The 288,358-nt window shown below is 41.6% G+C and overlaps 1 protein-coding gene, 4 long non-coding RNA genes, 1 other non-coding gene and 3 pseudogenes across 15 annotated transcripts; 5 read left to right on the top strand and 4 right to left on the bottom strand.

Moving 5' to 3' along the window:
- The first annotated feature begins 58,556 nt into the window (after positions 1-58,556).
- Positions 58,557-71,946, top strand: LOC139363307 (uncharacterized). 2 transcript variants are annotated; one of them, XR_011623375.1, is made up of 4 exons: positions 58,557-58,637; positions 58,882-59,114; positions 69,308-69,470; positions 69,913-71,946. It is a non-coding gene; the product is annotated as an uncharacterized lncRNA (long non-coding RNA). The 2 variants fall into 2 exon arrangements; XR_011623374.1 differs by having other exon boundaries at positions 58,882-59,737.
- On the bottom strand, positions 58,631-110,734 carry LOC105465647 (uncharacterized). Of its 3 annotated transcripts, XR_977678.3 has the most exons (4): positions 110,621-110,734; positions 108,061-108,110; positions 61,279-61,348; positions 58,631-58,952 (listed from the first exon to the last, which is right to left on the bottom strand). It is a non-coding gene; the product is annotated as an uncharacterized lncRNA (long non-coding RNA). The 3 variants fall into 3 exon arrangements; XR_977675.2 differs by lacking the exons at positions 108,061-108,110; positions 110,621-110,734 and adding an exon at positions 90,641-90,730; XR_977676.2 differs by lacking the exons at positions 108,061-108,110; positions 110,621-110,734 and adding an exon at positions 77,294-78,864.
- LOC105465649 (uncharacterized) lies at positions 96,890-108,690 on the top strand. Its single transcript, XR_977685.2, has 3 exons — positions 96,890-97,143; positions 98,175-98,289; positions 108,013-108,690. It is a non-coding gene; the product is annotated as an uncharacterized lncRNA (long non-coding RNA).
- Positions 102,235-103,852, bottom strand: LOC105465648 (COP9 signalosome complex subunit 9 pseudogene; annotated as a pseudogene).
- A 6,654-nt stretch (positions 110,735-117,388) lies between the features above and the next one.
- LOC105465645 (serum/glucocorticoid regulated kinase 1) lies at positions 117,389-268,909 on the top strand. 6 transcript variants are annotated; one of them, XM_071096482.1, is made up of 15 exons: positions 117,389-117,525; positions 174,512-174,560; positions 174,611-174,727; positions 229,044-229,119; positions 263,601-263,676; positions 264,113-264,188; positions 264,641-264,745; positions 264,852-264,935; positions 265,055-265,186; positions 265,436-265,548; positions 265,889-266,012; positions 266,469-266,564; positions 266,976-267,131; positions 267,239-267,328; positions 267,717-268,909. In XM_071096482.1, exons 1-15 carry the CDS (start codon positions 117,476-117,478, stop codon positions 267,882-267,884), a joined length of 1,512 nt encoding a protein of 503 aa, XP_070952583.1. In that variant the 5' UTR covers positions 117,389-117,475; the 3' UTR covers positions 267,885-268,909. The 6 variants fall into 6 exon arrangements, with proteins under 6 accessions (XP_070952583.1, XP_011712500.1, XP_070952584.1 ...); XM_011714198.2 differs by having other exon boundaries at positions 174,512-174,727; XM_071096483.1 differs by lacking the exons at positions 117,389-117,525; positions 174,512-174,560; positions 174,611-174,727 and adding an exon at positions 191,605-191,628.
- LOC112423835 (keratin, type II cytoskeletal 8-like) lies at positions 117,411-138,722 on the top strand (annotated as a pseudogene).
- On the bottom strand, positions 131,563-196,631 carry LOC139363306 (uncharacterized). 2 transcript variants are annotated; one of them, XR_011623372.1, is made up of 3 exons: positions 196,453-196,631; positions 139,377-139,544; positions 131,563-131,965 (listed from the first exon to the last, which is right to left on the bottom strand). It is a non-coding gene; the product is annotated as an uncharacterized lncRNA (long non-coding RNA). The 2 variants fall into 2 exon arrangements; XR_011623373.1 differs by having other exon boundaries at positions 131,563-131,962.
- Positions 179,654-179,762, bottom strand: LOC112423846 (5S ribosomal RNA; annotated as a pseudogene).
- LOC112423862 (small nucleolar RNA U13) lies at positions 229,641-229,744 on the top strand. The gene has a single exon (XR_011624152.1). It is a non-coding gene; the product is annotated as a small nucleolar RNA U13 (small nucleolar RNA).
- Positions 268,910-288,358: the final 19,449 nt, after the last annotated feature.

Below are 288,358 nucleotides of genomic sequence, written 5' to 3'. Positions count from 1 at the left end.
GAGAGAGAGAGAAAGAAAGAAAGAAAGAAAGAAAGAAAGAAAGAAAGAAAGAAAGAAAGAAAGAAAGAAAGAAAGAAAGAAAGAAAGAAAGAAGCAAGGAAGGAAGGAAGGAAAGAAAGAAAGAAAGAAAGAAAGAAAGAAAGAAAGAAAGAAAGAAAGAAAGAAAGAAAGAAAGAGAAAGAAAGAAAGAAAGAAGAGAGAGAGAAAGAAAGAAGAAAGAAAGAAAGAAGAAAGGAAAGAAAGAGAGAGAGAGAGAGGGAGGGGGGAGGGAGGAAGAAAGGAAGGAAAGAAGGAAGGAAGGAAGGGAGAGAGGAAGGAAGGAAAAGAGACTCGAAGGAAGCAGAATCAATGGGATTTGACAGTCCATAGAATGTGGGAGCTAAGGTAGGAAGGCAGGTCAAGGATGGCTCCCCGATTCCAGTGAGTCAATGATTTGTGTTTCTTTTCTATGTTTATAGATTTTTTGTGTGTGCTTTCTCACCAATCAAGCATGAACAAACTCCATACATCTACATGATTACTTTTTATTTCTGAGCTACTATGTCATCCAAACATGATCTTTGTGTTGTATCTAGAAGTTGAATGTTTCTATTAATGGGAATGCTGCCATGTTCTTTTAGAGAACAGGCTGGTTCTTGCTTTTTTGGCACAGTTATTGGAACGGCAATAGCAGCCCTCATCCTCCTGATGGAGGGTGAATGCCCAACAGGTGCCCTCTGCTTCTCAGTTAACATCTCACAACAACATCCTGTCACCAAGATTGCTTTTTCCATACTTGGAGACAAGAAAACAATGACTCAGGTCTGGTAAGAGTTAACAGCAGAGTGCAGTGGCTCATGCCTGTAATCCAAGCACTTTGGGACAGGAGGATCGCTTGAAGCCTAGAGTTTGAGAGTAACCTGGGCAATATAGTGAAACCCTCATCTCTATAAGAAAAATAAAAAAATTAGCCAAGTGTGGTGTCACATGCCTGTAGACCCAGCTACTGGGGAGGCTGAGGCAAGAGGATCGCTTGAGTTTAGGAATTTCAGCCTATAGTGAGCTACGCTCGCTCAACTACACTCCAGCCTAGGTGATAGAGGGAGACCTTGTCTCTAAAAAAAAGAATAAAACAAAGAATAAAAAGAGATAATAAGTAGAAAAGAAGAGATTCAAAGCCCTTTATTTGGCTGTCATGTTCTACACTCTTTCTATCAAATGACACTTGCCTCAAGGAACTAACCAAAGAAACATTGAACATACAGATTATCTTCACCTCAATATTCCTAAGCTTTCTTCCTTTGCCCATCATTTTTATGGTCTTGGAGATGGCTGAAAAAGAATATAAGCTGTAAATAATATGAGTCAAAGGGGAGAGAATCGCAAGAGTAGAAGAGTTATAATATTCATTAAATGACTACAGAGGCAGGGAAAACCTGAGTGGGATGACATTAACATGGTCATGAAAAAGTCATTGAAAATCGCAGTTATACACTATAGGCAAGTGCGCCTGCTTGATCTCTCTTGTCATATCACCTCCTCCTATTCTCTTTTGTTCATTGCATTTATGTTGTTTTTTGCATCCTCTGAGATTATCCTAATTATCCTGAGTTTATTAATATTTACTAATAATTACTTAGTTCCTGCATTCAATTTTTCAATTCCTTTGGGCAAGGATCATGGTGTTTTGTTCAATGCTGCATCCCCAGAGCCTAGAAAAACATTGGTGCATAGTAATCACTCAATAAATGTTTATTGAATGAATGAATGTCATCAAGAAGCAGCCAGAGGAAAATGACTTTTAAGCAACACGGTATAAACAAAAAACTAGCTGAACTTGTTTTACTTATCAACATTGGTTATGAAAGGTTGTATATAACCAATACCTAAAGGGTAATTTTGCCATTTCTTTTCCTACAACTGATGCCAGGAATCCTAAAAATATAAAAGGAAGTCTCAAAAATCCCTGAAAGATAGGCAAGTAGTCTCAGGGGGAAAAAAGTTACAAAGATTACTGCATTATAAAGCACTAAAAAGGAAACTTATAAAAGCCACGCTGTATTTTCCTGTTACGGCGGTTTTAAATAAATTACTCAGAGAATTCTCAAGTTGTGTAAGCATAGTGCTTTGGCTGAAAATTTAGGAGCCAGTGAGTCAAACTGGAAATAAGACCATTTTCTGTTTTTAATGGACAATGAGCCCTTACTTTCTGAAATTCTCATCTTTTATCTCATTGCAGTTTTTTTTTTTTTTTTTTTGATACTTATGTCATTTCTACCAAATAGTAGAATTATATTTATACATTGGAAATGGAAAAGCTGATCTTGTGCCTTTCTTACATAAATAACCTTTTTGAATAAAAAGATGAACATGAGTGAATAAAGAAGTAGACTCCAAGTTTTAAACAGTCTACTTACAAACAGTGCTTTAAAGCATCACCATTTTGTAAGTTGGGAACTGTCTGTTTATTTTATTTTATTTTATTTTAAGACAGAGTCTTGCTCTGTCATCCAGGCCAGAGTGCAACAGAGTCATCTCAGCTCACTGCAACATCCACCATGCCTGGCTAATTTTTGTATTTTTAGTAGAGATAGGATTTCACCATGTTGGCTAGACTGGTCTCGAACTCCTCAAGTGATCCACCCACCTTGGCCTCCCAAAGTGCTGGGATTACAGGCATGAGCCACCGTGCCTGGCTAGTATTTATATTTAGTAAACAATATCTTACAGGCTTTTCATCACAGACCAACTTTCCTTAAACTCATCAGCATTTAAAACTTCTGCTTCTTAGGAATTCCTCCTTGTATGAAACTATGTCTTCTAAACATTCATTTGGCAATTCTTTAAACAAATAATAACATACCTACAACAATTGCCAAATTCTTCTTGTTTCTAAATTCTCCTTTGCAGTTTAATAAAAACAGTCATATTCTCTCCTGCAATGGTTGTTCTGTATCTCTCCTCCCTTTCCTTTTGGGGATCATAAACCTTAAGTAGCCATCTTTCATAGCTTTTATTACACATTTTCCCTACACTTTCACTTGCGTTTTACAGTCAGAAGAGAAGAGGAATGATTAACACAGGCACAAGAGTATGCGAGCCAGCCCCAGTCCTTCCCCACCTCCCACCCACCAGCATCACCCTGTCTTCCCTAGACATGGCCATAAATTTATCTCACCACTTTTTCTCAGTTCCCTCTTCCTGAACCCTCCCAACACCAAAAGTGGCAGCTCTGACAGAAAAATACCAACCCCATTTCCATCTGAGTTTCCTAGGTTTGGTGCAGTCAAAACAACTGCTTTGCCAGTTGACTCATCTCACAGGTCACTCACCAACTCATGGTCGTCATCATTATCTATAGGCCATGGAACATTCTATCCATGTGGTTAGAAAGGTGACTAATATTGTTGGGATTTTTTTTCCCCCACAAAACAAGCTTTCCGTCCCTTTCATTTTGGTGTGGAATGTGAGGCCCCCGTTGCTGAGCGCTTTCACCACTGTGATTGAGGGAGTTTTCATTTGGTAAGAAATTGAGCTCATGATGAAGAAGTGTTTAGTAATAGCTGTGTGTACTTCTGTTTTGTTTTTACTGTACTTGGGAATTATATTGCCTCCAGGTTTATCTATCTTGAATTCTAAGCATAACTGGGAAATGAGTTAAAAATTCCATATAAAGATTTGGCTTTTCTTTGACCAATAATGCAGTGGAATGTGGAAGTGGGAGGTACAGGTAGAAAGAGAGAGAGGAAATGCATTTTCCCTGGTGCAGAGTAACCTTCTGGTTCTGTTAAAGTTACCAAAAAAAAAAAAAAAAAATTACTAGATATTCTATGTTTAAAGTAGCCTTAAATTTTTTAAATTATTATGATATTAAGGCTGGGCACAGTGGCTCATGCCTGTAATCCCAGCACTTTGGGAGGCCCAAGCAGGCGGATCACCGGAGGTCAGGAGTTCGATACCAGCCTGGCCAACATGGTGAAACCCCATCTCTACTAAAAATACAAAAATTAGCTGAGTGTGGTGGCAGGTGCCTATAATCCCAGCTATTTGGGAGGCTGAGGCAGAAGAATCTCTTGAACCTGGGAGGCAGAGGTTGCAGTGAGCCAAGATCGCACCACTGCACTCCAGCCTGGGGGACAGAGCAAGACTCTGTCTCAAAAATAAATAAATAAATAAATAAATAAATAAATAAATAAATAAATAAAATAAATCACTGTGATATTGGACAAACATTAGCATAAAAATTTATTTTTTAATGAAGAACAAAACCACATTATCATGTAAGTCTGGCAAATCTGATTTGATTTTTTCTAGATTGAGTTATTGGATCTCTGTTAGACTGTTATTAGATAGAAAAAACATATACATTATACTATTATCTTCTTTTCCCCTGGGCCCTTCTATTTAATTAGGACAAGGTAACTTGAAAACATGTAAAGTGCTACCATCAAAAACATATACCTACTGAATGCCTCCCCTTACCCTAACTGGCCAAGTGTCATATCAGGTACACTGAAGATACAAAGATCCTTGCCTTCTGAGACTTTACATTTTAGTGTCAGAGACAGAAGAAATGTACGAGAAAGTAAACATAGAAGAAAGAGCAGATGCTATGAATCCCCATGACACATCTGTTTTCAAATGAGAAATAGCAATTTGAAGGCTGAATTCCACACATTCTCGGATCCAATTTGTTTGCCGACCCTAGGAAATATAAACTCAGATATCATTGTGATATCCACACAACTATTACCATGAAGAGCAGATTTTTCTGATTCAAGGAGAAGGGAAAAAACAGCTTTCTCTTCTTGAGGACTGAATTATTCTTCCCTCTTAACGCTTCTGTGAATTTTTCCTGCTAAGTATAACAGCCAAAACAAAGGGCCTGAAGCCCAATTTGGTTGCATTGCAAGACAATAATAACATCCATCCTAATAACAGCAGCTGTAATGTATTGAACCCCTATTGTAATAGGTTCCGTGTTAAGTATATTTACATATGTCATCTCATTCAAACATCATAACATTCCTGGAAGAAACATGTCATGATGCCCTTTGAGTAAAACAAAAGACCAGAAGGATTAAGTAAAATGACCAAGTATTATGCATAAACCATGGCTGGGCAGGATTTGCACCCAGGCCCATCCATCTAAAAACCCATTACTTTTCATTACCTCAGAAGAGAAGTGGTTATTCCATTTCCCTGGGATGAGTAATTCCTGTATGGAGGAAATACCAACATTCTTTCAACGCTTATCTACAGAGGATGGTGGAGGAGGAAAGGATAAGGTGGAAAAAGTCAGTGAAGATTAGGAATGATTTCCCAAGGTCGAACCACTTATCCATTTATTTAATCAAACAGAAGTTTATACTGAAGACCAAATAGGTGCTGGATATAGGAGACTGGACTGGAAAATAGAGACATATCATGCCACTCATGGAGCTACAGTCTCATGGGGAAGACAGACCAAGAAGACAAGCATATCAAATAAGGAAACAAACAGGGCACCCAGATAAGGAATCACGGGAGGTGGTGGTGGCCTGCTTTGAATACCACTGTTGCTGTTTACTTTCCAGCTTTCTCTAAGGAAGTGACATATAAGCTGAGCCTGAAAGATGAAGAGGAGCAGATTGTATGCAGAGCAGATGGAAGAGCAAGCTGATGGAGTAGACTAATCAGAGGGCCTGATCATCAAGTGCTCAAGGTGGAGGTAAAGGACACCCTGCTTTCTCGACATCAACAACTGCTCAGAAGCCTTCAGCAGGCATCCTGGACCTTCTCCTTCTGTAAGGGTTGGGCCTCACCTACTATCCTCAGCTGAGATCTGGCACAGACCCTTGGAGCTTCTAAGGACCTCGCTGTAGCCCTGGGGTGGAGACCCATGACACCATTGCCCTCTCCCTGAGATGAAGGTCCTGGTGCCACTTCTCAGGGCTGTGTCCCTCTATCAGGAGGTAATTGTCTCTCCCAAATTACCTTCTTCTTCTTTCTTTTTCTCCATCCCATTAAAAAGAAGGGTACAGAATACCTTTCTTTTTTTTCTTTTTTTTTGAGACAGTCTGTCACTCTGTCACCCAGGCTAGAGTGCAGTGGCGCAATCTCTGCTCACTGCAACCTCTGCCTCCCAGGTTCAAGCAATTCTCATGCCTCAGCCCCCTGAGTAGCTGGGATTATAGGCAACTGCCATCACATGCAGCTAGTTTTTGTAGTTTTAGTAGAGATGAGGTTTCACCATGTTGATTGAGGTCTTGAACTCCTGACCTCAAGTGATCTGCCTGCCTTGGTCTCCCAAAATGCTAGGAATACAGGCATTAGTCACCATGCCCAGCCCCTTTCCTTTTGTTCTGTAAGAGCTCAGCCAACATCTAACATGTATGCATTCAGTCATTCACAGACAAGACTTTGAGCTTAGAACCAAAATGCTTAGATTTACATGTCAGCTATTTGCCACTACAGCTCAGTCTACTTACTGGCTCTGTGGCCTTGGGCAAGTTGCTTAATTGCTGTATGCTTCAGTTTAATCATTTGTAAAACGAGTATCTACTCTTTAGGTTTTCCAGAGAAATCAGATGTGTAAATCTATAGAAGACATTCAAAGAACTGTGCCTGGCAACTTAAAAATGTTTGTTATTGTTACCTTTTTTTTCTTCTTCTTCTTATTATATGGACAGTGACGTAGCCTAGGCAGTGGTTATATCAAGACAAATCAGTTTCTAGCTAAAGTCCCCATACGGGCGGAGCGGGGGTGGGGGTTTCAACCCAATGATCCCTAATCAATGTGACGTATGCTATAGTGAAGGTATGCGAAGTCATGGAAACACGGAAGAGGGGGCAGTTTCCTGTGTTAAAAGGATGAGTTAAAGTTTTTCCAGGTGAAGTATGGGGAAAGGGAAAACAGGAGACAGAGAAAGCTTTCCAGGCGGCAAGAATACACGGTGCAAAGGCTGAGGCATGTGAAGAAACAAGACCTGGGGTGACTGAAGGAGCCATGTGGGCTTGGTGGAGAAAAAAAAGGTGGTGTCCAGATTCCTATGCCGGGGAATCTGAGTCCCAAAAGAGAAGGAGAGGCATAAATGTCTGAGCAGGTTAGAAACAGAATGAGGGCCAGGGTGTGGTGGCTCACACCTGTAATCCAAGCACTTTGGGAAGCCGAGGTGGGCAGATCACCTGAAGTCAGGAGTTTGAGACCAGCCTGGCCAACATGGTGAAACCCCATCTCTCTACCAAAACTACAAAAATTAGCTGAGTGTGGTGGTGCACACCTGTAATCCCAGCTACTCAGGAGGCTGAGACAGAAAAATCGCTTGAACCTGGGAGGCGGAGGTTGCGGTTAGCTGAGACTGCACCACTGCACCCCAGTCTGGGCGACAGAGCAAGACTCTGTCTCAAAAAAAAAAAAAGAAAAGAAAAGAATAAGAAAGAAAAGAAAAGAAAAAAGAAAAGATGAAAAAAAGGGAAAGAAATGAAAGAAAATAGAATGTACTTCTGAGTCCTGTCCACAGGAGCCTGGGACAGGAACAACTCACTATAGCTACATCAATTCAGCTACATTGTATCTCATGTGTATGGTGTTATGTGTATATATAATGCTATGTGTATATATAATGCTATGTGTGTGTATATATAATGCTATGGCCTAGCCTTGCCTATGGACGTCCTCACAATTTTAACATTGTTTCTATTTGAAATATATATTTTTTTGTTTCCAAACAGCCTACCGGCAACCGCACTTTTAGAAAACAGCTTATTCTTAAAATGAGGTTCTCCAGCAGTGTATGCGGTCATGAACCTCTAGATTTTAGTCAAAAAACAGGCCAGATGTGATGGCTCATGCTTGTAATCCCAGCACTTTGGGAGGCCGAGGCAGGAGAATCATTTGAGCCCAGGCATTCGAGACCAGCCTAGGCAACATAGTGCAACCTCATCTCTACAAAAAATTTTACAATTACCTAAGTATAGTGGCACATGCCTGTGGTCCCAGCTACTTAGGAGGCTGGGGTTGCAGGACTGCTTGAGCCCTGGGAGGTCGAGGTTGCAGTGAGCTGTGATCATACCACTGCACTCCAGCCTGGGTGACAGAGGGAGACCTTGTCATCAAAAAAAACCAGAAAACCCCAAAATCATAATCTCTGAAGGACTGAAGGGAAAAAATCAAAGCAACGTTGTCTTATTCTGATGTGATCAGTAGGTTAATCAGAAACCTTTGCCTAAAATCTGTGTTATTTTAGATTCCTTTCCATCTTTCATCCTAAAATTGAGAAATTAGCATGGTACAGTTATTCGTTTTGAGAGCTGTTCATGGAACACGTATTGATTGAGCCTGTGTGCCAGGCATTCTGCTAAGCCCTTTATGCATATTACTTAGTCTTTATTACTCTAAAGTTGGTATTCTTTTTTTTTTTTTTTTTTTTTTTGAGACAGGGTCTCACTTTATCACCCTGGCTAGAGTGTAGTGGCGCAATCTCAGTTCACTGCAGCTTCCGCCTCCTGGGTCAAGCGACTCTCCTGCCTCAGCCTCCTGAGTAGCTGGGATTATAGGCGTGCACCACCACACCTGGTTAATTTTTTGTATTTTTAGTAGAGATAGGGTTTCACCATGTTGTCTAGGCTGTTTGCAAACTCCTGACTTCAAGTGATCCACCTACCTCACCCTCCCAAAGTGCTGGGATTACAGACGCCCTGCCTAAAGTTGGTATTCTAATTTTCAAATGAGGAAATTGGAGCTCAGAGGGTTATCCGATTTTACCAGGAACACACAGTTGACAAGCAGCAGAATCAGAGATGGAACTCAGATCTGTGCACATCCAAAGTCAGTGCACTCAACCCCTTCCCTGTATGCATCTATGGATCAATCAACATTGAAACATTTTTTTCTTGGTCTCCAGCCTTTAAAAACAAGTCTCTTTATACTGAGTGACTGACTTAAAGTAACAGGTGCTTGGAATCGGTGCTATTTGTCCAAACCGCTCCCATCTCTTCCACTCTGGTCTTGTTCAAGTTCTCAAACATGACAATATTTTCTGGATGCTTTTCAAATATATCATTTTACATTCAAAATCTCTCAATACCACTCAGGAGTAAGTAAATATTAGCAGTCATTAGTTATGGAGTGGTAAACTGAGCTAGAAATAAGATGAATGACAAGTTCTACAATGTAACAGCGGTGGGAGGTGTCTCAGCAAAGCAGCAAAGGAGCCAATAAAGGTTTATGGACTCATGAGTCCACAGAAAGAAATTTCCTACATGCAGTGGCAATCAGGAAGTTGAGACTTCAGAGTGCTTGCTTGGTTTTGGAACTCCATACCACGGAACTGTAAATACATACCTAGTCTTATGTATGAGTCCTCAAGTTGTATTAACTGATTCACAAACTCTTCCTGGGGGTCCTTTGGTGATAAATCTCAGAATCATAAACAATGTGTTTTCTAAGTCAGAACAACACGCTGTATCCGATTAGTCTCAGCGAAGTCCCAGGAAAGGAATTTCATCCAATCCGATTCAGAACGACACAGTGTTGACAACAGGTCCAATCCAGACCCTGCAGCGAAAATGAATGGGTGGGGATAGACTGAGCACGTGTGCACTTTTCTGGGTCCCTTCTCTGCGGCGGAGGCCACAGACAGTCCTTTCTAGCAAAGCCTGTGTGAAACCCTGGTGGTGAGGGAGTCTTATCTTGACAGCTTCCACTGTATCACACCATTCACAACAATATGTCGGTAAAAGGCAAAAAGAAACAACCCAATTATATTGAACCACAGATATGTACACAGACGTTTCCCCCTACGCCCCCGCTCCAGAAAAGGAAGTTCCCTGGATGTCTTGCTCCATAGCAATTTTCACATGCATTTTAAAGAAATTCAGCATCTTTGTGTCACATTCTCAAGATAGTTTCAAATTAATGTTTGACTACTTGAGAGGCTGAGGTGGGAGGATTGATTGAGACTGGGAGTTCAAGGCCAGTCTGGGCAACATAGTGAGATCCCTATTTCACAAAAAAAAAAGAGTGAAAAAACACATCTTCAACATTGGAATCAATGGGGTATATGGCTAAATATCAGAAACACCACACTTCCTTAGCTAACTTTACTTAGAGATATTTGTTCTGATTCAAGCTTTGTTCTTTTATTCCCTCTTATTTATGAAAAGCACAGATACCATTTACATATTTGTTTTTAATGTATTTTCAAAAATCAGACTGAAAAGTAAAAACCCCTTGCCTCCAATTTACTTCAGTTTGTTGGGCAAAAATAGGTCTCCTTTTCATCATTGCTTACACAAACCTTTTTATTAATAATTTATCACAATGTTCCACAGCAGAGATAAAGCAGACGCCTACATGATCATTTTGTGTTCATAATGTGGGCTCTGCAGCGTCTTAAATTTCCCTGCACCTGCTGCTACCTGCTCGCTCCCTTCTCGCTAAGCTTTGCATTTGCTGTGATGCTGATAACCTTTAGCGCCACACTTTTCACTGCCTGGATAGGTTGTTGTTAACTAGGAAAAGCAGACACAGGTTGTATCATGTGTTGCCATGATCTTATTTTCACCCTCGCTGAATTAACTGAAGTCAAGAGAATTTGTCCTACAGATGGGTGAGAGTTTTCACGGTGCCCTGGGATCCTCCAATCTGTGGGTCCTTAGTCTTCCTCCCCAGCCTCCCCACTCCCCTCACACACAGTTCTTTCTTTGCTCTGCTTCTGAAGACATTTGAACCTGTTCTAAATCCTTCCCCTTCCTTCCATAAAGAGAGTTTCCTTAGATCATTTTCCTCAGCTTTTCTCCGCTTGCTGAATTTAAACCTTGGCACAAAGGTCACAGGCAGACAGAAGGCACTTTGCTGAATAACTTGTGTTTGAACTTCTGGAACAGTTACTTTGGTTTTTTTTAAGGTGCTCATGTCATGTTTGGCAGTGAAATGTTCAGTGTTGCAAAAAATAAAAAAATCAACTTGCAAAATCTCTCTCCTTCAACTTTACATCTCTTCATTTCTGTACCTATCTTAGTAGAGAAAAATAAAAGATGTATAATGCCTTTCACCCAAGAATGTTGAAATAATTAATAAGAATCAAGCAAATTATTTTGAGATGTAATTGATGACAAAGATCAAAATCTTTGAAACAAAGATTTCACAAGTACTATTATTTACAATGAAAAATGTGAGACCTGCATACCAGCCTTGTACACAACAGCATTTGGTAAATAACAACTGACTGTTGATGATAATCACAGAAAGTCAGTAACTGACTAGCAAAGAAGGGAGTGACATGTACCAATGTACCAGAAGAAGGAAGCAAGGCTTAATCCATGTCAGACCTTTTTGCTATTTCTTGCAGACCTCAGGGAATACTTATGTCCTTCCTCTGGTCTGTGCAGTGATGGCTCCACAATTAGAGGACATGCTGAGCATGGGAAGCCAGGCTTTCTCCCAACAAGCCCAGAACCCCCAACCACACACCACCCTGTCCCAGCTTCTCAGAAGCACATGCTATGAAGTTCTCCATGCTGTTGAACATTCCCAGAATGACAGAAACATAGAACTTGGGGGGGCTCCCTGGTTCTCTGGAGAGGTGTCTCTTCTCTTCACTCACCTTCTTCTAATGAAGTTAGATTAGACGAAGGGGACTGGTGAATTGCTCTACAGTCTATTTGCCATGTTAACAAAATAGGCTACCTAGCCCCTCAGAACTTGTAAGATGAGAATAGTGTTTTCCTGATTTGGCTGATATAAAGGTCTGCATAACACTAACAAGTTGTGTGGATCCCTCCAGATTCATAGTTTTCCCTTCCCTTCCCTTCCCTTCCCTTCCCTTCCCTTCCCTTCCCTTCCCTTCCCTTCCCTTCCCTCCCCTCCCCTCCCCTCCCCTCCCCTTCCCTCCCCTTCCCTTCCCTTCCCTTCTTCCCTTCCCTTCCTTTCGCTTCTTCTGTTCCCTTCCCCTCCCCTCCCCTCCCTCCCTCCCTCCCTCCCTCCCTCCCTCTCTTCTTTCTTTCTTTCTTTCTTTCTTTCTTTCTTTCTTTCTTTCTTTCTTTCTTTCTTTCTTTCTTTCTTTCTTTCTTTCTTTCTCTTTCTTTCTTTCTTTCTTTCTTTCTTTCTTTCTTTCTTTCTTTCTTTCTTTCTTTCTTTCTTTCTCTCTCTCTCTCTCTCTCTCTCTCTCTCTCTCTCTCTCTCTCTCTTCCTTCCTTCCTTCCTTCCTTCTTTCTTTTTTAATTGAGACAAGCTTTCACTATGTTGCCCAGGCTGGTCTCACACTCCTGGACTCAAGTGATCCTCCCACCTTGGCCTCCCAAAGTGCTGAGATTACAGGTGTGAGCCACCGTGTCTGCTCTCCGCCCCCCACCCACCATTCCTTTTTTTTTTTTTTTTTTTTTAAGAAACAGGGTCTCACTCTGTCTCCCAGTCTGGAGCAAGTGCACTGGCACAATCCTAGCTCACTGAGCCTCAAATTCCTGAGTTCAAGCAATTATCCCGCCTCAGCCTCCCGAGTAGCTGAGACTACAGATGTGTACCATCACACTAGTTAATTTTTAAATTACTTTTTGTAGAGGTGGAGTCTCACAATGTTGCCTAGGCTGGTCCCACACTCCCGGCTTCAAGTGATCCTCCCACTTTGGCTTCCCAAAGTACTGGAATTACAGGTGTGAGCCACCTCACCTGACTGTTTTACGCTTTTTGATAAGTACTATGTCTTGGGAGGTTAACCCATATGAATGGCTTCAACAAGTTCTACTGCCAGACTTTCTGTTGGATATGCCATGGAGGCACCAGAGGATGATCAGAGTTGAGAGAAGAGGGAGACTCAGAAATTTACTCTCCAAGCTCCTTTCTTGCCAGGTTAAATGTATCCCCCAAAAGTTTAAATGTATTCCCCAAAAGTTCATGTGTTAGAAATTTAATTGTTAATGTAACAATATTAAAAAGTGGAACCTTTAAGAGTTGATTGGGTCATGAGAACAGAACCCTTATGAATGGATTAATGCTGTTAATGCAAGAATTAGTTAGTTCTACTGAGACCAGATTGTTACAAAAACAAGCTTGACTCACTCTTGTGATCTCTTTTGCACATGCTTACTTGCCCTTTTGCTTTTCTGGCATGTTATGATGTGGTACTAAAGCCCTTGCCAGAAGCTGCTGCCATGCCCTTGAACTTCCCAGCCTCCAGAACCATGAGCCAAATAAATGTCTTTTCTTTATGAACTCAAGTATTATATTCTCAAGTATTCTGTTATAGCAACAAAAAACAAAGACAGAAAATAGGTAGCAAGAAGTGAAGTTGTTGCTAGAATAAATATCTGAAAATGTGGAAGTGGCTTTGGGATTTGGTAAAGGGTAGATGACAAAAGAATCTGCAGAAACAGGCAGTCGGTCAGCTGCTTCACATACACAGAAGCTTACAAAAGAAGCCTTCTTCTTTTTTTTTTTTAATTTTGAGACGGAGTTTCACTTTTGTTGCCCAGGCTGGAGTGCAACGGCGTGATGTTGGCTTACCACAACCTCTGCCTTCTGGGTTCAAGTGATTCTCCTGCCTTGGCCTCCCAAGTAGCTGGTTATAGGCATGTGCCACCATGCTTGGCTGATTTTTTATTTTTAGTAGAGACTGGATTTCTCCACGTTGATCAGGCTGGTCTTGAACCCCTGACCTCAGGTGATCTGCCTACCTTGGCCTCCCAAAGTGTTGGGATTGCAGGTGTGAGCCACCACGCCCAGCCCACAGGCAGCCTTCTTCTAAACAGCTACCCTCACTCCTACCAGCACTAGAGTCCCACACCTCCTCACCCTGGGGTACTACACCATCCTTTGAGGTTGCCTTAAACCCTACCTACAGTTTGTAAATAATTTCTTTGTTGAATTCTCATCAAATTACCCAGTGGGAATATGGAATATCTTTTCTACCAGGACTCTGAATGATGCATATGTGAAACACCTGGCTATATACTAGAGGTTCAGGAAATGGCGATGATGTTACTGACTCTGTAATTTAGGTTAGCTTCATAATGTTGTATTTTAAGCAGTCCTGTTTCTTCTTTGGAAAAGGAAATATCCTGCAAAAAATATAGTTCTGCATCTGTATCTACAAAGTAGTTTGGAAGTGGAATTCGTGAATGAATTCAGTCAAATAGCCACTATATTAAGGAGGGTAGATTGATCGTATCTCGCCAACTTTCATCAGGCTAGATATGACCTCAAAAACTGAAATCACATTTGGAAAAATCAGAGGCCCTGGGACCATGAATCAGTCTTGCTTCCTAGAGGATGGGTGCAGGCTTACCTTCTGAAAAAAAGAACGTTTATTCTAACAATCTGTTAGCAGGCCTGCAGTGCTTCTCAAAGTGCAGGTCCCAGCCTCTACTGGGAACACATTAGAAATGGAAATTCTCTAGCCCCATCCCCAAGCCTGCAGAATCAGAAACTCATGGGTTGCAGCCCAGTAATCTGTGTTTTAACAGACCCTCCAGAGGACTCTGATGCACACTAAAATTTCAGAACCACTTCACCTGTGGGTTTACTAGAAGTAGACAAAAGCCAACATTCAGGAGTCCAGGTAAGCATTTGGCATCAGATGACCTAACAAGCAGTAAAGAATTCAGGAGTTGGTCAATTCATAAACAAAGAACTTTGTTTGCTTTGGGAAACTCTGTCACTGGGGAATAGGGACAGGACTTCTGTGTATGGTTCAAAGAAGGACTCTAGTCCCTGCAGGGTGAGAGAAGAGCAGGTATAATCAAAGCAACACCCCAATATTACAGGGGCTGAAAGCTAGGTGGATTCAGAAGCAAGGCATTATACACTGGAAATAAATGAAGAACCCTTATGGGGGCTGGGGCCCTAATCAGTCTGGGTGTCTGGAATAGCTACAAGCCCAGGTAACAGAATCAGAACTCAGGATTAGTTCTGAAAAAGCATTTTGAGTAGTTCAATGCTTGGGATGTGAGTGTTTGACCAGAGCTTTTAAAGTCACTGGTGCCTCAAATTAGGACTAGTCCTAAGGGCCACAGTGTAGCTGTTTCTTTTGGTGACAACCACACATTTTGGCTGTGGAAAGGTGGTGGGTACAAAGCCTCTAGATTTTCAGGCAGGGCCTGACCACTACCCCTTCACACTGGATACTTGCTGGCCAGCTGGCTTCCTGATTCATCTCATTATTTTTCAAATTACCTAATGTGTGTAGACCTCTGGTTTTCAGTCTTCAGTGTATAGCAATGTTATGATTTAAATGTATCCCCCAAAAGTTTATGTGCTGGAAACTTAATTGTCATTGTAACAATATTAAGAGGTGGAGCCTTTAAGAGTTGATTGGATCATGAGGACAGAGCCCTTATGAATGGATTAATACCGTTAATGCAAGAATTAGTTAGTTCTACGAGACCAGATTGTTACAAAAGCAAGCTTGGCTCACTCTTGTGTTCTCTTTTGCACATGCTCACTTGACCTTTTGCTTTTCTGGCATGTTATGATGTGGTACTAAAGCTCTTGCCAGAAGCTGCCACCATGCTCTTGGACTTCCCAGCCTCCAGAACCATGAGCCAAATTAACTTCTTTTCTTTATAAATTACTCAGTCTCAAGTATTTTGTTATAGCAACAGAAAACAAAGACAGAAAATTGCTACCAAGAAGTGAAGTTGTTGCTAGAATAAATATCTGAAAATGTGGAAATGGCTTTGGAACTGGGTAATGGGTAGACACTGAAAGAATTTGGAGAAATAGGCTAGATAAAAAGCCTGTATTTCTGTGAATGGAGCATTAAGGGCAGTTCTGGTGAGAGCTGAGAAGAGAAGACTAGGGATCATCTGGAACTCTTAAGTGATTGCTTAAGTGGTCACAACTGGACTGTCGGTAGAAAAATAGATAGTAAAGGCAATCCTGATGAGGTCTCAGATGGAACTGGGAAATAACATATCAGAAATTGGAGTAAAGGCCATCTTTGTTAAAAAAAAAAAAAATATATATATATATATATATATATATAGAGAGAGAGAGAGAGAGAGAGAGAGAGAGAGCAAAGAACTTGGCTGCACCGTGTCCATGCCTGAGGGCTTTACAGAAGGCAGATTTTAAGAGTGACAATTTAGGCTATCTGGCAGAAGAAATATCTAAGCAGCAAAGCACTCAAGCTGCCGCACAGCTACTTTTAACTGCTTATAGTAAGATACTAGAGAAAACAAATTATTTAAAGATGGAATTTATAATTAAAAGGGAAGCAGCTGGCCGGGCGCGGTGGCTCAAGCCTGTAATCCCAGCACTTTGGGAGGCCGAGACGGGCGGATCACAAGTTCAGGAGATCGAGACCATCCTGGCTAACACGGTGAAACCCCGTCTCCACTAAAATACAAAAAAAAATTAGCCGGGCGAGGTGGCGGGCGCCTGTACTCCCAGCTACTCGGGAGGCTGAGGCAGGAGAATGGCGTGAACCCGGGAGGCGGGGCTTGCAGTGAGCTGAGATCCGGCCACTGCACTCCAGCCTGGGCAACAGAGCTAGACTCCGTCTCAAAAAAAAAAAAATAAAAATAAAAAATAAAAATAAAATAAAAATAAAAATAAAAAATAAAAGGGAAGCAGAGCAGAAAAATTTGGAAAATTCTCAGCCCAGCCATGTAAAAAACTATAAAGCACACAAAGATGTGGCCAGGCAACCATTTACTGAAGAGATTAGTACAGATAGAAGGGAACCATGGGCTGTTCATCAAGACAATGGGAAAAAAGACCCCAGAGGCATTTCAGAGCTCTCCAAGGCTGTCCCTCCTATCACAGGCTGAACTCCAGGAGGGCAAAATATTTTTAGAGGATGGACCCAGGACACCCTTCATTGGATTACTGCCCAGACCTGTCTCAGGTCTCTGCTCTCTGTGTCCCAGCACAGCACTCCTTGGCTGTGCTAGTCATGGCTTGAGGAGGCCCAGGCGTGACTCAGGCTACAGCTTCAGAAGATGAAAACAGCAAATTCTGGTGGCATCCACATGATGTTAAGTCTGCAGGTATGGAGAATGCCAGAGCTGTGAGAACCTGGCTTCCTCTACCTAGATTTAAAAGGTTGTCACAAACAGCCAGGAGGCTGTGATTAAAGGGATGAGCCATTGCGCCTGGCCGAGGAAAACTTTCTAAGACAGATGGGATAGTAGCATTATTTGTGAAGATAATGTCTTTGATGAATGGTTGGCATGGACTGTGAAACTGATGAACTTACTTTAATTTTTACCAACTATAAACACCCATAATCCACATTCACCTGATTCTAATTAGTTATGTTTAAATTTGGGGCTGAGTGCTGTGGCTCACGCCTGTAATCCTAGCACTTTGGGAGGCCGAGGTGGGCGGATTACCTGAGGTTGGAAATTCGAGACCAGCCTGGCCAACATAGTGAAAACCCCATCTCTACTGAAAATACAAAAATTAGCCAGGCACACTGGCATGCACATGTAATCCCAGCTACTCAGGAGGCTGAAGCAGGAGAATCGCTTGAACCCAGGAAGCAGAGGTTGCGGTGAGCTGAGCTCATGCCACTGCACTCCAGCCTGGGTGACAGAGTGAGACTCCATCTCAAAAAAATAAAATAAATAAATAAATAAATAAATAAACAAATAAATTTGGTCAACACACAAGTACAAAAACAGACTTCTGTTTTGGAACTCATGACAAATGAAACTTTTTAAAAAAATTTTTCCCTACTTTTTAGCTTTCTTCTTAACAGTTTTGGTTTCCGATAAACAAATCAGGAGGTTGAAAGAGTTGGATTGGCCACGGAAATTACATTCCATTTCTAGAGCCATTTCACCAGCTGCACCTGCAAGTCATATTAACTAGCAAATGGCAAAACTGGTAATGAAACTCCATGCACATTAAAAAACTAACATCTGATGGTGATAGGCTTCTCTTAATAAATCACCTCTCTCAGGCCAGGCATTTACTGCAAAAGGATTGCAAGACCCAGAGAATGACAACATCTATTATAGGTTGAACTGAATAAGGGTACTAAACAGTTTAAAAGGGTAGCTCCTCTGCAATGAAGCCGATGAAATGGATGAAGACACAAGAGAATCTGCTCTTCTTTAAAGAGATGCCCTAGATCAATCAATGAGCCTGTTCCTACCAGTCACTTTTATGATAGATGCTATGCCTTGCCTTGCTCTATACCCACTCCAGGCCCCTGTGAAAGTGCCAAGGCCAGAAAGCTGATACCACATCTGCCAATTGTCTTTGCAGTGCAGCTCTCCATGTGCTTTGGGCACTTCCAATTAGATGCATTCACACAAAACTTTGATCCAGAACTGAGTCACATGGGGATAAAGGCATGGTATGGGCACTCACTTTGCTGGTGTAGACTGTAGCAGAGGGGTGTGGATTTGTACCTGGAAGCTAAGGTGGCCACTTCTTTAGTTCATAGCTTCCTGATCAATATCTGTCACCTCTATGCACCATCCTTAATGGTCTGGTTCTGTACTGTGGTTTGAGGCTCATTTCTGGCAAATCAGCCTGAACCCATTTCCTCAGATCTCTCAATAGTTTGGGAATTATTTATACTTCCTGGTACATACCATTCTGCTTATGCTAGCTGGAGAAGATTCTATTCTCTGCAATAAAAATGTTGATCAAGATATTGAATAACCCAAATTAAGCTTTCTTGAAGCCTGTAACTTTGAAACCTATTATGACTAGAGAAGTGAATAGTCCTACATTCCTTCTGAAATTCCCTATAGTCAATGAGAAGAGAAGGAGACCAGGGAAAGAAAAGAGTCACAAGTAGTTGGAAATGGTAATGCTTGGATTGTTGGATCGCCAAAGGCCATTTTATATCTTTTGATTTTTCTGCCTAAGGATTGTTGGTTTAATATCTATCTTCCCTCTTAGACAGTAAACTCCATGAGAATGGAGGCCATATTTGTTTAATAAACACTAAATATGATACCTAGCATACATCTGGCTTATAGTAAGTGCACAATAAACAATGTGTAACTGTCTAAAGTAGTAGAAGTGTATTTGTTCAATAATGTCCATCGTTACTATTTATCCAGCTAATCACTAAGAGACTAGTCACTTTACATATAGTCACTCATCCTTCTATAGAGTAGGTTTTATTACCTTCATTTTTCACATAAAGAGCCTGAGTCTCAACAAAGTCAAGTAAGAATCACAGCTACTGGTTGAGTTTTTATTCAAATTCAAGAAGTCTGATTTCAAAATCCATGATGCAGTTCCTCTCACACTCCACATGTTCAGTTTTAGGGATTCAGTGCCTTTCCAGGCAACTATGAATCTCTTCATAGTGACTTCATCATCTAAGTCCTGGCATAGTTCCTGGGTCCTATGTAGAACCCACAGCTTCCACACCTTCATCAATCCACAGGAAAAGCTTTCAGAAGTATTACTGGCATTTGGCTGCATCCAAGGGTGAAGATATCCCTCATGTCAGGTGCTTCTCCTTTGCATTCGTAACCTCACAACTGGAAACCTACACCTGTCCTTCTTGAGGCTAAAAGCCAGGTTGTCTTTCCCCTTGAAATTCCTTGGTGTTTCTGCCAAACAAGTTCTGAGGATACCAACGGTAATTTTCCATAGGGGAATTCTTTCAGAGAAAACTTATTTTGCTCAAGAATTGTTTCTGTAGTGCAGTCATATTCACCTTGAGAGCACTTTCAGACTTAACTTAAAAACTCTTTTTAAAAGTCAGTGCAACACAAAAGGAACTTGCTTGATTCTGTCACTTTCTTATTCATTCATCTATTCATGCATTCACTCAACAAATATTTATACAGCCTCCGATACTTGTCAGATATTGTGCTAGAAGTTCCACTTAAATGTAGTAATTTAATCTCTCAAATTACTACAGTAAAACTATGAAGACTGAGATACACTATTTTGTAGTAGGCATTTTGGGTGGTTACGTCTTTGGAAGCCTGAATCCTGCTTGTATGCAGTTCATTTCTTGTAGAAACATTTGGACAAAACTTAGTCATAGAAATCTGTATGCACCACTAACTTGCCTGTCACTCATCACCATCCTCTTTGATATGCAAGTGTCCCTTGACTACATATCAAATCACACTAGTTCAAAAACATGCCCACAGCATCTGACATAAAATCTAACATTTTAAGTGTAATATTATTAGCTCTTTGTTTTCTGAAGCTTCATAAGCCCTAATGCCAATTATATTAACAAATTTTATGTAAACCAGAATGTTTATTCTCTCCTGTTCATCAAAGCACAGGCACTGATACAAAGAAGAAAGGAAAATGCCAACTTGCAGAAGATTTTATTTTTAATTAATTTATTTGTTTTTATTTTTATTTTTTTTTGAGACACAGTCTCGCTCTGTCGCCCAGGCTGGAGTGCAGTGGCGTGATCTGGGCTCACTGCAACCTCCGCCTCTCAGGTTCAAGCAATTCCCTGCCTCAGCCTCCTGAGTAGCTGGGATTACAAGTGTGTGCCAGTGCGCCTGGCTAATTTTTGTATTTTCAGTAAAGATGGGGTTTCACCATCTTGGCCAGGCTGGTCTTGAACTCCTGACCTCGTGATCCACCTGCCTCGGCCTCCCAAAGTGCTGGGATTACAAGGCGTTAGCCACCGCACCTGGCCAGAAGATTTTAAATGAGATATGTTTGCTGGGATCACTTTTAAAAAGATCAGCTTTCTCTGACCTTTTCACCCAGCTGTCTTCCTGAGATGGAAACATAGACTCTGGCTGATGATTCATTACAGATTCAAGTCCAGGTGGAGATTAAACTCAAGCAAAGGATCTTTGTAGTTATACCTGCAAGGAAAAGTCACAGCAGTTCAAGGTCTATTAGAAAGGATATAACTTGCCCATAACAATTTAGCTTGGGGGCCGGGCGCGGTGGCTCAAGCCTGTAATCCCAGCACTTTGGGAGGCCGAGGCGGGCGGATCACAAGGTTAGGAGATCGAGACCACAGTGAAACCCCGTCTCTACTAAAAATACAAAAAAAATTAGCCAGGCGCGGTGGCGGGCGCCTGTAGTCCCAGCTACTCAGGAGGCTGAGGCAGGAGAATGGCGGGAACCCGGGAGGCGGAGCTTGCAGTGAGCCGAGATCGCGCCACTGCACTCCAGCCTGGGCAACAGCGTGAGACTCCGTCTCAAAAAAAAAAAAAAAAAAAAAAAAAGAAAAAAGAAACAATTTAGCTTGGGGCTGAAATATGGCCTGTGAGTTTCCAGTCCATAAGTTCTTTAAAATCTGAAAACTCAATTAGGTACTTCTAAATTAAATGACTGTTAATCGGCAGATAACTGGATTTTGATGTTTAAAAACTTCTTGCCCGAACACTTAGGAGACATTTTTAATGTTTAAAAATATGGTGTAGCAATTAAAGCCCAGTAAGGAATCTAAAATGTCAATTCAACCCAGCTTCTCACTTGCACCCTACTACCACTTCCTTGACTGTGAGAGATACTTCTTGATATTTCTGGCTGGCATTGTCTAAATGAAAGACTGGGATAATATTTACCACTTCCCAGAAAGTGTCAGGGAACCAATTTAATGACTCTACTTCTGTTTTCAAGTTCAACTAATGTATGAAGGAGGAGGCCAATGCAGATTCTCTTTTCACTTCCCAGGTCCTCTGTGGTAACTGAGTGTAGACCCAGCCAACCTCTCAGAAAATAGGAAGCCTCTGCGCTACTCTCATTCCTGCATATTTAAAGCCAGAAAGGAATTTTTCCTTTTGCTAATTCCCAGCAGAGACAGGTTTGTGCCTTAGAAAGAATAAAGGACTTAAGAGTTATATCGACTTGGGTTTGAAGTTTAGCTCCCACTTTCTAGATGTGTGTACTGTTTTCATGTTTGCAAAGTAGAGTTGTTGTTTGTGAGGGATGAATGAGTACATGAGACATGCCCAGTGCTCAGTGGACAGTCAATGGCAGCTGCAACAGCGAACCCCCAGTGGAAGAGTTCAACTCCGTAACCACCCACTGGCCAGCCTCGCAGGTCTCCTCCAGGCCTTGGGGAAGCCCCTCAACCCAGAAAGGCCAAATTCATGCAGATAGGTAACTTTGCTCACCCTCATGCAGGGAAGCCAAATAATTGATTTAGATTGGAGAAATATACTCAGACATTGCTTCAGAGAAGATGCTCCAAGAATGAAGGGTATCTTCATTTTCTGGCAGTACAGTGGCATGATTTCCCAACCAGGAGCATGGCTTTTCTTTTCCCAAATAATTAGCTTCGTAATAATTTCTAATATGAATTTGCTTACTTAATGGGAATACAATGCGCAATTCTGTATTTCTTATTAATACTCTAAGGAACGATAATAGTCAAAGCTTGGAAAGCTTATTAAGACTAATACCAAGTTGTGGTTAAATGCATTAAAAAGCCTTAGAAAGCCTTAGTAAAGAATCTGCACTATTGATCCCATTCACAGTCTCAGCTTTTGCAGGAGGTCTATTAAGGCACAGCATGTTATCAATGCAAATTAGTCCCCAGTGTGCAGCTCTTCTCCACTTTAAAATGAGGAGGCCTGAAACTGAGGCTGAAATATTTTGGAAATTGCTAAATAATTATAGCTTTTTTCTTTCTCTTCTTTCCATGTTTTATATAATTCACTTTTATAGAGTTTTTAATGTTTAGTGTCTCGTGTGCAAACAACAATTATCTAAATTGGTTAATAGGAATATAATGAAATGTACTTTTTTCATATATCTTTAAAAATTGTTTTATCTTTCTTCCTACGGCCCCAGTGTGAATGAATAACAGACACTAGACCAAGTTATATACTAAGAAAATTTGTATTATTGGATCTTCATGGTCCAACATTCTCTTTGTCAAGAAAACAAAATGTGCAGTAGACTGTTCATCTGTACAAGAACCAGTCTGTTTAATTAATCATTATTTTCATCCCCCAATGAGTAACCTATCAGAAATACATATATGTGTATATGTATATTTATATATTTTTACTAGATATATATTTTATATATAAATATATGATATATAAAAAAGATATATATTTTAAACATATATATATAGAGAGAGAGAGAGTTTTCAATGTTCAGTGCCTCATGTGCAAACAACAATTTTCCAAATCATATATCTATATATGAGACATGGGACAAGGTCTTGCTCTGTCACCCAAGCTGAAATGTAGTGGTCCATCATAGTTGACTGCAGCCTAGAACTTCTGGGCTCAAGGAATCCTGCCTCCTCAGCCTCTCAAGTAGTTAGGACTACAGGAACATGCCACCATGTCTGGCTTAGTTTTGTTAATTTTAAAGCTTTTTTTTTTTTTTTTTTTTTTGCTAGAATGCATTAGATAAGCTTTTTTCCTTAATAGCTTTTTTATTGAGATAAAATTCACATAATATAAAATTAATTATTATAAAGTATAAAATTCTGTGGCATTCACTATATCCATGGTGTTAGGCAATCAACCCTTCTAATTGGTTTCAAAATATTTTCATCACCCCATAGAAAACCCTCTTACACATTAAGCAGTCACCCCTTATTCCTTGCACCCTCATCCTCAGTCCCTGGTAATCACCAAAGTTTGATTGTTTTAGAGTCGTTTAAACAAACTAGAGGAAGAATTTCTGGTCAGGTGTGGTGACTCACAACTGTGATCTCAGCACTTTGGGAGGCCGAGGCAGGTGGATCACCTGAGGCCAGGAGTTCGAAACCAGCCTGGCCAACATGGTAAAAACCCATCTCTACTAAACATACAAAATTATCTGGGCGTGGTGGCATGACCCTGTAATCCCAGCTACCTAGGGGGCTGAGGCAGGAGCATCCATTGAACCTGGGAGGCAGACGTTGCAGTAAGCCAAGATCATGCTATTGCACTCCAGCCTGGGCAACAAGAGTGAAACTCCATCTCAAAAACAAAACAAAACAAACAAACAATACAACAAACTAGAGGAAGAATCTCCTATCTCTTTTCCCTGGGAACAGTAGTAATGAACTGACACAACTGATAGACATGGAGATTTTTAGGCATCTGCTCAAGGATTCCAATACAGTCAGTCCTGAAGGCCATTTCTCCAGACCCTGAGGAGTTTTGTCTACTCCTAGTAGGGTGACAGAGATGTGAAAAATAGAAGGCCTCTTTGAAGTGCTTCCTCTGATGGAAATGGGAAGACAGGGTGCACAGGAGTTAGGCTGGGTCAAAAGAGGGTTTGGAGGGTGATACAATATGTCTATTTGCTGGAGCAAAGGTGTGTGCAGAGAGGAAGCAACCCCTGGAGTATTGTCCTGGGAAAGAAAGAAGGAAGGAAGGAGGGAAGGAGGGAAGGAAGAGGGAAGGAAGGAAGGAGGGTAGGGAGAGAAGGAGGGAGGGAGGAGGGAAGGAAGGGAGGGAGGGAGGGAGGGAGGAGAGAAGGAAGGAAGGAAGGGAGGGAGGGAGGGAGGGAGGAGAGAAGGAAGGAAGGGAGGGAGGGAGGGAGGAGAGAAGGAAGGAAGGAAGGAAGGAAGGAAGGAAGGAAGGAAGGAAGGAAGGAAGGAAGGAAGGAGGGAAGGAAGGAAGGGAGGGAGGGAGGGAGGGAGGGAGGAGGGTAGGGAGAGAAGGAGGGAGGGAGGAGGGAAGGAAGGAAGGGAGGGAGGGAGGGAGGAGAGAAGGAAGGAAGGAAGGAAGGAAGGAAGGAAGGAAGGAAGGAAGGAGGGAAGGAAGGAAGGGAGGGAGGGAGGGAGGGAGGGAGGAGGGTAGGGAGAGAAGGAGGGAGGGAGGAGGGAAGGAAGGAAGGGAGGAAGGGAAAGAAGGAAGGAAGAAAGGAAGGAAGGAAGAGAGGGAGGGAGGGAGGGAGAAGGGAAGGAAGGAAGGAAGGAGGAAGGAAGGAAGGAAGGAAGGAAGGAAGGAAGGAAGGAAGGAAGGAAGGAAGGAAGGAAGGAAGGAAGGCAGGCAGGCAGGCAGGCATTCAGTGTCCCTGAGATCAACTTTTGACAAAAGAAGGAAGAACTGGTTGCTCATTTTTATCAGGGGAAGAAGGAGAAGATAGGTACAAATGCAGGCAGTTGATGGATTTGGAGGTATGGTGTTTCTTGATTGATGACTGAAACACCTTTCAGACTGCTTTCTCTCTGCAGTGTAAGACATGATTCACTGCTGAGAGTAGGTGGTGTGGGTATGTGGGAGTGTGTGTGGTTCCTTAGAAGAAAGTGAAAAAGACAAATAGCTTCAGATAATGAGAGCAAGTTTTCTAGAGAAGCTGAGCGAGTTTGCAGGGCAGTGCTGAGGGCACGATTGAGAGTGATCATCATGAATGTGCAGTGATTCCAATTCAGCTCATTGTGGAATTTGCTCAGTAGGTTCCTGTCCTCAGCGTGGTCATGGCAAAGCAGGAGTAAGGTTCACTCATGGGTCAGATTTTGCCAGGCAGAGAGAAAGGCAAGGGCTTGAAGGTTTTTGCAAGAGAAATTAATTCAGACTCTCTCAAGTATATGAGAACTTACAGAGAAAAGCTTTTCATCATGGCTAAGAATGACAGGAAGTGTTCTTTCCCATTCTCACTTCTTACACTACTCCATTCCCTGCCCAGACCCATCACGAATATTCCTTCATGTCAGGTAAATTTTAATGACTTTTTTAAATTTTTTATTTTTTGAGATGGAGTTTCACTCTTATTGCCCAGGTTGGAGTGCAATGGCGTTATCTTGGCTCACTGCAACCTCCGCCTTCAGGGTTCAAGTGATTCTCCTGCCTCAGCCTCCCGAGTAGCTAAGATTACAGACACCCACAACTATGCTGGCTAATTTTTGTATTTTAGTAGGGACGGGGGTTTTCAACATGTTAGCCAAGCTGGTCCCGAACTCTTGACAGGTGATCCACCCACCTTGCCCTCTCAGTATTGGGATTACAGGCATGAGTCACCGTGCCCGGCCTAACCTTTAAAAACTGTACTTATTGGCTGGTCATGGTGGCTCACGCCTGTAATCCCAACACTTGAGGAGGCCAAGGTGGGTGGATCACCTGAGGTCATGAGTTTGAGACCAGCCTGGCCAATATAGTGAAACCCTGTCTCTACTAAAAATACAAAAAATTAGCTGGACGTGCTGGTGCACGCCTGTAATCCCAGCTACGTCGGAGGCTGAGGCAGGAGGATTGTTTAAACTCAGGAAGCAGAGGTTGCAGTGAGCTGAGGTTGTGCCGCTGCACTCCAGCCTGGGTGACAGAGTGAGACTCCTTCTCAAAACAAGAGAAAAAAGAAAGAAAAGAAGAAAAAGTACTTATCATGAAAGGACAATGTATATAAGAGCTAATACAATTTGATAACAAAAATGTGAAACATACTCAGCCTCACTAATGAAGAAATCAAAATGTATTTTCTAAAATACAACTAGCTTGCTTTTTTCTTATAAAGGAGATGTGTTGTTTTCACCTGCCCAGCCTTCCTTTTACTCTTTTTGTAACTGAATCCCCTTCCCCTACACAAGAAGAACTTCCCAGGACAGTTTTCCAAGGTTTCTGCCTTCACAGCACCTTTGGTGCCTTCAGTAATTTCTCCAAAGTCCCTCTAAGCTCCCAGAGATATCAGACAGTTCTGTTTATTAAGTAGTTAAGTCCAAACAATTTAATAAGTATTCCTATTATTGTCCTAATAATGTATAAGCTATTTGAAAAGAACACATAATTTGGAAGAAGGAATAATATCATTTTATTTTAAAGTAGTCACAATTACTCATGGGATGTACGCACCTGCTGGGCCCTGTACAGCTTCAGCTTCTGAAACCTGAGAAGCAGATTGGACACCACCACCCTAATTTCCTGTTCTACACTGACTTTTGTGAGATATTTGCTATCACACTGTTGTTAAAAAAAAAAAAAAAAAAAAAAAAAAAAAAAAGCTTCATAAAATAGAATATCTAGAATATCATCAAGAGATAATGCAACCTGGTGTAATTTTGAAAGTATAAGCTCCCTTGAACTAGTGGCTCATGTGCTATTTAACAGATGTTAAATATCGTTGTGTTTCCCTTAGATATTTTAAACATATGATTCACAATGTCCCTGTGAATTTATTGTGGTGCTCAGGGTGCTGTGGTACACAGTTTGCCAACTGTGGACTTAGCGATGAGAATTCTGTTTCTAGTTTGGCACTCTCCACTGTGCTCTCCTGTTTCCCCACTCCTATTATCATGGAAAAGATGAATGCTGATATTGACCATAGACAAAGGTTACAGAAAGAAAACAATCTCAGTGCCCCAATTAGAGATGCAGAGAATGTCAACATTATGGAGATGAAGAGTAAAAACCAAGAGTTTCTAGGATTAGAAATAAGGGCTGTGATGAAAGAAGAAAACGTCCCTGAAAGAAATAATAATAAAAAAGGAAATAAATTTATTTTTTATTTTATTTTATTTTATTTTATTTTTTTTGAGACGGAGTCTGGCTCTGTCGCCCAGGCTGGAGTGCAGTGGCCAGATCTCAGCTCACTGCAAGTTCCACCTCCCAGGTTCACGCCATTCTCCTGCCTCAGCCTCCCGAGTAGCTGGGACTACAGGCGCCCACCACCTCGCCCGGCTAGTTTTTTTGTATTTTTTTAGTAGAGACGGGGTTTCACCGTGTTAGCCAGGATGGTCTCGATCTCATGACCTCGTGATCCACCGTCTCGGCCTCCCAAAGTGCTGGGATTACAGGCTTGAGCCACCGCGCTGGGCCAGGAAATAAATTTAAAGAGAGAAAGAAAGAGAGAAAGAAGGAAGGAAGGAAGGAAGGAAGGAAGGAAGGAAGGAAGGGAGGGAGGGAGGGAGGGAGGGAGGGAGGGAGGGAGGGGGGAGGGGGGGAGGGAGGGAGGGAGGGAGGGAGGGGGGAGGGAGGGAAGGCGGGAAGGCAGGCAGGCAGGCAGGCAAGCACCCTAGCCAGGCGCAGTAGCTCACGCTTGTAATCCCACCACTTTGGGAGGCCAAGAGGAGAGGCTCATTTGAGGTCAGGAGTTCGAGACCAGCCTGGCCAACATGGTGAAATCCTGACTCTACTAAAAATACCAAAAAAATTAGCCGGGGATGGTGGTGGGTGCCTGTAATCCAGCTACTCGGGAGGCTGAGGTGGGAGGATTGCTTGAACCCAGGAGGCGGAGGTTGCAGTGAGCTGAGATTGTGCCACTGCACTCCAGCCTGAGCGACAGAGCAAGGCTCCGTCTTAAAAAAAAAAAAAAAAAAAAATCAGAAAGAAAACATCCCAACCCAGACAACACTTCCTAAGGCAGGAATGATCAGGACAGAAAAAAAAGCCAATCAAACTGAGTAAGGATTATTCATCCCTCTGCTCCCTGATTGTGGGCCATCTCCAATTCCTTAAAGAGGAACTGAAAACTGTCACTAGAACACTGCGTCACCTTGAATATCTGCGTACCCTCTTCTGATTTGCCACAGCAAGACAAGCAAGTAGAATAAAAGAACACAGATGTTAGGGATAAACAGACCAGGTTTCAAAACCAGTTTTCTCATTTATATGTTTATGATCTTGGGCAAGTTGTTTAACCTTTCTTAACCAGTTGCTGCATTTGGTGAAATAGCTATATGACCACCTGCCTTCTTGACAGTAGAGTGCGGATTAAACACAGTAATATGTAAAATCTGTTTTATGCAATAAGCCCTTGTTACATGGTGAATATTCTGATATTACTGTTATTTTTTTTCTAAATTAAGCATAAAAATGTTCTTTTAAAACAAAGTTGGGTATTAAAAGGACAGGAAAAGCACAATCACTAGTTTTCATGAGAATTGTTAGGCTAATTTCCTAGTTAGTCATGGTAGAGTAAAAAGCAATAATTGGGGTCAGATCAGAGTCAGTTAACTACCCCCAAGTGAACCAGTGGCATTTAGGCTTAGTGACCACATCCTCTAAAAGCAAAGGAAATACAGCTTACTCTTCTGAAGCAGGTGCATTAATGCCTTATGGGCTTATGAAGCCCTGGGATAGAAAAAAAGAGTTTGAAAAAGAGAGATTAATCTTCCAAGCCCATCACTTTCATTGGTCTCTTCCAAGGCTTTGGGAGGAACCCTGGCAATGTGTTCACATGGTTATATGCTTTATAAAATTTGCAGTGATAATATACTTTTGTTATGGTTTGTTAAAACTCCTACATCTAATCCAGGTAGAAATTTCCCACATCAGAGTTCTGTAGTTCAGTGAAGCTGGAGCAGCTACATATGTTTTTGAGATCCGGCTGAAGGGAAGCTTAGTTGAGGACACATTTATTTGGTTTTTCTGGTATATGTTTCTGTGGTTCATGATCACTTCCACCTGGTTAATGCCAGTTGTCCTGGTGTAGGAGTGGCTTCTAGGCAGGTTCTGACTGTCCACTGGGCCCACCCAGCCAGCACTGAACATGAAAATGCAGGGCCAGAGGCTGCCTCACTGCGAATGTTCCTTGTAGTGCCTGGCAGCAAAAGGTTACCAGCCATGGAGGACACACATGGTTTGAGACATATGGAGCCAGAGCTAGTCCATGGAAAATTTCTCCCAATTATCACATGCTTAAAAATTTAGGCCGGGCACAGTGGCTCACAGTGTCCTGCACAAGCTGACTTTAGGGACTGCTGACTATCATGCCTGTAATCCCAACACTTTGGGACGCCAAGGTAGGCAGATCATTTGAGCCCAGGAGTTTGAGACCAGCCTGTGCAACAAGGTGTGGCTCTGTCTCTACAAAAAAATACAAAAATTAGCCAGGTCTAGTGGTGCCTGCCTTATAGGCCCTGCTACTCAGGAGGTTGAGGTGAGAGGATTGCTTGAGTCTGGGAAGTTGAGGCTGCAGTGAGCTATAATCATATCACTGCACTCCAGCCTGGACAACAGCTCAAAAAAAAAAAAAAAAAAATTAAGTGGAAGATCCCGTTCTCATGATGTCTAGGCTAATTGGAAATTCTCTTTTTAAGAACATACTTGATAATGATATATATTTAATAACTGAAACATATTTATTTGCTTTTATTTATTTATTTCTGAGATTGAGTTTCACTCTGTTACCTAGGCTGGAGTTCCGTGTCACGATCTCAGCTCACTGCTCCCTCAACTTCCTGGGCCCAGGTGATTCTCCCACCTCAGCCTCGTGAGTAGCTGGGACCACAGGCACATACCACCAAACCCATCTAAGTTTTGTATTTTTTTTTTATGGAGATGAAGTTTCACTATGTTGCCCAGACTGATCTCAAACTCCTCGGCTCAAGCTGTACTCCTAGGCTCAAGCTATCCTCCTGCCTTGGCCTCCTAAAATACTGGGATCACAGGCATGAGCCACTGTGCCTGGTCATTCGCTTTTCTTTGCTTAATGGTTATCACATGAAATAGAAGTTATCAGAATTTCTTCTTTTGTGGAGCACAAACCTTTAGCAACACTACGAACAAAAAATATATCTCTGTGAGTTGAATATTTTATTCTTCCGAATTATCAATAATAAATAATAAATTTTAGTCAAGCATACTATAAGATTGAATTACATTTCTATTTTCGGAAAATGATTTTTTTTTTTTTTTTTTTTTTTTTTTTGAGACGGAGTCTCGCTTTGTGGTCCAGGCTGGAGTGCAGTGGCCGGATCTCAGCTCACTGCAAGCTCCGCCTCCCAGGTTTACGCCATTCTCCTGCCTCAGCCTCCCGAGTAGCTGGGACTACAGGCACCCGCCACCTCGCCCGGCTAGTTTTTTGTATTTTTTAGTAGAGACGGGGTTTCACCGTGTTAGCCAGGATGGTCTCGATCTCCTGACCTCGTGATCCGCCCGTCTCGGCCTCCCAAAGTGCTGGGATTACAGGCTTGAGCCACCGCGCCCGGCCGGAAAATGATTTTTTAAAGTCAACACAGTAACAGAAAAATCAGCGTGTGGTGCCAAAATATGTAAATAAGAAAGTATTGTAGAGGTGAATCAAGGAGTTTGTTAATAATAAATATTATGGTTTTTCTGGATTCTGTGATGTTTGTAGTATTTGTCGTATTTTTCAATTGTACTATGTTGAGATTTCTTTTCTAACTCTAAATAAATGTTTACTTTTATAACAACTTTTATATACTTAGTCCATGTTCACACTGCAATAAAGAACTGAAACAGTCATGCTGAAAGGCGAAGGGGAAGTGGGGCCGTCTTACACGGTGGCAGGAGAGAGAAAGAGCAAGGCGGGAAATACCAAACATTTTTAAACCATCAGATCTCATAAGAACTCACTCACTATCATGAGACCAGTGTGTGGGAAACTGCCCCCACGATCCAGTCACCTCCCAGGAAGTCCCTACCCTGACACAAGGGGATTACAATTCAAGATGAAATTTAGGTGGTGACACAGAATCAAATCATATCAATACTTTTTTCTTTTATTTCTTAATTGATGTATAATAGTTGTACATGTTTATGGGGTACATAATGTTGTACATGTAATGTTAGTGATCGGATCTCAAGCATTTATTTTTTGTGTTGAGAACATTCGATATCCTCCTAGCCATTCGACACTATATATTATTACTCATTATAGTCATCCTACAGTGAAATGAAGCACTGTAACTTATTTCTCCTATCTAGCTGTACCTTTGCATACTTTCAAAAATCTCTCATCATCCTTCTTCCTCTTAGCTTTCTCAGCCTCCGGTATCTTCTATAATACTTTTTACTTCTATGAAATCAACTTTTCGTATACTTTTTATTAAAGAAGTTCTACAAAATTGTGTAAACATAGGCCCTACAAAACCTAGATCCATCCATAATATCAGGCATCCCTTTGGAAGAATATTTTTGCTGCAATGTCCTCTAGAAGGGTAAGTAAGATTACATTTAATACTTTAATCTCTGGCAGCGTTTAGTTCCAAAACAATGTGCAAACAGATTATGAAATCACTTTCTGAAGAAGTCACCACCCTTGGTACAACCAGTGAAGCAGATGCAGGCAAAATCAGCCATGAAACTAGGAGCAGGTGCTATCTCCCATGGGGCATCTGCCCTGAGGGTCCAGTGATCCACAGTTAACATCATTTGCTTTACTTCCCCTAAACTAAGGGCCCAGGAAGGTACATTTAGGACTTAAAAAAAAAAAAAAAAAAAAAGTGAAACAAGCCCACCTCTCTGAAATATGCTCTTTACTTGAAGACAAAGAGCCACAGTTACCCTCCAGCGGCTATTATTCAGTTATAGGTAAGTAGATAAGTAGGTAGGTAGGTAAGTAGGTAGGTAGGTAGGTAGGTAGATAGATAAGTAATTAGATAGATAGATAGATAGATAGATAGATAGATAGATAGATAGATAGTACTAGAGAAAACATGCGCAGATGTTAAATCTCCTCCTCTTATATGTAATTCGACATTTTCCCAAACTGATTCCACAGCTCTTCTGATTCGTGCTGTGTGTCCAGAATACTCTGTCCTGCATGAGCTGATGTTAGGGACTACAGAAATGCACTTATATGCTCTGCTCTGGAAACAGAAACAACTGCTATTAGCCTTTAATTGCTTCAGCAAGTAACAAAAAGCCTGCAGGACTGAGTTGTGGTGGTAGAAGTTATTTTCACTCACATCACACAACAAGCAATAGCTTTTGAAGGAAGAATGTGAAAAGCTTCATGAGAGAGATTGGGTGGGGAAAAATGAGGGGGATGACAGTGGCAGAGTGGAGAGGGATCGTGAGACAGCAGCATGGTGCAGTTGGGGCAAGCTCAGTGGAAAGCTGCTAAAGTGCCTGGGGAGGGTGGTCACCAGTAGCCTCCCTCACAGGCCTGGGCCTGAATACACCTGCATCTGGATTTTCTGTGATCGCCCAGAAGGAGCAGCTCAATCCTGTGTCGTCATCCAGAGAATTTCCCAAGGCTGAGGTGGGGCAGTGCAGCTGGAATCTGTGTCAACATTCTTCTCTCCAGGAGTTTTAATTGTCTAAAGCGTCTCTATGTGGCCCTAGAATCGGTTGTCCTTTCTGCTCTCAAGTCCATTTGGGGTCTTCTCCTTAGACAGCCACCAAGCAAAAATCAGAAAAGGTAACAAGCGGCTGGGCGCGGTGGCTCATGCCTGTAATCCCAGCACTTTGGGCGGGTCACTTGAGGCCAGAAGTTCAAGACCAGCCTAGCCAACATGTTGAAACCCCATCTCTACTAAATATACAAAAACTAGCCAGGAGGGGTGGTGCATGCCTGTAATCTCAGCTACTTGGGGACTGAGGCATGAGAATCACTTGAACCTGTGAAGCGAAGCTTGCAATGAACTGAGATTGCACCACTGCACTGCAGCCTGTGCAACACAGAGAGACCATGTCAAGAAAGAAAGAAAGAAAGAAAGAAAGAAAGAAAGAAAGAAAGAAAGAAAGAAAGAAAGAAGAAAGAAAGAAAGAAAGAAAGAAAGAAAGAAAGAAAGAAAGAAAGAAAGAAAGAAAGAAAGAAAGAAAGAAAGAAAGAAAGAGAAAGAAAGAAAGAAAGAAAGAGAGAAAGAGAGAAAGAAAGAGGAAGGAAGGAAGGAAGGAAGGAAGGAAGGAAGGAAGGAAGGAAGGAAGGAAGGAAGGAAGGAAGAAAGGACAGATGGAAGGAAGGAAGGAAGGAAGGGGAAGAAAAAAAAAAGAAAGAAAAGAAAAGGTGACAAGGGTCTGCTTGTAAATCTGACCCTACCAAGTGCAGAGCAGAGGTGGGAAGTTGGAAAGGTGCTGTTTGTCTGAACAGAGCACAGAGGAGGATGGAGAAGGTGAGAAAAAGAAAATGGAAGGCATTCAATGTACCAGCCTTCTCACAGCCCCCACTGAAGCCAGCCTTAGGATTAAGCTGATGTTGTAACTTTCCAGGGTGTTCTCTTTATTAGTACTAGAGAGAAAAATTCTGACTTCATTTTAATTTTTTATAAATCCTTTCAGTGTTAGTGCAATGATTCTATGTTAACATCTTATGTCTGGTCTCCTAGAGTTGAGAAGGAGAAGAAAAGGCATGAGTCGCTAGTCTTCCCTAGGTTGGTTCTGGTCCTGCCTTGATCCCTGGAACACTCCTGGAGTAACCTACAGAGAAAGAGAGGAAACTGTCACTAAACGCGTCCTCTCCCAATTTCAGATCAGCTTCTGGAACCAATAGTTTGTTGCATAATCACAGGAAATTTGACTTAGGGAAAAAATAAATGAGTACAGAAAGTAGCTTTTAAACCACTGTTGTTGTTTTTAAGTATGGTACACATAAAGTCTTCTATGACCTTGGAAATTTTAGCCTGACTCCACTCTGGCAAAAGAAAACTTACCGTGTGAGAAAGGTTTTTTCAAGACAAAAACATCATTCTGATGTTTGAGTTAGTCATCCAATTGCTAATATTTGTATAATCAACTCATTGAATTTGCCATTGAAAAACTACCTTTGTTTACCTGCTGCCATGATGCTGGGCTAAGTCTCATGTTGTAATATCATAATCTTCTAGGTGCAACACAGAGAGTGACTTCTCTATTTGGTGGCCACTGTAGAGGATTAGCATCTATCCCTCCTCGGGTACGTATCGTAAGATGATCAAGGCATTTCCTTTTCCCCTCCACTGACTCATTCAAAAATGGGCAGGCCTCGCCTGTTTGAGCTGGTGGAAATGCAGAGCCTTACCCAGGACTTCTGGTAAAGAACTAATCTCTCCTTCCCCTGGTGATAGTGAACACAGCTACTTTTGGCAGCTGGTATTAAGTCAGGGCCTCATTAAAATGTAGTTGTCATACTCAAATTAGAATAATTTCAAGAACGATTTAATAATAAAAGGCATTCAAGGGCATAGGCAGGGTACAGTGAAAGTACATAGGACAAAGCAGAACCCTAGGATACAGAGTAGGAGAACCATCATCACATCTGTGTCCAAAACCACAATGAGTACGGTTATTAGAACCCCAGAGAAAGTCGTGTAGAGAGGGCCACTGGAGAGGAGCTTTGAACTTGGGTTATGAAAAATGGTTGGCCCAACCTGACCGTGCAGGGAAGAAACCAGATGAGTAAGTGCGCCAACTTCATTCTCTTCTTTCTGTTCAAGCTCCACAGGTGATCCCCATTAGCTGAATCCAAACAGAAGCCAGAGTGTAAGGGATCTTGTTCACGTAAGCCATACAAGTCACAGAGCAGAGAGAGAAGGCCAGAGAGGGGCCTGAAGGGATAACTGAAAGTGTTCAAGACACCAGCCTCTTACGACTTTAGGAGGAGTCACCTGAGGGTAAAACTGACACTGTAGAAGTCAGAGCAGGGTACCTGGTTACGTGAAGACAAGGAACTCTTAAAGTCTGCCCTATCTTGGATTTTCTGCTACGTAAGTAACACAAGTCTTTCAAGTCTATTATTCAAGTCAGTTTAACTCAGAAAATCTTTAACCTACAATGGCAATTATCTTAATGCTTTTCAAACAGCAAGTGGTAACTCATTAGTGGGTTGTGAAATTATTCCAGTAAGTTAAAACTAGCACTTTTTTTAAATTGAAAGAAAAAAAAAGAGTAGAATAGAATATATGAGTGTACATCACACAATAAAAGAATAAGTATCTCCTCCTGAAACTTTTGGCTTTGTGTATGTGGATATACAAGAAGCTACAGTTCTTGTTACAGTAATAAAATATTTTTCTTTGATTTTTATTTTTTAATGTCTGGTGTATATTCAAAGTTGTACTACTTCCTATGCAAACAAATGCCCCACTCCTGATTTCTGAAGATACTTTAAGAATGATTTGAGAGATTTTTGCACATCCAAATGCCAAGCTGCAGTGCACCTAGGATGCCGCGTGGAAGCCGGAACTGTACTTCCTGTGTGGCCACTCAGGTCAGCCGGGTACCTCACATGAGAACGGCATTCAGGGTGGCTCATGCCTGTAATCCCAGCACTTTGGGAGGCCAAGGCAGGTGGATCACCTGAGGTTAGGAGTTTGAGACCAGCCTGGCCAACATGGTGAAATCCTGTCTCTACTAAAAATACAAAAATTAGCCAGACGTGATGGCACGCGCCTATAATCCTGGCTACTCAGGAGGCTAAGGCAGGAGAATCACTTGAATTCAGGAGGCAGAGGTTGCAGTGAGCCAAGATCTCACCACTCCATTGCACTTCAGCCTGGGTGACTGAGTGAGACTTGGTCTCAGAAAAAAAAAAAAAAAAAAACTAAAGAACTGCAGCCAGGCCAGCACCAGCAGCTCAGCTGCCAGCAGCGGCATCCCCCTTTGCAGCTGGCCCTCCTGCTGCTGGGCCCGGGCAGCCAGGTTTGATGGCCCAGATAGCAACCACTGGAGCTGGCGTGGGGCACACACTGGGTCATGCCATCACTGGGGGCTTCAGTGAAGGAAGTAATGCTGAGCCTGCAAGGCCTGACATCACTTACTAGGAGCCCCAGGGAACTCAGATGCCACAACGGCAGCAGCCTTGCTTCTATGAGATAAAACCGTTTTTGGAGTGTGCGTGGAACCAGGATGACATCAAGCTCTGTGAGGGTTTCAGTGAGGTGCTGAAACAGTGCAGACTTGCAGATGGATTGGCCCAATCAAGAAGTTCAAATTGGAGAAATGGAAAATCAGCTCTCATCGCAAGCTAATTTAGTATAAAAATATAATTGATAGTGAAAAGATAAAGAGTAACCATCAGTTAAACCTCTCGGGTGTCATTCATAGCTTTTTTCCTTCAGAATTCAAATGGAAGAGGCTGTTCTTACTTTGTAGAATTCCATTAAGATGGTGTGGAATTTAGGGCTGGGCCAATGTTTGCGTGGCCTCCTTAAACTAGCTGTTATGATTTTATTCTGTTAAGCTAGCTGTTATTATTTTATTTATGAGTTAATTAGAACAAAGTGATTGTCTTCCAAAAATAAGAATGACTTGATTTCTAAGCCTTATGCTAATAGTAACTGATTTCTTTTATCCTGATTCTAAAGTTTTCTCTAATTAGACTCTTGAGTGTTTTCATTGCAGGTCTTATTCACTGGCCTTTATTGTAAAACTCATCCTGGCTGGGCGTGGTGGCTCTTGCCTGTATTCCCAACACTTTCCGAGGCCATGGTGGGAGAATTGCTTGAGGCCAGGGGTTTGAGACTAGCCTGAGCAACATAGGGAAACCCCAACTCTACAAAAATAGAAAGAGTTAGCCGAGTGTAGTGGCATGCACCTGTGGTCCCAGCTACTTGGGAGGCTGAGGTGTGAGGGTCACTTGGGCCTGGAGGTGGAGGCTGCAATGAGCTATGATTGTGCTACTGCACTCCAACCTGGGCGACAGAGTGAGACCTTCTTTCTTAAACAAAACAAAAACAAAACCTCCTGTCAGCCAAGCTTGCTATCTTAGGGACCAAGAGTTAATTAATCTGACAGTTCTAAAAATTACAAACTACCCCCTGATAATGACTAATAAACACTGAACAGAATTTTGCACTCACTTTTGAAAGATTATATTGCAGGAACTTACCAGTTTCTCTTCATTTTATTGTCAGATCACGATCCTACTGCCTGGTGACATAAAACCTTTCAAATTGAAGGGAGTATGGATGGTATATAAATGCTAATGCCCTTAGAAATGCTTTCAGATGTAAGTAACAGAAAGGTAATAAATACATTTAAATATCTCAGCTAACAAGCTGTCCAGAGGTGGGCTGTTCCACTTCCATTTAGGGAACAGTAGCTCAAAATGACATCAAGGATTCAGGCTCTTTTTATGCTTTTACTTTGCCATCTTTAGTACATTGGCTTATTATCCAGTCATCTTGTCACTTCTTGGTTATAGAAAGATCAATGCAGCTCCAAGCAAGTTATCCTTACTTAGCTACTTCTAAGACAAGAAGAAAGATTTGGGGTCCAAAGGACTTTTCATAAATCTCTGTATTTCTAACCAGGAAGAAAATCTTTCGACGCTGCTTCTTGGTTAGTGGAGGGGGAAAAAAAAAAAAAAAGAAAATATTTCCGAAATACCTCCCACCCCCTGCCGACACATTCTACCTTACATCTTTTCAGCCAGAAATTGGCCCCCTGCCAAATGTTAGAACAAACAATAGCAAGGGGGAACTGAATGACCATGACTGGCTAAGATCTATGAGATTCATTCCCTGGAGTTCACCACCTGCCTTGAGATTTAGAGATCCTAACAAAATCAGGATTCTGTGGTTGGCAAGGAGAAAGTGGTTATTGGATGAGCAAGCAACAGTGCCTTTCATAATAACTTCCCCCTCTGCTAGCAATTCTGCTAGCAAAATTGGACTGCCTCATCAGAGCAGACAGAACGACTTTTGTCATGGTGTAATGTCAGTTCGTTGGAAAGGCTCTCAGGAAAATAGGTCACCAGTGCACTTTCTCTGCACTAGGTAATAGGAAAAAATGAAGAGAAAAAACTAAGGTAGCAGGGACAAGTGACTTGATACTTTTAAACCTTTGCTTCAGCGGGAGAGGCTTTAACTAAAGACTTTTTATGTCAAATGCCTACTAGAGTGAGACTAATGATGTACCAACCTCTAAACCTTCAGGTTTATGAGTCGATTAGAACAAATGGCTAAGGACATTTCAGAATTTCCTGCACATGCATGTTCCACAAAATCCTTTTTTTTTTTTTTTAATTATACTTTAAGTTCTAGGGTACATGTGGATAACGTGCAGGTTTGTTACATATGTATACCTGTGCCATGTTGGCGTGCTGCACCCATCAACTCGTCAGCACCCATCAACTCGTCATTTACATCAGGTAGAACTCCCAATGCAATCCCTCCCCTCTCCCCACAAAATCCTAACAACAATTCCAAATGGCCCTATTAGGTGACCACGTATGCATCCATATTTAAACAGATATGAAGTAATGACTAAATGACTTACTTGGTTGACATTCATCGGAATGTCTTTCCAATAGATCACTATTTTATTCAGAATTAAATACCATACATTCAAAACTGCTCACTTGCATAGTGTAAAGTTTGCTTAGATGCTTTTATTGAGACTAGCTCTTTATCTTTTGATGGATCAAAGCTATTTTATTCAAACTGAATACCAGCTGCAAACAGTGGCTCCTGTTTGTAATCCCAACACTTTTGGAGGCCAAGGCAGGAGGACTGCCTGAGGCAGGAGCACCGGAGCCACGTAGTAAGTCCCTGTCTCTACAAAAAATAAATAAATAAATAAATACCTGAATACTAGTTTGATCAGTGTTTTGCTAAAATATTTTAATTGTTAGATACTTGTTCTAACCTAAGTATAACTTTCTCAAAGGTATTTCTGCATTGCCAAGAACTCAGAGAAGTTACTATACGGAGTACTGTTAGCATAATTCATTTAATGTTTGAACTTGCCTTGGACTGAGATGTTCATGCTGGCACATATTGTGTAGTGATTAACAGCCAATAGATATAGATCATTTACTTGAGGAGGCATTGTACCAGGCATTTTCCAGACATGTGCTCATTTAATTCTTACAAGTCTGGGAAATAAGCATTACTTTCAGCATTGTTATGTATGAGGTTAACTTTTTAGAAAGAGGATGTAAATATTCTGTGGTCATTTTTATCATAAATTTAAAAATACTGTATTTTTAATTGTCAAATATTTTGAAGCCATCATTATAAAGCTGTTAGATTGAACCAGGTATTTTAAATTTCCTGAAGTCCATGGAGATTATAGTTACAGTTTATTTAGTTTGTGTAGACTATTAAAGTTCTTTGATTATAAACAAGAGAAACAGATTCAAGATAACTGAAACATATTGGAAGGGCTTAGGGTAGCTTACAGAATCAAAGGTGAACAAGTGGATCATGGGAAGAATAAGAAATAGAGTAATTTCCAGCATCCAGATGGCAGGCATAAGTGGACCCATTTCTTCAGGAATATGCCACAGGGATGATCAACTCCAATCTCTTCCTGATCACCTGGCTCACAACTGGAATTTGTGAGGTTGAATCTGATTGGCCTCACTTGGGCCACATGACACTGTTTTTCAGGGGAGGACACGAATCTTGTTTATTGGCACAAACTAGGAAAGGGGTAATTCCCCAAGGAAAAAGAAAGGTGCTGCTTCCAGAAAAGAGTGGGTGCTGGGACTGGCAAAAACACCATATGTCCATTACAGTATGTGACAGAGTTGTGATTCAGACCTCAAACCACCAGCTGGGTGTGGTGGCTCACGTCTGTAATCCCAACACTTGGGGAGGCCTAGGTAGGTAGATCGCTTGAATCCAGGATTCAAGACTAGCTTGGACAACATGGTGAAACCCCGTCTCTATTGAAAAAACAAAATTAAAAAAAACTTCAAACCACTCCAAAATTATTTTCTCTTAATAATTTTCTTATTTTTAAAATCATTCATAAGTGAAATAATCCCAATGGAGCAAAATGAGATAAATATATAATAATTATCATGTATAGCTTGGCAGTGCTATGTGCAAATTCAGTGATACCAGTGCTCACAGAAAGGTCTTGGGGGAATTCAATGGCAGGTCCTGCTGATGGTTTTGTCATCTTCTCTGCTGGTCTCTGTTATGCCACGACCCACTTGTTGGGAAACCATTAGCAACCAGACTGGCGCAATCAACCAAATCTGGGACCAGTGAGCTGTCTCATTTCTCAGCCCAATTGCGGAAGTGTGTACTTCCTATGTTTGGTGGACTGACTCCAGAAAATTAACATTATTGCTACTATTAATATCATCCAGAAGTTTCCTTAGTGGTTTACTGTTTTAATATTAGCGCTTGGAAACAAAATAGCACCTTATATTTTTAAATTTCCAAGTTCCTTTTTGAAGTCAAGACTTATTTTTGCACAGAATTCTTATAGTTTCTACGAATGTCTGAAAAGACAACTTAGGCTATAAAATTTTGCTTTTGGCCGGGTGTCGTTGCTCACGCCTGTAATCCCAGCACTTTGGGAGGCCACGGTGGATTGAGCACAAGGTCAAGAGATCGAGACCACCCTGGCCAATACGATGAAACCCCGTCTCTACCAAAAATACAAAAATTAGCTGAGCATGGTAATGCATGCCTGTAGTCCCAGCTACTCAGGAGGCTGAGGCAGAATTGCTTGAACCCGGGAAGTGGAGGTTGCAGTGAGCCGAGACTGCGCCACTGCACTACTCCAGCCTGGCGACACAGTGACACTCTGTCTCAAAAAATTTTTTTTTTGCTTTTTAAGCTAAAGACGTGTTTCAATTTGTAAAGTAGCCACCTGAGAAGCCCTATAATATTTGAAAATTCTCACCATTCAATATCTTTGTTCTTTGGAGCTGTAAGGTATATTATTTTGAAATGCCTGAAGACTTCATTTAGAATCATGAAATCAGGCTTCTTACTTTATTAAAATGTTGTGTGTGCTTTGGTCCAACTTGGTCCTGGTGAATAAAATCAAACAACGAAGTTCTAGCAAAAAAGAAAGGAAGGAAGGAAAGAAGGAAGGAAGGAAGGAAGGAAGGAAGGAAGGAAGGAAGGAAGGAAGGAAGGAAGGAAGGAAGGAAGGAAGGAAGGAAGGAAGGAAGGGGAAAAATAATCTAAAAATTATTCTTCTCTACCATCCATTGAACCTGTTAAGACACAGGGTGGGGTATATGTCTACACACGCAGTCTTAATTGATGGCCAAGATAATTACTGCTAGAAATAATGAAGAAAATGAAGAGACAAAGGGGTAAAAAGATCCATGGCATTGCTCCAATGAAGCAGACTCAGGCAGTGTTGTATTGAAGCATTTAATTATCCAGTTGCTAGTTTTATAGGGGCCTCTGAAGGCTCAGTTAGACTTAACAAACTGAAGGGCTAAGGATATTACTGTAGATCTAGATTATAGGGGTTTGAATCTCAGTTCTACTGTTTAATAACTATGTGACCAAAATCAAATTATACCATGTTACCTCTGTGGGCCTTAGTTTTCTCATATGTAAAATGGGGATAATAAAGCCAACCACTACATAGTAGTGTGTGTGTGTGTGTGTGTGTGTGTGTGTGTGTGTGTGTGACAGAGAGAGAGAGAGAGAGAGAAAGAGAGAGAGAGACAAAGAGATAGTGAAAGAGAGAGAAAAAATACTTCTAGGGTACCTGGAATGGTACCTGTACATTATATTATTATATCTCTAGGTAGGATATTGTGGAACCATGAAAACTATGTAATAGAAATAGTTATCTACTGGCATCTGCAAAGGTTTGTTATTAAATAGCATATAGAGCATGAATCTAATTTTATTTTTTATATATATTCATTTAAAAAAGTATAAACCATGTAATATTAACAGTGGTTATCTCTGAGTGGTAGCATTATCTTGAGTGATAGGATTATGAGTGATATTTACTTTATTCATTGTGCTCCTTCATCGTTTCCAAATTTTCCAGATTTGAACAAATGAACCTAATTGATTTTATAACCAGGAAAAAAACTATACATATAACAAGCATTTTAAAAAATGGTGCTAAATAAAGAATATTGAAATCAAGTAGAAAAAGGCCTTCCCATTTTGATGGATCACGATCAAAGATAAACCAGTCTCATTGCAGAGGAGCAAAACAATTCTGAGGCTCAATCCACGGTATCTGAAGACCAATATGGGATTCAGATTAAAATGTGTATGATCTTAACTGCAAAACAAAAATTGTGTGACCTTACATAAGCAAATCAATATCCATGACCCTCAGCTCCTCATTTCTAAGTTCAGGCTAGTTGGTGGCTGAATTGAATGGGCAATGTATGAAGTATATAAAGAGTTAAGCACACAGAAAGCATTCAGTAATAATACCTCTATCTTACAACAGCCCATTTTGTATCTTCATTTCTCACTAAATAAAAAATGTAAGAAAAGTATATATAGCTTCCTGCCATAAACTGGAAATTAGGTAAGCTCATAAATGTAATAAATAACTAAACAATCTTTATTCCATTTATTGCTATTTGAGTCCAAAGTTCAAAAACGGGCTCCATTTTTTTTTAAAAAAACTATCTCTAGCTGGTCTTTATTTTTATTTATTTATTTATTTTTATTATACTCAAAGTTCTAGGGTACATATGCACAATGTGCAGGTTTGTTACGTAGGTATACACGTGCCATGTTGGTTTGCTGCACCCATTAACTCGTCATTTACATTAGGTATTTCCCCTAATGCTATCCCTCCCCCAGCCCCCCAACCCCTGACAGGCCCTGGTGTGTGATGTTCCCCTTCTTGTGTCCAAGTGTTCTCATTGTTCAATTCCCACCTATGAGTGAGAACATGTGGTGTTTGGTTTCCCGTCCTTGCGACAGTTTGCTCAGTATGATGGCTTCTAGCTTCATCCATGTTCCTGCAAAGGGCATGAACTCATCCTTTTTTATGGCTGCATAGTATTCCATGGTGTATATGTGCCACATTTTATTAATCTAGTCTATCATTGATGGACAGTTGAGTTGGTTCCAAATCTTTGCTCTTGTGAATAGTACCGCAATAAACATATGTGTGCATGTGTCTTATGGTAGCATGATTTATAATCCTTTGGGTATATACCCAGTTATGGGATCACTGGGTCAAATGGTATTTCTAGTTCTAGATCCTTGAGGAATCGCCACACTGTCTTCCACAATGGTTGAACTAGTTTACACTCCCACCAACAGTGTAAAAGCGTTCCTGTTTCTCCACATCCTCTCCAGCATCTGTTGTTTCCTGACTTTTTAATGATCGCCATTCTAACTGGTATGAGATGGTATCTCATTGTGGTTTTGATTTGCATTTCTCTGATGTCTAGCTTGTCTTTATTATAACTACTATTTCTGTGTTTTATTTTAAAAAAAGAATGCAGGGAAAAACCAACCCTCAATTTATTAAGAAAAAATAAAATCACAGTAATTGTATTATTTACTATGGGCCTTCATACCACTCACATTACTTTCAGGTTTCACACCTATTTAGTCTCATGGTTAAATGATGTCTAAATAAATGGAAAGAAAAAAAGAGAAAGAAAAAAAAACCCTCTATTGCTGCCTGGTCCCTAATGTCATTACTCTCAAAAGCTGTCCTTCTCAAACCTTAATGTGCACGTGAATCCCCTGGGCACCTGACTCTGCAGGTCTGGAGTGGGGTCTGTGACTCTGCATTTCTAACAAGCTCCCGGGTAAGGCTGGTCCATGGACCACTCTTTGAGTAGCAGGCTCTAAAGGATTTTAGGAATATCGGTGTATCTGTTCTAAATGCCCCTATATTGCAGGTGACATGAGAAAACAAAATTTCTCATGATTTTTGTCCCTTTCCCAATCTCACAATATTGTTTCTAATCCTTCTAAACTTTTGCTCATTTTTTTCCTGCTGACTTGTTCTCTAAAGTCCACCTCCCTCTGGTAAATTGTTATTTATCCTTTAAAGTTAATCTCAAAGGGTATGTCCTCTGGGACAAGACCTGCTAGGTATATGTATGGCTGTAGCCAGCTCCCTAATAAATCCCTGGAAGCTGAAGAGGTAGTTGTTGCTCCCACTGACTCTGTTCCCATCTTTATTTGACTCACTGGCTCAGCTTCCATCAAAGGGTCACAAGGAGCTCCTTGGGTTGGACAGGTTGCCCTTTGGGGCACATTCCTCCCAATCAGACATTTACGCAGACTCTGCAATTCTTTAGGATATTGTAGCCTGCCCAGTCAAGAGGTTTTGGGAGTTTTTCATTTTGTTTTTCTTTATTAGACAGCGACTTTCTTTGTTGCCCAGGCTGGAGTGCGGTGGCACAGTCCTAGCTCACTGCAGCCACAAACTCCTGAGCTCAAGGGATTCTCTTCACTCAGCCTTCCAATTGGCTAAGACTACAAGTGTATGCCACCATGCCTGGCTAATATTTTTCTTTCTTTTCTTTCCTTCTTTCCTTCCTTCTCTCCTTCCTTCCTTCCTTCCTTCCTTCCTTCCTTCCTTCCTTCCTTCCTTGCTTTCTCTCTCTCTCTCTCTCTCTCTCTCTCCTTTCTTCTTTTTTCTTTTTGCCTAGGCTGGTCTTGAACTCCTGGCCTCAAGCAATCCTGGCACTTCGGCATCCCAAAGTGCTGGGATTACAGACGTGAACCACCTTACCCAGAATTTCTGTTCTTTTGTTGTTGTTGTTGTTGTTGTTAATTAACCCTTTTATGTTTGCATAGTTTTTTGAGTGCCTTGAGGGAAAGATACTTGAAAAAATACAAGGTGTTATACATACATCCACATAGCACAGTAACATTAATAAGAGCTCTTAAAACAGAAAAAAAAAAAAATCTGTGCCACTGAACCTCCTTTCTAACTGGCAAAGGCAAACTCAAAAGCACAGATGGGTCAGGAAAGTAACATGAGGGAAGGTGGTCAGTTGAATAGTGTTCTGATGAGTCTGAGTCCACGACCCATCTGAAAAGGGAGGCATCCAGCCACCCTCCCACGAGGCAATGCTGCCCAGGGCTGCCACATCTCCCAGGTGCCAAAAATCAGATTTTTATATGTAAATTTTCACATCAACAAATCCAATTTTTGGTTGTTGTTTAAACACTGTGAGAGCCAAACCCAAACAAATCTATGGGCCAGAGGTAGGTGGTTAGAGGAAGACAGAGACAGGCATATGAGGTTTTGCATTTGGTTAAAGTGACTCTGCTTTTGAATTAGTTTTTACTTCTAGCCTATTGAAATCAATCAGAACTGACTGAGTATGCAGTTTACCAGTGCCCCACCTAGTCCGTGCCTGGCAACAACTTCACCCTTAAGATGAAGATGAGAAAGGAAGGAAGGAAGGAAGGAAGGAAGGAAGGAAGGAAGGAAGGAAGGAAGGAAGGAAGGAAGGAAGGAAGGAAGGAAGGAAGGAAGGAAGGAAGGAAAGAAAGAAAGAAAGAGAAGGAAAGAAGGAAGGAAGGAAGGGAAGGAAGGAAGGGAAAGAGAGAAAGAGAGAGAAAGAAAGAGAGAAAGAGAGAGAGAAAGAAAGAAGAGAGAGAAAGAGAGAGAAAGAAAGAAGGAAGGAAGAAAGAAAGAAAGAAAGAAAGAAAGAAAGAAAGAAAGAAAGAAAGAAAGAAAGAAAGAAAGAAAGAAGGAAAGAAAAGAGCGAGCCTAGTCTTTTTTTTTTTTTTTTTTTTTTTTTTTTTTTTTTTTGAGACTGAGTCTTGCTCTGTCGCCCAGGCTGGGGTGCAGTGGCCAGATCTCAGCTCACTGCAAGCTCCGCCTCCCGGGTTCCCGCCATTCTCCTGCCTCAGCCTCCCGAGTAGCTGGGACTACAGGCGCCCGCCACCTCGCCCGGCTAGTTTTTTGTACTTTTTAGTAGAGACGGGGTTTCACCGTGTTAGCCAGGATGGTCTTGATCTCCTGACCTCGTGATCCGCCCGTCTCGGCCTCCCAAAGTGCTGGGATTACAGGCTTGAGCCACCGCGCCCGGCCGAGCCTAGTCTTATTCTAAGTACTCTTAGTACCCATATACATAAACTTACAAGCATAGCCCAAAACACTCAGAAGCATCTGAAAAGCGCAGTTCCCATGTCTGCATCACCTGTTGGAGTATTGTTTTTCCTGGCCTTCTTTTCAGAAAATAGCTTCGATGTAACATAGAGATTCAAGAGGACTAGTGAATGTATCTGCTTCTGACCAAAGTCTCTTTGGGCAGTGCAGTGTCTGATTTTGATTCTGGTAATGCAGCAATTTCTTAAGTAAGGCAGAGCATGTAAAAGGCTCTAGATATTTAAGCTTGAAATGCCAAAAAGAAATATGTGAAACTCGCCCAGGTTGAATAGTATACGGGAAGAGAAAATTAGTGAGTGTACCGGCAATACATTACATGTCATCTTAGCCAATGATATCCTGAAAATCAAATAACTATACCTATCAGAATATTATAGTCATGGCACCAAAAGCACTCCTTTTATAGCTTTCATTTTTGTGATTCCTCCCACCTTTTTTTTTTTTTTTTTTTCAGAGATGGGTCTTTCTATGTTGTGCAGGTTGGATGCAGTGGCTACTGAGAGGCACAATCATGGCAAGACGATCTCTTTCCTCAAGTCAGGTCATTTAAAGCCACTCTCATTAGAAACACTGTGGTCCCAAAAAAGGCACTGATGTCAGAGAGTAAATAGGGTCCTTGGAGGGATAATTACACGCCTGGCCTAAGCCTTCATTGGCTACTGTGGAAGCCAATATTACTGCTGATTTTATTTTATTATTTTATTTTATTTTATTTTATTTCATTTCGTTTCATTTATTTTTGAGACAGAGTCTAGCTCTGTTGCCCAGGTTGGAGTTCAGTGGCACTAACTCGGCTCACTGTAATATCTGCCTCCTGGGTTCAAGAAATCCTCACACATCAGCCTCCTGAGTAGCTGGGATTACAGACGTGCACCACTATGCCCAGCTAATTTTCTGCATTTTTAATAGAGACAGGGTTTCACTATGTTGGTCAGACTGGTCTCAAACTCCTGTCCTCAAGTGATCCGCCTGCCTTGGCCTCCCAAAGTGCTGAGTTTACAGATGTGAGCCACTGCACCCAGCCTACTGCTGATTTTAAAAAGCAAACATTCACAGTAGAACTGTTCCATTATGACATGGCTGATTGATACTTATAGGTACCTACTCTAAGACCAAACAATCCTCTGTGTGTTTGTATTATTGGCTTTAAATCATATTTTTCAAACTGCAGGTTACCACCTATTAGTGGGTCATAAGTCAGTTTTGTGAATTATAGCCATCACTTCAGAAAAACAACAGAGAAGAGGCTTTTTTTTAAATATCAGAGCACATTACACACACACAGTAAGAAAAAAATATTTTTAGTGCAACTTTTATTCAGATACACACACATACTCTGGGTCACAATGAGAAACACATATTCCTTACTGTGAGTCATGCGAAAGACATTTGAAAAACCCTGGATCATAAGGAAAATTGATATTCCTGTTCCCACTAAAAGCCAGTTGTGAAGGGGAGTTTTCAGGTAGTTTTTATCAAGAGCTAATCTATGCATTCTTTCAATTTGATCTACCCCAATGTTTACGTTTGTTAGGATCAGTGTTGTATTTTTGAAGAGGCAACATTCACTCAGAAAAATATACATATATTTAGTGCATAATAACTGTATTTAGTGAAAGACAACTCCCAAATTAAAAAAAAAAAGAAAGCAAAAACAAAAATACAACAAACAAAAGAAAATCAATCGGAAGAATAAATCCAACAATAGGAGATGAACCAGTGGCTTAAAAGAATCTATCACCAGATTTTACTTTCTCTATGTCAGTAACCCAGACCACGGGTGTAAATTCAAAGGCCTGACCCGCCATTTCTCCACCTGAGCAATGGTTTCCAAACAATAACTTGATGACAGTCAATTTGGTTTTGAAAAAAACAAACCAAATGCACATTCTGTTAAGTAATCCTATTCATCCACTCCAACCATTCCTTATGTAAATGACTCTTTAAAACACACACACACACACACACATACAGACACATACACACACACAGCCTACAAGTGTACATAAATGATTAGGTGAAGCAAAGGGAAATTTGATATAGCCAGTCCTCTCTGGGATCCAATTTACTTATCAGCCCACCAAAGTCATAATAGTTATCAAATATTTTGTTTGGTTGGTTGGTAATTAGAATAAATACTATGTAGTTAATTAACAAAGCTGCCATTAGAGGACATTTCTCACTGCTTTTCATGTTTATTGCATCATGACGGAGTATGAACATGGTGATGGTACTGTTTCAAGAGTCCAGTTTGCTAAGGCGTACCTGAAATGAGCCTGATATTTATTTTTCTAATGTGGCATACCCACAGGCAATTGAGTGTAGAGCTTACGGCTGTAAGAGACCCACAGGTCATACAGCTCCAACTCTTCATCTTTCTGATGAGAAAAATATGTGGTAAAGTGGGCAGGGCATGGTGGCTCACACCTGCAATCCCAGCACTTTGGGAGGCTGAGGTGGGCGGATCACAAGGTCAGGAGTTCGTGACTAGCCTGACCAACATGGTGAAGCCCCATCTCTACTAAAGATACAAAAAATTAGCCAGGTGTGGTTGTGGGCGCCTGTAATCCCAGCTACTTGGGAGGCTGAGGCAGGAGAATCACTTGAACCCAGGAGGCAGAGGTTGCGGTGAACTGAAATAGCACCACTGCACTCCAGCCTGGGGGACAGGGCAAGACTCTGTCTCAAAAAAAAAAAAATTACTTGGTAAGGTGACCCACTGCATCCATCAGTCTGGTGCATTTGCTGTTGCTCTGTAATAACACCCATATTTGTGTGAGCCTAAACCCCTGTGTTCCACAGTCTGCAATTCTACTTTTTGAAGAGAGAGAATGGGCAAAATCTAAGCAGCTAGGACTGCCTTCCACCAGACCTGCTGTGTCCAGCCTGGGGAACTGAGCAGCCATCTTGCCGTTTCATGCAGCACATGCTCTGTTGTACAAGCCAAACTGAACGCAGCGAGGCAGGTGAACCACATAGATGGTCTTCTGATACACTTTACTTTCTACATTAATCCAAGGACAGTCTGAATCTCCACTCCTGCATCTTAAAGATAAGCTATATAAGCACTGTGTATGCCTAAGTAGCCACGTGCATTCTTTTATTCGTGAAATATTTATGATGTACTGTGCACACGCTATGCACCAGGCACAGTGCCAGACCCTTCAGAGAGAACAATAGCAGTGAAAAACAGTAGAATGTTATAAGTGACACCCTTAAGGTACACACATACCATAGTACCTTACGGGTGTCAGTACAGTATAAAATAGTATAAAATACTATTTCACGATTTTAGTATTTTAGCATTTAGGATTTTAGAATAAAAATTTATAAAATACATAATACAAACAGTATAAATATTATAGAGTATAATCATACATACATAAAATTAAATTATATTTATTGTATCCATGTACGTAGGTCTTGAAGTAGGATTCAAAGACTTCAGATTTACTCCAAAATTATTGCCAGCCACCTGAATTTTCACCAGCTTGTCCCATATTTTCCAGTCACAAAAAAAATGTCACTAGAAGCAACTTGGAAGAATTCAGAAATATAAACCGAGCTTTGTGCCCCAGTTTTACTGTCTACTAGCTGAGTGACCTTGGGTACATTCCTCAGTCTCCCTGATCAGCAATTGCTCTTCTCTTAATCAGGCAGTAGATGGTATCTACCTTATATGCTTGTCAAGAGGACTAAGAGGATGCTTGAGTGCAGAATGGCAGCGTAGCTAAAAAGCAGGTTACTTCATCTCTCTGTGCTTCACTGCCTTTCTTGTAAAATTAGGATAGTGGTAGAATCCATGTCATTCAATTGCTGTGCAAATTAAATGAGATAACGACACATCTAATACCAAATAAATTTTAGTCATTATACGAAAGTGTTATGTGAACTATAAAATGCTAGATAAAAGTGAAATACTACTGTTAAAGTTGAGCTCAATCAAAAGAAGAGGATAGGAACAAAAACTATTCCAAGGTGCTACACATCCATGTGGTGCCTCAAATCTCAAGTTTTCAGATTCAGCACTAGTTTGGAGGTTTAAATACAGTAGCTGGTTCTGCTCCGGTTGTAATGTCATATAGCTCCCTGCTGAAGGTATCTTCCTTTTTGTAGCCTCTCCCCTCATCCTCTCTATTTCTTTCTAAATCACTTCTCAAAGCATAATTCTTTAAGGTTCAGTGTAACTATTTATGTTAGTCCTGTGCATATATAGAAAGAGCAGGTGAGGTAATGATAAGGCTGTCCATCTTAGAAGATGGATGATGTTTATTCTTTAAAGCAGTAACGTTTTTACCTTTAAAATGTTGCATCCTCAAAATGAGTTAGGGCAACATGAGAATAATTTGGAAACTGAAAGGTTGTCTGGGTAGAAGGGATGCAATTACCTACAGAATTTCAAATTACAAAAAGAAGGCTCCATATTTTTTTATTTAATTTAATTTTTATTTTTTTTATTTAGATTTTTGTTTGTTTCTGAGCGCTAGAGAATTTGTGCTTTAGTGGGCATTGAAAATTGAGTGTTAGGCTATCTTTAGACTTATTTTTAAAAAATTGTTCAATTTAGGTAAATAATTCATTGGCAGTTGGACATAGTGGCTCACGACTGTAATCCTAGCACTTTGGCAGGCTGAGGCGGGCAGATTGCTTGAGGCCAAGAGTTCGAGTCCAGCCTGGCCAACATGGCGAAACCTCGTCTCTACAAAAAATACAAAAAAAAAAAATTAGCCTGGGGTTGTGGTGAATGCCAATAGTCCCAGCTACCCAGAGGCGCTGAGGTGGGAGGATCATCTGAACCCAGGAAGCTGACGCTGCAGTGAGCCAAGATCATGCCACTGCACTCCAGCCTAGGCATCAGAGTGAGACCCTGGCTCAAATAAATAAATAAATAAATAATAATCCATTGGCTGTTTTATTTTATTTTACCCATTCAAATCATCATTTAAAAAATAAAAGGTTTTTGCTAGAATTCATTTTGTTTCTGTTTATGCAATAGTTTGTATCTATAGACAAAACTTAATACCTCGTTTGGTAGAAGAAAATGGGCATAACTAGAACATTAGCATTCCTCAATTCCAGACTTGTTCAGTCAATAGTAAGCAAGAGTATATGAAGATGCACAGGTATTTAGCTTAAACTTGCATAAAGAAAAAGACTACCCATGCTTTTAAATTACTGACCTTACAATTTTTGAAATACAAGAAGAAAAAAAGACAAAAAAAGAAGAGAAGGAGGAGGAGGAGGAGAAGGAAGAAGGAAAAGGTTGTTTCAAAGCATGGAAAGAAGCAAATGAGAGTCAGGTAAAAATTTCAACTTCAGTAATCCTAATATGCACTTCTGTGCCTGTTGCATATTTGGAAGACAATTCCCTTGACTTTCACACTTTATAGTGAAAAGGGCTATTCTGACTTAGCTGTCCTGGAAACACCTGCATCTGTTGTGTAATATTAATGAACTTGAATTTGGAGTGCTAGCACTGTACCTCTCTCTATGAATAATAGGGCACACATAAATGATTAAAACAAGGGAACCAGAAACTCCCTAGGATCAAATTCATTTATCAGCCCACCAAGGTCACTGACCTCGATTACCCAGGGCCTAGCTACTAAAATGATTAATTGATCGATTCTTTCATTTCGCTTATTTAATTTGAAGATAACTGAAGTGAAAATATTTTCAATGAATTGACCTGTAAGCAATTGTATTTAGCTTGCTGCATCATTCAAAACACATATTAGTGGTAGTGAGAAGCATCAATACATGCTATTACAGAGATAAAGGTGAACAAAGAAACCATAGTGAGGCAGGAGAATAGGGTATGGAGGCGGGGAAACTAAGGCCGATTGTGCTGACTTCCTATAACTGAATCAAAAGGAAAACCCCACCTCTACACACTGAAGTAACAAAAGGATCAGAGGCTACTCCCTTTGTGTGGCAGATGATAAATGGAAAGTACCTCTGATTGGCCCCCTCGCATAACCAATCAGACTGGTTGTGGGCCTAGTCTTCATTGGCGTAAGAGTGTAACTTTGTTGCCTTCTGCAACCAATCAGACTGGTTGTGGGCCACTCCTTCATTCACATGGGGTGTAACCAAGTAACCGATGGGGAAATTCTAGAGGGTATTTTTAAACCCCAGAAAATTCTGTAACAAGCCCTCATGAGCTGCTTGCTTCTGTGGCTCCCTCTCTGTGGAATGTACTTTTGTTTCAATAAATCTGTGCTTTTGTTGCTTCATTCTTTCATTTCTTTGTGCGTTTTGTCCAATTATTTGTTCAAAATGTCAAGAGTCTTGAAGACTTGTAGTCAAGACCCTCCATCAGTAATAATAGCTTTTCTTATACATCTTTCTGTTACTTAACTTGTTATCCCTAGTTTAACACTCTCTTTATAATTCTCCATACTATTCTAACCTCAACAGGTGTACAGATAAATGAATTGAGAGAATATACTGGCAGATATAGAGATTAAATTGGATTTCTATAAAGAAAATATTTAAGAAATTTTAAAAATGAGTTTATATTTACAGTCATTGTGGGGTGGAGGATGGGGGTAGTGAACTTGAGCAGATGGTCGTTTTGTTTTTGTGTATAGCTGACAACTTTCATCAGATATTGGTATGGCAATGATAAGCCTGGAATTCTGTTTAGAGTAACTGTAAAAAACCTGCAGTGATCAGCAAAGTCATAAAATTAGGAGCATGTAGGCTTATGGTTAAGGAGAAGACATGATTAAGATGAGCTTTAGAGAAGAGGCAATGAAGAGGAAGCAAATTTACTTAATTTTTTGAATTTCATAAATTAATAAATTGATAAATAAACAAATAAAAAAGATGTCCTTCACTTTAGTCAACCAGTATGCTCAAAAGGACTTTCAAAATCAATTTTCTTTTTGACATTTGAGACATTCCTATTTCATGGAAAAACCCTGAATTATCATCCCGTATATTCAAATATTTTTTATCAAGTTGGGTTTTATTTTGGGTTTTCTTCAAGTGAGGAGCCCCTAATACAAGTTATATTTTACATTATAAGTGTTTGTATATTCTAGTTTAATTTGCAGTGAACATTTGCCCTAAATGAGAACATAAAATTTATACTAAATGTAGCATTAAAAACAGTTGTTTGCATTTTATGTCACAGCCCATCCTTGACAAAGACATCTGCATGAAAAGCAGAAATTTGGATATCAATACCAGTAACCAGCTATAAAGTTCTGTAAGTCAGTTCCTTTTGTGAATTCTCTGATTTATTTATTTATTTATTTATTTTGGGACAGAGTCTCACTCTGTAGCCCAGGCTGGAGTGCAGTGGGGCAATCTCAGCTCATTGCAACCTCTGCCTCCTGGGTTCAAGTGATTCTGCTGCCTCAGCCTCCCGAGTAGCTGGGATTACAGGGGCACACCACCATGCCTGGCTAATTTTTGTATTTTTTAGTAGAGACAGGGTTTCCCCATGTTGGTCAGGCTGGTCTCGAACTCCTGACTTCAGGTGATACACCCGCCTCGGCCTCCCAAAATGTTGGGATTACAGGCATGAGCCACCGTGCCCAGCCCCCTCATTTATATTAGAAAATTGTATCATAGGTTGGGCGTGGTGGCTCACACCTGTAATCCCAGCACTTTGGGAGGCCAAGATGGGTGGATCACAAGGTCAAGAGATCAAGACCATCTTGGCCAACACGGTGAAACTGCCTCTCTACTAAAAATATAAAAATTAGCTGGGCATGGTGGCATGTGCCTGTAATCTCAGCTATTCAGGAGGCTGAGGCAGGAGAATCATTTGAACCTGGGAGGCAGAGGTTGCAGTGAGCCAGGATTATGCCACTGCACTCCAGCCTGGCAACAGAGTAAGACTCTGTCTCAAAAAAAAAAAGAAAGAAAGAAGGAAAGAAAATTATATCACAAATAGGAATCTTTACTGAAAACATTTAAGGTCTCTTCTATTAATTTAAATAGTAACTCAGTAAAATATTTCTATAGGGTCTTTAAAATAGTTTACAAACTTTATTTACTTTTTAAATTGAGTTTTTATTGTACCAGAAAGGTGTTATATTATTGAAAGTAATTGAACTGGAGAGAATTAAATTATTTCACTAGCATAACAGAGTCTTAAAAGCTTCTTCTAACTACTTGATTTAACTGGCATTGATTAGCTCGAAGGAGCAATCTAAAATTATTATTAAAGACTGCATCATTTATCAAACTCTATTACCTAGGATGCTAAGTGATCAAAATTAATCCTCCCAGGCTTTACTTTTATAAAATAAAATTGAATTTATTTCCATTTTCTCAGTGAAATTGAAATAATTGTGCCAAATAGAATGCAAAATTAATTCAAAACCTCAAGTAAAATGTTTCATGGAAGGCGTGAAGGAAATAAAATGGTAAAAATACAATAGAAAAGCAAAAAGATATTATTATATTTGGGTTGTTCTCTCACAAATACAGTATTATTGTTGTTGCTGTTATTTGCTGCCACTAATTTTTATCTAAACCTACTAAAGAGCATTTACTATCATGCAACAATGAAAATAATGAAAATGTAACCAAATCACAACCAAGAAGCCCAAGTTCACCAACCAGCTGCATGACTTTGACAAGCACCTTACCACTCTGGGTCTGTTTCTTCCCCTCGCTTCCTTTCTAAAATTCTAAGTTTCCTACTTAAATATCCTGTGACACTGAACTCAGACGTCCAAGCAGAAGAGTCAATGCCTTAAATGACTCAGCAACTTGCATGCAGGAAAGATGCTGAGTGACAAGATTCAGCAACTCTTTTCACTTCTGTTTCGTAAAATGAAAACTTCATTATTTTTTTCTCCAACAAGAGCTTCATAAGAAATCAGAATATTAACAAATGTTAATTCTTGTTCTGAGTCTTTTCTGGCAAAAAAAAAAAAAAAAAAAAAAAAAGAAAAAAGAAAAAAAGTTAATTTAATAGGATTGTTAGGGGAAAGTGTTCCATATTTATAAGAAACTTATCACCATTTCTATTTTAACACCAGAGCAATGGATTTGTTATCTAGTCACAAACACTAAAAATTACATCATTTGCAACAATTTAACCCTTTGATTTTAAAATATTTTGTTAATTAAAACATATGCAAAGGGGCATATAGTTTTTCAAAATTACTTCGGGGAGCGTACCAGAAAAAAAAATTGAAGACTGCTGTTTCGAAGAGTCTTGTTCAGTGCTTTATTCCTAATGCCAAGCATAATGCCAGGTACATGGTAAGCCCTTAATAAATGTATTAAAATAAAACTAGTAGAGTTTCTGATGTGTCTGAATGACTTGAGAGATGTTAACAATGACAGACAGTTCGCGGTTGAATTAATAATTAGTATATCATATAGTCAGGTACAGTGGTATGCACCTGTGGTTTCTGTACTTGGGAGGCTGAGGTGGGAGGATCCCTTGAGTCCAGGAGTTCAAGGCAAGTTGGGCAACATAGTGAAAGCCTCATCTCTAAATTAAAAATAAGAATGAGTCTATAGAGTAGAAAATTAAGCACATAAAAAAATAAGACATTTACTTATGAAGGAACAGAAAGTAGTGTAGGCACATAAAAGTAGTAATACTCAACAAATTATATAATTTTCAAAAAATAAGAATATGCATGGTATATTGTAAAAGTGTTGAGAAAAATACAATAATAAGGCATTTTTGGATATAATGAAAATATGGTTAATTTAGATTTTGTAGGGTATGATTCCAAAAAATGCTTCTCCTTCAAGTAGTTACACCTGTGGATACAATGTCCATCACCATAACTTCGACTCCTGAGCAAAATGAGAGAGATCGTAAGTGGAATCCCTAGTAGGTGTATCAATCAGGGCCCCAACAGGAAGCAAGTGGCATACTCCAGGAAGGTTGAGTAAAGGGACTGTTGATACGATATAGGCAGATATGGGAAAACCGCAAAGAAGCGGGACATGCTGGGGCTAGTCACAGCAGATGTTACAACCCTGAGGTTTAAAGGAGCAAGAGGAGAGAGTGTGGAAAGGGTCACCTTGAGAGGAGTTACGATCTTTGCTTGAGATCATGCAGCCAGCCCAAGCCAACTCTGTAGGCAGGAAGCAGGGGAATGTGGGACTGGACCTTACTGTGTTCTTCCTTCTGACCTCCTGCAGGGGCTCCCCATTGGACAAAACCAACCAGAAACCAGAGGGCAAGTGAGCCTGTTAAAGTAAGTACACAAGTCTGCCTCCAAGGCAGGCAACTTTGGTCCAGAAAGCAGCATAGAGGCAAGAGCGGGAGGGTGGAAATGCAAGCTATTTGGCACCATGAACATGGCACGTACTAGTCCATATAATGTCTTTTATCCCACTTTTTTTTTTTACTGTTAATTATCACATTAAAAAAAAAAATACCTTGGCCTGGCATAGTGGCTCATGCCTGTAATACCAGCATTTTATTTTGCAGGGCCAAGGGAGGAGGACTGCTTGAAGCCAGGAGTTTGAGACCATCCTGGGCAACATAGTGAGACTTTCCATCATCATGGAAAATTGTCCACTTTAATTTGCTTCAGATATAATGAAGCCTAATAATAATAATAATAAGTCAAACTTCCTCAAAAACATTGCAATGAAGCATGCTTTGGGCACATTCTGATCAGATTTGGAAATAAAGAAAAATACTTATAAAGATAATTAATTCATTGCCTTTTGAATGTGACTACCGGCAGAGAAGACAACATAGCATAAAGGAGCATGGACAAGAGAAGCTTTTGAAATGCATTTGAAGGACTTGAATTAAATATCATTTGGGAAGGAAAAGAAGATTTGGTTTTGCAATTGGATTGAATGGATGGAAGAAATCCTCATCATATGAAATAGGTAATGCTACCAACATTACCTGCAATAGGATAGCTTCACTACTTCCTGATCCTGAAACACAACAGAAATCTGATCCTAGCTTTGTAAATATAAGATCTTTACCACAAGTAGGTTACCATTCATAGACACCACTCAACACTCAGTGCCAGGCACGATTCTAGGAGCCATTGATACCATAACCAATAAGATAGACACTGTCAAAGCCCTGGTATAAGCTTTGTTCAGACAAATCCTATGCAGAAATTCACTATATTCACATAAAAGATAGAAAGTGAATAATGATAGGCTGGGCATGGTGGCTCATGCCTGTAATCCCAGCACTTTGGGAGGCCAAGGTGGGCAGATCACCTGAGGTCAGGAGTTTCAGACCCGCCTGACCAACGTGGAAAAACCCTGTCTCTACTAAAAATACAAAATTAGCTGGGCATGGTGGCGCATGCCTGTAATCCCAGTTACGCGGGAGGCTGAGGCAGGAGGATTGCTTGAACCCGGGAGACAGAGGTTGCGGTGAGCCGAGATTGCACCATTGCATTCCAGCGTGGGCAACAAGACCGAAAGTCTGTGGAAGGAAGGAAGGAAGGAAGGAAGGAAGGAAGGAAGGAAGGAAGGAAGGAAGGAAGGAAGGAAGGAAGGAAAAGAAAGGAAGAAAGGAAGAAAGAAAGAGAATAATGATAAAAGTCGAGCTAGTGCTGCTATGGTTTAATTAGTTTCATGGAGCCTGGAGCCCTCCTGGCTTCCCCATTCCTTCTGCCCTTTGGACCTAGTACAGCAGTATGAAATCACTGAGATGAGCTTCCCATGATATATCCTCCTCAGGGTTACGGAATCTCAGTGTCTCCTGGAAGGACTAGGCTCAAATAATCTCAGAAAAATGTTTGCCTATAATTCTCATTTAAAGCTTTTAGAGAATTATTTATGTCACTAAGCTTTGGAATACTTTAGCTTTATCATTCATCCATTCAATCATTGAGTGCCTTCTATATGTAAACACTAAGAACGCAGTGGTGAAAAAGACAAGAGTCCCTGCCCTTTTGTAATGACCATGCTGGCCGGGAATATAGACTTTAGACATGTAATAGCACAATTAGTTATTTAATTGCTGTTGTGATGAGTGCTAGGAAGAGAAAGTACAGGATTTTTTGCCGGTGGGGCTGTGAAAACTTTCCTGAGGAGATGGCATTTGTGCTTTACTGGTTGATTAGTAGAAATTAATTAGTCCAGAGATTGCAAACTCAAATTCCTTTAAGAGATCAGGCAGGTAACAAAAATGTGTGCATCTGGCAGGGGTAAGACAACAAGAAATATGAGAACAAAAGGCCCACTGGAGGGAGTCTACTGGCTTTAAGGCATTCAAATTCAAACTTCAGTCATCTCTTGGCTGGCCAAACAAAAGAAGTGTGCAGCCAAAGACAGCAGAAGGGCTGGCAGTCTGCTGCGATGATTCAGGCAGGAGGACAGCAGGAGCAATGGCCCTGAGGCAGGAAGAAGACCATCTGTTTTGATGAATTAAGAGAGCAACTGCAGGTGAAGTTCTGGAGCCCTCAGGAGAGAGTGGCTTCCACAGGCAGGTGAGGGGAGAGGAGTCATGTCACTCAAGGCCTCCAGGGCAGGTAAGAACTTTAGTCTTTATCTCAAGTCCCCTTGGATGCACTGAAGGGTTTTAAGCGAAAAAGTGAATGAATTAGGCTGGCATTTTTGAAAGCTCACTGAGCAGCAATGTTGGAAAAGTTGGAAGCAAATAAATCGATTAGGAAGTTGTGATGGCTCCTCATCTCTTCTTCAGTTTTTCACCTACATTATTTACATAACTGTGTTTGTCTTGATGCAGTCTCAACCCTGTATTTCTCATTCCAGAAAACCAAGCTGAATATTTTCCTCTTAGTTCCTGACTCTAAGGAAGGAAGTAGAGTCCGGAGGTCTGTGGCCTGCAATGAAAAGAAGTGAAATGCAAACTCAGTACCCCATACACAGAACCTTCTATCTCCTGGCTACTATTAAGTGCTGCAGTGTTAGCGATGATCATGTAAATCGTAAGTATTATGGGAGCACCGAGAATAGTTCCCAACCTGCTGGAGGTGGGAAGTCAGGTAAGGCTTCACCTACAAACCTAAAAACTTGTGGACTTTATCATTTGGTTTAGCATTTTAAAAACCAATTCCTGCTTTGAATAATTCTTAATTAGCTGTGTGTGGTGGCGTGTGAGTTTGTAGACCCAGCTATTCAGGAGGCAGAGGCAGGAGAGTCACTTGAGCCCGGGAGGTGGAGGTTGCAGTGAGCCAAGATCGGGCCACTGCACTTCAGCCTGGGTAACAGAGTGAGACTCCATCTAAAAAAACAAGTAAAATAAAATATTCTTATTGTTTAGAGATTATCTTGTTTAGACTTTTATCAATTAACATAAATGTATACAATTATATTACTTGTGTGTATAAAAAACTTACATGGTTAGCATGTCCACTCTCCTGGGAGCATCATACTTGTTTCTTCAAGAACTAAAGAAAGGGGAAGTGCTGCCCCAGAGGCTGACTGTGAGTCAGCAAGTCTCCCTGATGGTTACATAAACATGAAACTTGAAGTTAGGAAAAAATTGAGTAAGCTAGACACATTTGCTTCTCCTTTTAAAAATGGAAATGGCAAGCTCTTGCCACTTTCATATGCAGCCGGACATGGTGCATTTGTGTTTCTGAGGTTATTGTACAAGACGAAATGGGTGAGTGATTTGAAGTTAAAATTAGCTTATTTTTTGTCAACTTATTTATTCATTGGTATATTTAGGCTCAAAATGAATTTCTTCCCTTTTTTTGTCTCCCTATGACTTTGTATAAAACAGGTTCATATGACATTAATCCTACAAATAAACCATTTGGATTAGAAGTCATTTCCTTCATGAAAATTACCTTCCTTGACATAGTAATCATTACTTTTTATGGCGTCTCTAAATCTAGATTCAAAATTCTCTAGCCTGGAAATAGGATTTCATTTTAGAGCTATTTTGTCCTTGATTATTGACACGGAATCTTGTGGGGTTGAGCAAGGCAGAGGCTGTGTGCTGCAATCTCTGTTGAGGAGGGAGACTCCCAGTGCTCTGCATAGTGAACTGGTCACATAGAAGTTTCTTTAGCACAGGAATGTGCATCCATGTTCCCCTGAAGAGCAAAGTACAGTGGTAGAATGGTGGATCAGTCCAGAAGTCCGTCAAAAAAGATAGGTACCGTCATGCTGACTGATTCTTTTTCACAATGTTGCTGTGATGCCTCAGACACAAGCCCAAGCATCTACCAAGCTGCTTCTTCCCTCCAAGTGACAAAAAGAAAAGAAAATGACAGTTATCATCAGCCCACTTTTTACCCTGATCTATGCGGTCCTTAGCAACCAGAGTATCTACACTGAGGCACGTTGCAGTGGTTGTCATAACTTTGAAGAAAACAAATCTTCAAAGATCTTTTTTATCTTTTCCAGGAAGATGTGTCAATCCTTTGATGGTAAAAAAGCATTAAAATCCAAAATTGAGAGGCAAAATATATCATATCCCACTAAAAACTCCTTGAGCCAGATAACTGCCAGCATGTACAGTTAGAAGGGTAATAATAGCTAGCGACTGCTGTGTGGAATGTGTTAAGACTTCTAAATATATTATTTCATTTAATTTTTGCAACTATAAATAGTAAAAAATAAGGGGACTGATGTTAAACATGTTAGTTTTGCCTGCACTGAAAGCTTAAAAGAATTTATAATGAGATATGGGACTTAGTAAAGTATCTATCGTATAAAAAGCATTCGATGTATTCATTTATTCAGAAAAGTATTTGTAAATGAATATCTTAAAGGTGTCCTTCAACTGACATTTCTTCTGATATGGCTAGTGAATTGCCTCTAAAGCAAAAAGTAATTGTAGAGAAGTACTAAGTAAGAAAAGAGTTCTCCATCCTAGCTCTTGCAAGCCTATACATTGAATTTGACAAACACATTGTTCCAAAAGTAAGCCACGGGAACTGGGCATCATGGCATATACCTATAATCTCAGCTACTCAAGAGGCTGAGGTGGAACGATCCCTTGAGCCCAGGAGTTCGAGGCTGCAGTGAGCCATGATCATGCCACTGCACTCCAGCCTGAGTGAAAGAACAAGACCCTGTCTCTAAAACAAAACAAAACAAAATAAAACAAAACAAAATAAAACAAAAGTAAGCCATGGGAGACAGATGTGGTAGAATAGGAAAAATTGACATACTACCTTTGAAGCCTACACTTACCTTCTACTCATGAGTCCAAGCCAGCAGCTGGGCATTTGGGTACAGGAGAGAGGGACAAGAATACTTCCCGCTATAAGAACAAAATGGAATGTTAGAGTCATAGTCCAGTGGGCAGAGCTTCAGGCACTCAGACAGTGGATGTGGGTGTACGGCCTTTCAGAATGTGGCTCACGGCAGCCAGGTGTTAGCGGCTCACCACAGGCACAGTAGGTCTAACCTAGGGAAGGCCAAGGCTGTCAAGGTATTCCCTGCCCTAAAAAGACTTCCCTCAATGTTTCTCTGAACCTAGGCATCTAAACTGGTAAAGTTCAGACTCCTTAGCTTGACACTGCAGTCCTCTTGGGATCTTGTTAAAATGGTGTTGTGAGTTGAATAGTGTGCCCCCAAATGTCATGCCTACCCGGAACCTTAGAATGTAACCTTATTTGGAAAACAGGTTTTTGCAGATGTAATTAGTTAAGATGATGTCATCCTGGTTTAGGGTGGGCCCTACGTTCGATTTCACTGGCGTCCTTAGAAAAAGAAGAAAGGACACACCGAGGTACACAGTTGTACAGGGAGGAAGGCCCTGCAAAGACAAAGGTGAAGACTGAAGTGATGTAGCCACAAGCCAAGGAGTGCCAAGGATTGTCGGGAGCCACCAGAAGCTGTTGGAGGAAATCAGGGTAGATTCCTCTCTAGAGCCCTCACAGGGAGCAAGGCCCTGACCAACGCCTTGATACCAGGCTTTCAGCCTTCCAGCACCGTAATAGAATACATTTCTGTTATTTTCAGCCACTTTGTTAAAACAGCCCTAAGGAACTAATACAACTGGTGAAATTCAAACTGGTGTCACTCCTGAGTGACACCAAAGAACTCTCAGGATCTCGCTCTAGAACTTACTTCTCACAGCTCCACATCACAGCCAAACAGCCTTTTTAAGGATCCAGATTCCGTATCTTGTCAATCGGTTAAAAAAAATTCGTTAAAAAAAGGTCCAGAAAGTGCTCAGCGCTTTCCCACGGGCACTATCCCACCATCTGGAGTGCCCCATCTCCACTCACCCATCACTACATGTCCAAAGCTCCCTCCTTCTGAGCCCAGTGCAGAAGGCATCCCACAGGACATGATCTGATCCCCCAAATCAGACATCATCTTACTGTCTTCAGAAACCTCGCAGCACTATCTTTGTATTTCACATTGCCAATTTCTACTTTGAATCAGTCATGTGTGTCTGTAGCTTAATCTGGGAGAGTGATCAGATCTTATACATTTTTATATTGACCACAATACCAGGGATCAGTGCCTTAAATGAAGTTGTTACCTAGTACATGCTATTGCGGTGATCAATGTCTATTTCGCTGTTTGCCTGTTCCTTGAGAATGAATAAGTAACCGTAATCTAATTGTTTACATATATATATATATATATATATATATATATATATATATATATATATCAGTTTATTAGGGAAGAATGGCAAAAGTGGAGAAAGCAGACTTTTATACTACAAAATCTAAATGGAAATACACACAGACACAAAGACACACACACACACACACACACACACACACACACACACCCAAATACACAGTACATGTGTTTAAATTGATATAAAATATGTCCCTAAATAATATGGCTCTTACTAATAGGTAACAATACATCGATTTATTATTAACGACAGTACTGCTTTTTTGAAAATCTCAAAGGAATGAGAGGAACGAGGTGAATAGAAGGTCTGAAGACAGTAATTTCAGACTCCCACTGGAGTGGGCGTGCTGAGAGGCAAGGCAGCCTGATTCCCTCCTGCAGTGGAAACGTATCCATATTACCCTATCATGAAATTCATTGCGGCATGGCTTCAATCACTCCTGCTCTACTGAGAGCAGTGGAGTGAGAGATCACCAGGAGCCTGCTGCCTACCTCACCCCTGTCCTGGGGCCTCCACGGGAGCCACAGAGGTACTACCTCCCTCTCTCCCATGGGCATTTCCTTGCTGGCACAGTCTGCCCTGCCACACTTCTACTTTCTTTCTTTTCTTTTTTTTCTTTTTTTTTTTTTGAGATGGAGTCTCGTTCTGTCACCCAGGCTGGAGGTCAGTGGCGTGATCTCAGCTCACTGCAACCTCTGCCTCCCAGGTTCAAGCAATTCTCCTGCCTCAGCCTCCCAAGTAGCTGGGACTACAGGTGCACGCCACCACACTCGGCTAATTTTTTTTGTATTTTAGTAGAGAAAAGGTTTCACCATGTTGCCCAGGCTGGTCTTGAACTCCTGAGCTCAGGCAATCCACCCGCCTCTGCCTCCCAAAGTGCTAGGATTACAGGCGTGAGCCACCACACCCGGCCTGCACTTGTTTTCAATGGAGAGAAACATCAAGGCAAAGGGACATTCAGATATAAGTCAGGAGAAACTCACTGCATCATCAGCCCAGCTAATCGTCATGTCTAACTAGTAGGCTCAATTTACCTGGTTTCTGTGATTCAAATAAAGTTCCCTTTATGATTGTGCAAGATGGATTTTCATTCTGGAAATGACAATTTAGTTGTTGCGGGATGTGTTGTCAAAGTCCACCAGCTTTTGCCCTTGGGAGTGTTGGATGCCCTTGAGAAGCTATGTCCTATAGCACAGGTAATGAAGGCTCCTGTAGTTACTCAGAAAACAGAGCAAACCCTGCTGCTAGGGAGAGGACTAGGGCAGCGTGAGAGCTTTAAAAGCCCCTCAGGTCCTCTTATTCTACGACTCAACCAACCAATGAAAAAGATTGCCTTCGGAGGGACCTGGGTTAGTTGACCCTGGCTGACGCATAAGCTCGTTTTTACCCTGGCTGATGTAGAAGGCTCTGAAGGAGAAATGAACAGACCTTCATTGCTTCGTACAAGGAAAATTTTGCCTATTGCCTAAAGGCCAGAAAGTCAAAGCATACATGGGAACACAGATAATTTAAATGAGATAATCTAAAGTATAAGTCTAATTAAATTAAATAAACCCAATCCCACGTACTTTCATTCTAAAACTCTGTATCCATTAAATCCAATTACTTCCCCCTGTGGCTTTGGCTTTAAATGGATGTTAGCAATGATCACATTGGATTCCTGCTCTCTGCCAACCTCCAACAGCTTTTATGGCAAAGGTGCAGTTATTAAGTGATTGCAGCTGCCAAACGCAAGTGCCCTGGTTCCACAGGACAAGGTACAGGGGCAGGCTATAGATAAGGGCACCACCTAAATGAATGCCTTTTAAAATAGAGTGCCTTTGTTCTTTTTGCACTCTTATTCCCCTTGTCCCTCACCCTCCAGAAAAGATATATTCCTTGAGCTCTCCAAGAAGATCACAACTTTCTCTCATAAATTATTTACATTTATCCTCCACCAACATCAGAATCTAGCAATCGAATTCACACACTCATTAGGTGAAATTGAAGAGAGAGAGAGCAGTTATTAGGCAGAAAGTTCTCACTACAGCTCTCCTCGCAGCTGAAGGTGTTCAATGAACTTGCCCTCCATCAAATGGAACCTGGTAGAATCATTATCCGAGGCACTCACTGCCCACAAAAGCCAAACCAGTCTCACCCTTGCCTGCTCTCGCTCTCATGAAAGTTATTAGCTTAGCCGGGTGTGGTGGCAGGTGCCTGTAATCCCAGCTACTCTGGAGGCTGAGGTAGGATAATTGCTTGAACCCAGGAGGCAGAGGTTGCAGTGAGCCGAGACTGCCCCACTGCACTCCAGCCTGGACAACAGAGTGAGACTCTGTCTCAAAAACAAACAAACAAACAAACAAACAAACAAAAATGAGAGAGAGAGAGAGAGTTATTAGTTTTATCAAGTTATTAGCTTTATTTTATTAAAGGATTTAAACATATGTGGCAAGACAGAGGTTTCATAACTTCAACTGGTTCTGTGGGCATAGATTTGCTGCAGAGTGAAGTCCCCCAAATCAATTAAATGTAACCCAACTGCAAAGATATCACAGCTGATGTTGTTACACTTGTTGGATTTCATGGAGGCTAAATCCTGTAAAGCTTTGAGGTTAGAAATTTTATGAACAAATTGCTTTCTCTAAACAATTTTACTGACTGAATTTCCTGTTGAATTCTGCTAGTGAACAATATGAATACATAAATTTGGGGGCTGGGTGCGGTGGTTGATGCCTGTAATCCCAGCACTTTGGAAGGCCGAGGTGGTCAGGAGTTCGAGACCACCCTGGGCAACATGGAGAAACCCCATCTCTACTAAAAATGCAAAAATTAGCCAGGCATGGTGATGGGCACCTGTATTCCCAGCTACTCAGGAGGCTGAGGCAGGAGAATCACTTGAACCTGGGAGGTGTAAATCACAGTGAGCCAAGATCACACCACCGCACTCCAGGCTGGGCAACAGAGCTAGACTTTGTCTCAAAAAAAAAAAAAAAGTGTGTGTGTGGGGATTGTTATTACTGTGTCACCATAGTGTGATGGAAAAATCTGGAATTTTACTCAAGTCACCTAAGTTGTGGAATATAGTCAAATCTCCCAAAAATCTCAAGACAAGAATAATGCCTGCACAAGCTATTCACCTAATAGGATACTGTCAAATCAAATAGTTTTGTTTATTGATGGTGGTGGATGGTTTTGATAGAATTGGCCTTAATAAGTCTTACATCATAAAGCAAGCGGTGGTTCTCACTTTTGGCTACACTTTGAATCACCTGGGAGATTTGAAAAATATGATGCTCTCGCCCCACCCCAGACTGATTAATTTGAACTCTCTCTAGGGGTGGGGTCTGGGGGTTGGAATTTCTCAAAGGTCCCAAGATGACTATAATATTCAGCCTGAGTTAAAAACTACCAGTCTGTAGCCTGAAATGCAAATTTAAGAGGGGTTATATGTGAAAAACAGGAAAAAAAGCATAATTAACTGAACTGACCTCTATCTTAGGTACTTCAAATAAATTCCTAGATATCCAAGTCCCCAAATCAATATTTTTGGGAACAAAAAGAGAGCAAATGCATGTTATTTGTCCAGACTACACGGTGGCAGAGTAAACTCTTTATAGAGCTAAGTGAGGCCTTCTATTTCAAGAAGACAATAGGCATTCCTTTATTCAGTTTCCTCCTTCCAATGTTTGTTAGAGCTCAATTGATCAGTGGGAATTAGCAGACTCTGGTGAAGTGGTTAAGACCATCCCTTGACTTGAGATGGCTCCACTTGGAGAAGCTCCACCATTTTGGGCAAGGTCATAGTTACAAATGAGGGCTTCATCTGCTTCCAAGAAAGGGTTAAATAGCATCCACAGGATTTAGCTGAGGAGTTGCTGTTATTTCATATTTTAAGAGAACTCCTTTTCAAATTAATCTTATTAATCACTACAGTTATAAAAGTTGATTTTGAGAAACGATAAGACAACTAAAAGTTTAAGTAACATTATTGATGTATGTGTAACATCTCATTGTAATAGTATAGTCAGCCCTCCGTATCCAGAAGTTTGGCATCCAAAGATTCAACCAACGACGGATCAAAATTATTTTAAAATCAATAACAACAACAATAAAAAGTAACAATACAACAAAAAATACAAATAAAAAATATGAAAACTATTTTCATAGCACTTACATTATATTAGGTATAATCTAGAGACTATTTAAAGTGTATGGGAGGGTGGTGTATGTATATGCAAAAACTATGTCATTTTATACAAGGGACTTGAGTTTCTGCAGATTTTGGTTTGGGAGGGGGCCATATAACCAATTTCCTCACTGATACTAAGGGACTACTGTATTTTCTTGAGCAACTCCAACTTTACTGTATGGCACTCTCAGATGGAGAATAGTCCCTATTCAGGCCCAAACTCCAAAAGGCATTGACTATCTAACTCTAGGGTGCATCAGAATCACCTGTGGAATTTGAAGCTGCATTTTAGAGGCGTACCCCAGGTATCCTTGATGGAGTAGACGGTCCTCAGATTCCTCTTTTAGAAACCCATAAAGGAACTTTGGGCATTTTGAGCACAAGGGCAATGACTATAATATCAGTTACCTCTGTAAATGATCTCCTAAAAATGAATAGAATTATTTGTCAGGAATGTATTATTAATATTAATAACATGGTCAGGTGCAGTGGCTCACACCTGTAATCCCAGCACTTTGGGAGGCCAAGGTGGGTAGATCACCTGAGGTCAGGAGTTTGAGACCAGCCTGACCAACTTGGTGAAACCCCATCTATACTAAAATAGTAATAACAATAATAATAATGTTTCTGAGGTATCATAGCCCAGTTTAGGAAAACCATTATCTTCAACCAAGGAATGCCTACAAGGCCCTTCCTTCATTACTGTAAGTTCCTTTCTGTGTTGTCCATCTCCCCATCAATCCCCCAATCAATCGTTCCATGTCTGCCTCCTTTGGCTATTGGATAAGAAATTTTAACAATATGCGGTATCATTAGAGTTTTCCTTTAACTGTTTCATTAACTCATATATAAGTCACAAACATATTGTTAGACATTTTATAATTTGCATTCAAAAATCCATGTCTACATATATAGTCGTTTTATGGAGTTTTGTTTTGTTTTTTTTTAATTATTATCATGGTTGCCTTGAATTGTTGCTTTTGTGGAGCCAAGTAGAGTGTACTTTCTGATGGCTTGAACATACGGACACTAATACAAATGTTTGTGCATTGATTGCTTGTCAAGTTAGAGATTTGACTAAATATTTCATCTGATATCTGAAGGGACTCTATAGACCAGGAACTGCAGAAGTTCAGCACCTGATTGTAGAAAAGATCAGGAGGTGAAGAAAAGTTCATGGTGATAAAGAAAGAAGTTACTTGTGAAGTTGAGAGACCTAAACAGGATGCTAAGGGTGCTCCAGAAACCAAAAAGGCTGTTTTTCCTAACGAAGAGGGAATAAAACGGGGTCCATGAAAGCCACTCGGGGTCACTAGCAGGACAGGAGGAAGCCTATTTCCCTCAGCACATCCCTGACAAGTGGATCTGAGGGAAATAGGTTTGGAAGACTAAGAAATAAAGAAAGAGTTGAGCTACAGATAGAGATAGAGATGTGAGGGAAAGGGAGAGAGAGAGAAGGATAGTTGGTAGATAAAATAAAGATTCTAGAGCGAGACAGCTAAACCGATTACATTTTACTCTGGACACTAACAGTCCTATGATGCAGGAACTTAAAATAAGGCATGAAAAGCTTAAGCAATTTGCCCAAGGTCCTACTAAACTGCAATTCTAATAAGCCAGGCAATCTGACTCCCAAGATTACTTGCTTAGCCACTATGCTTTAGGACTGAGGAAAAGATAGCTCGCAGAGCAGGAATACACTATTATATGACATATTATGGTACTCCTGCTATCAAACTTATCATCATACCAGGCCACAGATAAATGGAGAGGATTTAGAAATAGTGATAGGCTAGTTCTTAAAAAATGTACAGATTGGTAGGATCTAGTAGCCATTAATTAAACAAACAAAATAAAACAAAACAAAAAGCTTTCTTCCTGCATCCCAATAATTTTAAATAAGGGAACAGGCCAAGACGGTGGCTCACACCTGTAATGCCAACACTTTGGGAGGCTGAGGTGGGTGGATCGCTTGAGTTCAGGAGTTGGAGACCAGCCTGGGCAACATGGCAAAACCTTGTTTCTACAAAAAATACAAAAAAAAAAAAAAAAAAAAAAAGTAGCTAGGCATGGTGGTCTATACCTGCAAGATTGCCTGAGCCTGGGAGGTGGAGGTTGCAGTGGGCCAAGATCTCACCACTGCACTCCAGCCTGGGCAACAGAGTGAGACCTTGTCTTAAAAAATAAAAAAATAAGGGAACAGATATCAAACCATGAAGTGATGATGCTTTGTTTACCCAGACATCATCAAGACAGTTAAAACTGGACAGTTAAACATTTATCATATTCTATGACAAATGAATACTAACAGATCATGTTTGTTTATTCTAAATCAGTAAACCATGGAGCTGATTTACGTGACTTTTTTTCTTGACATTTTATTATAGAAATTTTCAAATATACAGCAAGTCTAAAATAATTTTTCATCAAACCTCTGGTATACTCAGCACCTAGGTTTCCAATGCTGATTTATCCAGCACAGACCTTGGGAACAGCATGATTGATCCTCAGCTTCATCTCTGAGTCATCTCACTGTGCCCAGCGTGATGCTTGTTATTAGTTGAGTCATTTGGATGGATGCTGACAATTTACTATGCCTTAGGCAGAGAGGTAAGTGATGAGCAACTGATCAAGTACAGAATCCAAAGAAGCAAAACAAAGAATCCTTTGAATGCTGGGCATGTTATTACTAGTAAGCTCTCTATGCATACTTATGATCAACAATCACCTGGTGGTACAAGTTTTGAAAAGAGGTCAAGGTTATAACATTTGCACATCAGGCTAAGATTTCTTAGAACTCTTTTTCTCTCTTACTTTCACTCTTCTCTTGCTTTTAGGTCAGTCACACTGGGGAATGGAATGGAATGGAATGGAACTCACATGTTGGATAAAGGGATATTAGCTTACACATGTACTGGCCAAGTAATCCCGGTGCACTTGAACTTTTATTCCAATAATACTGTATTAGTCCATTCTGACACTGCTATAAAAAAATGTCTGAGACTGGGTAATTTATAAAGAAAAGAGGTTTAATTGGCTCATGTTTCCACAGGCTGTATAGGAAGCATGGCAGCATCTTCTTGGCTTCTGGGGAGGCCTCAGGAAACTTACAATCATGGTGGAAAGTAAACGGAGAGCCAGCACTTCATATGGCTGGAGCAAAAGGAAGAGAGAGCAGAGGGGAGGTGCCACACGCTCTTAAACAACCAGATCTCACGAGAACTCTGTCATAAGAACAGCATCAAAAGAAGAAATCTGCTCCCACAATTCAATCATCTCCCACCAAGCCCCACCTCCAACACTGGGGATTACAATTTGATATGAGATTTGGGTGGGGACACAGATCCAAACCATATCAAATATTCCCTGCTTGCAGCAGCCATTTGAACATAGAGGCCATATTTATAAACATCTCAACCTCCTCTTTGGAGGTTGACATGATCAACCTCACTGAGATACTTGATATATTGCCAGGATGACACACACTATTGACCACAGTTCTGAGAGCCATTTCCTGTCATTCAGTGTGATTATTGGCTAGGTGTAGATAAGGATTGTTATAAGTTGAATTGTGCCCCCCTCACCAAAAATATGTGTTCAAGTCCTAACCCCTCATTCCTTAGAATGTGGCCTTACTTGGAAATAGAGTCTTTGTAGATTTAAACAAGTTAAGATGAGGCCAATTGAGTGGATTCTAATCCGATATGACTGGTGTCCTTATAAAAAGGGGAAATTGGGATCCAAACACAGACCAGCAGATAAGGAGAATGCCATGGGAAGGTAAAGGCAGAGATGGGGGGATGCATCGGCAATTACCAGAAGCTAGGAGAGGCTTGGAACAGATTCTCCCTTACAGCCTCCGAAGGAACCAACCCAGCTGACACCTCGATCTCAGATTTCTAGCTTCCAGAACTGTGAATCGATACATTTTTCTTGTTTAAACCACCCAATCTGTGGTACTTTTTTGTTGTTGTTACAGCAGCCCTAGCAAACAAATATGGGGATGTTGGCAGGAGCTCAAAGAAAATCACCTTTGAGGATATCACATATGGGGCTAAAAGCAGCAGTGAGGAAAAGAATCAATTAGAGAAAATCTAATTGTACAAATTTCCTTACAACTGATGAACCAGCATTCTCAAGATCATGTTTAGAATGAAAAATATTAAAAATATATTTTAAAGTGAGTTCTAGAGACCATATGTAATAAGTGTTTTGTTTTGTTTTTTAACCTCTTTAGCATTTGAATGTGGCTTATTTCTGTTTTAGCTGAACAGGTGAATATGTAGTGTTTTCTCATAAGGATAAAAGACTAAGTCCCGTGAAGTACAGATGTGTAATGGGCAAGTAGATCTGAATAAGACATTCTGCATTCTTCCAGCTCAGCATTGTCACTGTTTCTTTCTTATGTACACATTAGCATTAGCGGGAAGCAAGGTGCTAGACGTTTTAAAATAGATAATTCTTCATCAAAAAGCTTCAGATTATAGTAGAATTGAATTTCCAGATTTTCCTACCTCTGCACCTAGAAATCAGGTAAAACAGAACAATTCTAATGGCTGGTGCTTCAGAACTGGAAGGCCCTGAGGTCTTTAGTTACTACCAACTATTACAGAGGAATCAGAGTCCCGCTAGAATGGCCCAGATAGTTCAGGTTCTTTCTTCATTCTTTTGGCTAAAACTATATTTGCTGTTTAGTCTCTGTCCCCCTCCTATGTCCTGTGTGCCCCAGCCGTTAAATACTGGAACTTCATTCAAAGTCATCTAGCTCATGAAACAGCTCTAATTCCACAGGATGCCCTAAGATAACCAGATTTTGACTGTGGAGAGCCAGTAGTGGAGCCAGGAGCAGGTTACTACTGGCGCTAATGTTGTCCTAGCAGCCATCACAAAGAGGATGTGTCCTGGGAGAGTCAGAGCCAGTCCTGAGAGCCAAGACTGTATCACACACATTAAGGGAGACACTCCTGCAAACCCCTTCATCCCCGGATGTTACATAAACTGTGTCTGAATTTGCTGAGCTTCTGTTGAGTTTTCTACAACAGTGAAGAAAATTTCAGTAATTGATAATTGATACTTTCAATGATTATTTGCCTTTTTTTTTTTTTTTTTTTTTTTTTGGAAGACAGGGTCTCTCGCTCTGTTGCCCAGGCTAGAGTGCAGTGGTCCAATCACAACTGACTGTAACCTCAGGCAATCCTCTCACCTCAGCCTCCTGAGCAGCTAGGGCTACAGGTGCATGCTAGCATGCCTGGTCAACATTTTTAATTTTTTTTTTTTTTTATAGAGACGGGATCTCACTATGTTGCCCAGGCTAGTCTTGAACTCCTGACCTCAAGCAATTCTCCCTCCTTGGCCTTCCAAAGTGCTGGAACTATAGGTGTGAGCCACTGTACCCAAACTGTGCCTATTTTGAGTGAATATAAAATTATATTTCATGGCTGGGCTCGGTGGTTCATGCCTGTAATCCCAGCACTTTGGGAAGCTAAGGCAGGCAGATCACTTGGGGTCAGGAGTTTGAGACCAGCCTGGCCAACATGGAAACCCCATCTCTAGTAAAATAGAAAAGTTAGCTGGGTGTGGTGGAGTGCACCTATAATCCCAGCTACTCGGGAGGCTGAGGCACAAGAATTGCTTGAACCTGGGAGACAGAGGTTGCAGTGAGCAGAGGTTGCACCACCACACTCCAGCCTAGGTAACATAGCAAGACTCCCTCTAAATAAATAAATAAATAAATATATATATATATATATATATATATATATGTTTTATTTATGTGTGTATATGCACATATTTTATCTTTAAAAATAAAAATAAGCTCAACATTTTGCTTTTGATTGTCATGTGATTATTACCAACAGATATTTACTAAGCCATGTGCTCAGCACAAGCCTAGGTATGGTGGAAGATACAAAAGAAAACTAAAGAACAATCTCTGCCCCAGAAGGGTATTCACACTAATTGATTAGACAAAATGAATTATCTTGTCACACTCAAAGTCAAATTATTGCCAGAAGCTATGACAAGTACTGTATAGAAGTATTTAGCTATAGGTAGACTGGAAGCCAAAAGAAAGAAGTTGGCTTGACTTCAACAGAGGGTACGAGTTCTACCCAGGACATCAGATGTGAGCTGTCTTAAAAGAGAAAATTATAAAGATAGGCTGAAGGAATATTACATTGTGCAGAATATGGAAATGAAGACATGGAAATGAGACTGGGCACCACCGTCTGTGCTGGGAGGATTAATCTATCAGATCTGAGAAGGCTCCAGATCTGGATGGAGGCAAGAGGGAACAGGTGTCTCACAGACAGACGTTTGTCTCTTTCTTTTATTCTTCACATTCTTTGTTTCCTTCAACAAATACGATTGAAGGCTTGTTAAGTGCCTGGCACTTTTCTAGGTACTGGGGATAGGAGACAACATCTTCTCTCTTACAGCCTACGTTCTGGCCAGGTACACAAGCAAATATATAATGTTAGACAGTGGTAAATGCTACGAAGAAGTTAATCAGGTTAAGGTGATGGAAATAGGATCTGCTCTTTTATAGACAGGATAGTGAGAAATGGCCCCTCAAAAGAAGAGATGTTCAGTGAGAAGAAAATGAGGAAGCAAAGATAGTCAAGAATCTAAAGGAAGCCGGGCGCGGTGGCTCACACCTGTAATCCCAGCACTTTGGGAGGCCGAGGCGGGCGGATCACAAGGTCAGGAGATCGAGACCACGGTGAAACCCCGTCTCTACTAAAAATACAAAAAATTAGCCGGGCATGGTGGCGGGCGCCTGTAGTCCCAGCTACTCGGGAGACTGAGGCAGGAGAATGGCGTGAACCCGGGAGGCGGAGCTTGCAGTGAGCCAAGATCCCGCCACTGCACTCTAGCCTGGGTGACAGAGCGAGACTCCGTCTCAAAAAAAAAAAAAAAAAAAAAAAAAGAATCTAAAGGAAAAGTATGTTAGTCAGGGGAAATAATATAGAAAAAGAACATAATATAGAAGAGAACTTCTGTGTTTAGGGAACAATAGCAAGTCCAGTGTAACTAGAGTTGAGTGAGCCGGACAGAGGAGGTAAGAGATGAAGTCAGAGAAACTGACAGGGGCCTGATCATGCAGGAGTTTGGAATTTTTTCTGAGTATGATGTGAAACCATTAGAGGGTGTTATTTGTTTCACAAGCTTATTTTTATTTTTGTTGAGACGGAGTTTTGCTCTTGTTACCCAGACTGAAGGGCAATGGCACAATCTCGGCTCACTGCAACCTCCGCCTTCCAGGTTCAAGCGATTCTCCTACCTCAGCCTCCCCAGTAGCTTAGCTGGGATTACAAGCACCCGTCATCGTGCCTGACTAATTTTTGTATTTTTAGTAGAGATGGAGTTTCACCATGTTGATCAGGCTGGTCTCGTACTACTGACCTCAAATGATCCACCCGCCTCGGCCTCCCAAAGTGCTGGGATTACAGGCATGAGCCACCGTGCCTGGCCTGTTTTACAATTTTAAAAAGATTGCTCTAGCTGCTTATCCAAATAATTTATTTCAAGTTACAAGATATCAGTCTGGAGGTGTTTTTCAATATTCTGGGTGAGAGGTGATGGATTCTGGCACTAGGGTAGCAGAGGTGTAGGTGGTTGACTGAAGTCAAGGTAATTTAAAAAGTCAACAGGAGTTGTTTATAAATTAGATGAGGAGCGTGATGAGGAAAAGACAAGAGTCAAGGATAACAACTAAGTTTGCGGTTGAGCAACTAGGTGAATAGTGGTGGCATTTACTGAAATGGGAAAGCCTGAAGGAGAAGCAGACCCAAGATAATGGAATTAGGGTTTATTTTGGAAAGAAAGGCTCTAGAAGCTTTCCTGTATTCATGGAAAACTCCACCCAAGATGCATCTAAAAGGACCAGCACTAGCAAACAGACAGGCTACCCCAAGAGACTGGAACCACGTCCCAAAACTTTCAAGTCTTCTCATTAGCTCCTCCAAGCTTTTTATTTTTTGCTGCTTCTAAATTGCTAAATGTGGGTAATTATTTGCGAAAGTTAAAGTGCATCCCAAGAATAAGAATTACTACTCCATACACCAAACTCTGAACTACTCATCCATTGGACTATAAACTACATTACCTAAGCATGAGGTTTATACTGAGTAATCTACAAAACAGTAGAGTCTATTCTTTACAGATTCTCATATGCATTTATCTTATTTAATCATCACAAGAATCCAGTGTGAATAGACAGATGGAGAAACTGAGGTCAGGGAGTTAAGTCACTTTCTCAAATTCACATAGACCCACAGGTAGATATCCTGTGGAGCTAATGAAAGTTAAACATCAGGACTGTCTTCTTGCATGGGCTTCTTCTAAGATCCTGGAAACGGAAGAGGCCCACCAATGTGTTCATATTGTCATAAGTTTCTATAAAACCTGAAAGAGTGAGACATTCTATTCTCAATTTATGATTAAATCACAATTGGTAAATATTACTTTCCTTTCTACTCCAATTTCCCCCTCATCAGATTTCTCTTCATGTTGATGGCCTTGAGAATTTTAAGGATCCAGCCAATTAAGTGTTAATTTGAAGGTAATGTAGTTTTATAAGATCCATTTAAGTGGCCCAAAGTCACTTATATGTATCGTTACAAAATTGTAAGCCTTTCTTGTATAGGGCTGGCTTTGAAGATTGTACTTCCCAACACTCTATCCACTCTGACCCTTTCTGTGCCAACTCCTCTGGCTTCTACACAAGACTGTAGGGCTACAGGTAGTCCTATAGCATCTGGCACCAGAAATGTAAGGATATGGGTAGTGGGAAAGAAACAAGGTTTTACTGACTTCTCATTCCATGCCATTTCCTGTAAAAACAAAAACAAAAACAAAAACAAAAACAAACACACACACACACACACATTACCAAATCATTATCTTCTGAAGAGGCATTGAGGAGTATGCAGCCAAAAATGTCAGGAAAGAGAATTATAGAAGTGTGTCACTGGGCGCAGTGGTTCATGCCTGTAATTCCAGCACTTTGGGAGGCTGAGGTGGGTGGCTCACTTGAGGTCAGGAGTTCAAAACCAGCCTGGCCAACATGGTGAAACCCTGTCTCTACTAAAAATACAAAAATTAGCAGGGTGTGGTGGCACATACTTGTAATCCCAGCTACTCGGGAGGCTGAGGTGGGAGGATTGCTTGAATCCAGGAGGCAGAGGTTGCAGTGAGCCGAGATAGCACTACTGCATTCTAGCCTGGGCAACAAAAGTAAAACTCCATCTCAAAAATAAATAAACAAATTAATTAATTAATAATAATAAATATAAATATAAAAAACAAATAAAAAATTAAAAAAGAAGTATGTCAGGCAGTTGCCTAATAAAAGTGTTGTGTTGTTTTTATGAATTTTGTGATATATATGCCATTTGCCACCTTTAAAAAAATTGTATTTATTTTCTTATTTTAAATAGATATTCCATTTCAAATCTAATTTTGTATTTCTAATTTATATTCTTTTTCTTAAAGAAGACCTTCCCCAAGTGGTATAAGCCCTCACAATACTTGCAAAGAAACGAAGTATTCTACCTCCTACTTGGACAAACTTTGCAGCCTTTCAGATCTACCCAGTCCATTTATATCATGTTAGAACCAGAAATGACAGTGAAGAATCTGAGTGGTAATTTCCACTAAGAGTAGGCCTTTTCTTTTTCTTAATGATTTATCCATGTTGAACATTTTGATGCCATTAAAAGATTGAGAAATTCTCCCTTCCCTACCCGCAAGCCACCATCCCAGTAGTTTTCCCTTTCACAAACGCCTCTTCATATCCTGATTCTGGCCTGGACTTGAAGCAAAGGTACCTGAGTCCAGCCAGAAACACTGTTATTACAATAGTTTTGGCCTAATAGGGGCAGGAAATACCAACAGCCTTATGTGAGCTCTTCCCCAGTGGAGAGCCAACCTAAATGCATACACTTAGTGCCCTTGCATAATTCAGACGATGCTTAGATAAGAGCTGGACATTTGGAAACACTTTTCCTCCTAAGCGTCTGAGGTCACTGGGCAGATAAGGAATTCTCATGATGAAATTATGAAGTAAGAGACTGTAGTAACATTCTTTTAACTGTGAGTCCCTGAAGAACAATACCACAAATAACATTTCTCCTAGGAATATGGTTCCAAATACTGACTTCGTCAAACATAAAGAAAAAAATTAAGGTATTCAGCAAAAACAGAAAAGATTCAGGTCTTCTTACTTAAGAAAAAGCATCAGATTTATTATCCAGTCCTTACATAATTATGTTTACTTCAGTCCCTGACTCCCAAGTAAAACAAAATAGAGTTCCTTTTTCTAGTGCATTATAAAGAAGAAATCAAAAAAGGGAGAGAAAGAGAGAGAAATTACCCATGCAAACTACCCGATCCCCCCTCAAAGACCATGAGCCGATTCATAAAGTACATACAACATCCCGCAGTGCTATGCACCTTTCTTTCAGTCAACCATGTTAATGACGAACTGAAGTCCCCAGTATCTGTGTTATAAAGTCTGAAACTTAATCCTGCTTTTCAACATTACTTTAAATACCCGGCGACGCAGGTGTTTATGCTAAGCTCCCTCTTACTTCCACTTTAGGCAATTTTGAAATCTTGATTGTGGTTTGCACTATTTGACATAGTTGTTTTGTAATTCTGTTTACTATACTAGTAAATATCATTCTGGTGAAACAAACATTTCAGAATTTGAATTGGCCTTGTTGTGACCTGCCTCATGAATCACGCTGGGTTCCCAGGATTGACACACGGCTATTTCCCGCATTAATTGGGGAACCCTGTTTACACGGACTCAAGTACATGCCTGGGCTGGGCTGTTGGAACTGCTTCAGCGAACAGCACTAAGGCAAGGCCTGTAGGTAGTTTAGACTCCCTCCTAGAAATCTAAGTGGTAGTCGGGGGAGGGAGTATGGTATGGGATTTTCAAAAACACTCCCTCCACAGGAAGCCAGTGCCTTTTCTCCTTGTATGATTAGTTCTGAGTATAATTCCATGACTTCTACTTGCTTAACTCCCAAATATTTTGGAGTTGATGTATCTACCATTGGGGATGGTCACAGAGCAGACAGTGGGATTGGCTGGAGGGATACCTGGTGACTGAAGGTGGCCCAGCTATTGTCCATCTCCTGCAAAGTTCCTTGTACAGAGTAAGAACCCAGCTCCAAGTCTGTGAATAGGTGATTGATTGAATAAATGAAAGAACACACTAAGGAATGAGCAGAAATAGAATAAGGAGTTAAACTTCATGGGCAATGAGGCCCTACCAATTCCAGAGGCTCACTTAGACAAGAGCCTGCTAATCCTAATGGCATCTTGGTGTGTGATCAGGCCCCACCAAACAACCTAGGTCAGAAGCAAAGAAGGACATTTCTCTTCTTAATTATATTATGGTTAAATCAATACGACTATCATTGACCATCAGTTCTACTGAACATTACATGATTCATTTCATAATTTATGGCCCCTGGCCGCTGTTCCTCCACCTTCCCACTATCTACCTTTTATCCTTTTGACGATTCATTCCAATCTCCTTCCAAGTTAAAAGGGTTAGGGAGGGGTTTTTAAACCAGTTTTTATCTTCATTAGAAACGCTTATGAAAATGCGACCAGGAAATGAAGGGGGTAGGGAAAGGCAGTGGTAAAGAAAAGAAGTTATAAAGCAAATTTGATGTAGCTGTGAATTTCAGGTTGTCATAGGGCAACTTCTCTCTAGATGCCAAGTTAATTTAAAATAGAAGTGGCCAGGCATGGTGGCTCACGCCTGAACTCCCAGCAATTTGGGAGGCAGAAGAATCCTTGAGCTCAGGAGTTCAAGACCAGCTTAGGTAACACGGCAAAACCTTGTCTCTACAAAAAATACAAAAATTAGCCAGCCGTAGTGTCATGCACCTGTAGTCCCAGCTACTCTGGGAGGCTGAGGTAGAAGGATTGCTTGAGCCTGGGAGGCAGACGTTGCATTGAGCCATGATTGCGCCACTGTGCTCCTGCCTGGGCAACAGAGCAAGACCCTGTCTCAAAAAAAAAAAAAAAAGAAAAAAGAAAAGAAAAGAAAAAAGAAAATAGAAGAAGTAAAGAATATACAATTCAGTTACCTTCTTTAATAAACCTAGAGTTTATCGGTCAGTCAGGCTCAACTTGGTTATAATCTCAATCCTACTAAACCTGTTAGTGGGATGGGGTGGGGGGATGACGGGAGGCAAATGGAACTCACTTGATTACAAATGAATAACAAAACCACACCAAAGGGGTGGGGAAGAAAAGAATTAACCTGAATTAGGAAATAGAATTCTGTCTATATACTAAATGGTTAAAGACAAAAGAACTGTACATAAACATTATACTCGGTCGGGCGTGGTGGCTCATGCCTGTAATCCCAGCACTTTGGGAGGCTGAGGTGGGCAAATCACCTAGGGTCAGGAGTTCGAGACCATCCTGACCAACATGAGGAAACTCCGTCTGTACTAAAAAATACAAAATTAGCTGGGTGTGGTGGGGGGGCGCCTGTAATCCCAGCTACTTGGGAGGCTGAGGCAGGAGAATCACTTGAACCTGGGAGGCAGAGGTTACAGTGAGCTGAGATTGAGCCATTGCACTCCAGTCTGGATGACAAGAGTGAAACTCTGTCTCAAAAACTAACTAAATAAATATTATACTCAAGTAAATTTGTGTCTTTCATGGGTATGAGTTAGCAGTTCTGAAACTATTTTATGTGTATAGTAGGATTGAACAAAAGTAAACCTATTGTAGATAAAGATGACCAGGTTTCTCACTATGAGAGAAAGGAGTTACAAATTAGGAAAGAGGAGAGGAGGCTAGAATGAACCCTGTAGATCAGAAACAGGTATCAGGATCAGGATGAACTGGTGGATTTTAGTGTGTGTGAGTATACACAGATGGACTATTGTAGCAGTGATGACCTACGGCCCAACTCCCTTACTCCACATCTTTTTTGGAGGACTCATCTAGAATCCTCAGACAGAGAAGAAAAACCTATTTTGTCAATGTTTTTAAAGGAAGTAGATACCAGGCTCACACTGAGAAATGCTATTCCAGGTGGGGCCAGCAAAGCACAGGGACTGGAACAGAACTGCACAAAAGAAGAGGGAAGCTGGAAAATACCAATCACAGATAGGAAGGACTCTGTTCCCAAGATATCTTCATCCAGCAACCATGATCTAGGCACTGCAAGCCGCATTTACTGCATTTCAACTCTCACAAACTGTCATAAGTTCACAGACTACAGCTTAATTTTAGAACATACTCTTGGTCTATCAAACTTGTGTAAAGAGAAAAGGTCTCCTATTTAAACTTTGTGGGAGAAGAGCAAACCTCAACATTCAGGCCACATTTAAGCCATTTTTGAATTAATGAATGATCAAGATGAAAATCACAGCTATTCAGAAGCAGATCTCAGAGATTCCTCACACAGAAACTCACAAGCAACCAAGTTACTTTCTCCAGGGCACTTTCCCATCTATCAGCCACTTGAACATCTCAAATGAGAGATTAGTCAAACAAAGAGCCTCAATACCACATAGAGTGACTCACCCCTGGTTCCAGGAGTCTCTGAGGGGCTGACAAGCAATCCACCCCTCTGTTCCAAAGAAGAACTTATTTATGTGTGAGTTCAAGAAGAGAAGATAACTTCACATCAAACTGAGACTTGAATCAGAGAATGGGCAGATACCCAAAGACCTACGTTGATGGAGAGTGTGATGGCAGCTACTCCCTGCAACTGGAGCACCATTATTTCTCTGACCTGGGATTTCCTCATTTCTGACTTACCACTGTGAGCAGTTCCTACTTTACAAAGTCTCCCTGTCCTATAACTTTTCAATCTGACTTTCAGCTCCAAAAGACCACAAGAGTTTAAATCAGACTTCAATATGTTTATTCCCCTTGCCTGATTGTGGTTAAGCTGTCTGAGAGGTTGACAATAGAAATATAACGGGAATTCAAAAGATATAATCATATCTAAATTGCAGGGTCAAAGACTTAGCCAGGAAGTAAAGTGATTGTGCACAGCCCTGTTTTGGATCTCAAAGCTACAGACCTAGGGAGAGCATCACTACTTACAAAGTTTACCCTACAGTACAGCTGGGAGTTCAGATTTTTGAAATGTATTGATGAATTAATTTCAGTGAAACACATGGAAATTTATTGAGCATAGAATAATTGCTAAACTTAAAATCTGGGATTCAACCCAAAAATATTGATTGATTATAATGTATCAGACTCTGTCTAGTTGCTAGGGAAAGAGACAAATCAAAAGGTGAGCCTTGTTTCCAATGAACTTAAATGGAAGAGGACACATAAATCAAATGAACCAATGATCTGATATAACACAACATGTGAGACGGACACAGAACAGCTTAAAGGGAGAGCTTTTAACCCTGGGAATGTCAGGAGTGGTAAAGAGAGGGCCCTGCAGAAACTGGCATCTGAGCTGGTTCTCAGGGAGAAATAGCAGTCACCAGGCAGCCTTTCGGGGAGGGAGAGCGGAGGGAGGGGAAGCCACAGGCTTTCCTGGAAGCAAAGAAAACAGCAGGTGCAAAAGAGGCATGAAATAGTATCTTGTCCTATAAACTTCAAGTCAGTGTTACTGACAAGTTGGATGGGAAAGCAACAACAGGCAGCAAAGAGATGCCTGGGATAATGGGAGTAGGTGCAGCTGGAGGGCCAGGAGCTGGCCAGGGTCCCCTGTGTCACACACTCTCATGTCCAACCTTGATTCAGCAGGCAGTGGGAGGCCAGGAAGAGGCTTTCAGAAGAGCTATGGTCAGCCTTGCATTTTGGAGGGATGTCTCTGGGTGAAAAACAAAATGAAAGAAACTATGCTGATAGCGTGTAGCTTTTATCGTCTGGTTAGAAATGACTCTTATCAGTATATTTTAGTCTTCTAAGTCATATTTAAGAGCACTAGCCTGTCTTCTGATCCTTCATGCCCTACGTCAATTGCTATATGATGTCTTTTATTCCCCCAAACACAACCAGCAGCACTGACATGGAGTAGAAGCAGGAGGTTTTAGGCTGCCACCAGCTCCAACCTCTTTTTGCTTGCTTCTTCAGCTGCCCCAAGTGATCATTTCTTCTAAATAAAGCTATTGTGCTTGCTCTTCAGGGGCAGCTTCAAGACAAAGTTCTGAGCCCCCTTTCCAGCCACCAGCAGCTCTAAGTCCCTTCAACAGAGTATACAAAACCTGGAGCATCCACTGACTATCAGCAAATGACTCTTAGACTTACAGATAATTGTTAGGTTCTTCAAGAAAGCAGAGGTTTCGGCCGGGCGTGGTGGCTCACGCCTGTAATCCCAGCACTTTGGGAGGCCGAGACGGGTGGATCACGAGGTCAGGAGATCGAGACCATCCTGGCTAACACGGTGAAACCCCATCTCTACTAAAAAATACAAAAAAAAAAAAAAACTAGCCGGGCGAGGTGGCGGGCGCCTGTAGTCCCAGCTACTCCGGAGGCTGAGGCAGGAGAATGGCGTGAACCCGGGAGGCGGAGCTTGCAGTGAGCCGAGATCCGGCCACTGCACTCCAGCCTGGGCCACAGAGCGAGACTCCGTCTCAAAAAAAAAAAAAAAAAAAAGAAAGAAAGCAGAGGTTTCATAATGTTCTTGTGTAAGGCCCTAAGGGAAACTTCTCATCAGAACCCCATTAGTCTACAATGATTGGGAGAGGCCTCTGCAGGTAGAGCCTACGGAGAAAGTCTCCATTCTTCAACAATTAGTACCATTACTCCTGAAATTGGCAACAAATGGTTTGGCCATTGGCTAAATCCTCAGCTGAATTCCACAAGAGTCATTTCAGCTATGAGCTGCCACACAATTGTATTCTATCTGAAAAGCCAAAAGTATAAAACACAGTGTTGATGATTACCTGAAAAACTAGAATGAATTTCCTGTAGTGCTTTCAAAACATAAAACTAATAGTGACTCATAAATGCCTTTCTTTGTTATATACCTTTATTTGATTTATTTATTCATTTATTTTTGAGACAGAGTCTCACTCTGTCACCCAGGCTGGAGTACAGTGGCGAGGTCTCTGCTCACTGCAACCTCTGCCCCCGGGTTCAAGTGATTCTTCTGCCTCGGCCTCCCAAGTAGCTAGGATTACAGATGTGAGCCCCCACACTTGGCTAATTTTTGTATTTTTAGTAGAGATGGGATTTTACCATGTTGGCCAGGCTGGTCTCGAACTCCTGACCTCAAGTGATCCACCCGCCTCAGCCTCCCAAAGTGCGAGGATTACTGGCATAAGCCACCATGCCCAGCCTGTTATATACCTTTAAAATAATTTTGGTTAGGTATAGTATCACTTCTATTTATTTTTCGAGACTGTAAATACCTTATGTCTGTTTACCTTTTCTTTCCTTCTTTCTTAATTTAGTTTTTCACTTTTATTTTCTGCTTAGCTGTTACCAAATGGTAGATTATTAATAAAAAGTTAAAATGACTTTCTTTTTTGAAAAGATTAGTAACAATTAGGCAAAGTAAACAGGTCCCCTCCCTTTTTCTCATCTCACTCATCGGGTTGCAGATTTAGCAAATAAAAATACAGGCCCAGTTAAATTTGAATTTCAGACAAACGACAAATAATATTTTGGTATAAAATATATATCCCAAGGAATGTTTAGGACATACTTACATTTTTTTAAATTCTTGTTATTTATCTGAAATTCAAATTTAACTGGACAGTCTGTATTTTATTTGGTAACTCATTCAAAAGGAGCTTAGCTTTATTATTATGTTCATTTTTTATTCTCAATGACTCTATGTATAAAATGGAAAAGGATCTTTGTTTTATTTCACAATATTTTGGTTAGAATATCTGGCCAGAAAAAAAAATTTCTACTCAGCTTTATAGAATAAAGTATGGAAAATTCTTATTAAAAATAATGACAGTGGAATATTTGGTGGCCATTGCAAAAAATGTTTTGTAGTAAGTGTATCCTCAGATAGAAAAATGCACATTAAGTAAACAGAGGAGAATGCACATATATAATTTGTGCTATTATTGTATATAATAGTATACAGACTATATATGTAGTACTATTACTAAGATATATACTATAATTATATTGTATACTATATTATGCTATATAGTAATACTATTATTATTCCTAGTATAAAGATGAAAATATTAAAGTCCCAAGCATATTTTTGTGCCTGCTAAATATTACATATCATACATATAAACAGTATGTTACCAAAAGCAACACAAAGAAAAAAGACTAGAAGAAAATATAAGTTGTAACACTTACTACTTTGTATAGGCATATAATGATTTTCAAAATCTTCTTCTTATGTTTCCTATATTTTTCCATAAGGCATCCATTACTTTTCAAGTATAACAATAATACAATTTAAATGAAAAAAATTGTCTAATTGGAAAACTCATTTCTCATATTTTAATGCCATTGGTGCCTGCCCACACCACATATTATGAAGATAGTTTCATAGGGTTGTATCATTCCAAGTTGTTTCTTCTTTTTTTTTTTTTTTTTTGAGATGGAGTCTCATTCTGTTGCCCTGGCTGGAGTGCAGTGACTTTATTTCAGACACTGCAACCTCTGTCTCTTGGGTTCAAGAGATTCTCCTGCCTCAGCCTCCCAAGTAGCTGGGATTACAGGTGACTGCCACCATACCTGGCTAATTTTTGTATTTTTAGTAGAGACCGGGTTTGACCTCGTTGCCTAGGCTGGTCTCGAACTCCTGGCCTCAAGTGATCCACTCGGTCTCCCAGAGTGCTGGGATTACAGGCATGAGCACTGTGCCTGGCCTCATTCCAAGTTTTTACCCCACCAGATCTTCACTGGGCAGATATAGGCCTCGGTGTTTTACCCTTTTTTTTTTTTTTTGACAGGGTCTCACTCTGTTGCTTAGGCTGGAGTGCAGTGGGCATGATCACAGCTCACTGCAGCTTCAACTTTCTGAACTCGAGTGATCCTCCCACCTCAGCCTCGCGAGCAGATAGGACCACAGGCATGTGCCACCATGCCCAGGTAACTTTTTGATCTTTAGTAAAGATAAGGCCTCACAATATTGCCCAGGCTGGTCTCAAACTCCTGGGCCCAAGTGATCCTCCTGCCTCAGCCTCCCAAACTGCTGGGATTACAGGAATGATCCGCTTTGCCTGGTCTGGGCCTCTATCTTTTAAATTGAGGCTTTCGCTTTGTAATCAATCAGCTAATTCAATTCCATGCTCTTAGTGGTCACTACACATTCCAAAGTTCTCTCAAACAAGACCTGTTGCAGGAGATGAAATAGAAAATGTATCAGCCAAAAAAGAAAACAACAACAACAACAATAATGGAGTTCTTGTGGCTTTTTGTAGACATTCCATCAGATAGAGCAATGCTGGCTTTACAGCCAGCAAGGAAAAGTACAAGCAATTTTTACATGCCTCTAGCTCATCCCCTCAGCGTGTTCTGAAGAATCAGTCAGCCTTCAGAGACTCGTAGACTCATCCAAGGTGAGGTCATTATGTTGATGTTGGCGCACAGGGAGCCGATTTTGTCAGCATGTATTGGAGAAAGGGCCTCAGAAGGGCATGGGGCAGGCTCCAAGCTAACCATGAGCGGAGATGGTTTCAGTGGCTCTTGTGTCACCACTAATAAGAGAGTTATTTTTACAGGAGACTGTCACTAGCAAAACATAAGCTGCCTTTTACTTTAAAGGAAAGGTGCCAGCTTCTAAGCTCATCCTTTAATTGCCTTGTACGTAACAGAAGAGGTTGTTAGTGTAGTGAACACGCCAGAACAGGGATGTGGAAGCCAAGTGTTCTCTATTCCAGCTACGGAAAGTTCAATGGGAGGTGTGGTCTGAAGCCAACCAGAGGATGCAGGAGATTGGAGAAGAGCTCTCCTTCCGTTCAGGCTCACAGCAAAGCACGTTGCCTTCTTTCCTTTGCAAAATTACCACCGGATACTTCTCAGAGAGATGCTATGGAGATGCTTCAGCCTTGAGCACCAGTGAGTCACGGTTTGTACAACTCAAGGGTGCTGCCAGCCCGCCTCTGCTCTCCCTCACAGTTTTTGTTTTCTTGGTATGATAATTAGTTGTTGGCTCCATGAATGTGTCTCCCGAGGAAGAAAAATGTGGGCACCTGTTATTTCTGGAATGAGTGTTCTATGTGTTCTATTGAGGTGAGCTATTCACTCGGAGTCCAGGAGGCAGCTGGCATATGGCCACCTAACGCAGAGCTCCACTGCGCTCATGCTACGTGTTCACCAGATCAAGAAGAGGGAATGTGATTTTCACCTCCTACCTCCTGTCTTCTGTTGAGTTAAACAGAGCACAAGCTCCCTGGGTGGGTTGGGGGAGACTGGGAGAAGGACTTTTAGAGTTAGCAAAACCTTTAAAAAAATACCAGTGCCTGGGCCTTACTCCAGAGCTGGGGCATTGGTGTTCTTTCTAAGCTCCCTAAGTACTTTCAATGAGCAGCCAAGGTTGAGAAGCACTGAACTTGTCCATCAAGGCCCTTCCAGAGGAAACAGAGCCCGGAGAGGCTGACAGATTGCCTCAGGGTCCCACGGCTTGTTAACTAGTGTGCGTTTATCTGTGTGTCTGTCTTCTCATAGACTATGAAATCCTTGAGCACCTGAACCATGATGTTGATATTTAAATTCACAGTGCCTCCAGCTACAAATGTTTGATGAGGGCAAAAAGCTAGGAAGAAAAGGAGAACCAACATCTCTTTTTCTCTTGCTCCACAAAATCTCCCCGAGGACAATTATTGCTAAGATAAACTTACTGTGAACTTTTTTACCCCAAAACTACTCATTAAATATCAGATTCCCAAAACATATGACCCATTCATTTCTGGAAAAATTGCATGAGTCAGAAAGCCCCCCCAAATCCCAAGCCCAAAGACTTTACCCTAATTAATCCAACTGTTTTAAGCTAAGCGCTTGACCTTGTTCACTACCTCAAGCCTCACTAAGTTCTCATTTTGAGGAGTCTCATTTATTTCCCTTAACTTGACACTTCCAAATTAATAGGCTGCTTGATACCGAAGGAAGACATGCCGAAGGAAGACTCCGAAGGAAAGAATTATGGGAAGTGCATGCTGTGACTAAGGAGACATAGGCCTAGAGCCTGATGTATTGCTGGGGCCTCAGCACGGAGTTCTAGAATGTTCTGTGACTTTTCTAGATCTATCCACCACCAAGTGAACATCTTTCACCTGCTAGTCAGGTGGAATTCAAGTCAAATCCAGCCAGTGTAGTGTGGTGTAGGGGCTCAGAATCAGGGCCATAGAACTGTGCAGCAGATAAGTCAGTACCCGGCCCATGTCCCCTTGCCCTGGCCACTCAGTGCATGCAGACCACTCTCCACATCTGCATTCCTTCACCTGAGAGCTGTCTCTGGACCCAGTGTGCCCACCCAGGCAGCAGATTGGAAGTGCCAGAGAATGAATATCCCCACCCCACCCCTACCTTGGCCTTCAACCCAGAACTAAACGGGACCTGGGTTTCCTGTGCCCTTTTCTTGCTGGCATTTCCTAAGCTAATCCGCCAAATAATTGAATCCTTGTGTCATTATCTGCTCTGGGGAAACCCAAGGAAGACACAGTGGCCCGTCAATGTATAGACATTTGATTTTTGATTTTTTTGTTTATTTTTGAGACCTCTGTTGCCCCAGGCTGGAATGCAGTGGTGCAATTACAGCTCACTGCAGGCTTAACCTCCCAGCCTCAAGTGATTCTCCCACCTCAGCCTCCCGAGCAGCTGGGATTACACCTGTGTGCCACTACACCTGGCTAATTTTTTTATTTTTTGTAGACACAGGACCTCCCTAGGTTGCCAATGCTGTTCTCAAACTCCTGGCCTCAAACCATCCTCCTGCCTCAGCCTCCCAAAGTGTTGGGATTATAGACATTACAGGGATGAGCCACAATTACCAGCCTGATAGTTGATTTTAGCAAAGCCAGTTAACCTCTCTGACAGTGGCTATCCTAGAGTATAAAATAAGGAAAGAATTTTGAAGTCCCACGTCGTCATAACAGCACGCAAAGGGCTGCATCACGTGGCTGCCAATGCCCTCCCTCACTGACCTGTCTTTCTCCTTGGCCTCGCCTCCAAGTGTGCCTCTCCCTTACACTCCTCTCCAGCCACAGGAGTTCCTTTGAATTCTTGGAACGTGCCCCATTCCCACTTGTCTTTGGGACTCACTCACGCTGTCCGTCTGCCTGGAACACGTTTCCTCCTTCTGCTTGCTTGGCTCAGTCTTACATATCCTCCAGCTCTCAGCTTAAATATCAGTTCCTGTAGGGAAGCCTGTTCTGATGCCCAGTCTAGGATTGCACTCATTATATGCTCCCAAATATAGTGCTCCCTCAGGGTGCTTCGTATGCCCTAGTGCAATTCCCATTTACTTTACCGAGTCCACCTCGTTCCCCAAGCATTGTCATCACTGGTCTTTATCCTCCTGGAAGGCATGAACCCAATTTATTGTCTTGCTGTCTACTGCATCTCTGATACCCAGCCCAATGCCTTGCCACAGTTGTTGAAACAAAATGCATGCTTATCTATTGAAAAAAAATTTTATTTTGAGATGGAGTTTCACTCTTGTTGCCCAGGCTAGAGTACAATGGCGCCATCTCGACTCACTATAACCTCCACTTCCTGGGTTCAAGGGATTCTCCTGCCTCAGCCTGCTGAGTAGCTGGGATTATAGGCATGTGCCACCACACCCAGCTAATTTTGTATTTTTAGTAGAGATGGGATTTCACCATGTTGGTCAGGCTGGTCTTGAACTCCCAACCTCAGGTGATCCGCCCACCTCGGCCTCCCAAAGTGCTGAGATTACAGGCGTGAGCCACCTCGCCCAGCCTATTGAAATTTTGAGTTATTGAAAATTTGAGTTGGAGAATAAGAGGATTTTGGAATAAAAATTAAAACAAAGTTTCCCATCATAGGCTCCACCTTATGTAGCTTGTACCTGTGGCAAAATACGGAGATGTCGTCCATCAGTTCTTCTGCTTGAAGCTCAGAGAAAAGCCTGTATGTAAAAGATGTGCTTCCCTGTGGCTGAGAGCAGTTTTATCTTTTTATCCTAGTCTGGGCTATCATTCTTATTTTTATTTTTATTAAAGTAGAGATGGAGTTTCACCATGTTAATGTTGCCCAGGTTGGCCTCGAACCCCTGGCTCAAGTAATCCTCCTGCCTCAGCCTCCTGAGTAGCTGAGACTACAGGGATGCGCCACCACACCCAGCTTATCATTTCTAACATGAAAATTTAAAAGTTAGACAGCACTGCATTAAAGTAATCTAACCCAGTAATGTAAAAATGTGAAGTTGGGCTGGGCACAGTGGGTTACGCCTGCAATCCCAGCACTTTGGAAGGCTAAGGCAAGCAGATAGCTTGAGCCTGGCAGTTCAAGACCAGCCTGAGCAACATGGCAAAACCCTGTCTCTACCCAAAAAAAAAAAAAAAAAAATAGCCGGGTGTGGTGATGCACACCTGTAGTCCTAAATACTCTGGAGGCCAAAGTGGGAATATCACTTGAGTACTAGAGGCAGAGGTTGTAGTGAGCCAGCTTGCACCACTGCACTCCAGCCTGGGTGACAGAATGACACCTTGTCTCAAAAATTAAAAAAAAAAAAAAAATGTGGAGTTAGAATCTGGAGAAGAAAGGTTAGTAGTTAGCCAAGCACAGTGGCTAATGCCTGTAATCCCAGCACTTTAGGAAGCTGAGGCAGGAGGATCACCTGAGGCCAAGAGTTTGAGACAAGCCTGGGCAACATAGTGAGACCCTATCTCTACCAAAATTCTTAAAAATTAGCCAGGTGTGGTGGCATGCACCTGTAGTCCTAACTGCTCAGGAGCCCAGCAGGTCAAGGCTGCAGTGGGCCATGATTTCACCACTGCACTCCAGCCTGAGTGACAGTGCCCAAGACCCCATCCGTCAAAAAAGAAATAAAAATTAAAAACTAAAATTAAATGTAAAGGCTGGGTGCTGTGGCTCACGCCTATAATCCCAGCACTTTGGGAGGCCGAGGTGGGCGGTTCATTTAAGGTCAGGAGTTCAAGACCAGCCTGGTCAATATAGTGAAACCCTATCTCTACTAAAAATACAAAAAAATGAGCCAGACATGGTGGCTCATGCCTGTAGTTCCAGTTACTTGGGAGGCTGAGGCAGGAGAATCCCTTGAACCCAGAAGGTGGAGGTTGCAGTAAGCCAAGATCATACCACTGCACTCCAGCCTAGGTAACAGAGTGAGACCCTGTCTCAAAAAATAAATAAATAAATTTTTTAAAGTGCAAAAATATATTTTAAAACTTTTTCAATGAATGATTACTAGCAAACATTGTATGTAAGCAATGTTTGCAAGCAGAAGCTACCATTTGCCAGCTGTTAAGGTCAATGCAACTTTCCTGGGCGTTGGCCTTTCTGACATTCACTCCTTTACACTTAAGGGCCTAATGGGCTTTATCTCAATAATCCCTAGATCCTCTGGGGATAGGGATATGTTCATTTTTTATTTTTTTATGTTTACTTTTATAATTTTTAAAATTTTGAGATGGGAGTCTTGCTACATTGCCCAGGCTGGTCTTGAACTCCCGACCTGAAGTGATCTGTCCTCCTTGGCCTCCCAAAGTGCTGGGATTACAGGCGAGAGCCACCGTGCCCAGCCAAGGGGCGAGGCTATGTTCAAAGTCACTCTCTCAGCCTTTTCCAACCACCAATAGGCCCAAAGTCCACATTTCTTAGCATGGCATAGAGGCCTTCTGGGGCCTAATTTTGCCTACCTTTCTGTCCCAGCTCGTCTTCCTCCATAGTCTGCCTCCGACTTTCCTTGTGTATTTATTTGCAGGCATAATGTCATTTCACGTCTCTGTGACGTTGTCTTTCCTATTCACCCAACCACAGAACTCTTCCCCACCCTTCCGTCAATTTTGCTTGCCAACTCCCATTCATCCTCTGAGACTCAACCCAAGCCCCAGGGCAGGCTTCTCTGAACTTCCAGATTTGGAAACTCCTCTCTGGTTCCCACTGCCTCTGCTTTTTCACCAGCACAGCATTTATGTGTTGAAAACATTCATTTGCTATGCCCCACCTACTCCATTCTGAAACACTCTCTAAGCTTTTAGAGGACAGGATCCATGTCTTCATTTCATTAATGACAAGCACAGTGCCTATTACTATTCAATAAATATTTGCTCAAATATACTTATTTTGGTATAATCTAGCCCTCGCTTGACCACCAGCAAACACTTTCAATAAGTGTCAATACTTACTTTCAATAAGTAACTGACGATTAATTTACTAAGAGATAATAATTTAAAAAGTTTTTGCCAAATGCTCTTTAAGTGCATCCAATAGATTTGCACAGATTGGAAAAAGGAAATGTCTTGGCTTAAGAAAATTTCCTATGATGTGCACTAGTCTTTCATTGTGAAAGCTGTTTTCACAGACAGCAGGCCTGATATGAAACACCTGGGCGAAGGGCATGCTTTCCAGGCATTGCACTACAAATCCTAACTCCTTTCTCATGTATGCGAATGTGTGGCAAGTATGTATGTTGATAATTCCGAAGAAGTCTGTATTCTATTTTAATCAAACTGAATAGGAGTAGTCCTTTGTTAAGATGAATGAAATCTGCAGTTAGGCACTGGAATTCATTTCCAAGGGAGGGGTTCTCCAACAAGGCTTGCTCCAGCCCCACCCTGGCGCCTGCCCTAAGAGGGCCGGCCCAAGGCCAATGTGTCCACACCCCGGCCAGGAAAGGGCAGGGTCCCCTTCAAGGTTCAGCTGCAGCCCCTGGGGACAGGAGGCTATGACACCATTGGGCTAGTCCCAGGCTCTCTGTACAGCTTGAGGTTGGGTTGCTGGATCTCTGACATTTTCAAACCTGGCATACTCTCCACATCCCCTGTAAACCGTCATACTACTATTTAGTGAGCTGTGATCAGACAATCGCTGCACATTTGCATAATGCCTACCCTCCTTGCACAGGTGGAGTAACTGAAACAATTTTTGAAATGATTTTCCCAAAGGTAGTGCATAGCCATCCTGGGGTAACACCTGGAGGAGCTGATGCCAGACCTACACAGGTGATGAGCGATGTATTAAAGCTGCGCTAATCATTATATCTTTTAAGTTTTTCACATCTATCAGCTCGTTTTATCCCCACAACACCCCTATTAAGAAAAAGGCGTCCTCCTCTTACTGATGAGCAAGTTGAGACAGAGAGACAAAGTGAAGGCTGGAGAGGGGCACGGCCAGTAACCGTGTAGTGGGGTGGGGGCAGAAACCCATGTCTTGTCTTGATTCAGAACTCTGTCTACCCCTTTTCTCTCTCTCTCTGTCTCTCACTCACTCTCTCTCTCTCTCTCTCTTGCACATGTGCAGACACACAAACACATAGAAATGCTTCACTCCTGGGGAAAAAGGGAAGGGACAGATAGGAAGAGAATCCTTGAAGAACCAGAAGTGTGATTTACATAAGACAAGTTTTTCGTAAATACGCCAGGCACCATAAGAAATAAATTATAAAATCAGGTCGGATGCAGCCGCTCATGCCTGTAATCCCAGCACTTTGGGAGGCCAAGGTATGCAGATTACTTGAGGCCAGGAGTTTGAGACCAGCCTGGCCAACTTGGTGAAACCCTGTCTCTGCTAAAAATACAAAAATCAGGCCGGGCATGGTGGCTCATGCCTGCAAACCCAGCTACATGCCTGAATCCCAGCAGGCTGAGGCAGGAGAATTACTTGAACCTGGGAGACAGAGGTTGCAGTGAGCTGAAATGGTGCCACTGCCCTCCAGCCTGTGGGACAGAGCGAGACTCTGTCTCAAAAAAAAAAAAAAAAAAGAAAAGAAAAGAAAAGAAAGAAATTATAAAATCACTCACTGATACTTGCACTACCAACTGAAGAGTTTGATAGACCCCTAAGTTGGCTCACTGTAAAGATGGCTGAGTTTTGCCTTCGTTTCTCTCCTAGTTTGCTCTAAAGTACAGTCTAAAAATATGATAAGACAAATGTGTTTGCAATTTTAAGCCAGGCACGATGGTTTGCACCCATAATCCCAGCTACATGGGGGTCCAGGAGTTCCAGGCTATGTGAGTTATAATACTGCCACTGCATTCCAGCCTGGGTGACAGAGCAAGACCTTGTCTCTTAATAAATAAAATAAAATAAAATAAAATAAAATAAAATAAAATAAAATAAAATAAAATAAAATATGTTTGCAAGTTTAGCTCCATGAATAAAAGCATTCAAACCGAATTATCCACTAACACCAGAAATTTGGCCTTAAATGAAGACTTACTGTCTCTTGTTGTGAAGTATGATATAATGTCTTAGATATATGAAGATCTCAAACGTCCACTTAGTTGAAGGCCCAGCCGTTATTGTACCGCAGTAATAAGAGTGAGGCTGAGGAAAGAGTCTGAAGATAGCTCTTGCGAAATGAGCTACTGGTCTCATGAGACCTTTGCAGGAAGTGAAGTGCATAAGGAATGACTAAACCCTGCATAGAAAATGTCACCTTCATCCATGAAACAACATGGTTGGTTCCTATCACTCGCCCTAATGTGATAGCTGTTCTTCCTGGATCAGCATCACACTGATTAATGGTGCCAGTTAAAAGTCAAGGCATGCTGAATGTTGACCCCATGGAAGATTGCAAAGCTATGTATATTTAATAAGGGGCATTAGAAGGGGCGCAGGACACTGAAAAGAGTTTTCTTGACACTCTTGGTAATTAAGGATTTACATCAGCAGGAGGTCAGGTCATGACAATTTCTGCCTAAATTTGTCAATAGGCAATCACAAATTGTAGTCACTGACTGCTTCACCACCAACTTCCTAGGTGCCCGTTGGCACATCCCTTTTCAGTATTAGAGAAACTGCCAATCAGACTCAAATGACGTAGTACTCTATTTTCAAAGAAGAACATAATACTACATAGAAAAACTTAGGTCAGTATTTACCTTACACATCTTCTGGTGGAAAATAGTCTTAAACATAGAGGAGATATATATTTACCTTAATCAAAGGCTCATCATGTGTCATTTGCTGTTACAAATCGATCAGCCTTGATGTGCCATAAAGTAGCTTAGGGTCTTTGCCCCTGCCATCACCCTGTGGGAGCTTTTCCCCAGTTATCCACATGGCTCATGCCATGGTCCTTCAGGCCTTCACTCAAAGTCACCTTCCCAGAGGGGCCTTTTCTCCACCAGCTCCAGCGTTACCCATGCTGCTATCTCAATTTCTTTTTCTCCATAATCTACTCTGCTTATTTTGTTTCTTATCTTGCTGTCCTCACTAAACCATAAGCACCATGAGAGCAGGGATTTTTGTCTTTGTTCCCCACTACTAAATTTCTGCTCATAGATGAATTCCTAATACTTAGTAGTCATTCAGTAAATATGTGTTGGACAGATGGATGGGTGGATGGATGGATGGATGGATGGGTGGATGGATGGATGGATGGATGGATAGATGGATGGATGGATGGATGGGATGGATGGATGGGTGGATGGATGGATAGATGGATGGATGGATGGATGGATGGATGGATGGATGGATGGATGGATGGACAGATGGATGGACAGGCAGACGGATGGAATGGATGGATGGATGCATGATCACTGAAGCCGGGAATTCTCTCAGTTGGCTGGAATCTGACACTGCAGATCCAGCAGCAAATAAAGGATAAGCATATTTCTCAATTCTTCTTTCTCTGCTTATTGGCAGCTATTAAACCATCCTCTATACAAGCCAACCCTACCATTTCAATCCTGAATCTCTGTGTTGGTCATATTACTACATGGTAATTTCTTCGCTTATCTAGGACAGCCATATGATAATGATCCTTTGGGGAAATCCTTAAAGAATAGCATTTTCTGATTTGGTAAAAGAGATTAAAGTGGTTACCAAAGATGTGTCTACATGCAGCCTTAAGCCTTTACATGTGTTTGAACATGGTATCTGCCCTGCTGGGCCAAGCTCTGCAGATGGGTTAAGAGTTCAATTATCAGTAGCACTTTTTATGTACTTAAGAACTATTCAAATTGGGCCATTCTGGCAAGGCATGGTGACTTACGCCTGTAGTCTCAGCATTTTGGGAGGCTGACGTGGGTGGATCACTTGAGGTCAGGAGTTTAAGACCAGCCTGACTAACATGACAAAACCCCATCTCTACTAAAAATACAAAAATTAGCTGGGCATGGTTGTGTGTGCCTGTAGTCCCAGCTACTCGGGAGACTGAGGCATGAGAATCTCTTGAACCTGGGAGGAAGAGGTTGCAGTGAGCCAAAATTGTGCCACTGCACTCCAGCCTGGGAGGAAGAGCAAGACTCTATCTCAAAAAAAAAAAAAAAAAAAAAAAAGCCCATTCTAAATATATGTGATACTAGTTCTTTCTGTATGTATGTACCCAGGGACAGTGTGGCTACCAATGTCTTCACTCAAAGGGGAATTCCCAATTGGTTGTATTGGGTCTTACTTTGAACAGAGGTTCCTGCAGGATACCACTCCGCCTCATAAGATGTTCGTGACTCCCTCACTCTAATGGAGGTGAGGTAGACTATGGACTTGCAGGAGTTTAGCACCCAAACATGGTGAGCAATCACAGGCAATGAGTAGGTGGGGAAAGAATGAGCCATTATTCAAAGGTTATCAGAGAGTGGCTCCTGTAGGCCCTTATTAGACAAAAACCTGTGCCAAATCTGCTTCTGCTCAGCTCCCTGGTTTTGGAAGTGGAGCCTACCTCTTTTGCTCCCCACCCCTCTCCGGCTCTGCCCTCTGCACTCCCAGTGACCCATCAACCCTCTCCTCTCCCTTCTCCAGATCCAATTTTTTGTTTGTTTGTTTTTGTTGTTGTTGTTTTCTTTTTTGAGATGGAGTTTCACTCTTGTTGCCCAAGCTAGAGTGCAATGGAGTGATCTCAGCTCACCGCAACCTCTGTTTTCCGGATTCAAGCGATTCTCCTGCCTCAGCCTCCCAAGTAGCTGAGATTACAGGCATGTGCCACCATGCCTGGCTAATTTTTTGTATTTTTATTAGAGACAGGGTTTCTCCGTGTTGGTCAGGCTGGTCTTGAACTCCTGACCTCAGATAATCCGCCCGCCTCGGCCTCCCAAAGTGCTGGAATTACAGGCATGAGCCACTATGCCTGGCCAGGCCCAATTTTATTTAAACAGTGTGGTAAATTCTGCTCCATGAACCCTAAAAGGTTCCCGCTTAGGACGGTTTTTTCTTCTTCTTTTTTTAAAATTATTTTATTAAGGAGCAACCCCATTAGCTGACAGGACAGTGTTTTCTATGAACCTTTGTTTCTGCTTCACTGTAGCTGCAGGAAGAGGAAATGGCACACCTACAAAATGCACAAATTAGTATTTCAAAATTTAGTTATTCCCCATGCTTAATAAAATCATCCACACCCTTTACTCTGAGACCCATTTCTTCCTTGAGTTCTGCTCACTCTGCTCCAATACGTGCCCGTCGTTTCCTCCACGGAATCACTTTATCTACAACATCCATTTGTCTCCATGTACTTGATCACCCCTGGCCTTGCTATCGTTTTTGTTTATTCCTTTTTAACATATTTTTAATTCAGGTTTTGTTTAGTGTTGCTAACTATGTTATCAGCTCCTTCAGAACAAAGAACATCTCTAAAAATACTTTAGAAGCTACTGTGCCTTGTACATAGTAAATATATGCTGATTTATTGAGCGCCATTCTGGAAGAATCTGTGAGTTACACCTGACAAAGGGATGAGAAAAACTAATCAAAATGGAATACATAGTGGTTAATTTTATGTGTCACTTGACCAGGCCACAGGGTGCCACACATTTGATCGAATATTATTCTGTGTCATGAAGGTGTCTCTGATTGAATAAGGTATATTACCCTCTCCAGCATGGGTGGGCATCATTCAATCAGCTGACAGCCTGAAAAGTACAAAAAAGGCTGAAGTGCTTGCAAGTAAGAGGGAATTTCCTCCTGCCTGCCTGTTTTCAGAACTGAACTGGGGCCCGGGTGCAGTGGCTCACACCCATAATTCGAGCAATTTGGGATGCCTAGGCAGGCGGATCACTTGAGCCCAGGAGTTCAAGACCAGCCTGGTCAACATGGTGAAAACCTATCTCTATATAAAAAGAAAATTTTAAAAAGAACTGAACTGGAACAGGCTCTTCCTGGGTCTTAAGCCTGCCGGCATTCAGACTGGAACTCCACCAGCAGCTCTCCTAGGTCTGCAGTTTGCCAACTGTAGGTCTTGAGTCTTGTCAGCCTCCATAACTGGGTGAGCCAATTCCTTATAATAAATCTGTATCTATGTTTATGTTCATATCTGTATCTATGTTTATCTCCTATTAGTTCTCTTTCTTTGGAGAACTCTAACTTACACAAAAGTTTATATTTAGAAGTACCTTCTTATCCTGAGTATTACATTTGTTGCTTTTTGTTTTTTAACATTTATATATTATTCTTTTTTTTCTTTCGAGCATATCCTAATATTATTTTGTTTTATTTCATAATGTTTTTATTATTCTTTTAAAATTTTCTGGGTACGTAACAGGTGTATCTATTTATGGGGTACATTAGATGTTTCGATACAGGCATGCAATGTGAAGTAAGCCTGAGTATTATCTCTGGAGGTCCAGATACAAAATGCAAGGTAGGAATTACACAGCCTAAAGAAACAAAGAGGCAAAGTTCAAGAAGAAAGTTTACATTGATAATGATTTTGCTTTTTTGAGACCAGGTTTCATTCCTGTCACCCAGGCTGAAGTGCAGTGGCATAATCTCAGCTCACTGCAACCTCCGCCTCCTGGGTTCAAGTGATTCTCCTGCCTCAGCCTCCTGAGTAGCTGGGATTACAGGCACGCACCACCACAGTCAGCTAATTTTTTTATTTTTAGTAGAGACGGGAGTTTCACTATAGTAGCCAGGCTGGTCTTGAACTCTTGGCCTCAAGTGATCCTCCCACCTCGGCCTCCCAAAGTGCTGGGATAATAGGTGTGAGCCACCTTGTCGAGCCTGATGATGATGATTATAAAGATTTGACAACTCACTATGTTCCAGATATTGTTCTAAATCCTTTACACATTTGAGCTCATTTAATCCATACAGTAAATAGTCTATATTATCTACATTCATGTTGAGAACGTTCATGTGTAGCATAACTGAATGTACTCACTATGAATAATGTTGAGCAAAATAAACATTGAAAGATTAACTTTTCTAGTGTAATTTTCCTATTAAAGGCCTTAATACTCACCCGGGAGAAACAACATATTGCATGATAGTAAAGGCATTTGCATTTTGTTGTAGTGCTCTAAAACTCTCCATTACTGAAGAAAAGGATTTCCACTCAATTAAATCATGAAGCAGAAGATTATGCAGTTTGAGTCTCAAGATGTAAAAGGTTTGAAGAGACTGCGTATAGGTAAGAACTAATTGAAAAATAAGAAGAATGCCTGTGCTATGATATACTTTGATACAGTGGCAGTCAGGTTATTTCTTTTCCTTTGTTCCTTTGTTCCTTTGTGTGTTTGCCCTGAATGGTACAACTTATTTTCAAAAGAGATAAATCATGCATCCTCAAATTGGATGTGGCTAACTGGGTGTAGAGGGTTTTGGTCCATGAGTAGCGCACAGTCTAACATCTGCTGTTACACTTTGTTTATTAGAATATAAATTAAATTCCTGAGCTGGTACACAAGCCAGTCAATAGACAGCAGGCTAAATTTGTTACGGTTGAAAAAAGTAAAACATGGTATGTCTTCAACAAAGTTATTAAGATGTAAATTTGGGTAGGATAAAGGCTAGGGTATTCATTAGTAAATGTTGTTATTTAATCTGATTTTTTTTAGTAAATTCCAGTTGATGGAGTTTAAGGGCTCAATGGAATAAGAAGAAATTGAAGGAAGTAGTATTAAATTCTCAGCCTACTTTGGTTGTTAATTTCCTTTGAGCTCAGGGAAAATATAATAACCTCTAGGTGGTTCGTTTTATTCTATATTTGAAAAATAGAGGCCCTGCATGGTGGCTCATGCCTATAACCCCAGCACTTTGAGAGGCTGAAGCAGGAGGATCACTTGAAGCCAGTAATTCAAGACCAGCCTGGGCAACATAGCAAGATCTCATCTCTATTAAAAATTTAAAAACAAAGTTCTCTAACAATTCAAGCATTTTTTAAAAGTTAAAAATAAAAGAAACAAACAAAAAAAAAAGACAGTTTTGTGTGGTGGCACACACCTATGGTCCCAGCTACTACAGGGGCTGAGGAGAGAGGGTAGCAGGAACCCAGGAGTTTGAGGCTGCAGTGAGCTATGACTGTGCCTACCCTTCAGCCTGGGCAACAGAATGAGACCCTGTCTTTTTTCTTGAGATGGAGTTTTGTTCTTTTAGCCTGAGCTGGAGTGCAACGGTATGATCTTGGCTCACTGCAACCTCTGCCTCCAGGACTTAAGCAATTCTTGTACCTCAGCGTCCAGAGTAACTAGGACTACAGGCTTGCGCCACCACGCCCGGCTAATTTTTTGTATTTTTAGTAGAGACAGGGTTTTACCACGTTGGCCAGGCTGGTCTCGAACTCCTGACCTCAGGTGATCCACCCGCCTCGGCCTCCCGAAGCGCTGGGATTACAGGCATGAGCCACCACGCCTGGCCTACCCTGTCTTATAGTAATAGCATTATGGTGAACTATGGTGTTTCATTTTCCAAGTGAGGCTTTGGTGATTTGATCATTTGATAAAGTCATGGAGTTCATTAGGACGAGTGTACCTCCAAAACCCATCTGAGCCCCTTTGCCTTCACTGAAAATGTACCCCAGCATATTCACACTGATCGTCACAAGGTGGGCTGATAAAAGAGCATAAACAGAGCAGCGTGTGGTTGATGCTCATAAAATAGTTTTTGAATGAACTTTGTTCATTTTATGTTTTGAGACAGGCTCTCACTTTGTCGCCCAGGCTGAGTGCAGTGGCGTGATCATAGCTTACTGCAGCCTTGAACTTCTGGGCTCAAGCAATCCTGCTTCCTCAGCCTTCCAAGTAGCTAGGACTATAGGCACACACTACCCGACTAATTTTGTTTCTTTGTTTTGTAGAGATAGGATGTTGTCATGTTGCCCAGGCTGGTCTCCAACTCCTGGCCTTAAGTAATGGCCCTGCCTTGGTCTCCCAAAGTGCTGGAATTACAGGGATAAACCACCATGTCCATGAATGTTGGTTAAAATTACAATCTCAAATGTCACATTTTTAGCTGGGTATGGTGGCATGCACCATTAGTCCCAGCTCCTCGGGAGGCTGAGGTAGAAGAATCGCTTGAACCCGGGAAGCAGAGGTTGCATTGAGCTGAAATCATGCCACTGTGCTCCAGCCTGGGCAACAGAGCAAGACCCTGTCTCAAAAAAAAAAAAAATTAACGTTACATTTGGCAGTAGTTAGTGATAACTGTCATTGCTTTTTAGCTAAATTTGGTTCTTTTACGTTATAGAATATATCTGAGTATAAAACAATAAGAATCTGAATGAAACTAAAAATAGTCATTTAACAAGTGTAACTGATCTGAATGGTTCCACGACACTTGAAGTGTGATAAATGCTGTTCAATTACCAGACACACACACACACACACACACACACACACACACACACACACACACACACAGAGACTTCCAGGCCTAGAGGGAACCCTCATCCAGGCTTCACTACACAGCAAAGCTGCCCATTTTGCACCACCTGGGACCTAGACTTGAGAAAACCACAGCCTGTTTGAAATTGGCTCCCAAGAGCCTAACAATTTCTTTCTTTCTGCTGTCTTTTTGGTGGGGAACTTAAAAGAAAAAGCTGTTAGATATCCCCGGAGGCAATGGAGAGCCTAGAAGAGGATTCAAAAGGCTCCATCTAGCCCCCAGATGACTTTTTTATAGCTTTGAAAGTTTTAAAAATTGGGACATTTTACGTAAATATATGGTTTTGCAACTTCTTTTGAAATAGAGAATCTGGCATCTCTGGACCAATATTCCATTAGGCAATACTTGGTTGGAGCTGATTTGCAGCTGCCCTTTTCAAAGGTCCCCATTTACCTCGGTTTCTTACAGCGCCTAACTGTCTCACTCATTTCCTTTACTCATCCAGCCCTTAACAAGTTTTTTGTTTTGTTTTGTTTTGTTTTTGAGACAGAGTCTCGCTCTGTCACCCAGGCTGGAGTGCAGTGGTACGATCTCGGCTCACTGCAAGCTCTGCCTCCCGGGTTCAAGTGATTCCACTGCCTCAGCCTCCTGAGCAGCTGGGATTACAGGCACCTGACACCACACCCAGCTAATTTTTGTATTTTTAGTAGAGATGGGGTTTCACCACGTTGGTCAGGCTGGACAAGCTTTAAGTTGCTGACCCAGCCTAGACATTGGCGGCGAGAGTGGGAGTTCCATAACAGTGAGAAAAACCTCAAAAGTGTCAATTAATTTATCACTGTGATTGTAGCATCGGTTCCTACAATGTCTAGCATATTTGCACTCACAACTGCCCTCTCTTTCAATTTCCCATAGCAAGAAGCAAATAATTGCATATAATTTATTATGGGCTTGGCATTGTTTCAAAATTCATATATTAACTCATTTCAGTCTCCAGAACAACCCTATAAAGCAGGTACTTTTTTAATCTCCATTTTCAGATGAGGAAACTCAGGGGCAAAAGTTAAGTAACTTAACCAAGATCACATTGCTAGTAAGTAGCAGGGCCAGGAATTGATTCTGTGTAGTCTGACTCCAGAGTCTTGACTTTTAGCCACAACAGTATGCTTCCATGTTACATATGCATTCAGGGTTAAAAATTCAGTTATTGGCCAGGCATGGTAAACACATGCCTGTAATCCCAGTATTTTCAGAGGCCGAGGTTGGAGGACTGCTTGAACACTGGAGTTTGAGACCAGTCTGGGCAACATAGTAAGACTCTGGCTCTACGAAAAAAAAATAATAATAATAATTTAATTTAATTCTTCAAAGTATCTCTCTATGTCTATGAAAAGCACTCTGGATACCCAAAGCTGAACTGATTTTTCCTCCTCAGGGCCCCTATACACTCTGTGCTTACTGCCACCATAACACTCATCACATAGCCCTGAAATTGCCAGCCAGTCTTGCAGTCTAACTCTTAAGCAAGGAGAATACCTTGTTCACCAGCATGTGGTATGTAGCACACATCCAGTGTTTATTGAATGACAAAGTAAACTGTGTGCTTTTTCACTTTTGTATTGCTACCCTCTTGGACCAAATGGTCATCATATCAAAACTGGACCAATTAACAGGATATTGAATGGTCTCACTGCCTCTGGACTTCCAAATTTCCAAAGCAAATTCTCCACAAATGCAGATAATAACAGCTTGTTCTCAAAGATGTTGTAAAAATGTAATGAAAAAAATGCTTATAAAGTGCCTAACCCAAGTGAGCGCCTGGCACTTAAAAGTAATTAGCAATATAGTGCTTACTGGTGTAGGTAATATTGGAATATTTCATTCAATATCTTTTTTATGGAGTCACCCCCAGACCCAACTTAAACTCCTGCCTGCAGCCCTGTACATGTGACTTCTTTCTCATCTTCAACCTGTGTTCCTCCATCTGGCATAAATGAAAGAGTGCCAAAAGCCACAGAATAAGTAGGTTTCGGCTCCCCAGGAGCAGAAGTTATACTTAAGGACTTGGGATGCACTGTGAAGGGGGAACATTATTCTATGTCAATGCTTATGAGCAAACATTATGGAGTCTACTGAAAATTTCCAAGAATTTTTCAAAAGATAAAACATAAGACTTAAAGCAAATTCTTACTTGCAGATGACTGCTCCAGGTTAATACCCTCAGACTCCTCTGGAAACTAGGTCAATTGCCCTATGAAAGTACTGTCTGGCACCCAACAGATGCTCAAAACCCTTACTGCCTGCCAAGATCTGCGTGCTCTTTTGAAGTCACTGGTTTCAATGAGAACTTCCTCTATGCATGTTTTCAAGTAAGAATGAGGACAATAATAATAGCAATAGCAAACCCTTACTGATCTTCTCCAGTGTGCCATGCTCCCTGCTAGGCAACTTATATCTCTTATATCTTTTTGGTTTTTTTGCACGTGACATTGCTTTCTTTTAGTTGGAGTGAGGACAAAACCTGGTCATGTTCGGAGATGAACAGCCTCATCTAGGTGGTGAAGAACATTCTTATCTTTCTTGGTTAACCAGGTCCTAAATGCAAGGGATTTCCACGTGTTCTTTAAAACCACCTGAAACTGTCCTGAGCAGGCTCACACCGCAACTCTGTACCAAGGGCCTGGCCCCACCTACAGCCAGAAGTCATCTCACTGGATGTCATCATCATCAAAAAGATCTTCAAAATCATTTAAAAAGTCTGCATGAAAGGCCTTTTCATTGGCTGCCAAGTCCATCAAGAGCCTCGTGCTGCCTTCTGCCTCCTCTAGGTCCACGTAAGGCCCGGCGCCCTCGAGGAACATCTCGTCCACGGCCAGATTCATCTCAGGCGCGCCTATATCTTATATCTTAATATTCTAACAACTCGGAGACATAGGTACAACTATTATCTCCTCTTTATAGATGGAAAACAGGCTTGGAAGGCTCAAATAACATCCCAATTCACATAGTATAGCTGTCTTCTGGTGAAGAGAGATTCAGACCCCAGACATCATCACTTTTTGCCACTAGGCCACATTGCCTCTAGTCCAATAATAATGAAATTATTCTTTGTATTAAAAAAATTTTGTCTCTGCCATGAGGAAAGGATATTTCACTATTATTATCATGTTTATTTAAATATGCATATTGAATCCTTGAGATAAAGAGGTGAAACCCTCATGTCCTTAATTTAGACTATTTCTCCTTCCTCACCCACACATTGATGGTATACATCTAGTAGACTAAGTAAATACATCTTAGCATATATACCATTAAAAACAGAAGAAAGTTTTAGTTCAGATCCTTCCTTTTTCCTGAAGACTTCTTGTTTGTGCACTATCTCGAATGCAAGAAAACATAAATTTATTTACTTAATTAATTAATTTATTTACTTTTTGAGACAGGGGCTTGCTCTGTTGCCCAGGCTGAAATGCAGTGGCATCATCTCAGCTTACTGCAACCTCTGCCTCCGGGGTTCAAGTAATTCTCCTGCTTCAGCCTCCCGAGTAGCTGGGACTATAGGCATGCACAACCACGCCTGGGTAATTTTTTGTATTTTTAGTAGAGACAGGGTTTCTCCAGGTTGGCCATGCTGGTCTCGAACTGCTGACCTCGTGATCCGCCTGGCTCGGCCTCCCAAAATGCTGAGATTACAGGCATGAGTCACCATGCCTAGCCCCAAAAAATTAATTTATATTGCCTTTTAAAAGCCTTTCAAGAGTCCATTTCATTATAAAAGTGGTACACACCGGGTAAAAATAAGAGTATTCCAGCATAAATACACTTTAAACCCTTTCAGAAAGGCTGAAATATTGGCACTCTCTTCCACTAAAGCTGACAAGGAATACTAAGCAGGACTCTCTAGCAAAATCATATACTAAATATTTAAAAAGTATTATAAAGTGATAGGCTAGATAAGCAATAAGTATGTTTAAATACAGATAACTAAATAAAAGAATTTTATAAGAACGTTTGGTCTTCACCCACCCCATTCAATAGCTTCTGTTCAATTGTGAATCTGCACTTCAGTGACAAAAGAGTGTGAAAACAGAAGTGAAATCAAATAGGAAACACGGTCACTTCAATGGGCTTAACTGTTTACAATATCTGACTTTTCACAATTCAAACAATTCTGCGTTTCCCACAACTTTCCAAAGTAACCAACTTCTGTTCAGAATGTGCTATTGTATATCTATATTTTTTTGAGACGGAGTCTCGCTTTGTCTTCCAGACTGGAGTGCAGTGGTGCGATCTTGGCTCACTGCAACCTCCGTCTCCCCGGTTCAAGTGATTCTCCTGCCTCGGCCTCCTGAGTAGCTGGGATTACAGGTGCACACCACCACGCCCAGCTAATTTTTGTATTTTTAATAGAGACAGGGTTTCACCATGTAGCCAGTATGGTCTTGAACTCCTGACCTCTGCCTCCCAAAGTGCTGGGATTACAGGCGTGAGCCACCACACCTAGCCAGAATATGCTGAATATGGAATTATTTTTCTGGTTCCATATGGAAAAGTTTAAATTTTTTGTTCAATTTTTTGTAGATCTCTTTAGGAATTGATGGAAAGTTTCATGAAAATCTTATGGTGCAAATTCAAATTTTTCTAATCATTAGCAGATCCTGTTTAAATAAGTTTATCTCTTGATTAAGAAGCTCACTTTATAGGGAGAGGCTACTTGACTGATATTGCACTCAGTAATGGAAAAGAAAAAGAACAGTCACGAAAAAGAGTAGCTACAATCTCTTTTTCTACAATGCAAAACTAATTCTACAATGTAAAACTAAATCTACAAACAAAATCTAGAATCCAGATTTTGTATATAGACTACTATAAAAACAAGCACTGAAAAATTAGAACGTAAAGAAGTGTGATAGACACTTAGTCCTGAACTCAGTGCCTAAGGAATAATTGAATTCCCAACAAACACTGGTTGTTCTATGGATTCATGGTACATTTTACCACATTTTCTATTTTATTTTGTGTAGATTTCATGTGTATCTATGATTGGCTAAATTCAGAATGGAAATGTCATTCACTGTGATGTAACCTTGAGCAAGTCAGTCTCTCTCTGTGGGCCTCAATTCCATCATCTATAGAATGAAGGGTTTGGATGAGAATATCTTCAAGTTCCTTCCAGCTCTGCTACATTCTACAATTCTAGATACTGGCTGTGGTCAAATAATGCTCTTTGTAATTTTCCTAGCACAAGGCATGGTGCCTAAAATTTATGAAATACACAATCAAGGATGAATAAATAGAAGCTTTCAAAGGAGGAAGTAAAATATCTGATGAAAATGAGACGGTTTGGGTGCCTAGCTAGACTATAGGATGTTAAATGTTTTTCAACTTTGCTATAAGACATGCTTGTTGTGATAAATGCATTATAGAAACTCGGGGGAAAAAAAAATGAGGCTGGGTGTGGCGGTTCACTTCTGTAACCCCAGTACTTTGGGAGCCTGAGGTGGGAGGATCACTTGCACCCAAGACTTTGAGACCAGTCTGGGCAACATAGGGAGACTCTGTCTCTATAATTTTTTGTTTTGTTTTGTTTTTAATTAACACAACACAGTGTCTGTAGTCCCAGCTACTCAGGAGGCTGAGGTGGGAGAAAGAAAGAAAGAAAGAAAGAAAGAAAGAAAGAAAGAAAGAAAGAAAGAAAGAAAGAAAGAAAGAAAGAAAGAAAGAGAGAAAGAGAGAAAGAGAGAAAGAGAGAAAGAGAGAAAGAGAGAAAGAGAGAAAGAGAGAAAGAGAGAAAGAGAGAAAGAGAGAAAGAGAGAAAGAGAGAAAGAGAGAAAGAGAGAGAGAGAGGGAGGGAGGGAGGGAGGGAGGGGGAGAGAGAGAGAGGGAGGGAGGGCGGGAGGGGGAGAGAGAGACAGAGACAGAGAAAGAAAGAGAAAGAAAGAAAGAAAGAAAGAAAGAAAGAAAGAAAGAAAGAAAGAAAGAAAGAAAGAAAGAAAGAAAGAGAGAGAGAGAAAGAGAGAGAGAGAGAGAGAGAGGAAGGAAGGAAGGAAAGAAGGAAGGAAGGAAGGAAGGAAGGAAGGAAGGAAGGAAGGAAGGAAGGAAGGAAGGAAGGAAGGAAGGAAAAAAGGAAGGGGAGGGGAAGGGAAGGAAGGGAAGGGAGGAAAGAAATAGACTTCCCTGTCTACCTCCTCCTGAAGTAACCAGTTTTATATTTTTTGATATATAACCTTCCATTTCTTTCTCTATACTCATACAAAATAAAATGTGGGGTTTTCTTGGGGTGTTTTTTGTTTGTTTGTTTTGGTTTTGTTTTTGAGACAGGGTCTGGCTGTGTTACCCAGGCTGGAGTGCAGTAGTGCAATTACAGCTCACTGCAACCTTGGTCTCCTGGACTCAAATGAGCCTCCCACCTCAGCCTCCTGAGTTGCTGGGACCACAAGCACACTCTACTATGACTAGCTAATTTTTGCATTTTTGTGTAAAGATGGGGTTTCACCATGTTGCCCAGGCTACTCTGAAACCCCTGGGCTCAAGTAATCCACCCACCGCAGCCTCCCAAAGTGCTAGGATTATAGGCATGAGCCACTGTGCCCAGCCATAAAATGTTTTTTCTTTAGAAAACATTAGGATATGTTTTTAAGTTGACAACATATTATGAAAATGTTTAAATTTATACTTTTTAATAGCTGCAAGATATTCTTTAGTATAGTTATACAATGTGTTAAACCATGACCCTATTTTCCCAAATTATTGCTGTTCCAACCAATCCTAGAGTAAGTATTCCTATACATAGAGTCATGCATACTGATGTTTATATTTTCAATTTATTCTTGAAAGTAAAATTACCAGGTCAGTGGATAGGCACATTGTAATTTTATAAAATATTGCTTGATTATTTTCAAAAATATTTCTACTACCTCCAACTATATGCAGAAATACTGCAGAGTTTTGCCTGTTTTGAATGCATAACTATTTAATATTTTCCAGTCCAATAAGTGAAAAATGGTATCTCACCATTTTAAATTGCATTTTCCTAACCACCAGAAATTTTAGTATCTCTGCATATATTTATTTGCGTACATTTTTGTTATTCTGTATTATGCCTTTACTGATTTGCTTTTTATATCCTAAGCATATTTTCTATTAAGCTAGCTGTCTTTTTCTTATACATTTATAGGAGTTTTTTGTATAGTAGTTATATCAACCCTATATCGCATGGGTTGACAGAGATTTTGAAAACTTTTCCCAATTATTACTTAATGAAAAAGTAATATAACAATATTCACTTTTGATATGGAAATTAAGAGTGCCTTAGTACCAGAAATAGTTCCATGTGATAAAATGACTGCTGTGGACTGAATTATGTCCCCCCAAAATTCATGTGTTGAAGCCCCAACCCCTAAATGTGATGGTACTTAGAAATGAGAACTTTTAGAGAGAATTAGGCTTAGATGAGGTCCTGAAGGTGGGGTCTTCAAGATAGGATTAGTGCCCTTGTAAGAAGAAACACTCTCTCTCCCTGCCATGTGAGGACACAGTGAGAAGACAGCCATATACAAGCCAGGAAGAAAGCCCTTACCAGAAGCCAACCATGCTGACACCTTGAAATTGGACTTCAGCCTCCAAAAACTGTAAGAAAATAAATATCTGCTCTTTAAACCATCCAGGTCATAGTATTTTGTTATGGTAGCACAAGCTTACTAAGACAATAATACGATATAAAACTCAAAGACTATATTGCCTACGAGACAGCAGCACCTCTCAGCTTCTTCACCAATTGTTTATTTCAGTTTGAATGCTTTCAATCTAAACTATTAGCCATTTACTAACCCAATATGTCTTTTGGCATCCTCTCATGCGTTGAGCATGAACCATGTTCTCAGGAATGAGGAATGGGGCATGGGGGAGATATAGATGAATGGATAGGTAGACAGACAGACATACAGACAGACAGACAGACAGACAGATAGGATAGATATAATCTGTGTAAGGAACTACCTTAACCTTTTTTTTTTTCTTTTTGAAATGGAATCTCTCCCTGTCACCCAGGCTGGAGTCTAGTGGCCCAATCTTGGCTCACTGCAACCTCCACCTCGCAGGTTCAAGCAATTCTCCTGCCTCAGTCTCCCAAGTAGTTGGGATTACAGGCGCCTGCCACCACACCCTGCTAATTTTTGTATTTTCAGTAGAGATAGTGTTTCACCATGTTGTCCAGTCTGGTCTTGAACTCCTGACCTCAGGTGATCCACACGCCTCAGCCTCCCAAAGTGCTGGGATTACAGGCGTGAGCCACCGCGTCCAGCCTCAAACTTGGTAACATAAAACAATACCATGTTATTAGGCTTACAGAATCTGTTTCTACTTCACAAAGTCTGGAACTCCAGGTGAAAAATCTCAAACAGTTGGGATGACTCAAATATTTCAGGGCTAGAATCATTAGAAGGTTTTCTACTCATATATCTGGTGCCTGAGCTGGCATGACTCAAAAGTTGGATTCAGCAGAGACCACCAACCCATCAACAAAATGCCTGCTCCTGACCTCTTCTTGTGACTTGGGCTTCCTCACATCATGGTGGTCTCTGGATGGCCAGACTTCTTACATAGTAGCTCAGGACTCCAAGTGAGAACGTTTTAGCGAATAAGGCACAAACAGCATGGCCTTTTATAACCTGGCCTCAGAAGTCACACAGCATCGCTTCCACTGTACTGGATTAATTGAAGTGGATAAGCCCACACAGATTCAAGGGGAGAAGACACAAACTTCTCCTGTCAATGGGAGCAGAATTAAAGAATTTACAGCCATGTTTTAAAACTGTCACATATAAATATATGAATAGACATATAAGTTCACATATGTGTGTATATTAAATCCCTTTGAAATTCCCTTTAATTCTCACAACAAACTAATTATTAGGAAGCATTTTGTGATTTTGTTTCTTTTAGCTTGCTCAAGATCACACAGCTAGTAAGCAGGAGAGGTAGGATTCAAATACATTTATACTAAACAATATTGACTTGAGGGGAGAGACCCCATTAGTTCTAATGTTCTTTATTACCCCTCTAATAATTTTGAGTTGATACATATTTAGGGTATCTAAGTTCCCTTGAAAACAAAGTGGGCCAGATGAGATGAAATTGTGCTCAATTTAAATAAGCTTATTTTACAAAACAGGAAAACCTCAGGTAGACTTTGAGAGAGTTTCAAATTGAAGCCAATCATATTCAGGAACCAATTCACCTTAAGGCACAGCATTTTCTAGAATAACAGGATGTGAAGCTCCTGGGTGGGTTCTTTGTCTCTTTGCTGGAGTGGCTGCTGCTACTGGACATATCTGCCCAGCTCATGCTCCCTTCTCTACAAGCCTCAGCTGATTAGAATTAGCAGAGAAATTGACTCAGCTTTTTGTTTCATGGTGTACATGGAGAGATAGCCAAAGATCATGCCTGTAGAATGGAGAAAACAGGACTCCAGCTGCTAATTTCTCCCTAGCTTCTTCCAATCAATACCAGTCACAATAGGCTATTCCATCATGTACACAGCCTGGTGAGACGGTTGACAGGAGCAACCCGCCCACGTCATGGTTCATTTGTGCTATACATAGAGAAGTAACTGATGAACACCTTTTGGACAAGTCAAGTTAAAAATACAACCTTCTGCCCTATCAGTTAAGAGATTATTTGAACCTAATCTCAAAGGTTGAATGTTGAAAAAAAAAGAGAGGAGTAACTAATAACACCCCCAAAAATGCGTCTTACAAAAAGGCTATAAAATCCACTCCATCGGTACTTTCTACTTCATTTCTCAAGGTCACTGACAAGGCAGTCCAATTCATAGATGAAAATGACCTTAGCAGAATGCTCTGCTGACCTACTCTATTCAGACTTCATGTGTACCTATATGTGTGTGTTTCTGCATAAGAATGCATGTCTGTATGTTTTCTAGGTCTCTATCAGTGAGATTTACACAATGACAAAGTCTTGCTGCAACACTGAAAATTCCCTGACTGATGAGACAAGAAATCACTATAATAAGGAAGGTCAGATCAAAAGGGAGTTCAAAGGAATAGATTTTCTTTAAAATAAACAATCCTTGCAGATTCTAAATCCTTTGTATGATTTAAGCAAGGGAATAGAAATACCTGTGCAGATGGGAAATCTGGGAAAGCTGTAAAATTCGTTGTTGATGTTGAATGAATTATCACTAATATTCAAATGAGCAATTACTAACAAATTGATTTGTCCCCTTGGGCTACATGTTGTCACATTGTCATAAGAAAGAGAGGATTTCTGTATAGCTTTGTGTCAGAACAGGTTATGTCATAAACACCTTTGACACCATTTTATCATATAGAGCCAAGGAGGGAAGAAAGAGAGAGAGAGTGTGTGTGTGGGTGCCTGCGTGGGTGAGCGGGCCCAGGTAAAAAGCGAGTAACAGAGGTATAGGGAGGTGGCATGCATTTTTAATCAGCTGCTACAGTTTCTCTTGAACTGAGGAACTAAATTTTCTAATTACATCAAAAATGATTCAGGTAAGAGAGATAAATAAAATCCAGTTTTAGATGATCTGGCTAAAACTGTATTTCTGGAAAAAATGGAATGCCTTACATATGGATTAAATAGTATCATTAGATGAAATTTGCCAAGACAAATGCAGTTTGTTTCACTGGTTTGTTCTTTTCCTTGTAAGTGTAATGACTAGAACATACTTCATATTCAATAAAGTGCCAAATCAATTAACACTGGAAATATTGCTTGACCTTTTTGCCAATTAAAATAATAAAATAGTTGATAAATGCTGACTCTGTAAGAAAACTGTATATCTATAAATTGCACTGTTTTTGCTAACATAGTGAAAATGGAAACAAACCACAAGTATGGAACACTTTAAGTCTTTAGTCTCTTATAGACAAAAAGGAGCATAATCCTTTGCTGCTTGCATCTTTTTGCAAAATTCCATGAATCAATTCTGGGTATTTTTGTTTTTGTTTTTTGTTTTTTTAACAGATGGAGTCTTGCTCTGTCCCCAGGGTAAAGTTCAGTTCAGTGATACGATCATAGCTCACTGCATCCTTGAACTCCTGGGGCTCAATCGAGCCTCCTGCTTCAGCTGCCTATGTAGCTGGGAAGACAGGTACGCATCATTACGTCTTGCTAATTTTTTAACATTTTTGTAGAGATAGGGTCTTGCTATGTTTCCCAGGCTAGTCTTGAACTCCTGATCTCAAGCAATCTTCCCACCTCAGCCTCCCAAAATGCTGGGATTATAGGTATGAACCACCATGTCTGGCCTTTTGATCATTTTTGTTTTTATATAATTATTTCTGTCAAAGAAAACTGTATAATGATCTGTCTTAGGGTTTTCACAATGTAACATTTCCTCTGATATATGCATAAATTAAGTGAAAAGAGATCTAATTTGGTAAAACCAAAAAATTTCAATTTTTTCTAAAAAGGGACTTTTGGCCAGGCTTGGTGGCTCACACCCATAATCCCGGAACTTTAGGAGACCAAGGCAGGCAGATCGCTTGAGCTCGGGAGTTTGAGACTAGCCTGGGCAACATAGTGAAACTCCATCTCTACAAAAACTACAAAAATTAGCTGGGCATGGTGACGCGCACCTGTAGTCCCAGCTACTCAGGAGGCAGGGGTGGAAGGATTGCTGGAGCCCAGGAGATTGAGGCTGCAGTGAGTCATGATCACACCACTGCACTCCAGGCTGGGTGACAAAGAGAGACCCTTTCTCAATAAAATAAAATAAAATAAAATAATATAATATAATATAAAATAAAAAAGGGTCGTTTGCATGTACAAAAACAAACCCATAATCCCAGCAGGGTTTCCTAATTCTTCATTAAATACATCGCTACCACTGTGACTGGAGTTTTAAGCATATGATCAAGTCACTCAGGCCAAAAAGGAATGTAAAACATTTCTCATGAGGTGATGTATTTTTATCCCTTTCTCCTTAGAGACATTTGTCACTAAACAGATACTTTATTGTTTGTTATCTTTTGTGTATTCTGGGGTTCTATAGAAAAAAATTAAATTCCATTCAACAACTACATATATCACACAAAAACACTTTCATCTATGGGAAGATAGACTTTCTAAAAAGTATTACAGTGGCATATGTCTATTGCTTTAGTGAAACAAAAAAAATGTAGAGTTATTTATTATTTTGCAAAGCCCTTTCAAATATAATTGGGTACTGACAATTCCTTTAGGAGGTAGGTGAAAAAGCATTTTATTATTATTATTTTACAGATGAAGAAACTGAGGCTTAGTGCATTGAGGGAACTTGCTGAAGGTTGCACAATTAGGGAATGAAAGTGAGGTAGAAAATGTTCCAAATCAATAGAGCAGTGTTTTCCACCCCAGGTACATATTGGTGGTTAGTTCTACCTAGTTACTTTATTTCATTCTTTGTGTGACACCCTAAACAATATTGTTGGGAGGAAAAGTAGGTATATCACACAAAAAAATCAAATAGAGATTCAAGGGATTCTTTTTATTTATTTGCTTATTTATTTATTTATTTATTTATTTATTTATTTATTTATCTTGAGACAGTCTTGTTCTGGTCCCCAGGCTAAAGTGCAGTGGAGCAACCATGGCTCACTGCAGCCTCAACTTCCCAGGGTCAAGCAATCCTTCCACCTCAGCCTCCTGAACAGTTGGACCACATGCATGCATCACCACACCATCTAATGTTTTTTTCATTTTGTAGAGATGGGGCCTTGCTATGTTGCCAGGCTGGTCTCAAACTCCTGAGCTCAAGTGATCCTCCTGCCTTGGCCTCCCAAAGTGTTAGCATTATAGGCATGAGCCACTGTGCCTGGCCCAAGGGATTCTTTTTAATATTGGGATTTTCCATTAAAAAGAAGTGCCATCCCAGGGCTACAATGTCTTTGAGGCTTAAAGAAGAAATGATGGGGACTGAAGTTGTTTGCTCTTACTGGAGCTCAGCATATCGGCTATCATGGGAGACAGCTTAATGACTGAAGAATCTTAAAGGTATTTAATGATTCCTACAAACGGTCTGGTGCCAGGGTCACTGATGTCAGCTCTACTTACTTTTTTATTTAATTCATTTGAAAACCATTTGTTGAGTGCTAGCATGGCCCAGGCACTCCACTGTATGCTGGTGCTACAAAAATAAGTAAGCATGTTTTATGGGAACAAGAAGTTAATTAATTAAATTAAGTTTGATTTATAAACAGGATGTTGCAAGAGTCCAGAGTTATTTTCTTTTTTATTATAAGCAGGAGCCTGTGCTCCTTTATAAGTATTAACAATGGACCTGTCAAAGGTAACATTTAGTAAATAGTAGTCACTCTGGGCTTACCTGAGGGCAGCTTTATTTATGAAAATAGAGGTCGGAGTGAGATGAAAGATGCCTTCTTTCCCTGAGTAACCAACACAGTGCAGTTAATGCATTTCTCTGTTATCGCACCAACCAAAAGTTAGTCCAAAATAATTGGCTGTCAGATATAGTCAGAATCCCTGCCCTATATTTCTCTTCCTTCATCTGGCTGACCTACTCATTCTTTAAGGCCATGCACTAACATCATCCCTTTAGGTAAATTTCCTGGACCTCTCTTACCCAGCCAGCCTGACCATTCCGCCTTCCAAATTAAGGCAGGGTTGATGCATATATACACACACACACACACACAGAGTAGTACCCTCTTATCCATCCATTCCCCCCTCCAAATTAAGGCAGGGTTGATGCATACACACACACACACACACACACACACACACACACACACACACACAGAGTAGTACCCTCTTATCCATGGGGGATACATTCCAAGACCCCCTATGGATGCCTGAAACTTCAGATAGTACCAAACTCCATATATACTATGTTTTTTCCTGTACATACACACCTATAATAAAGTTTAATTTATAAATCAAGCACAGTAAGAGATTAACAACAATAATAGAATAATTTTTAAAATATATGATAATAAAAATGATGTGACTGTGGTCTCTCTCTATCTGTCTCTAAAAATATCATATTGTATTGTACTCACTGATTTTCAGACCATGGTTGACCTTAAGTAACTGAAACTGTGGAAAGTAAAACCTCAGATAAGGGAGGACTACTGTATATATTATTCTTACCACACTGTATATTTCTCTACTAGGCTATGAGTTCCTTGGTGACAAAAACCAGTGATGCTTATATACACTGGACCTTCCATAGGATCTAATATAGACCAAGTGACAGTGGCAGCATCTTCAAGAGGTGGCATGGAGTGAGGGGAGGAGATAGCAATTAGCTTGTCTTCACCTCCTTCATAATCTCTATTAACCATCCCCCTGCACCCCAAATGAACACACATCCTACATGAAACCAGGGTATTAGTCCGTTCTCACACTGCTAATAAAGACATAACTAAGATGGGTAATTTATACAGGAAAGAGGTTTAATTGACTCACAATTCAGCATGGCTGGGGAGGCCTCAGGAAACGTACAGTCAGAGCAGAAGGGGAAGAAAACACGTTCTTCTTCACATGGTGGCAGGAAGGGGAAGAACTGAGCAAAAGGGAGAAAAGCCCCTTTAAAACCATCAGATCTCATGAGAAATCACTCAGTATGGGAACTACAATTCAAGATGAGATTTTGGTGGGACACAGTCAAATGATATCAACCAGTATGCATGCCAGGCCAATGTGGGATTAAGCAAAGCCCCTAGCACCTCCTTCCTAGCAGGGTGCTTAACGATCCCCTCCTATATATCACTCAAATTCAGTAAATGTCTGTCAAAACACTTTTGGGGGAGCGGCAATGGGAGGAACAAGAAAGAACTTGAATGACCATCATTTTTTAAAATGAGGTCCATTGAGGTATAATTTACATGCAGCAAAAGTTTCCTTTTTCCTATATAAAGTTTGATGAGTTTTGACAAATGCATAGTTATGTAACCACCACCATCATCATGATAGAGAACATTTTCATCATCTCAAAATAATTCCCTTTGAACTACCATAATTTTAAATGAACTCTTTAGAAGAACCACAGAAACTTATCAATGTTGTAGATTACATAACATATACTTGCATCTTGGACAATGTAACATATCTCTCTAAAATGAGTAGTTTGTTTTCCCTTGGTTATCATGCCATCATTTAGTTGTATTGCATTTTCTTTTTGGAAACCTCAAGTCATTTAGCAAACAGGATTTCATGTTTATTCTCGAAAACTCTGGCCCAACTGTAGAGATTTATAGTCTAATTCAATGAAACCCATGCATTTATTTCCCAATTTAACCTGATGTTTCTCTTCTTACCAGAGACTGCCATGTAAATACTTTAACGATGTTAGGTGTGTTATATATAATGAGGTAATAATCAGTTTCAAATTAGCATTGTGCCTTTCACTTATTTATCAATTATATTCCCTTGTGATAACTATGAAAAGGCTCCACATCCTGAGGACACTTGTCACAGTTAGATTTATTAATGGAATGAAATAGCAAATAATGAATGAGTGAATGAATGAATGAGTAGCTGCCTCCATTTTATGGATGAGGCAGTGTCCAAAGGCACAGTGAGGTCAGGTGATGGCAGAAAGCCACACACCAATGTTGGTAGTTTTCTGCCAGGTCAGATGCCAAGTTTATTTTCTTTGTTCTCTTGCTTTAGCTATAAACTAATTTTTAAAATCATTCACATAAAATATCAATATTAAAGAGTAAAAATGGAAAAATAAGCCACATACAATTAAATGGCTTTTTTAAAAGGAGCTCAATGTGCAAAGGATAACATGAGTTAGGATTTTTTGGGAAATTTTTCACCTAATAGGAAGAATGGTTTACTCTTTTATTTATCAAACCTTCCTCATCATTAAATGGATTCAGTAATACTTTTTGGTAATAACTCGTGTGTGTGTGTGTGTGTGTGTGTGTGTGTGTGTGTGTGTGTGTGTGTGTAATAAAATACTTTGTATATGTTCATTGTGTTCTTTTTTTAACAAGCTTTTTAGTGAAAAAGACACAATTACCTTCACCATTGCCCATTATCTAATGACAAGTAGGGAAGGGGAGGCTGGAAGAGCTTCTACATAGTCAGAGATCTTCCATTGTCATACCTACGCTTGTACTTTATTTCATTTTCTTCCACGTTTGGACAGGTCGAGATTAAATGTGATTACATTTCCGTTGAGAGGTTTTATTCAGAAACAGGATTCAAAAGAATGTCAATGAGCATAAAATAAAACCGGTGTGCAATTTATATGAAACTCGGATTTAAATGTTCCTAACAGAAAAGAAGAAAGAAAAGAAGCTATTTAAAGTAGCCCTCCCAAGGGGAGTCAACTGCTCTTCAGCGCATCCTGAGCTGGCTGTGCCTTCTCTCCATCCGCTGCTCAGATATTCATGAATCGTTGCTTCTTCCAGCCTCGCTTTCTCTCTCCCTCTGCTTTTCTGGCGCGGCTCTCCCTCCCTCCCTCTGATTTCTGCTCTTTCTTACTCCTTCTCTCAGCTGCTTAACTACAGCTCCCACTGGAACTTGCACAATCAAAAACAACTCTCCTCCCTCAAGCAGCCTCCAGGAGCGCATCACCTGGAGAAGAGCGACTCGCTCCCCGCGCCGGCCGCCAAGGAGCAGCCAGGTAGCTGGGGGCGGGGAGGGGTACCTTTCTCCCGCTCGGTAGGAGCCACAGCATCTCCCCGGAGATTGGCCGTATCCCACCGTCCGGCCCCCAGGGTGCTGCAGCGGTGATGCATATGTTTCGGAGCAATGATGGAAGGAGAAAAGCCGCTGCCGGTGGCAACTGAAAGTGGGGAGAGGTTGCTGCAGTAGCTGGTGCTGCAGAATGAGCGAGTGAAGAACTGAGCCCTGCTAGATTCTCCATCCCGCTCAGTCTTCATTAACTGTCTCCAGGAGGTAAACCGGGGAAACAGATATGCACTAACCAGGCGGGTGCCACCCTGGATCTATAACTGTGAATTCCCCACGGTGGAAAATGGTAAACAAAGACATGAATGGATTCCCAGTCAAGAAATGCTCAGCCTTCCAATTTTTTAAGAAGCGGGTAAGGACAGGTTTTGCTTATTTCTTTTGTTTTCTGTGCTTCTCTTAAATGCTTTTGAATGTTTGCCTGAAGTAAGCCTAAGGTTTTGTTGCTAAACCCTTAATGTAAGCCGTGCTTCTGACAGCAGTGGTAAAGCTGAGAACTATACCTGCCTTGATTCGAATTTGTTGGAGGAGGGGCAGGGGGCTATGAAGAGTTGCTATTGGGAGGAGGGGGTTGGGCTGAGATGCCTTAAAAAGGGTTTGAGCTGGGAATGGGGATTTTTCTCTCTCAAGCCACAACAAAGATTACAAGGCAGTTGCAAAGAGAATTGGCCTGAGTACAGTTATGGCTAGTAATTTAGTCAGGGGCTAATTTAGCAGCTTCCTCTGTCTTATCTTTGAAGGGTTCAACTTTTCCACACCTTTCATCCACTGAGTCTCAAGTGATGCATTATCATCTTCATTCGTCAGAAGCAGCAGCTTCTGCTTTCCCAAATCCATTCAGCCAATAATTTGCTATGTCTCTATCTATGGTATAAATAGCAAAGGACTAGAATGACCTTTTACGAAATGATGGAATCCAGCATTTAAAATTGTCTATTTTAAGTTGCCTCAATTTTTGCTTTTGCTTGGAATAACTGCCTTTTATTTTTTATTTTTTAGTTTTTTAAGGAGAGAGCAGTGGGAGGTCTGTATTTGAGCAATAATTCAGGGTTATGTTGCTGTATGCATTTATTTCTTAAACTCCTTATTCTTCAACTCAAAGTATGAAAAATAAAAATGTTGCATTGGTTGTAGGTGAGAAAAAAATGATTTTTTGCATGTATGTTTCACAATAAACTCAGTTCACTGGGATGGCCACACTGGTGGTCTGTGTAAATCTGCAAATTTATACACAAGTGGGAGGTAAGAAATGAATGATTGTTAAAGGAATGATGACTGACACTCTTAAGGACAGTGTTTCCTAAGCAACGTAAGAAAAGGAACATCCTCCAGCCCCCAGTTGCCCCATCCTATATAATACCCTAGGGCAATTCCTCCAAAATGGTTCTCTCCATTCATTTGTCCTTCCCTTCATTCAGGCCCTTTCTGTGCCATTCCTGAAACACGGTTCTTCAGTTAACTCATCCGCCTAACACAGTGAATTTCAGGGTGGGCTGGACTACCTCGCTGCACCAAATGGGCAAGCTGGGAAGGCAAGGCTAGAAATGCAGGCAATGTGTCAGGCCCAGCTAGAGAGCCAGCGAAGGCTCCCAAGCACCTTTGACTGAGTTCTCATCAGTAAAGCAAAATCTTTCTCAAAGTCTGTGGGCCAAAGCATATGCATTAAAACCAAAATGAAACCAACCTGTCCTGGCCCTTGCTCTTGGAGCGGGAGTACCATGTGAAATCTCTCACTAGTGGAGCTGCAAGCTGAATGAAAGCAAGTCAGTGCAACTTCACAGAGCTCCACAAGGCTTCTTCGTGTTTCCCTGTAGCCAAAATATTTCTTTCCAAGGGAAGGGCCCTTTATGAAAATTAATTTTCTTTCTTTCTTTCTTTCTTTTTAGAGATGGGGTCTTGCTATATTGCCCAGGGTGGTCTTGACCTCTTGGGCTTAAGTGATCCTCTTGCCTCAGCCTCCCAAATTGTTGGGATTACAGATGTCCGCCACCAGCCACAGCCCTAATTTGCAATAATAAACAAATGTTTTGCTAATTTTAAAAATGCCATAGCCCATTATCCAGTACTTAAATTCCACTACCTTTTAATTACGGCATTTATTTCATGGTATTAGGGATATTCTAAAACTCCTCAGTCAGATGTTCTTAAGCAATGTGGACTTAAGTTACATACATTTTAAATTGTCTTTTATTTTCTTTGTTATCAAAATGTACTAATAGAAATACTAATTTACCATTTGGTTTTGTTTTGCTTAAAAGTAAATTTACCAATAGACTTCAGTTGGTGACTCTGCAGACCTTGAATTTTGCAAAGAACCACCCAGAGTACTGATGTCTTATCTGAGTACATGCAGAAAGAAGTTTCTACCAAGATAACTGGCAGGCAGCTTCATCTACCTTCTAACCTGGGTCTATCAGTTGCTGGAGACGGTATCAGACATCTCTCCTGCCCCTGCACTCTCTTTACTCCTCAAGGACAGTTAACTAAGTAGAAGGTGACCTTGTATCAAGTCATTGAATGCCCCAGGGATAAATTCTTTGATTCTTGCCTACTTTGGTTTATTCCACAAATTCTGCATTCTAAATGTTTATTTCAGTTTGTACCATGACTTTGCTTTTGGTTTGCTTTTTTTGTTTGTTTGTTTTTAACTAAACAATATGTAAATAAATCTATAAAACATTAAAACAATAATAAGGTATGTCCCACCTCCTCTCCAATCTTTCTCCCTTCCCCAGATGTAGTAACTATTACCATACGATGTTTATCCTTTCCAGACTTTTACTTCACATACACATTCATATACTATAATGCCTTTGTTTTCAGTTAAGAATAATTCATTTTCTTATATTCTATTGTTGAAGTTCCACACATTTCTGCATATTTTATTTTTAACCTAGCTAGACAGTCTTACAAAGTGAACCTTTGTCCACAGCCCACATTAAACTATGAATAGATTTTGGAAAAAAAAAAATCCATAGGGTCTATTAGGGCTCATTAAAAAGAATGAATTTTGATTGCAGGAGGCTTAAACAGTGCTTCCTATGCTTCTGAGACATTCCAGAGGGAGCATAAGAAGCTAAAAGAGAATATAGGTTATCTGCCTTGGTCTGGCAGTCACTATTAGAGCTGACTATGTTCTAGGTAGGAGTGCTTTACATGGATTAGCTCATTTAATCTTCACAGTAACACTGTAAAGTAAGAAACATTAAATGTGCAAAGTGTGACTTAGAGAGATTAAACCACTAGCCCAAGGTCACATAGCTAAAAAGTAGCAGAACTAAAATTTAAACCTTGTTTGACTCAAAGCTTGTATTCGTAATCCAGACTTTTTGATTTCAGACCACTCTCCCTTTCTTTTCTTTTGTTTCCACAACAGACTCTTCTATGCCCCTCCCCACTTCCCCAACCAAGTGAAATCTTTATGCCACTACCAAAAACCTATCAAGGCGGCCAAGCCTCTTCCAGCTCCTTTCTAGTCCTTAATACTGACAGTAATGAGAGGCAGCCCTGGGGAACCCAGATTCTAGGAACATAATCTGAAGAAAGACGGTCCGGATGCTAGTTCTACAAAATACTTTGGATTTATGCTTTTCACCCTCATATTTTAAAAGCTCAACTAAATCAGCTTAATTTCATTTAGCAGAGAATTTCTTTTTTTTTTTTTTTTTTTTTTGAGACGGAGTCTCGCTCTGTCGCCCAGGCTGGAGTGCAGTGGCCGGATCTCAGCTCACTGCAAGCTCCGCCTCCCGGGTTCACGCCATTCTCCTGCCTCAGCCTCCGGAGTAGCTGGGACTACAGGCGCCCGCCACCTCACCCGGCTAGTTTTTTGTATTTTTTTAGTAGAGACGGGGTTTCACCGTGTTAGCCAGGATGGTCTTGATCTTGTGACCTCGTGATCCGCCCGTCTCGGCCTCCCAAAGTGCTGGGATTACAGGCTTGAGCCACCGCGCCCGGCCCTTAGCAGAGAATTTCTAAACTAAACTAGATAAGAGTTCTACTTTCATTACATGTTTATCATAAATTAGCATTAGATGTGTATACATTATATTTTACTCTTAAGAGTCTCCAAAAATTCATTTAAGATGAATGGAAAAATGTCCTTATCAGTTTTATTCTCCCAATCCAAGAGCTTTAAAAGTTATCAATCCAGCTAAAAGTAATCCATTTTCATGGATTTAAAGATTTGTTCTGTTTGTGGCTCAGATTCTTACATAATGATTTAGAAAACACAAACAAATGACCTTGTCTCCAACTCGATAATCCTTTTTGGAAATACACAAGGTGTGTGAGAAAGACTTCCATAGCCATGACTACATTACCTTTTGTAAAATTCGAAAGTCTATCTAACACTGCAGAATTTTTGATGTGGAATGAACCTCAGAAATTCTCCCTCTGACTTCCCTCTTTCAAAGATGAGGAAACTGAGTACCTGTGGTAAATCACCTGTCAAATTAGAATGAGGTTAAGCCAGGACTCATGTTTTGGGTTTCCACTTCCAGATCTCGTGTGCTTTCCTCTTCATTAAGTCATGAACATCAAACTAGTCAAGTCTTTCATGCCTCATTCATTCATTTTTCCACAAATAGAGTAGGAACAAAATGACCACTTTTTATCTTCATGGAACTAACCGCCTAGTGACTACCAACTTTGACAAGATCCTTCCATTTTGACTCTGCATTTTTGTTGTTGTATTTTTGTTTGTTTGGTTGGTTGGTTGTTTGCAGAGACAAGGTCTCACTATCTTGCCCTGGCTGGTCTCGAGTTCCCAAAGTGTTGGGATTTCAGGCGTGAGCCACCCACCGTACCCAGCCTTGACTCCATATTTTACGATTATATGCATTTGAACAATTCCTTGCGTTGTTCCTTAATAACAGTAGCTTTTCTAATAACTATCACTTAAATGGCATTAATATTGCTGGACATGGTTCTAAGAGCTTTAAGTACATTAAACATTTAAATCATCATACACAGGCCGGGCGCATTGGCTCACGCCTGTAATGCCAGAACTTTGGGAGGCTTAGGCAGGCAGATCACTTAAAGTTAGGAGTTTGAGACCAACCTGGCCAACATGGTGAAACCCTGTCTCTACTAAAAATACAAAAACTAGCTGCATGTGATGGCAGTTGCCTATAATCCCAGCTACTCAGGAGGCTGAGGCAGGAGAATCTCTTGAACCTGGGAGGCAGAAGTTGCAGTGAGCTGAGATCTCGCCATGGCACTCCAGCCAGGACAACAGAGTGAGATTCCATCTCAAGGAAAAAAAAAATCGTATATAAAAATACCTGAGATAGGTACTTTTATTATTGTGATTTCATAGATGAAGAAATTGAGGTACACAGAAGTTGAGGAGCTTGCCCCAAGTCACATAGCTAGTTAGTGACAGGATCAGGGTTTAGATCCCAGCACCAGGCTCCAGAGTCTGTGTCCTTAATCTCTATACATCCTGAATGCCTGTCAACATTAAATAATCCAGGGTGAAGTTCAGAGAAGTGAAGTGATATGATTTCTCTGGCTTCTTCCTTTCTCTAATAACTACGGGAACAAAGGAAAGGTTTGTAGCCTAGTTACAATGTTTACTCTAGCAGAGCTGAGAAATTAAATTAAGCTCCTCTGAAGTGCTTATTCTTCACAACTGTTTCATAGACAGCATCTCTTTACATTTGATTTCCTTTTACTGTTCTCTTATGCCTGCTTAAAGTATCCAAACTGGAATAACAAAGGCCCTTTTCTTATGGGAAACTTTCGCTGTCTTCTCAGAGGGATAACATTATTGAGCAGCACTGTTCAAAGCACCTTACTCAGGTAACTCTCAAAATCCTTCATTATGCCCATTTTATAGCCAGGGAAACTGAGGATCAGAGGTTAACTAATTTGTTAAAGATCATAGAGCCGGCCGGGCGCGGTGGCTCAAGCCTGTAATCCCAGCACTTTGGGAGGCCGAGGCGGGCGGATCACGAGGTCAGGAGATCGAGACCATCCTGGCTAACACGGTGAAACCCCGTCTCTACTAAGAAATACAAAAAATAGCCGGGCGAGGTGGCAGTGCCTGTAGTCCCAGCTACTCGGGAGGCTGAGGCAGGAGAATGGCGTGAACCCGGGAGGCGGAGCTTGCAGTGAGCTGAGATCCGGCCACTGCACTCCAGCCTGGGCTACAGAGCGAGACTCCGTCTCAAAAAAAAAAAAAAAAAAAAAAAAAAGATCATAGAGCTAGGAAGAGGTATAGCCAGAATTCAAATTCAGGTAGTTCGTTTACCATCACCAGTCTTTACATTTGCGTCACTGGAGTGCACTGCGATGATGCCAATACTGCTGCAGAACTGGCTCTCCCGAATTGGAAACTACTTGTGAAGACAACCCAAAGAGGTGTTTAGTTGTTGTTGTTGTTGTTGTTATTACGGCCTTAGCTATGAAGAGGTGGATTTTCCAATCCACTGCTGAGAGCGGTAGGAATGCTTTCTAACGAATCTGAAGTCTGCTTTAGCTTTTTTCAAGATGTATTTGATCATACTTCCCAGAACATGGCAGAGACTCCAGTGGTTCCTACTGTGCTTTCTTCAGAATAGCTAAAATCTAAGCTGCTCGAGTCCCTCCTGAGCCTGCGCCCACAACACAGCACACGGCCCCAGTGACACTGCACTGTCACATTAGTACTGCTTATTCCTCTGTAGCTGCCACAGGGGAGGAAGGTGGTTTGTTTGTTTTGTTTTTGTTTTTGTTTTTGTTTCAGAGTCTCACTCTATCACCAGGCTGGAGTGCAGTGGCACTATCTCAGTTTACTGCAACCTCTGGCTCCTAGGTTCAAGCAATTCTCCTGCCTCAGCCTCCCGAGTAGCAGGGATTACAGGTGTGCACCACCATGCCCAGCTAATTTTTTTTTTTTTTTTTGGTGGAGACACGATTTCACCATGTTGGCCAGGCTGGTCTCGAACTCCTGACCACAGGTGATCCACCCGCTTTGGCCTCCCAAAGTGCTGGGATTACAAATATGAGCCACCGCACCCAGCTGGAAGGTCTTTAAGGACGGAAAACGGGTTACCTTGTTCACTATATCCCCTACTTGTCAAAACATATTTGTTGAATAAAAGAATGCATAAAATAAAAGAATGAATCCTTCTATTGACTTGCCCTTAAGTCATTGCCCTCTTCTCCTTCCTCCTCCTTCTTCCTTTAAACAGGCTTCAGTGGCTTAGAAATCTAATGCATTTTATTTCTCTCTATGTTTAGATATGGATTAGATATAAATTAAGACTGAAATGTAACCTAAATCTGGCTCAGAGACAAGCTGTCACTACCCCTTCACAGCTGGCAGGTACTTAGGGAAGCTTGTTTGCTTGTTTGCTGACCCAATGCCCATACCACACCTTCTCTTCTATGATACTTTTCTTGTCAGGCCAAACAAGACAGATGTAGCAGTGATTCACTAATCTTCTTTTATTTTGCATTAATATGAATTCTAACTTCAACACTATATAGTAGGCCGGGCGCAGTGGCTCACGCCTTTAATCCCAGCACTTTGGGAGGCCGAGGCAGGCAGATCACCTGAGGTCAGGAGTTTGAGACTGGCCTGGCCAACTTGGTGAAATCCTGTCTCTACTAAAAATACAAAAATTAACTGGGAGTGGTGGCGGGCACCTGTAATCCCAGCTTCTCAGGAGGCCTAGGCAGGAGAGTTGCTTGAACCCTGGAGGCGGAGGTTGCAGTGAGCCAAGATCACGCCATTGCACTTCAGGCTGGATGACACAGTAGGACACCATCTCAAAAAAAAGAAATAATAAATAAATAAATAATACTATATAGTATCTGCATTATGTATCCTCCCAACTGGAATCCTAAAAATGTCTTCCAATTATTATTTATCCTCACTTTCAACGAAGTCTTAGGAGTCACGGAGTGTGAGTAAGACTGATGCCTTTGGCACTTTGACCACTAAGTCTTAGAGAGTTTGGATGAGGGAGTTTAGCAGACTGGGTTTGGCAGTGCTGGGGAATTAGTCTTGGTACCGCAGAATGTGGATGATGAGCCATTTTCGTTAAATAGATATTTTGCCTCCCCAGCAGCTCTCAAGAAAATCCTGAGATAGGCTCTTAGCTACAGTGCTTGGGAGGGATTTTGAATGGAAAGTGTAGCTGAGTTCCTTGAAATTCTGCACCATATTTTAAAGGGCTGGTGCTGAAATACTGGTGCCATATGCAACACTGGAGTAAGAGATATTCTGAGCTCAACCATATTTTATGATCTGTAAGTGCTTAACAAGGTAAAGCAAAACCAAAATGAGGGGGCGGGAGTGAGGAACGTGGCGGGTGGAGCCATCAAAATGCATGTTGGAGATTTCCAAATATAAAAGCATAAAGGCAGGAACGGTAATGGGAATTGGATCAATAGAAAAGTTTAATTAGTAATTTAGGTCAAGCTAAAGATAGTTCCTTAGAGCAAATATTGTAGAAGCATATTTTTAAAGTGTGATTTTTTTTTTTACATACTAGTTAATTTTTTTTTTAGAAATAAGTCCAAAAAAAAAAAAAAAAGGTAAATATCAACTTTCCTAACATTGGCAGAGAAGACTCCTGACTTATGAGTGGGATGCTTTTCCTGCCTGCTAAGGAAAGCTAAGGTTCCTGGCTTGTCAGCTTGTTTGAGCGTGAAATCATTGGCTCCTCACCAAGCTGGGGATGAAGATTTTTACCCATTCTATGAGGCTCAAGAAAGTTCAGCTCACAGGGTAAACAGAGTCTTCAAAGAGCTTTAACTGAAGGGATATGCAGTGTCTCTGTAGAGATCCATATCCTCTCTAATGGGAAAGCAGGTGGTTCTGGACCTCACCCTCAGTGCCTCCTCCTGGCCCACAAATGAGGACAGCAGCAGTGACCTACCCTGGTCCTTGGTCTAAGAGCAGGCTTACCCAGCAAGTGGCCAGGTTTCTCTGGCAAACTGCACAGTGATGCTGGCAAATTTATAAAAGATCATGTGTGGAAAGTGGAGAAGGAGGTGGAGGAGGAGGAGGACAGGAAAAGCAGGCAGTAAGGCAAGTTCGGTGCTGCGTTGGCATCCTCCTGCAGCTGCCATGGCATGTGGAGAAAGGATTATTATTATAGTTTATTTACTCTCACGTCTATTTTTTTGCAGCATTCTGAAATGACATTGTAAGTATTTACAACAAAGGGAAATGAAAATCAAAGATGTAACTGGAGCAGTAGAGGAATCTTCTATTTGGCAGTTCGAGGTGCCAAAATATTACTCTAATTGCTTTCTAGAGCCTGCTGTGACATTTTTCTGAGAAGAATTCACTTAGCTACTTCTGTAACATTAGGGTAACCTTGGCCTCTTTTTCCCTCCTAGGTCAGGGCATTCACCCAAAATGCCATTTGCTTTGGGAAATGACTGGTCATGTGGTTCTTCCACTTTCTCTCTCTCTTTCTCTCTCTCTCTCTCTCTCTCTCTCTCTCTGTTGTCTCTGGAGGGTAAGCTACAGCAAGGCCAAAGAGAAAAGCATGAAGTACAATATTCCTAGGGTTGCCGGGCACAGTGGCAAACGCCTGTAATCCTAGTACTTTGGAAGGCTGAGTGAGTGGATCACCTGAGGTCGAGAGTTTGAGACCAGCCTTGCCAACATAGCGAAATCTCATCTCTACTAAAAATACAAAAATTAGCAGGGTGTGGTGGCATGCACCTGTAATCCCAGCTACTCAGGAGGTTGAGGCAGAAGAAATCACTTGAACCCGGGGGGGCTGAGGTTGCAGTGAGCCAAGAGGGCACCACTTCACTCCAGCCTGGGTGACATAGAAAGGCTCAGTCTCAAAACAAAACAAAAAAAAAAAAAAAAAAAAAAGGAAAAGAAAAGAAACCTTCCTAGGCTTGTGCCCATAGAAAACAAAGGATTCTCGTTCTAACCCAGTGGTTTAAGAAACATCTTGCTGTCTCCGAGTTTGTTATCGTAACATCAGCCAGTTTGAAAGGCCTTGGTAGCTCAAAGATTCTAGTCTCTAGAAATAGAAAGGCGAAAAAAAAAAAAAGTCCCCCAAATTGTTAAAACATGTCCCTGTAGGACCAAAATTAAAATATGCCAGGGAGGGGAAAAAATGAAAGTTAATAGTTTGAGAATTAAAAATAAAACAGAATATGTATTTATAACATTTATTGCTCAGAAATATGATCTTTCCCATAGAATGATGTTTCTGAAAGCAGCTGAATTTTCTTTGAACTCTGAATCTTTCTGGGCCAGTATTTATTTAGGTTGTACTGTTAAAAAAAAAATTACAGGAGAAAAAAACGATGAGTACATGGCTTCCAGTGTGGTTTAAAAGATTGGGGTAAGGCTGTGGAGGGGTAGTATAAAAATAAAGACATTTAAAAAGAATCCTGTTCACAGCCTCATATAGCTTCTTTGAAACCTAGAATATACACGTGCTGGGTGCAGACCTTGTCTGTCTTGTTCACAGCTCTATCTGTGTGCCTGGTGCATGGTAGAAACTCAATAATATATGCTTGATGAATCAATAAAAACAACGTAATCAAAGGGCTTGGGGAAGAGGTACCACGTGTAATTGTGATATCATTACTTGGTTGAATAGAGAAAGCATTGATGAAGAGAAGAAGTAAGAATTTAAAGAAAATATTGGAGTGATTTTAACTGCTTCCAGGTATCCATGGGTTCCACATCTGTGGATTCAACCAACTGCAGGTCAAATATGTGGGGGAAAAAAAAAAGATGGTTTCGTCTGTACTGAACACATACAAACCTTTTTTCTTGTCATTATTCCCTAAGCAATACAGCATAACAACTATTTACATAGCGTTTATATTGTATTTGCTATTATAAGCAATCTAGAGATCATTTTAAATGTTAGGGAGGGTATGCACTGGCAATATGCAAATGCCATGCCATTTTATATCAGGGGCTTGAGCATCTATGGATTTTGGGATCTGCAGGGGTCCTGGAATCAATCCCCCGCAGAGACTGAGGGACAATTGTAGTAACAATCTGTAAATGAATTTCTCCAATGAACATCAATATAATTGCTTTCTCCTTCAACCACTTGCCTTCAAAGATTAAATGTTACGTAGAAACAACCAGGACTTGGCACTCATTGCATAAAGGGCCTTAGTTATCAGCTTTGGCAAAACAGTCATATCTAATTTATTTGTCTATTAGTCAGCTTTTACGTAAAAGGGCCCACACCTTCTCTACGTTGTCGCTAATAAGTTGGTGAAGCCATTGCTAATTATTATTTATCTGGTTCAAAGCAAACACATTAAATCAAGCAATTGAGATTAACCCTTCAGAACTTATCTCTATCAGATGCAATTTCAGAATGTATAATTTTTTTTCATCTAGTACCTTGGCAGTTACGTCTTGCATTATACATTTCATTATTTTATAAAAATCAGAGAAACGTAAATTTCTAATGTGTCTTCATTTCTAAAGTTAACATCCTTTGAAATAACAGATTCAGAATTTATTTCAAAATTAGTGTTGAAATTCCCCTCCTTTTATTTTTTTGTATTATCATCATCAACAGCCAACATGAATTGAGCACTTTGATGTGTCAGGTTTTAAGGTGGGAAAAAGAAACTAAGAAATCACAATCTTCCAGGTCGAGTTCAGTGGCTAACGTCTGTAATCCCAGCATTTTGGGAGGCCGAGGTGAGCGCATTGATTGAGTCCAAAAGTTTGAGACCAGCTGGGGAACATGGCAAAACCCCATCTCTACAAAAAATTTAAAAATTAGCCAGGTGTGGTGGTGAGTGCCTGTAGTCCCAGCTACTCAGGAGGCTGAGGTGCCAGGATCACTTGAACCCAGAAGGTGGAGGTTGCAGTGAGCCATGATGGCACCACTGTACTCCAGCCTGGGAGACAGAGTGAGACCCTGTCTCGAAAGGAATAAAGAAATAACAAGTTTCCTTCACTCCCCCACTCCCTTCCCCAGAAACCTGGATTGTGTCCCTCCATGACATACTCATGATAGCTCCCTGTGTGTTTTGTTTTTTTTTTTTTTTTTTTTTTGAGACGGAGTCTCACTCTGTTGCCCAGGCTGGAGTGCAGTGTCATGATCTTGGCTTACTGCAACCTCCGCCTCCCGGGTTCAAGCAATTCTCCTGCCTCAGCCTCCTGAGTAGATGGGATTATAGGCACACACCACCATGCCCGACTAATTTTTGTGTTTTTAGTAGAGACGGGGTTTCACCATGTTGGCCAGGCAGGTCTCGAACTCTTGACCTCAGGTGATCCACCCACCTTGGCCTCCCAAAGTGCTGAGATTACAGGCATGAGCCACCACGCCCGGCCTTGTGCTATTTTTTATGGCACCCATCAGTTTGCAATTGCGTATTGGTAAAGTTTTTTAATGAATGCTTTCAGCATTAATGTATGTCCTCCTGGACTATGGTCTCTATGAGGGTAGGGACCTTCCTTCTCTTTTACATACAATTAAACCCTCAGGACCTGGCCCCTGGGGGGTTATCAATAAGTATATGTTGAAACAGAAAGCCAAAAGATTGTGAAATGCCTAAGGTCTATGGAGGAGAAAGAAGAGAGTTAATCTGAAAACCCATATAGAAATCAAAAGTTCTTTGCATTTTATTCTGTTTGGTTTATGTTAAAGTTCCATTGTGTGCCAGACATGATGGCTTATCCCTGTAATTCCAGCACTTTGGGAGGCTGAAGTGGGAGGATCACTTGAGTCCAGGAGGTGGAGGCTGCAGTGAGCCATGGTCACACCACTGCACTCTAGCCTGGGCAACAGAACAAAACCCATCTCTGAAAAAACAGTAAAATACATTGAATAAATTTTTTAAAATTCCATCATCTAGACACATCTGTATTGTAAGTAACCTTTTTTTTTTTTTTGACACAGGATCTCTCTCTGTCACCCAGGCTGGAGTGCAGTGGTACAATCATGGCTCACTACAACCTCTGCTTCCCGGGTTCAGGTGATTCTCTTGCCTCAGCCACCCAAGTAGCTGGGACTATAGACAAGCACCACCATGCTGGGCTAATTTTTGTATTTTTAGTAGAGTCTGGGTTTCTTTTCCTTTTTTTTTTTTTTTTTTTTTTTTTTTTGAGATGAAATCTCACTCTGTTGCCCAGGCTGGCTGGAGTGCAGTGGCGCGATTTTGGTTCACTGCAACCTCTGCTTCCGGCGTTCAAGTGATTCTTGTGCCGCAGCCTCCTGAGTAGGTGGGCCTACAAGCACCCGCCACCATGCCTGGCTAATTTTTGTATTTTTAGTGGAGACAGGAGTTTCAACATGTTGACCAGGCTGGTCTCAAACTCCTGACCTCAGGTGAGCCACCCGTCTTGGCCTCCCAAAGTGTTTTGGGATTACAGGCATGAGCAACCGCACCCGGTTAAATAAAATCTCTTTTGAAGTCATTGTCTCCTCTATCATTCACTGTTCCCTGTGAAGGGATCCATGTGGTAAAGTGCTCTTATAATTTAGTAGTAGGTTAAAGATTTTTCTTTTCTGAAGGAAATCACATTTAGCATGATATAATCTCTTTGGTTTGCCTCAGTTGCCAGGAAACTAAAAAGTAAATTTAAATATAAATTTCAGTGAACAAATTGGACAAATCTTTAGAAGTAACTTCTTAGGCTGCGTGGTGGCTCACGCCTATAATCCCAGCACTTTGGGAGGCTGAGGCAGGCGAATCACGAGATCAGGAGTTCAAGACCAGCCTGGCCAACATGGTGAAACCCTGTCTCTACTAAAAATACAAAAAATTAGCCGGGCTTTGTGACGCATGCCTCTAATCCCAGCTACTCGGAAGGCTGAGGCGGGAGAATTGCTTGAACCTGGGAGATGGAGGTGGCAGTGAGCGCAGATTGCGCCACTGCACTCCAGCCTGGGCGACAGAGTAAGACTCTGTCTCAAAAAAAAAAAAAAAAAGAAAGAAAGAACTTCTTAGTCACTGAATTTGGTTTTAATCTTGTGTTTTTATTTTCACTCTCCTCTCAGGCGTTTTTCATTGTAAATTGCCTTGTTTTTTTTCTTTTCGTTTTTTCCTTTTCTTTTTCTTTCTCTCTCTTGTTCTCTCTTTCTCTCTGAGACAGGATCTTTCTCTGTCCCCCAGGCTGGAGAGTAATGGTGCGATGATAGCTCACTTTAACCTTGAACTTCAAGACTCAAGTGATCCTTCCTATTGCCCAGGCTGGAATGCAGTGGTGCAATCTCCACTCACTGCAACTTTGGCCTCCCAGGTTCAAGCGATTCTCCTGCCTCACTCTGCCACCGCACCCGGCTAACTTTTGTATCTTTAGTAGAGACAGGGTTTCACCATGTTGGCCTGGCTGGTCTCAAACTCCTGACCTCAAGAGATCCGCCCGCCTCAGCCTCCCAAAGTGCTGGGATTACAGGCATGAGCCACCACACCCAGCCCATATTTCTTTCAAATTGTGTCCAACTCTACTAAATTTATGTTAGTATTGTTGCAAAGCAAACTACCCAGAATTTGGTAAGCAAAAGCCGCTGTCATTTATTTGCTCAGGATTCTGTGGATTGGGAATTCAGTTTCACTCATTTGGAGGGTTCTGCTCCCTGTGACGTCGGCTGAGTCTTTCCTTGGCTGCATTCAGCTGGTGGTTGAACTGAGCCAGAAAGTCCAAGAAAGTTTCATGTCTGGTGTCTTAGTGCATCTCTATTGGCCTCTCACTCCACATAGCTTGGGCATCCTCACAGTATCATCGTCTTCAGATAGGCTTAGATGGCTGCTGGCTTCTAACAGGGAGTGCTTCAAGACAGCATGTGGAAGCTGAAGATCTCATAAGGCCAAGTCCTGGATGTCATATAGTGTCACTTCTGCTGCATTTTATTCATTAAAAAAAAAAAAAAAAGTCATAGGGCCAGCCCAGATTCAAGGGGAGGGAAAATAAACTTCACCTTTCAATATGAAGAGTGGCAAAGAGAAACTATGTCAAAGTTTTTTTCTTTTCTTTTCTTTTCTTTTTTTCCTTAGAGACAGAATCTTGCTGTGTTGCTCAGGCTGGAGTCCAGTGGCTGGATCATAGCTCACTGCAGCCTCGACCTCCTGGGTTCAAGCCATGGTCCCACCTCAGCCTCTTGAGTAGCTAGGACAACAGGCACCCAGCACCACACCTGATTAAAACTTTCTATTTCACTAAAATATAAAATAATTTTTCAAATTGTATCCAACTGCACTGAATTTATCTATGACCTTTTTTTTTTTTTAAATCTAAACATTTACAGGAGAAGAGTATTAAGGATTCCTAATAGGAGATCAGACAAATACTGTTGGCCTCTTAACTGGATTATTTCCGAGCATGGTAACATTGGACAAGGCATTTAATATTCTAAGCGTTAAGTATCTAAGGTTTATCTGTAAAATGGGTTTAATAATAACACCTCAGGCCGGGCACGGTGGCTCATTCCTGTAATCCTAGCACTTTGGGAGGCTGAAGTGGGCAGATCACTTGAGGTTAGGAGTTTTAGATTAGCCTGGTCAACATGGTGAAACCCTTTCTCTACTAAAAACACAAAAATTAGCCAGGCATGATGGCGCACACCTGTAGTCTCAGCTGGTGGGAAGCCTGAGCCAGGAGAATCACTTGAACCTGGGAGATGGAGGTTGCAGTGAGCCAAGATCGCCCCACTGCATTCCAGCCTGGGCGACAGAGTGAGACTGTCTCAAAATAATAATAAAATAATAATAATAACAATAATACCTCAAAGAACTGTTATGAGGATTAAATGACATAACGCATGTAAAGTATTTAGCCCTAATGCCTGGTACACACTAAGCACTCAAAATATGTTAGATATTATCAAGACAGACCTCAAAATTATGACCTACCTCTATAACTTACTTTTCTGAACTTTTTGTTGTGGTATAAATTGTGATTTTACTGATAAGTCTGCCTGACGACAAGCTGCTATGAAACCTCTGTGCTCCGGGATTTTATTGACTAAAGGTCATTTCTCAAAAGACCTGCACATGATCAACAGGTTGATTCTCTCATTTAGTTATTTAGTTGTTTCTATAGGCTTAGGAAGTAGTGAACATAATTAATTTATCTTCTATACATAGTTGTCCCTGGAGCACTGCAATGGTCTAGCTTCAGTGTTAAAAAGGTATTTCATTTGCACAGGATCTCATTAAATCAAATGACACCAAATTACTCTGCTTTTTTAGTTACATATGCACAAGGCACTGAGGGACAAAAAGATATCGAAATACTTATGTCCAACGTATAATTAGTTATTGATGAGTTTTGACCTAATTTAATAAATTTAATGTGAAATTTTGTTTTCTAATCTGCCTTACATCAAGACTTAAAATCCATTTGAAATTCAAAATCATAATCCATGTAATTCATCAACACTCTGAATGATCTTTAGAATCTCTTTGTTATTCCCCATTCACTAAAATATTTATCACTAAAGCCTCGAAAACTTGGAGGGCATTCCATCCCTCTGTTTTAATATCAAGCTCTTTAGTTTTGTATTTCTTTTTCCTTGTTGACACTTATCCGTCCATATCTTAACTTTTCCTTTCAGTTTACCAGAGTGGTGGTGGCTCATGCCAATAATCCCAATGCTTTGGGAGGTAAAGATGGGAGAACTGCTTGAGCCCAGGAGTTCAAGACCAGCCTGGGCAACATAGCAAGACCCTCAGGTCTCCAGAAAATTTAAAAAAAAAAAAAAAAAAAAAAAAAAACAGCCAGGCTGGTGGCACATGCCTGTATTCCCAGCTACTTGGGAGGCTGAGGTGGGAAGATCGCTTGAGCCCAGAAGGTTGAGGTTGCAGTGAGCCATGATCACACCAGTACACTCCAGCCTGGACAACAGAGTAAGATCCTGTCACAAAAAGAAAAGAAAAGAAGAGAAAAGGAAGGGAGGAGAAGAGAAGAGAAGAGAAGAGAAGAGAAGAGAAGAGAAGAGAAAAGAGAAGGTGGTCCTTCCTGTGGACCACTCCTCCTTGGAATACTCAGTTGTGGCTTCTGTGGCCCAGCACTCCAGCCTGTCCTCCTACTTGTGGATGATTTCTTAGTTTCCTTTCAGACCTTCCTGCTCTGTCTTACCAATAATGTGGGGATGGCTCAAACTCAGTCCTTGGCTCACCAGCCTCTCACCGTCTCTTTGCCCTTTCCCTCTTACTATATTTCTCCATCTTTCTCACTTTCCAATCCACTCTCCCTCCTCCTCCACACACGGGTTCATTCAATCCTGTGCTTTAAATGTAATCCTTTATTCAGAAACTTAGTTCCCTAAATGCCAGACCTCTGTTCCCAATTGTTTACTAAACATTCCCATTGAAATGTCTCACACACATCTTGAGCTAATCCTGTGCAAAACCCAACTCTTGATTTTTCTTCCTATTTTTCTCTATTTCTTGAGAAATAGAGAAAATCCTGTTCAAAACCCAACTCTTGATTTTTCTTCCTATTTTCCTCTATTTCTTGAGAAATAGAGAAAATCCTGTTCAAAACCCAACTCTTGATTTTTCTTCCTATTTTCCTCTATTTCAGTAGATGAGACTACCACATAACTCGTTTGTGAGAGTGAGAAATCTAGAAATTATTTATCTTCTTTTCTCCCAACGTCAGTGCAATTCATCAGCATATTCTATTGCATTTACTTCCAAAATACACTTCTTGGCCAGGCACGGTGGCTCATACCTGTAATCCCACCACTTTGGGAGGCCAAGGCAGGTGGATTACCTGAGGTCAGGAGTTCAAGACCAGCCTAGCCAAGATGCTGAAACCCCATCTCTACTAAAAACACAAAAATTAGCCAGGTGTGGTGGCGCATGCCCGTAATCCCAGCTACTCGGGAGGCTGAGGCAGGAAGTTGCTTGAACCCAGGAGGTGGAGGTTGCAGTGAGCCGAGATCATCCCATTGCACTCCAGCCTAGGCAGCAGAGTGAGACTCCATCTCAAAAACAAAAACAAAAAAGCAAAAAAACAAAAACAAAAAAAAGCAACATTTATTTTTCACTCCCCTTCTCTTTATCTCCAGGGCCTATCCCTTGGTGCAAGCCACCACCATCTTTCGCCTCGACTCCTTAGTGAAATCTCTTAACTCATCTCTCCCCATCTTCTTTCTCTCTGCCTTCCCCTCCTTAACATCCCCATGAAAAAAAATTACAGCACTTTAGATGAATTAACATCTTTCTCATAGTAATAAGGTTTTCCTGAGGGAACAAGGCATTGAGAGAGAAAAGTTCTTCCCTAGGGTCATATAGAGAAATGGCAAATATGATGTTAGAAGCCAGGCTCCTTTTTCAGTGGCAATAAACTCTCTTATTTTCTCAGTTATCTGCTGTGTGTTTTTCTTTTCTCTCTCTCTTTTTGACTTACTTCCTTTTTTGAATTAAAAAAAAGCATTTTATTTTGTGAAGAACTGAGGTATTTGGACCTTCTTGAGTGTAGGTGATGCAAACGCGCTTTAGTTTAAATTTCACTATCCGACTCCACCAAACTTAGGGCAAAAAAAAAAAAAAAAAAAAAGTCACAGGGATTGGAAAAGCTACCAGAGGCTCTAAAACCCTGTCAGAAGGAAATACCTAAACTAGAAAGAACAGGCATATCCAAACATTGAGTATTTCCACATTGGAATCTTTTTTTAAGTAGTTTACTAACCCAGAGTTTAATGATTCTGCTAATGACCATACTTGTTATAAGTTTTACTGTATGTCAGTCAACCACTTTGCATAGTTTTCAAAGTCCTCCCTGTTCTGCACACATCAGCATACCTTGCCTCACTCCCTTCACTCCTTGGCATAACTCCCCACCTCTGATCTCTCAGGAAGCTGGTTTTGCTCACAACCTCACCCTAACTCCACACTTAACTAAATTCTACATATGTTTCCAGAGCCAGCTTTAGTTCCATGTGATCTATGACACTTACCCAGCTACTGTTTTTTTTGTTTTGTTGGTTTTGTTTGGTTTTGTTTTGTTTGAGGTAAGGTCTAGCTCTGCTGCCCAGACTGGAAGGCAGTGGCACAATCACAGCTCACTGCATCCTTGACCTCACTGGCTCAAGCGATCCTTGCACCTCAGCCTCCAGAGTAGCTGGAACTATAGGCATGAGCTGCCACACCTGATGTTTTTTGGGTTTCTTTTTTTTTTTTTTTTTGTAATTTTTTTTGTAAAGATGAGGTCTCCCTGTGTTACCCTGGCTGACAGCTACTGTGAATTGCACAGATTGCTTTCTTTACATGCAATGAAATTAAGAGCTGAGAGCTGGGCGCGGTGGCTCACGCCTGTAATCCCAGCACTTTGGGAGGCTGAGGCAGGTGGATCACGAGGTCAGGAGATTGAGACCATTCTGGCCAGCATGGTGAAACCCCATCTCTACTAAAAATACAAAAATTAGCTGGGTATGGTGGCGCATGCCTGTAATCCCAGCTACTCAGGAGGCTGAGGTAAGAGAATCGCTTAAACCCAGGAGGCAGAGGTTGCAGTGAGCCGAGATTGCGCCACTGCACTCTAGCCTGGTCAACAGAGTGAGACTCTGTCGCAAAAAAAAAATTAAATGCTGAATGCTACCAAGAAGCAGCTTCTCCACTCCTTCTGGAATCTCTGTCTGGTTCAGCCCGCCTGCCTCCACTCCTGCCTCCACCATGTCCATCAGTGTGACCCAGAAGTCCTACAAGGTGTCCATCTCTGGCCCCCGGGCCTTTAGCAGTCATTCCTACACGAATGGGCCAGATGCCTGTATCAGCTCCTCAAGCTCCTCCTGAGTGGGCAGCAGTATCTTCTGGGGTGGCCTGGGTGGGGGCTATGGTGGGGCCAGCAGCATGAGAGGCATCACCGACGTCACAGTCAACCAGAGCCTGCTGAGGCCCCTTAACCTGGAGGTGGATCCCAACATCCAGGCCTTGTGCACCCAAGAGAAGGGGCAGATCAAGACCCTCAACAACAAGTTTGCCTCCTTCGTAGACAAAGTACGGTTTCTGGAGCAGCAGAACTAGATGCTGGAGACCAAGTGGAGCTTCCTGCAGGAGCAGAAGACAGCTCGGAGCAACATGGACATGTTCGAGAGCTACTTCAGCAATCTTAGGCCGCAGCTGGAGACTCTGGGCCAGGAGAAGCTGAAGCTGGAGGCGGAGCTTGGCAACATGCAGGGGCTGGTGAGGATGAGATCAATAAGCTTACAGATATGGAGAATGAATTTGTCCTCATCAAGAAGGATGTGGATGAAACTTACATGAACAAAGTAGAGCTGAAGTCTCACCTCTTAGGGCTGAGGAGATCAACTTCCTGAAGCAGCTGTATGAAGAGGAGATCGGGAGCTGCGGTCCCAAATCTCAGATATATCTGTGATGCTGTCCATGGACAGCAGCCGCTCCCCGGACATGGACAGCATCATCGCTGAGGTCAAGGCACAGTGCGAGGAGATCGCCAACCGCAGCCGGGCTGAGGCTGAGAGCATGTACCAGATCAAGTATGAGGAGCTGCGGATGCTGGCTGGGAAGCACAGGGATGACCTGTGGCCTACAAAGACTGAGATCTAGGCCGGGCGCGGCGGCTCACGCCTGTAATCCCAGCACTTTGGGAGGCCGAAGCGGGCAGATCACGAGGTCAGGAGGTCAAGACCAGCCTGACCAACATGGTGAAACCCTGTCTCTACTAAAAATACAAAAATTAGCCTGGAGTGGTGGCGGGCGCCTGTAATTGCAGCTGCTCAGGAGACTGAGGCAGGAGAATTGCTTGAACCCGGGAGGTGGAGCTTGCAGTGAGCTGAGATTGTGCCACTGCACTCCTGCCTGGGTGACAGAGCCAGACTGTCTCAAAAAAAAAAAAAAAAAAAAAAAAAAACACTGAGATCTCCATGATGAACCGGAACATCAGCCGGCTCCAGGCTGAGATTGAGGTCTCAAAGGCCAGAGGGCTTCCCTGGAGACTACCATCGCAGATGCTGAGCAGCATGGGGAGCTGGCTGTTAAGGATGCCAAAGCCAAGCTGTCTGAACTGGAAGCCGCCCTGCAGCGGGCCTAGCAGGACATGGCGCGACAGCTGTGTGAGTACCAGGAGTTGACGAACATCAAGCTGGCCCTGGACATCAAGATCGCAACCTACAGGAAGCTGCTGGAGGGCTAGAAGAGCCGGTTGGAGTCTGGGATGCAGAACATGAGTATCCATACGAAGACCGCCAGCTGCTATGCAGGTGGTCTGAGCTCAGCCTATGGGGGCCGCACAAGTCCCGGCCTCAGCTATGGCTTGGACTTTAGCTCCTTCAGCCACACCAGCTCCACCAGGGCTGTGGTTGTGAAGAAGATCGAGACCCGCGATGGGAAGCTGGTGTCCGAGTCCTCTGATGTCCTGCCTAAGTGAACAGCCATGGCAGCCCCTCCCAGACTGCCCCTCCTGGGACTGCCCCAGAGCCCGGGAGGGAGGCCCCTGTGCAGGGTAGCACAGTGAACAGGAGACCCACCTGAGGCTCAGCCCTAGCCCTCAGCCCACCCAGGGGGGAGTTTACTGCTTGGGGACCCCCCTTGCCCATGCCTCCAGCTACAAAACAATTCAACTGGCTTTTTTTTTTTTCTTTTCTTTTGGTCCAAAATAAAACCTCAGCTAGCTCTGCCAAAAAAAAAAAAAAAAAAAAAAAAAAAAAAAAAAAAAAGCTGAATGCTTCTTCAACTCTTAGTACATTCTGATTTCCACAATAATTATCCTTTACTGATTGATTATAATGAACAAGTAGGATTTCCAAAACACTTTGGACAAAAATTGACAAAATGAGCGGAGCATGGTGGTTCATGCCTGTAATCTCAGCACTTTAGGAGGCTGAGGCAAGAGGATTGCTCGAGTCCAGGAGTTCAAGACCACTTTGGGCAACAAAGTGAGATCCTGGTGTTGGCAGTGTAGTGGTGAGTATAGCTGCCTTCCAAAGTGAGATCCTGTCTCTACAAAAAATGAAAAAGTTAGCTGAGCACAGCATCACATGCCTGTAGTCCTAACCTCTTGGAAGGCTGAGGTGAGAGGATCGCTTGAGCCCAGAAGTTGGATGCTACAGTGAGCTAGAATTGTCCCACTGCACTCCAGCCTGGGCAACAGAGCAATATCTCGCCTATAAAACTAATAATATGATAAAGAAAATGAAAAATTTACAAAATGTCCAATGAACATCTCTCCCTTGTGACTCACAACTCAGAAATGCTGGTGTCCTTAGCCTTGCTTCACCAATGAGGATACTGGTCATGAGGAAGCATAAGTAACTTCCCCATGGTCACAAAGATAAGAAGACTCACGTGGACTGATGACATTTGAGATTTTCTTCCCATTACATCACATGTCTTCTCTGGCAACTACTGTGGTTTTTCACTGAGCGTTCTATGCTGACCTTCTGTTACAGCAGGAACTTGAGAAAATTGAAGCGAACTTCTTTGCTCTCATGCTTACATTTCAGATTCTTCAGCCTAGGAGTAGAAGAGATTTCACTTTTAATTCTACCTTCTAAATTGCCATGGGTTCCCACTCCCCTGTCCTTACTGACTGTCTGCATTGCCATTTCCCAAGCTCAGGCCACCTTGAACCTTACCTCAGAACTGCCACCATCTCTTTAATGGCCTCTTGCTACTCTCCTTCTATTGGCCTCCTGCTAGTATTCCCCATAGAATCCTCCAGGCTGCCATCTAGAAGGGCTTTTTTTTTCTTTTTTTTTTTGAGATGGAGTCTCGCTCTGTTGCCCAGGTTAGAGTGCAGTGGCACGATCTCAGGTCACTGCAACCTCCGCATCCCAGGTTCAAGCGCTCCTCCTACCTCAGTCCCCCTAGTAGCTGGGATTACAGGATTACAGGCATGCACCACCATGCCCACTTAATTTTCATATTTTTAGTAGAGACGAGGTTTTGCCTTTGCCATGATGGCCAGGCTGATCTCGAACTCCTGACCTCAGGTTATCCACCTGCCTTGGCATCCCAAAGTGCTGGGATTACAAGTATGAGCCACCACACCTGGTCCTAGAAGAGCTTTCTAAAATACAAGTGGGACTTTGATATCCCTGTGCTTAAAATACGTCTGGTTTATCGTGACTCTTAAAACAGAGCCCTAATTCCTTAGCCTTATATTTATAAAGCTGAGATGGGGCCCTGGCCCAGCTCTCTGCCCCCTCAACTCTTCTTCTTTCTCCTGCTGCTTCTTCCTCATCCGCTGGACTCCATTCTCCAACCATGCAGAATAGCTTACTCTTCCCCAACTGTACTATCCAGCTACCCAGCCAAGGGCTCTTAACCCAGCATCCACACATCCCTTGGGGGACAGGAGTATGTCAACAGAGGAAATTCAGAACTTGAATGAAAAAAAAATTACATATTCATTTTCACTAATCTCTAGCTGAAATCTAGTCTCTCTGATTATGAATGTAGCCAACAAACCATAGTCGTTTTACCAGGACCTGCAATTTTGTCACTAATAAAAATCATAGATATTTTCATGACAGTTGTTCAAGGTACCACAGTACTGCATATTGTTGATGCTCACCATTACTGACAAATTTACACTAATTATTAGCTTTCCTCTAGACTTTGTTATCTAACACATTAATGAAGATTCACTGGCTGGGCGTGGTAGCTCACGCCTGTATTCCCAGCACTTTGGGAGGCCAAGGGGCGAGGATCAGGAGTTCCAAGACCAGCCTGGTCAACATGGTGAAACGCCATCTGTACTAAAAATACAAAAATGAGCCGGGGGTGGTGGTGAATATCTGTAATCCCAGCTACTCAGGAGGCTGAGCCAGAAGAATCACTTGAACCCGGGAGGAGAGGGTTGCAGTGAGCCGAGATAATGCCATTGCACCCCAACCTGGGTGACAGAGTGAGCATCCATTTCAAAAATAAAATAAAATAAACACAAATTTATAAGTAAAATACTTGGTCACAAAAGGACAAATGCTGTATAATTCAATTTACATGAGGTACTTAGAGTAGTCCCATTTATAGACAGAAAGTAGAATAGTCCTTGCCAGGGACTAGGGAAGAAGTAGGATAAGGAATTACTACTTAAGGGGTATGGAGCTTCAGTTTGGGAAAACAATTTTGGAGACTGGATAGCAGTGATGGTTGCCCAACAATGTGATTGTACTAATGCGACCAAACTGTACACTTAAAAATGGCTAAAGTGGTAAATTTTATGTGATGTATATTTCATCACCATGAAAAGAAAAATACAGCACAGTATACTAGATGGGAAATGTGCTGAAGAAAAATAAAGGCAGGAAGGTGAGTAGGAAGGACCAAGGGGTCAGATGCCAAGATAGGCTTCACTGCCAGCAGGTTCTTTGCTGCTGTTTTTGCTCAGGACCTGAGCTATCTGCACAGCCTCGTGTTCAGAAAAACTTGCAACCTGACCTGAATCTTTCATCTGATTGTCAGCTGGTGCAAAAGTGAAGTTTTTCTCATGTGTGTTGCTAAAATCCTGAAAACCGAATGCCTTTCATTCCCCTAGCACCTTCTGGATGTACACAGGTGAAATCCTCCAGAGGAATAATGGGATGTCAAATTGTTACTTGGATGGGGTCGTTTATCTTTCCATTTGTCTGCATTTTAGTTTGACATAAGCACTTTTCTGCCATGTGTCATCAAGGAATTATGAGGCCATTTGAGGAGGTGAAAATGACTAATTTTTGAAAATCAGATAATTATATCTGATTTATGTCTTCAGTGCCTCCATAAATCATCTTAATATTCAGGCTTCCTTGAGTTTGACTTTATACTATTAAATTTTTCCTAACTCACAAAATATAACCAATGTGGATTCCAAGTCTGCTTGTAACCTTTTAGTAAGTGGTCTGATTTCTGTTCTTTTTGACATTTAGGTAGAAGTTCTTATTAAATATCACATCTTGAGGTTTAAAGATTTGATATCAAAGTTTGATCTATACAATATCAAAACCTGTTTGTAAAGTGAAACTTCTATCTAATCAAGGCTGTATGAATGTCAATCATACAGCCTAGGTGTTTTTGCTTGTTTTTCTTTTTAATAGTAATTTGGCAAATAAATAAACACAGATCTAATTCTCTCATTTGCCTCTAACCTAAAGTATTTACCATTTGGGGACACTGACCAGCAAAGCCTCTTGAAACATTAAGTCTAATACTCCTTTGCAATGTTATCTTGATAAGTTGTAACTATTTAAGACTTTTTTTGAAGTATACAAATTGTTTTCAATGTAATAGTGACATTTGTACAGCTTATTAGAAACTGGCAAATTATGAGCCATTTTACATTATCTAGATCCTAAAGTACAGATTGTAAGAGCTTAATTCTTCAGAACTCAAAAATATTCTCTCCCTCTTCTTGTCTTTTATGGCACACAGATGAAAACAGGGAGTTTATCTGAAAGCACAGTCTGGAAACAAGAGAGTTATCCAATTGTGAAGATGATAGACAACTTAGGGAATCATCTTCTGTGCTCATGGTGCTGTCATTTAATCTCCCTCTTTTGTCTTTTTTTATTCTGTCACATGAGAACTCTGACATTTTGATCCTTGGGAAGATGTATCGGTAGTACTTCCAACCTTCTTTAAAAGATGGAAATATTTAAGTGACTGTTCAGTAAGAATCCTTGATAGAGTAAGTGACTAACTGAAGTGTTTTAAGGTCAGTCATATCTACTGCCAAAGTTTTTTACAGTCATTTCTTTCCTATTCAGATGCATTCTGGATTCTTTTCATCTTTTTCTTTCACTTTTCTATATCTACTTAATCTAATGTTTGTAAAATAATTCCTTCACCTAAAACATGTAATCTATTCCTGGGCTTCTTTTTTCTGAGACAGAGTCTAACTTTGTCACCCAGGTTGGAATGCAGAGGTGCAGTCTCGGCTCACTGCAGCCTCCGCCTCCCGGGTTCAAGCTACTCTCCTGCCTCAGCCTCCTGAGTAGTTGGGATTACAGGTGCCCGCCATCACTCACAGCTAGTTTTTGCATTTTAATAGAGATGGGGTTTCACCTTGTTGGCCAGGCTGGTCTTGAACTCTGACTTCAGGTGATCCGCCCGCCTTGGCCTCCCAGAGTTTTGGAATTACAGGCGTGAGCCACCGCTTCCGGCCCCCTGGGCTTCATTTCAAAACAAATTCCATTTGTGCAGAGTAATGAAGTCTTTAAGGTTTCACTAAAGGAACTTCTCTGGGTATCACTTTCCTCATCTGTAAAATGAGTCTCACTTTCTTTGTCTATAAAATGGCAAAAGTTTGCTTCACCTCTAAGAGTGTACAATTTCTGCAAAATGATTTGCTCTCTTGCCGTAATATGTCAAAAAGCAAAATTTCAAAAAATGCAGGGTTTTGTTGTTGTTGTTGTTGTTGTTTTTTTTTTTTTTTTTTGAGACAGAGTCTTGCTCTGTCACCTAGGATGGAGTGCAACAGTGCGATCTCGGCTCACTGCAACCTCGGCCTCCTGGGTTCAAGTGATTCTTGTCCCTCAGCCTCCTGAATAGCTGGGATTAAAGGCACGTGCCACCACGTCTGGCTATTTTTTTTTTTTTTTGTATTTTTAGTAGAAACGGAGTTTCACCATTTTGGTCAGGCTGGTCTCGAACTCCTGACCTCAAGTGACCTGCCTATCTTGGTCTCCCAAAATTGTTGGATTACAGGCGTGACCCACCGCGGCCTGGCCACAAATGTAATTTAAAAATTTCAATTGGCTTTATTGCAATTTTAGAATCAGGCAACATTTTATCCCACAAAATAGAGTAAGTGTTCCAATGAGCTAAGCAAAGGGGATTAGCTTTATATAGACAGACGAGGCCTGAAGAAAAAACAAAGAACAAAGAGTTATTGGTCATTTTAAGGCTACTTTCCTTGTGAGGCAGGACAGGGAGACAGAACAATAGAAAAACAACTGATTAACATCTGGTGTCTTCAGGCCACCTTTCTTGCATAAGGATCAAAGCAAAGAAGGCTTTATTATCATGCCAACGGAAGACTGAAACTGGGCTGTGTGGGCAATTGCCTGTTATCTCTCTTCTGATTTCTTGTAAGGTCAGATAACAACTAAATTTGGGTTTGCTGACGTGGAACTTTAGCATGGGTGACTCCATTTTGATTTTTAGTGCAGGCCTCCTGTAATTTTTATTTTAAGTGCATAACTAATGCCTACATCCACCACTCTCCTACAGTAAGGGGGCCTGATTGATTCTCCTCTGGACTCCTTCAGAAGGCTCCTAACAGGGTGCTTCACTGCCTACCTTTCACTCCAAATCATCCCACACATGACTGAGCTGCAGCTTGGTATCTAATATGCAAGTCCTATTAAGATGTAGATTAGAGGCATGGACCTGGTTTGCTCACTGAATTCATTGCATACCCTTAAAGTGGCACCCAAGACCCTCAGCAACAAGCCCTCAAGCAACCTTTCCTGCTTTATCTTCTTCTTCCCTACCTGCCTCTCTCATCACCATCTATTCACTTCAATATATTTTTTGAGGACTGAATATGTGCTGAGCCCTCTGCTAGGTGCTAGAAACAATGATGGGCCAAACCAGATAAGTTCCAGGCAGGGCCCTGCACATGTAAAGCCCTGGGTGGGAAAACATGAGTAGTCTATAGGAGGTGGCCCAGAGACCTCTGTGGCTCAAGCAGACAGCCTGAAAATAGGCAATATGTTTGAACAGCAAAGTAGAAAATAAACTAGCTAGGACTTCGCGGGCCTCCTTAAGGAGTTCTGTCATCATCTGAGGCACAATGAGAAGCTCTATGTATTGAATAGAGCTGCAGCGCCCTGCCATTTTCCTCCCCTCAGTTATTGCTTCTACAGGTCCTTCACTGTGAACTACACTCTTCATTTTTTCCGTCTCTGCTTGCTCAACTCACAACCATTATTTGGAACATTAATTTCAAGTGCCATCTCTTCCATGGAAAATGTCCTCCTCATCCCAAACCAAATGGAGCTTATATTGCTGTCATTTGTCTTCTTTTTTTTTTTGACAGAAAATCACAGATTTATTGAAACAAAAGTACACTCCACAGAGTGGGAGTGGGCTCCAACAAGTCTTTTTCTTTTCTTTCTTTTTTTTTTTCTTTTATTTAGAGGCAGGGTCTTGCTCTGTCACTCAGGCTGGAGTGTAGTGGCAAGATCACAGCTCAGTGCAGCCTCGAATTCCTGTGCTCAAACAATCCTCCCACCTCAGCCTCCTGAGTAGCTAGGATGATAGGTGTATACCAACATGCATAGCTTTTTTTTTTTTTTTTTTTTTTTTTTTTTGCGATGGAGCTTTGCTCTTGTTGCCCAGGCTGGAGTGCAATGGCATGGTCTCAGCTCACTGCAACCTCCCCTTCATGGATTCAAATAATCCTCCTGCCTCAGCCTCCTCAGTAGCTGGGATTATGAGTGCCCGCCACCACACCCAGCTAATTTTTGTATTTTTTTTTAATAGAGATGGGGTTTCACCATGTTGGTAAGGCTGGTCTTGAAATCTTGACCTCATGTGATCCACCTGCCTCAGCCTCCCAAAGTGCTGGGATTATAAGCGTGAACCACTGCACCCAGCCACATAGCTACTTTTTATTTTTTGTAGAGACAGGGGTCTCACTTTGTTGCCCTGGCTGGTCTTGAACTCCTGTGCTCAAGAGATCCGCTCACTTCAGCCTCTGTATGTCTTTTTCTCTGCTATGTATGAGACCTATAGGGTCTAATGTGGTAGCCACCAACTACATGTGACTATTGAGCACCTGAATTGTGGCTAGTCTGAATCAGAATGTACTTTAGATATAAAATACATACCAGATTTTAAACACCCAGTATGTAAAAAGAGAGAATATAAATATTTCATTAATAATTTTATATTAAGTATACTTTAGAATGATAATGTTGGGGGTATATTGGGTTAAATAAATTATGTGATTGAAATTAATTTCATGTTTCTTTTTACTTCATTTAATGTGGTCATTAGGACATTTAAAATTATGTCTGTAGTTCATATTCTGTTCCTATTGGACTGCACTCGTCTAGACTGTACACTTCCTGAGTAGTAAAGGTTTATCCAATTATGCATCTGTTTATCCCCCAGGGAACGCTAGCTTGTTCATAGTGCAAGAATCAGTGAATATTGTTTAAATTCATTGCCAATTAAAAGAAATACTTTGCAGTTTTAGTACACTACCTCCTTTCCACCTGAAATGTGCAGCCGAACTCCACAGTGAAAATGGGTGGACGAAGGAGACAGAGTTTTTTCCAGCCCCTATGAAGGCTAAAGGTATGGAACATGTGGTGTGGCCGTGGAGGACACAGCAAGCCAAGACTGCTGATTCAGACAGGTTTCTCTATTTCCAAAACAAGAACTTGTATTGCAGAGTATGGAGGGAGCATTAGGACAAGAGGATCTTTGTGGTTTCTCACTGTATCTGTGGAAAAAATCTGAGGTTAAGGTTTAAATTAAACTGACATTTAAAAGAGCCTTTGTAGGCTCTTACTATGTGTGTGTTAGCATCTGTTGCTATAACTAAACTGACACTGATTATTATGAATGATGCTTTATGAGTGATGGAATAAAATGTGGGTTTCCTGCTTATGGACATTTCCTGGTGTTGGTTTCATCCTCTTTAATGATGAGATCAAGACCAGGGAAAATTACTAAGAGTATAGAAAATGTATCACCAAGAAAATATGATGAGGATACCAAGCATTTCTGTGATGGAAAAAAAAAAGTATTTAGAACTTCCCAATGCCGCCTCTGTAATTTTATGAATTGTTTTGTTTCTGCTGGCTTCTGGTTTTGCAATCAGTTCTCCTTATGATTCATGGAGGCTCCCTCATGACTACCTTCACATGTGTTCCCCTTTTGGTTCAGAGACCTCTGAGGATGAACAAACGTATTTCTCATCATAAAATAGTTGAAGACATCTCTTTGCCCATTAGAAAACTTAATTTCAAGGATTTTATGTTTTACCCTTGGAAAAGATGTTTAGTTTTAAACAGGCTTTTTCTCCAGGCATATTTTCTACTGATCTCACAAAAGAGCTTCTGCTTTAACCAGACCTGTCTCCTCACCGTTCCTTGAAATGCCTGCTGCTTTTCTGTGTTTATCGCAACCTCTATCCTGCTACTGAACAAGGGTTCTCTCTGAAGGTTTTACAGTCAGACTCCACTTAAAAACTTGTCAGATTGCTACTGAAGATTAAGTACAGAAAGAATTCTTGTAGCAATAGCCCTTTTTACCATAACCAAGGTGCTCCTGTTTTAGCTTAGGCTAAACTTAATTTGCCTTCATTTTCCTAGCTATAAGAAGGGTCTTGGTAAACACTATAACCTTCCGGTCTGAGTCATGTTTCGCCCATACGATCTGAAGACATCCCAAGAGATCTTAGTCTATGTTCCTTATCTATTAGAGTCACATCTTTAGGTTAGGTAAGGAGATGGCATCTTTGTGTAAGACAAAATAACAAACATGAAAAGCTATGTTTACTCATTTCTGTTTGCCAACAAGGTGACTTCACAAAGCTCCCGACTCTGTGACAACATACAGCTCTCCAAAAAGATACTTTAACAACAAAACAAAACAGAGCACAGGGTCCCCTATGTCTCTTGCATAGTGCAAAATTACTTTCCTTTAAAAAAAAAAAAAAAAAGCCTTCCTAAGTATATTAAACAATCACTAATCAAAAATCTTTATAAGACAAAATAGCAAACATTAAAAAAAACTGTATTTATTCATTTCTACTTGCCAACATAATTTTACAAAACCCCTGACTCTATACTGTAACATATAATTCTCCAAGGCCAGGAGTAGTGGCTCAGGCCTGTAATCCCAGCTATTTGGGAGCCCGATCACTTGAGGTCAGATATTTGAGACCAGTCTGGCCGACATGGTGAAACCCTTTCTCTACTAAAAACACAAAAATTAGCTGGGTGTGGTGGCGTGTGCCTGTAGTCCCAGCTACTCAGGAGGCTGAGGCTAGAAAATTGCTTGAACCCAGAAGGTGGAGGTAGCAGTGAGCCAAGATGGTACCACTGTGAGACTCTGTCTCAAAAAACAAAACAAAAAAATACCTCTCCAAGAAAATACTGTAAAGACAAAACAAAATAAGACATACAACTCCCAAATGCCCCCAACATCTCTCACCTAAATCACTATATTCCTTAAAAAATAAAAAGCCCTAGTCCTTGTCTTTTCCTACACACAAAATAATGTCTAACGAAATTAATAATTATACTTCTATAACCTATAACCAAATAACTAAATATACTCTTTTTAAAAAAATTGTGTTTTGAGGCCAGGCGCAGTGGCTCACACCTGCAATTCCAGCACTTTGGGAGGCCGAGGTGGGCAGATCACGAGGTCAGGAGATTGAGACTATCTTGGCTAACACGGTGAAACCCCATCTCTACTAAAAAATACAAAAAATTAGCCAGGCGTGGTGGTAGGTGCCTATAGTCCCAGCTAATTGGGAGGCCAAGGCAAGAGAATGGCATGAACCTAAGAAGCAGAGCTTGCAGTGTGCTGAGATCGCGCCACTGCACTCAGGCCTGGGGGAAAGAGCAAGACTCCATCTCAAAACAAAAGACAAACAAACAAAAAAATTGTGTTTTGTTTTTAGACAAGGTCTTGCTCTGTGTTCTGTCACCCAAGCTGGAGTGCAGTGGCAATCACAGCTTACTGCAGCCGTAATCTCCCAGGCTCAGGAGGTCCTCCCACCTCAGCCTCCCAAGCAGCTGGGACTACAGGTGTGCACCGCCATGCCCAGCTAATTATTTTATTTTTTGTAGAGACGGGCCTCCCAAAGTGTTGGGATAACAGGCATGAGCCACCAGGCTCAGCCCAAATATACTCATACATTCAAACCTTAATATAATTCTACTTTAATATAACTTCTAAACAAATCTAATACAATTTTATACATACTAAACCTCTACCACCTGTATATAAATAGATTAAAATACTAGCCAAAACAGGTTACTAACGAAACCTCTCTACAAACTACTTCCAGACTATAGTCATCAGTCTATAGCCTGCAATAAGACTTCTAAAGAAAACTAACTTTAATTCTTCAAAAACTTATGTTTGTTTTGTTTGGTTTTAGTCAACACTTTTCACAAGAAAATTACTGGTGAAGTGGAACAGTCCACCTTGGAAGGCAAACTCTTCAGCAACTCCTTCCTCTCAGCCAATGCCAGTCAGTTGTTCCTAACATTTGTTTCCAGCAAATTTTATCTTTTTAATCCCTTAAAAAAAATACTGACCTTTAGTACAAGTTAATTGTCTCTTATTTTACAGACATCTTTATCCTTAGAGAATAGAGGTGTTACAAGGAAATGAAACCATAGGAAAAAAAAAAAAAACCATCAAAAAGTCAACAAAGGACATTAATAGACAATTCTCAAAAGGAAATATACAAACAGCCAGCAAACATGTGAAAACAATGCTCAACATCACTAATTATCAGGGAAATGCAAATTAAAACCACAATTAGAATCCACTTTACTCCTGCAGAATGGCCATTATGAAAAAGTAAAAAAAAAAAATAGATGTTGGTGCAGATGTGGTGAAAAAGGACCACTTTTTTTTTTTTTTGATGCAGCGTTTCACTCTGTCACCCAGGCTGGAGTGCAGTGGAAGGATCTCAGCTCACTGCAACCTCTGCCTTCCGGATTCAAGTGACTCTCCTGCCTCAGCCTCCTGAGTAGCTGGGCCTACAGACGTACACCACCATGCCTGTCTAATTTTTTGTATTTTTAGTAGAGACGGGGTTTCACCATGTCAGCCAGGCTGGTCTCGAACTCCTGACCTCAGGCAATCTGCCAGCCTCGGCCTGCCAAAGTGCTGGGATTACAGGCATGAGCCACCGAGCCCGGCCAAAAGGGAGCTCCTTTACACTGCTGGTGGGAATGTAAACTAGTGCAACCACTATGGAAAACAGTAGAGAAATTTCTTAAAGAACTATAAGTAGAACTACCATTTGATTTGGCAATCCCACTACTGGGTCTCTACCCAAAAGAAAAGAAGTCATTACACGAAAAAGATGCATGAACATGCATATTTATAGCAGCACAATTCGCAACTGTAAAGATACAGAACCATCCTAACTGCCCATCAACAAATGAATGGATAAAGAAAATGTGATATATATACACGGAGGAATACTACTCAGCCATAACAAAGAACAAAATAATGTCTTTTGTCACAACTTGGGTGTAGCTGGAGGCCATTATTCTAAGTGAAATAACTCAGGAATGGAAAACCAAATATTGGCTGGGTGTGGTGGCTCACGCCTGTAATCTCAGAACTTTGGGAGGCCAAGGCAGGCAGATCACCTGAGGTCAGGAGTTCGAGACCAACCTGGCCAACATGTGAAACCCTGTCTCAACTAAAAATACAAAAATTAACCAGGTGTAGTGGTGTGCACCTGTAGTCCCAACTACTTGGGAGGCTGAGGCAGGAGAATCACTTGAAACTAGGAGGTGGAGTGGCAGTGAACCGAGATCGTGCCATTGTACTCCAGCCTGGGCAATAGAATGAGACTCTATGTCAAAAAAAACAGAAAAGAAAAGAAAAGAAAAAAGAAAGCCAAATATCATATGTTCTCACTTCTAAGTGTGGGCTAAACTCTGAGTATGTAAAGACATAAGACTGATACGATGGGCCAGCTGCAGTGGCTCAGGCCTTTAATCCCAGCACTTTGAGAGGCCAGGGAGGCAGGCAGATGGCTTGAGGTCTGGAGTTCGAGACCACCCTGTTCAACATGGTGAAACCCCATCTCTATTAAAAATACAAAAATTAGCCAGGCGTGGTGGTGCACACCTGTAGTCCCAGCTACTTGGGAGGCTGAGACAGGAGAATTGCTTGAACCTGGGAGGTAGAGGTTGCAGTGAGTCGAGAATGTGCCACTGCACCGCAGCCTGGGCGACAGAGTGAGACTCCGTCTCGAAAACAAACAAACAAACAAAAAGAATATTCAAACATATAGAGGAATGGATTGGCACTGATAAAATAGCACAATACCTCAGATGAACACTAAACTAGAAATCTCAATTTATCTATAGAATGGAGAGTGCCCAGTATCTATGTTTACAAAATGACATGCATGTGTAGTTTTCATTTTTTTTTTTTATTTTTTTTATTTTTTTTGAGAAAGGGTCTCACTCACCCAGGGTGGAGTATAATGGCACTATCTCAGCTCACTGCAGCCTCGACCTCCCAGACTCAAGTGATCCTCCCACATCAGCCTCCCAAGTAGCTGAGATTACAGGTGTGCACCACCATACCCAGCTAATTTTTGTATTTTTAGTAGAGACGGGGTTTTGCCATGTTGACCAGGCTGGTCTTCAACTCCTGATCTCAAGTGCTGCCTCCCAAAGTGCTGGGATTAACCGGCATTTTGGTTTTTGGTTTTGGTTTTGGTTTTAATTGAAAGAAGAAGGCAGTACTGCAGAAAGATAAGAGAGTAGTAAGAAGGTACAGGCCCCTGAGAATGGAGAGGGTGGAGTTTGGAGAGAACGGGAGGACATCTGTTTCCCTGCCCACATCAAGGAACAGATCTGTACTTTGGTCAATTTTGCAATAAAGGAAAATTTTTTTAAGGGGACAGTTTGCACATCGGTACAGAAGGAGATGTCAGGACAAGATGCTGAAGGAGCAGTGTTCTTTGATCAGAATGTTGGCTTTGAAACTCTGAGCATGGTTAGCACCACTCGGGCATCTGGTGATGGCTGAATGAGACAGAGAGTTGGGCAGAGGGGTATTTTCCACCCCATAACCACCTTCTCCCACCATTGCCCCCTCATGCCAGCATTGACACAGAGCAGCTAAGGCATTGCAAAGATGTTGGGCAGTCACTGGCAAAGGTGACTGGGCACAGCAAAGAAAACATGGGCAGTGCTGGGGGCCCTGGAGTAGTTCATACACACACATACACACACACACACACTCACACACACGATTAGATTTATTTCGGGGGACAGTCTGAAAGGATGCTGAAACAAAGAGACATGATTTGGCTGTTACCTTTTCTTAAAAGGTATACAGAGACAGGATGTGGCCATGAACTCCTGGCCTCAAGCAATTCTCCCAAAGCCTCAGCCTCCTGAAGTGCTGGGGTTACAGGCATGAGCCATTGTGCTTGGCCATGGCTGTTACTTTTTTTTTTTTTTTTTTTTTGAGACTGAGTCTCGCTTTGTTGCCTAGGCAGACTGGAGTGCAGTGGCATGATCTCGGCTCACTGCAACCTCCGCCTCCCAGGTTCAAGAGATTCTACTGCCTCAGCCTCCTGAGTAGCTGGGATTACAGGAACCCATCACACCCGGCTAATTTTTTTATTTTCAGTAGAGACAGGGTTTCACTGTGTTGGCCAGGCTGGTCTCAAACTCCCGACCTCAGGTGATCCACCTGCCTCGGCCTCCCAAATACTGGAATTACAGGTGTGAGCCACAACACCTGACTGGCTGTTACCTTTAAACTGACCTTCTTTGCATCAACAGGTTCTTAAGGTCTGGGACACATTCAAATTTGTTAATCAGATCAGTAAATAGTCTCTTTCGAAAATTCTGATGACAAGTTGACTCCGTGGGAAAGAAAGAAAATTGTTTCATTGGGAGGCTAAGGCGAGCGGATCACTTGAGGTCAGTTCAAGACCAGCCTGACCAACATGGTGAAACCCTGTCTCTACTAAAAATACAAAAATTAGCCAGGTGTGGTGGCACACCCCTGTAGTCCCAGTCACTTGGGAGGCTGAGGCAAAGGTATCGCTTGAACCTGGGAGGCAGTGGTTGTAGTAGGCCTGGATAGCGCCACTGCACTCCAGCCTAGGTGACAGAGCAAGACTCCATCTCAAAAAAAAAAAAGAAAGAAAAGAAGAAAGAAAGAAGGAAAGAAAGAAGGAAGGAAGGAAGGAAGGAAGGAAGGAAGGAAGGAAGGAAGGAAGGAAGGAGAAAAGAAAAAAGAAAAGGAAAGGAAAAAAGAGAAAAGGAAGGAAGGAAGGAAGGAAGGAGAAAAGAAAAAAGAAAAGGAAAGGAAAAAAGAGAAAAGAAGAAAGAAAGGAAGGAAGGAAGAGAAAAGAAAAGAAAAGAAAAGAAAAGAAAAGAAAGGAAAGAACATTGTTTCAGTTCTGGGGAAAGAGAGGCGATGAGGGCTGCAAAAACTCCTTTATTTGAGGGAGAAGGGGGAGAGACACTGAGAAGAAAAAGCAGAAACTGTGGAAGGCCTAGTTCAGCGGTTCTCAAAGTGTGGTCCCCAGACCAGCAGCATCAGCTTCACCTGAGAACTTGATAGAATCACAAATCCTTGACTGGATGCCATGATTCAGGCCTGCAATCCCAACACTTTGGGAGGCCGAGGCAGGTGGATCACTTGAGGCATGGAGTTCCAGACCAGCCTGGCCAACATGATGAAACCTCATCTCTACTAAAAATACAAAAAAAATTAGCTGGGCGTGGTGGCACGTGACTGTGGTCCCAGTTACTGGGGAGCCTGAGGCAGGAGAATTGCTTGAACCCACGAGACAGAGGTTGCAGTGAGCCGAGATCACACGACTGCACTCCAGCCTGGGCGACAGAGTGAGACTCTGTCTAAAAAAAAAAAAGAAACAAATGAAAAACAGCAAATAACTAAGAGTATTACAGAGATTTTAAGAGCTGGAAAGTGGTAAAAAATATTCAAATCTAAGATTTCTTATTTCTCTTCAGATTGATACCAAATAATAGCTTTCCCTTTTTAGAAATTCTTTTTCAAAATATTTCAAAGTTGGGCCGGGTGCGATGGCTCATGCCTGTAATCCCAGCACTTTGGGAGGCCGAGGTGGGAGGATCACGAGGTCAGGAGTTCCAGAGCAGCCTGGACAACATGGTGAAACCCTGTCGCTACTAAAAATACCAAAAAAAAAAAAAAGTAGCCAGTCCTGGTGGTGCCCTCCTGTAATCCCAGCTACTCAGGATGCTGAGGCAGGAGAATCGCTTGAACCTAGGAGGCAGAGGTTGCAGTGAGCCAAGATCATGCCACTGAACTCCATCTGGGGCAACAGAGTGAAAAGCGGTTTAAAAACATATATATCTCAAAGTATGCATTTTACTGAATTAACATAATTGTATTTTATTTATTTATTTATTTATTTATTTGAGACAGAGTCTGGCTGAAGTGCAGTGGAGCGATCTCGGCTCACTGCAAGCTCCGCCTCCCGGGTTCACGCCATTCTCCTGCCTCAGCCTCCACAGTAGCTGCAACTACAGGCACCCGCCACCACGCCTGGCTAAGTTTTTTTGTATTTTTAGTACAGACAGGGTTTCACCATGTTAGCCAGGATGGTCTCGATCTCCTGACCTCGTGATCCGCCCGCCTCGGCCTCCCAAAGTGCTGGGATTACAGGCGTGAGCCACTGCGCTTGGCCAATTGTATATAATTTAATGAAATAAAAGAAAGCAGAAACAAGATTATGCTAACCAGTACCAAAACACACACAATATCCTTCAAGGTGACTAGACGCAAGAACTTAAAACATGCATAATTTCTATCTAAGAACTAATGATTAAAGGTGAAAGGTGTCTCATTTCAAATGAGGAAATCCATTATATTCATCTCTAGTGGCAAGGGATTATTATTATGCTGTAATTATGTTTTATATTGGCTCCATATTTCAGCCAGAGTTGCTGAAGAGTAGAAAAAATAATTATAGCAAGCAATTCTGTGAAGTGTATATTTTGAGAGGTAAAACTCAAGGGAGAAGTCCTCTAAGAGAGTGTGCATATTGTCACACAGGGTTCGGTGCATAGGACATACTTGAAGAATTGGCTGATTTCTGAGTCGCCTCCAAGCTTTGAAGTTTATTTATTTATTTATTTATTTTTGAGACAGAGTCTTGCTCTGTCACCCAGGCTGGAGTGCAGTGGCCAGATCTCTGCTCACTGCAAGCTCCGCCTCCCAGGTTCACGCCATTCTCCTGCCTCAGCCTCCCGAGTAGCTGGGACTACAGGCGCCCGCCACCTCGCCCGGCTAGTTTTTTGTGTTTTTTAGTAGAGATGGGGTTTCACTGTGTTAGCCAGGATGGTCTCAATCTCCTGACCTCGTGATCCGCCCGTCTCGGCCTCCCAAAGTGCTGGGATTACAGGCTTGAGCCACCGCGCCCGGCCTGAAGTTTATTTTCATAACACTTTATACGATTCATTCAATAGTTTTGAATGACACAGGGAGTAATGTTAGTCATTACAACACAATAATGCTATTTGTGTACTTCAAAGACAGCCTTTTAAAAAATTCAGTTCTTGGGCTGGTCAAGGTGGTTTACACCTGTAATCCCAGCACTTTGGGAGGCCAAGGTGGGCTGATCACCTGAGGTTGGAAGTTCAAGACTAGCCTGGCCAACAGTGAAACGCTGTTTCTACTAAAAATATAAAAATTAGCCAGGTGTGATGAAGCATCCCTGTAGTCCCAGCTACTTGGGAGGCTGAGGCAGAAGAATTGCCTGAACCTGGGAGGCGGAGGTTACAGTGAGCCAAGAGGGCACCACTGCACTCCAGCCTGGACTACAGAGTGATACTCCATCTTAAGGGAAAAAAAAGAAAGAAAGAAAAGAAAATATCTAGTTCTCAGGTGGGCACAGAGGCTCACACCTGTAATCTCAGCATTTTGAGAGGCCGAAGCAGGAGGATTCCTTGAGCCTAGGAGTTCGAAAACAGCCTAGGCAACATAGTGCTAAGACCCTGTCTCTACAAAAAAAAAAAAAAATCCAGTTCTCAATTCTATGTTTATCTAATATAGTATTGTTTTTCTGGCTACAATCTCACAGAAAAATGTGTAGAAACTGTAAATCACTAAAGCCATTTGGCTAAGAGATGCTGTCCAGCATGGTAAGAAAAACATTGGTTGAAAGTTTGTAAACTTGCTAACCTTATCAAAGTCCCGATCTGTTACAGAATGATTGGACAACTTCAGAAAACTATCAGCTTTAACTTCTGTATAATGAGAACCACGTAAGCAGCTTTCCTCAGGGGATGCATATGCATCTAGGAGCTCTGGGCATAATACAATGGCCCACAGATTCTATTTTTTTATTATACTTTATTTTATCTTATGCTTACAAGAGCCACAGTGAAGTTATGGGAAGAAGAGCAAATAAAATTGTAAAGCAATAAATAGCTATAAGGAAGGGACTCGTTTAATGCCTGAAACTCAAAATGCATTATTTTGTGTCTTAAGAGAGTGAAAGATTGGTCAGACTTTTTGTTTGTTTGTGTGTTTGTGTGTTTGTTTGTTTGTTTTTATTGGTGGCAGGGGACAGAGTCTTAGTCTGTTGCCTAGGCTGGAGTGTAGTGCTGCGATCATGGCTCATTGTGGCCTCAACTTCACTGCAGCCTTGACCTTCTTTCTGGGCTCAAGAGATCCTCCCGCCTCAGCCTCCTGTGTAGCTGGGACTACAGGTATTTGCCACCATGCGTGGCTAATTTTTATTTTTTGTAGAGACAAGGTCTCACTGTATTGCCCAAACTGATCTCAAACTCCCTGGCTCAAGTGATCCTCCCACCTTGGCCTCCCAAAGTGCTGCGATTACCGGCGTGAGTCACTGTGCCCAGCCAGACTTCTATGATGTGCCCTCTGTAGGGCAGCTGCCTTCTTCATATATATATATGTATTTATGGGTTTTTTTGTTTGTTTGTTTTTGTTTTTTAAGGCAGAGTCTCACTCTGCCACTGAGGCTGCAGTCCAGCGGTGTGATCTCCACTCGCTGCAACCTCCACCTTCTGGGTTCAAGCAATTCTTCCACCCCAGCCTCCTGAGTAACTGGGATTACAGGCACGTGCCACCACACCCAGCTAATTTTTGTATTTTTAGTAGAGACGGGGTTTCACCATTTTGGCAGGCTGATCTTGAACTCCTGACCTCAAGTGATCTGCCCATCTCAGCCTCCCAAAGTGCTAGGATTACAGGTGTGAGCCACCGCACCCAGCCTGTATGTATGTATTTTTAAGGCTAGTTAGGTGAAGCAGTGGGAGTGGAGAAGGAGCAAAGAAATCTGTAATTGGTTGTGATCAATCAGTTGTAAACACCATTGCACTTGGACCAGCTCGGCTGCCTTCTTTAAACGAAAGCCCCATTTAACTTTTGGTACATGGGAAGCCCAAATATGTCTTCCTGTTACCCCCATCCATTGGCTCATCTTTCACATAGCAGCTATTCAAATATTCCAAAACTGTTGTCCTGGCCTTTCTGAGTTTTTATCTCTATCTTTCTTGAGTGATCTCTGTATCAGTTAGGGTTCTCCAGAGAAATAGAATCATTAGATGATATATATGAAGAGATTTATTTCAGTGAATTGGCTCATGCAACTCTAGAGAGGGCAAGTCTGAAATCTGTAGGGCAGGCCAGAAGTCTTAGGCTGCAGTCTTGAGGCATAATTTATTATTCCTCAGGAAAACCTCAGCTTTGCTCTTAAGGCTTTTCAATTGATTAGATAAGGATCACCCAAATTACCAAAGATAGACTCTTTTATTTTATTTTTTTTTAAGATGGTGTCTCACTCTGTCGCCCACGCTGGAGTGCAGTGGTGTGATCTCAGCTCACTGCAACCTCCACCTCCCAGGTCCAAGTGATTCTCCTGCCTCAGCCTCCCGAGCAGCTGGAATTACAGGTGCGTGTCACCACGTCCGGCTAATTTTTTGTATTTTTAGTAGAGACAGGGTTTCATCATTTTGGCCAGACTGGCCTTGAACTCCTGACCTCAAGCGATCCGCCCTCCTCGGCCTCCCAAAGTGCTGGGATTACAGGCGTGAGCCACTGTGCTCAGTGATAAACTATTTTAAAGTTAACTGATTGTAAAGCTGACACACAAACTAAACATTTCAATCTCCTTCACTGTTCTATCCGCTCTTAATTAGAGCATTCCTAGTTTGTCGATACCCCTATTAAAATCAGAAAAATACATGCCACTGCACTCCAGCTTGGGTGACAGAGCGAGACCCTGTCTCAAAATAAGTATATAAATAAATAAATTAAATTAAATTAAATCAGAACAAGTCTAGAGCCAGTAGTCCCAATCTGACCCAACACGACAGAGGTCAGGGTATCACCTCTGTTTTTCTGGCCTCAATGCTTCTACTGATATAACCGAGCCAAGTAGTCCAGAAAATGGATTATACATTTCCTATAAGGCCTAGAGGGAATTTAAATATCCAGGAATTTTCTACTTGAACTGCTTTTAAACCAGTCTCTCTCATCCCACAAGGAGAAAATTGAGTGGGCCTATCATGGTTCAAATGCAAACAAATGTAAGTATATAGTTAAACCTTATTAGGCACATGAGCAACTCTCCTAGTCCAATTCTGGTCATAGCATATCAGAATTGGACCAGGCTTGGTGGCTTGTGCCTAATCCCGGCACTTTGGGAGGCCAAGACGGGAGGATCACTTAAGACCAGGAATTTGAAACCATCTTGGGCAACATAGTGAGACTCCCATCTCTACAAAAAATTTAAAAGTTAGCTGGGTGTGGTGGCGCACATGTAGTCCCAGCTACTCAGGAGGCTAAGATGGGAGAGTCATTTGAGCCACAGAGTTTGAGGCTGAAGTGAGCTATGATTACACCACTCCACTCCTGGCTGGGAGACCGAGTGAGACTCTGTCTCAAAAAAACAAAAAAAAAGAAAAAAAAAATTGGTAGCCAATTTTATCTTTGGAAAGCTAACTGTGAATAATTACAACATTAAGTAACCCTTGTATATGTATTTTTCTTTCAAATGCTTGCAGAGGATTCAGATGCCTCCCTGTTACTACCACCTACTCATCCCTGCCACTTGTTACATAGATACACTCAGTACTCTTAACGGATGAGAAAATAGATTTAGAGGTTAAGTTAGTTGCTCAAGACCACACATCTAATAGGTGGTAGAAACAACACTTGAAGTCAAATCTTCTAATAGTACTAAAATACTGAGATAAACACCGAAATAACCAAAAACTAAGCTATGAATGGGTAGGTAGATAAGAAAGTTGGAATGGGGACTTTAAAACGTGGTTATAATCCAGATTCCAGGAAGCTAGAACATATGAGAGTGTGAAATTTCCAAAGATTGGATCTGCTATTTCGTTTCTGGTTTTTTGGAGATGGAGTTTTGCTCTTGTCACCCAGGCTGGAGTGCAGTGGCACTATCTCTGCTCACTGCAACCTCTGCCTCCCGGGTTTAAGTGATTCTCCTGCTTCAGCCCTCAAGTAGCTGGGATTACTGGTGCGCACCACCACGTCCAGCTAATTTTTTTTGTATTTTTAGTAGAGACACGGTTTCACCATGTTAGCCAGGCTGGCCTTGAACTCCTGATGTAAGGTGATCCGCTTGCCTCGGCCTCCCAAAGGGCTGGGATTACAGGCGTGAGCCACTACACCTGGCTAGATCTGCTATTTCATTCAGACCTCACAGGGTGACAGGCACACACTTTCAATTAATACAACAAATACATGCTGAACAGTGTCATGCATGCAAGACACTGCATGCAAGACACTGTGCTTGGCAATACAAGCAACATAAAGATGTCCAAGGAAATAGTTATCCGTAAAGAATTTACAATCTAGTGAGGAACACAAATGAAGAAGCTAAACTGGCCAGGCGAAGCGGCTCATGCCTGTAATTTCAGTACATTGGGAAGCCGAGGTGGGAGAATCGCTTGAGCCTGGTAGTTTGAGACTAGCCTGGGCAATATAATGAGACCTTGTATCTACAAAAAAGTTTAAAAATATGTACATATTTTAAAAATCAGTTAAATTACCACCACAGAGCATCTCTTCACTCCTTTACTTATCTATTTATTCAACAAATACTTAGGAATTTCTCTTTACCTTCAAGACAGCCATGAGTAAGATAGGTAATCAAATGGTACTAGAAAGTATACCCTATGTGGAAGATACGTCCTTCTACAGAGAAAAGGCACTTTGAAGATGGAATGAGTCAGGAAGAAACAACTTTTTTTTTTTTTTTTTTTTTTTTTGAGACAGGGTCTCATTCTGCCTGTTGCCCAGGCTGGCGTACAATGGCATGATCGTGGCTCACTGCAGCCTCAACCTCCTGGGCTCAAGCAATCCTTCCACCTCAGCCTTCTGAGTATCTGGGACTACAGGTGTACATCACTATTCTCGGCTATATTTTTTTATCTTATTGTAGAGATGAGATCTCACTATGTTGCCCAGGCTGGTCTCGAACTCTTGACCTCAAGAAATCCCTCCACCTCAACCTCCCAAAGTGCTGGGATTGGATTGCAGGCATAAGCCACCATACCCAGCTTTCCCCAACAGTAGGCTTTCTAAGCAAAGCTAAGTGTTTATATTTTACTTACCAGACTGTAGTATAGTGCTTACTGCACACCTACTCATTTCAAATTTGTATGTAGAACCAATACCTGATTCATTTTGAGTGCTGGTTTTATAATAAAAGAATGGCAAAAAGCATAATAATCAGAAGTTCCTACAAATCACCTATGCATGTAACATTTCGTATATGAAGTTCTCCCATATAGCAGAAGGACTTGCTATTTTTTTTGGGGGGGTTAATGAGGGCCATATTAATATAATGCATTAAATGCATATTTTTGGGTTATATACTACATTTTCACTTTCTTTCTTTAACAAGTCAGTTCATTGACATCTATTAGAAGAATACAGCATATTTGTAGGGTGTGGTATCACCAAGGATAATGTTGCAAGAATGTTTCTTTGATTTTTACTCTTGGCTTTATTTTATTTATTTATCTATTTATTTTTAGACAGGATCTCACTCTATCGTCCAGGTTGGAGGGCAGTGGCGCCATCTCAGCTCACTGCAATCTCCACCTCCTGGGTTCAAGTGATTCTTGTGCCTCAGCCTCCCAAGTAACTGGAACTACAGGCATGAGCCACCAAGTCCAGCTAATTTTTGTATTTTTAAAAAAGACAGGGATTCACCATGTTGGCCAGGCTAGTCTCGAACTCCTGACCTCAAGTGATCCACCCATGTAGGCTTCCCAAAGTGCTGAGATTATATCATAAACCACTGCTCCCAGCCAGTAACCTCGAACTTCTGAGTTTAAGTGATCTTCCTGCCTCAACCTCCTTAGTAGCTAGGACTCCAGGTGCATGCCACCACACCCAGTTAACTTTTTTTGTAGAAAGGAAGTCTCACTACATTGCCTATGCTTTTTAAATTATTTTGATTATTTAAATGTAGCTGTCCTGAAACGCATCTTTTTTCCTTCTCTGTTTACACAGATTTATGTTAACCATCATTTTCCTCTGTCTCAATTGTATGGAGGTCACAGCCAGTTTTCTTTTCCTCTTTGGGTTTTTTTTTTCTTTTTTTTGTGCTTCTGATTATACGGTTGAAAATTTAGTTTTTTAATTCCAGCAATTTCCATAGGATATTTGAACATTTGCAATTTATTCTCCATCCATTCTTTTATCTTCTATAATTTCAGAACCTCACACAATCCTTGGACATAATAGGTACTTCATAAATATCTTTTTGTTAGCTTCAACTCTCTTCCTGTTTTCAGGGAACAATTAAACCTTAACATTTTCTTCATTTATAAAACATGAAGTGAGGAAAAAAAAATAGAATACAGAAATAGAAACCATTACCGATACAGCACAAGCATAATTTGGAGGAAAGCTGTTTTTGTATAAAACTGAAATTGAGTGTACTGTGCAATTTCTTTTATAAGAGGACTCAGCGAACAAGTAGTAACATCAGAGAGTGGTAATAAGACCCCAGTTTGGATGTTAATCATCTTGCCTTTCATTTGCCACTTTCAATTTAATTAAGCAATGTATAGCACTCTAATAATGAGACTTTCATTCAGTCTTTGTCTTTGTGTTTTAAATAGATTTTTAAACAACTGCTCTTAAGAGCATAAAATTATTTTAAAAGCCTGGTGGATTTTTTGCGTTTGTTTATTTATCTAATGGAAGAAATGCAAAGTTATGGAAGAATGTGATTGGAATGTCAGGCACAGAAGGGCAAATGTCATTTGATCATTTGTTCATTCAACAAACTTGTGCTGAGTGCTGCACACCATAGAAATAGAGAGTTTCAAGTCACAGTAACAGGACTTCAGTGAACAAAGAGCTCTGAATCTGTGACGTGGCCAGAAAGGACTTCTTGGATGCTCCAAGATCATCATTTCACAGATAAGCACCTTCAAGTTCACATAAATTCAGTGTCTTGCTCAAGGTAGTTACAAAGTTAGAACTGGAATCCAATTCTCTTAATTCAGTTTATTATTCATTTCTATAGAAAACGCTTTTTATATCTTAGATTTTCTTCTTTGTTCAGTAAATTGTGAGGAAATCCAAATCACTTGAAAACTGACTGCTTCACCTCAGAATAACAGAAAAACAGTATTATATTTGCTGCTTAGTAACCCTTTCTGCTCCACACTTAACTTATTCTTACCCATAGAAACCTGTTTAATTCATAGTACACCTAGGTTATTATGGAGTTTAAGAGCCATATGGTGTTATTTTAGATGTGGGGGACTTAGGGGAGTGGAGAAGGGAGAAAGGAAGAAAGGAAAATGTCTTTGAGGAACAATACTGTAGAGAGCTCCAAGTGAGGCTGAAGGATGGCATTTCCACTCTGTCTTATGATGATACCTTCTCCCACCGCCCATGCCTGGGTCTGCCCAGCTGTCATACCTCCAAGGCCCCGGTCATTTCATGCTCCATTTAGCCTTCCCTGCCCTTCATCCAGGTCACATAGAGCTTGAAAATAAAATTTCAAAATCTTAAAAGCCGCTGGTAAGACTGCATTTTAATTTTTAGTTCATTTTTTTGTGGGTTCGGTTTTTGTTTGTTGGTTGGTTTGTTTTTTGAGACGGAATCTGGCTCTGTCACCCAGGCCGGAGTGCAGTGGCGTGATCTCAGCTTGCCACAACTTCCACCTCCCAGATTCAAGCAATTCTTCTGCCTTAGCCTCCTGAGTAGCTAGGATTAAAGGCACCCGCAACCACACTAGCTAATTTTTGTAGTTTTAGTAGAGATGCCCGCCTTGGCCTCCCAAAGTGCTGGGGTTACAGGCATGAGCCACTGCACCTCGCCCTGGGTTTTTCAGTTTTTGTTTTTGTTTCAGTGTTTTTTTTGAGACAGAGTCTCTTCCCAGGCTGGAGTGCAGTGGCACAATCACATTTTACTGCAGCCTCAGCCCCCTGGGCTCAAGCAGTCCTCCCACCTCAGCCTCCTGAGTAGCTGGGATTACAGGCATGCGCCACCATGCTTGGCTAATTTGTATTTTTTGTAGTGATGGGGTTTTACCATGTTGCCCAGGCTAGTCTAGAACACCTGAGCTCAAACTATCTGCCCACCTCAGCCTTCCAAAGTGCTAGGATTATTAAGTGTGAGTCACCATGCACAGCTGAGCCTGCATTTTTAAAGCTTTCCTGTGTTACCTGGGTTTGGAGACCCCTGGAATAAGCACTGTCGCCAGAGGGGGCCTCAATCTGTGGGGTCCATCTAATCTGTGGACAGTGCTTATTCTTCTAACCTAGGATGCTTTTCCCCTGGGCCCAATTCATTTAGAAGATAGCAAATCTGATCAGATCATGCTAACATTTAGAATCCTTCAGCTTACCCTCCCTGTGAGTTAAGAATGACATTTCAGTATCCAAACATTCAAGTCATTTGGTGTCTGACCCACTTAGCTTTTTGGCTTTCTGGCTTGCCACACATACCCCAAGGTTGGCCCTCTCCATGAGCATGCTTTGAAACATGCTTTCCTCTCTCTCCAAAACGCTGCATCTCACCTATCCCCATCACAGCCCTGTCCTACTTGTCCCCAGAGATGAACTCATGCTCTCTTTAACACTGTCTTCAGTGTCTTCAGTTGATTTCCTAGATGGGCTTTCCTGTAAGGCTCTGAGTTCCTAAAGACAGAATGCCTCTTATTTGTCATTCCCTGTGCCTTGAAAAATACCTAGCATAGAGCCAATCAGCAAACATTTCTTCAGCATTGCCTGTATGTTGGGAGTTGTGCTAAGCTCTGGGGATGTAATAGTGAGTCTCTTTCCTTGTAAACTTCAACTCATAGTGAACGCAGACACAAAATAGGGTGGGAATAGGCTAGGAAGAGGGAACACACAGAAGAAACTATAAATGTCCCACTACTGAATATATGAGAGAAAATAATATCTCAGTCCTTGTGAAACTCACATTCTAATAAGGGAAATAGACAAGCAAAGCAATGAATGTGTGCTCCCATTTAAACAAATGAACACCCAAATGGATGAAAGAATGAGTAAGAAGCCAGACAACGGCTTTCCCAAGTTTGTGACTCAGAGCAGGAGTTTCCAGGTGGACAAGTCTGGTCAAGGGAATCAAAGACTCAGGAGACCAATCTTTAAGAGAACTGCAAAGTAAATGATATAATGGAGGTCTGGATGCATTCCAGGCACAACAGAAGATAAGCATCTAGACCCTAGGAGACTTGGTCTCCCAGGCCGAGATATTTAGATTTTACCATTTAGATGAGCATTTTTCAATTTGTGTGGCACCCATTAGTGGGTCATGAAATCAGTTCAATAGATTGCAATCAGCATTTTGAAAGAATAGAATAGGATATGTCAGCGCATTTCATGTAAAAAGGACAGCTTTTAGTGGGGAACCAATTGTTTCCATCATATGGGCTTTCTTATAGTACATCAATCTTGATGAAACAGGTTTGAAAGCCACTGCTGCTACAGATGGGTAACCAAACTGTAGTTTAAAGCTGGGTAGCAACAAGACAGCTTTTGCATTTGGAAAGATGCTGTGGTGTCAGCGAGATTAAGATTAAAAAGGCAGGCTGGACACAGTGGATCACACCAGTAATCCCAACACTTTGGGAGACCAAGGTGGGCAGATCACTTGAGACCAGGAGTATAAGACCAGAGTGGGCAACATAGTGACACTCCACCTCTACAATCAACTGATCAATCAATAACAAATTACTTTATTTTTTGTTTGTTTTTTTTTTTAGAGATGGGGTGAGCCAATGCACCCAGCCATAGATTATTTTATTTTTTAAAAAAGATGGCCAGGCACAGTAGCTCACACCTGTAATCCCAGCACTTTGGGAGGCCAAGGTGGGTGGACACCTTGAACCCTGAACCTGAATTCAAAACTAACTTGGCCAACATGGTGAAACCTTGTCTCTACTAAAATACAAAAATTAGCAGGGCATGGTGGTGTGGGCCTGTAATCCCAGCTACTTGGAGGCTGAGGTGAAAGATTCACTTGAACCTGGGAGGCAGAGGCTGCAGTGAGCCAAGATTGCACCACTACACTCCAGCCTGGGTGACAGAGCGAGTTGCCATCTCAAAAGAAAAGAAAAGAAAAGACTAAAAGGGCAACACCATTTAAGGAATGACTTTAGGAATCGAGAAGATACAAGTTGAGTATCCCTTATCCAAAATGCTTGGAACCAGAAGTATTTCAGATTTGGAATTTTTTTCAGATTTTGAAACACTTGCATTATAATTACTGGTTGAGCATCTTTAATCTGAAAATCCAAAAAGCTCCAGTGAGTATTTTCTTTTACCATCTTGTCCACACTCAAAGAGCTTCAGATGTTGAAGCATTTCAGATTTTGGATTTTCAGATTTAGGATGCTCAACCTGTACTTGGATGGAGAAAAGGATATAGTCTTGAGAACTAAATGTAGATTTGATGATTGGTTCCTCCTTTCCATTTCCAAAGCTACTATTCTTGTTTGGCCCTTACCATTTCTTTTCTAATCCATTCCTCACTCTCATCTAGCTCCTTTGGTCTTGAATCCATCCTTAAATCCATCCTTCATACTGCATTGGTCTTGAATCCACCTTAAATCCATCCTTCATATTGCATTGAAAAACACATTTGAGGCTGGGTGTGGTGGCTCATGCCTGTAATCCTAGCACTTTGGGAGGCCAAGGCAGGTGGATCACCTGGGGTCAGGAGTTCAAGATCAAGATAACATGGTAAAACCCCGTCTCTATTAAAAATACAAAAAATTAGCCAGGCATGGTGGCGGGCACCTGTAATCCCAGCTACTTGGGAGGCTGAGGCAGGAGAATCTCTTGAACCTGGGAGGCAGAGGTTATAGTGAGCAGAGATCACACCACTGCACTCTAGTCTGGGTGACAGAGTGAGGCTCTGTCTCAAAAAAAAAATTTAAAAAAAAGAAAAAGAAAAACACATTTGACCATCCCACTCTCCTGCTTAAAATACTTCAGTGAGCTGGGTGCAGGGGCTCATGCTTGTAACCCCAGTTCTTAATAAGGCTAAGGCAGGAGAATCACTGGAGCCCAGGAGGTCAAGACCAGCCTGGGAAACATAGCGAGACCCCATCCCTAAATAGTAAGTAAATAAATAAATAAAAATAAATACTTCAGTGACCCCTCACTGCCCCATGACCTAAACTTTCTATCTAGCTTTAGTTCTTGCCTCTCCTTTTTGGAGCTTGTTTTCTACTCATCTCAACAGATTCTTGCCTCTGTATTTTGGCTTCTGCCATCCCCTCAATTAGAAATATCTTTCTCATTTTTCTTCACCTGGCTTCCTTTAACTCAGCTTTTAAGATTCAATTTAACCATCACTTCCACCAGAAAGGCTTCCCTGATTTTTCCTGACTGGACCAAGTACCCTCCATCTTTTCTCCAACGACCCTTTGTATAAAACTCTTCCCATGGAATGAAGCCATAACTGCAATAGCAAATACTTACGAAGGATTCACCTGATGTCAAGCACTGGGTTTACCTGCATCATCTATTTAGTCCTCACAAAACCCTAGTGAAGTAGCCATAATTATTATCTCCATTTTACAAGGGCAGAAACTGAGCTCTGGGGAGCTCATGCTATGATAAACCACAATCTCATGTATCAGCCCTTCTGAAATGCAAGCATCCTCTCTCAATGGTCAGCATTACATTTCTTTGTGTCCCAACCACATAATGCCAGGCAAATAGTTGTTGTTGAACCTTTGTGAAAGCTTTTACATGCTGCGGGGTATATGCAAATGAAGTAAGCACAGAGAAATGTCTATTGGATTTGGCAAAGAGGTTTATTGGCATCTTTGCACAAACTTCATTTTATGAAATGAGACTTTTATTATTATGTTATTTGCTTTAGTCCTTGCAAATATTAAGCAATCCATAAATACTATTTAATGAATAAATTGCAATGGGTTGAGGAGAAAATGTGAGATGAGGAAGTGGAGATTATTTTTTCATGAAGCTCAGCTAAGAGAGAAGAGTTGGGTGGCGGTGAAAGGTGGCTGCGGGAAAAAGGAAGAGTTTGTGGGTGTAAAGAGGATGTTTTGCTTGCAGTCTGTTCGCTAGCTTTTAGAGATATTGCAAGAACAAGGTGTTTAATATGCTGAGAGACAGTAGCCTAAAGAGAGAGAGACAGTTAAAAAAAAAAAAAAAAACAACGACAACACTGGAATGAGGCCAGGCTCAGTGGCTCACACCTGTAATCCCAGCACTCTGGGAGGCCAAGGCGGGCAGATAACCTGAGGTCAGAAGTTTGAGACCAGCCTGGTCAACATGGTGAAACCCTATCTCTATTAAACATATTAAAAAAAAAAAAAAAAATTAGCTGGGCATGGTGGTGCATGCTTGTGATCCCAGCTACTCAGGAGGCTGAGGCAGGAGAATTCCTTGAACCCAGGAAGGGGAGGTTGCAGTGAGCTGAGATCACTCTACTGCACTCCAGCCTGGGCAACAGAGCAAGAGTCTGTCTCTAGGACAAAAAAAAGGCTGGGTGAGGTGGCTCACGCCTGTAATCCCAGCACTTTGGGAGGTCGAGGTAAGCAGATTGCCTGAGGTCAGGAGTTCGAGACCAGCCTGGCCAACATGGTGAAATCCTGTCTCTACTAAAAATACAAAACGTAGCTGGGCGTGGTGGTGTGTGCCTGTAGTCCCAGCTACTCGGGAGGCTGAGGCAGGAGAATTGCTTGAACCTGGGAGGTGGAGGTTGCAGTGAGCCAAGATCACACCACTGCACTCCAGGCTGGGCAACAGAGCAAGACTCTGTCTCAAAAAACCAAACAAACAAAAAAACACTGGGATGAGAACTTATGTGAATACAAAGAAGGAAACAACAGATACTGGGGTCTACTGGAGGGTGAAGAGTGGGAGGAGGGAGAAGAGCACAAAAGATAAATATTGGGTACTAGGCTTAACTCCTGGGTGATGAAATAATCTGTACGACAAATCCCTGTGTCATGAGCTTACCTGTGTAACAAACTTTCACGTGTACCCTCAAACCTAAAATAAACAAACAAAAAAAACCACACTGGAAAAGGGGATTTCTTGGAGGAAAGAGAAGAGGAAGTTTCCAAAGCTCAGTGGATTCGCTCTGGACAGGATGGCCAGGTTCTTCCCCACTAATTAGACCAGCATTTCTATTTTCTCTGAGTCTTAATTTCCAAAAGCAAATAACATACACTGTCCTGTAGAGCTAGTACCTAAAATAATTTTCCTACTTTTTTTTTGAATAACTTTTTATGTCTAAAAAAAAAATGTATATATCGAGGAAAGACTAATTCAAACAAAATGGATGGGTCCCACATTTTTTTTTTTTTTTTTTTTTTTTGGAGACAGAGTTTCACTCTGCAGACTGGAGTCTAGTGGTGCAATCTCGTCTCACTGCAACCTCCGCCACCTAGATTCAAGTGATTCTCCTGCCTCAGCCTCCCAAGTAGCTGGAATTACAGGCATGTGCCACCGCGCCTGGCTAATTTTTGTATTTTTAGTAGAAATGGGGTTTCACTATATCTTGGCCAGGCTGGTCTCGAACTCCTGACCTTAGGTGATCTGCCTGCCTTGGCCTCCCAAAGCACTGGGACGACAGGCATGAGCCACCGCACATGGCCGAGTCCCACAATTTAAAGAAATGAGAAAAACTTCACCTCTATTTCCAGAGAAAAACTTACGTTGATGAATTCCTGCACTCTATCTATTTAACACTTGACAGTGTAGGGTGAGGTGGGGAGGGACAGGGTGGGGTGGATTCCTCAATGGGGAGGATGAGGAAGGAGACTTTACACTTACTGAGATGGAAGAACAGGCAAATACTGTCCTCTAAAGAGACAGAGCTGGGGTGCTGCCAGCTGCGAGAGGCAACATTAAATAGTGTACACGGACGCATCGCCTCTCTGTTTTCCCTGTTCCCCGGAGTCCTCCCCACCACTCCATCCTCCAGACAGGCCTGGAGACTGAGAATCTAGAAAAGGATGCAACTAGGTCAAGGTCAAAGGAAAGGACAGGGATATCCCAAGGACAACAGCATAGAAAGTCAGGGAATTCCAAAAGCCACTCCATCTTCTCAGGGTGCCTGCTCCGGGATAGGTCTTGCAGTGTTAAAGATAAATATTTAAATAGAAAATGCGTATTACCTTGATAGAGGATGTTAGCAAAACTTGTTGAGATCTATAAGTAAATATAAAAAGCAATCAAGACATTCTTATTTTTATTACCTAGTTTATTTGTAAGACCATACACTAGCCTCTGGGAATTTTTTTTTTTCCTAAGACCTAAGAAGCTATTCTCACACTTATGATCCAGTTGGAAAGATGACATTGGCTTAATATCAATACCAGTTAGCATAAAAGTCCTGTTGTTTTATACAAGCAATAAACACTACAAACACTAGAGAAAAGACAGGAATAGGCCTGGTGCGGTGGTTCACGCCTGTAATCCCAACACTTTGGGAGGCCGAGGCAGGCAGATCACCTGAGGTCGGGAGTTCAAGATCAGTCTGACCAACATGGAGAAACCCTGTCTCTACTAAAAATACAAAACTAGTCAGATGTGGTGGCACACGTCTGTAATCCCAGCTACTCGGGAGGCTGAGGCAGGAGAATCACTTGAACCCAGGAGGCGGAAGTTGCAGTGAGCTGAGATCGCACCATTGCACTCCAGCCTGGGAAACAAGAGTGAAACTGTCTCAAAAAAAAAAAAACAAAACAAAACAGAAAAGACAGCTACATGATGACGACATATAGCCGGGGTGAAGAAATCTGATCAATATTACTGAATATTACAGCACTGTTATATTTTAGGAGACATGCTATGAAGCAGCTTCAGGCTCCAGTGTCAGTGTAAGATGAATTTGCTTCCAGGAGCCTTCTCCTAAATTACACTCATGCCGTAACTAACCTGCTAGCACGCAGCCTCTGGAAGAGGCCTAGGCATGCAGATCTCTCGCTTTCTCTCTCTTTTTTTTTTTCCGAGACAGAGTCTCACCCAGGCTGGAGTGCAGTGGCACGATCTTGGCTCACTGCCACCTCCAGCTCCCAGGTTCCCATTATTCTCCTGCCTCAGCCTCCCTAGTAGCTGGGATTACAGGTGCACACCACCACGGTGGCTAATTTTTGTGTTTTCAGTAGAGATGGGGTTTCACCACATTGGCCAGCCTGGTCCTCAAATGATTCACCTGACTCGGCCTCCCAATGTGTTGGGATTATAGGTGTGAACCACCTCGCCTGGCCTCCCTTTTTATAATCTATTGAATTATCCAAGTAATTTCACTAGAAAACTGGGCTGACTCTATCGAAATTGAAAGTTATTAAGGCATCAAGTAAGCAAAGTCTGTTCTCTATAATTTAAAAAAAAAAAAAAAATGTCTCTTTGGAAATTACAGAAGTTACGTCCAACTTCAAGTTCTCTTGGCATTTTAAGAGTCAGCTCTTCCCCCTGAAAGGACAGGGGCCAATGAGAGCAGGTGTTGCCATCTGAGTTCACACTTAAGTACCTAAACACTCTTTAATTTTCCTGTGTCGGTTGATATCATTATCAGCTAAACTATTTTAAATTAATAGTAATATCTGTTTGCTCTTAGATAATAGGAAAAAAACCACAAGTGGAAAATCCCTAGAAGCCAGCCAATCTCTTTAATCACATCTGGCAATTTTCTAGAGTGAGGGATTATTGCTTTTGGATGGCTTTTTTTTTCCCCCCCAAATAAAGACATTAATAAAACCAAGGTGGACTGGATTTCGCAAAGAATTTGGTTGAATATTTTGTTTACCCACTGTTCACTCAGTTTCTGTCTAGTTAAATGAAGGGCCTTACTGATTCACACCGGTATCTGGAGAGCTGGTTGCTTCTAAAAGTCTGGTGTGGTTTGGAGAGCAGTCTCCTATAAACCCCAAGTGAGGAAAAATTTTTTTTTTGAAACGGAGTCTTGCTCTGTCGCCCAGGCTGGAGGGCAGTGACGGGATCTCAACTCACTGCAAGCTCCGCCTCCCGGGTTCACGTCATTCTCCGGCCTCAGCCTCCAGAGTACCTGGGACTACAGGCGCCCGCCACCACGCCCGGCTAATTTTTTGTATTTTTAGTAGAGACGGGTTTCACCGTATTAGCCAGGATGGTCTCGATCTGCTGACCTCGTGATCCGCCCGCCTCGGCCTCCCAAAGTGCTGGGATTACAGGCGTGAGCCACTGCGCCCGGCCTGGGAATTTTTGATTTATTCAGGATAAGGAGGATGTCTCACCCCATCTATGTTTGTTTACAATGCTCTTCACAAACAGTTGTGTAGCTCTGAATAAAACTGGGGACCAGGTGGCCCAGGAGGCCCAGGAGCCCCGGCTGCCGCTCGCATCCGGGCATTCATGTTTCTCGCACACACAGCTGCGGCAGCTCTCCTCCAGCCATTGTTGCTGGTCTCTGAGGGGCTCCCAAAGCCACTCAAAGTCAGCTACTCCCTCCACCAAAGCAGTCCGCTGCCTGAGGAAACACAATGGGCCAGTTGTAGCTTGAATTCCCCGAGGGGCCATGGGAGAGTTTCTCTACTCAGCAGTTTTGAAAGGCACCTTGCCTAACTCCTGTGCACTCGTCCAGCCTCTCTCGAGAGAGCAAGCAAACATCCTAACCTCTGTCCTTGATTGGGCCTGTAAAAATCACCTCTGAGGCTGCAAAGCTGGTGAAAAGTGTCAAGGAGTCAAAAAGAAAGTACACATTGAAGCCAGTATAAGGACTAAGCCAATGGAGATAAAACATTTCAAGACAAAGCATGCAATAAAATTCAGCAACAGTCCTGTAAGAAATGTGTTGGTGGATTCATTTTTGTAAGTGACACTTTTTCTTTGATGCTTCTGGAGAAAGGGAATATTTCTTCATATCCCTTGCTACATTCTCTGTGGACAAAGAGGAGTATCCGATAGTATCCTGGTTCATACTGTTTAAAATTGATCCCTCCGCTGGCAATGATCCTGATCATCCATATGCTTTATTTTCCTTCTTATTTATTATAGTTTACTTATTTTATTAAATAAATAATATGTCCCTTTAATAATTTTATTCTCGCCAGGTGTAGTGGGATTACACGTCTGTAATCCCAGAGCTTTGGGAGGCCAAGGCAACAAGATCACTTGAGGCCAGGAGTTCAAGGGCAGCCTGGGCAACATAATGAGACACCATCTCTCCAAAAAAAAAATCAGCCAAACGTGGTGGCGCGCATCTGTAGTCCCAGCTACTTGGGAGGCTGAGACGAGAGGATAGCTTGAGCCTAGGAGCTCTTGGCTGAAGTGAGCTATGATCATGTCACAGCCCTCTAATCTAGGCAATAGAGTGAGACTGTATCTCCATAAAAAAAACCCAACCAAACAAACAAAAAAAGTCACTATGAACATATTCAGACTCTAACATATTAAAAAAAGAAAAAATAAAAATAAAAAGCAAAAAGAAGTAAAAATAACATGAAAAAAGAATATTAAAAAAATTTATTATGTTGGCCATAACTCAAACTCTAGAGCACAGGTGTTTGGGGGTTCAGGAGAGATACATATTTCAAGATACAAAGATTCTTAATCAGCCCAGGCACACAACTTATAAATATATTTGAATAGATTTATCATCTGTTTAAATCCTGTTCACAGTAACCCCAAAGTTAAATCTACTTGGCAACAGAGACATTGAAAGTAAGCCAGAGTAAAAAGACTGATTTTAAACTACGGATGTTGGAAACAAGGCAGGAACAGTTACCAGACTTCAAGCCCAAAACTATCTGAATAAGAATAATAAAGAACATTATCCATCTCTAACAAAACTGAATACTTTTTAGATTGATCAAAAACACATTTAGTACTTTTATAATCAAAGTTTTGCAGTAGTGTATATGGGCCGGATTCAGTGGCTCATGCCTGTAATCCCAACACTTTGGGAGGCGGGAGGATTGCTTGAGCCCAGGAGTTTGATACCAGCCTGCGCAACTTAGTGAGACCTCATCTCTACAAAAAAAAAAAAAAAAAAAAAAAAAGCTAGTGGGATGGCACGAGCCTGTGGTCTCAGCTACTCCTGAGGCTGAGGTGAGAGGATTGCTTGAGCCCAGCTGTTTGAGGCTGCAGTGGGCCATGATTAGGCCACTGCATTCTAGCCTGGGTGACAGAGGAAGATCCTATCTCAACAACAATAATAGTGAATATGTATTTGCTTAGCAATGGAGTAGATTGTAAACTATGAGATTAGTATTTTCCCTTGTAAGGATAACTAGCAATTCACCTTAGAAATGTGTGAACCAAATTTCTGTCACCCTAATCATAATAATAAGGGTCAAAGCAAAATAATCACTATCTGTTGGGCACCAAACATGTGCCAGGCAAAATACTTGAACTTTGTAAAATGTGGTAGCATTTTCACAGCTTGGGAGGAAATATTATTACCTGAATCTTACAGATGAGGAGACAGGCCAGGCACAGTGACTTATACTCGTGATCCCAACACTTTAAGAGGCAAAAGGATCTTTTTCTTAAAAAAAAAAAAAAAAAAAAAAAAAAGTGATTTTTTTCATAGAGATAAAGTCTCGCTATATTGCCCAGGCTGGTCTCAAACTCCTGGGCTAAAGCAATCCTCCTGCCTCGGCCTCCCAAAGTGCTATTTAGACATAAACCATCTCGCCTGGCCAGGATAATTATTTTTGTTTGTTTTTGGGTTTTGAGGTTTTTTGTTGTTTTTGTTTTTGTTTTTTTGGTGACAGTCTCACTCTCACAGGCTGGAGTGCAGCAGGGCGATCTCAGCTCACTGCAACCTCCACTTCCCAGGTTCAAGTGATTCTGCCAAGCAGCTGAGATTATAGGTGTACACCACGAGGCCTGGCTAATTTTTGTGTTTTTAGTAGAGATTGGGTTTCACCATGTTGGTGAAAACTGGCTGGTCCAGGAGGATCTTTTAGCATCAAGACCAGCCTGGGCAACATAGTGAAACTCCCCTATCTCTAAAAAGAAAAAATTCTAACCCCACTGGAAGCAGGAAGAAAAAGAAAAGAAAAAAAAAATGTGGAGACAGACTCAGCAAGATGAAATGACCAGCCATGTAATGCATACTCTAAGAAAGAGACTGAACAGCACTGACCAATTCTAATTGTGTTGAGTTTGAAAGATAAGAGAGGTTGTGAGACTGAGTTCTCCTTTCAGTCTCACTGAATTTCCCACCAAATCCCCCATTAAGCATCAAAGGGAGTCAAATGTATTTGGTTTTTTCTTTCCTTTTGCATATTGCAGGTACGAAGATGGATCAAGAGCCCAATGGTCAGTGTGGACAAGCATCAGAGTCCCAGACTGAAGTACGCTGGCTCCTCGATGGTGCACATCCCTCCAGAGGAGCCAGACTTTGAGCCTCCCTTGTGTCAAGCATGCCTGGGTGAACATGCTTTCCAAAGAGGGGTTCTCCCTCAGGAGAAGGAGTCGTGTTCATGGGAAACCCAATCTGGGTGTGAAGTAAGTTCATGTTCGCTCTGGATCTATTCTCCTGGAAAAATTCTGGGCCTTTGTTTTTCTTGTATTTCTGCCATAGTATACCCCACAACTAATTTTTAATGCACATTTATAAAGCTTCTGAGGAGGACCTAGCATTGTGGTCTTCGTTAGTTCATGACATTATTTTTTTTAATAGGCTTTATATTTTAGAGCAGTTTTAGGTTCACAGCAACACTGAGCAGAAGGTACAGAGATCACCCATATACCCTTGTCCCCATGCACATATAACCTACTTTACCATCAACATTCCCTAGCAGAATGGCACATTTGTTATAACTGAGGAACCTACCTTGACATATCATTATCACCCAAGTCCTTAATTCATGTTAGAGTTCACTCTTGTTGTTATACATTCTATGAGTTTGGACTAATGTATAATAACATGCATCCACCATTACAGTATCATACAGTTAAGTTTCACTGCCCAAAAACTCCTCTGCCCTCCACTATTCATCCCCTCCTTACCCTGAACTCTAGCAACCACTGTTCTTTTTACTGTCTCCATAGATGTGCCTTTTCCAGAATGTCATTTAGCTGAATCATGCAGTGTGTTGTATTAATTTTTTATGCTGGTCCAAGACTGATACAGCAATGTGTTGGTAAACTGGCAATTCCTCAGAAGTGGTTTGATCACACAGAAGATCAAGTCTTAGATGATACAATGATTGTATTAGTCATCTACAGGTTTGTAGCTTCCATTGAACTATTTAGTTCAACATGATTTGATCCATTTACAGAGCACTATATATAATTTTCATTATTTTTCTCAAGCTCATCTATACTCGTATTTTTACTAAGATTTATTTTTCCCTGCTACTCCAAGAGTTGTTTTTTAAAAATTTTGGTAATCCAAGAAAACCAGATAACTGATTCATCTTGCAGTTTTGCAGTTTCGCATTTTCTAAGATTTTACAAATTTAAGATTAAATTTTTAACTTATAACTTAATTAGGCCCGTATTTATTTTGATTTTTAAAACCATTATATAAAATGCTTATATTATTTTTACCATCATACTGACATAAAAATACAGCATTTAGAAGATAGAACATGTTATTACAAAGTACAGTTAATTGTAAGTGATCTGCCAAGTCAGTGCATCATAAAATGGTAAATGTTAATAACCACTCACCTTTTTTTTTTTTTTTTTTTAGCAAGGTAAGCATTTTCCAGAAATAAAAGAATCATTTTAGCTGCTAAAAAACTGAAGACATTGAATCTGAGTTCCTTTTCATTCTGGGTTATCATGCAACGTCTCTGAATCTGTTTCATATTTATTTGTTTACTTTCTTTTTTTTTTTCTTGAGTTTCACTCTTGTTGCCCAAGCTGGAGTGCAATGGCGCAATCTCGGCGCACTGCAGCCTCCGCTTCCTGAGTTCAAGTAATTCTGCCTCAGCCTCCCGAGTAGCTGGGATTACAGGCACCCAACACCACGCCTGGCTAATTTTTGTATTTTTAGTAGAAACAGGGTTTCTCCACGTTGGTCAAGCTGGTCTCAAACTCCCGACCTCAGGTGATCCACCTACCTTGGCTTCCCAAAGTGCTGGGATTACAGGCTTGAGCCACTGCGCCGGCCCTTTTTTTTTTTTTTTTTTTTTTGGACAAAGTCATACTCTGTAACCCTGACTTGAGTGCAGTAGTGCAATCATAACTCACTGTTACCTCAAACTCTTAGTTTCAAGTGATCCTCCCACCTCAACCCCGCCCCCCTCCCCCACACCCCAAGTAAATGAGACCACAGGCACACGCCAACAAACCTAGCTAATTTTTTAAAAAATTTTGCAGAAACAAGGTCTTGTTATACTGACCAGGCTGGTCTTGAAGTCCTGGCCTCAAGTGATCCTCCCAAAATGCTGGGATTATAGGTATCAGCCACCATGCCCAGCCTGTCTACTTTCTAGAGTTATTGGAAAAATCAAATGAGACAGATATTAAATGTTTCATAATCTATAGAATGCCATGCAAATATAAATCATTATTGCTCATGTTTGCTGATTTACATATTAGCTAAGCCTGTGAGTCTGTAACACTATATTAGACTTCCATAACTGGGTTAGCACTTTGCTGATCCATGAACATCAGTCATGGTCCTTTTGCTTTTTAGCCTGATGCTGGTTCGACTCTAGGTTTGTCATGAAAAACAATAAAGATGCTAAATGCAAGAGCATCTATTTATCGCTCTTGATGCAAGGGTTAAAGTCAACTTTTTATCTAAAGGGCCAGATAATAAATATTTTAGCCTTTGCTTAAAATACAGTCTCTAACTTCTATTTAGCTCTGCCCTTGTAAGGAAAGCAGCCACAGATAATTCATAAATGAATGGACACAGCTCTCCTAGGCTGGAGTGCAGTGGCAAGATCTCAGCTCGCTGCAACCTCCACCTCACAGGTTCAAGCGACTCTCCTGCCTCAGCCTCTCAGCCTCCTGAGTAGCTGGGATTACAGGCATCTGACACCACACCCGTGTCATAATTTTGTTTTGTTTTGTTTTGTTTTTAGTAGAGATGGGGCTTCACCATGTTGGCCAGGCTGGTCTTGAATTCCGGACCTCAAGTGATCTGCCTGCCTCAGCCTCCCAAAATGCTGGTATTACAGGCCTGAGCCACTGCATCCAGCCTGAGTTTGCCAATTTCTTAAGACTCTAAAGAACTATTTATGACTTAGAAGCAGAGAGAGGGTTCTACATATCCTATACAGAGCAAACCTGCCTAGTGCTAAATGTTTACTTGAGGGCCTACTCTCCGTCCCATCTGGTAGGAGCTGGGTTTAGATCAATGCACAGTGAAATTCCACACAAAAGGAAACAATAAACAAAGAGCTGGAAGGAATTTAAAGCAACATTGTGATTTCACCTTTTCCTTTATCTCAGATAGCAGGTAAATCATTCTCCACTTTGCAATCAATTACTTGGTTCTCAGACTTCGCTGGTTTTTTCCTAAGGTTATCACAAATCAAAATGACACATACTTTATTTTACTATTTTTTTTTGAGACAAGGTTTTGCTCTGCTGCCCAGGCTGGAGTGCAGTGGCGCAATCACGGCTCACAGCAGCCTCGACCTCCAGGGCTTAAGCAGTGCTCCCACCTCAGCCTCCCAAGTAGCTGGGACTACACGCCCCGTGCACCACCATGCCCAACTTATTTTATTTTATTTTATTTTATTTTATTTTATTGAGATGGATTGGTATCAAACTCCTGGGCTCAAGGGATCTGCCCCTCCTTGGGTGTTGGGATTACCGGTCTAAGCCTTTTTATTTATTTTATTTTATTTTATTTTTGAGATGGAGTCTCGCCCTGTCACCCAGTCTGGAAAGTGCAGCGATCTTGGCGATCTTGGCTCACTAGAACCTCTGCCTCCCGGGTTCAAGTGATTCTCCTGCCTCAGCCTCCCAAATAACTGGGATTACAGGCACCCACCATCAAGTTTGGCTAATTTTTGTATTTTTAGTAGAGACAGAGTTTCACCATGTTGGCAAGGCTATTCTTGAACTCCTGACCTCAGATGATCCGCCTACCTCGGCCTCCCAAAATGCTAGGATTACAGGTGTGAGCCACCATGCCAGGCGGGTTTTTTTTTTCTTTTAATCGTTAAAATATGCATCAGCAGGACACAGTGGCTCATGCCTGTAATCCCAGGGAAGCCAAGGGGGTCGGATGGCTTGAACCCAGGAGTTCCAGACCAACTTGTGTCTATAAATAAATAAAATAAAATTGGCTGGGCATGGTGGTGGACGCCTGTGTTCCTAGCTACTTGGGAGGCTGAGGTAGGAGCATTGCTTGAGCCCAGGAAGGAGGAGGGTGCAGTGAACCAAGATAGTACCACAGCACTCCAACGTGGGTAACAGAGCCAGACCCTGTCTCAACAAAAAAACCAAAAATCTATATTTTGTGTTTTCATAGGGATTAAACAATGAAATGATGAAGTAAATCATTGAAAAGGCAACTCTGTCCTTTTAGAAAGTCCTTTTAGAAAGAAAAGAAACTCTGTCCTTTTAGAAGTTGCATGGTGAGAAGATGGAGAGGCTGTGAGATACAGAAGCCAGTAGCAAAGACGTCAGGTTGTTCTCCGGACGTCTCCTGATGTAGATTATTTTAGTCAAATCATTAATTCATTTCTCCTGCTCAGTATTCTCTCCTATAAAAATTGAGGTAATATGTGCCCGCCATCAGGTTTCTTTCCAGTAGTTTTTTAGTAGTTGGTTGATGAGATTGTTTTTTAAAAAATCTTTTGTAAACGTAAATGTATGTGCCTGTGCTGGAGTCAGGTGACCCATATTCTTGTGCCAGCTCTGCCACAGGTCAATGGCTGAATTCAGGCAAGCCGCAAAACCTCTCAGACATCATAGGATAGGGCTCAGCCAGTTAACCCTGGAGCCCTTTTCCGTCTGAGATCCTGTGGCTGGCATTTAATGACCTATGAAGTGAAAATAAACAAGAGAAAAAGAGGGGTAAAGGGAAAAGTACAATCAAATCAAACTCTGTGTTCTATGTGTAAAGATAAAATACAGAAAACAAGGTGAGAATGTTTTAAATAAAATAAGACAAATAAAGTGCAAGTCTTTTATGAATTTATTGTGGGGTTTTTATTGTTGTTGTTTTGTTGGTTGGTTTTTTTTTTTTTTTTTTTTTTGAGATGAAGTTTCACTGTTGTTGCCCAGGTGGAATGTGGTGGTGCGATCTCGGCTCACCGCAACCTCTGCCTCTTGGGTTCAAGTGATTCGCCTGCCTCAGCCTCCCAAATAGCTGGCATTACAGGCATGTGCCACCATGCCTGGACCGGGTTTCTCCATGTTGGTCAGGTTCGTCTCGAACTCCCGACCTCAGGTGATCCACCTGCCTTGGCCTCCGAAAGTGCTGGGATTATAGGCATGAGCCATTGCGCCCAGCCAAGTCTACAGCACCCAGTATTCCCAGGCAGTCTCCCATCCAAGTACCAGCCAGGTCCAAGCCTGCTTAGCTTCCGAGATCAGGCGCGTTCAGGGTGGTATGGCCATAGACATGGGACATGAGTTGTTTTGTTGTTGTTGTTGTTGTTGTTGCTGTTTTCAACTTTAAAACTAGCACATTATAAATGCTGTGTTTAATGGTCACAAATTGCTAAGAGTTACATTGCACTTAGTTTGTGCCAGGCCTTGCCAATAGCCCAGTTAGTGGCCGTTAAACATGTTTTGCCCATGGAAGAAACAAGGGTATTCATACTGCCAATGAATCTCCCAGAAGAACAGCAATATTGTGATGTCCCGAGGGGTGTTGTCTGAAATGGACTGCTTATAAATTAAACAGATCTTCCTGGGAATGAGATGGGAAAGATGATAACTTAGAGCTGTGTGAGCTGTTACTAAATAATGTATGCTAGGGGAACACAAGTTGTAGTATTCAGCCTGAAACCAACTTGTAGGCCACAAAGAGATGGAGACCAAAAGTAGGTTTTCGAGAGCTGCATGCTGACTAAACGTATTCACGGACTCTATTCTGTATTGTATCTCTCACAGCACCTTTAATATTTAGATCAACCAAGCTGGAAGGAAAGGAAAGGAATGTTTTAAGTGGAGTCAGAGAAGGAAATCTGGTGTTAAGGAAAACATAAGATTGTATCAAGATGGCAGCCTGACCATGTAATTTCATCTCTACTTTCTGCCTTAAATGACACACACACACACACACACACATACACACACACTTTAGCTTATAATTGTGCTAGAAGACAAAGTATGCCATTGTGTAAATAATGGATAATTAAGTATCTCTGAAAAAGAGAAGGCGGGTAGGATGATCAGGTTGATGTGGAAACCATAGTCCAAAATGATCATAGCAAGAGCTAGGGACATTGCAAACTATGTTTGTAAAAGGATTTGGCAATTTGGAAAATAATGATGTTCCAGGTAAAGTCTAATACAAGGAAAGTAGTTTTAGCAATATAAATATCAGACAAAATACAAAAAAAAAAAAAAATTGAAAAGGACCAAAGAGGAATTTTTCATGTTGATGAAAAGTGTCTACCAAGAATATAAAACATTCACAAATCTTTATGCCCTTAACATAACATGGAAATATTTAAAGAAATAACTAACAGAAATAGAAAGAAAAATGGGCAAATTCATGTCAGAGAGGGACATTTTTCTCATACTTCCTAGTAATAGCCAACTCAAGAAGACTGAAGGCAGGGCACGGTGGCTCATGCCTGTAATCCCAGCACTTTTGGAGGTCGAGGAGGGCGGATCACCTGAGGTCAGGAGTTCAAGACCTACCTGGCCAACATGGTAAAACCTTGTCTCTACTAGAAATACAAAAATTAGCTGGGCATGGTGGCGGGCACCTGTAATCCCAGCTACTTGGAAGACTGAGGCAGGAGAATCGCTTGAACCCAGGAGGTAGAGATTGTAGTGACCCGAGATCATGCCATTGTACTCCAGCCTAGACGACAAGAGCAAGGCTCCATCTAAAAAAAAAAAAAAAAATCTCTTGCCTTTGTTTTTGAGACAGAGTCTCATTCTGTCGCCCAGGCTGGAGTGCAGTAACATGATGTTGGCTCACTGCAACTTGAACTCCTGGCCTGAAGTGATCCACCCTCCTCAGCCTCCCAAAGTGCTGGGATTACAGGCATGAACCACTGAGCCTGGCTGGGAATCTCTTACCTTTTAATTTAGCAAATCCATGTCTCCACATCTACCCCAGATAAATACTTGCTAATGTAATAACTGAGATAGGTAGAATAATACCCATTGCAATGTTGGAAATGGTGAAAAAATGGAAACATCAGGAGATAACAAAATTATAAACTTGTAGAGAGTTATTAATTATGACATATCCATACCATAGAACACTATGCAGTGATTAAAAAAATGAGATGTGTGTATATTGACATATCCCAAGGTATATCACTCTAGAAAAGCAAGTTGAACATGTGTATACCATTATCACATTTTTTTAACTTTGTATTTCTTTCTTCTTGTCTGTATATATGTATGTTTATCTATGAGTGTGAGTATATATGTGTGGATAAATGTAAATTAGAAGACCTGGAAGTGTATATATCAGATGACAATGGTGATTACCACCTTCCAGGGATTAGAATTGGCCAGTGATTAGGTGGAGGAGATGAGTCAAGGAGGACATTAGTTTGTTTATGTTGTTTAAATGTTTCAATACCATATTAATCTATTACTTGTGGGTTTGGGGAAAACACCACACTCACCAGGAGCCTCACTTGTAGAAAGTGAATAGGTACAACTCCACCCAATTGATAGGAAGCCAGGCAGCATCACAAACAGGATTTTGCACCATGAGACCATTCCATTGCTACAAATAAAGGCACTTGGAGGAAAATGGAAAACACACAATATTTATGCTCCCACAGCACTTTGGTTGTACTTCTGCCTGTCAGTCAGTTTGCTCTGCCCTGTGTGATATGTGTGTGCATGTCCATGTAGTCTCTAAGTTCCGTGCAGTTGTGAATCTAATGTGTTCATTTTCTTATCTCCTCCCAGGACCTTGCATACATGTGCTAAAGTTAGTGTGCTTTTTCCTTTTTGCCTTTATTAGCTAAAATTGACACTTTGTTAACGCAAGTTTTTGGTTTTTTAACATGAAAAGGAGAGACTAGGACAGAAAACTCTGCAGCCCATGCTGGCTGTAAATCACGCACATTCCAGAGGCGCTGCATGCCAGGGACTGATTCTCATTAAGTTTGCCCTCTCATATGGGATACATTTGGCTGAGCAAGGATTTCCTCAGAGTCTGCTGTCTGTCTTTCAATTGAAGGCAGCTTGAAAGGTGCTTAGTCAGCGACCAAATGCTGAAGCCAAGGCACTGTGTGCTGTTTTAAAGGCCTAGTGAAGCCAGAGTCCTCTGGAAGGATCCATGGGACTTGAAGTTATTAGCCACGTTACCACAAACAGAAGAATTAACACTGAGTTGTTGACATGATTAAATATAAGGTTACTGCCTCTTTTTTACAAAGACAATAATAAATAATAGAGGGCACTGTAGAAATTACAAAGACAATAATAGAGGGCACTCTAGAAATTTTTTTTTTATTTTTTTGAGACAAGGTTTTGCTCTGTTGCCCAGACTGAGTGCAGTGGCACAATCAGGGCTCACTGCAGCCTTGATTTCCTGGGCTCAAGCAATCCTCAGCCCTCCAGGTAGCCGGGACTACAGGTTTTCACCACCATGCCCAGCTAATTTTTTTTTTTTTGTCTTTCTTAAATTTTAGTAGAGACAAGGTCTCACTGTTGCCCAGTCTGGTTTCGAACTCCTGAGCTCAAGCGATGCTCTGCTTTAGCCTAGAAAGCACTTTTAATTAAGCTGACTTCATACAATTCTGGGATGGATTCTGACCCATGTCGCTTGTTCAGCATTTCAAATGTCTTACTCCATCTGTTAGGCTCAAGAAGGTATATCGTTACCTTTATAGTTCTTCTCAAAATTGTTGAGCTGTCCCTTTGAAGCCCAGAAGGCTTGGAAGTAAAATGATCAGCTAGGAATAGTTTCCATACTGACATACTTTTATATTGTCTTGAGTTTTTCTGATCTTTCTTAAAAAGATGCTATAAAAAATATACTTAAATCAGCCAGATGGCTTTATAGATTTCTGGTTTCTTTTAATTTATATCAAAAAATTGTATATAGGCTTATGGGGATTAAAATAACAGTACTTCAAAATGCTCTTTTCTCTCAGTTTTCTGCTCTTGGCATGATGTATTGTGGTCTCTGGAGAGAGGTGTCTGGTGATTCCTAAAGTTATCACGCACAAGAGTCTTTATTTTTCACTAAATTTTCAACCATGTTATCCTTGAGAAAGCACATAAAACAAATGACCGGACTAAGTAAACTTAGATGAATTATTTTTATGTGGATTTAAATTCCCTTTCAATCATGTCTGTGGCAACTTTTTTTTTTTTTTTTTTTTTTTTTTGAGGTGGAGTCTCACTCTTGCCCAGGCTGGAGAGCAGTGGCGCAATCAATTTTTTTTTTTTTTTTAATCTGAGTCTTGGTTGTTAAATTTACAAAAATGAATCAGATTTGTTTCTTGTGCTAACAGAGAGAGAATATCTACGTTAGCTGGAAGCTAAAATCAGCATACTCTTTCTCCCAAAAAGATCCTGATCAAGCCCTTGTTCCCAAGAGAAGAATTTCATGTGAAAGAGTTCAAATATAACTGGCTTACTGTCTGTGCAACGTACACATTGTGTGAGCAGCCAGAGAGCCTGATAACCAGGAAGCTAAATCCTTCTCCTCCAGGAGTACTTCCGTGTTTCCAATCCTGTTTCCTGGGGCTCCTAGAGCCAGGAAGTCACCTCCATTCGAGACAGTGCTGCCCTTCTCTTCCAGGGATGAGATCAGGAATCTAAAGATTTATATCTCAGGATTTAGAGTGCAGAAAGAGATAGATGGACTCCCTTTCTCTTCTCTAAGCATCAACCAAACAATAGCTTTACCTACCATGAAGTACATACTTCTGCTGTATTTAGAAATATAATTTAGCTGGGCGTGGTGGCTCATGCCTGTAATCACAACACTTTGGGAGACTAAGGTGGGAGGATCGCTTGAGCCCAGAAGTTCAAGACCAGCCTGGGTCACATAGAAAGACTCCCATCGCTACAGAAAATTTTAAAAATTAGCCAGGTGTGGTGGCACCCGCCTGTAGTTCCAGCTACTCAGGAGACTGAGATGGGAGGATTGCTTGAGCCTGGGAGATTGAGGATGCAGTGAACAATGATTGTACCACTCCACTCCAGCCTGGGTGACAGAGTGAGACCTCATCTCTAAATAAATAAATTTTAAACAGAGAGACATAATTCAAGTCACAAAAATTAAGTTTCAGGGTCAGGACTTGGGGGAAAAGCAAGTTTCTGGCTGCACTCATAGGTCACTTGATTTTTATTTAACAAGCTCTCCAGTGAATTACAGCCCACCAGTGTGCCACATTCCCAGTGATGAGTCTGGAAGGTAATAAGGGACTCTATCCAGGCTATTTAGGACATAAAATATTCTAGGAAAACTACTCCCTGTCCTCTCCTGGAAATCTCTAGCCAGCAGTTACACTTACCCTTGGGGTTGAGCATATTTTGTTGGCTTTTGTTGTATGTAACGAAATCTTTCCTGCTTCTAATTAAATTTATTCCTTTAGTAAAATCCTTCCCAGAAACCATATGGCTATTTTCCACTAAAATAATATCCTGCTTTAGTAGTTTTGAGACTTTTAAAATTTTAAAAGAAGACTTTATACAAACTACTAAAAATCTATAAGCAGGAACAAAATTTAAGGGATAAGCAAGGTTTAACTGCATGCCAATTCATTTTTTTTGCAATTATTTCTTTTTCCTCAAAGTTTATCATTATACATATATTTTTCTTGGGTTGTTAATTGAAATGATAGAATTTAATTTACCAAGTAACATCCCTGTAGTGAAAACTACTCTATAAGGAACAAATTAAACAAAAACATGAAGAATCTAAGGGCTGAATACAATGGCTCACACCTGTAATCCCAGAACTTTGGTAGACTAAGGCAGGACGATTGCTTGAGCCCAGGAACCCAAAACTAGCCTGGGCAACATAGTGAGACCCTGTCTCTACAAAAAATAAGATAAAATAAATTAGCCATGTGTAGTAGTGCACACCTATAGTCCCAGCTAACTGAGAGGCTGAGGCAGGATAGCTTGAGCCAAGGAGGTCAAGTCTGCAGTGAGCCATGATCCTGCCACTGCACTCCAGCCTGGGCAACAGAGCGAGACCCTGTTTCAAACAAAATTTTTTAAAGGTTAAAAAAAATGGGGGAAAGATTTAGTGATAATTTCTTAAAACTGTATAATTTAATCGTAAAGTTTACCTTTGGGGACCTGAAAAGACTCTTCTTACAAATCTTCTACAGAAAAGGGAGATAAAAATGATTAATATCACCTTGATATTTCTTATTCACATATAGCAAATTGCTTCTGGTTCATTCTACTTACACAAAGAGCCTTGGATAAACTTAAATGTGCTGAGACACACATTTGTCCATAGTGTTCAGGATAAATAAATCTTTCTATTTTTACTTGTCATTGATGTTAGATCCCCTTGTCTTTTTGACCTAGAAAATAAATCAAACTATTTTTAGGCAAGGTTCAAGCAAAACTCAATTTGTGTGACATCATCTCTTGAAAGAATCATCACAATCAACCGAAATGCGCTGGTATTATATAAGTGACTCAGCTCTGTTCCGTAAGAAGACCAAGCTTTTCTTATCGACCTTGAGTAGCAGACAGTGATATAAGAGCATATTAAAACCCACTTTAAAGTCAAGCCAAATTCCGCAGCTTGCTATCTATCATTTTAGTTTGCTTTTCCAATGTTCATTGGCCTTGAGAGTTGTAAACACACAGGTCTGTCCTCGATTCACTTTTCTCTTTTACTCTGGTGAGTATTTCCCGTTGTTTTCCTTTTGACTTGATTTTAAAATGACCATTTCAGAGGATTCATCTAGATTTCTATATGAGAAAAAAAAAAAAAAGCAAGAACTCAGCACCTCCGGCTGGGTTTGATGAGTAGCAGATAGGTAGCTCTCTAGTTAAGTAACACAGGGAGCAGAGGTTATAGGTCTTTGTAGATTAGAAAACGTTAAATGCATTAACTTGGTGGCAACAAAAAAGAAAGAAAGAAATTGATGACCATTATGGTTCTCTCCTTGGCTTAGAATTGCATGTATCAGCAACCCTGAGTTATTTTTAAAACAAGCAAATCTGACACCAGCGTGAAAGCAGACCTTTCAGGTAGTGACCACCTATGTAACAGAGTGACAGACACCAGAATGCTGATTCCTCTCCCAGCACACAGCAAAGCCTGAGTTTATTCTGTTAGCTGGTGTTTATTGAGAGTTTCTGTCATAGGCTTGGCAGTAAGTGCCCTAGACTGTGCTTCCAGGACAGGGGGAAAATCCAAGCAACCAGGCAGTTACAACACACTGTGACAAGTGCTAGAAGAGGGGGAGATAGAGACTGGACATAAGAGGGTTCCCATAGCCGACAATGTGGGGGCCAATGAAGGCTTCTTAGCAGAAGAGAAATCTAAGTTAAAGTGAAGGATGAGTAAGTTAGTGAATAAGGAAGGGTGGGGAAGAGAAGCCCAGACAGATGGGACAAATAACCAAAGGCCTGGAGGCCTGAAATGAAATGGTAAATTTGGAACAAGGAAAATATAGCTCAACTGGGAAACAGAGTTCGGGTTATTAAGGGTTTTCACAAGGCATTTAAAGCAATTTCTATATATCATCTTCAGGAGATGAGGATCCATTTCACGTTTCAATCACAAAAGTGGTATCAGTAGGAATAAAGAATAGACGAGAGAGAGTTGAATTCCAGAGATTTTTCCATGGGAGGTTTATGGCTTTGGATTAAGGTTTATGGCTCTGACATTGTTAAGGATAAATAAGCTTGAGATTTCATACAATATGCTTGATTTTTCTTGTGCAAAGAAAGACCAGGTTCCAGATTTGGGAAAGCATAATATTACCTCAGGAGTTCTCATTACCGATGTGGGAAAAATGATTAAAAAGAGGAGCCTGAAACTATGAACAGTCTTGGTTATTTACCAAGTTTGTTCTTGTTGAGGAAAAAAATAAAATTAAGATTTGAGAGAACTGAAAAGCTTCAGAGAATAGTAGTTGAAGGGAGAGGGGGATAAAAAGAAACGGAGAGGAAGCACTTTGGAATTGAGGCAATGGATTACAAGCTGTAGTTCATTTTGTAGTTCATTTAACTTCAGAACTCTTAATCTCTTGATGAGGCAGAGCCTACCTGGATCAGAGATAGGGAGTTCTCTCTATTGAGATTGGTTATATATGAGGAAACAAAATCTGTAAATAAGGCCGAGGCAGGTGGATCACCTGAGGTCAGGAGTTTGAGACCAACCTGGCCAACATGGTGAAACCCCATCACTACTAAAAATATAAAAACTAGTTGGGCGTCGTGGCATATGACTGTAATCCCAGCTACTGGGGAGGCTGAGGCAGGAGAACCGCTTGAACCCGGGAGACCCAGGTTTCAGTGAGCTGGGATTTCACCACTGTACTCCAGCCTGGGTGACAGAGGGACTCTCCATCTTAAAAAAAAAAAAGGTGGAGGAGAGCAGATGTTTCTAAGATGCTTCTGAATGTGTACCCCTGTCTTTGTTTGGGAAGATGACATTATTGACCTTGTATCAATGTTAACTGTGGTTCGAGCTACATTTTGCTAGCATTAAAGACTGGATTTGTACTGATCTGTTTGTACCCCCTTGCCTAATTTGGCTGCAGACTACTAATAGAACAGATTTTCAGTAGACTTGGGAAGTTAATCTAACTGACCTTCCTTGGGCTTTAACAAGGGCCCTTTGCCTTTTGGCACATTGCTCTAATCAACTACACTAATCAGACCCAAGGCTCACGGTACACACGAGGGAAAAAAAATAGCTTATGTGAACAAGTGTTTTTTTCTGAGTGATTTTTAGCCACTGAAGAATGCAAAAGTTCCAATTTTCTTCGTAATTGAAATCATAACAATTTCAATGTGGGAACTTGGCCGTTTATCAAAGATGCAAGCAGAAGTCATAGGCTTTATTTCATGGATTAAGTCTAAAAGCTGTATATATTTTCATGATATTGCATAATGGATTGGTAATGGTTATTATGAATGATAATATCTGTTTAGACAAGTCAGAGAGACCAAGTACAAAAGATGTTTAAAGCAAAAATGGCATAGACTGTTTTGCAAATGCACAGGCTGAAATTATCTATAATTTTAGTGTATGGCATAAATTGTATGACATAGAGTTGGCTCCGGCTTCCATTTTCATGGCAAGGCCAGTGTATAAATCAGTGACAATGACTCATGGGTCTCAGGCATGGTGCATCAGTCTAGCACCTGCTTTCCCAATCAGTCAAGTTACATTCATATCCAAACACGAATAACCATATTATTAACCTCAGCCACCAAAATTAATCTTTCAGTGTTGAGAGGATGTGCAAGTTCAAGCTCATAGGGTTCACTTCCTCCTTATGACATATACTGTGCACTTAATTTGTAAAAACAGTGCCATTCCTTCCTGTTCAGCATCTCAGAAGTGGTGAATGCCATTTCGAGTTCTGTGTTTGTGGCTTTATGGGGGGCCATATATAGGTAAATTTTACGGGCGGCCCCAGCAGGTGTGACTTTTAACTGAGGCAATGTGACAAGCAGCAGCCTGCTGCTCTAACCTCATCCTGGGGAAATCCAGGCTTCACAGTTTCTACACAGGATGTTTCATCAAAAGAGGGATTTTCCCCCTCTGCTCTGGAAGACTTTGTTTCCTTCCCCTTCCTCAGCTTTACCAAAGTATTCTGAAGAGAGTTAACAATTTACCCTGTCTTGGGTGACTTTATTGGGGGTGGAATGGGGCGGGGACAAGGAATGTGTTAGGGGGAAGTTGAGCACTGGGGCATGGACGGAACAGTAAGAACAAGACCCTCAATACTTTGTCAGCCCATCATGTCTCCGGGCATGTTACTTGCTATTACCTAATATTAAAAAAAATAATAAATCACTGGTCCTACTATGCATCAAGCATGGTTTTGGTGTTAGATCTTAGTTCAAAGTCCAGCTTTGACATTTGCCAGCTGTGTCTTTAAGTTTCCCATTTATAAAATGAATCATAATACAAACTTGGCCGGGCGCCGTGGCTCACGCTTGTTATCCCAGCACTTTGGGAGGTGGAGGTGAGCGGGTGACCTGAAGTCAGGAGTTCAAGATCAGCCTAGCCAACATGGCGAAACCCCGTCTCTACTGAAAATACAAAAATGAGCCAGGTGTGGTGGCAGACGCCTGTAATCCCAGCTAATCAGGAGGCTGAGGCAAGAGAATCGCTTGAACCCAGTATGTGGAGTTTGCAGTGAGCCAAGATGCACTCCAGCCACTCTGTCTCAAAAAATACATACATACATACATACATACATACATACATACATACATACAAACTTAACAGGGTTGCTGAGAGGTTCAAGTAAGTGAATGTATGAACATTTACTTTGTTTATCTCTGCTTCTGTCCTCCCCCATCTTCACCCTTTTTTCCCAAGCCTAAAAGAAATCAAACAAGGGCCAGATGTGGTCGCTCACGCCTGTAATCCCAGCACTTCAGGAAGCCAAGGCGGGCAGATCACCTGAGGTCAGAAGTTCGAGACCAGCCTGAACAACATGGTGAAACCCTGTCTCTACTAAAAGAAAATACAAAAATTAGCTGGGCGTGGTGGCAGATGCCTGTAATCCCAGCTACTTGGGAGGCTGAGGCAGGAGAATAATCGCTTGAACCTGGGAGGCAGAGGTTGAAGTGAGCTGAGATAGCGCCATTGTACTCCAGCCTGGGCAACAAGAGTGAAACTGCATCTCAAAAAAAAAAAATTAATTAATTTAAAAAATGAAACAAGCCTCCACCATGAAAATCATGATGATTCTAAACTATATATAAGGTGTCCAATCTACTACTATCCTTTATGTGGTCATTTGTGTACATTGGACACCATCACCAAACTTATTAATCCAAGCCTGTTCATTAAATATTTCTGTTCAGCAAAAAGAAGTAAAAAAAGAAGCAGAGATTGCAAGGCAAGTACATCATTAGATAAGCTTGTGCCAGGGTCACTTGTAGAACAAGTGAGAACAAGTCAAGGTACTTATTTCTATGTTTAGCTGTTTAGTTGTTATGACTTCTTTTTGTATTTCTTTTACTTTCTTTTTTTTTTTTTTTTTTTTTTTGGTACAGATGAGGTCTCACTATGTTGCCTGGGCTGGTCTGGAACTCCTGGGCTCAAGCTATCCACTTGCCTCGACCTCCCAAAGTTCTGGGATTATAGGCATGAGCCACTAGTCCTGGCCATTTTTAAATATTTTTTGTAGAGACAAGGTCTACAGTGTGTTATCCAGGCTGGTCCCAAACTCCTGGGCTCAATATCCACCCACTTTGGCCTCCCAAAGCACTGGGATTACAGGCATGAGCCACCATGCCCAGCCCATTTTCATATTTCTTTAGCTACTGCAGGAAAAGTGAAGTCAAAATCTTTAAGTTTGCCCTTCTCCAGGACAAAATTTTTAGATTCTTACCCCTAATTCTGAAGGTTTTATTTCACCTGAATATCTATTGTTGACAAAACCTTAAAGATAGTATTTGTCTAATCCAGACTGTAACCTGAAATATTCTCACAGAAAAATAATTCTGGAATTTTCTCCCATTGAACTGCAGCCCTCTCTAAGGCATCTCAAGCAAGTGTGTCTTTATCTTTAATTCTAAGACACAGTCACTGCCTGGAAAGCTAAACTATTACAGCCTACAATGTAAATAAACTACAGGGCTTGACATGGTGCCTCACACCTTTAGTCCCAGATATTCTGAGGCAAGAGGATCCCTTGAGTACAAGAGTTCGAGACCAGCATGGGTGACATAGCAAGACCTCATCTCTAAACAAAAAACAAACTACAAGTCCTAGAGGTTTTTAAAACTATCGTTTAAAGCAGGGCGTGATAGCTCACGCCTGTAATCCCAGCACTTCGTGAGGCCGAGGCAGGAGGATCACCTGAGGTCAGGAGTTCAAGACCAGCCTGGCCAGCATGGCAAAACCCCGTTTCTACTAAAAATACAAAAAGTAGCTGGGCATGAGATGGGTGCCTGTAATCCCAGCCACTCAGAAGGCTGAAGCAGGAGAATCACTTGAACCTGGGAGGCAGAGGTTGCCCTGAGCCAAGATTGCACCATTGCACTCCAGCCTGGGCGACAAGAGTGAAACTACGTCTCAAAAGAATAAATAAGATTCCCAGGCAAGATGGCCCAATAGGAATAGCTCCGGTCTGCAGCTCCCAGCGAGACCAATGCAGAAGGTGAGTGATTTCTGCATTTCCAACTGAGGCACCCGGTTCATCTCACTGGGACTGGTTAGACAGTGGATGCAGCCCACAGAGGGTGAGCAGAAGCAGGTGGGGGGCGTCTCCTCACCCAGGAAGCGCAAGGGGGTTGGAGAACTCTCTCCCATAGCCAAGGGAAGTCATGAGGGACTGTGCCGTGAGGGACGGTGCTATCCAGCCCAGATACTATGCTTTCCTCAATCCTTTATACCCAAAGGATGATAAATCATTCTACTATAAAGACACATGCACACATATGTTTATTGCAGCACTACTCACAATAGCAAAGACTTGGAACCAACCTAAATGCCCATCAATGTTAGATTGGATAAAGAAAATGTGGCACATATACACCATGGAATACTATGCAGCCATAAAAAGAATGCGTTCACGTCCTTTGCAGGGACATGGATGAAGCTGGAAATGATCATCCTCAGCAAACTAACACAGGAACAGAAAACCAAACACTGCATGTAAACTGTAGTTGAACAATGAGAACATATGGGCACAGGGAGGGGAACATCACACACCAGGGCCTGTCAGGGGGTAGGGTGGGAGGGATAGCATTAGGAGAAATACCTAATGTAGATGATGGGTTGATGGGAGCAGCAAACCACCATGGCACGTGTATGCCTGTGTAACAAACCTGCATGTTCTGCACGTGTATCCCAGAACTTGAAGTATAATTTTAAAAATAAATAAATAAATAAATATTAAAATAAATAAATAAAACTATTGTTTAGAATTTTCTGAACTTCGATTTTATTATTTTTCAACTTTAATCTCATCAAGACTTAATTCTCCATCTACCCAGATAAAAATGCAATGGAGCTTAAAAACCGTAAACAACAATTATCCATAGATTGATGAGCAACATCTAGAGCTTTCTGGGAATAAGTCAGGTCTACAATTCATTAGTGCAGAGTTAATGAATATGCGGGTTGGAAAATTGGTAACAATTTAATTTCATCAAGGATGATACTTTAAAATTACAAGTTATGGCCAGGCTCAGTGGCTCACGCCTGTAATCCCAGCACTTTGGGAGGCCAAGGCGGGCAGATCACCTGAGGTCAGGAGTTTGAGACCAGCCTGACCAGCATGGAGAAACCCCGTCTCTACTGAAAATACAAACTTAGCTGAGCATGTTGGCACATGCCTGTAATCCCAGCTACTTGCGAGGTTGAGGCAGGAGAATCTCTTGAACCTGGGAGGCGGAGATTGTGGTGAACCGAGATCGCACCATTGCACTCCAGCCCGGGCAACAAGAAGGAAACTCCATCTAAAAATAAATAAATAAATACAACTGGAATTTACAATGAAAAATGTTTCCAAAGGACATAATGAATTGTCCCTGTTATACTTTCACCATTTATGTTTAATATGCTTCCATCTCAGACAATTTAGAAATAAAACTGAACCATTAGTATATTAAAGATGGAATATAGTTTTTATTTTCTAATTAATTCATTATCATTGATTCTATATTTTCTATAACCAAAGGCATATGCTAAATAGGTAAAAGTATTGACAACAGTTTAAAGTATTTTTATTTGGAAGATAATGAGAATCATTCTAAGATGTGTTTTGGGTGTTTTGTTTGTTAACCATTAGTTAAAATATCTATTCAGATTGTCAGTACAATCTAGTTCACACTCAAGGACAGGTTACTGTTTTGAAAATTTTAAAACTTCTAGGATGGGCACAGTGGCTCATGCCTGTAATCCCAACACTTAGGGAAACCAAGGAGGCAGGATTGTTTGAGGCCAAGAGTTAAGGCCAGACTAGCGTGGGCAACATAGCAAGACCCCATCTCTAAAAAAAATTTTAATTTTAATTTTAAAAATTTAAAATTCTAAATGTCTGAAGGACTATAAAGCAACAGTGGGTAAATTTCACATGTTCAAAACAGCTCTGCTACTGGCCCAAGTTGCCCATTTCCCTCATTCTTATTCCATTTTTTTTTTTTTTTTTTTGAGACAGAGTCTCGCTCCGTCTCAAAAGTTGCCCAAGCTGGAGTGCAATGGCGCAATCTCAGCTCACTGCAACCTCCGCCTCCCAGGTTCAAGCTATTTTCCTGCCTCAGTCCCCCGAGTAGCTGGGACTATAGGGGCCTGCCACCACACCTGGCTAATTTTTGTGTTTTTAGTAGAGACAGGTTTTCACCATGTTGGCCAGGCTAGTCTCGAACCCCTGACCTCAAATGATCCACATGCCATGGCCTCCCACAGTTCTAGGATTACAGGTGTGCACCACTGCGCCCACCCTTATTCCTAATTTCAAAATTCCTACTTGCTCCCTTTCTTCCATCTGCGGTTCATGAGCACCAGCACACTGGCCATTGCTTCCACTTGCTCAATCCCTTCATGAGTTTTAATCCACTTGTCTCTGGCCTATCCTGTTTCTCACTTAGCCACACCATCAATCCCCTTCTCTCCCTTTCTTCTGGGACTGTTAACAGTAAACACCATTCAGTCATTAAGCTTTCCTCAAAATCCTCCTTCTGCCCTCCCATCTTGTGACACAGGATTGTGACTTCACATAATAAAACGACTTTGTTGGCTACATGTGCTTTCAATCTAGGAAGATAGACTTCATAGAGCTGCATTTGGGTGTGCACTCTACAAATTCCCCAGGAGGGAGAGGCTCAGCATTCCCCAGATAGATCAGACCAAAAGCATCTTTGGGCTGGGATAGGGTGGTTCATGCCTGTAATCCCAGCACTTTGGGAGGCCGAGGTGGGAGGATCGCCTGAAGCCAAGAGTTTGAGACCAGCCTGGAAAACAAAGCAAGACTCCATCTCTAAAAAGAAAAAAACTGTCTTCAGAGGCTGGGTCCACTGACTCACACCTGCAATCCCAGCACTTTGGGAGTCCAGGGCAGCAGATTACTTGAGCCCAGGAGTTCAAGAGAAGCCTGGGCAACATGGTGAAACCCTATCTCTACAGAAAATATAAAAAATAGCCGGATGCGGTAGTGGATGCCTGTAGTCCCAGCTACTCAGGAGGCTTAGGTGGTCGAATCGCTTGAACCAGGGAGGCTGAGACTGCAGTGAGCCAAGATCATGCCACTGCACTCCACCCTGGCTGACAGAACTGGACCCTGTCTCAAAAAAAGAAAAGAAAAGAAACATCTTCAGGAAAGTGCCACCTTAATTGAGATTTGATTTTCTACTAAAGATGAAACATTTTTTCTGATGCCCTCAAGCAGAAATGGCTTCTTCTCCAGTCTTGTCTGGCTCAGAGTCGAGAGTTCAGCGGGCACTAACTTGACTTTCAAGAACTTCGCCAACTTTGTTCAACCACACCCACCCTTCCTCTGCCCTCATTGTCATCATCTACTAACCTCTCTAATCTTCCTTTAATCTCCTGATGTAATTGTTTTTCTCTCTACTTGTTCACAAACAACCATTCTGGGGAATTTCAGTATTCATTCTCATGATTCAGCTAACAAGAATAACAGTACTAGGAATAATGGCAACTAATACATCATTTTTGAATGTCTACTGTGCACCAATAAGTATCTTCAGCACTTGACATGCATTATCTCATGTAATTTCCACAACTACGATATGTAAGAGATAGCATTACTTTCAATTTGCTGATGAGGAAAATACATTACTTACCAAGTCCAGGAATATACAGGATATTCAGAGGCAGAGCGAGGATTCAAACCGTATTTAACTGGCCAAAATGCCTTTCCCTATATTATAGTTATTAGACTCTTTCACTATACATCTCTAGCTTCATTCTTCCATAAATCTACTGACATGGTTATATATTGGAGCTTATGATTATCCTAAATTCCTCCTCCTGTAGGTGTTTAAACTCTCCAGTTCCCTCTTTTTCTTTCTTTTTTTTTTTTTTTTTTTTTTTTGAGACGGAGTCTCACTCTGTCACCCAGGCTGGAGTGCAGTGGTGCGATCTCAGCTCACTGCAATCTCTGCCTCCCAGGTTCAAGCTGGGAGGTTCTCCTGCCCCAGTCTCCCCAGTAGCTGGGACTACAGGCGCTGGCCACCATGCCTGTCTAATTTTTGTATTTTTAGTAAAGACAGGGTTTCACCATGTTGGCCAGGCTGGTCTTGAACTCCTGGCTTCAAGTGATCCGCACACCATGGCCTCCCAACGTGCTGGGATTACAGGCGTGAGCCACCGCGCCCAACCTGCAGTTCCCTCTTAACTAGGGCTTTCTGTCCCCTGATGTCCTCGCTTCCCATCCCGATCATGCTCTCCTCCCTCTCATGACCTTCAATTATTTCTCTTATCCACTGCCTCACCATCATGGTCTGCTGAAGCTGCATGTCTACCCTTCATCTACTTGAGATCCCTGCAGTGTGTTTAATGTGGGGCATCCCAACAAGCTGTGCATAATTTGCAGATAGCTTAGAGCAAAGATGACACTGGCTTAATTTGCTCACAAGATGATAAAACACATTTACAATCATTTGAAAGGTCATCTTTGAGTGCAGCCTTCTCCCCTCAATGATCTAATGCCATCAAGCAACACGCAGGGGCCACCTTCAAATGTCTGCTGTCATCCCTTGTCCTTTGGTAGTCCATTTGTTCGGTACTACAGTATTTTCTGTAAAATCACAAGCTGATGGGATGTTGGAACTAAAAAGGGCCATAAAATGTGTGTAGCCCCATCTCTTAATTTTACAGATAAAGAATTGCAGCCTGGAAGAGCCCATAGGCTGATATTATCAACATCAATTGCTGAAAGGTTAGACAGAGGTAGCAGAATTTGCTGACACCCTTTCAAAAAGGGATTTATTTCACAAATATATCTCTGACTGCGTCTTACCTGCCAGGCTGTCATGGTTTTAGATCCAGGTCAGCTAATGAGCGTTTTGTGCACATAGTGGATTTCTCTTGATCACTCGCCGGTTGAGAAGCTGGTGTATTATCAGAGGGAAGTGGGGCCAGCTGCTTTTCATAGCAGCACAATGAGGTGCTTTCTGTTGGGTGGGACACTTTGTCCAGACTTCCTTTGCACCAGATGGCTGTCCTTCAAATGCCCAAAAGCTCCTGGGATCATTAAGATTCCAGATGTGCTTGCTACTGTTGGTCTGAGGTAACGTGACAGCAGCTCTCTTCTTGCCAAGTATGCGTTCAGCTGTTAGACTGTCCTGAAATGCTGTTTAGCATGCTTCTAATATATTTGACCATTTTCATCTTCAATTCTGATCCACAAAATAGGCATTATGAAGTATTTTAGAATATTTACAGTTTAATAGTTAAACCCTACCATACGGATAGTGTGTTCTAAGAAATAGATTGGTGGACGTCTGAAACGATCTAATTCCCAGGTTCCACAGTTCATGGCGTCTCCGTCTCCTTTCTTAACACATTGAACTTGTTCTGAATCCGATTATGCTCTCCATTTTGCAGAGTAACTCATTTTCTGTTAGTAGAATGAACTTTGATATTAGGAAAAAAAATGTTTCTACTTTAATGTGTTCCACATTGGAGACCCTTATTAAAGCTGGTATGCCTTATTTCCCAGTTGTACTAATTAAAAGCTCTAATTATTTCCATGCTTGTATGTCAGGACCATCTTTTGATGCATGAAAGTTTTGAGAGAATTAAAAAAAAAAAAAAAAAAAAACCAGACTGACTTTGGGAATCATGTGAGAGAATTAATATTCTTTAGTTCCAATTAAAAAAAGAGTTTGATGTCAGTTCATTAGACTTTAGCCTCTGCTTCTTTGATTTCAGGTCTGTCCTGGATTTCTGCCATGTGGAGAGCAGTTGCCAGAATCCCCTTTCTTTACACAGCAGTTACTGTAATTAATGCTGAAAAGGGGCTTACCTCATTCCTGATACTAATAGGCCTCTCAAACGCAGTTTTTATATCTAATCCTTGTCGTTTATGAGGGAGTTAAACTAGATTTCCAAGATCCTTCCTACATCTAAAGTCAATGATTCTCCATGACCTTGTGGTCACTTTTCTAACGCATAATTCAACCCATTTCTTGCTCTCTTGAGAAACAATCCAGGTGTATTTAGGCAGGAAATCGATTGTTTACTTTTCTGATGCAAAAGGTGGGAAAATCGAAGAAAAGATTATCTTTCCAGCTGGAAGTTGCAGCTGGAAGTCAATCCTTTTCCAGAGATACAGATAATCTCTTTTAAAAATTTCTGAACTCTGGAACAATTATACTCTAAAAAAAGAATTATTAAGTCATACAAACTGAGGGAATCATAATATTGGGGAATAAGATTTTTTTACACACTTTTTCTGGTACAAAATTTTGTGACTCATATGAATTATTTAAAGTATATTATTCTCAAGGACAGGTTTATTTTAATTTAAATCCTATGGACTTGCAAATAAATAACTTACTCGTTCTCTTCAGTATACTATTGCTTGAGAGAAGAGAGTATTTTGGTGGAAAGCTATTTCGGTGAAGTCAGACTATGCAATAGGACGGAAAAAACCATAGCTACAAAAGAAAAACACTTTCCTAAAAAACTGTATGTAACTGAAATTGAGTTTATTTTATGAAAATATTATTTATTTGTTTATTTATTTTTGAGATGGAATCTCACTGTCACTCAGCCTGGAGTGCAGTGGCATGATCTCAGCTCACTGCAACCTCTGCCTTCCCGGGTTCAAGTGATTCTCCTGCCTCAGCCTCCTGAGTAGCTGGGATCACAGGCGCCTGTCACCACGCCTGGCTAATTTTTTGTATTTTTCATAGAGATGGGGTTTCACCATGTTGGCCAGGCTGGTCTCGAACTCCTGACCTCAAGTGATCTGCCTGCCTTGGCCTCCCAAAGTCCTGGGATTACAGGCATGAGGCACTGCACGCAGCCTTATTTTATGAAAATAAACCAGTGAAAATTAATTTCAGGCCAGGCACAGTGGCTCATGACTGTAATCTTAGCACTTTGGGAGGCCAGAGTGGGTAGATCACCTGGGCTCAGGAGTTTGAGACCAGCCTGGGCAACATGATGAAATCCTGTCTCTACCAAAAATACAAAAACATTAGCCAGGCATGGTGGCCTGCGCCAGTAGTCCTAGCTGTTAGGGAGGCTGAGGTAGGAGGATCTCTTGAACCCCAGAGGCGGAGGTTGCAGTGAGCTGAGATTGTGCCCCTGCATTACAAACTGGTTGATAGAGTGAGACCCCCATCCCCCCACCAAAAAAATAAAATAAAATAAATTTAATTTCAAAAGTGAAATGTATTCACCCAACAATGTTCATTTATGAATCACACAGCAGTAGCCTTGGGGATGATTGTTGTGGATGTTTCAATGTTTGGATGTAATGTTGGTGGGAGCTGTAGGAAAATTTAAAATAGCAGTAATGGCTTCTACCTGAATCCTATTAGCACTTGCGAGTTCATAGCCTCCTGATTTTTTGAGAAGGGGAGAATTGGAGCTCAACAGGTAGCAAACCATTTCATTCTGCAATTAGTCTGTCTAAAGAAGACTTAACATTCAACACTTAGAATAAGGCTATTTTAGATATTTGAATTGCTGGCAAGACACCCCAAAGTAGTCATCCCTTAATGGGTGTGTGTGTGTGTTTAAAATTCGTTATTTATTTATTTATTTTTGAGACAGGGTCTTGGTCTGTCATCCAGACTGGAGTTCAGTGGAGCGATTGTGGTTCTTTGGCAGCCTCAACCTCACAGACTCAGGTGATCCTCCCATCTCAGCCTCCTGAGTAGCTGGGGCTACAGGCACGTGTCACCACGCCCAGCTAATTTTCGTATATTTTATAGAGACATTGTTTCGCCATCTTGCCCAGGCTGGTCTTGAACTCCTGGGCTCAAGCAATTTGCCCACCTCAGCTTCCCAAAAGTGCTAGAATTACAGGCATGATCTACCAGTCTCCCTTAATGTTTTTTTAAAACCACTTATTTAGGACTATTGATGAAAACAACAAATGAAGCATAGAAGCAATTACAGGAAGAGAAAGTACCCAATATTATGTAAAATGTGTTAGTACTGAGTCATATGTAAATTTGCGTTCAACTTCTTCACTCTTAAATTCTAGTTCCTGGAATCCCCCTCCTTCATAACTGACTCACAGTCTATTTTGGGACAAACCTGCCAATACTACAATCCCTTTACTGTACATTAAAATGTATACAGAAAAGTCAAGAACTAATAGAATCATCAAACACTACCAACCAAGGGACCTCACCCGCATGTGCTAACAGTGGAGCATGTGGCCTCAAAATCAGGGCTGACTTAAACTCTCCGTGTATTGGAGTCATGTTTTGTAAGGCTGTGTTTGAAAAATAAAATTAGTTAATTAGAAACACCTTGTTCACAGTTTAATGCTTGATCTTGTTCTTTATCTAAAATATCTATGGCCCAGTGCGGTGGCTCACACCTATAATCCCAGCACTTTGGGAGACTGAGGAGGGCAGATCACCTGAGGTCAGGAGTTTGAGACCAGCCTGGCCAAAATGGTGAAACTCCTTCTCTACTAAAAATACAAAAAAAAAAAATTAGCCAGGTGTAGTGGTGCACGCCTGTAGTCCCAGCTACTCGGGAGGTTGAGGCAGGAGAATCACTTGAACCCAGGAGGCGGAGGTTGCAGTGAGCCGAGATCCTGCCATTGCACTGCAGCCTGGGCAACAAGAGGGAAATTCTGTCTCAAAAATAAGTAAATAAATAATATAAGATATCTATTTTTCCACTCCCTACTTGTCAAAACTTCTCTAAATTTTTAATAATAAATTTTATTATTTTAAAGTAATCTCATTTTTTTTTCTAAACAGGGTTTGAAGTTACATTTTCATCTTGATTCTAGTTGCTTCCTCCCCCCACTTTCTTTACTATGTTCCAATAATTTGATTTCAGAGTTGGCATTAACTCCCTGAGTTCAGGAAGATATTCCCCAAGGACCTGAATCTCAGCCCTGGAAGCGACGTCAAAGTTTACATAGCACATCTCTCACCTTCAGTCAGAGCCATACAAAGAAGCTGCTATCTTATTATCCGTGGCTTTAGAAAAGACTGCCCAAACCTCCACCTGCATGTTATTTTGACATTTAGTTAGCTTTAGTGTGTCAAGCAAAGCCTTTATGCTACATACCAAACCTGTTTCCCTTGTTTTACACTCAGCAATGATCACCAACCCTCTCTGTATATAAAGCTCTCTATTAATTCATAGAATGTATTCAATTGTCATTTGGCCTTCTCTTTAAGAAAATTAATTATGTCTTTTTTACCTCTCCTCATTGGTCTTTTTTTCCAGTACTTGACTCATTTTACCATCCTTGGAGTTGTCTTCTAAATAATTTCCAAGTTTTCCAATTAGTCTTTATTATTTATTTATTAGATGGAGTTTCACTCTTGTTGCCCAGAATGGAGTGCAATGGCATGATCTGGACTGACTGCAACCTCCACCTCCCGAGTTCAAGCGATTCTTCTGCCTCAGTCTCCTGAGTAGCTGAGATTACAGGCATGCATCACCACGCCAGGCTAATTTTGTATTTTTAGTGTAGATGGGGTTTCACCATGTTGGTCAGACTAGTCTCAAACTCTTGACCTCAGGTGATCCACCCGCCCTGGCCTCCCAAATACTGGGATTACAGGCATGAGCCACCACACCCGGCCCTCCAATTAGTCTTTAAACGTGAATTCCAGAAGTTCACATTTCTGAGTACCATTAATTTGAGATCACCTAACAGCTCCTTCACATCATACTGTCATTACACTTATTATTTTTAAGTTGGTCTTTTGTCTCTTCTAGTTACAAGCTAGAATGTATTGGTTTTTTATTTGTATTTTATTTTATTTTACCTTTTTTGAGATAAAGAATTGCTCTGTTGCCCAGGCTGGAGTGCAGTGGCACGATCTCGGCTCACTGCAGCCTCTGTCTCCCGGGTTCAAACGATTCTCCTGCCTCAGCCTCCTGAGTAGTTGGGATTACAGGCACACACCACCACACCTGGCTCATTTTTTTGTGTTTTTAGTAGAGATGGGGTTTCATCATGTTGGGCAGGCTAATCTTGAACCTCAGGTGATCTGCCTGCCTTGGCCTCCCAGAGTGATGGGATCACAGGCGTGAGCCACCACTCTTGGCCAGAAATACATTGTTTTTTAAAAATGTTCTATTATTAAAACAATATATATATATATTTTTTTTGCTTAAATTTGGACTTGTTTTTAGTGCAACTGCAACTGCTTGGTTTCAGAAAAGGGTGTCTATAAAGAATAAAGGTTATTTTACTATGACACTGATATATTTCTCTAAATTCAAAGATGAATTTATAGAAATTTATAACTATAACTAAAATAGGTTTTTGTTTCTCTATTTAATAATTTTTCTAATATTTTTCCTCTGTTTAATATTGGATGGATTTTCCAGTTCTGTGTTTTTCCAGCAAATTTCTGGCCAAAAAAAAAAAAAAAATCAGAATCTAGTAGAATAACCATGCCAATTTAGTTTGGCATCAGTGTGATTAGGAACAAATTTAGAGTCTTTAGGAATGCTTTGGCCTATTTCTGCATGAATTATATTTAAATCCCATATTTATTGCTTTTTTCTTCTTTTTCTTTTTGGAAAGCAGGGTGAAAATGATTACAACATATGCAAGTATGCAATTTCGAGTTCATTAATACCTCTATGAGGGTTCAGGTCTTCAAAATGGTAGCTGAAGATAACCGTGTCTGGCATATTCAGTATTGGTCTTTGAGAAGTTCAACGTAGTGCTGCCCTGGCATGCGGATTTTTATTTACTTTGGGAGAAAGTCAGTGGGGAAACTAGTCAATAGAAATAATGATTGACGCTCATGGGACCTAAAGGAGAATCCTCAGAAGGGAACTTTGACACTACCTGTTCCTCTTTACCCAATGACACAACATGAACCATCTTTTGAACTAGTATGAGAGAACCTTATTTTTGCAAAAGTCCAGAGAAACTCTACCAGAACACCACATTAGAATTGAAGACTATAAGTGGGATACAAATGAATTGAAGTTCATCAATAGTTTTACACTGAAAGAAGTACGAGATTGTGGCCTCAAATGCATATCTTTCTTTTTAAATAGTAATAGGACCTTTTCTAATCATGCAACTCATCTCTCTACTCCATTTCCTAAACACTCACAAAGCTATTCTTTTTATACTACTAAAGTATAGAGATAGGGGGTTAACAAATGAAAACATGAAGTATGTAAACTTGAGCTATAGATGCTAAATTTTAAATTATGAATATAATATTAAAATAGTATTAAAAATTGAAGAAATAGAAAACAAGAGCATCCATACTCCCACTACGTAAACACAATAAACATTGTTTCCTACATTGACTTATCTGTTCTACATGCAGCTGAAATACTTTTTTTTGTTTGTTTGTTTGTTTGTTTGTTTGTTTTTTGAGGTGGAATCTCACTCTATTGCCCAGGCGAGAGTGCAGTGGCACAATCTCGGCTTACTGCAACCTCCGCCTCCTGGGTTCAAGTAATTTTCCCTGCCTCATTCTCCCAAGTAGCTGGGATTAGCAGCCCCCGCAACCACACACAGCTAATTTTTGTATTTTTAGCAGAGATGGGTTTTCACCATGTTGGCCAGGCTGATCTCAAACTCCTGGACTCAAGTTATCTGCCCACCTCGGCCTCCCAAAGTGCTGGGATTACAGGTGTGAGCCACCGCACCCAGCCTGAAATACATTTTTTATTGTGATTTCTCTCTTTCTTCCTTTCCTTCCTTTCCTTCCTTTCATTCCTTTCCTTCCTTCTTTCCTTTCTTTCTTTCTTTTCCTTCCTTCCTTTCGAGACAGAGTCTTGCTCTATCACCCAGGGTAGAGTACAGTGGTGAGATCTTGGCTCACTGCAACCTCTGCCTCCCAGGTTCAAGCGATTCTCCTGCCTCAGCCTCCCAAATAGCTGGGATTATAGGCGCTTGCCACCATGCCTGGCTAATTTTTGTAATTTACTAGAGATGGGGTTTCACCATCTTGGCCAGGCTGGTCCAAAATGTCTACTTCATGATCCGCCTGCCTCAGCCTCCCAAAGTGCTGGGATTACAGGCGTAAGCCACCGTGCCCGGCTCTCTTGTGATTTCTTTTATTTAATTTAATATAGGTAATGTTTCTCCTTTTTTTTTTTTTTTTTTTTTGAGACAAAGTCTCGCTCTGTCACTCAGGCTGGAGTGCAGTGGCAAAATCTTGGCTCACTGCAACCTCCACCTCCCGGGTTCAAGCAATTCTCCTGCCTCAGACTCCCGGGTAGCTAGGATTACAGGCTCCCACCACCACGCCTGGCGAATTTTTGTATTTTTAGTACAGACAGGGTTTCATCATGTTGGCCAGGCTGGTCTTCAACTCCTGACCTCAGGTGGTCCACCTGCCTTGGCCTCCCAAAGTGCTGGGATTACAGGTGTGAGCCACCACACCTGGCCCTCCACCCTATTAAAAACATTTTATAGATACCATGTAAATAGTGGATATGCCATACTTTATTCAACCATTTCTGCATTAAGTACCAGTGTGTTACAATTATAAATAAGGTCAAGATGGCTTTGTGCATATAGGTTTATGAATTATTTATTTGAGATAAATTACCTAAAGTGGGATAAAAATATTGAGCATTTAAAGCTCTTAAAATATTTTGTGATAGCTTTCAGACAATGTTTTAAAAATTAAAATACAATGAGCAACCTATGAGAATACCAGCTTTACTGAACCCTTGCCAGCACTGAATATTGCCATTTAAAAAATTAGTTCTGTGTAATTATTATGAATATCATTTTACTTTCACACATGCATATTCTAACCAAATAGCACTATTGCTACCTCTCTTTTTACAGGGAGGAGAAAGAAATATATGTGCTATTTAATATATGTGGACAAAGCATTTTCCAATTCAGGTTTTCAATGAGTAGCTTGGATCATTGAGGAATGTAGTAGTAAGCCACTACACAGTCCCAAGTTATCTTTTGGGGTTTTGGAGATTTTTTTTTTTTTTTAATACAGATTTTTGCTTTGTCACAGAGACTGGCATGCAGTAATGCAAACACAGTTTACTGCAACTCAACCTCCCCAGTTCAAGCAATCCTTCTACCTTAACCTCTTGAGTAGCTGGGACCACAGGTGTGTACCACCACTCTTGGCTAATTTATTTCATTTCATTTCATTTCATTTTTTTGAGTCAGTCTTTCTCTGTTCTCCAGGCTGGAGTGCAGTGGTATGATCTTGGCTCACTATAGCCTCTGACTCCCAGGTTCAAGCGATTCTCCTGCCTTAGCCTCCTGAGTAGCTGGGATTACAGGCACATGCCACCAAGCCCAGCTAATTTTTGTATTTTTAGTAGAGACGGGGTTTACCCTGTTGGCCAGGCTGGTCTGGAACTCTTGACTTCAAGCGATTCGCCCGCCTTGGCCTCCCAAAGTGCTAGGATTACAGGCATGAGCCACGGCGCCCAGCCTAATTTATTTTATTTGTAGAGAGGGGTGATATGATTAGACTTTTTGTTCCCACCTGAACAGAAAGCCTAATCTCATCCTGAATTGTAATCCCCATAATCCCCATAATCCCCACATGGCAAGGAGAGACCAGGTGGAGGTAGCTGAATCTTGGGGGTGGTTTTCCCTCTGCTCTTTTCATGATAGTGAGTGCATTCTCACCAGATCTGATGGTTTTATAAGAGGCTGTTCCCCCTTCTCTCTGCACTTCTTCCGGCTGTCTTGTGAGGAAGGCACCTTGCTTCCCCTTCGCCTCCTGACATGATTGTGAATTTCCTGAGGCCTCCCCAGCCATGATGAACTGTGAGTCAATTAAAACTCTTTCCTTTATAAATTACCCAGTCTCAGGCAGTTCTTTACAGAGTGTGAAAGTTGACTAACACAATGGGGTCTGACTGTGTTGCCCAGACTGATCTCAAACTCTTGGGCTCACGTAATCCTACTGCCTCAGCCTCCCAAAATGCTGGAATTACAGGTGTGAGGTGCCATGTGAGGCTCTAAATTTTGATCTGCCTCAATAATCTTTGAGGCCGATTTTTCATAGCATCAAGGGGTAAAGCCTAACTCTTCTCCAGGAGAGTTACATAAACTGTTGTGTTCTGAGCTGCTGTCCTCCAGTCTTTCTCAGCATCTAACTGTTGTAAGGTCAAGTCCTGTTAATTATCACCCAGCTGTATATAAAATTCTTATGCCTTGAGCTGATTTATTTTCTTTTATTTTCTGCATATAGGCTTTTTATGGCTTTAAGTTGAGAACAAAGTGTTAATAAAAGAAAGATTACACTTAGAAAGAAATTCCAAAAATTCTAAACAAGATGTTTTCTTTTTAAGAATAAAAAAGATGTTCTCTTTTCTTTTTACCTGATCTTTCCATTCCTGACCCTGAGGCCTCATTCTGGCTGTTCTCTACAGAAAATAAAGTCCAGAGATGTACATGTGAGCACCTGGGCACACACGCAAACAAAGAGGAACTCATTGCAGATATATTCATGTATATGCATGTGCATTTTCTGAAAGAACTCACCCGAAACTGTCGGTGGTGGTTAATGAAGCATGGGGGCAGATCTTTTCTTCCTTGGCCACTTCTTTGATAATCAGGAATTATTACCTTTCCCCTCAAAAATTGATTTTGTATAAAAATGGATCACTTCTATGAGTGTTCAGAAATATATTCATTCATTTCCTTTAAGACACTAAGCACATGTGACCAATCTAAATGGAATTGGCACGTTTGTGTGATTATAGAGTAAATGCAACAAGAATGAGATGACTTTAGCAGCTGTTTAAGTAATAAACTGTTAAGATCCATTTTCCTTTATGCACTTGGGTGCCACAGGCTTATTCTTTTTTAATTTCTTAAAATTTTTTATTTTTATTTCAAATACCTTTGCCACTTAATCCAGGATACAGGCTGCTTCTTGTTAAGTTTAGCGGGAAGGGAAAAGGGACATTTGCAGACCAAGTCAAGATGACTAACAAGAACAATATATGTGCGACAAAGCCTTGCTGTAAATTTCCTTCCTAGCATCTCTCTTCTGCAGGCCCAGTAATTTGTAGCAAGAACAACTACAATATCTGAATTGTCTTTCCTTTTATAAACAGCATTTGAAATTCTCCATGGGGGATCTTGGGGTACATTAAAAATAAGGTATCATAAGCAAACACCTATATCTGTTTACATAGGATCCACTTCTGCCTTTGTGCACAGCCCAGTAATAACTTGATATACAAGTAAAACACATGTTTATCATTTACTCACTTAACAAGTCTCCACTGATCGACTACTATGGCCAATGTTCCTATGCTATTATGCTAAGGCACAAACAATTGGCTTCTGAATAATTCAGGACACAGTCCCTTCTTCTACAGAGTTTACAGTCTGGGGATATCTAAGTTATAAATAATAAGCAATAGAAATGCTTGTTTATCCAAGAAGTATATTCTTTTGCCTTCTCTATGCCCCCTTACCTTTTTTTAATGTTATGTTCCAGAAATGAAGATTTACTTGTAACTAATATTAACCATAGCTTTGTGGTATTTCCTGTTTTATCATCTTTATTTTCCCACAAAAAAATTAATAATTAAAACAGTACTATGTACTATCTGAGAAGAAAGCAAATACTGATGCTATCAAGAATGAATTCTGGCCAGGTGCAGTGGCTTCTGCCAGTAATCCCAGCATTTTGGGAGACTGAGACAGGTGGATGACCTGAGGTCAGGAGTTTGAGACCAGCCTGGCCAACATGGCAAAACCCCATCTCTACAAAAATACAAAAATTAGCTGGGCATGGCGGTGGACACCTGTAATCCCAGCTACTCGGGAGGCTGAGGCAGGGAGAATTGCTTGAGCCTGGGAGGTGTAGGTTGCAGTGAGCTGAGTTTGTGCCACTGCACTCCAGCCTGGGTGACAGAACAAGACTCCATCTCAAAAAAAAAAAAAAAAAAAAGGAATGAATTCTGTTTAGTCTTCTATTTCAAACAGGTTATTAAGCCAGTAATAAATCCTAGAGTTAAAATAAATAAATGTAAAATATAATTTTCAAATAACATTTATTACCCATTTACTATATGTGTATTAGTTGTTATCTGGTTCATTTTGCTTTTAGTATGTGCATATTTGGAGTCAATGTGATGAAGTGATTAAAAACCTGAGTTTGTAAACTGCATTTACTTTTCCCAAGTTATTTCAGTTTCCTCAATTGTAAAATGAGGATGATGACAATTATACCTTCCTCATAGGGATGTTGTGAGCATAAATTGCATAAGTAAACATAAGGCACTTTAGGACAACATGCTTTTCTTTCTTGGCTTTAGGTGTAATCTTTTGTCCCAGTCAGCTTCAGCTTGTATATCTGCCTTAAAAGCTTTTCCAGTAATGCCCTTCACTTTTCTGTCCTGAGTGAGTGACAGGCACCTTGCATTAGTCCTTCAGATAGCTCCAGATAGTTTAGAAAAGACATACATGCCACAGCCAGGCATGGTGGCCCACACCTTAAATACTCCATTAAAAATATTAGTAGTAAGTATTATTCTGAGCTTTAGTGTGAATTGAAATGCTTGATATTCTAGATCTAGGCCGAGCCACTGCATCGGCTCACAATTATATTTCGTAATCCCAACACTTTGGGAGGCCAAGGCGGGCAGATCACCTGAAGTCAGGAGTTCAAGACTAGCCTGGCCAACATAGTGAAAACCCATCTCTACTAAAAATACAAAAATAAGCTGGACATGGTAGTGGATGCCTGTAATCCCAACTACTCAGGAGGCTGAGGCAGGAGAATCACTTGAACACGGGAGGCGGAGGTTGCAGTGAGTTGAGATAGTGCCACTGCATTCCAGCGAGTGAGTGAGACTCCGTCTCAAAAAAAAAAATTAAAAAAAAAAAAAAAAAAAAAAAAAAAAAGACATACATGCTGGAGCCAGGGACCAGGGACTAGCCATGGAGGCTAACTCCTAAGACTACCACTGAGCTGGGCAGGAGGTGCGGAAAGAGCAAGTGAAAACACCACAAAGCGTTCCTAGTTGTTTTAAAATGTCTTTTTGGGGGCTGAGTGAGGTGGCTCCCACCTGTAATACCAGCCTTCTGGGATGCCAAAGTGTGAGGATGGGTTGAGGCCAGGAGTTCAAGGCCAGTCTGGGCAACATAGCAAGACCCCATCTCTAATAAAAATAAAAAAAACAAATTAGCCAGGCATGGTGGCATGAGCCTGCAGTCCCAACTACTCAGAAGGCTGAAGTGGGAGGATCACTTGAGCCCAGGAGTTGGAGACCAGTCTGGGCAACATAACAAGACCTCATCTCTCTCTATATATATTTTTTTTTTTCTTTTTTTTTTTTTTTTTGAGACAGAGTCTCATTCTGTCACCCAGGCTTGAGTGCAGTAGCACAATCACAGCTCACTGCAGCCTTAACTTCCCAGGCTTAGGTGATCCTCCCACTCAGCTTCCCAGGTAGCTGGGACTACAGGTGCGTACCACCATGCCTAGCTGATTTTTTGTACTTTGTTTGTAGAAGCAGAGTTTCACCATGTTGCCCAGGCTGGTCTCAAACTCCAAGCAATCCACTGCCTTGGCCTCCCAAAGTCTTAGGATTATAGGCATGCGCCACTGCACTCAGCCCTGTCTCTATTTCTAAAAAACAATTAAAATGCTGGGCACGGTGGCTCACGCCTGTAATCCCAGCATTTTGGGAGGCCAAGGTGGATGGATCACGAGGTCAGGAGATCAAGACCAGTCTGGCCAATATGGTGAAACCCCGTCTCTACTAAAAATACAAAAATTAGCCAGGTGTGGTGGCAGGCACCTGTAATCCCAGCTACTCGGGAGGCTGAGGCAGGAGAATAGCTTGAACCTGGGAGGCGGAGGTTGCAGTAGCCGAGATCGTGCCACTATACTCCATCCTGGGCGACAGAGCAAAGACTCCATCTCAAAAAAAAAAAAAAAAAAATTAAAAAGAAAAAAAAAACACCTTTTTGGATAAGGCGGCAGGATTCAGCATTTGCTTAGTTGCTATAAACCTTTGACAGTTTTCCAGAGTTTTAACAAATTTGGTTTGACAGTTTATGCTTACTTTCTGATGTTTCGGTTGGAGGATTGGAGCTTGGAGCTTCCTGTTACACCATTTTGTTGATATCACCTCCCTTGATAAGATTTTCTCTTTTTTCTTTTTCCTTTTTTTTTAAATTTTTATTTATTTATTTATTTTTTGAGACAGGGTCTCGCTCTGTCACCCAGGCTAGAGTGCAGTGGCAAGTGGCAGGATCTCGGCTCACTGCAGCCTCAGCCTCCCCAGGCTGAGGTGATTGATCCTCCCACCTCAACCTCCCAAGCAATTGGGACTACAGGCATGCGCCACCATGCTCAGCTAATTTGGGTTTTTTTGTTTTTTTATTTTTCTTTTGGTAGAGATGGGGTTTTGCCATGTCGCCCAGCCTGGTCTCAAATTCCTGGGCTCAAGCCATCCTCCCACCTCAGCCTCCCAAAGTACTGGGATTACAGGCCACCATGCCTGGCCCACTTTTCTTGTTACTTCTTTAAAGAAAATAAGCAAGCAGTGACTGGATAAGATTTTAAAGGTTAACTTGTCCATGACTCCCTTTCCCCACAGAAACAAACTACTGAGAGCACTCAGTCCTTCTGAGGATCAACTGAGATAATGAGATAATAAATGTGCTTGGCCCATTGTAAATACTCCATTAAAAGTATTATTAGTAGTTGGCCGGGCACGGTGGCTCATGCCTGTAATCCCAGCACTTTCGGAGGCCGAGACGGGCGGATCACGAGGTCAGGAGATCGAGACCATCCTGGCTAACAAGGTGAAACTCCGTCTCTACTAAAAATACAAAAAAAAAAAATTAGCTGGGCGTGGTGGTAGGCGCCTGTAGTCCCAGCTACTAGGGAGGCTGAGGCATGAGAATGGCGAGAACCCAGGAGGCGAAGCTTGCAGTGAGCCGAGATTGTGCCACTGCACTCCAGCCTGGGCGACTGAGCAAGACTCCGTCTCAAAAAAAAAAAAAAAATATATATATATATATATAAAATTAGTAATAAATTATATATATATATTATATAAATATATATATAATTAGTAATTATTATTTTGAACTTTAGTGTGAATTGAAATGCTTGATATTCTAGATCTAGGGAAACCTAGGGATTGCAGTGGCATTTACTTCCTCTTTTTAGAGACAGCTAAAGGTAGCATCATTCTTCCTCAGTGGCAGCCACCTGCCCTCAAATACCTTAAATGTCTATTTGATCCTTGGCCAGAGTCTGGATCCACAGTTATATTTCTTTTTTTTTTTCCGAGATGGAGTCTTGCTTTGTTGCCCAGGCTGGAGTGCAGTGGTCCGATCTCAGCCCACTGCAGCCTCTGCCTCCCAGGTTCCAGTGATTCTCCTGCCTCAGTCTCCCGAGTAGCTGGGATCACAGGCATGCGCCACCACATCAGGCTAATTTTCTGTATTTTTAGTAGAGATAGGGTTTTACCACGTTGGCCAGGCTGGTCTTGCACTCCTGACCTCAAGTGATCCACCCACCTTGGCCTCCCAAAGTGCTGGGATTACCAGGTGTGAGTCACCGCATCGGTCCACAATTATATTTTGTAAATATTATAAGATTGATTGATTGATTGATTGATTTGAGCTGGAGTCTCACTCTTGTCCAGGCCGGAGTGCAGTAGCACGATCTCAGCTCACTGCAACCTCCACCTCCCAGGTTCAAGCGATTCTCTTGCCTCAATCCCTGAGCAGCTGGGACTACAGGCACATGCTACCGTGTCCAGCTAATTTTTTTTATTTTTAGTAGAGATGGGGTTTCACCGTCTTAGCCAGGATGGTCTCGATCTCCTGACCTCGTGATCTGCCTGCCTCAACCTCCTAAAGTGCTGGGATTACAGGCATGAGACACCGTGTCTGGCCATATCATAAGATTTCTCAGGCTAGACCTGGAAAAAGAAACAATAAAATACAAATTCAGTTCATGTAAAGAGAAAGGATACTTGCAGTATATTGCAGTATTTTCCATTGCCCTCTAAAAATAAATAGAAAAGAAAATATAGACTGAAAGAAAAGGCAAAAATAAAGCTGCATATATGATGCCCTGCCAGAAAGCACCTAGAGAAAACACATGGAAATGCCATGGAAAATACGTGCAAAGGGAAGCAACTAATACAGGATCTTCTTGAAACACTCAGAGACTCACATTGTTATTCTTAACTTCCGAGAAGTTAAGAACTCAAGTGATCTGGCTGGGATCAGAACCTGCACCTCTTGAAGTTGAATACTTAGTAAATCTATCCACTTCTCCACATGTTATGTAGATGTTTTTCATTCCCTGGACATTCTCCCGCTTATTTCTTCATAGCCCTAATGGCCTGCCTACTGAATACAAAAGAGATGTTGGATAAAGAATCATTGTCGAGATGTATGATTAACTTGCCTAAATGTTAACCCAGTTTTGCAATGAGAACCCTGTATCGCTGCCATCCAAAACTTTGTAAAAGCTGCGTTCATGGTGTTTTTGCTTATGCAGAAAAATGCATTTCATATTTGTCAGGTATTGTTTTTAACATGTGTTTCATATCAAATACAAGAAAAGCCAAATGTAATCTTAAAAAAAAAATTGGCAAGATCGCTAAGAGTGAGTCTTCCAGCACATCTGGGAACCTCTGTAAAAAACTAACTCAACATTCTGGACTCTTGGATGGCCAGATTATTAACTGGTTTACCAGAAGCACTTTTAGTGCAAGCCAAGGCATATAAGAAATATTTTAGACCCATAGACCATTAAATACTGTACAGTTAGCCTGCTGCATGAGAAAAACAGCAAATGTTTTAATGGAAATGTCTAGTTCCATTCATAACAAAGAAACCATGCATTTGTTAACAGTTGCATGTGGCAGTCTAGATTCTATTGCTAAAGTGTTAATGGAAGATTGAGTATCAGACTTTTTTTGCTAAAACAAGTTAAACATTACAAATTATAGCATACAGCAAATTATAATCCCATTGCCCTTGAATTTGACTTAGCTCCTGTATAGGAAAGAGTAGGAACATTTCTCCTAGAACCTCGCATAAAATCCAAATCTCGATTTCTACTTTTTCCTCTCATGTCAAGTACCTTTTTGGAGGTAAGTCCAAGGAGAAAAACACTAAGGAATATAGTGTCATTTGCAATGAGAGACATTTAAAACATTTCTCTTTTCCCCATACAGCCTAGGAGTGGATGTTTGTTCATTGTTTAACCTAGGCCTAAGAATCATTTCTTGTATTATCCTTATATAGCACAATGACCCTAAAATAGCTATATTTGGGTTCTTGCCTGTACCCAGTGGATAAACACTGCTCAATTTGTATTACTTGCATTTGGCAGAAGTTGGTTTAAGCAAATTAGAGATTCCTGGGGAGCTTGAAAATACATTGATAACCCAGTCTCCCTACTCCCTTTGGATAGGAACTTATCACTGTTATTTCATTTTTTAAGTTCCTAATTATAATGGGTAGCTATGATTGAGACTACTGGAAAGAAATACGCTTTTGATGAGGGCAAGAAAACCTGGTCATAGTTTTTGAACAAATCCAAATAATATATTGAATAGAACTTGAATCTTTGAAAAGAGTTTTGAAGATTATTTTTTCCCAGCTCCATACTATATTATAGTCATAGACAATAATCTGAAAGATGTAAACAGCCAGTCATTAGAAATTTTTTCTAAAACTGGGCACAGTGGCTAACGCCTGTAATCCCAGCACTTTGGGAGGATGAGGCGGGTGGATCACCTGAGTTCAGGAGTTTGAGACCAGCCTGGAAAACATGATGAAACCCCATCTCTACTAAAAATACAAAAATTAGCCAGGTGTGGTGGTGTGCGCCTGTAATCCCAGCTACTTGGGAGGCTGAGGCAGGAGAATTGCTTGAACCTGGGAGGCAGAGGTTGCAGTGAGCTGTGATTACACCATTGTACTCCAACGTGGGCAACAAGAGTGAAAATCTGTCTCAAAAAAAAAAGAAAAAAAAGAAATTTTTTCTAATGAGTACATTTAGTAGTAGACCACAGCCTAAACAGGTTTCTACACCTTTATGCAAAGAAAAAAATGGCATTGAATTGCAATGTCAGAAGCTACATAGCAGGCCAAGTCATAGCCTTGCTGCTAGGTTGGGAATAGCTTCTTTCATTCACCTCCAGGCATTTAAAGAGGCACCCACTACTCTGAGGTAACCCCATCATGGCATGTTATTGCCCCAACACCAGGAATTCAGGAAGATTAAAGCACTAGAATAAATGAAGACACATGTGTTAAAACACAACATTTTGGCAGAATAATTATCTCCTGTAATTACAGTAGCTCAAGTAGAGTGGGATTTATGATTCACATTTTTTATTGTTTAGGGATAAATAACAAAAATTTATTGAATGCCAGCCAGGCGCGGTAGCTCACACCTGTAATCCTAGCACTTTGGGAGGCCAAGCTGGGTGGATCACTTGAGGCCAGGAGATTGAGACCAACCTGGCCGACAGGGTAAAACCCTGTCTCTACAAAAAACACAAAAATTAGCCAGGTGTGGTGGCCCACACCTGTAATCCCAGCTACTCAGGAGTCTGAGGTAGAAGAATTGCTTGAACCCAAGAGTCAGAGGCTGCAGTGAGCAGAGATTGTGCCTCTGCACTCCAGCCTAGGCGAGAGCGTGAGACTCCATCTCAAGAAAAAAAAAAAAAAAATTTATAGGTGCCAAGCACCCATTTAGGACTCATGAAATTTACAAGAGATCATAAACAAAGCAAATAAGAAAATTACTTATTAGGAGGTAAGTGTCATGGAGAAAAATAAAGCAGGAAATGGGAACAAAGTTTCCATTTAAACAAAATGTCAAGCAAGGCTTCACTGAGAAGGTGCCAGTTGAGCAGATACCTGAAGGAGATGAGAATTGTGTGGATAGCTGGGCAAAAAGCATTCCAGGGTGAGGGCTCAGTGAGCACAGTCCCAGGAAAGAAGTCTTTTTACTTTTGCTATAATTATTTGCATATAGATTATTCAACTGATAGAGCAAACTTTCTTTTCTTTTTTTTTTTTTTTTTTTGAGACAGAGTCTCACTCTGTCTTCCAGGCTGGAGAGCAGTGGCACGGTCTCGGCTCACTGCAACCTCCACCTCCTGGGTTCAAGCAGTTCTCCCATCTCAGCCTCCCGAGTGGCTGGAATTACAGGAGCCCACCACCACTCGCAGCTAATATTTGTGTTTTTAGTAAAGACAGGGTTTCACCATGTTGGCCAGGCTGGTTTCGAACTCTTGACCTCAGGTGATCTGCCTGCCTCGGCCTCCCAAAGTGCTGGGATTACAGGCATGAGCCACCACGCCTGGCCTGAGCAAACTTTTATTAATAAAAAATTCTTTTTTTTTTTTTTTGAGACGGAGTCTCACTTTGTTGACCAGGCTGGAGTGCTGTGGCATAATCTTGGCTCACTGCAACCTCTGCCTCCTGGGTTCAAGTGATTCTCCTGCCTCAACCTCCAGAGTAGCCGAAACTACAGGCGTGGGCTACCATGCCTGGCTACTTTTTGTATTTTTAGTAGACAGGGGTTTTGCCATGTTGGCCAGGCTTCTATCAAAAAATTATATCTCTCCCAAGAGGAGTATATGACTCCATCGAAGTCATTATACTCCTGTTGACATGTTTGATGGTACAAAATGAATAATAACCTTTACCAATTATGAAAACTTAGAGCCCCTAACCCTAACCCTAAACTTGCCAATTTTTCCAATAAGGAGACTACGGCTAAAAGATATTAACTAATATCCCAGGGGCACATACGCAGTCAGGTAAATTTTAAGTTTTACTTAAATTTTCTCTAGGTCTGTCTGACACCAAAGCTCATGCTCTAAACTGCTATGTCTATTTCTACCAACTCCACTCTAAAATAGGCCTCTCTTAACCACAGCAGATGTACTGTAAATAACATATATAACTTCTATCTGTGTAACCTTCTGTAAGCCACTTGGCCTCCCTCAGAGTCTGTTTTCCTATCTATTAAATAAGGGAGCTGAACTAAGTCATCTGTTAAATATCTTCTAGCCACAAAATACTATGATTCTGTGATAGATTAACTTGACTACTTTCCCATAATTTGAGTCCTACAAATCAATGATGTGGTCAATAAACATGCATTGATTACCTTTTCTCTGGATCAGGCAAAATCTACAAAACTCCATGCCACAAATAATTTTTACTTGATAATTTAATTATATGTGTTTTTCTGTTTCACTTTTTTTTTTTTTTTTTTGAGACAGAGTTTCAATCTTGTTGCCCAGGATGGAGTGCAATGACGCAATCTCAGCTCACCGCAACCTCTGCCTCCTGCATTCAAGCAATTCTCCTGCCTCAGCCTCCTGAGTAGCTGGGATTACAGGTGTGCACCACCATGCCTGGCTATTTTTGTATTTCTAGTAGAGACAGGATTTCTCCATGTTGGTCAGGCTGGTCTCGAACTCCCAACCTCAGGCGATCTGCCCGCCTCTGCCTCCCAAACTGCTGGGATTACAGGCATGAGACACCTTGCCTGGCCAATTATATGTTTTGATATCAAATGCAAACAATCTGGATATCTTGGCCTGGCATAGAATCTCAGGTTGAAACTCCAGTGCCTGCAGAGCCAGGCAGGAAATTTAAATAGGCGAAGTGGAAACGGGTGTTCAGACATGGCTCTGTGTCTACTCAAAACAGCCATTTTAGGGCCAGGCACGGTGGGTGGCTCACGCCTCTGATCTCAGCACTTTGGGAGGCTGAGACGGGCGGATCACTTGAGGTCAGGTGTTCAAGACCAGCCTGGCCAACATGATGAAACCCCATCTCTACTAAAAATGCAAAAAAAAAAAAATAAATAAATAAAATAAAATAAAATTAGCGGGGCGTAGTGGCACACACCTGTAATCTCAGCTACTCAGGAGGCTAAGGCACAAGAATCACTTGAACCTGGGAGACCGAGGCTGCGGTGAGCTGAGACCGTGCCACTGCACTCCAGCCTGGGCGACAGAGTAAGACTCTGTCTCAAACAAAAACAAAAACAAACAAACAAAAAAAACAGCCATTTTAGTACGTTGAAGAGCTGTGTTCCGTTTTAACCTAAATATGTTACGTCTTTTAACTTACAAATGCAGATGTGCCATCATTATTTCTGGTGATATTACTGAAAAAATTAGGTAAGATGGACTCCCTTAAAGAATCTAAAATTACCATTTATCGCCTCACTCCTTACTCATGTGTCTGTACTTATTGCCACCATAGCACCCACCTCAACTACCGGCATCAGAAAACAAGTTCCGGCTGGGTGCACTGGCTCACACCTATAATCCCAGTACTTTGGAAGGCCGAGGTGGGTGGGTCATTTCAGGTCAGGAGTTGGAGACCAGCCTGGCCAATGTGGTGAAACCCTGTCTCTACCGAAAATACAAAAATTAGCCAGGTGCAGTGGTGGGTGCTTGTAATCCCAGTTACTCCGGAGGCTGAGGCAGGAGAATTGCTTAAACCTGGGAGGTGGAGGTTGCAGTGAGCTGAGATCACACCACTGCACTCCAGCCTGGGCAACAGAGCAAGACTGTCTCAAAAAAAAGAAAGAAACAAAGAAAAGAAAACAAGTTCCATGAGGGCAAGATCTGTCTATCTGTTCACACACCTATGCCCATGGCTCCTAGCACTGTGCCTATTGTATAATAAGTTATCCACAAATATTTATTAAATGAATAACTGAATAAATTTCAAGATTGAGGATAAATTTGAGTTTCAAGAAACCAGTATCAGTTCTGAACTGACATCTTAAAATGTAACTCAAGACATGGACTCTAGCCCTTAATTCGTCCCTAACACAAATTACATTACCCTCTGGTCCTCAGTTGTCTCAACCGTAATGCAAGGGGTGAGGTAATAAAAGACCCCCTTCAGGTCCCCAAATCTCTGATCCTCTGAACTCTACTAGTTGTGCAGAATATAGAAAACATTTGATTTAATAGATGTTTGACCTGAATATCTTCACCTTGTGTAGACCAGAATTTAAATACAAGTGCTTGCTGGGCCAGGCAGGAAACATAAAAACGTGAAGTGGGTTGGGTGGCGAATTGCCTTAAGCAATTTGCAATTACAAAGACCAAACTGAAAAATATCGAAACTAAAAAGAATGCAAATGAAATAAAACCACAAAAGGAGGAACATCTGACTAGTTGCTTGGAATCACAATCTCTTGAGGGGTCAAGAATTGTTCCTAGGCCTCATGTTACATAAATGTGATTAATGTTAAGCAATTGAAGAAGGATAAATCATTAGCTTGCAGAGATCAAGATGATAAGACTCCTGATCTCTGACCCTGCATTAATCTCTTGACCAGACTCCTGCTACACTTGTGCAAACCATCATCTTTATGAGTGTGGCAGTTGATGGGGCATGTTTGCTGCAGTAAGATAATATGGCCACATTCCACCCTGCTGTGTGTGGTGGGAAGTAGAGGACTGTAGCCCAGAGACAAAGGCATGAGACACCCAGTCGACTGTGCGAGCGAAGCCCACCACCCAGGATCCAAAGGCAGTAATGGTCCAGTGGGTCAGAGATGGAGCAACTGCTCTCAGGAAGCCCTCAGCTGAGCACAGGAACAAGGGCCCATATGCATTCTGCAGGCCTGCCATACTAGCTTGAGCACAGAATGCTGTGCTTTCTCCAGTTGCTGGAGTTTGTGGACAGCTTTGACCCTCTATGACCATCTGCCTGGTCACCAAATTCCAAAGCCATGAAATATTTTGGACTCCCCCGACTTCCCTAGTTTTCAGTCATTCATCAAGTCTTGCAAAGCATTCTTCTACCTGCCCTCCACACCTATCCCTGCTTTTTCACTTTCATAGCCCCCATCTGAATTCGTGCTCTATCAACTCCCCTTCGTTATAGCAGCCCCCTGATGGCCTCAGCTCCTGTATTCTTCAACTCTGGTCTTTCCTGCAAACTGCCAAGCCTTCTGAATTTCCATGGCATGAAGGACACATTGACATTTAAAGCCTTCCACCATGTGACTTCCAATGATTTCTCCCATGAGTCTTCCACTCCTGTGGAATTGTTCAACCAAGTGTTGCCCAAATGTGCCTTGTTGAGTTTTGTTCCCACACCTTTGTGCTGTCCCACCCAGAGAGGATACCTTTCTACCGCCTCTTCCCCAATCCAAATGGTGCCCGTGTTTTCAAAAGCCTGTTGAGGTTCTACTTCCTCCCTGAAGCCTTGCTCAACAACTTTGCCCATATTATTACTTCCTTCTTTTTTTTTTTTTTTTTTTTTTGAGACAGAGTCTCGCTCTGTCGCCCAGGCTGGAGTGCAATGGCGCGATCTCGGCTCACTGCAAGCTCTGCCTCCCGGGTTCACGCCATTCTCCTGCCTCAGCCTCCCGAGTAGCTGGGACTACAGGCGCCCGCCGCCTCGCCCGGCTAATTTTTTGCATTTTTAGTAGAGACGGGGTTTCACCAGGTTAGCCAGGATGGTCTCGATCTCCTGACCTCGTGATCCGCCAGCCTCGGCCTCCCAAAGTGCTGGGATTACAGGCGTGAGCCACCGCGCCCGGCCTACTTCCTTCTTTAAACTCTGACAAAACATTAACTCTACCGCATACTTCACATTTAGAGGTACATGATACCAGGTTCCAGATCTGTTTTGTTGATGCCTATGTTTTTCTTCTCAATCCAAATACAATGTCTAGGGAGCAATGAGTTAGCAACTAAGGTAGTAGCTTCTTAAAACAAATGCTCAGTAAATACTGTTGAATGTGATAAGCCCATCTAAGAGAGTCAATGGAAGAAGACATTTTTTTTGTCCTAGATACAAAGAACTGAATTCAAAATTACTATTTGCAAGACAGTATTATATTCTATGATACCAGCCAGGAGGCATTTCCTAAAGCCTCACTAAAGTAGTTTGAGAAGCAAGCTTTCGCTTCCCTAAAGATAAAGTATTTTTGCTACTTTTGGTCATGCAACTTGAGATATGAGAAAAACAACTTCCCTGGCTAATAGGAAACAAGCATTTTGAGAATTTCTTTTGTATCTTAGGAAGAACTAATGACTTTAGCATAAACTGCTAAAGTGATTCATGCAAAGTCATATGCAAATTATTACAAACCAAAAAGAAATCAGAGAGAAACCCATATTTTATATTTTAGTTCTTCTCTGTCATCATCAGAGGTGATTTTAAAAATTTCAACCTGAGAAAACTGGTTTTTTTATAAAAAGGAAAAAAAGTTAAAAAAAAATTTATGCATATGTGAATATATTTATTTTGTTGAAGAAATGTTCTTTTTCTGTTTTTTTGAGATGGAGTCTTGCTCTGTCACCCAGGCTGGAGTGCATTGGCACAATCTCAGCTCACTGTAACCTCTGCCTCCCGGGTTGAAGTGATTCTCCTGCCTCATCTTCCCAAGTAGCTGGGATTACAGACAAACGCCACCATGCCCGGCTAAGTTTGTATTTTTAGTAGAGACGTGGTTTCTCCATGTTGGTCAGGCTGGTCTCAAACTCCCAACCTCAGGTGATCCACCTGCCTCAGCCTCCCAAAGTGCTGGGATTACAGGCATGAGCCACTGCGCGCATGTGCTCACAGCCTGGAGTAATATTCTTTAAATAAGGTGAGCTAGAATGGAGACAGATGACCATAACTGCTTTTTTTCCCTAGCAATTCCACCACTATTCAACTTTCCATTAACTGGAAGCAATTCATAGAATTAAGATTATATCGGCCAGGCGCAGTGGCTCACGCCTGTAATCCCAGCACTTTAGGATGCTGAGGTGAGCAGATCTCTTGAAGTCAGGTGTTCAAGACCAGTCTGACCAACATGGTGAAACCCTGTCTCTACTAAAAATACAAAAATTAGCCAGGCATGGTGGCGGGTGCCTGTAATCCCAACTACTCAGGAGGCTGAGACACGAGAATCGCTTGAACCCAGGAGGTGGAGGTTGTAGTGAGCCAGCCACTGCACTCCAGCCTGGGCAACAGAGCTGTCTCAAAAGAAAAAAAACTTACTCTCAGGTTTATTTTCCAGATTATCTGCAAAACTTCTGGATAACTGACATCTCCCTAAATGTGATATTCTGATACACCCCATCTTCTGATGTTTAAATTATAACCTGTGACAATACTTCTAGATTTCAAAACAATAGAGATTAAACATTCAACAGTTACCTTCTAAATATGATCTTTCTTCCACTTACTTAACCCAATACTTTCAATTCTATCAGTCAAGAAAAATATCTTTCTACCTCTTGGGACTCATAGAAAATAAGTTGAAAGATAGTAAGACTTCTGTTGGAAAAATAATTTTTATAGATGTTCCCTTAAGCCGGGCACGGTGGCTCAAGCCTGTAATCCCAGCACTTTGGAAGGCCGAGACGGGCAGATCACGAGGTCAGGAGATCGAGACCATCCTGGCTAACCTGGTGAAACCCCGTCTCTACTAAAAAATACAAAAAAACTAGCCGGGTGAGGTGGCGGGCACCCGTAGTCCCAGCTACTTGCGAGGCTGAGGCAGGAGAATGGCGTAAACCCGGGTGACAGAGCTTGCAGTGAGCTGAGATCCGGCCACTGCACTCCAGCCTGGGTAACAGAGCCAGACTCTGTCTCAAAAAAAAAAAAAAAAAAAAAAAAAAAGATGTTCCCCCCCACCCAAAACAGAGGCCATGAGGATTTAAACAAGTGAGGCCAAGGTCCACTGATTTTTAGGGGTCTTACAGTTTGAAACGGTGTCTTTTAAATTCATTTATTCAAATTATTCTGTCTGCTGAATACTGCACATACTCATTCTGTTTTTCAGAATGTACATGCTGTCATTTATTAAATGACTAAACTTTAATAACTTTCATTTTTTTTTTTTTTTTTTTTTGAGACAGAGTATACCTCTGTCACCCAGGCTGGAGTACAGTGGCTCACTACAACCTCTGCCTCCCAGATTCAAGCGATTCTCCTGCCTCAGCCTCCTGAGTAGCTGAGATTATAGGCATGCACCACCACGCCCAGCTAATTTTTGTATTTTTAGTAGAGATGGGGTTTCACCACGCTGGTTAGGCTGGTCTCGAACGCATGACCTCAGCTGATCTGCGTGCCTCGGCTCCCAAAGTGCTGAGATTACAGGCGTGAGCCTTAATTTTAATAAACATAATTATTGTTGAAATGGTTAGTTGTGATAATGGCGTGATGGTTAGGCAAAAAAAAAGTTGTCAGAAACACATTCTGAAGAAATTATAAACCTCATATGGTGGCTCACGCCTAATCTCAGCACTTTAGGAGGCCGAGGTGGGAGGATTGCTTGAAGCTGGGAGTTTGAAACCAGCCTGGGCAACCAAGTGAGACCCCATCTCTACAAAAAAAAATTTTTGAAGAACTTATAGATTAATTGTTATGATGTCTGAGACTTGATTTAAAATATTCCAGCCAAAAATAAGGCAAGATAGGTAAAAATAAGATTAGCAAAATATTGATAATTGTTAAAGTTGGCTGATAGGTACATAGAGGTTTATTATATGGTTTGCTGTTGTGTATGCTTTAAGTTTTCTATAATAAAATATTTTAAAATTGCACACTGTTATTTTGCTCTTCTTATTATATCATCACGTTTTCGCCCCTCCTCGATCATACTCCCATAGCGTATATCCTATTGGAGAAATTCTCCTTAAATCCTTATTCCAGGGAAAGAAAGAAAGAAAGAACCAAAGAGCCCATGTGGATTCAGCCAGGAGCCAGACTCCATGTGCTGGTCACTTCTTTAGCTTCCAACTTCCTGCTAAACCACAGGTGTCTCATGAGGATATTTTATTTATTTATTTATTTATTTATTTATTTATATTTATTTTTGAGAGGGAGTTTTGCTCTTGTCGCCCAGGCTGGAATGCAATGGCATGATCTCAGCTCATTGCAACCTCCACTTCCCAGGTTCAAGTGATTCTTCTGCCTCAGCCTTCGGAGTAGCTAGGATCATAGGTGTAGGCCACCACACCCGGCGAATTTTGTATTTTTAGGAGAGACAGGGTTTCACCATGTTGGCCAGGCTGGTCTCAAACTCCTGACCTCAGGAGATATGCCTGCCTCGGCCTCCCAAAGTGCTGGGATTATAGGCGTGAGCCACCACACCCAGCCAAGACTTTATCTGATAATAAATGTTCTCACTTCTGCAAAGTACCTAAAGCTATACAAGTTATAGAGCATTGCCTGTAAACAGTTGCATTATATATAGTTACTCAAGGATTTCTATAAACTTGTGCTTAAAATTTACTATATGAGCTCTCCGGGTAATTTACTATGGATGCTGTGGTTCTTGAGAAGCATAAAGAATGGTGTGATACTTGTGTGATAGTGACACAGAGAACAAGAATTCTTGAAGACCCTGACTTCATGAGGAGCAGCTTCAACATGGGGAAGATTTTTTTTGAACAAATAGTGATAAAGAATCATTCACAAGTAAATGAGATCTGTAAGAATGGCATTTGCTTCATACAAAAGCCTCAAGGAAACAAGGTAACTGGAGCTTAATGCAGAAAGAAAGCTCACATATGGCAATTTTCCCAAATAAGTATACAGTTACTGTAGAAAATCAATTAAAATTTTTGGCATTAAAAAGTATTAAAAGTGGCTAAGTCATAAAGCATTCTTTACTCTCATGAATGTTAGATTTATAGGTGCTTAGGAACATTTTAATTACTCACATGTGGAAATAATGCTGGCTGTCCTCCCTGAAAGCTGTCCCTCAAAACCAGCTCCTTAGTTTTGTGACTATTATCTAACCCTGGCCTGGGAGCTCCCTGAGGACTAGTTCACTTACTGGAAAGGATGTCTTCTGGGGCAGAGTGACCTCAATAAAAAGTCTTAAAATAATCTCATCCGGAGCAGTGAAAGGGAAGAGGGCTGGTTAACTTGGAAATGGAAAGCTAAGGTGAGACATAATAGCTACTTTCAAATATTTGAGATAGTATTTCATGTTAAGAGTGAGTTAAAACCAGGAATCGCAGGGTGCGGTGGTTCACGCCTGTAATCCCAGCACTTTGGAAGGCCGAGGCAGGCAGATCATGAGGTCAGAAGATCGAGACCACCCTGGCTAACAGAGTGAAACCCCGTCTCTACTAAAAATACAAAAAATTAGCCGGGCGTGGTGGTGGACGCCTGTAGTCCCGGCTGCTCGGGAGGCTGAGGCAGGAGAACAGCGTGAACCCGGCAGGCGGAGCTTGCAGTGAGCCGAGATGGCGCCACTGCACTCCAGTCTGGGTGACAGAGCGAGACTCCTTGCCCCCACCCTCCGACACCCCAAAAGAAGACAAGGAACCAAAGTTTCAAGAACCCAGATTTAAATTCAACCTGTGAAGAGCTTTCTAACAATTGAAGTGGTACTTCATTGGAGTAGATAAATCTTGGGAAGGGATTCATACTGAGGCTGCTTAGTCAGGTAGAAGGGAGTTTTTTTGTTTGTTTGTTTGTTTGTTTGTTTTGTAGCTGGAATCTCGCTCTGTCACCGAACTGGAGTGCAGTGGAGCGATCTCGGCTCACTGCAACCTCTGTTTCCCGGGTTCACGTGATTCGGTAGGAGGGATATTTTACAGTACTGCTCAAAATGTAGTCCATGAAATGTTGCTGCTCCACACATTCTTTTTCTTCTTCTTCTTCTTTCTTTTATTTTCTTTTTAATTTATTTTATGTACAAAGAGCTAGCATGGTTTCCTTCACTGGGTAGATGACTTTGGTAATCTATTCAAGGAAGATCACTTAGCCCAACATAATGAAGTCTACCTATAACTTTGCATACTGATGGAAAAATTGGCTGCACATAATCTGGATCAAACCATGCTGGTTGGAGCAGAAGCAACAAGAACGAGAACCCTGGCCAAATTTTCATGAATGGCTCCCGTAGAGCTGCTATTGATGCATCTTGCTTTCAGGATTTCAATGAGGCAAAGAGGCAAGAGGCCTGTCTCTTTTTCTTGAGATTTAAATTTTGCCAGGCGCGGTGGCTTACACCTGTAATCCCAGCACTTTGGGAGGCGGAGGCGGGTGGATCACGAGGTCAGGAGATCAAGACCATCCTGGCTAACACGGTGAAACCCCGTCTTTACTAAAAAATACAAAAAATTAGCCAGGCGTGGTGGCGGATGCCTGTAATCTCAGCTACTCGGGAGGCTGAGGCAAAACCCGGGAGGGGGAGGTTGAGGTGAGCCGAGATCTGGCCACGGTACTCCAGCCTGGGCGACAGAGCGAGACTCCATCTCAAAAATAAATAAATAAATAAACAAACAAATAGGCCGGGCGCGGTGGCTCAAGCCTGTAATCCCAGCACTTTGGGAGGCCGAGATGGGCGGATCACGAGGTCAGGAGATCGAGACCATCCTGGCTAACACGGTGAAACCCCGTCTCTACTAAGAAATACAAAAAATAGCCGGGCGAGGTGGCAGCGCCTGTAGTCCCAGCTACTCGGGAGCCTGAGGCCGGAGAATGGCGTGAACCCGGGAGGCGGAGCTTGCAGTGAGCTGAGATCCGGCCACTGCACTCCAGCCTGGGCTACAGAGCGAGACTCCGTCTCAAAAAAAAAAAAAAACAAAAAAAAAAAAAACAAATAAAAATAATAAAAAAATTGTTAAAAGGGTTGGGCACGGTGGCTCACGCCTGTAATCCCAGCACTTTGGGAGGCTGAGGTGGGTGGATTGCCTGAGGTCAGGAGTTCGAGACCAGCCTGGCCAACATGGTGAAACCCCATCTCTATTAAGAATACAAAAATTAGCCAGGTGTGGTGGCACGTGCCTGTAATCCCAGCTACTCAGGAGGCTGAGGCAGAAGAATCGCTTGAACCTGGGAGGCAGAGGTTGCAGTGAGCTGAGATTACGCCACTACACTCCAGCCTGGGCGACAGGGAGACTCTGTCTCAAAACAAAACAAAACAAAAAAATTATTAAAAGGATAGATCTCATGTTATGTGTTCTTTCCACAATAACACAAAATCCAGAATAGATTGCCATCCTATGTTTGTCAGTATATCAGAAAGGAACAGAAGATATTTGATACATAAATATATAAGTGGTCTATATTTTATAAGTGGATTTTTTTTGTAATTGTAATATGTTTTTCATTTATAGGAAACATGATTATAGATGTAAAACTGCACCTGGCCTTCACAATTTTTTAAGTGCACAATATAGTGATGTTCTCTAGGCACAATGTTGTACAGCAGATCTCTAGAAATTAATCATCTTGCCTAACTGAAATTTTATACCCATTGAATAGCAACTCAAGCATTTTCCCATTTGCCCCTCCCTGCAGCCCCTGGAAACCACCGTTCTACTCTCTGCTTGTATGTGTTTAGCTATTTTACATACCTATGTAAATGGAATCGTGCAATATTTGTTCTTCTGTGACTGGCTAATTTCACTTAGCGTAACATCTTCCAGATTCATCCATGTTGTCACATATGGTATGATTTCTTTCTTTTATAAGGCCAAATAATATTCCATTGTATGTATTTACCACATTTCTTTATCAATTTATGCGTCAGTAGACATTTAGGTAGCTTCCTCATCTTGGCTGTTGTGAATAATGTTGCAGTGACCGTGGTAGTGAAAATACCTCTTTGAGATTCCAATTTCTCTGACTTCCACATATTCTTTGTTACTGATCCACAAGAGAAGGAGTTTGTACCAGGTCATAAATTCATGCACTGCTTCCTTTGTCAATAGAGCTTCGCAGGCCTGGCATGGTGGCTCATGCCTGTAATCCCAGCACTTCGGGAGACCAAAGTGGGAGGATCACCTGAAGTCAGAAGTTCGAGACCAGTATGATCAACATGGCAAAACCCCATCTCTACTAAAAATACAAAAATTAGCCAGGCATGGTGGAGCACAACTGTAATCCTAACTACTCAGGAGGCTGAAGCAGGAGAATCACTTGAACCTGGGAGGCAGAGATTGCAGTGAGCCGAGATCGCACCATTGCACTCTAGCCTAGGCAACAGAGTGAGACTCCATCTCAACAAAGAAAAACAAAAGCCTTATTATAAAGAGAAAATGTCAGTGAAACTAAACAATGACCTTAGTGTCATTCTTGAGTATTTTGATTATTGTTGTAATGGAAGGAATTTATCCACTAAGTAGTTGATGAAACTATAGAATATTTGCAGTAATCAAATGATCACATTACAAAATATATATCAATGGAAAAGCAGTTTTAACACTAAGATCTATATTTCACTTCATGAGAATATATTTGATTTTTTTTTTTTTTTTTTGAGATGGAGTCTCACTTTGTCGCCCAGGCTAGAGTACAGTGGCATGATCTCAGCTCACTGCAGCCTCCGCCTCCTGGGTTCAAGCAATTCTTCTGCCTCAGGTTCCTGACTAGCTGGGATTACAGGCACATGCTGCCATGCCTGACTAATTTTTGTATTTTTAGTAGAGACGGGGTTTCACCATGTTGGCCAGGCTGGTCTGGAACTCCTGACCTCAGCTGATCCACCCGCCTTGACTCCCAAAGTGTTGGGATTACAGGGGTGAGCCACCACGCACGGACTGATAATATATTTGAAAGCTCATACCACAGTAGTATAAAGTTGTCAAAAAACATGGATCACTGCTGCTCTGTGGAACTTGTTATATGAAATCTATTAATTGTATCTGAGTACAACCACTATGGAAAACAGTGTGGAGACTCCTTAAAGAATTAAATGTAGGTCTACCATTTGACCCAGCAATTCCACTACTGTGTATCTATCGAGAGGAAGAGAAGTCATATACAAAAAAAAGTGTGTTTGTGTATATATACACACATATACATACACATATGTGCATATATGCACACACATATACATACATGTATGTGTATATACACATGTGTTTTACATACATGTGACTATATGCATATACATACATGCATGCATGTTTGTGCATGCATATGCATGTGTACATGTGTATATATGCACATATATGCATACCATGCATGTATGTATATGTGTGCATATATACATGTGCATATGTATATATGCACATATATACACACGCATGTATATACATGTATGCATATATGCATGCATGTATGATATGTATATGCATATATACATAGGCATACATACGCATACACACACATATATATATACACACATGGCATACTACTCAGCCAAAAAACCAACAAAATAATGCCATTTGCAGCAACCTGGATGGAATTACAGACCATTATTCTAAGTGAAGTAACTCAGGAATGGAAAGCCAAATATCGTATGTTCTCACTCATAAGTGGGAGCTAAGCCATGAGGACGCAAAGGCATAAAGATGATACAGTGGACTCTGGGGACTCAAGGGGAAGGGCGACAGTGGGGCAAGGGATAAAAGACTACACATTGGGTACAGTGTACACTGCTTGGGTGTTGGGTGCACCAAAATCTCAGATATCACTACTAAAGAACTTATCCATATAACCTAACACCACCTGTCCCCCAAAAATCTATTGAAATTTTTTTTAAATGAAGAAAGTACCTGACAGAAATGCTCAATAAATATTATTTATCATTAAAAAAATGTATCTACACTAAGAAGAGCCTCTAAGTGGACTAAAGAATACATACTGCATATGTACATGTGCTGCTGTTTGAGAATATAAAGATTCTGTTATGATTATAAAATAAGAATGCAGGCTGGGCGCGGTGGCTCACACCTATAAACCCAGCACTTTGGGAGGCCTAGGTGGGCAGATCATTTGAGGTCAGGAGTTCGAGACCAGCCTGGGCAACATGGTGAAACCCTGTCTCTGCTAAAAATACAAAAATACAAAATTACAAAAATTAACCAGGCGTGGTGGCACATGCCTGTAATCCCAGCTACTCAGGAGGCTGAGGCAGGAGAATCGCTTGAACCCAGGAGGCAGAGGTTGCAGTGAGCTGAGATTGTGTCACTGCACTCCAACCTGAGCAAAAGAATAAGACTCTGTCTCAAAAAAAAAGGAAAAAAAAGCATTTAAAGTGCTACTGAATTAAAAGTAGCTTTTAATTAATATGTATTTTCCCAAGCAATATGTACTAAAAGTATCATTTCTGTTACATGGAGATTCAAACACTTTTTATGTAGTGAGTGTCTTTACACTGATAAGTTTGCTAATAATCCAGGGCCTCTTCATACGGCTGTGCAGTTTGTGCACTGCACATAACGCTGGGTGAGCTCCAGCCCCCATGGACTAACCCAGCCATCAGCCCAGTGAAACTGCATCATGTGTAAAGGTACCAACTGTCCCAGTTTGCCCAGGACTAAAAGGCTTCCCAGGATATGGGACTTTCAGTGCCATACCCAGCACGGTCCTGGGAAAACCACCCTAATTAGAGCACAGACATGCCATATGTACTAGCTTCAGCCTTGGAATCCTTTCTCTAGAACTATAAGCCTAAAATAGCTGAAATGATGAAGCCATTTTTATATCACTTCTTTTCTCTTTATGTTTTAAAGGTGAGAGAACCATGTAATCATGCCAACATCCTGACCAAGCCCGATCCAAGAACCTTCTGGACTAATGATGATTCAGGTACTATTGGAAAAATACAATCTGTTTCCTGTTATGTACAGGATGCATTCTGTAGTAAAGCTCTAACAAAGGCAAGGTTTGGGGGAAAATTTTGTTTGTTTGTTTATTCTTACCTAACCCAACACTCGAATACACTTTGTAATTAATTAATTTTTTTTTTTTTTTTTTGGAGACAGAGTCTTACTCTGTCACCCAGGCTAGAGTGCATTGGTGCGATCTCAGCTCACTGCAACCACCACCTCCAGGGTTCAAGTGATTCTCCTGTTTCAGCCTCCCAAGTAGCTGGGAATACAGGCTTGAGCCACCATGCCTGGATAATTTTTGTATTTTTAATGGAGACAGGATTTCACCATATTAGCCAGGCTGGTCTCGAACTCCTGACCTCAGACAATCCGCTGGGCTTGACCTCCCAAAGTGCTGGGAATACAGGTGTGAGCCACCACGCCCGGCCTTGCAATCAATTTTATCCTAAAAGTCCTTTCGTTATATCTTCTTTTCAGTATCTAAAACATATATACTAGATCCCTTTGTCATTTATAAGTATGATGATTGGGTTTTCATGTCCCTGTGTGAGATATGTCTCCTTCAAGCCTTGTTATGATGTCCGCACATTACCTGCCTATCATTAAAAAAAAAAAGTACATATATATATATATATATATATATATATATATATATATAAAATCAGGTACAGCTTTGTGGATTGTGAAGCATATTTAAGTATTGGGAGGAATAATGAAGGAATGAGTCTATTTGCTGAAATGGAAGACGGAGGAGTCGAATAAAGTGGGCAAATACATGGGTCCAAGTTTGTCTTCTAGGGCAAGGAAGAGATTTGAAAACCTAGGGTGAATCATACTTCAGAATACTTATGGGAGGGCATGTATGACTTGCACTATGATATTAGGGCTATACATCTAATCAGAATCAGAGGAATGCCACTTTATGAGATCGGAGAATATGCTTCAGATTATATGATAAGAAATTATGTTCAGACAAAGAGTAGGGTATGTTCTCATAGCAAATAGAAGACATTTAAAAATTCTTTATCACAAACACACATGAGCCATGAGGCCTAATTGCACAAAGCAGACACTAGGAATAAAAGGGTAGGTGAAGCAAAAAGGAGCTAAAACAATTAAGAGAGTGATAATAGAGCTTTCACCTTTTCTAGTGAAATAGGTCTAATGAAATAGAAAACTCATGCTGATATCTGATATTTGTATTATGCCTCATGCTTTTACAAGGGGTATTCACAGAAATCTAATGCAGTGTTTGCCGCAATCCCTTGAAATAGGAGGGACAGCCCTTTCTTGTTATGCCTCTATTAGAAATGAAATAATAAGCTGAATAGGTTAGCTGACATATTCAAAGCTCGCAGCCAGAAAACACCAAAACTGGGAGAATGGAAAGTGGACTGCCCAGTTCTATAGCACGCTTCCCAGAAACAGCTCTCCTGGCAGAAACAGCTTGGGCTAAATCTGTGCTATAATCTGTTCTTCATAAAAGGGAGTCAGAGACTGTGCCTAACAGGAGGACTTGAGAAGGAAAGTGAGAAACTCTCTGATGGTTTTTCTTTTTTTTTCCCCAAAGACCAGACTTATGGTCTAAACATTATCAATTTCATCTGTCAAAAAAATTTTTTCTGTCTTGTTTTATTATGTCTTTTGAAGAAAGAAGAAAAAACATAAAAGTGAATTAGCCTATTTATTCCATCATTTCAGCCCATTAGCAGTATACCACCACAATAAACAAGCCATCTGCTGGCTAATACTGCTATTAAGACCTACAGCACATGTGTTATGAAGAAGCAATGTAGAATGAAGCATTACCAAAGAAACATAAATGATTCTTGATGTTATGTAAAGAAAATGGAAAGGGAGGAAAATCTGTACAGGACAGGTCTAGAAAATGGTGCTTGACCAGCAGCCCTCGGGACTGCTCTATCTATGAAGTAGCCATTCTTTATCCCTTTACTTTCTTAATAAACTTGCTTTCACTCAAAAAAAAAAAAAAAAAAAAAAAAAGAAAAGAAAGAAAAAAAAAAAGAAAAAGAAAATGTTGGTTGGACACTTTTAGAAGCCTAAAGAAATTATGTTACGGGCTGGGCGTGGTGGCTCATGCCTGTAATCCCAGCACTTTGGGGGGCCAAGGTGGTTGGATCACCTGAGGTCAGGAGTTCGAGACCAGCCTGGCCAACATGGTGAAACCCCATATCTACTAAAAATACAAAATTGGCTGGGTATGGTGGCAGGCACCTGTAATCTCAGCTACTTGGGAGACTGAGGTGGGATAATCACTTGAATCCAGGAGGCAGAGGTTGTAGTGAGCCAAGATTGTGCCATTGCATTCCAGCCTGGGCAAAAAGAGTGAAATTCCGTCTTTAAAAAAAAAAAAAAAGTTACAAGAAAAACTAATGCAGAACACATAGAGAAATAGGAATAGAAATATTTCCGACCTATTCTTTTTGTTTATTTATTTTCTGAAACAGAGTCTTGCTCTGTCACCCAGGTTGGAGTGCAGTGGTACAATAGACTTACTCATTTTTAAAACGTTTTTATTACTTTTCCTTCATCAGTAGGGTTACAAAGAATGGCGTGTCCCTCCTACAAGAGCTCATCTCATGAAAATCCTTCCCAGCCACCCACTTAACCAACTCACAAAGCAGGATCTATGTCTAGAGTAATTTTTTTCTTTTTTTTTTTTTTTTTTCTACCTAGTTGGTTAGTCCATTACTAAGAGCTTTTTAAAATCTCCACCTCTAGTGGTAGAATTGTCTTTTGGTTCTTTTAATTCAGTCAATTTTTGCTTTTTTTTTTTTTTTTTTTTTTTTTTTTTTCTGATGCAGAGTTTTGCGGTTTTTTTTTTTTTTTTTTTTTTTTTTTTGAGACGGAGTCTCACTCTGTCCCCCAGGCTGGAGTGCAGTGGCGCAATCTCGGCTCACTACAAGCTCTGCCTCCCAGGTTCATGCCATTCTCCTGCCTCAGCCTCCCGAGTAGCTGGGACTACAGGTGCCGGCCACCACGCCTGGCTAATTTTTTGCATTTTTTAGTAGAGACGGGGTGGGGTTTCACCGTGTTTGTTTTAGCCAAGATGGTCTCGATCTCCTGACCTTGTGATCTGCCCGCCTTCGGCCTCCCAAAGTGCTGGGATTCCAGGCATGAGCCACTGTGCCCTGCTGAGTTTTGCACTTGTTGCCCAGGCTGGAGTGCAATGCATGATCTCGGCTTGGCTCACTGCAACCTCTGCTTCCTGGGTTCAAGCACGGGTTCAAGCAATTCTCCTTTCTCAGCTTCCTGAGTAGCTGGGATTACAGGCACGTGCCACCACAGCCAGCTAAGTTTTGTATTTTTAGTAGAGAAGGGGTTTCACCATGTTGGTCAGGCTGGGCTCCAACTCCTGACCTCAGGTGATCCATCCGCCTCAGCCTCCCAAAGTGCTGGGATTACAGGCGTGAGCCACTGTGCCCAACCACACATACATCTTTATGATTATTATTATTTCCTAATGAACTGATCATTTTATCTTTAGGAAATGTCCTTGTTTATCTCTGATAAAAGTCTTTGTTTGAAGTCTATTTCTTCTGATAGATATAGCCAGTCCAATCTTAAAAAGCCTACTTTTCACATGGCATATATTTATTTTCCATTTTCTTTCAACCTGTGTCTTATAGTTAAGGTGCTTATCTTATAGATGTCATGTGGTTAGATTTTTCTTTTAAAATCCTGTCTAACAATCTGTTTTTTACTTGGGATGTTTAGACCATTTACACTTAATGTAATGACACAGATTTAATTTTACTGTTTTGCTATTTGTTTTCTATATGTCACTTCTCTTCTTTATTTGCTTGTTCTTCCTTTTCTGACTTCTCTAGGATTATTTGAATAGGTTTTAGAATTTAATATTAATCTACCCGTTGACTTTCTAGTTATCCTCTTTGCATCATATTTTCAGTGGTGCTCTGAAGATTACAATAAATGACTTCATTTTTATTTTTATTTTTTTGAGACAGAGTCTCACTCTGTTGCCCAGGCTGGAGTGCAGTGGCACAATCTTGGTTCACTGTGACCTCCACCTTCCGGGTTCAAGTAATTCTCCTGTCTCAGCCTCTCAGGTAGTGGGATTACAGGCATGTGCCACCACGCCTCGCTAATTTTTGTAGTTTTAGTAGAGACGGGGTTTCAGTATGCTGGCCAGGTTGATCTCGATCTCCTGACCTCAAGTGATCTGCCTCCCTTGGCCTCCCAAAGTGCTGGGATTATAGGCATGAGCCACTGTACCCGGCCTACAATAATTGACTTCAAATTTTCATAGACTACTGTCAAAATTTTCAAACAATGTAGGTGCATCTACCCTACCCTACCCTCATCTTTTATATTATAGCTGTCATATATATTATTTATATGTGTACTAAACCCTACAGTACAGTGCATTTTTAAAAAAATAAGAGGAAAATTATCTTTTGTATTTATCCAGATATTTACCATTTCTGATGTTCTTCATTTCTTCCTGAAAATCTGTTTCTCTCTGGTGTCATTTCCCTTTAGCCTGGAAATTTTCCTTTAGGATTTCTTTTTTTTCAATGTTTTTATTATTTTTTGAGATAGAATCTCACTCTGCCGCCCAGGCTGGAGTGCAGTGGTGAGACCTCAGCTCACTGCAAACTCCACCTCCTGGGTATAAGCAATTCTCCTATCTCCTGTCCCAGCCCCCGAGTAGCTGGGATTACAGGTGCATGCCACCATGCCTGGCTAATTTTTGTATTTTTAATAGAGACAGCGTTTCACCATGTTGGCCAGGCTGGTCTTGAACTCCTGACCTCAAGTGATCCACCCTCCTAAGCCTCCCAAAGTGCTGGGATTATAGGAGTGAGCCAATGCGCCTGGCCAGGATTTCTTATAAGGCTTCTGGCAGTGAAATATCTTAGCTTTCTTTAGTCTACATGATGTGTCTTTGTAAATGGAAATACCTTTATTTCATTCATGAAGGATGTTTTTGTTAGATATGGAATTCTGGGTGGCTACTTTATTTTTCTTTCTTTCATCACTTTAAAGATGTTGGTTCTTGTCTTCTGGTCTGTAGAGTTTCTGATGAGAAGTCAACAATGTTTACATTATTGCTATGCTGAATGTAATGTATATTCTTTTACTGGCTGCTCTAATTTTATTTTTATTTTTATTTTTTATCAGTTTGACTATGATGTGCCTAGAGTAGAATCTGTGTTCTTTGAGATATAGATCTCTCAGATTTAGGAAGTAAAATATTCTTCTAGTTCGCTAGTAGTTTTCTCACAGTTTGAATCTAGGTGACTTAACTGTTTCTCCTGTGGTTTCTACACTGCAGCACGCCCTTTCTTCTCTAGCACATCAGCACTTGGAAACTCTTCCTAACTGCCTTGAATTCTGATAAGTGCAAACACAAGCTTGAGCAGCTCCACAGCCATCCATCTATAACACCAAATCTTATGAGCCTGTAAATGGATTCTTTACAAAGGCCATGTTCTAGTCATTGTTGCAGTATGAGTTTTATTATTGTAACTTTTACAAATTCCTGAAATGATTTTAGTAATACAGGAAATAATAGGTCCGGTGTGGTGGCCACACTTGTAATCCCAGCACTTTGGGAGGCCGAGGCAGGTGGATCACCTGAGATCAGGAGTTCAAGGCCAGCTTGGCCAACATGGCGAAACCCCGTCACTACTAAAAATACAAAAATTAGCTAGGCCTGGTGGTGTGTGCCTGTCATCCCAGCTACTCAGGAGGCTGAGGCAGGAGAATTGCTTGAACCCAGGAAGCAGAGGTTGCAATAAGCCGAGACTACGCCACCCGGGAAGTGGAGGTTGCAATAAGCCGAGACTGGGCCACTGCACTCCAGCCTGAGGAACAGAGCAAGAGTCTGTCTCCAAAAAAGAAAAAGAAATAATACAACACTGGAAAATATATTCCAGTGATTGGAGTATTTTCATTCAAAATCAGTCATCATCAGAGAGTAATTTATTTAACGTAGTGTATAGTCTGTTTTTTGTTTTGTTTTTGTTTTTGTTTTTGAGACGAGGTCTCACTCTGTCACCCAGGCTGGAGTGCAGTGGCATGATCTCAGCTCACTGTAGCCTCAGCCTACTGGGCTCAAGCGATCTTCCTGCCTCAGCCCCACAAGAAGCTGGGACTCTAAGCACATGCCACCACACCCGACTAATTTCTTGTATTCTTGTAGAGACGGGGTTTCTCCATGTTGCCCAGGCTGGTCTTGAACTCCTGAGCCCAAGTGATCCACCTGCCTTGGCCTCCCAAAGTGTTTGGATTACAGGTGTGAGCCAGCTTCTGGCCTGATACACAGTTTAAATAGAGTTAAATATTAGGGGTAGTTAGTCCACATTGCTTGATAGAGATAGAAGTTAAATAAAAACATGAATTTGTGAAGAATTAAGGAATTACTCAAGGTAGTTTCATTACGTGAAATCTGGTAGAATTGCCTAGATTTTTACATTCACTGTCTTTGTGACTAGCGTTTTGACAGGACACTGCCTTTTGACAGGACTAGCGTGCTCAGTTGCTATGTGTAGATAAATATTGGTATACAATTGGAAAAGCAAAAGTCATTTTTTAAGTCTTTCTTTTTTACGATTATAACATAAAAGCGGCATATGCTCATCATAGGGAACAAAATGAAAAATAGAGAAAGGAAGAAAATTGATCACCTGTCATCTTACTGCTCACACTTTTGTTCACTGGGCTTAGAATTTCTCATGCATTCCCAGCATTTGTTCAGACAGTAAGCAAACAGGCTGCACAAGTTTAGTTTATTTCCTGTTATCTTTGTTTTTAGGCTTTGAAACCTGAGTTGTTTGTTTTTGTACACCTTTATTTTTCAATCGCTGGTCCTGCAGTGGCCTGTAATTTCCTCTTGAATGAGAATTTCAAGGTAGAATGAATTTCTTCATACTTTCAAAATGTGTGTTTTCCCCCCTACTATTATCGGCAACACAGATAATGTTCTTTGCTTAGAGAAAACCAGATAATGAAGTGGTTAAACAACAAGATTGACTTGCAAGGCCATTATTTTAGCTAGACACTGGTTTTGCCAGGTAAGAAACACAACTCTTTGATGTTCCCCTGGGCTATTGCTTGATGTCCCTTTTTAACAAGACAATTCTACCACTGGGTTTTTTTAAATGTCTAGATTTCTTTCAAGCAAAAATTAAAGAGCAAGAATCATTACTGTATAAATTTTTCCCACAGGAGGAAATTGAATTTTTCTTTTTAATTCCAGAATTATGCATTGTTCATATATATGTATTTTACGTTTATTTTTCTTTCTTTTTTTAACTTTTGTTTTGGGTTTGGGGGTACATGTGAAGGTTTGTACATAAGTAAACTCTCTCTTTTTTTTTTTTTTTGAAAGAGAGTCTTGCTCTGTCGCCCAGTCTGGAGTGCAGCGATGCAATCTTGGCTCACTGCAACCTCTGTCTTTCAGGTTCAAGCCATTTTTCTGCCTCATTCTCCTGAGTAGCTGAGATTACAGGCACCCGCCACCAGGCCTGGCTAATTTTTGTATTTTTAGTAGAGATCGGGTTTCACCATGTTGACCAGACTGGTCTAGAACTCCTGAGCTCAAGCGATCTGCCTGCCTCGGCCTCCCAAAGTGCTGAGATTACAGGCGTGAGCCAGCGTGCCGGGCCAGCATAGGTAAGCTCTTGTCACGTGGGTTTATTGTGCAGATTGTTTCATCACCCAGGTATTAAGTCCATTACCCAATAGTTATCTTTTCTGCTCCTCTTCATCCTCCCATCCTCTATCATCAAGTAAACCTTAGTGTCTGTTGTTTCTGTTTTTGTGTTTCTAAGTTCTCATTATTTAGCTCCTATATGTTTTCTAATAGTTCATCACATTTAAAAAATCAGCTCAAGTTGGGCGTGGTGGCTTGCACGTATGGTCCCAGCTACTAAGGAAGATGAGGCAGAAGGATGGCTCGAGCCCAACCCAAGAATTGGAGGCTGCAGTGAGCTGCGGTCGTGCCATTGCACTCCAGCCTGGATGACAGAGCGACACCCCGTCTTAAAAATAAGTAAATACAAGAATAAATAAATAAATAAATAAATAAATAAATAAATAAATAAAAATTAGCTCAAATTTCTGGGGAAATTTCTTAGGAATCGCTACTGGTAGCTCATGCCTATAATTCCAGCTACTCAGGAGGCTGAGGCAGGAGGACCACTTGAGGCCAGGAGTAAGACCCTGTTTTCGAAAAAAAAAAAGAAAAAATACAAAAAGAGAAAAAGAAGAAAAAAAAAATCACTATAAAGTAGTATATCCATATTTACTCCGGAGCAGTAATAGTTTATGTACCAAATGTAGAAATAAAATGATTCATAATTTGAAAACATGTGGACTACAGAAATATTTTAGTATTTCAGGGAGTATATAAAATGATAACTGGATTAATATAAGCAGAGGAAGGACTTCACTACATGAATTTTTTAAAGTATAGAAAACAATTTCTAGAATTTTTCTCTTGAAAAGAAAACACTCATATTTATAGCTAGAAAACAGTTGCTTGTCAGCCGAAGTATGGCATTATCTAACAAAAGAGAAAACTATGATAAAAGGTAAACATCATCTGCTTACACAAGAATTTTCCATCTGATACATGTCGGCCAATATATTCATGGTAGACTTTGCCTCCTGACATTACAGATAAATTATCTAGTAAAAATCTGTGGACACGTGAAAATCCTGTAAGTTGACTAACTTGTTTACTCAGGTCATAACTACAAAGTGGTAGCTATCTCAGTAATAAAATCATCTTACACACAGTGAAGAGTTTACTCAGGTCATAACTACAAAGCGGTAGCTATCTCAGTAATAAAGTCATCTTACATACAGTGAAGAATTCCAAAGTCTCATAGTGTCATCAGTGGGAGCAGAGATGAAGCTAGGATTTGAAAAGAACAAGGCCACAGTCATAACAACTTAAATTATCCTTTGGCCTACATCTCATTAAACAAAAATTCTGTGCAAAGATTGGCTTCCCTAGAGGCCACTTATATTCCTTGTGGATGTTCACCCATAAAGTTGGTCCTCTTGTTAACTGACATTTGGACTAGTTTTGCTATTTTATTTTATTTTATATTTTATTTTATTTTATATTTTTTATTTTATTTTATTTTATTTTTTGAGATGGAGTCTTGCTTTGTCACCCAGGCAGTGGCTCTCAGTAGTGCGATCTCAGCTCACTGCAACCTCTGCCTCCCAGATTCAAGCAATTCTCCTGCCTCTGCCTCCCAAGTAGCTGGTATTACAGGCACCCGCCACCATGCCTGGCTAATTTTTGTATTTTTAGTAGAGATGAAGTTTCACCATGTTGGCCAGGCTGGTCTTGAACTCCTGACCTCAAGTGGTCCACCCGCCCCTCCCAAAGTCCTGGGATTACAGGTGTGAGTCACCGCGCCCAGCCTATTTTTGCTTTTTGTGTCGAAGCTTGATAAATAATGACCTCAACATAACAATAGCTACTTGACCTATTAACTGAACTAGAGACGGCTGGTCATAACATTTCATGCCATCAAATGAAGGGCCCCCTTAAGAGAAGAAAATAAAAACATAACACCTTTGGGTAGAGAGAAATGAGGAAAAAAATGTACAGACAAGTAGTACCACATCTCAACTTACAGTCTCCAACTCGCTAGCTATGTTCCACTACTCCCCCAAAATAATTTCCTGTGCGTTCAGAGTTTTTGTTGTTGTTGTTGGTCGTGGTGGTTTTTTGAGACAGGGTCTCATTTTGTTACCCAGGCTGGAGTGCAGTGGTGCGATCACGGCTTACTATAGCCTTGACCTCCCAGGTTCAAGCGATCCTCTTATCTCAGTCCCCAGGTAGCTGGTACTACAGGTGTGAACCACCACGCCCAGCTAATTTTTTTGTATTTTGTAGAGACGGGGTTTTGCCATGTTGTCCAGGCTGGGACCAAACTCCTGAGCTCAAGCGATCTGCCCACCTCAGCCTCCCAAAGTGCTGGGATTACAGGCATGAGTCACTGCACCCAGCCTTATACATTCAATTTTTAACAGAATTCCTTGTCCATGGTATATGCACAATCAAATGTGTTGAAAAAAATGAATACAATTAACACTGCCCAAAATTAAGGTAGATAGAGATTCATTCTGAAAGTCTTTTTGAAGACTTAATCCATCAGAAAGAGACCCACTCACTCTGTCACTCATATGTGGTTTTTGGCATCTCCTACTTCAAATGGAACTTTTAAAAATCAATTTCTCTATCTTAGAACAGGTAACCACAATCATTCTCAGCTTCCTGAACCACATCTTTTTTAGTCAACTGACCTCACATCAGAGCTGGCCAACAGGCCATGCACGGAGCAGCAGGGAACTGTGGTAGTGTACAATCTGTTGTGGTTGTGTCGTGAATTCTTGAGCCAGGCCTTCTGAGTTTGCCGCAGATTTCAATGCTTACTTCCTGTGTGACTTTGGGCAAATTATTATTATTTTATTTTTTTAGGGTAAGTTATTATTTTTTCTTTGTTTTCTTTGTTTGAGACAGAATCTCATTCTGTTGCCCAGGCTGGACTTGAACTCTTGGGCTCAAGTGATCCTCATGGCCAGGCATGGTGGCTCATCCCAGCACTTTGGGAGGCCAAGGCAGGTAGCTCACTTGAGCTCAGGAGTTCAAGACCAGCCTGGATAACATAGTGAAAACCCATCTCATTTTAAAATTTAAAAAAAAAAAAAAGTGATCCTCCTGCCTCACCCTCCAGAGTAGCTGGGATTACAGTCACACGCCTGGCTGGGCAAATTATTTAACCCTCTGTCCTTTCATTTCTTTCACATGCAAAAATGAAATAGTAATAATAGATTATAGAATTTTGTGAGGATTAAAAAAAGAATGCAGTAAAGGTATTTATAACTGTGTTAACATATAATTAGTGGTCAATTTATGTTAGCTCTTTTTACTTGGAGAAAGAATTATGTCATTTACATGGGATTACATTTATCTAGCATTATACTTCATGGGATTTACTAACTATGGTTTGAAAGAAGAATGCATTTTATTTTATCATTACTGTTACTATTTTTTACATTACTGGACCTCAAACTTGCTTTTTTCTGCTGAACCATGAAGCTTATAATTTGCTGTATGCCATTATCTGGGGCCCCAGACACAAAACTGATAAGCTTCCTGGAAATAGACATATGGCTAGACTTAAAATCCTCAAATTGGAGAGAACCTTAGTTGCCTAGTCATTTAGATAAAATATTGCATTCTTAAGCAAAGATCCATAAAGCAAAAAGCACTTTGTTTTGCATGACTTAAACCATCTACAATGGTTTAGAGGGTTCCAAGTTCAAGGATGGGTTATTTATTCCAGTGAGTAGTGAAATGTTATTTCTAAACTCCTCTGTGTAAAGATACTTAGAGTCATGCTCATCTAGCATCTGAGTTATGTTTGGCAGTGAAAAGTTTGTCAGATCCTATCCTCACAACTGTCCTAGTGCCAAATGTGTGAATGTGTGACTATAGGCTCAGTTTAGCTCAACACAGAGAGGCCCCTCACTCTGCCTTGGATTATGTAAATGAAGGGTTTAGCTTTCTGAAGCTTTCCAATTGGAGCAAAATCTGTTTCTGCCTTTGTGGAACTTACAATTTTCTCTTTCTCTTTGTTCTGACCAAAATTGCTTGTTATTTCTGCTGTTTTACTAAAGGCTAAACTAACAGTGTTTCACAATAGCTCGTTTTTCTAATTCCCCAGGATTCTTTTAAAACTAGTTTCATGCAGTATTTTCATGTGCTCATTTAATCCTAATCATTTATTTTATGTCCAAGATCTTTCATTTCCAGAGTCCTAAAAGGCATTTTATTATAGCTAAAATGATACCAGGAAAATTTTCTCACTTAAAAAATACAAGGAAAATACAAGGAAATGCAATTTCATATTTTAATGAATCTGTTCTTACTATTTTAAATCAAACTAATATGGCACCAGATCAAAAAAAATCTAGTGGATTTTAACCATAGCAAAAGTTAAAAATGTCCTAAATTTTATTAAGTTAGGCATGCTGAAATATTCAGCCTTTAATGGCTTTCTTTTTGCCCGAGAAGTTTATCTCATAATACATGATACATAATACTGTGAAAAGAAAAAGTTTTAGGCTGGGCGTGGTGGCTCATGCCTGTAATCCCATCATTTGGGGAGGCTGAGACGGGCGCATCACTTGAGGTCAGGAGTTCGAGACCAGCCTGGCCAACATGGTGAAACCTCGTCTCTACCAAAAAGTATAAAAATTAGCCAGGTATGGTGGTGTGCACCTGTGATCCCAGCTACTTGGGAGGCTGAGGCAGGAGAATCCTTGAACCCAGGGGGTGGAGGTTGCAGTGAGCCGAGATCGTGCCACTGCAGTCCAGCTTGGGTAACAGAGCAACACCCGTCTCAAAAAAAAAAAAAAAAGAAAAGAAAAACTTTTGACAAATTGAATTTAACACCTTATTTGAACAAAGCATGATTCTCCAATCAAGCAGCCCTCAGAACCAAAGGAGGCTCACAGAGTTCCATTGGGCAAATAGGTGGGCAGGGAGCATTTATAGACAGAACTGGAAATGAGGTACAGAAACAGCTTGACTGGTTAAAGCTCCAAATTTGCCTTATTTGGGCATTGTCTGATCAGTTGACATGCTGTGATTGGCTGAAGCTCAGTTGCTGTGATTGGCTGAAGCTCAGTTGCTGTGATTGGCTGAGACTCAGCTAGTTATAACAAAAATTATATAGCATGTTGTTATAACATTGATGAGAAAAAAAAGAGATTTCCAGCTGGAGCCACAGTCTGTGTAAAGTTCACACATTCTCTTCATGTCTTCGTAGGTTTTCTCTATGTAACTCCACTTTCCTGCCACATCCCAAAGATATGCATGTGAGGTTCATTGGTGTGTTCACATTGTCCCAGTATGAGTGAGCATGAGTGTGGGCGTGAGTGTGTGAGTGTGCCTTGAGGATGGGATGGTCTCCTGTCCAAGGTTGGTGTTACCTTGTTCCCTGAGCTGCCAGGATAGGCTCGGATTGTCTGCCATCCTCAAGTGGAATCATTGGGTAAATAGTTATCTTAGTTGTTTTTACTAATTTTTCTCTTCCTTCCCTCCCCTACCCTCTCCTTTATCACTGCTCCTTGCAGAGTTAGCCAGTGTACCCAGAGTCAGCTATTAATTGATCCAGCCAGTGTGTGACTGAGTGAGAAGACCTCACTCAAAAAAAGCAAAAAAAGAAAATACAAAACAACAGCAACTTCAGTGTGCAGGAAGGAACATAAGAAAATAAAAAGAGAACAGAACAAAGAAGAAAACAGCAACTCACTCTTAAGTACTGTGGAAACAAATTGGAAGTGGGTTGGAACAAAAACAAAGGGAGAAGATCCCTGTGGTCCCAGCTACTTGGGAGGCTGAGATGAGATCACCTGGGCGAGACTGGGAATTTATTTCAATGTTTAGTATTCGAAGTGTTTTGGTCTTTATTTAGAAGTGATGTGATGTTTTTATGTCCACAAGTATGCCATAGGAAGTTAATTCCTCTTTCTATCAATTAGCTTGTGGTGGAATTGGTTTCCTTATACTTTATTTCACTTAAAGTTACAATATCTAAGAACCTAGCAACCATTTTTAGTGAGGACTTATAATGTACTCCTAAATTAGGTTTTCAGTTTGTGGACATACTAAGCTAAGTTGCAGTCAGGTAGAGATTCAAGGAACAGAGGTGACTTCAGGTCAAATTTAGTTTAAAATATGTAAGACATGATATCAGCTTATATGCCTGACTTAGAGAAAATAAATGGAAAAGAAGGTTTTTGAACATATGCCCTTAATAACAAGTGTTTTATTTGGTTAAATATAAACACAATGTTTAACATTCGAAGAAAAATTATTTTATGACTTTAAAATTGTACATAGTAAGGAAAATAGGCCCATAACTAATAATGAAAACAGGCTATTCCAGGAATGAAATGGCCCTCAAAGAAGTACAGGTGAGGGGTAGGAAGTAAGGGGTTAAGAATAGTGGGTGGACAAGGAGGGTGCGGTGGCTCCCGCCTGTAATCCCAGCACTTTGGGAGGCCAAGGCAGGTAGGTCATTTGAGGTCGAGTTTCAGGCCAGCCTGGCCAACATGGTGAAAATACAAAAGCACAAAAATTAGCCAGGCATGGTGGTACATGCCTGTAATCCCAGCTACTCGGGAGGCTGAGGTGGGGGAATTGCTTGAACCTGGGAGGCAGAAGTTGCAGTGAGCCAAGATCGTGCCACTGCACTCAGAAGAATAGGGGTAGGAGGGATGGAGGTGGGATGGAGGTAGAGAGATGAAGGTAAAACCAGGGATGCCAGAGGCAAGAATAGTATTATATTTTAGAGCAGAGGGCCTCCAGCAAATTCATGAGAGTTGATTGTAGTGAATCAACTCTAAGATTCTCTCTTACTCTATAACTCCTTTATTTTGTTAAGGTGTGAATTGACAGTAAAAAGAAAATGCAAAAAAAGATTAGTTCAGGCTGGGCTGGAGTCATTAAAGTAGATGTCAATGAACAATGCAGCTCATGAAATCCTGATCTTTCCTCTTCAGAAATGAGCGTGGCAGTCAGCATTTCCCACTGATTAAAATTTTGGCTCTTAGGACCGGCGTGGTAGCCCACGCCTGTAATCCCAGCACTTTGGGAGGCTGAGGCAGGTGGATCACTTGAGGTCAGGAATTGGAGACCAGCCTGGCCAACATGGCAAAACCCCATCTCTATAAAAATATATAAAAATCAGGGCCAGGCGCGATGGCTCACGCCTGTAATCCCAGCACTTTGGGAGGCCAAGGCGGGCGGATCACGAGGTCAGGAGACAGAGACCATTCTGGCCAACACGGTGAAACCCCGTCTCTACTAAAAATACAAAAATTAGCTGGGCATGGTGGTGAGCTCCTGTCCCAGCTACTCTGGAGGCTGAGGCAGGAGAATCCCTTGAATCCGGGAGGTGGAGGTTTCAGTGAGCCAAGGTCGCACCACTGCACTCCAGCCTGGCAACAGAGCGAGACTCTGTCTCAAAAAAAAAAAAAAAAAAAAAAAAAAAAATCAGCCAGGCGTGGTGGCGCATGCCTGTAGTCCCAGCTACTCTGGAGGCTGAAGCACGACTTGAACCTGGGAGGTGGAGGTTACAGTGAGCTGAGATAGTGCCACTGCATTCTAGCCTGGTGGACAAAGCAAGGCCCTGTCTCAAAAAAAAAAAGAAAAGAAAAGAAAAAAATGTGTCTTTTAGAGGAAAACTTTGTATTAATAGTTAAGCTGTGATGTTCTTGTGGGTATTAAGTTACATAACCCACTTGAGTTTTCAAACTGTTCTCCCAAAAGTAATTTCTTCTGATCTTTCCAATCAACCTGTGAAATTAGTGAAATATGTGTTAACCCTGAGGATACTTGAAGAAGTTAAGCACTTTGCCTAAAACTAAATGTGGAATCATAAGTGCTGAAACAGAACTCCTAAGTCAGTTCTCTTGCAAACTTTTCCAATTCTCTTTTCAATGCTTCAAAAAGACAAGAGTGGAACTATGACATGAAAATTCACTAGCTTAAATGTGGACAACAGTGTTTAAGGAAAGTGCAGTTAGTAGAAGATGAGATTCAAACTGCAATGTGATCTTGCCAGTAGGCAGAGAGAGCTGAGATAGGAAGGAAATTAGACAAATACAAGGTTTGTTTTATAGGAGTGAGATACATTGTCTTCGTTTCAGCCCAGCACTTTGCTAGGTTCTATGGAGAAGGAGGCAAGTTTTCACCTACAGTTAGCCAGGCGCAATAGCTCATGCCTGTGATCCCAGCACTTTGAGAGGCTGAAGCAGACGGGTTGCTTAAACTCAGGAGTTCAACACCAGCCTGGCCAGCCTGGTGATACCCCATTTCTACAAAAAATACACAAATTAGCATTAGGTGTATGCCTGCGGTCCCAGCTACTTGGGAGGCTGAGGTGGGAGGACTGCTTAAGCCCAGGAGGTCGAGGCTGCAGTGAGCTGTGATTGTGCCACTGTACTCCAGCCTGGGTGACAGAGTGAGACCCTTGTCTCAAAAGATAAAAATAAAAAAAAAGATAGTAGTTCCCTACAAATATGTGATGAGCTGTTATTTAGAACAGGTAAGGATGAAGATTATTTCACCGATTAAAAACAGGATTTTTGGCTGGGCGTGGTCACACCTGTAATCCCAGAACTTTGGGATGCATAGGCGGGTGGATCACCTGAGGTCAGGAGTTTGAGACCAGCCTGACTACCATGGTGAAACCCTGTCTCCACTAAAAATACAAAAATTAGCCAGGCGTGGTGGTGGTGTGTGCCTGTAATCCCAGCTACTCGGGAGGCTGAGGCAGGAGAATTGCTTGAACCTGAGAGGTGGAGGTTGCAGTGGGCCAAGATTTCACCACTGCACTCCAGCCTGGGCAACAGAGACTATGTAAAAAAAAAAAAAAAAAAAAAAAAAAACAAGGTTTTTGATATCAGAAACACCTAGAATTGCATTCTGGTTTTATTGTCTAGCTGTGTCACATCTCCAAGTAATGTTTATTTGTTTAAGCCACAGATCTTAAAAATATATAAAAAGATAGGCTGGGCGCAGTGGCTTACGCCTGTAATCCCACCACTTTGGCAGGCCGAGGCAGGTGGATCACGAGGTCGGGAGATCGAGACCATCCTGGCTAACACGGTGAAACCCCGTCTCTACTAAAAGTAGAAAAAGTTAGCTGGGCGTGGTGACGGGCGCCTGTAGTCCCAGCTACTGGGGAGGCTGAGGCAGAAGAATGGCGTGAACCCGGGAGGTGGAGCTTGCAGTGATCCGAGATCACGCCACTGCACTCCAGCCTGGGCGACAGAGCAAGACTCTGTCTCAAAAAAAAAAAAAAATCTATCTATATATATAGATAGATAGATAGTAAACATTTTTCAAAGGATCATTATGAGGATTGAATAAGAAACTGCATTTGAAAAAAAACACTAGGGGCCTGGCACGGTGGCTCACACCTATAATCCCAGCACTTTGGGAGGCCAAAGCAGGCAGATCACGAGGTCAGGAGTTCGAGACCAGCCTGGCCAATATGGTGAAACCCCCCCTTCTCTACTAAAAAAGTACAAAAATTAGCTAGGTGTGGTGGCGCACGCCTGTAATCACAGCTACTCAGGAGGCTGAGGCAGGAGAATCCCTTAAACCCAGGAGGCAGAGGTTGCAGTGAGCCAAGATCATGCCACTGCACTCCAGCCTGGGCAACAGAGAGAGACTTCATCTCAAAAAAAAAAAAAAAAAAAAAAAAAAACACCAAGTGTCTACCACTTAGTATAATCATTCAAGTAATGTCAGCTATGATAATATGTGGACTTCACTGTGGAACTTAAAGAGGACATGTTCATTTCGCTGATAAGTATGTCCTTCGCCCCACTGTAGCATCTGCCTTGAGAATGTGCAGTAGAGCTACTCCTTAAAAAACTTTCCTGAGGATATTTGATCACAGCCTAAGGAAGAACTTTAACAATCGATGCTAGTTGACAGTGGTAGAGATGGATGGGGAAGTAGAGGTGATTCCAGTGAAAGATTAAAGACCTTAATAAATGGTTGTCAGGAATATTGTATGGGGGAAGGGAGATGTTTCTGTTTCCTAAGATTTTTTTGCCCTTGGTAAAGTGTGCTCATGATTTTATGAATAGCATAAAATGAGGCTGGTGGTGAAATACCCCAACTTTCATGTAGACAATAACTTTGAACTTTGAAACAAAGAGGGAGAAAAGCATTGAATGTGCTGACTATGAACTGTCCTTTATACACATGAACACATGAATACAATAGTGCTAAGGTGAGCAGTGCACAGCATAGTTGTTGAGTTATTTTTAGAAATGGCGAAAATAAAGCCACATGCTTTTACCCAATCTCTTTGGGAGACAAATGATCAGAAAGCAGTCTGCGAAAATTAGAAAGGATTGCTCTTCGAGAAAAACATAATTGGCACATATGAGGAAGATAAGCACTCAGATTCAGTAGTATCATGTTCTAACAAGGCAACCTGTTTTAGACACTTACTATTATTCCTGGAAGTAATCTAGCTAAGTCTAGTTTGTCTGTTACCATCGTGTGCCTCTTTCACATCTTATGTAAATGTACTTTCTAATATTTGTAATGTATGTAATATTAATTTTAATTCTTTAATATTATTTTTAAGAAGAGATAGATAAGGAATAGCAGTCCTGAGGGATTTTACAAGGTCCCTTTCAACCTTTTAAAAACCTATAATCCTCAAGAAAATCAAAGTCCTAAGAAAAGATAATGGGAGGTGGGAAAAGAACAGTGACAAGGGGATTACAAACTGCGTATGCCAGGAGGCTGGGCGTGGTGGCTCACACCTGTGATCCCAGTACTTTGGGAGGTTGAGGTGGGTGGATTACTTGAGGCCAGGAGTTCAAGACCAGTGTAGCCAACATGGTGAAACCCCGTCTCTACTAAAAATACAAAAATTAGCTGTGCCTGGTGGTGCGCACCTGTAATCCCAGCTACTTGGGAGGCTGAGGCAGAGGAATTGCTTGAACCCGGGAGGCGGAATTTGCAGTGAGCTGAGATCATGCCACTGCACTCCAGCCTGGGTGATACAGTCAGACTCTATAGAAAGGAAAGGAGAAAAAGAAAGAAACAATGTATGACAGGGCCCCATTTCTGCTCTTTGCTTGTTTTTCTTGCCACTATAGAATGAAAAGTCAAAAGGCAATTGACCATCAGTTATGAATATAGGAGCAGATTGTAGATATAAAAACAGTACTTAGAGCCAGGTGCAGTGGCTCACGCCTGTAATCCCAGCACTTTGGGAGGCCAAGGCGGGCAGATCCACTTGAGGTCAGGAGTTTGAGACCAGCCTGGCCAACATGGTGAAACTATGTCTCTACTAAAATTACAAAAATTAGCCAGAGTTGGTGGCACATACCTGTAATCCCAGCTACTCAGGAGGCTGAGGCAGGAGAATCACTTGAATCCAGGAGGTGGAGGTTGCAGTGAGCTGAGATGGTGCCATTGCACTCCAGCCAGGGTAACAGAGTGAGACTCCGTCTCAAAAAAACAAAACAACAACAACAACAAAAGAAAAACCCCCAAAAAACAGTACTTACAATGTGGTAAAGGGAGAAAAGAGAATACTTTTGCTTTTAAAAAGTAAAGTCAGGGCTTACTAAATGCCTTGCTAAACTGGATTTATGTTAGTATATAAGGTGTATAAACAACATGATTTGAAAAATGAACTTTAACTAGGTCTATTGTGATGATCTGTGCTTGTGTTCTAAGGAATTAGATTTTTAAGCAACACTTTATGAGTTGTGAAATAGAATAATTATAGATACTAATTGATGGAAACAGTCTTATCTATTTGGCACAATCATTTGCTCTAAATAAGTAGAGAATACAATATAATTTTAAGCAAAATTGTATAAACAAATAATAAGTAATATAGTAGTAGCTTCTTGAAGTAACCATGTTTATGTAGTTTATAAGGTTAGACATTATATATGATTCCCATCTTTTGCTCACATCTGTTTCATTTCTTCTGTGTAATTTTCTTGTGGTCTTATACAAAAGCTAATTTTCATTCTTTTAGATTCCATTTGTATCTTTTGTGAAATGATGATTAGGGAACAAAGTTGGTGTTATCAGACACACAAAAATATATGTGTATATTTATATATACATACATACACACACACACCTGTATAACAGAGGTAGTTAATATGCAGTATCTGAAATGCTTGACCCCAAACCATCAAACAATCCTTTAGGGGATAACTAATCTTATTTGTTAAAGGGATTCTATAATCACAACTCAGAAACAGTTTTATAAAAAGTGTCTGTAAAAAAAAAAAAATTGTCTGGTTGCGTGAGAGGCTCACACCTAGTATCCTAGCACTTTGGGAGACCAAGGTGGGAGGATCCCTTGAGCCCAGGAGCTTGAGACCAGCCTGGGCAACATAGGGAACCCCTGTCTCAAAAAAAAAAAAAATATTGCTAGGCATGGTGGCATGTGCCTGTAGCCCCAGATACTCAGGAGGCTGAAGTGGGAGGATGACTTGAGTCCAGGAGGTTGAGGCTGCAGTGAGCCATGATCACACCACTGCACTTCAGCCTGGGTGACAAAGCAAGACCCTTACTTAAAAAAAAAAAAAAAAAAAAAAAGTTGGCTGGGCATGGTGGCTCTGAAATCTACTGTGTGCTAAGAAAACAGAAAATGAAGGCATGGAATCCGCAGGAAATCAAAATCTTAGTGTTTATTTCTTAGTATGAAGTTGGTGAATTATTGTTTTCTTGTCTCTGTGTGAGGTGAAGCCTGTGTGTCACACCCTCGTGCCATGGGTAACACCGCTGAGTTACTGATGCTATCATACATGTATATATCTGTATATATAAAATCACAACATCACACAAGTGGACAGCTGCAGCACTATGGTCTCTTTCTGGCAGGTCCCTGAAGGACAGTGCTGAAAAGATATCCGCACAGTGAGCAGAACTTCGAGCACCTGGTTGTTCATTTTGCTTCTAAGGAGAAATGACCAGATATGCAATTATATACCAATTTATGGGCTGTGGCCAATAGTTTGGCTGGAACATGATTGGAAAATTGGTGACAAAGAAATATGGGGAAGTGATCTGTGAATAGACCTCTCTGAATGAGCAAAAATAAAAGGTAAAGATATTTGTGTCCACATGAATTCTCAGCAAAGGGTGACCTCAATAGAGGGGTATTTTAACAATCAAGTGGTAAGATGACCCATTCTGTGGATACCAGACAGCCCCTTTTCCCAACCACCCTTGCATCCAGTGAACTCATAAGCAAAGTAGCCATGGTGGCAAGGATGGAGGTTATGCATGGACTCAGCAACATGGACGTCCACTCACTAAGGCCAACCTGGCTACAGCCACTGCTGAGTGCCCAATCTGCCAGCAACAGAAATGAACACTGAGCCTCTGATATGGCACCTTTCCCCAGGGTGATCTGCCAGGCACCTGGTCGCAGGTTGATTATATTGGACAGCTTCCATCATGGAAGAAGCAGTGTTTTATCCTTACTGCAATAGACACTTAATCTGAATATGGATTTGCCTTCCTTGAACACAATGCTTCTGCCACAACTACCATCCATGGACTCCCAGAATGCCCTATCCCCTGTCATGGTATTCCACACAGACACAGCACTGCTTCTGATCAAGGAATACATTTTATAGCCAAAGAGATGCAGCAATGGGCCCATGCTCCTGGAATTCACTGGTCTTAACCATGTTTCCCATCATCCTGGGGCAGCTGGGTTAATAGAATGAATGGTGTAATGACCTTTGGAAGTTACAGTGACGATTTTTTGCATGGCTGGTGCAAGGTTCTTCAGAAAGTTGTATATGCTCTGAATCAACATCCAGCATATGGTGCTGCTTCTCCCATAGCCAGGATCCACAGGTCCAGAAATGGAAGGGGTGGAAGGGGTGGAAATGGGAGTGGCACCACTCACTATTCCCCCTAGTGACCCATTGGAAACATTTTTGCTTTCTGTTCCCATGACTTTATGATCTGCAGGCCTGGAGGTCTTAGTTCCAGAGGGAGGAGTGCTTCCGGAGACACAACAATGATTCCATTGAACTGAAAGTTAAGACTACCACCCAGCCACTTTGGGATCCTCATGCCTCTGAATCAAAAAGCTAAGAAGGGAGTTATGATGTTGGCTGGAGTAACTGATACAAAATACTAGGGAGAAATTGGACTACTATTCCACAATGGAGATAAATAAGTGCATGTCTGCCAGGCGTGGTGGCTCACGCCTGTAATCCCAGCATTTTGGGAGGCCGAGATGAGCGGGTCATTTGAGGTTAGGAGTTCGAGACCAGCTTGACGTGCATACTGAAACCCTGTCTCTATTAAAATACAAAAATTAGCCGGGCATAGTGGTGGGTGCCTGTAATCCCAGCTACTCAGGAGGCTGAGGCAAGAGAATTGCTTGAAGCCAGGAGGCAGAGGTTGCAGTGAGCCGAGATCGCACCAATGCACTCCAACCTGGGCGACAGAGTGAGAGTCCGTCTCAAAACAAAACAAAACAAAACAGAATTGTATGTCTGAAATACAGGAGATCCCTTAGGATGTCCCTTAGTATTACCATGTCCTGTGATTAAGGTCAATGAGAAATTACAACAACTCAATCCAAGTAAGACTGTGAATGGCCAATACTCTTCAGAAATGTCGGTTTGAGTCACCTGCCACATAAACAACCACAATCAACTGAGGTTCTTGTTGAAGGTAAAGGGAATATAGAATGAGTAGTAAAGGAAGGTAGTTATAAATACCAGCTATGACCAGGTGACCAGTCGCAGAAATAAGCACTGTAACTGTGATAAGTATTTCCTCCCTGTTTTGTTAAGAATATGTTTGTGCGTCTATGTACATGTATTAATATCTTTGTTTTCATTCTTCTCTTATTTCTTTATCATGTAACACAACATTTATTGACTTTATATCAGTATCTACAAGATTTATTGACTTTATGTCAGTATTTAAGTATTGTTAATTTTATATCATAGTATTTAAGTTATGGGATATCAGCAGAAGAGTAAACATCACCCAAGGACTTTACCTTGTCTTCTGGGGAAGTGACTAGAATGTTTTCTGTTGTACACAGAACAGGTGCATTATATTAGGTGGAATTATCACTTTGCTATTGTCTTTATTTGGAGATTAAGTGTGACACAAAGAGGTGTGTATGGCTGCCAAGTTGAAAGGGGAGAACTTGTGATGGTTAATTTTAAGTGTCGACTTGACTGGATTAAGGAATACGTAGAAAACTGGCAAAGCATTATTTTGGGGTGTGGCCTTGAGGGCACCTCTAAAGGAGATTGATGCATGAGTCTGAGTGGACTAAGTAGAAAAGACCCGCCCCCACTAATGTGGGCGCAGGTAGGTGAGGGGGGTAGTGTCTAGTCGCCTGGGGGCCTAGATAGAACCACAGGTAGGTCACTCACTCTCCCGGAGCTGGGATACATGCTTCTTCTCCAGCCTTCAGACATCAGGTTCTCCAGCCTTTGGCCTTTGGACGCTAGGACTTACACCAGCAGCCCCCAGATTCTCAGGTCTTCAGACTTGGACTGAGCCATGCTAGTGGCATCCCAGGGTCTCCAGCTTGCAGACAGCCTGCCATGGGATTTATCAGCTTTCATAATTGTATGAGCCAATTCCCCTAATAAATCTCCTCTCTTCTCTTTCTCCATCTCTTTCTCTCTCTCTCTCTAGATATATCCTATTGGTTTTATTCTCTGGAAAACCGTAATACATACACACACACACACACACACACACACACGTAATCATAGAGATATGAAAGTGTAGTTTTGTATCTTAACTTGGCACTAAGCATTTGCACCACTTCCACATGTGCTGTGGCTTTTGTCATTTCTGACAACCTGATGGCCATTCTGCTATGGCTTTAAAATTACTTTGTCCGGACAGGGGCTGCACAATAGGGACCCTTTTATCAAGTCCTTATCGTTGTGTAGAGAAGGCTATTTTGAGAGGATATAAAGGGATATAAAGTAGAAGGGGTTTGGGCTAAATGTTCATTCAGGCTTTCTGGCAATACAAAAATGATAGAGAACTTCAGGACTGCAAGACAGGAAGAAAACACTCTGTGAGGTGACCGTGTCGTCCCCTGGCAGGAGGAAAGATTCTGAAGTTCTTGAGGAAAGTTGATTGGATGACAAGAGTCAAACAGGTTACAATGGCATACTTTTCTATAAGGCAAATTCATATGATGTCATCCATAGAGAGGGTTTAATGTAAACCATTATGAAAGCATTTTATTTCTCAAGAACTTCCTGTGGGCTAGGCCCTCTCCTGGGCACCCGGGATGATGTGGCAAATAATGTAGATAATTATTCTGGCTAGGGGCAGTGGCTTACGCCTATAATCCCAGCACTTTGGGAGGCTTAGGCGGGCGGATCACTTGTGCCCAGGAGTTTGAGACCAGCCTGGCTAACACAGCAAGACCTCATCTTTGCAGATAATACAAATATGAGCCAGGCATGGTGGCACACACCCGTGGTCCCATCTACTAGAGAGGCTGAGGTGGGAAGATTGCTTGAGTCTGGGAAGCGGAGGTTGCGGTGAGCCATGATTGCACCACTGCACTCCAGACTGAGGGACAGAGCAAGACCCTGTCTTAAACAAACAAACGTGATATCCCTACCTCACAGAGACTACTTTCTAGTTGGGTAAATCAATAATAAACGCAGAAAAAGTCACATAATAAAACTAATATGCAGATAATTGAAACAGAGTAAATGACGAAGAATGGCCAGCTACTGGCTACTTTTGGTCCATGGTCCACTGTGTCAATGTGATTTTTTTTTTTTTTTTTTTTTTTGAGACAGAGTCTCACTCTGTCGTCCAGGCTGGAGTGCAGTGATGTGATCTCAGCTCACTGCAGCCTCTACCTCCCGGGTTCAAGCAATTCTCCTGCCTCAGCCTCCCAAGTAGCTGGGACTACAGGCGCACGCCGCCACGCCCAGCTAATTTTTGTATTTTTTTTTTTTTTAAGTAGAGACGGGGTTTCACCATGTTGGCCAAGATGGTCTTGATCTCCTGACCTCGTGATCTGCCCGCCTTGGCCTCCCAAATTTCTGGGATTACAGGCATGAGCTACTACTCCCAGCCTATAAGATATTTACTGGGAGATCCAAATGACAAGAAGGAGCCAGCTATGTGAGCATGAGGAGGAAAGCATTCCAGGTGAAGGGCACAGCAAAGGCGAAGTCCCTTGGGCAGACACTGGCTTCGCCTGCAAAGGGAACAGAGAGCACCACAGTGGTGCAAACCTGGAGGGAGGGGGAAGGTAGGAGGAGAGGTCAGAGGGGCAGGCAGCGACCTGATTAGAGAATGTTAGGCAGGTGAGAGACACAACTTGTGCTGCCTGACCTTCAAGGAACTCAAGGTCCAGAGAAACACCTGAGATTTAAATAACTAAACACACAAATTCCTGACTGAGGGATCCAATGCCTGGGGTGGGGGGTAGGGACAGGTTATTCTAAAGCATCAGCTGGGTGTGGGGCATTATTATAGGAAAGCACGCCAGGAGAGTAGTCTGGGCCTCCAGAAGTTCCTTCTGGGTTTATTTTCTCCCAGACATCATAGAACTGTACAATATCAGAGCTGCAGAAGACGTTCCAGCACATTCCTCACTTGAAAAACTAGATAATCTAAATGATCAAACATGCCCAAGGCTGTACTTTAATGACATTAAGGCATAGCTGGGCCTGAGGAAAATTAGAAATGTCTGTAAGCTCACCTTTGCTTTTGGGAACGTGCAGTTACGTTTTACAAAATACAGACCACGCCCTGCCTGAGTACAGCAACACCGCCCATCATGACATCCTTGTTAGATCCAGGGCTTAACACAAGGCCTGTCAAGAACCCATTCACATTACTGGGTACAAAATACAGCCAGATAGATGGAATAAGTTCTAGTGTTCTATATGGCACTAGGGAAATTAGAGTTAACAATAATTTATTGTATATTTCAAAATAGTTAAAAGGGAAGAATTGGCATGTTCTCAACACAAAGAAAAGATAAATGTTTGAGATGTTTGAGATGACGAATATCCCAATTATCCTAATTTCATCATTACACATTGTATACATGTTTCAAAATACCATGTAACCCCAAAATATGTTCATCAACATATATCAATACAATAAATCAATACATGAAAGAGGTGCGCCACAGAGATCTGAATGACTAAAATTAACAGAGGCCAGGCTCAGTTGGATCTTGTTCCTCTTCTCATTCCTGCAGCATAAGCTTATTGACCTAGAAAAAGCACGATAAGCACTGACTGGCCTCTGATCTTCTTTCAATGACTCCCTCCACCCTCTCAATAGGTCTGTATTTCTGTATTTGCCTTCTGTTGTTTCCTTGAGCAAGCACAAACTTTCTTGAGTTAGTTTTGGTTTGCTTTCTACTTTTTCACGCTAAACTTCAGTCTTTGCTGCAAACACTTGGTAAACAAGTCTTTATTCAGTAATCATGGCATTTTGTTTCTTGATACAGCACATTCAGGAGCACTGTCTGTGAGGGAGACTGAACGGAGGAGGGGGAGGTTGGAAGAACTAAGTGGATAATCGTTCAGGCCTTTCACAGAATTCCTATCACATAGGCTTCACCTTGGCCCAGCAGATTAAGTGTCCCATACTGTGCAAGTGCCTTACTCACAGCCCATAATCGCTTGATGTATTATTGTTTTGATTCGTTGGAACCCTTTGCACTGTGCAACAGTGTTCTGTTTGTACTTGTGACATGTGTAGGGTGGGGCTGGCAAATATACACAGATCATATTTTCTACTTAAAATTCCAACATGAGAGAGGCGCTTACTAAATTCTTTATTTCCTTTTTTTTTAGATGGAGTCTCGCTCTGTTGCCCAGGCTGGAGTGCAGTGTGGCATGATCCCGGCTCACTGCAACCTCTGCCTTCCAGGTTCAAGGGATTTCCAGCTAATTTTTGTATTTTTAGTAGAGATGGGGCTTCACCATGTTGGCCTGCTGGTCTCGAACTCTTGACCTCAAGTGATCCACCCGCCTTGGCCTCCCAAGGTGCTAGGATTACAGGTGTAAGCCACCACACCTGGCCTATTTCCATTTTTTTTCACAACTTATATGAGGCAAGTATAACTCTCCCTGCTATACAGATGACAAGATTAAGGGTTAGAGAATACCTTGTCTAAAATTTCATAGGTATGGCTAGTCACGGTGGCTCACACTTGTAGTCCCAGCACTTTGGGAGGCTGAGGAGGGCACATCACTTGAGCTCAGGCGTTTGAGATCAGCCTGACCAACATGATAAAACCCCGTCTCTACTAAAAATACAAAAATTAGCCAGGTGTGGTGGCGGGTGCCTATAATCCCAGCTACTTGAAAGGCTGAGGCATGAGTATCGCTTGAACCTGGGAGGCGGAGGTTGCATTAAGCCGAGATTGCGCCACTGCACTCCAGCCTGGGTGATGGAATGAGACTCCATCTCAAAAAACAAAATAAAACAAAAAACTCACAGGTAGCAAGCCTCAGTCGTTGCCAACTAGACTGACATCCCCATAACTGTTTTTTCCATTGCTGGTTACTATTACATGTATCTTTTGTTGTTACAACTGGCATGCAGAGTTTACAGGGAACAGTCCTTAAGTCCTTAGGGGTGGCCCAAGCTTCTGTTGCCTCCTTCTAGATTGATTATAGGCTCAGAAATGGGAGAGACTTGGGCCGGGCGTGGTAGCTTATGCCTGTAATCCCAGCACTTTGGGAGGCTAAGGCGGGTGGATCACTTGAGGTCAGGAATTCGAGACCAGTCTGATCAACATGGTGAATCCCCATCTCTACTAAAAGTACTAAAATTAACTGGGCATAGTGGCACGTGCCTGTAATCCCAGCTACTCAGGAGGTTGAGCGGGGAGAATTGCTTGAACCAGGGAAGCAGAGGCTGCAGTGAGCTGAGATCACGCCACTGCACTCCAGCCTGGGCGACACAGTAAGCCTCCTCCGTCTCAAAAAAAAAAAAAAAAAAAACAACAAGCAAACAAACAAAAAAAGAAAGAAAGGAAGAAAGAAAGAGAAAGAAAGGGAAAGGAAAGGAGAGGAGAGGAGTGGGAGAGACTTGGAGAGAGATTTATACTGAGCAAATTAAAGCTTTCAGGTTTCACTTTAGTTTGACAAAAGATGTCCACCAGAAATCCAGACTCCTTATTTACTATTGGCCCTTTGTAAATAAAGTGGGGGTGAAAGAGAGCCCTTTATATTGTCTTCGTGTCAGTTACACCTTTAATATGTGTGTCTTAGGAAGGATTCTGGCTGCTGGACTTATGGGGGAAGTAGATGCCCATGTAGGTTTACCTTAGAGAGAATGGAGAGGAGGCAGACCAGGCCAGATACGGCGAGAGACCTCTCACCCCAAAGCTCTCAGACCTGTTTCTTGTTTGAATGCTTGACATTTTATCATTGCAAATTAATTTTTTTGAGTTGAAAAGTGGCCTTTTAAAATGCAAATGCCTAACAGTAAAGGTATGTCAATAATATATGGCTTTCAGTAAGGCCACAGTCTTTTTTTTTTTTTGAGATAGGATCTCACTTTGTTGTCCCAGCTAGAGTGCAGTGGCAAGATCTTGGCTCACTGAAACCTCCAACATCCTGGGCTCAAGCAATTGTCCCACCTCAGCCTCCCAAATAGCTGGGACTACAGGTGTGCCACCATGCAAGGATAATTTTTGTATTTTTTGTAGAGACAGGGTCTCACTATGTTGCCCAGGCTGGTTTCAAACTCTTGGGCTCAAGTGATCCTCCTGCTTCAACCTCCCAAAGTGCTGGGATTAGAGGTGTGAGCCCCTGCACCTGGCCACCACAGCCCTCTTGAGTTTACCAATAGTATTAAATGTTGACTTACAAATTTTTCCAATTTACTCTTCTGTCCAGACCAATGTATCATTTTCCATAATCATATGGAAAGTTCCCTGGACACCATTTTCCAGGTCAGTCCTGAGAACCAAAAATAAAGTTGTCACATACATACGATTCCTTACCTATCATATTGCATTCTAGCTGGTGGTTTTTTTGTTTTTGTTTTTGTTTTTAATCATTGATTGGATTATAATAAATCAGACATTGACAATATTGCCAAGATGGAGATGGGTACGTTTTCAGCCTGAGAAAGATCTGTTGGTCTCTTGCTATCTAGATTCTCATTCCTCAGGTGAGGTGCAGTGGCTCACACTTAAAATCCTAGCACTTTGGGAAGCTGAGGCAGGAGGATCGTTTGAGCCCAGGAGTTTGAGACCAGCCTGGGCAACACAGTGAGACCATGTGTCTACAAAAGACAAAAACATTAACTAGGCATGGTGGCATGTGCCTGTAGTCCCAGCTACTCAGGAATCCGAGGTGGGAGGATCACTCGAGCCCAGGCGGTTGAGGCCGCAGTGAGCTGTGACTGTACCACTGTACTCTAGCCTGGACAACAGAGTGAAACTCTATCTCAAAAAAAAAAAAAAAAAAAAAAAGCTTTTCATTCCTCCCATGTCAAGGATTCCCACTGGCTTCTTCTCTTTAATTTATCCCCTGAATGACATAAAAAATTTACTACCAAATCATGTTCCTACCCTCCCATCAATTTTCCTATGGGCTTACTTTTTAGAAGGAACGGGTGTAGAATATTATCCCCTCTGTCTTGGAAAAAATATAAGCCCTGTATAAATGAAATAATTAGTTTTGTGGGTTTTAATAACTTTTAACACTATGATTATAGATAGTGTTATCTTAGTTACCTGCTGTATCACATTCTTATCTTTATGCATGTCAATTTTGACAATTATGAATATGGAAGGTAATAATTACTATACAACCTGTGTCTATAAATAGACATTTAAATAACCACCATTGCTAGTGACTTGTCTATCATAGCTATAATGAATAAACTCATTTGTCATCATCATTTTCTGTTGGATGAATATTGTAAAAAAAAAAAAAAAAAAAAAAGACATGGCTTTGCTGACAACCTTCAACAAAAACTGATCCATTCAGTTTCTCTCTAGAGTAATAATTATGTTTTCTATAATTATAATAATTATGTTTTCTGGTATTTCTATGTGCTGTTTTGAGGGTGTTCCAGGGAAAGATTTGTATGCGCATCAAACAATGAATCAAAAAGTATGGGAACTTAAACTCTGCATAGGATTGTTCTATAATTGATGGTACTTTGAACAATATGAAACAATTATATTGCCTTGTTATCAATGGAAGATAACATGCACGGGGAATCATGAACATTACAGCTGATACATTTAAGAAGTGTCTTAAGAGTGAATATGGTTAAGTCCTTATAAAAATATTTTTCAAAATATTTTCTCTAATATGTTGAGAAATATCAGTAATTTATAAGCCTTTTAAAGTTAAATGAAAAAAGTTGTATCTTTGTGAAGCTCTCAGGTTTTAGCATTGATAGTCCATCAGACTATAGGGGAATAAAATCGAAGAGTGAAAAAAAATTTTTCTGAAGCATTAAAATGCACATGCACTGGGAAACATTTAGTTTCAGTGCAAGCTTTTTATCGTGGTCAATCATTCCCACTTGAGGGTTTTTGACTGCAGTTTTCCCAGCACCGAGACATAAATGTGAGACCATTCGTTTGGAGGAGTGGGGGAAGTAATTAGCCTATCTCATATCAAGCCGTCTATATTTTCTATGACTGCACGAGGCGTTGTAGAGAAATTCTCTGGACCAATAGAATCTCAGGAGACAAGTGGGGGAAGTCGCGTATACAGAGCAAGTTCTCCCAGAGAACTCGATCGCCCTCTAGGCTGCATTTACAAACAGTTCGCGAGGCTACTCTGACCACTTGGCCACCAGGGAGTAAGAGGAAAGGGGCCGGATTCCTCCCAGTAGGAGGACTATCTGGACCAAAGAAAGAGGCTGGCGACAGGAAGGAAGGACAGATCAAGCGTTTGAATAGCAGCTACAGGGCAACCTAAAGCCTGTGCAGTGTTAACAGGCGCGCGTCACAAACAGCTCCCCCGTCTCCCCCTCCCCCCAAGCACCCCTCCGCCGTGTGTCACCTTCCTGTTCGGAAGTCTTAGTAGGTTGCTGGGACAGAACAGGGGGCGCCTGCTCCACCCATCAGGTATCCGGTTGGAAGAAAAGCCAGTCTCAACAACTTGATTCTCTCGGTTAAATGATAAGTTTAGCCGACCATCCGTCTCCAAGTGCTGAACATTAGGGTAGGGGAGGAAGGAGCACATCAGACGTTCCCTTTCTTTTCCAACCACAAATCATACGGTTGCATCTATTCTCTATTCCGCGTAGAGCCTTCCGACTTGAATTCCACGTTCCTCCCGGAATGCATGCCACAGAGCCTCTTTGAGAAAATGAACCCTGTGCATGTGTTTTGAATTTTTTCTGGACTGATTTGTGAGGATAATCAGTTAAGTTACATTTCTTGTGTGTCGTGCTGGGGGTGAAATAAAGCTAGGACGCTGATGACTGTAATTTTCTGAGTGATGTTGCAATGGGGAGAATAAATGGCCCAGGGTTGAACTTTGCAGCTTGCTCCCTTCCTGTATTTAAATTGCCTTGATATAAAGTGGGGTTCATAACAGAACAGGGATAGCCGCCTCTGGCTCGTGCTCTCATGTCATCTCAGAGCTTCCAGCTTATCAGAGGCATGTAGCAGGGAAGCCTACTTCAGCCATAACTGAGCTCTACCTCCAGCCTCCAGAAGTAATCCCCAACCTGCATATCCTTGGGCAACCCGAAGAATGAAAGAAGAAGCTATAAAATCCCCTTTGAAAGGTTCGTACTTACAGTACTATATTTTGCAGATGCCTCAGAGGATTTGGGGTTACTTGACATGGGGAAGGCACATAAGGTGGGGTGTAGGAGAGGGTCTCTGGTTGTAGATTTCTTAATTTAATGTTTGAAAACAAACATGCAAAAGTCTGTGTGCAGGTTGATGTTTCTGGACAGCCTGAGCACAGTTTGCTCTCAACAGGAGAAGGAACCAGGTGGGAGCAGGGCTAGGCTGAGCTAGGCTAGTTGAATGGTGGGACATGACGTATGGGTGGCATTGGCAATAACAAAGTCATATTCTATGACGATTCCGTGCAAAAGGAAGCAGACATAGGCCAGTTACTGTGATTTGAAATTGCCTAAACATTGCTTTAGGTTGGCATGTCAATTTCAGGCACTAGTAAGTGCTTTTTTAAATTTTATTTTATTTTTATTTTTTGAGACGAGTCTCGCTGTGTTGCCAGGCTGGAGTGCAGTGGCATGTTCTTGGCTCACGGCAACCTCCGCCTCCCGGGTTCAAGAGATTCTCCTGCCTCAGCATCCCGAGTAGCTGGGACTATAGGCGCACACCACCACGCCTGGCTAATTTTTCTATTTTTAGTAGACACGGGGTTTCTCCATGTTAGCCAGGATGGTCTCGATCTCTTGGCCTCGTCATCCACCTGCCTCGGCCTCCCAAAGTGCTGGGATTACAGGTGTGAGCCACTGCGCCCCTCCCCAGTAAGTGCTTTTTTTTAAGTGTGGGCACTAAGAAAACGTTCCCAGCCAGACTCCAGGAAAGAGAATGTGTGTTTCTCTTCTCTCGGTTTGGGACTGTTGCAACAAAGCAAACCAAGAAGCAGTTGAGACTGGAGATCACTTTAGGGCAAGTGGGGGTGGTTTTGCCTGCAAAACAAACCCCTGCCCAAGACCAAGGAAAAGGCGTTTCACATACTATTCCTGGTTTGACAGCTGGTATTTCGGGACTGTGCCAGATCCAGTAGGCAACTTTAAAATGGCAGAGCCCTTGGCAGCAAGAGGTCATGGCAGGGCAGCCACCGCAGACAGCAACAGCGAGCGCCAGGTACCTGGCCTTGCGAATAGTGGTAACTTGTAACTGCCTGCTCTGGGCCCAATCGCTGCGCTCGCGGCTTCCCAGCCAGCACTGGCTCACGTCCCCGCGCCAGCGGTCAGCCTGCGGCTCCCAGACATCCCCCAGTCGCGGGGTTACTGGAAGGCACCGGCATCGCTGCTCTGCAGAGCCCGGGCCGCCGCCTCCAGCTTCCCTCCCTTCCCTGCCCTGCCTTCTGCAGCGGGGTCACCCGGCTAATCTTTCAGGATAAAGTCACAGTTTCCGTGGGACTCGAGAGAAAGAGCGAGGTGGCAAAACGAAGACAAGCCCTGGGGCAGCCTTGAGTTAAATCCAGGGAGGAGTAGGGATGATTTTAAGATCATGTATCGTGACCTGCAGGGTTTTCAGGTGGGAGAGCGGGAGAGAAGCAGGCCCCATAGAGGAATCGAGGATGCCCGGGTCACGCCAGGTCGGTCTCTGGGCAAAGCTATCCCCTCCCTTCGCTTGTTACCTCCTCACGTGTTCTTGGCATGGCAGAGATTAAAAATGCAAGGAAAAAAATTACATGCGGAACGGACAAAATGTTCTGAGATTACTTTAGAAAAAAAAAGTGAAATGCAGATTGTACTTTTTCCTTTAGAGCAGAGACGACTTTTATTTCCGCCCCCTCCCCTCCACATTCCTGACCTCTCCCTCCCCCCCTTCCCTCTTTCTTTCCTTCCTTCCTCCTCTTCCAAGTTCTGGGATTTTTCAGCCTTGCTTGGTTTTGGCCAAAAGCACAAAAAAGGCGTTTTCGGAAGCGACCCGACCGTGCACAAGGGCCATTTGTTTGTTTTGGGACTCCGGGCAGGAAATCTTGCCCGGCCTGAGTCACGGCGGCTCCTTCAAGGAAACGTCAGTGCTCGCCGGTCGCTCTCGCCTGCCGTGCGCCCCGCCGCCCGCTGCCCGCTGCCCATGGGGGAGATGCAGGGCGCGCTGGCCAGGGCCCGGCTCGAGTCCCTGCTGCGGCCCCGCCACAAAAAGAGGGCCGAGGCGCAGAAAAGGAGCGAGTCCTTCCTGCTGAGCGGACTGGGTAAGCGCGGTCGCCGGCCCCGCTGGGGACTTGGCTCACTTCCCCAGAGCGGCTCGGCTCCTGCCCGGCTCGCGGGCTCGTAGGCAGGGGCAGGCTTTCGTCGGAGTTCTGGGAGCCGGGGTCCCGGCGGCGGGAACGGGAGGACCTGGCAGGCAAGGTCGCACGCTTCGCCCTGCGCCCCAGAGATAAACCCCAGAGGGTGGCGCGCACCGCCGGCTTGGGCTGGGGAGGGAGGTGGGGGTCCGGCCGCAGGACGGCGCCAGGCCGGGGAAAGGGAATCTGCAGGGAGGGAGTGAGCGAAGCCACCGTGGCCGCCGCGCACCCGCCGGGAAGCGCCTCGGCGCTGCGACCCCGGCTTTCTCGGGCGGCGGAATAAATGAGAGGTGGAAAACTACCCTGGGCTCTCCGGCCCTCCCCGCGCCCTCCGCTGGCGCGTTCCCTCTCTCCTGCCTCGGGGGCCGATGGAGGCTGATAACGGCCCCGCGCCAGGCCCTCCCCGGACGGTCCTCGCGCCCCTGCCCGGGGCTCGCCCTCTCAATGGGGACAGAACCGCCCGCCGCAGGCAGCACCGCTGCCAGCTAACCGCGAGGCGGTCGGGGCGGAGGGAGGGGCGAGGCGAAGGGCGGGGCCGCTTCTCATTGTCGCGCAGGCCCCGCCCCCGCGGCGGTGCCTCGCCTATAAGGCCGAGCGCGCGGTCCGGCGCAGCACACACCGAGCCGGTCTCCGAGCGCTAACGTCTTCCTGTCTCCCCGCGGTGGTGATGACGGTGAAAACCGAGGCAGCTAAGGGCACCCTCACTTACTCCAGGATGAGGGGCATGGTGGCAATTCTCATCGGTGAGTGCAGGAATCTGGCGGGACTTATGCTCCAGGAGACTCAAAGTGGAAATTTTTTGAAAGTCCGGCATCAGATTAGTGTATGTGGCTCCGGACGTTATGAAGCCGTCTAAACGTTTCTTTATTTCTCCTCCTTAATCCACAGCTTTCATGAAGCAAAGGAGGATGGGCCTGAACGACTTTATTCAAAAGATTGCCAATAACTCCTATGCATGCAAACAGTAAGTTTGACGGGATTTGAGGAAATAAGAATAACTAGTCTGGTTTGAATTTGCCAGCAGTAAACATTCTCATCACGGCGTTTATCGGGAAGGCGAAGACTTCTTCTGGGGTGGGAATCTCTTTTCTCCTTAAATTTTAATATATTAGACACATTTTAAACATTAAAGTTAATTTGCTGTTTTGGCTTGAACTGGAGATGTAAGATAAATGGTTCGTGTCGGCCGAATTCACTCCCTTTCTCCATGAGCAACAATCCTTATTTCTGTATTTAACGGGGCTTATTATTTTCTTTAACTGAGTAATATATTGGGGTATTTTCAGTTTAAACACCGAATTATCCGGGTAGAAGACGGTAGAGCCAGAAACTGACTTTTGATGTTGGTGTGCCCCCTAGTGGCGAGCTGGATTCTGAATCGTGCCCTTTATTCCCTGCAGCCCTGAAGTTCAGTCCATCTTGAAAATCTCCCAATCTCAGGAGCCTGAGCTTATGAATGCCAACCCTTCTCCTCCAGTAAGTATTTTCTATGTGCAGTGCCTCTGTGGAGAACTGTAAGGGAGTCAGTTAGTATTCCTGCCTTAATGGTTTAAAATAGCATTTCTAGAATTTAGTATCAAAGCAGGAATGCTTCATTACTTTATGGCATAACAAGTGATAACAAATATTTAAGTATTCAGTCAGTATTATTTTATTTTTTCGTGGGCGTATTTTACCTCCAAAGTGGATTATTTTAAAAGGCATATTTCATTAAAAAGTTTTATCTGTCCGAAACAACATGATTGTGTGCAGTTTCCATACTCATTTGAAATGACTTGTGATGAAATGTAGTTTTGAATGTTTATAGATAGATGTATGGTCATTTGCCTCAGTCATTTGTAGATGTAACATCTTCTACATCGTTTATATTATAGCTGTCTTCCTTTGAAGCAATGATATTAAAAGAAATCCTTTTCTTTTTTTCCTAGCCAAGTCCTTCTCAGCAAATCAACCTTGGCCCATCGTCCAATCCTCATGCTAAACCATCTGACTTTCACTTCTTGAAAGTGATTGGGAAGGGCAGTTTTGGAAAGGTAATTTCAAATCTGAAGATCTTTTGGTACACTTTCTTCATGTCCTCATTTTACATTCTCCCTGGATAAGGATAGAAAAATGATTTTTTTTAAATTGAAATTTCAGGTTCTTCTAGCAAGACACAAGGCAGAAGAAGTATTCTATGCAGTCAAAGTTTTACAGAAGAAAGCAATCCTGAAAAAGAAAGAGGTATGACATGTGCTTGATGAGGTTGGCATTGGAGGTAGACACTCCTTGAATAATCTTGATCTTGGAATTTTGGTGCCAAGTTGAAATATGCCACTAAATCTGAATTGTCATTTTCCTAGGAGAAGCATATTATGTCGGAGCGGAATGTTCTGCTGAAGAATGTGAAACACCCTTTCCTGGTGGGCCTTCACTTCTCTTTCCAGACTGCTGACAAATTGTACTTTGTCCTAGACTACATTAATGGTGGAGAGGTGAGCAGGGGGAATAGAAGGTCAACTCTTAGTGTCTCTGCATAGCCTGCTTTGTTTTAGTTTGAGAAGAAAGTTTTCAAAGATACTTGGTGGGGAGAATGTTACCAGAATTAGCATTTCCTTCAACCTATCAGGTTTATAGTTAATAGATTACTTGGGGCTGCTTCCTGCAGTTGTTCTTTTGCTGTATATGTCAAAACTAATGAAGTTCATTTGCAACCCAGCCTGACTTTGTTCTGTCTCTCGCAGTTGTTCTACCATCTCCAGAGGGAACGCTGCTTCCTGGAACCACGGGCTCGTTTCTATGCTGCTGAAATAGCCAGTGCCTTGGGCTACCTGCACTCACTGAACATCGTTTATAGGTAAGCCTGAGAGCTCTTAAGGCTACCTGTTTGGGTATAAAGGAGACATAGCACTGGCTCTTTCACAGGGCCTTAAAATAATTTGTGTTTATGTGCAACTTGGTTGCCTAAAACCAGATCCCCTAGCACGTGAGCTGGCTCGACTTCGTGCCAAGGGGGAATCAGCCAAGTAGGATTGTGCCTAATCCAGAATAGATGAGAACAAGGCTCCCTTTTTTCTTCACTATACAACTACAGTGAACCTAAAATGCCTCTAATACCTTTAGCAATTATCTTTAAGAGGATATCTTAGGAAGTGAAATTAACTTGTGCAACTACTTTTCTATTCGCTTTTTTACAGAGACTTAAAACCAGAGAATATTTTGCTAGATTCACAGGGACACATTGTCCTTACCGACTTCGGACTCTGCAAGGAGAACATTGAACACAACAGCACGACATCCACCTTCTGTGGCACGCCGGAGGTAGGCGCCCTCTTGGTTTGGTGCCTGGTTTACCCCCGCCTTCCAGGAGAGAGATGTACAATCATGCCTTAAAGTACTAAGAGGAGTAAACTCCTTTCAGAAATTTCTTAGTACAATTCAGTGCAAATAAAATACATTTGCTGTTTGATGTAGCAAGAGAAATCCCAAGGCCTTCTGTTGTTTACTTAAAAGTAGCTGTTTGTAAGAGCTGCATCATAAAAATTTTCTAAATCCCCAAGTAAGAGATACCGAGTGCCCAGCAGTTTCCTAAATGTTAGTACACATAGGTAGCCAGTCACCCTCAAGAAGTCCAGCAGTTTTATCAGGAAGGAATCTAAAGATATATGTCTTCCAAGCTGGCTCTGGGTCTCTCAGCTTTTTCAAACTAAATGTGTGGTTCTGGGATTGCCTGCTTTCACCCGTTCTGAACTCTTGTTTCCCTGGTCTGTCTTTCAGTATCTCGCACCTGAGGTGCTTCATAAGCAGCCTTATGACAGGACCGTGGACTGGTGGTGCCTGGGAGCCGTCTTGTATGAGATGCTGTATGGCCTGGTGAGTGGCACTGTGGGAACCATGGAACACTACCTGCTCCCTACAATATTGTCTTCACACAGCCCATGCTTGGCCATTGTGTCTTGCCCTTATCAGTAGGCTTATCAAATGCAGCTAAGAGGCATGTTGGTCATTTTATATGTCATAAGAATAATCGCTTACCTAGTTATTTTGTGCATTTCACATTTTACTAGGTAGGACCACACTTAACCTATGTGGTGGTGAAAAACTACCGCTTATTAACATTGCAAAGTAGATACTTAAATAGCAAAGGAAAAGAAAGCATTGAGGTGGGGAGAGCTTCTCAAATCGAGCCTAGTATTTATTGCAGTTTACATCTTTTTCTCTGCCGGTAATATATGCCATACAAAACTTCCAATTAAGCCTAAAGTAAATTTCCCCTTCTTTCAGCCTCCTTTTTATAGCCGAAACACAGCTGAAATGTATGACAACATTCTGAACAAGCCCCTCCAGTTGAAACCAAATATTACAAATTCCGCAAGACACCTCCTGGAGGGCCTCCTGCAGAAGGACAGGACGAAGCGGCTGGGAGCCAAGGATGACTTTGTGAGTGACGTGTTCCTGTTCTCCGGGGCCAGCGGGGACGTGCACTAGACCTCCCTGCCCTTATTGAATGCACCTGTCTAAGTTAATCTTGGGTTTCTTATCAACAGATGGAGATTAAGAGTCATGTCTTCTTCTCGCTAATTAACTGGGATGATCTCATTAATAAGAAGATTACTCCCCCTTTTAACCCAAATGTGGTGAGTATCTGTCTCTTCTAAGTACAGTGAAGCCCAAAGGGCATTCCTTTTAATTCAGGATTGTCTGGGGGAGGGTTGGAAGGAATACATTGGCAGATGTTTTCTCCATAAACCCATTATTTTTCCTACATAAAAAGTACATGTTTGTGTCCCAACAAGGCTCCCGTAATTTTTAAGCACATTTATCAATAAAAGCATCAAAAGGCAAAAAGTGAACGTTATTCTTATGTTGAAACTGTGTGTAGCCTTTTGAGATTTTGTGCTTGAAATGGGTGATTATGGAAGTTGATGTAAGACTTAAACTTGGTATGTAAAGCCTGGTCAGGATTTCCCTGTCCTGTGTCCACTGTGAGTTCTTGACAAGCGTGTTTTTCCCTTCCCCTCACAGAGTGGGCCCAATGACCTGCGGCACTTTGACCCTGAGTTTACTGAAGAGCCTGTCCCCAATTCCATCGGCAAGTCCCCCGACAGCATCCTCGTCACAGCCAGCGTCAAGGAAGCTGCTGAGGCTTTCCTAGGCTTTTCCTACGCGCCTCCCACGGACTCTTTCCTCTGAACGCTGTTAGGGCTTGGTTTTAAAGGGTTTTATGTGTGTTTCTGAATGTTTTAGTTAGCCTTTTGGTGGAGCCGCCAGCTGACAGGACATGTTACAAGAGAATTTGCACATCTCTGGAAGCTTAGCAATCTTATTGCACACTGTTCGCTGGAAGCTTTTTGAAGAGCACATCCTCCTCAGTGAGCTCATGAGGTTTCATTTTTATTCTTCCTTCCAACGTGGTGCTATCTCTGAAACGAGCATTAGAGCGCCGCCTTAGACAGAGGCAGGAGTTTCGTTAGAAGGCGGACGCTGTTCTAAGAAAGGTCTCCTGCAGGTCTCTCTAGGCTGTGATGATGAATATTATGAAATGTGCCTTTTTTGAAGAGATTGTGTTAGCTCCAAAGCTTTTCCTATTGCAGAGTGTTTCAGTTCTTTATTTTCCCTTGTGGATATGCTGTGTGAACAGTTGTGTGAGTGTGGTATGCCTGATCACAGATGGATTTTGTTATAAGCATCAATGTGACACTTGCAGGACACTACAACGTGGGACATTGTTTGTTTCTTCCATATTTGGAAGATAAATTTATGTGTAGACTTTTTTGTAAGATATGGTTAATAATTAAAATTTATTGAAATGGTCTTGCAATGACTCATTCAGATGCTTAAAGAAAGCATTGCTGCTACAAATATTTCTATTTTTAGAAAGGGTTTTTATGGACCAATGCCCCAGTTGTCAGTCAGAGCCGTTGGTGTTTTTCATTGTTTAAAATGTCACCTGTAAAATGGGCATTATTTATGGTTTTGTTTTTTTTTTTTTGCATTCCTGATAATTGTATGTATTGTATAAAGAAAGTCTGTACATTGGGTTATAACACTAGTATATTTAAACTTACAGGCTTATTTGTAATGTAAACCACCATTTTAATGTACTGTAATTAACATGGTTATAATATGTACAATCCTTCCCTCCTCCCATCACACAACTTTTTTTGTGTGTGATAAACTGATTTTGGTTTGCAATAAAACCTTGAAAAATATTTACATATGTTGTGTCATGTATTATTTTGTGTATTTTGGTTAAGGGGGCAATGATGGGTTAGTTTAAAATTGAAAACCATGAAAATCCTGCTGTAATTTCCAGCTTAGTGGTTTGCTCCCAACAGCAATGGTTTCTGACTCCAGGGGAGTGTAGGATGGTCTTAAAGCCAACCTAGATTCCAGGCCTTTTTAGCAGCATTTTATGGTGTCTGTCATTCATAAATCCATCCAAAGAAATCCTTTGCAATTTACTCATCTTGCAAGGATGGCTATGAAGTAATGCTTCCTGTATTTATTGCCCGTCCTGTGAAGTTGGACTATGTGTCCTGACATTTGGCTTGTCTTCAGTAACAGGTAATTCTTTCCAGAAATATTTGAAAGCCTGCTCTGGGCTGGGCTCTGTTCTGAGTGCTCAGGATATCGTAGTGGACAAAACAGGCAACTCTTTGCCCTTCCAGAGCCTGATGGAGGCAGACTTAAAGCAGTTTGTTGAGATGGAAATTGAGAAATAGTCTCTGAAGTTTGGGAGAATGCCACTCAAGAGGGTGAGAATTTTTTTTTTTTTTTTTTTTTTTTTTTTAAGACATGGTCTTCCTGTCGCCCAGGCTGGAGTGCAGTGGTGTGATCTTGGTTCACTGCAGCTTCTGTCTCCCGGGTTCAAGTGATTCCCCCACTTCAGGCTCCTGAGTGTCTGGGACTACAGTCATGCACCACCATGCCTGGCTAATTTTTGTATTTTAGTAGAGCTGGGGTTTTACCATGTGGGCCAGGTTGGTCTCAAACCCCTGGCCTGGCCTCAAGTGATGTGTCTGCCTCGCCTTCTCAAAGTGCTGTGGAGAATGTTTTAAATAAATGGATATGTTCCCAAAAAGCTGACCTGGCTGGATATCTGGTTTCTGAGAGTACCTGGAGTTGACCAAGTCCACAGTGGGCTCAGTAAAGGGACCCTGAAGGAGCTCATCCCTGGCTTGGACTGAAGCCTTTTGAGCCAGTGTCTACCTAGCACCCTAAGGGCCCAGCAGGCTCTGGCTCTGGGGCTGTGTGGCAGAGCCCACTCCTAGAGCTCACCCCACTGTGATATGCTCTGCGGGAGAAAGCAAGGTGGCACCATCCTAGGAGATCTTGAGTCCGAAGTGTTTGGACTTTTTCACTCTTGTAGGCCTTCCACACAAATACCTAACAAATAATCAGGGAATCCCCAAACAGTTGATGTTGCTGCTGCCTTAATTGCACAAACCCCCTCCAGGCCTGCTGCGCCCCCGCTACCCTGACCTTCCAGTTTGCGCAGGGATTTCCCCAAGGGAAAGCTGTGAGCATTTTTCCTCTTATCCTTGCTCCTGAGTGTTACCTCACTTTACCTTAGTCCCCCTCTCCTACCCCACAAGGTTTCCAAGGGCCAAATAGGTGTTCAGAGATAACAGTTCTTCTCCCTCATACTCTGATGAAGGAAGAAGATGAAAGCGAGTCAATAGCTTTTTGCCACAGGTCATGCTCTGCAGTTGACTTACTGCTCTACAGGCACTAGCTACGTGTTCAGTTCCCTACCCGGCCCAGCTGACAAAGCATGTATTTTCCTAGTAAAGATTGATGCCGGCATGTTAGACTCATTGCATATTCCCCCTCATTCTTATTCTCAGTAAGTTATGAATTCCTCCTTGAACAAAAAGTGCTTAAATCTCATTTTCATCTGAACACAGTTCAACTGGGCTTAGGAATCTGCAGAGTAATTACAGATAACTCAGATGGGTCAGTCACGAGTTACAAAGCTTTTTTTTTTTTTTTTTTTTTGAAGGTAGAAGTCTGGTTTATTGGATTATAGTCCATCATTTCACATAGAAGATCTGAACTGTGTTTCTCCAGAATCGAAAGGTGCCATAGGAGACCCAAACATTGTCACCCAGATGGGAGATAAGATCAAGCACAAGTGGGTGGGAAGAGAACAAGGCAAGAACAGGGAAGTCAAGAAAGAACAAGAGATCAATAAACAAATGACAAATATTTACTAAGCACTGTGCTGTCAAATAATGTGTGTACAGAGGTATCTTTTACCTAAGGGGGTGGGGCATATCCCTGCCAGCACATTCCCTGAGCCCCAGCCAGCCTGCCTTTGAGCAAGACAATTGATTGGAAAAGGGATACTTGTCTTCTCCAAAGCTCTCCAGCTGTAGACTCTCAAATATGGGTTTGGGGAAATCAAATCAGCTAAGATTCTCATAAGCTAAAATGTGACTCTAAAACCACCGCTACCAAAAAGAATAAGTAAGTCACTCCCTTACAGAATTTGCCATCCACCTGGGGAGACAGGACACCTACCCTTAATATGTGACAGGCAGTGAACGAGGGGTAAAGGGAGCTTCAGAATTCCCGAGACTCTCTGTGGGGTTGGGTGCCTACAGCAGGCTTCACAGAGGTGAAGCGCTAAGATTCTTCCTAACCAATTCTAGGAACTCTAATAGGATACAGGCCCTGAGAACCAGATTATAATTGTAATAGCTAATTCTACTGAGCTCTTATTATGTGTCAGACATTGTTCTAAGTTTGTTTGTTTTTTTTTTTTTTTTTTTTGCTTGTTTGTTTTTGAGACATGATCTCTATCGTCTGGGCTGGAGAACAGTGGTACAATCATGGCTCACTGCAGCCTCAACCTCCTGGACTCAGGTGATCCTCCCACCTCAGCCTCCCAAGTAGTTGGGGCTACAGGCACATGCCACCATACCTGACTAATTTATTTATTTTTTTTAATTCTTTGCAAAGACGTGTTTTCGCCATGTTGCCCAGGCTGATCTCGAACTCCCTAAGTGCCGAGATAACAGGCATAAGCCACCATGCCTGGCTGTTCTAAGTAGTCTGTACTCAAGGTGTTTACTCTTCATAACAACGCTGTGATGTCAAAAGTAAAGAAACTAGTACAGAACGGTGATTAGCTGGTCAGTAATCTGGCCCCAAAGCCTTTGCTTGTAGCCATTACTTTATCCTGCCTCAGAGGTGACAAAAGAGTATAGAAGCAAACAGCTGTGAGCTTGTTAGTGATCCATTTATTAATTCACCAGACTTTTACAAAGATACCTTCTAGATGTCATGCTAGGCAAAAATAGGGGGATGGAGAAGGAGAGGGAGAGAGAGGGAAAATTTGTAATTACAGACACTATCAGTGATTGATGAAGATGAGAAGCAGCTACAAAAATATACATTGCAGTGGGAGTATAACTTAGTGCACCATTTTGGAAAACTGCTTGGCAGTATCTGCTAAAGATGAAGATATATATAACTTGTTGCCCAAGAGTTCTCTTCCACGGTATAGACCCCAAAGAGTGCACATATATGCAATAAAAAATTTGCAATAGTGTTCAAAGTAATACTATTTATGACAACCCCAAAATGGGAACCATTCAAAATGCCTACCTATAGGAAAAAGAATAAAGAAATTAGAGTGGTTTCATATACTGAAATACTACACAATGAAAATGAGTGAATAATTGCTGTACACAACAAGGAATAAATCTCACAAACACAACCCAGACTGTATAATTTGATTTATATAAAATGTAAAAGCAGGCAAAACAGCATGAATTGATTTGGAAGTTAAGATGTGATTACCTTTGGGGAGGAAGGCAGAGCTCATAGTTGAGAGAGTGCATAAGGGAGATATCCTACCAGGTGCTGTTAATTTCTTGATCTGATCTTGAGCTTGATCTTGATTTCATCGAGCTTATGATACATGCATTTTTCTCTGTATGTCTTATACAACAAAAATGTGCATTACAAATACGTGGTATGATTAAAACAGGGTGTTTGTGTACAGAGGAGTGACACCTTACCCAACTTGGGGGCCAGGAAATGGGAGTACATTTTTAGGTAATTTAGGAAACAGATGCTTAGGGAGATGTAGAGAACCCAGGTAGGCTGTCTTGGAGAACTGGATCCTGAAAATGAGGCAGAAAGGCCATTGCACAGTCAGGCTTGTAGTGGGGGCCGGAGGGGACTTGACGTAGGGCAGAATCTCAGCTCTATTGACCAGCTTTCTTTTCTTTTCTTTTCTTTTTCTTTTTCTTCTCCTTTTTTTTTTTTTTTTTTTTTTTTGAGATGGGATTTTTATAAGAGGCAGGGTTTCGCCATATTGGCCAGACTGTTCTCAAACTCCTGACCTCAGGTGATCCACCCACCTTGGCCTCCCAAAGTGCTGAGATTACAGGCATGAGCCACCGCGCCCAGCTGAAAATAATTTTAAGTTGGGCGATGGACCATATCTTTCATGTTCTTGATAATCCCATAGGTGAGACATTTAGGCTTCATCAGATACCAAAGAGAAGCATTTGAAGGTTTTCCATGAGGAAAGTGAAGTGATTCAAAGAGTGTTTTACTGGCTATCACTAAGAGAGCAGAGAAAGCTTTGAAATTAATACAAAAGAAGCCCTTTGGGAGACTTCTGACAGTCATCCCAGTGGTGGCGGGGAGTAAGGACAGAGCAGACACGTTTCCACACTCCCATGTCAATGAGACTTAGTGAGTTACTGAGAATGGCGGAAGACAGATGAATCCAAAGCAAAGCACATTTCATGAATTTACTTCTTTAATGTACTTGACAACTTACTGAAGCAGTTGTCACAGCTGCAATAATAGTTTCTAGGACAAAGGCCGCCCACCGGTTTCTTCAACATCCCCAGGATATAATCAATCAGCCAGTCAATAATCAATCAATTTAATTGGCAAGGCAAGACATTATGCCCTGTAGTCAGTCTCTAACCTATCCTGCTAAGTAATTTCTCTCCTCATCCATCAACAAGCCCCTAAAATCCAGCCTAGACAACAAGAACAAAACTCCATCTCAGAAACAAAAAACAAAGAAAGAAAGAAAAAAAGCCTCTAAAATCCTGTGTAACTTGAGCCTTGTACTAGGGGCATAGCAATGTTAACACTTTCCCTGGTGTTAACTAGAACAATATTTCTATTAACAAAAACAACAAACCTGCGCATATATTCCCTGAATCTAAACTAAAAATTGAAAAAATAAATACTACAAAAAATAAAATAGAAAATAAAAATGCAATCATCCAAATAAATTAAGCCAAATTTGAGAGAAAATATTTAAATGTTTTTCTCATATTGCATGAAAAGTGTTAATTATTCAAACCAAAAATTAATTTATTGCTTACACCTCACTGTGGCTTGCAAGTGATCTTTTCTAGTCTTTTTTTTTTCTTCTTCTTTACATTTTAAGTAATTTTTGGTACTGCTGCTCTTTGTGAAGCAAGGTTAATTCATAGGCAGTGTGACTGCAATCAGCCCTTTCCTAGTCTAACTTGGCCACTGCAAACAAATGTACACGAGAACACATTTAGTTTACATATGTTTTCTCTGCTTTCCACATGTTTTCTGTGAAAGACTTTATCAGCAAGACCATAAGCAATCATTAAAGGTTTTGGTTTGTTTTGAGACAGGGTCACCCAGGCTGGAGTGCAGTGGTGCAACCACAGCTCCCTGCATCCTCTGCCTCCCTGGCTTAAAAAATCCTCCCACCTCAGCCTCTGGAGTAGCGAGGACTACAGGCATCCACCACCATGCCCTGATAATTGTTTTTTATTATTTGTAGACATGGGGTCTTGCTATGTTGCCCAGGCTAATCTCAAACTCCTAGGCTCAAGTAATCCACCCACCTTGGGCTCCCAAAGTCCTGGGATTACAGGCGTGAGCCACCTCAGCTGGCCACTCCTTAAAGTTTACTCGGTGTGTGCCTATAACATTGTGTTCAGACAGATATCTTTGTGTATTTGGATGCCATGGAAACCATGAACTCTGATGGGCAGGGTTCTGTGTTTCCTCTTTTCTGGGTCCTCTGTCCTGTGCTCCACCTAGTAGTGTATCACAGGCAGCATGATGGTAGTGTTATAATGACAACATGCCAAGTACAGACTGTTCCCAAGGAAATACACAAGCAGACAAGCACTTCGTGGGAAGAGTAGACCAAGGGTCATCAGCATAAGGATGCAAGTCACTTAACATATACATACATAAAATAGGTGAGTGGCTGCCCATTTGTTCATGACACCTAGATGATTCCAACACCATGCTGCTTACTCTTCTTGCTACTTTTGATAGATTCTTTTTTTTTTTTTTTTTTTTTTAAGATAGAGTCTCGCTCTGGCTTATGCTTGAATACAATCTCAGCTCACTGCAACCTCCACTCCCCAGGTTCAAGCAATTCTTCTGCCTCAGCCTCCCGAGTAGCTGGGATTACAGGCGCCCACCACCACACCGGGCTAATTTTTGTATTTTTAGTAGAGATGGGGTTTCACCAGGTTGACCAGGCTGGTCTTCAACTCCTGACCTCAGGTGATTGACACATCTCGGCCTCCCAAAGCGGTAGGATTACAGACAGGAGTCGCTGTGCCCCGGCCTGATAGTCATAGACTCTAAATGTAGCATTCCACAGGCCAAGGTCATTGCCCTCCCTAACCCTAATGAACTCATTTGATCCCAAGTGTGTTACAGTGTTGCCAGCAAAGCTCAGCACATATCTGTCTGTTTCAGCAATAATTAAATAAGTTTACTTAATTAAATCAATTAAAATATGGCTCAAAATGATCTGGGGTCCAAACTGAAAACTGTGATTATATTTTCCTCTGAAAGCTAATTTAAAAAGAGACATACAGAAAAGATCTGATATTTGAATTAAGTCACATGCTACCTAACAATGAACACTCTGGGGTAAATTTAGAGAAAATACAATATTTGAAATCAAACATATATGACAGTTATTTTAAAATAAGGTAAATAAAACAATAATGAAACAAGGAAAAAGAAAGAATGTGAATAAAATAATGTTTCCTTAAATTTTCCTTTTATTTATGTATGGATAACATGCTCACGTTTAAAATAAATAAAACAAAATATCACAGGTCAAAAGTGGAATAATTTTACAACCGCCCCTTTCAGTCATTCCCATCTCAATTTCTTCTGGCTGGAGATAACCAATATTGAGCTCTTCTGGTATAAACTTTCAGAAATTTAGTATGCAAGTACCAGCGTGAAGGCTTCCAGTAACATAGATGCTTCTAAATTAGAATGTAAGGGAATCACTTCTCAGGCTTTTGGCTGAGATTAAGGTAAACATTTTAAAGGAGGGAGAAGAGGAGGGGTCTGGCTGATTTTTTTTTTTTTAAAGTCATCCCCATTGTTCATATTTTATAGAAGTCCAAAAGCTCACTTGTGTGATTTCAGCGCTTAAAGATTTTTGGAGCAAAATTACCCTTACAATGCATGCGAGTTTTTCATCTGCTGCTGAATGCAGACCCAGGGATTTGCTTTCCTGCTTCAGGAAAACAACAACAACAAACAAACAACAACAAAGCAAACAACAACAACAAAATAAAATTGGTAGATGCGTTGAGACACGGCATTGACTTTCAAGGTTGCCCTTTGCAACTAGGTATAATTTTTGCCTTGCCCACACAGTCTTTAGAATTTAACATCTCACCTTTCAAAATGCAACTTCACCCTAGCTACAGTCTTAGTAAAACAGAGTGGAAACCATCTTGATTTTCCTGTTACTAAATAGTTCTATGCCTAAGGCATACCTGAATGTTTTCCTAAAACCTTCCTGATCAGGGGGTACTTTCCCTTCCAGCCATTCCTGTGAGTCACTCTCACTATGAACTATCCTGTCCTTCCAATTTCACAGAGTCATAAAAATGCCAGACTAGGAAAGATCTCTAAGTCCAGGGGTCATAAATTTAATGGCTTCAGGAGCCAGTCTTATAAATCACATCAGAATAAGATAATCAGAGCCATGGGCAATGCATTTTCTCTTAAATGCACTGAAATTAAAATAATAATGAAAACCAAAAACAAAAACCACTGTCTGGCCAAGTAAAATGAGGCTGTAGCCAGAAACATCTGCAAAATTTCTAGTCGCATCTCATATGCAATTATGTAAAATTCAGTGAGCCCCCCTCCCCCACCACCCCAGGTTTTGCATTCTTATTCTTTCCTTATCTATCAGCAACACAACAGAAAACAAAACCCCTAACATTGGGTATTGAGAACTCTTCTCCTCCCAGCTCCGCACCCATGAGGAAGGAATGGGCTTAGAAGAGGGGCAGTAATTTTGCATTGGATGTCGCAAAGTCCATCCCTCCAAGATGATGATCAATAAAGACTGTCCCCAGCGTCTAACCATATCCACACACCTGGTGGGCCCAACTTCCATCAGAATCCCCATTACCGCTTTTGGAAAGAAAGCAGACAGGCTCTTAGTCATTAACGAGGAGCATTTGATAGGCCCCTTTTAAACAGACCATTCACTCACTCACAAGGGAAAATGGATCACACATTGTTTATAATAATCTGATGAATTTTCTGTCTTTCTGTAAAAGGACAAGACATCAGCTTGGCTAATTATCCAGAGTTACAATGAACAGGACACCAAGGAAAGGTATGGTGAGGGAGGCAGCATGGTGAATTAGGAGAACCTCTGACTTGAAAACTGGCTCCACTTCTTAGTCTCTTCTTTCCCAAATTGGGACTAAAAGCACTTGTTTTGTACTCTTGAGGATCTGAGGTAACTTACATGCCAGGGACTCAGAAACAATGTTTTGTAACTTAATAAGTAAGAAAGTAACAATGCTTTTAGCACTTGACCCCAGAGCTGGAGTCTGGGACTATTTGGACCTTCTTTGTGCTTCATAACTTAAAATATTGCTTCCTGTGAATTCCTCCTGTTGGGCATCTTTAAAAGCACTGAGAACAGCCATGTGCCCTCAGACCCTGGACATGCATACCTTTCCAGCTTCCACAGGCAGATCAAGAAGGTTAAGATATTTAAGTACCTAATCTCATGTCCCGGTTTTATGGTGCTTAAGACTTGAAGCCCATAGGAATCTTTTAAAACTTTTTCTAACTATCCTTTTGAGAGTTTTGTTATTTGGTAGAAATGTGTTTTTATACACATCTCAAGGTGCTCAACTGTCCCTTGGTCCCTGCAGGCAGGATTGGTTCCAGGGTCCCCCCCACAGATACCAAACCCCGTGAATGCTCAAGTCCCTTATATAAAATGGCTTATACTCCAGGAGCCGTGGCTCACGCCCGTAATCCCAGCACTTTGGGAGGCCAAGGCAGGTGTATCACGAGGTCAGGAGTTCGAGGTCAGACTGACCAACATGGTGAAACCCCGTCTCTACTAAAAATACAAAAATTAGCTGGGTGTGGTGGCGCGTGCCTATATTCCCAGTTACTCAGGAGGCTGAGGCAGGAGAATCGCCTGAACCTGGAGGAGTGGAGATTGCAGTGAGCCGAGATTGAGCCACCATGCTCCAGTCTGGGTGACACAAGGAGACTCTGTCTCAAAAAAAAAAAAAAAAAAAAAAAAGGCTTAGTATTAGTATTTGTGTATAACCTACGCACACCCTCTCTTATACTTTAAGTCATCTCTAGATTATTTATAATACATAATGCATGTAAATGCTATGTAAATAGTTGTTCTATTTTATTTTAAAGTTTGTATTTTTTTTACTGTTTTCTTTTTTTTTTTTTTTTTTTTTTTTGAGACGGAGTCTCGCTCTGTCGCCCAGGCTGGAGTGCAGTGGCCGGATCTCAGCTCACTGCAAGCTCCGCCTCCCTGGTTCACGCCATTCTCCTGCCTCAGCCTCCCGAGTAGCTGGGAATACAGGCGCCCGCCACCTCGCCCGGCTAGTTTTTTGTATTTTTTTAGTAGAGATGGGGTTTCACCATGTTAGCCAGGATGGTCTTGATCTCCTGACCTCGTGATCCTCCCGTCTCGGCCTCCCAAAGTGCTGGGATTACAGGCGTGAGCCACTGCGCCTGGCCTTTGGGTTTTCAAAAAATATTTTCTTTCTTTCTTTCTGTTCTTTCCTTTCTTTCTTTCTGCCTTTCTGTCTGTCTTTCTGTCTTTCTTAGATGGAATCTTGCTCTGTCGCCCAGGCTGGAGTCCAATGGTGTAATCTTGTTTCACTGCAACCTCCACCTCCCAGGTTCAAGCAATTCTCCTGCTTCAGCCTACTGAGTAGCTGGGATTACAGGCACCTGACACCATGCCCAGCTAATTTTTGTAGAGATGGGATTTCTATTAAAATAAAAAATAACCTAAAAGCACATTTGATTTTTGTGCCAGGCGGGTCTCAAAACCCTGACCTCAGGTGATTCCCCTCTCTTGGCCTCCCAAAGTGCTGGGATTACAAGCACCTTAAGATGTAAGCCAACATGTCTGGCCTCAAAAAATATTTTCAATTCATGGTCGGTTGAATTCATGGATGTGGACCCTGTGGATACAAAGGGATAACTGTATCCATTTACTCAAATTGACTTTGAAAATGTTTCACATTGGCTGGTCGTGGTGGCTCCCACCTGGAATCCCAGCACTTTGGGAGGCCAAGATGGGAGGATAGCTTGAGCTTGGGAGTTTGAGACCAGCCTGGGCAACATGGTAAAACCCCATCTCTACCAAAAATGCAAAAATTAGCCAGGCTGATGATGTGCCCCTGTGTTCCCAGCTACTCAGGAGGCTGAGGTAAGAGGATCTCTTGAGCCTCGGATGTTGAGGCTGCAGTGACCCTATCTCAATAAATAAATAAGTAAATAAATAAATAACCTGCATTCACAGAACACTTCTCTCATGTTGACTCAGTTTATCTTCTTATCAGACTAGTAAAGCAAAGAGGGTAAAATATTTCTATTCAATATGTTAATACCAAGGCTCTGAAAAGTTCAAATGACTGGACACCTATGAAGACAGCGAAAGGGCCAGAGTTGGAATCCAGTGTTTCTGACACCAAAGCCTTCTCTTCTTCCCAGGCCTCCTTTGAACATTGTGGCATATTTACTGAGCATGAGCAAAAGAGCCACTGCCAGGAATATATAGGCCAGCTATTTTAGTCTCCCTTCCACAGGGATTGCTTTTTTTTGTTTTGAGACAGAGTCTCACTCTGTCGCCCAGGCTGGAGTGCAGTGGCGAGATCTCGACTCACTGCAACCTCCGCCTCCCGGGTTCAAGTGATTCTCCTGCCTCAGCCTCTTGAGTAGCTGGGATGACAGGCGAGCGCCACCATGCCCGGCTAATTTTTGTGTTTTTAGTAGAGACGGAGTTTCACCATGTTGGCCAGGCTGGTCTCAAATGCCTGAGCTCGTGATCCGCCCACCTCAGCCTCCCAAAGTCCTGGGATTACAGACTTGAGCCACCGCGACCTGCAAGGGATTGCTTTTTTATGAGGCAAAATCTTGAAACTGTAGAAAAGAACCAAAGGTTACCAGTTAATAACTTTGGCACGTTTAGTTCAAATATGAATGGGCTGTTTTAAAGTAAATATTCTATTAAAATTTATTACAAATATCCTCAGAGGCAGCATCTTATATTTAATGGTATCTAAGGTCTGTGTTTAAGGGATAATAATACATACTGTACATTCCTCACAGAGCTATTGTGAGAATCAACAAAAGGAACTTTTACATATAAGGAATTACTGTCTAACTTGCTTTATTGCCTGACATCAAGGTAGCAATTTGTGGAATATCAACCTCAGTCTGCAGCGCCACCCAGTGGATACAATGACACATGATACTGCATTTTCTCGTTTTCAGATACAAACATTACCTGTATTATTTACCTGTCTGGTACACACACTCAGTATACTATTTCTTTCAGGACTTTTATTTATAAAACTGATTATATGAAGTTTTCTTGATAAGTTTCATTTTCACAAGTCATGACCAAAAAAAGGCCAAAGTTTAGGGCAAGAACCCATATTTTACCTAGAATGATCTATACTACACAGATGTCCTTGTCAGAATTTTAACCTGGGTGTTTATTTTGTAAACCAGCAGTGATGTTAACACAGGAGAAAAAGCTTAGGGACTTTGTTGGAGAGCTATTTCCTTCTTTATTTCCCATAACTTGTCCTTAAAATTCAGCCTATACCTGAAACTTGTTATAGTTCACTCATTCATACACATATCATTGCTTCAATAAAAATATATTGAGTATTTCTCAATGTTAGGCACCACGCTTAGTGCTAGGGATACAAGATGGACAAAAAGGAATGTGGTCCTTGTCTTCATGGGGTTTGCAAACCAGGCAGATGGATTAAAAAATAATTAGGTGACTATACAAATGTTGGTGCCTCACTTAGCTCAGAAAATGAGAATGTTTTATTTTTTGCAACTCAACAATATTAGAGTTTGTCCTGATGTATATCTGAGCATTTGGAGGCAGTGGGTTTACAATGTAAAATTTTGAAGCTCTTTTGTTTATTTTGTTTACTCTTTGAGACAGGGTCTCCTTCTTTCACCCAGACTGGAGTACAGTGGCATGGTTACAGCTTGCTGTAGCCTCTGTCTCACGGAATTAAGTGATCCTCCTACCTCAGCCACCTAGGTAGCTGGGACTACAGGTGCGTGCCACCACACCAGGCTAATCTTTGAAATTTTTTGTAGAGACAAGATTTCACTATTTTGCCCAGGCTGGTCTTGAACTCTTGAGCTCAAGTGATCCTCCTACCTTGGCTTCTCAAAATGCTAGGATTCCAGATGTGAGCCACCACAGCCAGCCTGAAACTCTTTTGTTTAAACCTGAAAACACAAAGAAGAGCGACTTCTTCCACGTTACGGCATAACCATACGAAACAGTGAAATTTAGAGTCAGAAACAACAGGGTTTGAATTCCACAGTCTCTTACTGCTCTGGTGATCTTCAGCAAATGATTGTATCGCCCTGACACAATTATTTGTATCAGGTGCAAATGTAGAAAGTGCAAGTATAAATGTAGTTTCCAAAAAATCAAATGCCCTGTTAGGCTGACTGTTTTTTATTTTCTGTAAAATAGAAATAATATCTAACTTAAAGAGGAAAAGCCTTGACTATTTCAATGTGTGATATACGAGTGATTAATCAATAATTTGCCTAAATGATCAAAGGCCACGATTTTAAATATATTACTTATATTACACTGACTCCCTGAAAAGTTTAAAATGTGAGAAAAACATATAAAAGTGGACCAAAACAAAAAAAGAAATAATTAGTAGTTTTGAGAACATAGCACATAATACTATTATGTTTGGAGGCCAATACAAGGTATTCACATTTCAGGGACAATCAGTGACTATATAAACTCTCATTTAATAGCCAAAAGCACTGGGCTAAGACAGATGTTATAAATCCAATTGGCTAAATAAGGTTTTTGTTTGTTTGTTTTTTGTTTTTTAAGGCAGGGTCTTACTCTGTCACCCAGGCTGGAGTGCAGGGGCACAGTCATGGCTCTCTGCAGCCTTGACCTGCCAGGCTCAAGTGACTCCCCCGCCTCAGCCCACCGAGTAACTGGGACTACAGGTGGATGCTGCCACACCTGGAAAATTTTTGTAATTTTTTTTGGAGATGGGGTTCCACCATGTTGCCTAGGCTGCTCTTGAACTCCTGGGCTCAAGGGATCCGCCTGCCTCGGCCCCCCAGAGAGCTGGGATTACAGGCATGAGCCATCATGCCTGGCCAGAAGTAAATATTAATTGGCTATCTTAGGTCTCATGACTAGTTTGCAGGGCAAATGGAGCTAAAACCCATGACTCTTAATCCTCTGAGTTGTGTCTTTTTAGTTAGACACCATCTAAAGGAAAGGATATTTCTGATTATCTGAGCGATATTAACAGAAGAGTTTCATCAATACTGTTGGAAGTCTTGCCATGCAGTCTTTCAGACAATTCCCCTATTACATGTATGCAGAGGGAATGTATCAAATGGTGTGACAGTTTTCTGTTCTGTTAAACACGTACACATTTGTAACCACAACTCAAAATATCTCAGAAGGGAGGGAAAGAATAAGCAGCTAGCGTTTGTGGAAACCTGCATATGTTTAGGCACTCTGGATACATTACATTATTTAATCAGGTAAGTACTGTTGTCTAGGAGCTGTAGAAGGGACACTGAGGCTAGCAAGGATAACTAACTTTTCCATTGAGCTAGTGAATGGCACAGACAGGATTCAGTTCAGGTCTTACTGACCCTGAAGGCCCTCATATTTCCATCACTTCCCAGGCAGAAGAATGATTGATGGAACGGAACATGCTCCTCCCAGACCTGAATATATGTCATTCTTTACAATATCCAGTCAACTGGGAGTGATACAGTTTATCTGGCATCAGAAAATTGAAGGCTGCTAATGTCAATCTCTTTATTTTTACAGAGGAAGTTAGGAAGGTTAAGATCCTTCTGAGGATATTACTAGAATCCAAGCAAGCCTGTTATTTTTATTTATTTATTTATTTATTTGGAGACAGAGTCTCACTCTATGTCCCAGGCTGGAGTGCAGTGGTATGATCTTGGCTCACTCCAAACTCTGCCTCATGGGTTCCAGCGTTTCTTCAGCCTCAGCCTTCCAAGTAGCTGGGATTACAGGTGTGCACCACCAAGCCCAGCTAATTTTTTGTATTTTTAGTAGAGATAGGGTTTCACCATGTTGGCCAGGCTGGTCTAGAACTCCTGACCTCAAGTGATCCACCCGCCTCAGCCTCCCAAAGTGCTGGGATTACAGGCATAAGCCATTGCGCCCAGCCAAAGCAGGTCTGTTAAACTAAGCGCGCATTATTTTTTATTGTCTGCTTTGAGGGAAATACATGTTTACTAAGCTTTTATTAATACTTATTTATTTTAAAGCTTATTGTGACCAAGGCATTTTTCACTCTGCATCAAAGACTCCTGAGAAGGGCCCACTGGGCATTTCCTTCCTGGCTCGTGTTCTTATTGTTTAATATGATCTGGAAAGAATGAACATTGGAAGGCAAAGCTAATCTGGGCAAGAAGTGTCACTCGACCTGGAGATTAATTTTCCAGAGGACTTTGCAGCTGAGCTGGCATTCCTGTGTGACAGTAGAAGATTGAAAGCAGGTAATAAGGTTAGTGCAAGGACCACGGCTGCAAGAACACAGGCACACTGTAAAGCAGGAATAGTGCACAGCCCTTGCATTCACACACGTGCACATCCTGAGCTCTAACAGCAACTGGGACTTGTCAAAAGGAGCTGCTACGCATCGTTTCTATGCCTGCTCAGCCTGTAATTCCTGAGTCTTTGTGCCCTTCCAAATGAAAATCCTGTGAAATGGAGTATAAAAGACCACCAGTCCCTGAATTTACTAGATGAGGCCTGGCGGGAGCCAGGTTGATTGGCCAGGGTTCTGCAATCAGGGCTGTGTTCTGGGAGAAACTTCTCACTGCCCTGTGCTACGTGAAACAAGGAGCAAACCCAAGTCCTGTGCTGGGGCCAAGGTCAGAGGTAGAACCAGATAGACAGAAACAATCTTGATCCTGAACATATTGGTTAAGCTCCTTTCCTGTCTCAGTGATTTTCCACATGCTGTTCTCTGTTCCTGAGAGGCTGCCTCACCTACTCTTCATGTTTTTGGTGATGATGTACCCCCTTTTACCCTATTGTATTAGTCTATTTTCACACTGCTAATAAAGACATACCCGAGACTAGGAAGAAAAAAAGGTTTAATCGGACTTACATTTCCAAATGACTGGAGAGGCCTCAGAATCGTGGCGGGAGGCAAAAGGCATTTCTTACATGGCGGTGGTAAGAGAAAATAAGGAAGAAGCAAAAGTGGAAACGCCTGATAAAGCCATCAGATCTTGTGAGACTTATTCACTATCACGAGGATGGCGTGGGAAAGACTGGCCCCCATGATTCAATTACCTCCCCCTAGGTCTCTCCCACAACACATGGGAATTCTGGGAGGTACAATTTGAGTTGAGATTTGAATGGGGACACAGCCAAACCATATCATTCTGCCCTTGGCCTCTTCAAATCTCATGTCTTTGCATTTCAAAATCAATCGTGCCTTCCCAATAGTCCCCCAAAGTCTTAACTCATTTCAGCATTAACCCAAAAGTCCACAACCCAAAGTCTCATCTGAGGCAATGCAATTCTTTTCCACTTATGAACCTGTAAAATAAAAAACAAGCTAGTTACTTCTCAGAGATCCACTAGGCAGTGCCCCAGTAGGGACTCTGTGTGGGAGCCCTGACTCCACATTTTCTTTCTGCACTCCCCTAGCAGAGGTTCTCCATGAGGGCTCTGCCCCTGCAGCAAACTTCTGCCTGGGCATCCAGGTGTTTCCATACATGTTCTGAAATCTAGGTGGAGGTTCCCAAACCTCAATTCTTGACCTCTGTACATCAGCAGGCTTACCACCACATAGAAGCTGCCAAGGCTTGGGGCTTTCACCCTCTGAAGCCACAGCCCAATCTGTACATTGGCCCCTTTCAACCACAGCAGGAGTGGTCGAGACACAGGACACCAAGTCCCTAGGCTGCACACAGCATGGGGACCTTGGGCCCAGTCCAGTAAACCATTTTTTCCTCCTGGACCTCCAGGCCTGTGATGGGAGGGGCTGCCATGAAGGTTTCTGACATGGCCTGGAGACATTTTCCCCATGGTCTTGGGGATTAACATTAGGCTCCTTGCTACTTATGCAAATTTCTGCAACTGGCTTGAATTTCTCCCCAGAAAATAAGTTTTTCTTTTCTGTCACATAATCAGGCTGCAAATTTTCCAAACTTTTATGCTTTGCTTCCCTTATAAACTGAATGCATTTAACAGCACTCAAGTCACATCATGAATGCTTTACTGCTTAGAAATTTCTTCTACCAGGTACCCTAAACCTTCTCTCTCAAGTTCAAAGTTCCACAAATCTCTAGGGCAGGGGCAAAATGCTGCCAGTCTCTTTGCTAAAACATAACAAGGGTCACCTTTACTCCAGTTCCCAACAAGTTCCTCATCTCCATCTGAGACCACCTCAGCCTGGATTTTATTGTCCATATCACTGTCAGCATTTTGGGCAAAGTCATTCAACAAGTCTCTAGGAAGTTCCAAACTTTCCCACATTTTCCTGTCTTCTGAGCTCTTTGAACTGTTCCAATCTCTGCCTGTTACCCAGTTCCAAAGTCACTTCCACATTTTCAGGTATCTTTTCAGTAATGTCCTATTCTACTGGTACCAATTTACTGTATTAGTCTGTTTTCACACTGCTGATAAGACATACCAGAGACTGGGAAGAAAAAGAGATTTAATTGGAATTACAGTTCTACATGGCTGGGGAGGCCTCAGAATCATGGCAGGAGGTGAAAGGCACTTCTTACATGGCGGCAGCAAGAGAAAATGAGGAAGAAGAAAAACGGAAACTCCTGATAAACCCATCAGCTCTTATGAAACTTATTCACTGTCACAAGAACAGCACAGGAAAGACCAGTCCCCGTGATTCAATTACTTCCCACTGGGTCTCTTCCACAACATGTGCAAATTCTGGGACATTCAATTCAAGTTGAGATTTGAATGGGGACACAGCCAAACCATATCACCTATCTAAAGTAGCTCCCTTATAAATCATTCTGTTTCTCCAACATGTTTATTTCTTTTAGCACACTACACTCTGCAATTATTCACTTACTTATTATTTATTTCATCTTAGAATATAAGCTAAATGCAAGCAGAGACCTTATTTATCTGTTCTCTCTCTAGCATCTATGTGCCTGGCAGATAGTAAGTGTTTGTGCATTCAAGAAATGTTTGTTGAATGCACAAATAACTAATTCACTTGTACAATACATTCCAGACATTTTATTTTATTTATTTTTTTGAGACAGAGTCTCCTTGTGTCACTCAGGCTGGAGTGCGGTGGCACGATCTCGGCTCACTGCAATCTCTGCCTCCTGGATTCAAGCAGTTTTTGTGCCTCAGTCTCCCAAGTAGCTAGGATTACAGGCACCAGTCACCACACCTGGATAATTTTTGTATTTTTATTAGAGACAAGATTTCACCATGTTGGCCAGGCTGGTCTTGAACTCCTGACCTCAGGTGATCCACCCACTTCAACCTCCCAAAGTGCTGGGATTACAGGTGTGAACCACCACACCCACCCAATTCCAGATATTTTAAAAATCATCTCTGCACTGGAAAGGAGAGATGCTAATACCTGGATCCATGTCAGCTGATCAGGTAGTCAAAACAAACAACCAAACAAAAAACATTGATCACCTGACATTAAGCCTGACATTAAAACTTAAGACTAGGCCAGGCGCAGTGGCTCACATCTGTAATCCCAGCACTTTGGGAGGCCAAGGCAAGCAGATCACTTGAGGTCAGGAGTTCAAGACAAGCCTGGCCAACATGGTGAAATCCCATCTCTACTAAAAATATAAAAATTAGCTAGACGTGGTGGCAGGTGCCTATAGTCCCAGCTATTTGGGAGGCTGAGGCAGGAGAATCGCGTGAACCCAGGAGATGGAGGTTGCAGCGAGCTGAGATCGTGCCATTGCACTCCAGCCTGGGTGACAGAGCGAGGCTTCATCTCAATAAATAAATAAATAAATAAATAAATAAATAAATAAAATTTAAAAAGAGCTATAACATGTATACAACAGAGTCAGAATTCCAAAAGATTTTTGAAAGAATGAAACTAGATGAAAACTGATAATAAAGTTTCAGATCAAACTCCAAAGAGTCAACTTCACCACTGTAGAGTTGCAAAGTTAGGGCTTAACAGCATGTGCAAACATTATACCACTTAATTGATTGTAAACTCAATGTGAGTCAAGTGCAAATGTAGTTTCCAACAATCAAGTGTGCTCTTAGGCTGACTAGTAGAACTACTGTGTCCAAAAGAAAAACAGCTCCATCTTTTACTGATGAAGCAATGCCAGGCGAACAAGATTTAATTTCTGGCAGGATCTTTGAAGAAAACCATTCCAGTTAACATGAGTAGAATGAGAAAGGTATTGATCAAGTTCCATAAGCAAAAACTGTGGATGTGTAGCCTGAGAAAGAGGACTTTTGGGGTGGAATTTAGCTTGAGAGAGGAATGAAGAGGGTATGTAGAAACAGAGCGTGGGTTAGCTGTTCACAAATGTTACAAGTGAAAGAGGGATCTGCCTTATCCTGCTGTGTTATGTGGCGGGATGGAACTAAAACTGGGCAGAAATCAAAGCCATGCAGATCTTAAAGCAATTCAAAGACTAAATCTGTAGCACTCCCAATGTCAAACAAAGGAGTGAGATCTTGACAGCTGGAGTGAGCAGGTTATGGCTCTGTAACGACTCTTGGGGCCAGGTTATACTGGGAATTCCTGTATCAGGTAGTGGCCTGGGCAGGTAACCCCTATATTTTCTTTGAGTTCTAAATATTTTATGCTTTCAAAGGTCTGTCACAGATCTGGGGGATAAAATAAAATTTGCAAGTGCATTTGGGAGTATGCAAAAGTGTTTTACAGGCATAACCTATTACTTTTTTCTTTTGCTTTTGTCTTCTTTTTTTTTCTTTTTGACACAGGGTCTGGCTCTGTCCTCCAAGCTGCAGTGCAGTATCCATACTCCCTCCTGCGCTAGGACTACAGGCCTGCACCACCATGCATGGCTAATTTTTGTATTATTTTGGTAGGGATGGGACTTTGCCATGCCTTGAACTGGTC

Source organism: Macaca nemestrina, chromosome 5 (assembly GCF_043159975.1).
Source record: "Macaca nemestrina isolate mMacNem1 chromosome 5, mMacNem.hap1, whole genome shotgun sequence".
NCBI lineage: Eukaryota > Metazoa > Chordata > Mammalia > Primates > Cercopithecidae > Macaca > Macaca nemestrina.
Note: the sequence above shows the minus strand (reverse complement) of the source record. Positions and strands in the feature narration are given on the sequence as shown.

Excerpts from the sequence above, each read along its gene's own strand:
- LOC105465645 (XM_011714198.2), top strand. The coding sequence starts at position 117,457 with ATGGTAAACAAAGACATGAATGGATTCCCAGTCAAGAAATGCTCAGCC. Across the intron at positions 264,189-264,640 it reads ATGCCAACCCTTCTCCTCCA|CCAAGTCCTTCTCAGCAAAT; the intron begins GTAAGTATTTTC and ends TTTTTTTCCTAG. Across the intron at positions 265,549-265,888 it reads TCACTGAACATCGTTTATAG|AGACTTAAAACCAGAGAATA; the intron begins GTAAGCCTGAGA and ends GCTTTTTTACAG.